This window comes from Homo sapiens, chromosome 3 (genome assembly GCF_000001405.40).
Source record: "Homo sapiens chromosome 3, GRCh38.p14 Primary Assembly".
NCBI classification, from domain to species: domain Eukaryota; kingdom Metazoa; phylum Chordata; class Mammalia; order Primates; family Hominidae; genus Homo; species Homo sapiens.
The window spans coordinates 101,631,773-101,917,161 of record NC_000003.12 but is presented as its reverse complement, the minus strand read 5'-3'; the positions used below and the strand labels follow the sequence as shown (position 1 = coordinate 101,917,161).

Sequence of the window (285,389 nt, the reverse complement as noted above, 5' to 3'; positions counted from 1 at the left end):
TCCCTCTCCTCTATTGTCAGTACCATTACTTCTTATTCTTGGTCTGGTTGAGTTCCTAGAGAAGAATCTTCTAGTCTCCTATCTACAAGATATAGGTCTGCCTGTCAAAATTTTGACAAGTGAGTGTACAAGAGGTCTGGGGTGGTCTCAGTACTCAGGATGTAAATATTCGCTTAATTCCTCTGTTTTCAGCTCAACTGTATTGACAAATCCTATATTCAGAATGTAAATATTTGCTTAATTCCTGTTTTCAACTCTATTGACAAATCCTAGTGCAGAGACCCTCTATTTTACAGTCTCCAGTGGGCAATTTTCCTCAGCTTTCTTCCAAAGTGAGTTGGGTGGAAAACAATTGTTAAGCGTATGGACTGGGAAAGGAGGTCAAATTGCTTTTTCAACAGACTCTAAATTGATGCTATTTTATTTAGCACTACCTCCCCTCTTCCAGGAAAGCCCATGTACCAGTTCCTCAAGCTTTTAGAAGTCCCGTGGTGTAAATCAGATTTCTTCTCGGCTTTTCCACTGCTGGCTTAAGATACAGCTTTCTCAAATATTTCAAATTGTGCTGATATTGTCGCTCATTTTTTGTCATTTTATATTTACATATTTCTCCTCAAAAAAATCCATTTATTACCATTTTATGAGATGTTAAAAGGAAGTAAAAGTGTGTGCCCAGTTCACCATCTTGACCCAAAATTCCCAGAAATAAAATCCACACCAAAGTTCTTCATGCATCAAAAGGTAAAAGAATTTCAATGATTATCTAGAGAATTTAATCAACATTAAAACATCAAAGATTCATCAAAAAACTACAAATAGAACTACCACATAACCTAGCAATCCCACTACTGGTCATTTTTCCAGCAGAAAGAAAATCAGTATATCAAAGAGAAATCTGTACCCCACATTTATTATAGCACTATTCACAATAACTAAGACACTAAATCAACCTTGGTGTCCAACAATAGATGAATTTTTAAAATGTGGTATATATATAAAATGGAATATTATTTAGCCATTAAAAAGAATGAAATCCTGTCATTTGTGGCACCATGGATGAAATGGGAAGACATTATGGTAAGTGAAAAAAGCCAGGAACAGAAAATTAAACACTGCCCGTTCTCATGCATATGTGGAAGCTAAAAAAGTTGATCTCATAAAAGTAAAAAGTAGAACAGAGAATACTAGAGGCTGGGAAGGGTGGAGGAAAGGGGGTGTAGGGAGAGATTTATTAAAAGACACAAAATTACAAGAATGTAGGAGAAATCAGTTCTAGTGTTCTATACCACTGTAGGATAACTATAGTTAACAATAATATATTATATAGTTTCAAATAGCTAGAAGGAGAATACTGAATGTTCCCAAAAAAAAGGCATAAGTAATTGAGATGATGGATATGCTAATTACTCTGATTTGATCACTATACATTATATGTTTTAAAATATCACTATGTTGCCCATGAATATGTATAATTATTATGTTAATTAAAAATTTTTTAAGCCATGTGCTGTGGCTCATACCTGTAATCCCAGCTACTCGGGAGGCTGAGGCAGGAGGATCACTTGAGGCTAAGGGTTGAAGACCAGCCAGGGCAACATAGCAAGAACCACCTCTAAATAAATAAATGAATAATTTTAAAAATAAATAATCAACAGAGTAAAAAAATTAAAATTAAATATTTTTTTTAAAAAGTAAAAAGTCAAAGAAAAGGCAGAAGAAATCATTAATTTAATTAGTTTGAAAAACTGTTGGCAATAAATTTTGGATATTACACCAAAAGCATGAGCAACAAAAGCAAAAATAAACAAGTGGGACTACCTCAAATGGAAAAGTTTCTGCACAACAAAGGAAACAATCAACAATATGAAAAGGCAACCTACAGAATAAAAAAAATTTGCAAACCATATAGCTGATAAAGAGTTAATATCCAAAATATATAAAGAACTCATTTCAACAACAAAAAAACACTAATGATCAAATTAAAAAATGGACAACACACCTAAATAGACACTTTTCCAAAGAAGATGTAAAAATAGCCAATGATACATGACAAAATACTCAACATCATTAATTATCAGGGAAATGCTAATCAAAATCATAATGAGATATCACCTGACACTTGTTAGGATGGTTATTATCAGAAAGACAAAATGTAACAACTAATGGAAGGGATGTGGAGAAAAGAGAACCCTTATACATTGTTGGGAGAAATGCAAATTGGTACATCCATTACAGGAAACAGTATGGAGGTTCCTCAAAATATTAGAAATAGAACCACCATATGATCCAGCAATCCCACTTCTGGGTATATATCCAAAGAAAATAAAATCACTATCTATGCATTACCATGTACATTACTGCATGGTCTCACTTACATGTGGACTTTTAAAAAGTCAAACACATAGAAACAGAGCACAAGGATGGTTACTATCGACTGGGGGGATAGGAGAAACAGGAAAATGTTGGTTAAAGGGTATAAGATGAATAACTTCTGTAGACCTAGTGTACAGCATGGTGACTAGGGTTAAAATAATATATACTTGAAATTGGTTAAGGTAAGTAGATCTTAAGTATTCTTATCACCAAAGAAAGCTAACTACAGGAAGTGATAAATATGTTAATTAGCTTGATATGTAATCATTTCACAATGTATACATATGTGAAAATATCACATTGTATACCTATCTACAATTTTTATTATGAACTATACTTCAACAAAGCTGGAAAGGAAAATTATTCGCCAATATCTGCAATAACTGACTATACCCAAAATCTATTCCACTTCTACCTGTATATGCAATGCAAGTAGGTACATATGTGCATCAAAAATCACATGCAAAATTTTCCACAGTAGCACTATTTATATTAGCCAAATACTGGGATCAACCACAATGCCCATCAACAGTGAAACGTATGATAAATTGCAGTATATTCATGGAATATGCACAAAATATACACAAGGGAATACTATAAAAGTATTGCTGTATTTAAGAACACAAACATAATGTTGAAGGAAAAAAGGCATGTACTACAAAGCACATGTTATAAAATTCTATTTCTGTCAAGTTCGAAAGTATTCTATGGTGATAGAGGTTATAAAAGCATCCACCTTGGAGAAAGAAAATAATGACTGGGAGCAGATATGAAGGAGGCTTCTGGGGAGCTGGTAATTCCCTGGTCTGAGAGGTGGTTCCATCAATGTGTTCCCTTTCTATAAATGCACCAACTGTACACTTCAGATTTGCTCATTTTTCTATGTTAGGCTTCAATTAAAAAGGTTCCTTCAAAAAAAATTACCAGAAGAAAGGGCAAACCACTAAAGTGATTCATTCGTTACCAAATTCTCTGATTCAAATAGTTTATTAGATTCAAATGTCAGATTTGCCACTTATTAGAATGTGACTTTAAGTAAGGCATATAAATTCTTCTATAAAATTAATATTCAGTCATTCGTTCATCCAACAAAAGTGTATTGAGTGCCTCCTATTATATGCACTTGGGATATAGCAATGAACACAAAACAACCAAATCCTTACCCTCATAGAACAAATATTCTGAAGGGAAAGAAAAAAATGACTGTTCTACCTACCTAACATAATTTCTGTGAATCTCAAGAGAGATTATGCTAAGCACTTGCTACTCAAAGCGTGGTTTGTGGACCAGCAATATCAGCACCATCTGGGAATTGGTTAAAAAGGCAACTGCAGGCCTACTCTGGACCTGATGAAACAGTATTCTCACTTTAACAAGATCCCCAGGCAATCAGTGTGTACACTGAAGTTTGAGAAGCACTGCCATAATACCTTGTGAATCATAAAATGCTGTCAAATGTAGGTTATTATTATTATTAGTCATGCTCACCGTGAAACTGGCTCAAACCTGCTGGGTAGTTACATTTCTATTCCAGCAAATAAGGGATATGAGGGTAAAAAAAACACATGTGTACTCCCATTCTAAAGGGTGTTCTATTTCCAGGACATGTTCCAGGAGTGTTTTCTTTCTGTTGTTTGTTTTTTAAGTCAGTCTCAATTCTCCAAGTCAATGGACCCCTCTATCAAAAGCCCTCATAACGAAAATGCTATTGGTGAACCTAATTGCTGGGTTTTTCAATGGGTACAACACCATTTCTTGGTAATCTAACAGTGAACCTAGGAAGAGCACTTTGATAAAGTAATAAAATGTTGAACAATACAGACTTCAGATTTACAGAGTTTTATTGGCATGTTAGTGTATCCCAGATTTATTTTACATCCTTCATCTCCTGACACGCAGAGCTAGCTCAGTGTTTTCCTGCAGGCTGTTTGGTGGATCTCTAATTAGCCTTGTTCCAACAGCACTTTTGTGGAAGTGAGAACTATTGTCCTGGAAATTTAGGACTCATCAGGCCTTCAACAACTATCTTAGATAAGAAAAGATATTTTGTCAAATTGTCCCTATGGTAGTGTTACTCAAAACTTAATGTGTAGGTAAATCACCTAGAAATCATATTAAAATACAGTTTTGGATTCACTAGGAGTGGGGTGGGGCTCAAAATTCTTCATTTTGAATATGCTCTTACTTAATACCGATGTTACTAATTCCCAGACCATACTTTGAGTAGCAAGGTCTTATCCTTCAGGAACTAAAGAAAAACAAACAGTAATTTTGAACCACAAGGCTCCTCTAACATACACAGAAATGTCTTCTGAAAACCAATGTCTAGCAAACCTGTGTAAGTTAACTTACTGTTTTTGTTTTTGTTTTTGTTTTGTTTTGTTTTTGAGACAGGGTTTTGCTCTGTCACCCAGGCTGGAGTGCAATGGCGTGATCATGGCTCACTGCAGCCTTGACCTCCTGGACCCGAGCAATACTTCCACCTCAGCCTCACAAGTACCTGGGACCACAGGTGTGCACCACCACATGCCCAGCTAATTTTTATATTTTTTTTATAGAGACAAGGTTTCCCCATGTTGCTCAGGCTGGTCTCAAACTCTTAAGCTCAAGCAATCCATCCACTTCAGCCTTCCAAAGTGCTGGTATTACAGATGTGAGACACCACACCCAGCCAACTTACTGGTTCTTTAGAAATTTTGAAATTAAAAGAGCCACATATTTAGAAATAACTATATAAAAACTGGAAGTGCACTAAAATGTTAAAATTGTGTTTTCTTCTTATTTCTGCATTCTAGATTTTCTAAAAAATATAATTAAATTTTGCAATAAAAACAATAAATATTAGTTTAAAAAAATTTTTTTTTTTTTTTTTTTTTACAAATTAACCTTATCCCACACTATACACATTGAAGACTAGGTTTAATAAACAGTTATTGGAGGGGCAGCTGGCAAGATGGCCAAATAGGAACAGCTCCAGTCTGCAGATCCCAGCGAGATCAATGCAGAAGGCAGATGATTTCTGCATTTCCAACTGAGGTACCCTGTTCATCTTACTGGGACTCGTTGGACAGTGGGTGCAGCCCACAAAGGATGAGCCAAAGCAGAGTGGGGTGTTGCCTTATCCTGGAAGCACAAGGGGTCAGGGAATTCTCTCTCCTACCCAAGGGAAGCCTTGAGGGACTGTGCCCTAAGGAATGGTGCACTCCGGCCCCGATACTATGCTTTTCCCACAGTCTTCGCAATCCACAGACCAGGAGATTCCCTCCAGTGCCTATGCCACCAGGGCCCTGGGTTTCAAGCACAAAACTGGGCAGCCGTTTGGGCAGACACCAAGCCAGCTGCAGGGGCTGAAGCCAGAGAGCCAGGTGATCTGGCTTGACTGGTCCCACCCACATGGAGCCCAACAAGGTAAGATCCACTGGCTTGAAATTCTTGCTACCAGCACAGCAGTCTGAGGTTGACATGGGAGGCTCAAGCTTGGTGAGGGGAGGGGCATCCGCCAATGCCGAGGCTTGAGTAGGCGATTTTACCCTCACAGTGTAGACAAAACCACCAGGAAGTTCGAACTTGGTAGAGCCCACCCCAGCTCAGCAAGGCCACTGTGGCCAGACTGCCTCTCTAGATTCCTCCTCTCTGGGCAGGGTATCTCTGAAAAAAAGGCAGCAGCCCCTGTCAGGAAAGCCCCCATCTCCCTGGGACAAAGCACCTGGGAGAAAGGGCAGCTGTGGGCACAGCTTCAACAGACTTAAACGTCCCTGCCTGATGACCCTGAAGAGAGCAGCAGATCTCCCAGCATAGCGCTTGAGCTCTACTAAGGGACAGACTGCCTCCTCAAGTGGGTCCCTGACCCCCGTGTATCCTGACTGGGAGACACCTCCCAGTAGGTGCCCACAGACACCTCATGCAGGAGAGCTCTAGCTGGCATCTGGCAGGTGCCCCTCTGGGATGAAGCTTCCAGAGGAAGAAATAGGCAGCAATATTTGTTCTGCAGCCTCCGCTGGTGATGCCCTGGCAAACAGGGTCTGGAGTGGACCTCCAGCAAACTCTAGCAGACCTGCAGCAGAGGGGCCTGATTGTTGAAAGAAAATTAACAAACAGAAAGAAATAGCATCAACATCAACAACAACAACAAAAACAACAACAAAAAAAAAACGTTCACTCAAAAGACCCCATCTGAAGGTCACCAACATCAAAGACCAAAGGTAGATAAATCCATGAAGATGGGGAGAAACCAGCGCAAAAAGACTGAAAATTCCAAAAACCAGAACACCTCTTCTCCTCCAAAGGATCACAACTCCTCGCCAGCAGGGAACAAAATGGACAGAGAATGAGTTTGACGAATTGAAAGAAGTAGGCTTCAGAAGGTGGGAAATAACAAATTCCTCTGAGCTAAAGGAGCATGTTCTAACCAAACGCAAGAAAGCTAAGAACCTTGAAAAAAAGGTTAGAGGAATTGCTAACTAGAATAACTAGTTTAGAGAAGAACGTAAATTACCTGATGGAGCTGAAAAACACAGCATGAGAACTTCTTGAAGCATACACAACTATCAATAACTGAATAAATCAAGTGGAAGAAAGGATATCAGAGGTTGAAGATCAACTTAATGAAATTAAGTGAGAAGACAAGATCAGAGAAAAAAGAATGACAAGGAATGAACAAAGCCTCCAAGAAATATGGGACTATGTGGAAAGACCAAGTCTCCATTTGATTGGTGAACCTGAAAGTGACAGGGAACCAAGTTAGAAAACATTCTTCAGGATATTATCCAGGAGAATGTCCCCAATCTAGCAAAGCAGGCCAACATTCAAGTTCAGGAAATACAGAGAACACCACAAAGATACTCTCAGAAGAGCAACCCCAAGACACATAATCATCAGATTCGCTAAGGTTGAAATGAAGGAAAAAATGTTAAGGGCAGCCAGAGAGAAAGGTCGGGTTATCCACAAAGGGAAGCTCATCAGACTAACAGCAGATCTCTCTGCAGAAACCCTACAAGCTAGAAGAGAGTGGGGGCCGATATTCAACATTCTTAAAGAAAAGAATTTTGAACCCAGAATTTCATATCCATCCAAACTAAGTTTCATAAGAAGCGAAGGAGAAATAAAATCCTTTATAGAGAAGCAAATGCTGAGAGATTTTGTCACCACCAGGCCTGCCTCACAAGAGCTCCTGAAGGAAGCACTAAACATGGAAAGGAACAACTGGTACCAGCCACTGCAAAAACATACCAAATTGTAAAGACCATTGATGCTATGAAGAAACTTCATCAACTAATGGACAAAATAACCAGCTAGGATCATAATGACAGGATCAAATTCACACATAACGATATTAACCTTAGATGTAAATGTGCTAAATGCCCCAGTTAAAAGACACAGACTGGCAAATTGGATAAAGAGTCAAGACCCATCAGTGTGCTGTATTCAGGACACTCATCTCATGTACAAAGACACACATAGTTTCAGAATAAGGGATGGAAGAATATTTACGATGCAAATGGATAACAAAAAAAAAGCAGGGTTTGCAATCCTAGTCTCTGATAAAACAGACTTTAAACCAACAAAGATCAAAAAAGACAAAGAAGGGCATTACATAATGGTAAAGGGATCAATTCAACAAGAAGAGCTAACTATCCCAAGTATATATGCACCCACTACAGGAACACCCAAATTCATAAAGCAAGTTCTAAGAGACCTACAAAAAGACTTAGAGTCCTACACAGTAATAGTTGGAGACTTTGACACCCCATTGTCAATATTAGACAGATCAACAAGACAGAAAATTAACAAGGATATTCAGGACTTGAACTCACCTCTGGACCAAGAAGACCTAATAGACATCTACAGAACTCTCCACCCCAAATCAACAGAATATACATTCTTCTCAGCACCTCATCGCACTTGTTCTAAAATTGACCATATAATTAGAACTAAAACACTCCTGGCAAATGCTAAAGAATGGAAATCATAACATGCTCTCAGACCACAATGCAATTAAATTAGAGCTCAGAATTAAGAAACTGACTCAAAACTGCACAACTACGTGGAAACTGAACAACCTGCTCCTGAATGACTACTGGGTAAATAATGAAATTAAGGCAGAAATAAAGATGCTGTTTGAAACCAATGAGAGCAAAGACACAATGTACCAGAATCTCTGGTATACATTTAAAGCAGTGTTTAGAGGGAAATTTATAGCACTAAATGCCCACAGAAGAAAGCTAGAAAGATCTAAAATCAACAACCTAACATCACAATTAAAAGAACTAAAGAAGCAACAGCAAAAAAATTCAAAAACTAGCAGAAGACAAGAAATAACTAGGACCAGAGCAGAACTGAAGGAGATAGAGACACAAAAACCCCTTCAAAAAAATCAACGAATCCAGGAGCTGGCTTTTTGAAAAGATCGACAAAATAGACAGACCACTAGCCAGACTAATAAAGAAGAAAAGAGAGAAGAGTCAAACAGATGCAATTAAAAATGATAAAGGGGATATCACCACTGATCTCAGAGAAATACAAACTACCAGTAGAGAACACTATAAACACCTCTATGCAAATAAACTAGAAAATCAAAGAAATGGGTAAGTTTCTGGACACATAACACCCTCCCAAGTCTAAACCAGAAAGAAGTTGAATCCCTGAATAGACCAATAACAAGTTCTGAAATTGAGGCAGTAATTAATAATTACTGCAGTAATTGAGGCAGTAATTAATAGCCTACCAATCAAAAAAGTCCAGGAGCAGATGGATTCACAGCCAAATTCTACCAGAGGTACAAAAAGGAGCTGGTACCATTCCTTCTGAAACAATTCCAATCAATAGAAAAAGAGGGAATTCTCCCTAACTCATTTTATGAGGCCAGCATCATTCTGATACCAAAACCTGGAAGAGACACACACACAAAAAAGAAAATTTCAGGCCAATATCCCTGATGAACATCAGTGCAAAAATCCTCAATAAAATACTGGCAAACAAAATCTAGCAGCACATCAAAAAGCTTATCCACCACAATCAAGTTGGCTGCATACCTGGGATGCAAGTCTGGTTCAACATACGCAAATCAATAAACATAATCCATCACATAAAAAGAATCGATGACAAAAACAGCATGATTAACTTAATAGATGCAGAAAAGGCCTTCAATCAAATTCAACACCCTTCATGCTAAAAACTCTCAATAAACTAGGTATTGATGGAACATATCTCAAAATAATAAGAGCTATTTATGACGGACCCACAGCCAATATCATACTGAATGGGCAAAAACTGGAAGCATTCCCTTTGAAAACCAGCACAAGACAAGGATGCCCTCTCTCACCACTCCTATTCAACATAGTATTGGAAGTTCTGACCAGCGCAATCAGGCAAGAGAAAGAAATAAAGCGTATTCAAATAGGAAGAGAGGAAGTCATATTGTCTCTGTTTGCAGATAACATGATTGTATATTTAGAAAATCCCATCATCTCAGCCCAAAATCTCCTTAAGTTGATAAGCAACTTCAGCAAAGTCTCAGGATACAAAATCAATGTGCAAATATCACAAGCATTCCTATACACCAATAACAGACAAACAGAGAGCCAAATCATGAGTGAACTCCCATTCAAAATTGGTACAAAGAGAATAAAATACCTAGGAATACAACTTACAATGGATGTAAAGGACCTCTTCATGGAGAACTACAAACCACTGCTCAAGGAAATAAGAGAGGACACAAATAAATGGAAAAGCATTCCATGCTTATGGATAGAAAGAATCAGTATTGTGAAAATGGCCATACTGCCCAAAGTATTGTATAGATTCAATGCTATCCCCATCAAGCTACCATTGACTTTCTTCACAGAATTGGAAAAAACTACTTTAAAGTTCATATGGAACCAAAAAACAGCGCATATAGCCAAGACAATCCTAAGCAAAAAGAACAAAGCTGGAGGCATCACGTTACCTGACTTCAAGCTATACTACAATGCTACAGTAACCAAGACAGCATCGTACTGGTACCAAAACAGAATAGAAGCCTCAGAAATAATACCACACATTTACAACCATCTGATCTTTGAAAAACCTGACAAAAACAAGCAATGGGGAAAGGATTCCCTATTTAATAAATGGTGTTGGGAAAACTAGTTAACCATATGCAGAAAACTGAAACTGGACCCCTTCCTTACACCTTATACAAAAACTAACTTAAGATGGATTAAAGACTTGAAAGTAAGGCCTAAAACCATAAAAACCCTAGAAGAAAACTTAGGGAATACTATTCAGGACATAGGCATATTCAAAGACTTCATGTCTAAAACACCAAAAGCAATGGCAGCACAAACCAAAATTGACAAAGGGGATCTAATTAAACTAAAGAGTTTCTGCACAGCCAAAGAAACTATCATCAGAGTGAACAGGCAACCTACAGAATGGGAAAATATTTTTGCAATCTATCCGTCATCTGACAAAGAGTTAATATCCAGAATCTACAAAGAACTTAAACAAATTTACAAGAAAAGAAAAACCCCTCAAAAAGTGTGTGAAGGATATGAACAGACACTTCTCAAAAGAAGACATTTATGCAGCCAACAAACATATGAAAAAAACCTCATCATCACTGGTCATTAGAGAAATGCAAATCAAAACCACAATGAGATACCATCCATGCCAGTTAGAATGGCAATCATTAAAAAGTCGGGAAACAACAGATGCTGGAGATGATATGGAGAAATGGAATGCTTTTACATTGTTGGTGGGAGTATAAATTAGTTCAACCATTGTAGAAGACAGTGTGGCGATTTCTCAATGATTGATAACTAGAAATACCATTTGACCCAGCAATCCCATTACTGGGTATATACCCAAAGGATTATAAATCATTTTACTATGAAGACACATGCACACATGTTTAATGTGGCACTATTCACAATAGCAAAGCCTTGAAACCAACCCAAATGCCCATCAATGATAGACTGGATAAAGAAAATGTGGCACATATACACTATGGAATACTATACAGCCGTTAAAAATGATGAGTTTGTGTCCTTTGCAGGGACATGGATGAAGCTGGAAACCATTATTCTCAGCAAACTACCACAAGAACAGAAAACCAAACACTGCACATTCTCACTCATAAGTGGGAGTTGAACAACAAGAACACATGGACACAGAGAGGGGAACATCACACACTAAGGCCTGTCAGGGGGGTTGGTGGTTAGGGGAGGGATAGCATTAGGAGAAATACCTAATGTAGATGATGGGTTGATGGGTGCAGCAAACCACCATGGCATGTGTATACCTATGTAACAAAACTGCACGTTCTGCACATGTGCCCCAGAACTTAAAGTATAATTTAAAAAAAAAAAAGTTGGCCGGGCACGGTGGCTCACGCCTGTAATTCCAGCACTTTGGGAGGCCGAGGCGGGCAGATCACGAGGTCAGGAGATCGAGACCATCCTGGCTAACACGGTGAAACCCCGTCTCTACTAAAAATACAAAAAATTAGCCGGGCACGGTGGCCGACGCCTGTAGTCCCAGCTACTTGGGAGGCTGAGGCAGGAGAATGGCGAGAACCCAGGAGGCGGAGCTTGTAGTGAACCGAGATCATGCCACTGCACTCCAGCCTGGGCGAAAGAGCAAGACTCTGTCTCAAAAAAAAAAAATTTTTTTTTGGAAGAAAGTGTGGCTATTCTTCAAGGATCTAGAACCAGAAATACCATTTAACCCAGCAATCCCATTACTGGGTATGTACTTGGGTAATCCTTTGGAGGATTATAAATAATGCTACTATAAAGACACATGCACACGTATGTTTATTGAAGCACTGTTCACAATAGCAAAGACTTGGAACCAACCCAAATGTTCATCAGTCATAGACTAGATAAAGAAAACGTGGTACATATACACCATGGAATAATATGCAGCCATAAAAAAGGATGAGTTCATGTCCTTTGCAGGGACATGGATGAAGCTGGAAACCATCATTCTCAGCAAACTAACACAAAAACCACATGTTCTCACTCTTAAGTGCAAGTTGAACAATGAGAACACACAGACACAGGGAGTGGAACATCATACACTGGGGCCTGTCTGGGGGTGGGGGGGTTAGGGGAGGTATAGCATTAGGAGAAATACCTGATGTAGATGACAGGTTGATGGGTGCAGCAAACCACCATGGCACGTGTATACCTATGTAACAAACCTGCATGTCCTGTACACGTATCCCAGAACTTAAAGTATAATTAAAAAAAAAAAAAAAAAAAAGGTTTTGGTTTCTCCACAAATATCACAGTGTAACATATATTCAGGTTCTCTCTGACTCTTTCTCTCTGTCCATCCTTCCACCAATAACTGGTTCATAGTGGGCAGCTCTGAGCACTACAAGAGGTCAAGTTATAATGGGCTCCAAATGTATTCAACAGTACATTTTCCAAAGTAAAGAACTGCTTTTTTGGCTTTTGGTTTTACCATCTTAATGGTGAAACTGTATGTGGATTCATTAAAAGTAAATAACTGCTACTCTCTAAGAGTCTATAATGATGAAAAAAGTCTTCATTAGAAAAAATTGACTGGCCAGACACAGCGGCTCACACTTGTAATCCCAGCACTTCGGGAGGCTGAGGTGGGCAGATCACCAGATGTCAGTAGTTCAAGACCAGCCTGGCCAACATAGTGAAACCCCATCTCTACTAAAAATACAAAAATTAGACAGGTGTGGTAGCACGCACACCTGCAATCCCAGCTACTTCAGAGGCTGAGGCAGGAGAATCACTTGAACCCGGGAAGCAGAGGCTGCAGTGAGCCGAGATCACACCACTGTACTCCAGTCTGAGCAACACAGATTCCATCTCAAAAAAAAAAAAGAAAAAAGAAAGAAAGAAAAGAAAAATCTGGACTTCCCAGAAGCATTTTGTGAGTGCTTTCTTTGATTAATAATTTACCTTAAAGCAATTCAAAGACAAAACTGGTTCATTTTCAAATTCACATCATTGTTGATGATCCAGTCTTACAACCCAGTAGAAAAAATGCCACAAGAGTGGCAAGGCAGTCTGACCAGAGCTTGTCCTACCCGCTACCTTCCACTACCTCTAATCATACTCAGCATTTCTTGAGCACTTGTCACACATCAGGGACTACATTAAACATGTTAGAGGAATTATCTCAATTAATAGTCACAACAACCTGTTTTCCCTACTTTATAGACGAGAAAACATTAGAGAGGTTAAGTAACTTGCCTACGGATACTTAATAAGTGGTAAACAAGACAGGATGTGACTGATTCCAGGCAATATGTGTCTCAATGGCATTTTTACAAGCCAGGGAGCATATCAAAAATGCAGTGTTTACTAAGTCACCTCATATTTCTTTTCTGAATCAACCCCAAACTTATTCATTATGCTTATCCATTAATTGTTTTGTAGCCACTAATTAGCTGTAGCTTGTCCACTGAGAGCTTGACAGACTCATCTGTTTTCCAAATTGACTGTATATGGATTTTTAGAATTTTCTCATTTTAAAATAAAAATTGAGTAGATATGCTCACAGAAGGATTGAAGTTCTATTATCACCAATATTTCATATGTTATTGGGTTTTCAATCTCATTTTGTCTTAATTTTTCTCATTTGTGTTGCCCTTGAAGTTGTAAGTTTTAGGGCTTAGGGGCCATGTCTTTTTGTTTGAAAACAAAAGAGCTTCAGAATAAAAGATTGAAAGATTAAAAAAAACTGTTAGCAATGAATGCTTCTGGGTTAATGGGATTGTGCATAACTTTTTTATTTCTGTATTTTCCAATTTCCAAATTTTCCACGAAGTTCTTATAGCTAGAGAAAAGTATTATTTTAAATAATTTTAACTTCTCTTGTCTATGACAATATATGTTGATTTCCATAAAATGCCTCATTAACACTGAAAATAATCTAAACCCTGGTATCAGTAATAAATAGAAGTAAAATTCTTAGATTCATCCAAGGCAAGGGCTGCATGTGCTGGAGGCCTAGTGAGAGGGAGCCACTCCAACAGAAGAAAGGAGAAAAGTTGGAAGCAGAGAATTTTAGTGCCCTCATCATTGCTCCCCTGAATTCAAGCGGCCCAGGTTCATAAACCCACAGAGTGCTTTCTACAGGTCCACAAAATAAAACCTTACAGCACCCTATATGACAGGTGGGCTCTATAGCAGAAATGTGACTTGTCACCTGCCTGGAGCACAGAGCCATTCACAGTCCCAGAGATGGTTTTTCTAGGCAGTGAAGTGGTTCTGAGATTCTGTCTAGGATACTTTTAAGCATAGACTCAGAAATAACAAGTATTTAATGAAGGTAGTCAATACTAGAAAGATTCCTTCCATCTCAGAGAAAAAACTTGGAAGCTAGAAAGACTTAGGTTTTTAAACAGGGATTGGTTTCTCTGGCATTGCAGATATGTTGAAATACATCGAAACCCTTGCTCTGCCTGCTTCCTGATGCTTTTGTTATTATTGTGCCTTGTGATGTCATCAGTTGTGAGCTGGTGATATCATAGTGCATTATTTGAGCCCTAGTCATCACCCAAGTGCTGCTGAGAGGACAGATGATTGAGAGAATGACAGAGAAAATGTTGGAATCTCCTCCTATGCATGAGTCAGAGAGGAAATTGCTACCATCTTCAAGGTCTACTGAGGAAGCACATACTGAATGCTGGAAGCACCAGGGGAGATCCCCAGCTGTTCTTGTCAGAGCAACCCTGAAAGCAAGATCAGAATGGCTGCTCCAAGAGACTGGACCAGGCCACAAAGCATACAGAGAAAACAAGGGTGGGATACATGGATACAGAGAAAACAGGGGCGGGAAGGGGTATGGGGGACATACTTTGGGAAGAAGTCCTCCAAGAAATAGTAAAATCTTTACTCAGGGAAATAGTACAATGCCTCCAGGAGGTAAGACAGAAGCAAAACTTGACAGAAGCTCATCCTTAATCCCTTTGGAAATACAGATTTCTCTCTGGGCCAGAATCCTAACAAGGTAGCCCAGTGAATCCTTGGAAAACAACCATTAAAAGCACGATTTTATGATTTATAGACTCAGTGACTGAATTAATATCACACTTCTGACGTGTACCAGCTGTGATTTAAGGTGATTACTTAACCTCTCTGAGCCCCAGCTTCCTCATCTGTAAAATAAATAATGAGCCCTAATCATAGAGATGCCATAAGAATTAAATGAAGAAATGTTTATAAAGTACTATGTATAGAAAGTACACAGTGCCTAGCATAAAGTAGGCCTACAAAAAAAATAGCTACTAAGTGTATGTGTGTGTGTGTGTGTGTGTGTGTTTGTGTATAGAATTGTGTATTTTTGAATACCTGGTATATCTCATGACAAAGAAAGATGAGAAGCATTCTGGTTTTGGTTTTGGACTTATTAAAGGAGATATTATGCAAAATGTTTTATATGTCAGAATCCCCCCAAAAAATTAGTCCAAATAACAGTGTACCATGACAAAGTTATCCTGTGTTCTGGGTTAATGGCTTTTCAAACTCATTTGGAGTCGGTTTAGGTAAAATACTGTGCAAGTTTCTATATATCAAAGAAAAATTGCACAGCATAGAGCTAAACAGGCAAGAAAGACTGTATTCAATACTTATTGCCATAGGAGTCAAGTCTATTGCAATAGGGGAGAATGGTTAAACTTGAAAACAAAAAGAGGGAGAATTTTTAAGCACTGGAGTGAGCAAATAGAAAAGTACTAGAGGACATTAGCGCTGGCCAGTGGGAGTAGGCCATCTGTGTTTGCTAGCTGGTGCTTGTTCATGTATTAAAGCTAGGCTCCTATGGTCCCACAGAGACTGGGAAATAGGGGAGCTGTCTTTCTTGATAATTACATTGCAAAGTGGCGGCTCCCAGGTCCTTGTGAAAGACATTCCTGGGTTATAAAACTTGCAAGAGGTTGGGAGAAGATTGACCTCTCAGAGGGCCAAAGAATTTACAATTACAAGCTTTCTACAGTAAATATTCTTCCTTCTGAACTACAGTTCTATGAAAAAGGGGGGAAAAAAGAAAGGAAAAATGAAGTACATGCTCTAAGAAAAAGAGAGCTCAAGGGCCTATACTCGGGAAGAAGCCTGTCTAAAATTTAGTCAAGCTGAGGGGAACTTTAAGACCATCTTGATCATATACCCAGCTTGGCAGGGTCTGCCTTCATGTATCAGTGAGGAGATTGCCATCTAAAGCATGTCTTCTCTGGAAGCACCTGTCTAAAACTAGTTGCCTACCTCCATTTGCAATAACCTGACTTTCATGGGTCTGGACATTCCCCTCATTTGAGTCATTCTCCTGTGTTAGACAACAAAGTTGAGTGCACGGTTTGTAGGAGACCATAGTTAATAACATTGGTGTGATCTGGGGGCAGGAATGAAGGACCTACCTGCATCTCTTATTAGCCTTTCTGTCAGGGAAAGACCTCAGCAAAATTTTGATGTAGACAAAGGCTTTCCAATCTTTCCTTCCTTTTCAGCTCTTCTTGTTTCAGACACCGTATGCCCTCAGCCTCTCCCCTCTCCTTTCGTTTTCTCCCAGAAACTAGCTTCTGAATCTTATACTAAAATGGAACAAACTGGCTAATAGCCTAAAATAAGCCAAAATGTTTGTATATTACTAAAATCTTAAACTTGGTGAAATCTTTTGTTTGGGCCAGCAGTGAGTTAAAATGTTACAGGACCTCACCCTTAATGCTGAAACTGCCCCCTTCTAGCAAACAGTTGTCACATTGAAAGACAGGACAGGAAAGCATCGAGGGAGACCCCAACCTGCCAAGGACAAACCTGGATAGCTGGGGAATGGCCCCATGCCACAGCAGGGAAAGCAGGCACTAAGGTGAATGCCTGGAAATGAGGGATGACAGGGATTCTGGAGGCCCTTGAAGAAGGATTCTAAAAGAATATGTCTAACCAAAGCTGGGAAATGAAGATCAGTGTCTTCTCCCTGTAACTTTTGTCTTGAATGAGTTCTAGAGATGAAAGAATATGAGACCCTAAAAAACAACCCTTCTGTTCACCTTTACCCCTCAAGTACTGTCTCAGGCCTTTCCTTCTGGTCTCAAAGCTCTTTTAGGAGATGGAGTTCCCCATACAGTCCAAATAATATGTCAATTGCTTCTATATCACTACTCCTCTCAATAATTCATTTTAATACGTATAGCCAAGACACAGTTATATGAGTTAATATATGTAAGACAGGAAAAGGGTTGCTGGTATATAATAAGGTATATGCTATATGCATATTAGCTATGATTTTTATCATTATTATGCCACAGCCCTGATTGTGAGGGATATTTGTCAAAGCCAGAGTAGAAAGATACCCCAGTTATAGCTGCTAGGTCAGCACCATAAAAGAGAGGAACCCAGTACATATCCATAAAGGAAGATGCAATCATCCTGTTCTTTATAATGACTTAAGATAGCAGGATGGATAATATCTTTCCAGAGACAGACTTCCCCAAGGATGCCAGTCTTGCTGCCTTGTATCAGTCAACTGAACCTATTCTTACTTGGGGTTACCTCTGCCCAGCACCACAGATACATGTAGGATCTGAATGTGGAAGATCTCCAGCTCTGGTAATATTCCTCTGAGATATTTCTTGTAAGAAATTCATCTGTAAAGCAAATATAAGGGAAAGTCCTGTGATACTTGAAGGATCGTCTCTCTTGACTCCTGTCAGCATCCTTCAAAGTGACCAGCTAGATTGATTTCATAACACCCAGTCCCAGCAACAGCAGTTCTGCTTCCGGGGGAAGGCCAACTTCCAAAAATCACAATAGAACCGTTGATGTAGGGTAATTTAGTGCTAAACGGACCCAGCAGGGTGGGTTTTTTTTTTCTTAAAAGGGAAGAGTGCAGTAAAGATAGTTTGGTTTGGGGCCTGACCTAAATCTTTCACTTCCTCTTACAGGAGAGAAGCAGATGTTAACTACAGGGTTGGGGAGGGAATGGGGAAGAAGAAGAGAACAAAATAAAATTGTGGTTCAAATTATTGTTAACACGTCAGTCTGATGATGCTCATTCTCTCATGTAAGCATTTAGAAATTCAACACAGAGACCATCTTCATTTTTGTTCATAAATTATTTATGCCTACTTCACCTTTTCTTTAAAGGCACAAATAAAATAAAATAAAAGTGAAGCCAGCAAAAGACAAGCCATCTTTTCAACACATGGTGCTGCAATAATTAGATATACAGAAAGACAAAGATGAATCCAAACCCTTATCTCACATCATACACAAAAAATTAATTCAAAACGAATCAACATTCATTGGAATTTATCAAATTTTTTTAAGTTTTGCACTTCAAAAGATACCATTAACAAAATAAAAAGGTAAATCACATACTGGGAGAAAAATACTTGTAAGTCATGTATCTGGTAAGGGACTTGTATCCAGAATATATAAAGAACTCTTACAATTTAATAGTAAGAAGAAAACTCAATTTTTAAAGTGGGCAAAACATTTGAATAAACATTTTACTAAAGAAGATATCTGAATGACCAATAAGCACAAGAAAAGATGCTTAACATCATTTGTTACTAGGGAAATGCAAATTCTTTTTTTTTTCTTTTTTTTGAGACAGGGTCTTACTCTGTCACCCAGACTGTAGTGCAGTGACACAATCACGGCTCACTCCAGCCTCAACTGGAGTCAAACGATCCTGCCACCTCAGCCTCCTGAGTAGCTGGAACCACAGGTGTGTGCCACCTTGCCTGGCTAATTTTTGTATTTTTTGTAGAGACAGGGTTTCACCACATTGCCCAGGCTGGTCTCAAGCTCCTGAGCTCAAATGATCTGCCTGCCTCAGCCACCCAAGATGCTAGGATTACATGCATGAGCTACTGTACCCAGCTGGGAAATGCAAGTTAAAGCCAAGGTAAGATACCACTGCACACCCATTAAAATGGCTATAATCCAAAAGGCAGGCAATAGCAAGTGTTGGTACAGACATAGAGAAACTGGAACCTTCATACATCGTTGCAGGATATGTAAAATGGTACAGCTACTTTGGAAAACAGTTTAAAAGTTAAACATAAATTAACCATAAGATCCAGCAATTCTTCTTCTAGGTATCTACTCAAGAGAAATAAAAATGTGCATCCACACAAAAACTTGTATGTGAATGCTCATAGAAGATTACTCATAATAGCTGATATGGTTTGGCTCTGTGTCCCTTCTCAAATCTCATGTCGAATTGTAATCCCACAGGTCAGGAGAGGGACCTGGTGGGAGGTAATTAGATCATGGGAGCAGATTTTCCCCATGCTGTTCTCATGATAGTGAGTGAGTTCTCATGAGAGCTGATGGTTTAAAAGTGTGGCACTCCCCACCTTAACTTTTTCCTGCCACCATGTAAGACATGCCTTACTTCCCTTTTGCTTTCCGCCATGATTGTAAGTTTCCTGAGGCCTCCCCAGCCATGTGGTACTGTGAGTCAATTAAACCTCTTTTCTTTATAAATTACCCAGTCTCAGGTGGTTATTTTTAGCAGTGTGAAAATGGACTAATACTATAGCCAAAACCTGAAAAAAATCCAAATGTCCATCAACTGGTGAATGGATAAATAAAGTGTGGTATATCCATACGAGGGAATATTATTCAGCAACAAAAAGAATGAAGTACAGATAACCCCTGGTTTACAAGTTTTGACTTTACAACCGGTTTATCACAGTATTAAATGCATTTTCCATTTAAAATATTTTTGACTTACAATGAGTTTATCAAAATGTAACCCCATCATAAATCAAGGAGCACCTATACTGACGGACGAGGATGAATTCAAACCCTTATCTCACATCATACACACAAAACAACTCAAAATGAATCAAAATTCATTGGAATTTATCAAAATTTTTAAGTTTTGCACTTTAAAAGATACCATGTAAATGATACATGTTATTACATAGATTTTCCTTGAAATTGTTATGCTCAGCAGTGGAAGCCAGCCACAAATGGTTTGACTCTGGTGTGATTTTGTTTACATGAAATAACCAGATTAGGCAAATCTATAGAGACAGAAAGTAGTAGATTAATGGTTGCCTGGGGTTGGGAAAAAGGGTCTTTTCAGGATGATGAAACTATTCTAAAATTGGGTTGTGATGATAGCAGCACAACTCTGTAAATTTACTAAAAATGATTGAATCGTACAGTTCAAATGGCAGATTTTTATGGTGTGTAAATTATACCTCAATAAAGCTATTAAAAAGAATACATACATCAAATAAAAAGCAAAGTCAGCAAATACTAACATCAAACAAAATTAGATTTGAGAGAATGCTTGAATTTAAAACTAATTTTCTGACAGTCAAGGCAAAAGGCAAAGACATTCATGAGGCTATATAACATTGTTTTTGTTTTAAAAAATTAAAAAGAAAGAAAGAAAAAAGCATTCCTGTAATCCCAGCTACTTAGGAGGCTGAGGCAGTAGGACAATTTGAGCTCAGGAATCCAAGACCAGGATAATTTGAGCTCAGAAATTTGAGACCAGCCTAGGCAACATAGTGAGACTCCATCTCAATTTTTTTTTTAAAAAAAGGCTAAATGTTTATGTTCTCACTCATAAATGGGAGCCAAGCCATGAGGATGCAAAGGCATAAGAATGACACAGTGGACTTCGGGGACTCAGAAGTAAGAGTGGGAAGGGGGTAGGGGATAAAAGACTACAAGTTAAGTTTAGTGTATATTGCTCTGGAGATGGGTGCACCAAAATCTCACAAATCTCCACTAAAGAACTTACTCATCTAACCAAATATCACCTGTTCCCCAAAAACCTATGGAAATAAAAATTTTTTAAAAAAAGCTTAATTTTTGTCTTTGGTTGGGTGCAGTGGCTCAGGCCTGTAATCACAGCACTTTGGGAGGCTGAGGAAGGCAGATTGCCTAAGCTTAGGAGTTTGAGACAAGCCTGGGCAACATGGCAAAACCCCATCTCTACAAAAAATACAAAAATTATCTGGGCATGGTGGCATGCGCCTGTGATCCCAGCTACTTGGGGGCTGAGACAGGAGGGTTGCTTGGGCCCAGGTGGTTGAGGCTGCAGTGAGCTCTGTTCATGCCACTTCACTCTGGCTTATGTGAAAAAGTGAGACCCTGTCTAAAAAAAAATTAAAATAAAAATTAAAAAACAAATTTTTTCTTTATCTGTTTCCTGCTGCTATAACAGAATATCACAGACTGGGTAATTTATAAAGAACAAAAGTTTATTTAACTCATGGTTCTGAAGGCTGGTAAGTCCAAAAACATGGTGTCTGGTAAGGGTCATCTCATGGTGAAAGGGAAGAAGACAGAAGTAATTACATTAGACAGAGAGGCATCAAAGGCTGGACTCACTTTATAACAACCTGCTTTGTGATAACTAACTCTCTCTTTTAATAATGACATTAATCCATTGGTTGGAGCCCTCTCATTAAGCCCTACCTCCCTCTCAACACTGTTGCATTGGGTATTAAGTTTCCAACACATGAACTTTTGAGGGAAACTTCAAACTATAGCAACTTTTTTCAGAAACAACTTTTTCTCTGCTTCTGACTTCCACCGAATAAAGAAAAAAAATCTCGTGTTCCAAATATTAGAGAGAGAGTCTGTAAAATTTGAGGGCATGTTGTTAGGTCTTAATTTGGGCACAGAATTTTCTGTTGAGACAGAGCAATAATACACTGCAGAACTGAGTTTAGGGTATAGCAACTCAATACCAGGAAGGAGCTCAGAGAAGCTAAAGAATGAGTGTTTAGCATCTCTTTTTGGCTGTATTTCTCACATAACATTTTTCCCATATGGGCTTTAATAAGTTTTCCATAGAAGACAATCCAAAACTATGTTTACTAATGAGTTCATAATGTTCATACCTGATTGAAAGTATTGGGCTGAAACACCTGTCATGTAGACAGTTAAGGAAAGTAGAGTCCAGTTTATGCTCTTACCCAGGAGTATGGCCTTAAACATAGAATAGGCTAAGAAAATCTACAGGTAAATAAGACTTTTCTCTACAAAGCAACTTTGGATATGTCTCCAAGACACTAACAAGTATGGTGAAGCTCTAAATTTCTGCACCTACAGCGTTAAGAGATACACCTGGCCTGAAGGATTTTTAGGATAGAAGTTAGTTTCCATCTGTACCTGCCAGTTAAGAACTTTCATGTGGATCCTGTGGAGCTATTAATTTGAAGCAGAATTGAATCTCCATGGCTCCGATGGGTGATGCTGGTCCCAAAATACACAGCACCACCCCTGAAATATAACTATACTTATCTATCTGTTTAATAAAGCTCTATTAAACAAGAGTACATTCTAAAAATGGCATGCTTGACACCAAGCTGTTTCTCCTGATAGAAACCAACCATTCAGTGAAGGACCATGTCATCAGCAAAGAGAATAATAGATACCTTCCTGTTTGCTATGGCAAAAGACATAGCATCCGTTTTATCTAAAAATGCTGACCCAAATATTATGAGTTAAAAATAAAGAACTGAGTACAGCCACATTTAATGCTACTTAAAATTGGAATTTACCATGAAGAGCCACTGTATTTTACAGCAGGGACAGTGGCGGAGTCACGGGAGAAAAATAAAAAGCCTTGGACTTAATAAGACCCTACAATATTGCTCTAAATACTTACTGCAAAAATCTTAAAACGCTCTTAATCTCAACAACAAAAAACCTGACTTTAAAAATAAGCAAATGACTTGAATAGACATTTCTTCAAAGAAGATATACTAATAGCCAATAAGCGCAGGAAAAGAAGTTTAATATCACTAAGCATCAGACAAATGTTCATCAAAACCCCAAGATGCTGCCCATTAGGATGGCTACTATCAAAAAATAGAAAAGTGTTGGTGTGGCTGTGAAGAAATTGAAACCCTTGTGTACTGCTGGTAGGAATGTAAAATGGTGCAACCACTGTAGAAAACAGTATGGCAGTTCCTTAAAAAATTAAAAAGTGTTAGGCCAGGCGCAGTGGCTCACGCCTGTAATCCCAGCACTATGGGAGGCCAAGGTGGGCGGCTCACGAGGTCAGGAGATCGAGACCATCCTGGCTAACACGGTGAAACCCCATCTCTACTAAAAACACAAAAAATTAGCCGGGCGTGGTGGCAGGCGCCTGTAGTCCCAGCTACTTGGGAGGCTGAGGCAGGAGAATGGCATGAACCCGGGAGGCGGAGCTTGCAGTGAGCCGAGATAGCATCACTGCACTCCAGCCTGGGCGAGAGTGAGACTCCGTCTCAAAAAAAAAAAAAAAATATTAAAAAATATTACCATACGATCCAGCAATTCCAGCTCTGGGTAGACACCCAAAAGAATTAGCAGAAACTCATACAGATACTTATACATCCACGTTCATAGCAGCATTATTCATAATAGCCAAAAGGTAGGAAGCAACCCAAGTGTTCATCAACAGATGAATGGATAAACAAAATATGGCATATACATCCAATGGAATATTATTCACCTTTAAAAAGGAAGAAGATTCTGACACATGCTACAACATGGAAGAACCTTAAGGACATTATGCTAAGTGAAATCATCCAGTCACAAAAAGACAAATACTGTATAATTCCACTCATATATGGCACCAAGAATCATCAAATTAATACAGACAGAAAGTACATGGTGGCTGCCAGGAGCTAGGGGGAGGGAGAAATTGGGAGTTGTCTAATGGATACAAAGTTTCGGTTTTACAGATGAAAAGAATTCTGGAGATTGGTTGCATACACACACACAAAGTGTGCTACTTATGTATTCATGTAAGGAAAAAAGTGAATATACTTAACACTTCTGAACTGTACACTGAAAAGTGGTTAGGATGGTAAATTTTATGTGCATTTTACCACAATTAAAGATTCTTTAGTGTTCTCAATTTCTCCATTAGATGAATCTTCATGCCAACCAGAAACTGCTGAACTGAGTCCAAAGACTGCCTGATTCTAGCAGGATGTTAAACCAAGTAAGCCAGACCTGTGGCTCATTGAAAGGAAAATCAATATGAAGTTGCCCTTTGGTAGCTGTTGCATACTATATTTTGAATTCATCTTTGATAGCCTTCATCACACCTTTCCCAGGCTTGAGCTTGGAGAAGTGAAGAACAGAAACAGCAAGATGAAGATGAAAGATCACTGGCCCAGAAACCCGGCCCTTCATTATTTATTCATACTCACCATTGAATTTGGTCTTTTATTTTTGAGAAGGCTAGAAATGTTTCGAATGGTATATAATGACTTCCAATACCCTTTATTTATCAGCAAGTCTTGTGGAAGGAAAAGAGCCCTCTGATTACCTATCAATAGTGATACATTATCAGACTTTCAGCATTTATAACAAAAGGCAAAGACACTTAAGGACAGCAGCAGTGGTGGCCAATCAAAGGCGGAGATTCTGACACAATGGAAGGAAAGAAGGAACAATGAACAGACAGAAAACAGAAGGGCTCTGCAGTCTGCAGGAGGCAGGCGAATGCATGAGTGGAGGTAAGGAGTGATGTGAGATGGAGAAAGCCACACAGAGGGAACCAACTGTCTCCCATACTGCCCGCACCTCAGTTCCCAGCAGACATAGCACCTGTCCCCTCTTCTGTGTGTCAGGAGGGAGTGAGAAATGAGGGTGTGCTCAGCTGTGGCCTCATTCTATCTCAATGGTTCCAGAGACCTCAGAGGGCAATGGCTTTACTAAGAAACCCTGCAAATGATCTTACCTCCACTTTACAGTGAATTAGAGGCCATGAGGCAAACAGGTCCTCACATTCCTACCCATGCCCCTGCCTAAACATTTTGCATCCACACCAGGGACTGCTTCTTCCTCTCTGTTACAATGACAGTGAAGTCTCTTCTTTCTTCCTGTCCAAGGCTACTACTTCCATTCCTGTACATTTTCAGGAGCCATGTTACTCCCTCTAGCCTCCTATATTTTCATCCATTCCCTCTCCTTAGCATATACATATATTATACATATATGTATACATATACATGTGTTATACATATATTATACATATATGTATACATATACATGTGTTATACATATATTATACATATGTATACATATACATGTGTTATACATATACATATGTATGCATATACATGTGTTATACATATATTATACATATGTATGCATATACATGTGTTATACATATAGTATACATATATGTGTGCATATACATGTTATACATATATTATACATATATGTGTGCGTATACATATGTTATACATATGTGTGCATATACATATGTTATACATATATGTGTGTGTATACATATGTTATACATATTGTGTGCATATACATGTTATACATATGTGTGTGCATATACATGTTATGCATGTGTGTGCATATACATGTTATACATGTGTGTATATACATATGTTATACATATATGTGTGCATATACATGTGTTATACATATATGTGTGCGTATACGTTATACATATATGTGTGCATATACATGTTATACATATATGTGTGCATGTACATATGTTATACATATATGTGTGCATATACATATGTTATACATATATTATGCATATATGTATACATATACATATGTTATACATATATTATACATATACGTATACATATACATATGTTATACATATATGTATACATATACATATGTTATACGTATACGTATACGTATATTATTTATATATATACACACACACACACACACACTCAGATCTAACCCATTATTGAATAAATACAAAATAAAAAAATTAAAATTCCTGAATCCTGTATCCCTTTTGTTAAAGTTTATGGGAGGCTATTGTTTTGGGCTAGCCTCCTGCACTAGGCCCTGGCAGGCCAGACCAAACCAGAATGAGGTCACTTGTACTAAGTGCCACATAATCAAAGTGAACTTTGAAATGAGCTCATTTTCTAAAAATTAGGAGATTCCAGTCAACCTGAGTCAGTGTAATAAGGAAGTCCCCTCTGTTTTAACCCTATAAGGAAAGTCACTTTGAAACAACCAATCTATTTTTTGTTGTTCATTTCCACTTTCTTCAGCCATTTTCTGCCCATAAAGCCAACCTCCTCTGCTCAGCAAATTGGAACCCTCAGAATGAGGTGTTGCTGATTCTAGAATTGCAAATAAAGCCAATTCAATTTTTAAACTAAATTTATTGTAATTCTGTCTTTTGACATCTTTTAAGACTTTCTGTTGCTTCTCAGCTAGAATTCTAAAATTACTTTTTTTTTTTTCCTTTTTTGAGACAAAGTCCCACTCTGTCACCCAGGCTGGAGTGCAGTGGCACGATCTTAGCTCATTGCAACCTCTGCCTCCTGGGTTCAAGTGATTCTCCTGCCTCAACCTCCTGAGTAGCTGGGATTACAGGCAGGCACCACCATGCCTGACTAATTTTTGTAATTTTAGTAGAGACTTGGTTTCACCACAATGGTCAGGCTGGTGTCGAACTCCTGACCTCGTGATTCGACCGCCTCAGTCTCCCAAAGTGCTGGGATTATAGGCGTGAGCCACTGCGCCTGGCCAGAATTCTGAAAATTTTAGTCCACACTTATCTCTGTTTCCTTATCTCCTCAGCCAAGTGAAATCTCACTGCAGCTGATCTCACTAAGGTCACCAATAATCCACCTGTTGTACAATATGGAGACATTTCAAGTTATTGCATTGTAGGACCAGACCACTTTGACCAGGCCATACTCCTTAAAACGTCTTCTTCCTCCTTTGCTGTCCTTGACTCTGTTCTCTGTTGGTTTTCCTCCTTCCTCAGACTAAGCCCTGTTCAGACTCCAGCAGCTATCATCAGTTCCTCTCCCTGAGGGCCCATATCATCTCTAGTCACAAAATATAGCAATGTGGCACAATGTTAAAACTGAGTAAACCCCCGGGCGCAGTGGCTCACGCCTGTAATCCCAGCTCTTTGGGAGGCAGAGGTGGGTGGATCACCTGAGGTCAGGAGTTTGAGACCAGCCTGGCCAACATGGTGAAACCCTGTCTCTACTAAAAATAAAAAATTAGCCAGGTGTGGTGGCATGCGCCTATAGTCCCAGCTACTCAGGAGGCCGAGGCAGGAGAATTGCTTGAACCTGAGAGACGGTGGTTGTAGTGAGCTGAGATTACGCCATTGCACTCCACCCTGGGCAACAGAGTGAGACTTTGTCTCAAAAAAAAAAAAAAAAGCCTGAGAAAACCTCTAGCAAGACTTTCATAGACTGGTTTATTCAATGCAGTGATGCTGAACCCTGACTGCCCATTAAGTTCACGGAGAACTTTTACAGGGATATAAATACCCCACTTGGTAGTATTTCTGATTTAACTGGTCTTTGGTAAGCCCCAGATAACAGTATTTTCTGAAAGCTTCTCAGTTGAGTGTTAGTGCTCACCAATAACCTTGTCACTCCATGCTGGGACTATAAGGACAGGAAATTTGCAAAATTCATAATTATCATTTTTAGAACTTAACCCTTTAGTTGGATTTTAGGATTCTGAGACAGGGTTTTTTCTTATCTTTTTTATTTTGTCTTTTAGAAACAGAGCCTCACTCTGTGGCTCAGGCTGGAGTGCAATGGTACAGTAATGGCTCACTGCAGACTCAAACTCCCGGGCTCAAGCAATCATCCCACCTCAGGTTTCCAAGATGCTAGGACTAAGGCATAATTTTATGTTTTATAGAGACTGTCTCACTATGTAGTTCATATTGGTCTCAAACTCTCTTGGCCTCACGCAATGCTCCCACCTCGGCCTCGCAGAGTGCTGGGATTACAGACATGAGCCTCAAGCTCGAAGTTTTAAATGTCTCCTTAAAAGTTTACATTAGAAGGTTGTTTAAAATTGGCTCATCTTTGGTCATGCCAGATCTGCAATTACCACAGATTTCTCTCACCTTCACTCAGCCAGAAGCCCATAGAGACCAACCAAGTCATAAATTTTATTGAATGAACACGTGGCCCTGTTGGCTGCAAACACTGGAAATTTTTGTCTTCCTCTCCCTGCAGAGTTTGCCAGGATTCTTGGGAGTGCCTTCCAAGAACCAACAGGCCCTAACCCAGAGGCACTGGCCTTCCCTTCTGCTTCTGCCTTGAAGGTGCAGAGTCTGTTGTGTGCCTGCCTTGCTAGAGAAATTCTGCCTGTTACTGTTTACGAGGGAGGCGTCTCTCACAGGGATGGCATGACCAGAGAAACATATTCACACAGAAGCAGTTTTATTTGTTTCGTGTGTTTAATTATTTGACTGTGGTTGTGGTTTTGGGGGCTTTAGGATGAAAGGGTGGGGAAGGAGTTGGCCAAAGGGGCCTGGAGGATAGGAGCAAAACAACCATAAAAAGCTGTGAGACCCAACCACACTAAGAAACAATTCCAACTGCCTGGCCCACCTTTTCCTCCCATCTTTTGCCATACACATTCACCCACCTACTCACTCATTTTAGAGAGGGAGGAAGAAAGGCCACAAAAAGAGACAATACTTCAAAACTGCATCTTCAATTGCAACCAAACTGTTGTTGCTAAGTCACCTTATAACAAAGGGATGAAGTCTCAAAGATCTGACCCTTTAGTGATTGTGGAAGATTCTGGAAATCTCATGTTGCCAGGAGATAAGAAATTGGATATTCCCTATCCACTAGGTTCTTCTCAGCAAAGCTGCAGAGTCTTACCAGGAAAAACAACAACAAAAAGAATTCCCTTCAAATTTCAAGTCAGGAAAACTCAGGCCTTAATCCGAAGCTCAGGATAGTATAGTGTAGAGTGCTCCAAATTGGGAATGACTTAAGAACTACATTTATGCTACTCTTAGTAAAGACCAGATTCTCCATATTTTACTTATTGGAAGAGCAGGCTAAAGGGAAGGAGGGACAGAGCAACAGTTTGCAAAGGACAGCAAATGCAGTCAATCAAAAAAGTGATGATGGCAAAACATGTGGCACTGGTCCTAGCTTTTGCTGCATTGGTTGCTGTGCTTGTGATTTTAGTGTCATTGTTTGTTCCGCTACTCTACTACAAGGAAATGGTAAAAGTTATTTCATGTAGGAGAGTAGAATTCTGAGTGGTGGGTGACCATTATGAGAAGCAGATTTCAGTTCTGGCTGTCAGAGGGGCTGCTTGGAAAGGCAATGAGATGCCTATGCTATATATATTCATGGTCATCAGGGAAACCACTGCTTAGGATTGTAGGGGAAAATCAAATCAGAGGCACTGGTCTTCAAGATGCCTCTTGGACTAGAGAGTCAATGATTGCAGCAACAGATTACTGAAACTCTCTTTCTACCTCCAGTGATTAACAAATCTACTTCATCTAAATTTTGCTTCCTCATTCCTATTTAACCTTTTAAAATAAAATAAGTTCATGGCAAATTTTAATAATCTATTAAATACTCAGCACAGGGATAGGTTTTCTAAATAATAGAGGAAAATTTACTGTGCTAGAGAGCAAAATGAGAAAGAAAGCTAAAGAAATAGAAAAGTAGGCTGGGCGCAATGGTTCACACATGTAATCCCAACACTTTGGGAGGCCGAGGTGAGAGGATCCCTTGAGGCCAGGAGTTCAAGACCCTAGGCAACATAGTAAGACTCCATCTCTACAAAAAAATAATAATAATTAGCCAGGGGTGGGTGCACGCACCTGCATTCCCAGCTACTCAGGAGGCTGAGGCAGAAGGATTGCTCGAGCCCAGGAGTTTGAGGTTACAGTGAGCTATGATTGAACCGCTGCTCTCCAGCCTAGGCAACAGAGCAAGACCCTGTCACCAAAAAAAAAAAAAAAAAAAAAAAAAAAAATTACATTAAATTAAATTTAAAAAAAGAAGAAACAGGAAAACAATTGAAAAATCAGAAAATTCCAGAACCCCTTGAAAATCTTCCTCTCTCCCTAATGAAGACCATGGGGCCTCCTTGTCTGTAAAGAACCATGACTGTCCCAGCATTCTGCTTGGCTACTCCCTTGCTTGACTCATTTTCACCTAAGGGTAGAGAGGGCAAAATTACAGGGAGGTGTTTGTTGGGTTTCGGCCACACTTTTAAACTTACCTGGGTCACACTCTGTGGGCTTGGAGCCATCTGCCTCTCCTTGGTGATTAACGCAGCTCCACAGAAACCTTCTGTTCTCTGCTCCTCCTCCTACCTGGGGCAAGTACCAATGGTTTTCCGGCTAGAGATGAGAGGGAAGGCCAGTATGAAGAACACTTATCTGTGATTAAAAGGATGGCAAGAAAATGAAGACCTGGTAACTTGCTGTTAGTGGGATCAGTGTAAAGATCCCACTATCACTTTTACTCAAGGATCCCTTGAGTTAAGAATGCCCAGACCTGCAATACCATTCAGGACATAGGCATGGGCAAAGACTTCATATCTAAAACACCAAAAGCAATGGCAACACAAACCAAAATTGACAAATGGGATCTAATTAAACTAAAGAGCTTCTGCACAGCAAAAGAAACTATCATCAGAGTGAACAGGCAACCCACAGAATGGGAGAAAATTTTTGCAATCTACCCATATGACAAAGGGCTAATATCCAGACTCTACAAAGAACTTAAACAAATTTACAAGAAAAAAACAACCCCATCAAAAAGTGGGCAAATGATATGAACAGACACTTCTCAAAAGAAGACATTTATGCAGCCAATGGACATATGAAAAAATGCTCATCATCGCTGGTCATCAGAGAAATGCAAATCAAAACCACAATGAGATACCATCTCATGCCGGTTAGCATGGCGATCATTAAAAAGTCAGGAAACAACAGGTGCTGGAGAGGATGTGGAGAAATTGGAACACTTTTACACTGTTGGTGGGAGTGTAAATTAGTTCAACCATTGTGGAAGACAGGGTGGTGATTCCTCAGGGATCTATAACTAGAAATACCATTTGACCCAGCAATCCCATTACTGGGTATATACTCAAAGGATTATAAATCATGCTACTATAAAGACACATGACACATATGTTTGTTGTGGCACTATTCACAATAGCAAAGACTTGGAACCAACCCAAATGCCCATCAATGATCGACTGGATAAAGAAAATGTGGCACATATACACCATGGAATACTATGCAGCCATAAAAAAGGATGCGTTCATATCCTTTGCAGGGACATGGATGAAGCTGGAAACCATTATTCTCAGCAAAATATCACAAGGACAGAAAACCAAACACCACATGTTCTCACTCATAAGTGGGAGTTGAGCAATGAGAACACATGGATACAGGGCAGGGAACATCACACACCAGGGCCTGTTGCGGGGTAGGGGGCTGGAGGAGGGATAGCATTAGGAGAAATACCTAATGTAAATGATGAGTTGATGGGTGAAGCAAACCAACATAGCACATGTATACCTATGTAACAAACCTGCACATTGTGCATATGTACCCTAGAACTTAAAGTATAATTTAAAAAAAAAAAAAAGAACACCCAGACCTGGACAGCATTATAATGCAAACACCCTGATCAGGTCCCATGTGTTTTTCCTGGGGAAACAGGGACTTGAAATCTTGATCTTCCCAGGCTTCTGTGGACCACAACATCCTCCACACAGACTTCAGGTCTTTCTAAATTATGACCTGATCCTGGTTCTTCCTTGGCTGAGTTATTTCTGGGGATTCTTCTCTCCTACATCCCAATTTCCTTCAAAGTCAATGAGGCCCTCCAAGATCTAGCCCTTGTTCTCTCTCTCTCCCGTCTCATTTCCCACCATGCCAGGTCTCAGACTCTTGCAAATAAGTCAACACAAAATTCTGTTTCATATCTCTGTGCCTTTTGTACATATCTTTCCTCTTTCCTATGTTGGATGTACCTGACAAACCCATACTACCTGAAGGTGTGGTCAATCCTGGGATTTTCCTGAGTTAGACCCTGGGGCAATATGTAAATGAAGCCATGAGGAACAGGCAAGTTCTTGCTCATTTTTATATTGCCATGAGCAATCAACTCACATGTGTAATCAACTCCTCCAGATCTTATTTTTTTGTAGGGAATGAACAAAGCAACACGTCTCAGCCAATGTGGTTAGCCCTCTTTTGCCTAGAGGGAATATGATGGAGGGAGACTTAAGAAGGTGCTTTTCCTTAATGCCATTGAGGAGGACAGTAAAGATTACTTTCTTCTTTGAAGATTCTAGGTAGCAAAGGTCCACACTATTGTAGACCCTTATAGAGTGTGGGACATGGATCTGTTAGAGTTCTACACTAATTACCCCCTTCCTCTCCATCCTTCTTCCTACTTCTCTCCATCTCGCGTCCACCATTTCCACCAAGTTTAGTGTTTTACAGTCACTGGAGTTGGATTAAAGATTTAGCAGAAAGTAATTGTTAATTTAAATATTAATTGCTTCAACCCTTCCTACTAAGGTTACATATAGTTTTTTGATACACTGGAGAAAATATATGTCCTGATCAGGCACACAGTGCTGATATGTTTTCTTTGGAGTCATACGTAAAATGTTTTATATTACAAATTCTATCACTAATTAATTGTTTCTCATATTTGTAGAGTACATACTTTATACTTGAGCATATATTATTACATTTGATCCTTGTATCAGTTTAAAGCCTCATCAGAAATTCTGTCTATTCTGCCTATTAAATCTCTCTCAGACCTGACTCATCCTCCCTTTTTCTTTTTGCCTCTGCCTTACCTTAGGCCTTGATCAATTCTCACCTGGATTTTTATATTAGCATCCTAAACAGCCAGCCAGACCAGCTGGCATCTCGTTTTTCTTTTTCCTCTGTCTCCACTGCCTCCCTCAAAGTCCATTCTCCACTACTACATACCTTTCTAAATTACAGCCCAATCCTGTTACCTCTGTAGTTTAATTATTTTGGAGGTTCCCTTTCACCTACACAAAACCCAAACTCTTTTCCATGGTACACAAGGCTCTCCAATATCTGTTCCTTGCCTGGCTCTAATCTTGTTTCTTACCCTCTAGGCCTCAAATTTTTAGAGTTGACTGAAGACATAATGCTTTCTTATGCATTTATGCCTTTATATATCTTTCCTCTCTGGAATGCCCTTTTGATCTTTGCCTATTTGGTGACACATACTCATCCTTTGACAGAGTAATCTAGTGTCTCCTGTTCTATGAAACTGCCCCCACCACTCAAAGGCAGAACTTACTACTCTCCCCTCTAGTCACAATTTAACCCTATACTTATTTCTATAATGGTACTTATTGCACTGTTTTGAAATAATAGCTTCATTATGTTACTGTCTCCCAGTAAGCTATGAACTCCATGAAAACAAGAAATTTGTAATATTTATCTTTATATGTTTATTGCTTGCACAGCTCATTGCAGTTAATCTATAAATCATTGTTAAGTAAGTGAATGAATGGGGGAAGAAGAAAGATGAATACAGGTCTGTTATTATTATTCCCATTTAACAGGAAAATAAACTGGGCTCAGGGAGATTAGGCCTCTTGCCCAAATTCCACCTCAAGCCCATGGCTCCTGACTTCAGATCCGGGAGTCTTTTCTTCAAACCATCTTCCTCCAGCCAGATGAACACAATAATAGTATACCTGAAATCTACTTGCACTCTGGATTATTCATTTCCTATCTCTGAAACAGGGAAATAAGATCATGCCTAGGACTTACAAATCAAAATTTTGTGATCTATGACCTATATACAAGATAGATCAGTTGCCTATTGCTGCATAACAAAAAACTCCAAAATTTAGTAGCTTAAAACAAAAATCACTTATTTTGCTCATAAATCTATAGCTTGGACAGGACTCAGTGGGAACAGCTTATCTCAGCTCCATGGTTCCTCAGATGGGGCAGCTCACTGGGAGACTTAAGGATACATTTTCAAAATGGCTCCCTTGTATGGCCGGTATGCTGGTGCTGGCTGTCAATTAAGACTTCAGTCAGGACTGTGGGCCAGATTCCCCTCCACACAGTCCTTTTTGCAGGCTACTTAAGCTTCTTTACAGCATGGTGGCTGGTCCCAAGTGCCTCAAGAGAAACAGGCAGAAGCCATATTGCTTTTATGACTTAGCTTCAGGAGTAATGTAGCATCACTTCTGAATCCAGATTTGAGGGTAGGAAATATGGATCCTGCCTCTTTATGGGAAGATTTTCAAAGTCACTTTGTAGGAAGAGCTAGTGAACAAGCAATCTGCCATTATGGATCTCTCTAATGGTATGGAATCAAGAAAAAAAAAAGAAATTTGAATATAGAATATATATGCCAAACAAGTATTATCTTTAAAATATCCTTGAAAAGCTACATTCATTACTCAAAATGTCTTGGGGGGTCCCCTCTGAAATTGTCTTCAGGGCTTGGCATGGTGGCTCATGCTTACAATTTCAGCACTTTGGGAAGCCAAGGCAGGTGGATCACTTGAGCCCAGGAGTTCAAGACCAGCCTGGGCAACATAGTGAGACCTTGTCTCTAGTAAAAAAAAGAAAGAAATTGTCTTCAGGATCAATGCTAAAAACATTGAACACTTACTATATACTAATATAAGTCACTGCTAAAGGCTAGTCATACAAAACTGAAGGCACTTAAACCAAAAACTTAGTAGTTCTAGTAGCTATACTAAAAGATAGAAGTCAACACAAAGTACTATTAGAGCTCAGAGAGATTAACTTACAATTTGGAAAACAGAGAAACTGTCATTATATAGATCTCTAAAGATAAGTAGGAATTCAGCAGGAATGATGAAGGCCACATTAAAACTTCTGCAAAAAGGGGGTAATAAATATAAATCAATGGGAATAAGGAAAGGCTATTCCATAAGGAACAACGTGGGCAAAGGCATCAGGTTGGTACATATTGAAAGTCAAGTAGTTCAATGTAAGCAACCAGAGTTAATGGCACTAGCATAGGAAGTAAGTCTGTAAAGTTAGGTTGAGCTTAATTAGGGAAGGTCTTGATACTTTTATTCTGCAAAGAGGAGGCCTTGGAATCAAAAAACTTCATCCCCAGAGTTCAGATTTTAAAAGTGGACTCTGGCAGCTCTTTATAAAAGAGATTAGAACAACAAGAAATGGGAACTCCTCAGGCAGAATTGCTCAGGCCCTCTGCTCATGTTCTACCACTATTTATGTTACTCAGACTGCTCGTCTACTTCACTTGGTTTCAAATGATGTTAAGCTGTTCTCAAAAAACCAAACCCACTCTAAGGAGCAAAACTTACTACCCTGGAAGGTTTTAAAAAAACAAAACATTCGGCTGGGCGCGGTGGCTCACGCCTGTAATCCCAGCACTTTGGCAGGCCGAAGGGGGCGGATCACAAGGTCAGGAGATCAAGACCATCCTGGCTAACACAGTGAAACCCCATCTCTACTAAAAATACAAAAAAATTAGCCGGGCATGGTGGCAGGCGTAGTCCAGCTACTCGGGAGGCTGAGGCAGGGGAACAGCGTGAACCTAGGAGGCGGAGCTTACAGTGAGCCAAGATCGCACCACTGCACTCCAGCCTGGGCCACAAAGCAAGACTCCGTCTAAAAAAAACAAAACAAAACAAAACAAACAAACAAATAAAACATTCCCAAAAAGTGAAATCCCCGAAGCTGGAAAATCAGAATGTAGAAATATGCTTTCATGTGGAAAGGGGTAGGCTACATTTGGATATATAAGTTCAGGTGTGTTTGTCAAACAGTCATATTACTTTAGAATCGATAGTGGGTATGTATAAAGTGCGTATGAATCTGTGTGTACAGGTATCAACGTGCCAAGAAGAAATAAAAGAGTATGAGGACACTGCGTTAAGTGCTGCAGCTTTTGGAGTTCTTCCCTGGTAACCATGGCCTCTCACACTTCAGATAAAAAGAATATCTGTCATTTGCCAGGCACAGTGACTCACGCCTGGTATCACAGCACTTTGGGAGGCCAAGGTAGGAGGATTGCTTAAGCCCAGGAGTACAAGCCAGCCTGGGCAACATAGCAAGCCCTCCTCTCTACAAACAAAAAAATTAGCTGGGCATGGTAGTGCATGCCCGTAGCCTTGGCTATTCAGGAGGCTGAGATGGGAGGATCACTTGAGCCTGAACCCAGAATGTCAAGGCTGCAGTGAACAGTGATCACGCCACTGCACTCCAGCCTGGGTGACAAAGTGACACCCTGTCTCAAAAAAAAGAGATGGGGGTGTCCATCATTCAACCACCAACCAAAACCAGAGTAACAACTTAACTTTCAAAATAATCATCAAGCACCACAGGGTCTGCCTGCTCCTTTGTTGCCTCCTTAGCGCAATTCTACTAATATAAAGGATGAGTTTCAATCGTAGCAAATTATGCAGAAGAGAAGTAAAGATTTTATAAATGGAGTAGCATTTTAGTTAACATTATTCACGTCTGGGCTTCTGTGACAAAAAATACATATATATTTACCAATCTTTCAGGGACATTGTGAGATTTAAATCATTTATGTGGTACCATAAGTTTCAACCAAAGTGTTCAATGTGCTTTCTCTACAATTAAGTCAGCTGTATAAAACTATAGCTCATACTCTACATAGCACTTTATTACATAAAATTTGTCTCAAGCAAATTTATTATATAAAATTTTATCCAAGCAAAAGTATATAACCACAACAGGGAACTGGCAGAATCATCTTTGTTTTTTCAATCATTTTTTTTTTTTCACTAGTTGCTGAGCAAGGTTCTAGAATAATAGCCTTTCGGGAAATCTCACTAGCAAGATTGTAAACCCATGTGGATTATGAACTCCTAATTATTCAAATCATGTTTTGTTTTGGTAACTTAAACGTTCTCTTTCTGTATGAAATAATATATTTCCTTCTCCTTTTTTTGATACTCAGCAGTTTCTTAACGACCAAGACAATTTCCCTTTTCTGGCCATCCAAATATAGTCATATATACAACAACATTGGAGTCTCTACAAAGTACTGCCCTAAGTAAAGCAATACCTAGAATCATAATTTTTAAATGCAGATTAAAATATCCACTGGTCAATACAAGATTTTTCTCTGCAAAGGAGACAATGTTGTATGATAGATAAAGCAGATGCATAATAAAAGGTAAGATGAACCGTGCCATGACCTGATATTATTTGCTTTGCCACCTCTCCTGACCTCAACCTTTTCACTCTCAGAAGTGAGATAACCTACCACACAGGGTTAGTAGGAGGAGAAAACCAAATCTTGCCTATGAAATCAGTTTGTAAAGCAAGGAGGTTTATATAAGTTACATTGTTATCATGATGGTGTAAAGTTACCAACTCTGGATACCCTTCCATTAAAATATGCATACGGTGGGAAGTTGGGATTTGGGGAGAACAAAGAAGGCACTGGACAAGTTATGGAAAGGATTCGAGGGCAGGGGAGGAAAGGTTAAAGTTAGGCTTGAGAAAAGAGTGCTAGGGAGACAATAATACGGACCTATGCAGAGTCATGTGAAAAAAACGAAAGAAGTAAAAATGTACTTTTACTAAAAATTATTTTGCGTAAAACACAACAATTTGTGTCTGCATATTTTAAAGAACTTATCTTTTTGAAAATGTTTGCCAGAGATGCAAACCTTGTCATTAGAGTTTGGCCTGTTGAAGACAGTGCCAAATAAGGTAGTTGTTTGCCCACACATGCTTTTGCCAGAGTGCCAACAGGACACTCCCTATAAAGAGAGTGACTCTGGTTGCTGTCTTTCAATGGGCTCACCTTTAACTGCCTGTCTAAATTACATTTGTTTTTCCTTCTCAGCATTCTCTGTTTAATCTAGTCTCATGGGTGTCCTACTTTGAAAGGTTACAATCAGTGACAGAGAATAATTTTAATATTATCATAAAAATGTTATTTACCCAAGCAAAGTATATAACTTATTGTCTTTATTGTATACCAGGGATATAACTTATTGTCTTTATTGTATACCAGATATTTTACATATATATTATTATTCAATTCGTGCAAGTTATCAGTGATAACATTTCACAGGTGAGAACACAAAGGCTTGACAGATTGAATTACATACTTAAAGTCAAACAACTAGGAAATTTTTACTGCTGTGTCTGGCTTCAATGCCAACACTGTTTCTCAGACAAAAGAGACTGTGTCAGGAGTTCTACCCAAGTGATTCTTGGCAAAACAAAAAAACAAACAAAACTTGAGTCAAACTCTGATGTCGGTGATGGTAAGTGTTGGAGCATTGCACTCCAGAGAGACAAAGGGCGGATCAAAGGTCCTTGCCCATCCCCTGTAAATTTTAGTGACTTAGTAGAGAAGTGTAGCATTGGCTTATATTGTCTATCAGTATGAAACCAGGCAAAGACTTGAAAGAGAAAGACAAAGGTGATTTCAGGAGGTTGAACCCAAGACCTCTAAAGTTCCAGCCGGGCATGGTGGCTAACGCCTGTAATCCCAACACTTTGGGAGGCTGAGGCAGGCAGATGACTTGAGGCCAGGAATTTGAGACCAGCCTGGCCAATATGGTGAAGCCCTATCACTGCTAAAAATACAAAAATTACCTGGGCATGGTGGTCGTGTAATCCCAGCTACTCGGGAGGCTGAGGCAGAAGAATCACTTGAACTTGGGAGGCAGAGGTTGCAATGAGCTGAGATAGAGCCACTGCACTCCAGCCTGGATGACGGAGTGAGACTCTGTCTCAATAAATAAATAAAATAAAGTTCCTCCCCTCTTGTATTTCATAACTCCCTGATTTTTGGTACCCTTTTCTAGGTTTCCAAACCTAAAAGTAATTATATCACATTATTTTAAGAACAGTACTATTTCTAATAACTTATTCAGCCCCAGGAATGAGGATATAGTATGTAGAAAATCGCTCTTGATGGTTTCATGAAATCCTTCCTTCAAAAAGAAACCACAGCAATACCCAGTCCTTCTATAGATATAACATCTGGGTTACTGAGACATCCTAAAGCATTTCTGGAGTCTGCCACAAGGTTTGGGTGTACCCTCCTAGCCCAAGTTTCCCAAGATCAAAATAGCATCCAAGAAATGGCTGGTTAAAAGTTCTCTGAAAATGTCATGCTTCTCAGGAATGTTATATAAGATTTTATTTAATTAAATTTAAGGAAAAATCCTCAAGTTTCACCATTCCATTCCCTTGCCCTTTCCCTGGACACCCCTAATTCCAGAGCTTATACAACAGAAAAATGCTACAAACATTGAGACCAAATCTACCTTTTGGAGACCTGCACCAAACCTGGAGGACTGAACCAACTTTTTGGAATTCAACTCACAGCAGAAAGCAGGGTCAGAGACAGCATATCAATATATCCACTCATTTCTTCAAGTAGCTGTGCATCTTTTATCCCGGCTCTGCCTCCACTCTATTTGTACTACCACCATGTCAAATATGCCCAAACTTTAGGTTGGCACTACCCTTATAACAATTATATGAGTCATAGCAGGAGGGTGCCATGATGCTAACTCAACTCACTCCATAGTCTACAGCCTGAGGAGAAACGTCAGGAATAAGTTGAAAAATCTACCCTTAAATTTCACTGAACAAGACTGCAACTCCTTCTCGGGTGCCACCTTTGCTTTCTGCTCATGGGTATTTTCCACAAGATCAACTGGACTTTCAGATATTGAAAATAGATGAGGTTTGGATCAGAAAGCCCCAGTTTGTAGAACCTGTTTTTACAAAAGTACATTGGGATATCAATAAATTCAGAACACTAAGGGCTCCTTTCATAATGATCACATTGCCCTGCTCATCTCCAACAATCCTAGAAAAAAAGACAGTTTTCTGTCTTCGTGCAACAGGATCACCTCGGGAAATTGTTAAAAACATACTTTCCCAGAGTTCACTCCAAGTCTGCTGAACCAGAATCTACAGAATTTCCTGTAGAAACCAGGGATATCTGTTTTAACAAGCTTCCTAGTTGATCCTAATAAAAATGCAAATTAGAGAAATATTGCTTCAGCCTAAATTGGTGGTACAATCATTCAAAATCATGGTGTAATTCATGGTGCTAAGGCACTAAACATTTTCTTCACAACTTGGATCTCTCCCAGACTATCTAATTGCCCTAAGAGATGGCAGTTTCCTTTCCAGAGAGCTCCAAGCTCATACTTGTGAGCATTCAACAAGGGGCAGATTCCAACTCAGACCCTATGCCTGGCCAGATGAGATGAAGATATAGACAATTTCCTCCCTTCCCCACCTGCCCTCACTCCTGGCCAACCAAGAGCCGGCTGGTCACAAATGTGGTTACTTCATCAATAAGAATCATATCCTATGTCAGCATTAGTTTGTTTTCGGGGTTGGTGCGGGGGGGGGGCTTGCAATAAAATGACAAAACTAGTTGGGCAGAATACTCTTTTTTATGTCAACAAAAAAGATTAAAGGCAGAATATATTTACAGAATGTAATATCTTCACTTTCACAAGGAAGAACTAAATCTCCATTTCCATGGTAAATACGATGAACACAAAAAGCTTGGGACTAAGATCCCTAGGGTGAGAGTTCAAAATGGCACTGACCACAACAGATAAAGATCTGAATCACAGTGTGTCCTGTAGCCAGGCGAGGCCCGAGTTTACTCTTTATACTCTGAGCCTCGATGGAGAGGAAGTTCAAAGACAGTTAGCAACTAATGGGAAATTCATATTCATTTTCAGCATCGCATGTTTTTCCCTTTTTCACTTCCACAGTTGCAAGTTGAGTTTCTATACGCAAGCAGACAGCCACGGGTAAGCCCAGTTGAAGTAGTGCCAGCTGACCAGGTCACACAAAGGTAAATGCATAGTGTCTGACCGAAAGCTGGAGAGAACTTCATGTGGCCATGAAAAATAGGATCGTCAGTGTCTCATGAAAATGGGAGAGTCCTTGATCAAATATTTTCTAAAACACCAAAAAGATACACATTTAAAATAAGCTTATGAAAATTATTAAAGTGTTCAGCTAAAAATGCAGTAAGAACTGTATTCATTGATGCATTCAGCAAATGTTTATTGATCACATACTTACTATACAGCAGTTACTGTTCTAGGCACTGGGGATTCAAAGATGAATAGACAGACTTACCCCAAAGAGCTTTGATTCTTGTAGGTAGGAGACAAATATGTGAACATAGGTTAGCAATAAGGAATTATGGGTGTTATAGCAGGTGGATGGACAGGTAACTGTGGGAACAAAAGAGGGAATATTCAAGTGGTCTTTGGAAAGAAAGCAGGAGATAGCCTGTGTCAAGTCTTCAATAATGAGTAGGTGTTCACTGGCGGATAAAGTGAATAGAAACTTTCAGGGAAGCATGAACAAAAGCCTCAGTCGTGAAATACATGGCACCTTTGGAAAAATGAAATAATTTGGGACAACTGGAACATCACAGACTGCAAGCGATAAGACCTAATGAGGATGATTCTAAAAAAGCAACTCCTCATGAGAAGCTGTAAATGATATGCTAGGTGCTAAGTAAGGCTCAATGGGACACCAGTGAAGAACTTTAAAAGTCTTAGAGCTGATACTGAATATAAGAAAAGAGATATTAGAGGCACGGAAAAACCAGGATAGAGACCATTGCAATGATCTGGACAGGATCATAAAGCCTGAATTAAGGCAGGAATACTGAAATAGAGATGTGTACAGATGTTAGAGCTGTTCCGAGTAGATATAATTCAGAGTAGAAATAACAGGCCATTCACCAAAGCTCAGCTGACCTAGTGTCCCTCTTCTGATTCTTCCAAGTAGTCAAATTATTTGTTCAAATGATTCCACGTAGGGCATAAATGCTAAGACAGCAGTCTAAATTCGATTTCACATCTCTGATATTTAGAAGTGTTACTGAGCAGTAAGATAGCTGAAATACAGGCCAAGCAGGATGGAAAAGAAAAGAAGAGTCCAAGGTAATGTAAAATAAACAATTCTCTATGGTTGCCGGCAGTTGAAGGTTGGGGGTTTGACTACAAAAGTTATCGAGAGGGAATTTTTTGGTGGGGAGCGGAGGGACATGAAACTGTTCTATATCTTGATTGTGGTGACATGACTCTAGATTTTTGTAAAAACTCATAGACCTATACACCAAAAAGAATACATTTTACTGTATGTAATTTTTTTAAATAGGAGAGAAAGGCAAAAAATAGACAATCCTCAATAATAAATCAAGTTCATAGGAATCTGAGACAGGAGGCCTACTCACTCTTTGACATTCCTTCATTTATTTAACAAATACTTACTGAACACATACGCCATGTCAAAAACTGTGCTAGGTGCTGGATACATGGTAGGAAATGGGTTTCATGGAGCCTACAGTCTAGTGGAAAAGACATCCATTAAATAAATATTTATGTAAATTCAATTACAATTGTGATTTAAAAAAATACATGTTATGAAAGCATGTAACAAACTTCCTGGAAGTAGTAATATTGAAGCTAAATTCTGAATTATACATTTCAGTTGATTGACAGGGAAGAGGTTGTGCTCAAGGGAAAGAACATTCGGAAAGACCCCGAGGTAGGAGTTCTCACATACCCACATGTGCTCACAAATTCCCTCACAAATTTACGATGCAGGTTAATATAATTTGAGTTTCTAGAATCCTTTATGCTATATAACATTTCTTTTCTTTTTTAGAGACAGGGTTTCACTCTGTCACCCAGGCTGGGGCACAGTGGCACAATCATAGTTCATTGCAGCCTCAAACTTTTGGGCTCAAGCAATCATCCCACCTCAGCCTTCCAAGTAGCTGGGACTACAGGCATGCACAACCATGCCTGGTTAATGTGCTTATTTTTTGTAAAAACAGGATCTCGCTACGTTGCCCAGGCTGGTCTGTAAATAGAATTTTTAATTAGTAATTAATCATGTTCAGGTACTAACTAGTAGTTAATTGGTAATTGATTTATTATAAAGAATTGGTTAATAAATATAAAGCCTTAGAGACAGAACCTAGAACATTAAGTATATAATAATAGTAAGTTATTATTACTACTATTATTTTTAGAAACCTTCTTTTTGTTTCCTAGAGAGGGGAGATGGCTGTTAGACTCAATTTTTAGAAATAACGCAGAGAAACTACACTCTACTCCACTATACTAACTTCCTATGAATGGAGTCAGTGTCTGAGTCATAGGATGGGACTCATGACTATTATAAATGCTTTTTCAGCCCAAACAGAATCTTTGGGCCCCCTCTTTGGTAAATCCGTTTCTGTTTACATAATTTAATCTTTAAGAACACATCTTGCAAACTTTCACTTCCAACTATGATGAAACAACTGGTATAGGACTAGCTCTCCACCCATAAACAATGAAATGGAAAATAATATATGAGGCAATTGTTTTTCAGCATTGGACAACAGGAAATTAAACACTGTGATCTCTGAGAGAGGAGAAATTCATTAGGTGAGGCCCATGATTATCCTGGATCTCTGCAAGGGTACAATTTTCCAACCACAGCATAGCAAGCTAGAATCCAATCTGAGCACAGTAGTTCTGCTGAGCTGACAAGGCAGAGATAAGAGTTCAGAAGAATCTGTAGAGCAAGGCACCAAAACGAAAGGTGTTTTGGGGGTGGTGAGAAGGTGGGTCCCAGAAGTTGTATGGAAGATTCTCTATGAATTCTTGACTCAGGGCTAAGGTGCACGTGCCCATGTCAAGACTACCCGGGTCTTATAGTAAGTATAGAGAAGTGTTAGTGCAGAGACAAGTACAGAACAGCAATTGTAGACATTAAACAGTGCTGAAGAACATTGAAGTTTTGGCCAATCCAAAGTGACAAGATCTTATTATTAATTTATTAACACACCAAGCATCTGAGATACCAGAAGAGATTAGAACCATGCTTTAGAGTAAGGTCCACTCCAGGCCCACACTAACAAAATTAAAAAACAAGTCTTTTTTTTTTTTTTTTTTTTTTTTTTATGTGATGGAGTCTCACTCTTTTGCCCAGGCTGGAGTGCAATGGTGGTATCTCGGCTCACTACAACCCCTGCCACCCAGGTTCAGGCAATTATCCTGCCTCAGCCTGCCAAGTAGCTGGGATTACAGGCGCCCACCACCACACCTGGCTAATTTTTGTATTTTTAGTAGAGACAGGATTTCACCATGTTGGCCAGGCTGGTCATGGACCTCAGGTGATCCGCCCACCTCAGCCTCCCAAAGTGCTAGGATTACAGGCATGAGCCACTGTGCCCGGCCAAAACCAAGCCTTTAAAATATCTGCAGAATTGGAGGTCGAAATGTGCCAAGATAGAAGAACTTGGGAAATATATTGAGTTTTCCGGAGATGTACCCTAGCAAAGCACGAAAACTAGCCTACAGAAATGCAAGGTAATTTGCAGGTAATGAAACTGCCTAATAGAAGACAGGGTAACACTTCTCAAAAGAAGAAAACAAAATCCAGAGCCTAAAGTCTACACAATGTATTACCAACAATGTCCAGCATACAATTTAAAAATTGGTAGAAATTAAACAAAAACCAGGCAAACATGATCCACATGACCCACAGTCAAAGAGAAAATACCAGTCTCAACATTACTGAGATCTTGGGTTTAGAAGACAAGAAAGGACTTTGATTTTTTTATTTTATTTTATTTATTTTATTTTTTTTTTTTTTTGAGACCAAGTTTCGCTCTTATTGCCTAGGCTGGAGTACAATGGCGCAATCTTGGCTCACCACAACCTCCGCCTCCCAGGTTCAAGTGATTCTCCTGCCTCAGCTTCCCGAGTAGCTGGGATTACAGGCATTTGCCACCACGCCAGGCTAATTTTGTATTTTTAGTAGAGACAGGGTTTCTCTATGTTGCTCAGGCTGGTCTTGAACTCCTGACCTCAGGTGATCTGCCTGCCTCAGCCTCCCAAAGTGCTGGGATTACAGGCCTGAGACATAAGGAAGGACTTCAAAAGCAGCACCTATAAATGTGGCTCAAAGAATTAAATGATATATGTTCAAAGAATCAAAGTACTGGTTTAATGAGTGAAAAGATAGAAAATCTCAGCACAGAAATGAAATCTATAAAAAAGAGCTGTATAGAAATACTGAAACTGAAAAGTTCAATGACAAAAAGAAATCACAGTAGATCAGAGATGGTAGAAGAAAGGCAGTGAAGTTGAACACAGGAAAACAGGCCAATAGAAAATATTCAGGCTAATGGATGGAGAGAAAATAGATTCAAGAAAAATAAACAGATCCTCAGAGACCTTCAGGACAATAGACAATGGTATAAATAAGTATAATTAGAGACCCAGAAGAAGAAAATGAAAATGGGGCAAAATAATTTTTTAAGAAGTGATAAAAAGGCAAGCCACTGACTGGGAGAAATTCTTATAATACATATATCTGAAATACATTTATATCTAGAATATATATTTTAAAAAACTGTTACAACTCAATAAGGGGCTAATTATTTTAACAGACAAAAGCTTGAACAGATGCTTCACTAACAAGATATATGAATGGTAAGTAAGCACAAGAAGAGATGCTCAACGTCATTAGTCACCCCGGAAATTAAATCTATAAGATAATACTACACATGCATTAGAAGGGCTACTATTAAAAAGACTGGCAATACCAAGTTTGAGGGAAGATTGAGAAATCTCTCCCGCATTGCTATTAGAAGAGAAAAATGACACAACCACTTTAAAACAGAGTTTGGCCATTTCTTTTAAGGCTAAACATACACTTATATGAACCAGGTACTTCACTCCTAAGAATTTAAAATTAAATGAGAACATATGTCCACACAAATACTGTTCATATCAACTTTATTCAATAATAGTCCCAAACTGGAAACAATCGAAATGCCCACTAATATGTGAATGGTTAACAAATTGTGTTATTAGTGCAATGGAATTCTACTCAGCAATAGAAATATACTTTAGTGATCAATGCACCAATGTGGATTAATCTCAAAAATATCATGCAGAGGCCGGGCGCGGTAGCTCATGCCTGTAATCCCAGCACTTTGGGAGGCCAAGGCAGGTGGATCACGAGGTCAGGAGATAGAGACCATCCTAGCTAACAGGGTGAAACCCGTCTCTACTAAAAATACAAAAAAAAAAAAAAATTAGGCAGGCATGGTGGCCGGCGCCTGCAGTCCCAGCTACTCGGGAGGCTGAGGCAGAAAAATGGCGTGAACCCGGGACGCGGAGCTTGCTGTGAGCCGAGATCGCGCCACTGAACTCCAGCCTGGGCGACAGAGCGAGACTCCGTCTCAAAAAAAAAAAAAAAAAAAAAAATCATGCTGAGTGAAAGAAACCCAGAAAATAAGAAAATAGTACAGACTGTATGATTCTATTTATACGACGTTTTTGAAGAGGCAAAAACTAATCTACAATAATATAATAGAAATCAGATCAATAGCTGTGTGGAAGGAGAGATTGACTGCAAAGGGGCATGAAGGAAATTTCTGGGATGTCAAAAATGTTCTGTATCTTGACTGGGTGGTGGTTACATAGGTGTATACATTTGTTAAACTGTACACTTAAAATTTATGCATTAATTACACCTCGCAAAGTTGATTTTTAAAAGAACACTTGCATAACCCTTTAAATTAGGAGCCTTATTATCTTCATCATAATTCTTTAATGAGTCATTCAGCAATAAATTTTATAAGGAACAAGTTATTTATGAATCACACAAAGGCACCCCAAATGAATGTCTAATCATTCATTCATTTCTGTGTGCACGACTGGAGAAATAGATGCCGGTTAAACTAATAAAGCCCCTGCCCGTCATCTGTGATCCTAGGCTGCAGAAGAAACTGTAATGTAAGTTCTCATCTTGGTTCCAAGAGCTCTCGGCAACTATTTCTTGACCAGTCTCTGAAGTGAGTGTGTCTATTTATTTTAAACAAGTTGTACCATCTGAAATCGTGGCTGCTGCAGAGCTAAGGGGTTCTTTCCCTACAGCAGGGTTCCCCAACTCCAGCGCCATGAACCGGTACCAGCGATGGGCGAGCCAGCATTACCGCCTGACCTCTGCCTCCTGTCAGATCAGCCTCTGGCATTAGATTCTCACAGAACCGTGAACCCTATTGTGAACTGTGCATGCAAGGAATCTAGGTTGTGTCCTCCTTATGTGAATCTAATGCCTGATGATCTGAGGTGGAACAGTTTCATCCTGAAATCATCCACCCACCCACAGCCCATCCATGGAAAAACTGTCTTCCATGAAACTGGTCCCTGGGCCAAAAAGGTTGGAGACCGCTGCCCTACAAAATATGCCCCCCTCTCACAGTAGAGGTAAATGGCTAGAGTCTGGCAACACAGTAAGCTGATGCTACTACTGGTCAGATATGCTGTCCTAATCACCTTCTCCTGCTCCAGGACCCTTTTATAGATTCTTTTGAAAACACTGGCAATAGGGAAGCTACACTTTCCTTTCCTTGAAATTTTCCAGGCCGGGCACGGTGGCTCATGCCTGTAATCCCAGCACTTTGGGAGGCCAAGGCAGGTGGATCACGAGGTCAGGAGTTCAAGATCAGCCTGGCCAACTTGATGAAACACCATCTCTACTAAAAACTACAAAAATTAGCCGGGCATGGTGGCATGCACGTGTGGTTCCGGCTACTAGGGAGGCTGAGGCAGAAGAATTGCTTGAACCCAGGATGTGGAGGTTGCAGTGAGCCGCGATCATGTCACTGCACTCCAGCCTGAGTGACAGGGCGAGACGCCGTCTCAAAAAAAAAAAAAAAAAGAAAAAGAAAAAAAGAAATTTTCCCATCTGGAATGGGGAAGTGCTGGACAAAAGTGAGATATCATAAACTAAAGACACTGCTAGCCTGTGTAATGACCACACATCCTAAGACCAGTGCCCCCATTTATTGGAAAACCTCTCTTGCTGATTTGGAGCCTTAATTAAAATAGCAGGAAATGCATAAAATTGCACTATAAGCTCAAACCCTGTGTTATATATTGTATTAACTTTCTATTGCTGTGTAACAAATTACCCCTAAATTTAGCAGCTCAGAACACCACCCATGTGTTATCTCACAGTTCAGCAGGTCAGAGTCTGGGCGGGGTTGGCTTGACTCTGCATGAAGTAACACAACGCCAAACTCAAGGTGTCAGCAGGGCTGGGCTCTTATCTGGAGGCTCTGAGCAAGAATCTGCTTCTAAGCTTAATCAGGTTGTTGGCAGAAGTCAATTCCCTGTGGATGTAGGCCTGAGATTCCATTTTCTGTTTGGATATTTACAAAATACCTGTATTCCTTGGCTCATTGCCCCCTTGCTCCATCCTCAAAGCCAGTAATTGTGGGTTGAGTCCTTCTCAGGCTTGGAATCTCTAAGATTTCCTCTTCTGCCTCCAGCCAAAGAAAACACTCCGCTTTTAAAGGGCCCGTGTGATTAGATGAGTAGTTTCCCTATCTTAAGGTCAGCTGGTTAATAATTACTTTATTTACCTTTGCAAAATCACTTTTGCAATGTAACCTAACAGAATCACAGGAGTAACATCTGAGGCAAAGATAGCCCTAGGACCATCTTAGAATTCTGCCTACGATTCCAATGCTAGATTCTATCCAGCACCACTCACCTTCTTCGTGTCCTCAAAAATACCACTCACCCAGACATTTTAAAGTTGTATTTAAAAAGTAAATGCTGCAGTGGCACACACCTGTAATCTCAGCACTTTGGGAGGCTGAAAAGGGAGCATTGGTTGAGGCCAGGAGTCTGGCCTGGGCAATATAGTGAGACCCCCATCTTTACAACAAGAATAAATTAGCCGGGCATGGTAGTGTGCACCTGTAGTCCCAGCTACTCAGGAGGCTGAGGAGGGAGAATCACTTGACCCCGGGAGGTCAAAGCTGCAGTGAGCTATGATCATGCACTGCACTCCAGCCTGGATGATAGAGTGTGACAAAGAGAGGGGAGGGGAGAGGGAGGGAAGAAGGGGAGGGGGAGGGGGACAGGGGAGCAGAAAGAAAGGAAAGAAAGAGAAGGAAGGAAGGAAGGAGAGAGGAGAGAGAAGGGTTGGAAGAAAGGAAAAAAGGAAGCAAGGAAGAGAAAATTCAGATTCAGAGCTCACTTTCCTGATTGCAATAATTAAGTCTGGAATATGACAGAAAATACCAGATATGAAAGTTAGAGGAATTGTGTTTTAATCCCAGGAGGTCAGGGAAAGGAGCAGTCAGTAAGAGCTGGAAAAAGCTTAATAGAGAAAGTGGCACCCAAGCAGGGCTTTCTAGGATGCACAGAATTTGGGGAGGTGAGGACTTGACAAGAGACAGGAATAAACAGAGCATCAGCTGATACAGTGAAGAGACCCACCTGATAGCCCACTGGGGAAAAATGAGATGAGATTAGACAGGCAGGGTCAAGCTAAGGTCAACATAGCTTTGTAAACCAGGACAAGAGTTTGCATCTGATTCAACAGGCAGCATTGAGCCTTTGAAAAACTTTCTCTGTTTCTTTAACAGTATGCCAAGTAGTGGAAATTTTGGGATTGGTAAGAAAAGCAGGAAGATTGGAGGAAGAATAATTAGAAAGCTATTTACTGGGGACACAAGTTACTTATCTGTTAGCGACTCTTACTGACAATCTATAATGCTTGGAGTGGGCTTTAACTTATTCTAGAACAAAATATGGGGGCAAGAGGAAACAAAAATGGCAAAATGTTTATAATTGATGAAGTTTCATGATAGATGTATGTGTTCAATATACTATTCTGCCTACTTGTATGTGTGTTTGAATGTTTCCGTAATAAAAAGTCAGGTTCCTGTCTATTGTGGTAATCCAAGAATAAAGCCTTGAAAACCTAGATGTGGGTGGTGGCGGAGAAAATAGAAAAAAAAAAAATTAACAGACTTTTTTTAGCTACCCTATTAACTGATTAATAGACATTTTGACCTTGATAACAAATTTGATATAACTTTAGCTGAGGGAAGAAACAAAACTGATTGATTTATATAGATAGGGAAATAGAATAATGTCATAAAAGAAAAACTTGTCAGCTGTCTATAAATCCTGCACTTTAAATGACGTACCTCATTAGCCTGTATGATTAGAATGTGTATAGAAATTAATAACCTGTGTAAATTAAACTTCTGTCTATACATCTTCTTATTACACCACATTGGCAGGATCATGGATGGCTCACTGCAGCCCGGAACACTGGAGGCCCAAACAGTCCTCCCACCTCAGCCTCCAAGTAGCAGACACTACAGGCATGTGCCACCACACCTGGCTAAAAATTTATCTTTAAAAAAATTTTCCAGGAATATTTTGAGTAGAGGCACCATCCAAATGCTTACTTGTTTTCCCAAATGATATATTTTGAATTTTCCTTTGATATATTTTTCAAAATATATATTGGGATATATTCAAATATATCCCAAATGATATATTTTGAATTTCCTGGTGTAAGAAGTTACACCAGACAAAATTGCTATCCTGAAGACGACCAATTCTTCCATATCTGTGAGAGCCTAAAAAGGAGAATTTTTTGAAAATTTTAAAATATTCTGGAAGGAATACTTCTTGGGAGCAAAAAGAAAAGGATACCTTTTTTAAAGACAAAAGAAAAATGATATCTAATGTAAAAAAAAAAACACCTCTGGCACCAATTCAGAAAAGCAGACTCTCACTGGACACACTCCCACTGAGGCAAACACCAAAACTAACCCTAGAGTGCTGGAAGAAAATAGCAGTTCGCCTCCAGACCAGTCGACACCTGGGGCTTCCACGAAGGCCAATCAGGAAGTACCCTACAGTCTTACACAATCACTTGAAATTAAAGTACTACCTGAGAGATGTTTGGCTGCAAATAGGGAGAGCAGGCCATGTGAATTAAGATACCATGAATTGAGTTAATAAAAATAAATAGTAATTTGAAACTTAAACCCCAGATCAATTAAGCTAAGGAATCTAGTGTTGTTTCACAATCTGAAATTTGTCCCGATTGTCAAGCCTACAGGAACTATGCTGATCCAACAGGTAAACACATGCTGGATCCAACTACCAAGTTCCCAGAGCTGCTGAAATCTTTATTTCTGGAGCAAAAGCCAGAATCCTATCACTTAAAAAGATAATATCTAGAGTTAAAACAGTCTATTTCAATTGAGTTTTAGCAAAGTGGAATCAATTGTTATTGTATGAAACTGGATTTGACCCTTGACTTTTAAACATTTGCAGTTTTCAGTGACTAACTCCTCTACTGTTATCATTCCAAGATCAGATGCCGTAAAGCATAGGATTTTAATTTGATTTGGGATCATGTTGCTTCTCACACAGCTCTAGGTAGTGTGATCCAAGGTGAAGAGCAGCAGATTCATTCACATGTGTACCAGGGAGCAAAATGACAAGAGACAATTATAAAAGCTTTGTTGGAAGTTTAGGATACTTAAAGCTCTTTTAATCATTATCATAATTTTTGAGTTACAGCTCAATAAATATTTTTGTTTCTCTTAAAGTTTATCAATGGTAAATGAGTTGCCTGGTCAATGTTTAGTATTATAGCTAATAAATGAAATAGAGATATTTTACCATACATTAGATCAATAATAATATGTAAAAGATACCATAGATTCTGAAGACAGGCTATAGGATTGCTCAGAAAGAAATATTCATAAGTTCTAGAGATCTATTGTACAACATTGTCCCTATTATTGTACACTTTACAATTTCGTAAGAAAATAGAATGTTCTTACCATGATAAAATGATTTTTTAAAAAAGGAAATATTAATCTTACTCATTTTTTAAGAGAAATAATGATAACAGAAATTATTATAAATCCTCTTTCCTGGTGTAGTAAGTTTTAAGTTAAGGCTGCCCAAAGATATGTCCACATCCTAATCCTCAGAACCTGTGAATGTGACCTCATTTGGAAAAAAAGTCTTTGTACAATTTAGAATACTGAGGCCGGGCGTGGTGGCTCATGCCTATAATCCCAGAACTTTGGGAGGCCGAGGCAGACAGATCACTTGAGGTCAGGAGTTCGAGACCGTCATGGCCAAAATGATGAAACCTCGTCTTTACTAAAAATACAAAAATTAGCTGGACATGGTGGAGCACGCTTGTAATCCCAGCAACTTGGGAGGCTGAGGCAGGAGGATTGCTTGAACCTGGGAGGCAGAGGTTGCAGTGAACTGAGATCGTGCCACTGTACTCCAGCCTCGGTGACAGAGTTAGACTCCGTCTCAAAAAAAAAAAAAAAAAAAAAAGGTCAGGTGCCGTGGCTTACACCTGTAATCCCAGCACTTTGGGAGGCCAAAGTGGGCGGATAATCTGAGGCCAGGAGTTCGAGACCAGCCTGACCAACATGGTGAAACCCCGTCCCTATTAAAAATACAAAATTAGCCAGGTGTGTAGCCAGGTGTGGTGGTGCATGCCTGTAATCCCAGCTACTCGGGAGGCTACTTGAATCCAGGAGGTGGAGGTTGTAGTGAGCCAAGATGGCACCATTGCACACTCCCCCTCAAAAATAAATAAATAAATAAAATTGAGATGAGGTCATCCTGGATTACTCAGGTGGCCCCTAAATTCAGTGGTAAGAGTCCTTGTAAGAGATATACAGAGAGGAGGCACAGGGAGGAGAAGGCCATGTGGAGATGGAGCAGACACTGGAGTTATATTGCCACAAGGCAGGGAACACCTGGAGTCACTAGAAGCTGGAATAGAAGGCATGAATTCCACCTAGAGCCTTTGGAGGGCACATGGTTCTGCCAACACCTTGGTTTCAGAATTCTGGCCTCCAGAACTATGACAAAATGAATTTCTCCGAGTTAAGCCACCAAGTTTGTGGTTATTTGTTAGACAGTCCTAGGAAACTAATATACTTGAGAAACTTAAACACCAGAATCACCTTAGAAAAGTGATTTCTGAAAGCAGGAAAAAAAAATAAGGTGACTCATGATTGTATCTTCAAAGCTAGTTTCTATACCATAGGATCCAACGTGCCTGGCACACTGCACATCTTCATCAGTTGCCACTTCATCCCCATACGCATTCCAGAAACCCATTCTGTTACCACCATATGGCTACTGCCCAACCACAGCTACTCTCCAAAGTCTGCATTTCCTAATTAATTTAGACTAAAACTGCATTAGAATCACCACATATAATCTGCCAGAAGCCCTGAAAATCCTGGAGATTCTGATTCAGGAAACCTGGGGTGGGGCCTAAGTATTTGCATGTTTAACAAGCTTCACATAAGATACTAATGTCGACCAAAGACTGAAACTTTGAACCTAGGGCACTCAGCAGCTGCACTATCTCACCCCCAAACCCTCTTGAGCTGACAGGCAAGGGGAATGGTGTGATGGAGAGAGCAGGGACAACAGGCCAGAGGACAAGGAGTACAAAGGAAAAAGCAAGACACATTTTGAGAGGAATCTACAATCAGCTGGGCGTGATGGCTCATGCCTGTAATCCCAGCACTTTGGGAGGCTGAGGTGGGCAGATCAGTTGAGACCAGAAGTTCGAGACCAGCCTGGCCAACATGGTGAAACCCCATCTCTATTAAAAATACAAAAACATTAGCCAGGTGTGGTGGTGCGTGCCTGTAATTTCAGCTACTCAGGAGGCTGAGGCACAAGAATTGCTTGAACCTGGGAGGTGGAGGCCGCAGTGGGCCAAGATCTTGCCACTGACTCCAGCCTGGGCGACAGAGCGAGACTCCGTCTCAAAAAAAACAAACACACACACAAACAAAAACAACCAATCTTACCCCTCCTAGAAATGTGCCACCCATGCAATGTTTCTGGGTCTGCACAGACTCCAAAGGCTTGAAGCATAAAAGTACTGGATTAAGTCATAAACTGTATGTAGATAATAAAAATATTTATACACTGAAGAATAAAATATGCCAAGAAAAAAAATTTTTACAAAGTGTTGAAATTAAATTCAACTTAGGAACTATTTATTGAATGTCTACAATGTGTCAGATACTGTGCTAGGTGCAGGGCCTCTGATGACTAATAAGGCAGTGTCTCCCCTTCTCTCAAGGATTAATCCAGGGCACCAGCAGGTATAGCCAAAACCTAGTAGCATGGTTACAAGTAATCTCAAACCTTGTACCCAGGCCTGATCTCAGAGGAACCATCACAAACTTAGCCAGTGACTGAAGCTGATTTCTCTCTGAGGTCGTATTCAATACAGAACAACTGAGGTTATCAGAAAATGGAAGTTAGTGGTCGTATGTTTAAGTTGACATTTGTTAAAAGTCAGAGACATTTGAGGAAATTTTCCTGTCCTGATTAAGTAAAAATATAGAAAGGATATTAAATGTTACTGATTTGACTAACAAATTGAGCTGGAAGATTTGGTCTCTGACTCTTGTAGGGATTCCTTAGTCAATATCAAACTACAGCACTAACAGTCCTTTGCAAAGACAGACTGCCTGATTTTTTTCCTTAATGAGTCCAACTATGCCCATGCCCATTTTCATTAACATATCATCCATGTCACTGTGAAATCATGTGGCAGAATTAAATTCAGAACCATGATAGCCAATAATTCATTAGTAATTAATAGTATAACTCTGGCTCAAAACATCACCTCCCCCAACAAAACCAGTGACTCTAACCAGGATTGGCATATATTCGTTCATTCAACCAATATTTTATGAACTATTTCCATGTGCCAGGCACTGTGCTAGGCACTGAAGTTGCAGCAATGAGCACACAGTCTTGGCTTCTGTGAGGCTTTAAGATGTATTCAATCAAGAGCCATTTCCCATATTCCTGTGGCAGATATCACGCACCAATCACAGCAACCTCTCCTGAAGGTTCAATCCAGCAACCTTCTCCTGAAGCCCCTACGAGCCTGAGGATCTTTCTCAACTTGATACTCAAAAATATTACCAGTCAGAGGTGGAACACAAGATGAACCTTATTGGCCACTTCCAGAGTCTAACTAACTATATTAAAATCACCTGCTATTCCCACAGACGCCTATGCTTTGGTTCATGCTGTTTGTTTCTTTCATCTGCCTCTCCTCCCTTTATATGAACATCCAAATCAACTATTCAGAAGATACAGTTCAAATGCTCTACCTTGAATCCTCCCCAGTCAGAAAGAAATGTCCCTTCTGAATCTCTTTTTAAATGCTATTTAACATAGTTTACCTAATAAAGTACATGCCATGTCTCTCACGTAAACATCTTAAGGCTAAGAAATGTCTTATATGTCTTAGCCTCAAATTATTTACATCTTTGCACACACACACACGCACACACAAACATACTTGCTAGATACTGGTTCAACTATGAGAGAATTTGGGATTAAGAGAGAACATAGAAGCTCACTTGGGTAAAGCTCACTGTAGGGCTATGTTCAGTGGGAGTACATCATTTCTGCTGTTCTGGTTAACAAGTTGCATTTGCAAAGCAAATTACCCAAGATTTTGTTATACGAAAGAAGAAAAGTATGTGCAGAAATGAAACTAAAGTGGATTCTTGTGAGTCATGGTCTTCTAAAGGTTGTGAAGCCCCAAATATTGCACACAGCATTTGTGTGTATACATATATTTGCATTTTCCAGGGAAAGGATTCATAGCTTTCACCAGATTCTCAAAACAGCTGTAAGAACTAGAATATATGTGCAATAATTGTAACAACATACTGACAGATATTGATGTGTTTGTTCTCACACGTCAAAATGGCTTGCTGGCAAAGGGAAGAACCTTTCCCAGGTTTACATCTCTCTAAGGATGATCCTGGTAATCTCCAAACTGTTATTCCTATGATTCACTGCTCCCACTTAGCTTTTTTTTTTTTTTTTAAGCATCTAAACATGTGAATGATCGACAGCATCTATTAAACTTCCATGATAATTTCAAAACCTAACAGACTTCTCCTAGTAAACTTAGCAAATAGATTTTGATGTTAAATCTTGTATACTTTCAGGAAACATGTTCTCCAAAAAACCCAAATTAACATAAATTAACTAACTCAAAGGTATTTAAAATCATCAATAGTACTTTTTCTATCTAGGGAAATAAGGCACTAGGAAAAGAAAATGCATGTAAGACAAATAATATTAGTGAATTAGTTTATTTAAAACCATCAGTTTTTCCAATGTGAATGGACTGGTTCATATCACACCATATTTAGAGATACAAGGTGATTATAACTAACGTGTCTACAAGACATACTGGGTCAAACAATGTGATCAATCCAAAGGGTATCTTTTTAAAAAGAATTTAAGTACTCAGCTGCAAAGATAAGTTCACTAATGAGATTTTCTTTTTTTTTTTTTTTAAAAAAAAAAGGTTTTTAATGAGTCAAATTTATTACAAAAACTTAGTGTGTAATCAAAGCCAAATACATTCCTCAGGCATGCCAGCGGCAAGCAAAATAATGTTAATAGAATGTTATTAAAAAATAAAACTTTTTCTGAATGATATATATAAAACATCATGGCACATTATCATCATTTGACAACAGAAAACAGGAAGATATGTTTCAATACTGACTTTTTGTTGTTTCAATAAAGGTAAAAAAACAAAAATTTCAACAGAACACATAAATTAGAAATTCTAGAGGGTAAGCCATAAAGAGGTGTTCTCTTCCATGCAACTGCCAGCCGGGCATGGTGGCTCACTCCTGTAATCCCAGCATTTTGGGAGACTAAGGCAGGCAGATGGCATGAGCTCAGGAGTTCAAGACCAGCCTGGGCAAGGTGGCAAGATCCTGCCTGTACAAAAAATAAAAAATTAGCCAGGCGAGGAGTGCACACCTGTAGTTCCAGTTACTCAGAAGGCTCAGGTAGGAGGATCACTTGAGCCCAAGTCAAGGCTGAAGTGAGCCAAGATCATGCCACTGTACTCCAGCCTGGGCGCCAGAGCAAGACCCTGTCTCGGGAGAAAAAAAAAAAAAAGCATGCAATTCCCTACAAATAATGTATAATTTCAATGCATGAGAAAAAGCATCTTTACAATTCGAATATATCTTTCAGCCAGTAAAGGAACAACTCCGTAACTCCCCATCTGCTTTATCTACAAAGACTTAGTGATTACACAATAAAAACTCCTTAGTAAGAATTGTAAAATTTTTTTAAATAGCAACAATTCACTTGTTCTTTTCTATTTTATGGACTTATACATTTCAAATATGACCATGTTAACAACCAAGTATGTACAATATTTTTAAGGACAAAAATAACAATTATATACAGTTTGCAAAGATCAAATTCTAACCATGGACACCTTTCATCTAGTCCAATGACTGAAGCCTGTCCAACGCCAGTAACTCCCAGGGACTAAGGCCAAATGAAGCCTCAATGCTGTATTTACCTTTTTCCTTTCACATGCTTTTTCTTAAAGAAACATTTACAATTTACCTGCTTTGAAACTGTCAATAGCTATATTAATAATGTTTTGTGCCACAAATCAAAGTCCTTTCCTACTCAAAAGCTACTGTTAATTGAAGGCAATGTTACCATTGAGATCAAATTCAGATGTCTAGATCCCAGATACCTGGGTATGAAATATGCAAATCTGCCAAGAGAAATTAGATATTTTTCTTCTTTTCTTTTAATATAACCCACTATATAATAGTGAACTAAATATGTTTGTTTCATAGAAACAACTTACATTTGCCAATATAAGGCAAATGGTCTATGTACAGATACATCAGGACTGCCTAACTGACAGTGAGTGTTGCTAGCCAGGCTCCAAGCTAATGGAGCTAATACGGTGGAGCTCTCTGCTGAATGGACTTTCCCTTCAGGATACGTCGGATCTGGAAGAGAAACAAATAAAATTTGTGAGGTTTATTTCTTATGGCCAATGTGGTGTATTTCCTTCTGAGTTTCATTCCTTTCTTATACCATCTACACTACTCCTATTAACTTGTAAGTATACGAAGAAATACACACAATATTTCTCAAGATTTTGAGGTGACTTTTAAAAATACTAAACTCCTTTTAAACTTATTTCAGATCTCTTATAATAATCTTTGAGTTCAAGAAAGTAAAACATCTCCACTAAAAATTATCTGAAGTTGAAAATCTCCATAAACTTAACACCTATATTCTTTTCCTAATCTTTACTCTTGCTATTTGTGAGAACATTTAACATAAGACAGTAATTAAGGCATATTATAATATCTCACTTATCTTGAAGTCAGCCTCAACTAACAGGAACAGAAAACCCACATTTTATGATACACACACAAGTAAATCCTTAATACCATTCAAGTCAAAACAGCTGTCATGATATCCAAGTATTAAAGCATCTACACGTAACTTCATGGATCACAGAAAAGATCCCGGCTCATTCAGAGTGATTCATTTTACATCCCAGTCTGACAAATTTTATTTTCTATCTCTCAGCCTCCAGCAGATTAGAAGCAACAATTTAGATGAAAGGCGATTGGGGTAGGGGATACAACTGATAGCTGCTAGAAGGAAACACACGACCACAGTATGACAATAAAAGCCAGGGAAAAGAGCCTCTACCTGCCCAACACACACAAAATACCAAAGCAAAAAGGAGATAATCTGGGAACATTTAATGAAGAGTTAAATGGCTTAATATCTCAATGATCCCTGAGAGCATAGTTATATGACTGCACACCACAAACAGTGAAGTAGAAGCAAATACTGGGCTTAGGACTCTGCCTTTTACAAGTTAATGATGGTTCTGGTCCTTGGAACCTCTCTGAATATCAATTTTCTCAGTTGAAACTTGAAACTTGTAAAGTTCTTCTAACTATTAAATGATATACATGAAAACTTTTTACAAACTATAGAAATATTCTTTCTAAATTACAAAGAGCTCTATAAATAGGGGCTACTATAACATTATGGTCATAATGACAGCTCAGAATCAAAGAAAAAGCTAAACTGCATTCCACGTATTTTATTTTGTGATTAGTAAAGTATGTAATGACCTACCCACAGCCACAATCCCCCTCATTCCTCCCAGGAAAAGAGTTCCATCAAAAACATTTTAAGTTCTTGAAAGAATAAGTTCTTGTTATCTAAAAAGTTTACTCATGAAACTATTCAATACTCAATGATAATATATAACCATATTTGATGAGTAAAGCATTAAATATGCTGTTTAAAACAAAATATTTCTAGGTTTGAAATTACATAAGTAATTTTTCCATTTTTTGTTCAGTATCACTTCATAGACAGAAATAATTCTAACTATTGATGTTCACTGATCTCTTACTCTGTACCCGGGACTATTGTGAGCACTCCACATGTAACAACTCATTTAATATCCACAATATTTGAAGGCTCATACATTACAAGACTAAGATTCTCTTTCCTTGGTATCTGCAGGAACCTTGGTATCTTCTCTTTCCGAACCTTAAACCATTCTGACTTACTCTAACCCTAAGTGTGTGTCACAGAATACTACCTGACCTCTAACCATTTTGAGTCTATGGATAATCCCTCAAATTTCTTAATTGCTGTTTCCAAACGAAGAGTAACTCCACAATGCTATGACAGCTACCGTGAGACACAGACACTGATAGAGTCCACCTGAAGAGCAACAGCTGGCCTTCGCCCTGCACAGCCTCATCTCCCTTTCTGTTTCAGACTGCAGTGCCAAAAAATACTTCCTCTCCCTCCTGTGCCTCTCACCTGTTCTCCCACAGGGCCATCGGGAACCAAATGCACTGGCTGTTCGTTCTCCAAGTTCCGAGTACTTGGGTCTGCTCCCTTCCTCATCAACAGGCGGACAGCATCTAATTGTGTCAACCGATACTGCAAGCTGGCAGCAACATGGAGGGCAGTGTTGCCATTGTAAGCCTGAAGACAAAGAAATGAATTATCAGACATCAGGAAGGGGGAAATTTCATGAAAGGAGCTCAAAAACTTTGAGAGGGTGTACAGAAGGCCATTCCAACTCTGGTGTACCTTTGCATTCACAAAAGACAGGCAACTGGGCAGCTCCAAAAAGAGGCGAATGAGTTCCAGATTTGCTTCTTCAGCTGCCAAATGCAGGGCTGTGCGGCCACTTTTGCGATCCTTGTCAAAGGCAAGAGGGAGGAAAAAAAAAAAAAAAAATCCAGATACTATGCCTCAGAATACACTTTTCACCCAGTCTCCTGAATGTCTGATTCAGCTTCAGAGACTCACTTTGAATGCTCCCTTCTCCAAAATGCCTTGCTTAATCCCAAGCTAAATGGAATCTTTTATTCCTCTTAAATTTCCTATTAATTTGTCTATATGCCTCTTGTCACAATGTACCTTTTTATACAGGGTGGCCATAAAATGTAGAAAAATAAATATTTTTAAATCCTATGTCATAACCTATCAGTAAACCATTTATTATGTATTCACCTACATTTCCAGATTTGGTAGCCTCCCTGTAGAGTTATATTTAGCTATATCTCTCACCTATTTTACTAGTCAGTAAGCCTCAAGGGTCCAAATGGTTTATGACTTAGGCATTTTTCCCCCATATACTCAGTGAATAAAACCAAAATTTTAAAAGAATAAACTATTTTCCAGCTTAAAAACCAGAAGATGAATTCCACATCCTACAACAATGAAGAAATCCTTACAAAAAGCACCTTTATTCTCAGTGTATGAAAATGGAAGCCAAAATGACAATATCAATTTCAAGCATTTTCTTTACCTTTCAAAGACTATTTATTTTATACCTAAATGACCTTTTGGATAATAATTCATGGATTTAAAGCAAATCAAGAAAACACATGAAATGATCTGTTAAAATCTGGGCTTCTTGGCCGGGCGCGGTGGCTCACGCCTGTAATCCCAGCACTTCGGGAGGCCGAGGCGGGCAGATCACGAGGTCAGGAGATCGAGACCATCCTGGCTAACATGGTGAAACCCCGTCTCTACTAAAAATACAAAAAATTAGCTGGGTGTGGTGGTAGGCACCTGTAGTCCCAGCTACTGGGCAGGCTGAGGCAGGAGAATCGCTTGAACCAGGGAGTCGGAGGTTGCAGTGAGCCAAGATCGCACCACTGCATTCCAGCCTGGGCGACACAGTGAGACTCTGTCTCAAAAAAAAAAAAAATTCTGGGCTTCTTAACCACCCATACATTGCTACTCACACCATTAATTTCAGAAAAAAAAGAAAGAAGTTTGAATCTGTACTTGGAAGCAAGGTCTTTTGCTATATAACCAGTTTCTCCCCTACCCCATCTTAAACCTTTTCTGTGAATTTACCTTCGCTTCCACCGCTGCTCCCATTTGAATTAGGCACTTAATGGTATCAACCAGACTCTTATTCTTCAGTAAAAGCTCCTGAACTTCAGGTGAATGAGGCTGTTGATTTCTCTGGAGTTCATGGACCACAGCATTGTGGGCTATGACTGCACAGTGAAGGGGAGTCAGGCCTAGAAGAAAAGTATAATCAAGCAGTGGTCAAGCATCCCATCAGGTCTTTTGGTCCTTCTATAATGACAAATGCTGAGGATGGCCTCTAACTTAACCTATAAATGGGCTCCACAAGAACTAGTAAGGCAATCTGAATATTGTCTCTTTTTGGGTCTAATTTTACCTACAGAATATTTTAGCTTTAATTACCTTCCTTCTTAGTATACTTAGCACCCTTAGACCTTATGGTTCCCCCTAAGTGGCTCTGAATCTAATAAAGTTTCAGTTGCTTACCATCATAGTTAGTTGCCTCAAGATCCACAAACTGATTACTTCCCACTGCTCCCTTCTGAATCGCCTGCAGATTTTAAAAACAGACATCTGTTAGCTACATAAGCTGCGCATATACCTATTAGAATCCCCAAGAAATGAATAAGTTAACTCAAAATAGATCATTGCAACAGGCAACCTATATCCGACTTCTAATATCCAACTCTATCTCTCTGGCCTTGCAATGATGGAAGCCTGGTTTGCTGCCTCTTACCTGAAGCACCTGGGAGTGGCCCTTCTCAGCACACACATGCAGAGGTGTTCTTCCCCAGCAGTCTGTGGTGTTCACCTGTGCCCCGATGTTCACCAGATCCTGCACAATGAGATGCTGATTGGCAGCCACTGCCACCTGAAAGGCACTCTGTGGATATCCAGAGGAAAAAAGATATTTTAAACATACAATGTTATCATAACAAGGAATATGAAACTAAACTATGACTGAGGGAAAAACCCACAGAGAGAAAATAAATCCTTTGAATAAGCAATCAGATACTGTAAGACAAGGAAACTAAAGTAAGCCTAGGGTGTGGCTTTATTACTCTCAGTGTTTGGTCAAACAGCTACAAAGTTAACATTAATAACTTCAAGGTTGATGGTAGCAAAAAGTCAACATCTCAAAGTTAATATTAACTAAACTCTCTTGATCTTGAGCTCTAAGATGATCTACACATAAGGCTGGTCATCATTCACTTCACCATGACCCCCTCTTTGCCATTTCAGACTCTGTCAAGGTCCTCACCTGTCCATTGTGCTCTTTAATATCCAGCATGTGAAGTGCATTCATCTTTCTTGCAAGAACATAGGAAAGTGCCCTTCTCCCTTGGGCAACAGCAATATGAAGGAACCTGGGGAACATGGAAAGGAAAGCGGGTGAATCACTTCTGATTTCACTAAGTTGTTCTTTTGAAAAAAAAAAAAAAATCTTCCTTTAGCCCCCTTTTTATATATTGGTACACTCAAATGAAACATTACAAAGCATAATTTGTCTTTTCTGCTACATTGATAATACACCCCAGTTGGAACAGGATGGGTTAGGCTATCAGAAATAAGAAAAAGAAGAATGTCAAGCACCATACTGATCAACTTAAATCTATTATTTTTAATACTCATAAAACCCCTATACAAGAGGTATTATCATTTTACACGTCAAGGAACTGAGACCTAAGGAGGTTAAATAACTTGCCCAAGGCCACAAAGACATCAGGACAGATTAAGATCAATCTACAAACCAACTCACAGTTTATCCCTAATCATGATCTAACTGTTTCTGTTCTATAGACATAGTCTACGCTGGTCTTCCAAACTCAATTAATCAAGAAGATACAGATATTTTTATCAATTTAGAACAGATTATCTGTTCAGCCAAAAAATTTTTTGAAGGAAAACCCTTTCTTGACATACTAGCTATCACTGAGTGGCGGTTTCTATCTACACCAGTCATCTTGGTTAGCCAACCACTAACTAAGGTATACCTTGTTATACCCTAGAAAAATTATATGCTCACTAGTCCAACAAGTGTGGCTTACCTAATTAAGAACATGAGATAAAAGAATACTCACGTGTCACCATCTGCATCCTTTGAAAGAAACTGGTCTTGGGAAATATTTGCCAATTTGCTTTCTTCCTGCTCCACCTGCCACTGAAAAAGTGATTTCCCTAACTGTGTGGTGTTCATTGGATTTCCCATGTTTGAGAATGGCAGTGAAGTGTTTGAAGAGTCAGAGGCCATCTCGTGCCCCACCATGGCCTCACAGGCGCTGCTGGGCATCATGCTGAAGCTGTGCAAGTGAGCATCATTTTGCTGCTGAACACTGGAGGAAGTCTGCATGGGATTAGCAATATTCTCAGATTCCCTTTGATCACCAAGAAGGGAAACTAAGCTTTGGTTTGGGCAAAACTGTGATTCTGGACCATCAAAGAGGTTTGGTTCATAAGCGGGGGACTGGGGAGGTATGGGAAAAGGACTGTATTCCAGAGTTGGTTTGTGGGTGTAGTGTGGCTGCTGCTCTACATGCTGGTTCTGTGGAGAATACTGGTACAGGGAAGCCTGGTCTATCATTTGTTGGGAGCCCCTGACTTGGAATGGTTGGCATTTCTGAGGTGGAGAAAAGACCTGCCCTCCATGGAAGTCCTGACACTGCTCTGCGGGGGAGCTCTGAGGGACCACCACGGGGTTCAGCCAGCTAACTTGAACTGTGTTCAGGGAAACGGGGCTGCATTCATTCTTAATGTTGATAATGTTCTGAAGCAGATCAGCACTGCTCTCCTGTTTGGGTTCATTGAGATGAACATCTTCCATGCTCTCCCCGGGCGTTGGTGTTTGAGGTGGTGTCTGGAAAGAAGGAAAATGCAACTTGCACACTCACTTCCTTCTAAAATTATCCCAGGAATAATTTCCAAAGGATAGTCAGAGGAAAATGGTGAGATACTTACCAAAAATTGGGAATGCAACAGAGCTGGCCTTTTGCAAGCAGGTCCATCAGACAACGAATCGGGCCCTTTCCTTTTCCCACTGTATGATACTGTGTTCTTCAATTCTGTACCCAAAGGAATACAGCCTCTGTCATCATTTTATTTTATAAATGTTACCCATAATTACACTCTATTATTTACTCCAAAGCCCTGAAAAAATTACAAATACAAGTAACTCTTACCTCTGAACTGTTCTATGTTCACACCTTGTGTCTATAAAGAAAAAAGTTTCCAATTTAGTGTATACAAAATGACTTCCTCTTAATATACATCAGTAAGTAGGCTTATCTCTACCACCCTTTATAGCTTACCATAAATCTCTGATATGGTTTTTCTATCAATATTGATTTTCTATATCAATTTTTATTCTATCTTGCGACTTCCTCATTTTCACTTTCACCTTAGCTCAACGCAGGTCAAGATGAAATTAATAAGACCATTTGATTTTTCCCTTTCTAGTTAAAATGTTCCATTTCAGTTGAGCCTCTGAACTTGCCTTCATTTATTTATTCATTGAGTTTCTCTTGCCCACCTACCAGGTGTCTGGCACTGGGCTAAGGAGGATACAACAGACCAGACAAATATGGTCTCTGTCCTATGGACTTTGTCATCTTATGAAAAATTTCAAGTGACTTACTTGATGACTGGACCTAGGTCATCATAATAACCCTGACAGACTAACCCCTCTCCCCAACTCTATACTCAAAACAGAAAAATAGATGTCACCTTAAAATCATCCACAGCTTGGCCAGAAGCCTTCTGTTTATGACTTCGGATGTGCAACAGGAGTTCCTTCACTGAGTTCTTTACCCGAACACCTTGAAAGGGGCCTCTCTGCTGCCTGCCAACCCCCATATGGGGCTCAACTGTTCAAAAGAAAACAAAACATATTCCTGGTTAAATATCTTCACAGACATAAACGTTAATAATCCCAAAAGTATAGCTGTTGCCTAATGTATAAAGTCCCCAAGCAGCACATTGCAAAACCTTTCCAACTTGCTCTGGTCAATCAATGGCCTTGTGAGTCCCGAGCTCTGCTCAAAGGTCCTAAGTTGCCTGATACCTTTCTCCACTGGGTACCCTAAGAAATTAAAGTTCATAAAAATTTGGTCAAGGATCCTCAGAGCCAATAGGTAAACCCAAATTAAGCCTCTCTATCTCTCAGCTCTAACCACCCATGAGAGTGGATCACATTTTTTTCTCAGCCCTAACCACCCATGAGAATGGATGACAGATTTTGCCATCCTGACTCTCATAGTTCTATAATTATTCTTGACTTTGGAAAAACTTTGGGGAGCAAGTGATAAATGATGCACTTTTAGCTTTTTAAACCAATGGTTTTATGTTCACATAGAAATTTTAAAGTCTATCAATTCCGCTTACCTAAGAAGGCACAAAACAACTTCTTTCAAAGATCTCTATGTACGAAAACCTGACAATTAACAACGTCTTAGATTTATGTCTTATTATTTCCTTCAATTCAACTGTGCCAAAAAAGCTGCTTAAATTCACTGAGCTTAAACACATTTCTACATATGCACACAGGATTTCCCCTCATTGACTGTTTTTGGAATTACTTACACAGGTCTTCTAAGTAAAAAGGAAATATGCTTGTTTCACTTTTAAACTTTGAAATACACTTTAGCATTTGGTATACAAGTACAGTACTCCACTTCTGATCACTATTATGTCACAACCTCTTAGTATGTGTGTTGAACACAAATTCACAAAGTCAGGAAATGAATAATTCAGCCGCTCCATCAAGTGTACAAAAATAAGATGGGGCAAGAAACAACGCATAATTTGAACATCTGTATCTATCATAAATACATGAGATAAACAGTTCAATGATAGGGTAAGTGAAACATTAGTTGGCTTTATTTTTAAGTTTAGGGATTTCAAGAGATACCAGAATTGCCAGAATCTAACACAGCATTTTTCTGGAATGACAGCAGTTCATAATCCAACGTCACAGAAAGAAAAAAATGCAGTTTCAGAAATCCCCTGTGGCTGTGTGGTAAACCAAGGGACCAGCAGAACAGTTTCAGCCAGATGAAGGCCAAGTGGGTAAGAAAAGGTCCTAAACACATATTCTTTCTGGATCTGCTACGCAGTGGTTTAAATCGCTTTTCGCATGATTTTAAATGACTTAAAATGAAAATGAGATATCACTTTTTAAAATAAATGACAACCAAAACAGGAGTGGCTAAGAGTGGGAAACACCGGAAAGAGACGTTCTTTAAAATCATGCTAATTACTCTCAACGTTCAATTATCGAGGCGTTTTTCTAGCCTACCCACAGGGGCATCCTGTTTTCCCCCAAATTATGCAACTCGGTTCACTAAGAAAGGAAACCAATTCGCAGCCCATGAAAGATAACATTACGTCTTTCTCTGCTAGATATGGCTTATCCATTTTTTTTAAGGCACACACAACAAAAACAAGACCGCAAAAATTCCGGGCAGACTTCCGAAACTCGCCAAACTAAAGGCATAACTTGAGTTGGTTTTCAGCCCGGCTTCACCTTGATAACAGCAGTTTCCTTTTCTTTGACGGTCAAGTCTTTTTACTGAAAAATTCCATAAAAACTGAGAAATAAGTCATGACCTTTAACGCTATTCCCAAACCCTTATCCTCTGCTACAGCTTTCCACTAAAATATTCACAAGAAGAAAATTACACCTACATCAGACCCCAAATCTCATCATAGTTTATTAATTATGACTCAACAAAGCTGCTTCTTAGAGAGCGAGCGATCTCCTGGTCACTCGCCCGGCAGTCAGAGCTCGGCCGAGCGGTTTCTGAAGCCCCCCCGAGGCCCGCGGGAGGGAGCCGGTTCCGCGGGCCGGCGAAGGGCGTGTAGGTCAGGCAGGCGCCCGGCCCGGGCAAGGCGGGGAGTGGTAATTGATGGCTAAGGTGCGTACGTCCTAGCTCTAAGGAGGGCGCAGGGGCCACCCTCCATCTGGGGAGTCCCGCTCCCAACCTCCTAGGCGTGCGCGCCCCGAGTACGCAGCGGTGCGGGGCCGGCGGGTACCTGGCTGGCGCTCGGCGCGGGCGCCGCCTCTCGACCGGGACTCCACGGCGCCGCAGGAGGACACCGACGAGGCAGAGGAGAAGTCGGAGGAGTCGGAGCCGGGCGAGCCGGGCGCCGAGGGGCCCAAGACCGAGCAGCTGGCGTCGCAGGCGCCCGGGGCGGCGGCGGGCGGCGACGCGCCGTAGAAGTAGCTCAGGTTGAGCGGGCTGGTCATGAGGCCGCAGCCGCCCGCCGCGTCCCGCAGCCCCTCTCCGCCGCGGCTGTCGTCCAGCAGCTTGTCCACAATCATGCTCCCAGGCTGGGCGCTCGAGGACCCCGACACCTGCGCCACCGGCTCGCTGCGCGCGGCTGCCTCCCGGGCTGGCTCAGGGAGCTGTCGGCGGGCGGACGGCGCGGGCCAGTACGGGCGCGGCGCGGGACTGCCAGGGTATTTAACGGGCCGCAGCGCTCGCCGACCTCCCCGGCGCCCGGCCCGGCCATTGGCGGTGCCCGGGCCGCCTCCCAGCCCCTCCTCCGGATGCGTCCGATTTCCAGTAAAATGTACAGGATGAGGCAATGCGCCCTCCGCCCTCCGCCCTCGCCCCGCCCGCCCGGCTCCGCCCAGACCGACCGGTTGTTTGCCTGCCCTTCACCGGGAAACCCCGACAGCGCGCGGCTTCCAGCCTCCCGCTTCCCGCCTCCCGCCTCCCGCCTCCCGCCTCCGGGACCCCGTCCCTCGCCCGGGCCATCCCTGCCCTCTAGGCCCCCGCCGGGCCTGGGCGCCCGGGGAGAGGGCGCGCGGCGCAGGGCTGGGCCTGCAGAGGGAGGCGGGAGTCAGTGGAGGGAACCGGTTGGCCTGGTTCTTGGGGACTGGCAAGTCCTGGAAGGAGCGCGCCCCGCACCCCTCTGCCTGCCCCGGCGCGGCGAGCTGTTAGCCCAGTTAAGGCATCTCTGGAAGGTTCTTAAGGGCCTGTCTCCTCCGGCGCCCCAGCGTAGCCTCCCTTCTCAAACATAGCGTTTGTCGACGGTTTTAGGCAACATCCCGAACTGAAAGAGATGTTGGAGCATTTTTATGTTCTCAAATTATCTGCTGGGACGCAAATAATGTTTTAGGTGCAGCCATGAATAAAAAGTAATGCCACACTTCTGTATCCTTCAATACTAGAACAAAGCCATCTTAGCAAAATAATACACAAACATGTAGGTGCTGTAGTATATGTAGATATAACTTTTAAAATTCTGCATAGCTTTACACTATCTGATAAACTAACACAGTAATTTTGGCCTTTCCTATCTTGAATACTTTTTTCCAATGGATTTATACAACTATTTGTTCAAGTCCAACTAGCAAAAAATGCGGGAATGATAAGGTTAAGTACACACATGCTATGTTTAAATAAACCGATTATGATTAAATAACACGAGGGATACAAAGTTCAGTGAGCCACCTAAAAGGAGAAACAACAGGTCTGGTAGAGGAAAAAGGAGGTCAGGAGGAAAATCTTTGCAGGGGTGGTGGCATTTAAGATAGGTCCTAAAGGATGGGTGGGATTGGGGCCCACAGCATTTACAGAAAGAACAAGAGCAAAGAATTAAGGAGAGGGTTCATATTAGAGTGTATAGTCCCCTTTTACGATTGTCAAGAGGAGAAGATGGCATTAAATATAAAAGATAACTTGGTGCCTTTGGGTGGAGCACCTCCAGCAGCTGAGACACTGGAATTTTATTTAATAAACATTGAGAAAACATGAATTTTAGGTAGGCAAAATTAATCTGCAAGCAGTTGAGAGAAGATGAGGAGCCCAGAGGCCATTAGGATCCACTGCAGTAGCCCAGGAGAGAAATGACTGGGCACTGGGGCAGATACAGTGGGAAAGGAGAAAGTAAATTGACAGAAAGCAGAGCTGGGCAGCATTGCTAGGGCAGAACCCACAGGTCTCGCTCTTTTGGAGGGGGGGAGAAATGAAAGGGTCCCCAGTCAGGCCATGGCTTGGAGCCACGACCAGGTGAACAGGGCCACCAGCTCCAGATCACAAGGGATCACAGAGCAGAATGTTTGGGTTTTAGGACGAAGGGGGGGACACGATGAGTTTGGATTGTTACTCAGTATTAGTAGGTGGCATAAGACCCTGGTGGGGGTAGGTCCAAAGTAAATACAGCCATACCCCACAAAATGATGTTTAAGTCAATAATGAACTCCATGTACAATGGTGGTCCTGTAAGACTGTAATACCATATTTTTACTGTTTCTTTTCTATGTTTCCATATGTTTAGATAGACAAATACCTCTGTGTTACAGTTGCCTACAGTATTCAGTACAGTAACATGCTGTGCAGGTTTATAGACCAGGAGCAATAGACTATACCACAGAGCCTAGGTGACTAGCAGGCTAGACTATCTAGGTTTGTGCAAGTGCATTCCATAATGTTCAAACAACGACAAAATCACTTAACGACACATTTCTCAGAATGTAGCATCGTTAAGCAATGCATGACTGTATTTCCTTGTTTCTCACAAGTGTATTTCCCTAAAACTTCTTGCTGCCTCTCCCTCCAACTTTTTGATAACTTTAAAAAATAAAAAAGAAAACAAATCCCTTGGTTTATCTGTGGAAAACACAAGACTTCAGTAATTGCAATTCCTTGGAAACCAAAATCATTTAAAAGATGCTCCAAATAAGATGTTGAGTGTGATGGTTAATTTGATGTGTCAATTCGACTGGATTAAGGCATGCCCAGGCAGCTGGTACAACATCATTTTGGGGTATGTCTGTGAGAGTGTTTCTGGCAGATATTTGCATTTGAATCAGTAGACAGAGTAAAGTAAGATCCCCCTTCGCCAATGCGGGCAGGCATTCTGCAATCCACTGAGGGCCAGAATAGAACAAAAAGCCTGAAGCTATCTTCTTGAGCTGGGACATCCATCCTTTCCTACCCTTAGACATCAGCACTCCTGGTTCTTGGGCCTTCAGACTCTGACTAGGACTTACACCACCAGCTCACCTGGTTCTCAGGCCTTCAGGCTTGACCTAGAACTGCATCACCAGCTCTTCTGGTTCTTCAGCTTATGGATGGCAGATGGTGGGACTTGTTGGCCTGCATAATTGTGTGAGCCAATCCTTCATAATAAATCTCTTTCTACATATTTATATGTACCCTATTGGTTCTGTTTCTCTGGAGAACCCTAATACATTAGAGTTTCTCAATAAAATCTATTTGAATTTTGTTTTCTACCCACCAATATTTTATGTATAATAAAGGATTTAAATGCCCATTCAAATAAATCCGTAGAAAGTAATTTTTTACAAAATTAATTATCCTCCTGTTTTAATTAATTATCTTCCCATTTTACATGAGATATGAAAATTCAAGCCACAAATTCATGGCCTCTGGAGAACTTAATCTAGACCAAGATGGTCAACAAAAGACTAATGTTTCAAAACGAAGTTTTCTGTGCAATGCCAAAGCAATAGTACTGTTTGACAAGACCACAACCCCCAATGCCCAGAAGCCCTCCCATACACATCAAAAACAGTTAATATCGCTACAAAAAAATTTAAATGTACTTTGCTTTATGTAAATGTTGAAATACAAATTCAGTTTGATCTATTAAGTCGAATGATAGGATGCTGCCATTGTTCTAATCAAATATGGTTGAACACTCATGCTGTGGGAGACAGCCACCATGTTACGAGGACACTGTCTGGAAAAGTCAACTGAGGCCAACAGCCAGCACCAATATGCCCGCCATGTGAGTGAGCTACTTTGAAAGTAGATTCTCCAGCTGCACATCGGGCCTTCAGATGACTGCAGCTCTGGCCAACATCTTGACTATAGTCTTACGAGACACTTTGAACCAGAACCCTCAAAAACACTCAAGAGATTTCTGATGCACAAAAACTGTATACGAAATATGGGGCCTTGAGAATTTGTCCAGTTACACTGCTCCATCGAAAGCAAAGAAGAGATTGAAATCTTCATCTAACTGACTCTGAAGCCTCATCTTTTGCTTTAAAAAACGAGATTAGAGGATTCATTTACTCCAGGCTCAGAGGTACTGTCTACATCTAAAGATACTGAAAAAGATGAAATGATACATCAGAGAGTTCTGTGACAACTCATAGAGGGGAGAAATCTAATCCAAAGCTACTGGAAGAAACTGTAAAGAAGAAATAAAAATATGAGAACGCTATCTTTCCCCAGGCTTTATAAATGTTAATAATTTACCTTATTGTATCTTATGCAATAGAACATTTTTTAGTTTTATGGTGTCAATTAACATTGTAACACTATCTTGAGACCAATAATCCAGAGTTTCAAAAAAGGAATTGAGGGCTGGGCTGGGTGCAGTGGCTCACGCCTGTAATCCCAGCAATTTGGGAGGCCATGGCAGGAAGTATTGCTTGAGCCCAGAAGTTCAAGACCAGTCTGGGCAATATAATGAGACCCCATCTCTACATAAAATAAAAAATTTAAAAATTAGCTGGGCATGGTGGCACATGCCTGTGGTCCCAGCTACTTGGGAGGCCGAAGTGGGAGGATCACTTGAGCCCAAGAAGTCAAGGCTGCAGTAGGCTATGATCATACAACTGCACTCCAGCCTGGGTGACAGAGCAAGACCTTGTCTCAAAAAAAAAAAAAAAAAGGAATTGGATTTTTTTTTTCTTTTTTTGAGACAGAGTCTCGCTCTGTCACCCAGGCTGGACTGCAGTGGCACGATCTTGGATCACCACAAGCTCCGCCTCCCGGGTTCACGCCATTCTCCTGCCTTAGCCTCCCGAGTAGCTGGGACTACAGGTGCCCGCCACCACGCCCGGCTAATTTTTTGTATTTTTAATAGAGACGGGGTTTCACCGTGTCAGCCAGGATGGTCTCAATCTCCTGATCTCATGATCCCCCACTCCTCAGCCTCCCAAAGTGCTGAGATTACAGGCGTGAGCCACCGTGCCCGGCCAGAATTGGATTTTTAAGTGTAGATGTAATGAACTTTTGAAAAGCCAAAGACAATTTGGAACAGCTTTTCAAACTTGAGATGAAAAAGCCAGTATCTTACAGGATAAGTTATTGTACTGCTTTGGCTGAAGAAATGAACATCATAGGTGAAAGACCAATAAAGCCTGGTAGAGTTTATTTTGCTGAATATTTTCTAGATGAAAAGTCAGCAAAAGAAATCACAGCACTGCCACTTTGCAACAATGCAGCAGCTCACTGAATTAAAGACTTAACTGCAAACTGGTTTTGTCTGCAAAATTGCACTTTTGCCTTAGAAATGGATAGATCTATGGACTGTCTGGACTTGCTATTTCGGTTATATTCATTTCCAGCACCGGCCAGTCATCAAAGGTGTTTTATTTTAATGCATGACAACAAACACAAGGAATGCTGAAACATTCAAAATGTACAATAACTTTTCGAATCTCATCATTTATCCTGAAACAATTGTGTTTACATTTGAAATGATGGTACAAAAGCAATGGGTATAACTAATGGTGCCTTAAAACAAATCAAGGCAGCAGCAACAAAATGAACTAGTAATCATTGTATTCTTCACCACTGTCTACTTGCAGAAAGAAAAAGAATAAAAGCCAGTTTCACCTAAAAAGTCCTGGATGAAGCAGTAACAATATTAATTGACTCTTGTATACATCATTTTAATATTTTATGTGGCAAGATGGGAAATATGCATAGAAGTTTGTGCTGCATCCTGAAATATGACAATTGTCTCAAGGAAATGCACTTGTCTATTAGCTTGAACAGTATGTCATTGCCATTTGTTCTAATCAAATACTGTTTGAGTTGTGAGCTGAACTGCCCTCTGTTTTTCATGGAACACCAATTATACTTGACTGACAAACTGTTTCAGACTCAGGTATTTGTCAGTTTTTGGTTTGGTTTGGTTTTGTGTTTTAATGAACAAAGTGAGCCTGTCATGTTAAGGAAAATAACAGTATTTGTTGCCAATAATAAAATTCAAGTTTTTCAATAAAAATTACAATTTTGGGAAACTTCTGTTGGACACCTTGAGCTTGATAGCTTCCTAGTTCTAGAAGACTTTTTTGATGAGCCCAGTGATGATGCGCTATTAACAAATGTGATTTTTTTATATTATATAATGAAATGTGGCAACATTTAGAAAATTTGCATAACTCAATTAACTAATAATTTCCAAATGAACAATGCAAGACATTATAAAATCACACATGGGTGAAAGAGCCATTCAAAGTGGCCAATGGATTTTAATGTATCAGAAGATGTGGCCAATGGATTTTAATGCATCAGAAGATAAAAAGTTCATTGATATGGTTTCAGGTTCCATCTTGCATCTCTCCTTTAAGGAACTACCACTTGTTTTGGTATAATATTAAATTAGAATATCCAAATTACCTGAAAAGACTATTAAGCTATTTCTTCCTTTACCAACTACATTTGTGTATGAGACCAGATTTTCTTTATACTTTCACCAACATAAGATATTGTGACACATGTTTCTTTTTTAAGAGACAGGGTTTCACTCTGTCACTCAGGCTGGAGTGCAATGGCATGATTATAGCTCATTGTAACCTCTAACTCCTGGGCTCAGTCTCTCCTCCCACCTCAGTCTCCCCAGTAGCTAGGACTACAGGCATGCCCCACCAGGCCTGGCTAATTTTTTTTATTTTTCATGTTTTGTAGAGATGGGGTCTGGCTGTGTTGCCTAGGCTTGTCTGGAACTCCTGGCTTCAAGTGATCCTCCCACCTCAGCCTCCCAAGTCACTAGGATTACAGGCGTAAACCCCTGCACCTGGTCAACTGCAACAAATTAAATGCAGAAGCAAATATGAAAATCTGTCTTCTGTAAAACCGGATGTTAAGAAATTTGCAAAGATGTGAAACAATACTGTTTGCATGAAGTTTTTTTTTTTTTTTTTTTTTTTTTTTTAGAAAATACAGTTTTTAAAAATAAATTAGTAAGTACAGATTTAAATAATTTTTAGGGATCGAATGTAGGCAATGTCCTATCAGTCAACTCAAAAGTTCCAGATTGGACTCATAATTGTTGAACACCTGGTTCTGAAACCCTCCTCTCTTCTCCATCTCTAATTTCCACTATCCAAGACAGGCCTTTATCTCTTACTTGATGCAAATGATCACCCATCCAGCCTTGCCCACTTAAAACCCATCCTCCAGACTGCCATCGGCATACCAATGGAATGCTGGAATGCCAGGAATTCTTCTAAGAATTCCTCCACACCAGGGGTGTTCAATCTTTTGGCTTCCCTGGGCCACACTGGAAGAAGAATTGTCTTGGGCCACACATAAAATACACTAACACTAATGGCAGCTGAAGAGCTAAAAAAAAAAAAAAAAGAAAAGAAAAGAAAATGAAAAAAGAAAAAGAAAAAACATCACAAAAGAATCTCATAATGTTTTAAGAGAGTTTATGAATTTGTGTTGGGCCACATTCAAAGCCATCCTGGGCCACATGCAGCCCATGGGCCACAGGTTGGACAAGCTTGCTCTACACTATTTAAAAATCCTTCAGTGGCTCTCTACTGCTTTTAGCATGGAGTCCAGTCTTCTTAGAATGACAGATGTCCAAGTCCTGCCTTCCTCACAAGCTTCATCTTCCTCATTACCTTCAGTAACACGAAACTGAGTATAGTTTCCCACAGCTCTGAGACTTTGCTCTTGCTGTTCTTCTCTCCTCTTCCTCAACCAAAATCTCATGCTCACTTAATACCCAACACTCACTCAAGACTCACTTAATATCCAACACTTCTGGAGCCTTTCCTGACCCTCCCTTCCTCCCCTGACCCCAACTCTCAACCCCACTTCTGGACTAAGGGCCTTTCCTCTCAGTCCCCACACAGACTTCTATCATAGCTCTTAGGATGTGCTAAAATTAACCATTTATGAGTCTGTCTCCTCTATTCCACTATAAGCTCCCAAGACATGTATCCCTTGTCAATAGCCAAGTACCTGTTACTTAGTAGGTAGTTACTTGGTACATATTTAACTGGATGGTAGAAACAAGTGGAAATGCTTCCAAAATTATTTTATGTCAATACCGTACAGACATCAAAACAAATACTTTGGCCCCTTGAATTAGAATCTCCTCATTCTCTGCACTTGGATTATTATAAAACTATTTTCATCTATCTTGTAAATATAAAAACCCAGCTGCCTTTTGCCCAGAATTCTTTGTAAAGAACATAAAATCTTTCAGGAGCTTTCAAAACAGATATCATCTTATATGTTGATTTGTTGAATGCTTTTCCTTAAAAATAATAATTTATTATCCCCATAGCAATGTAAAACATACTTCAACATCTCAAGAAACATTTAAACTTCAGGGTATTCTAACAGATTTTTCTAATGCAGATGAGTAAATCAGACCACATATTTTCAAATTCTAGTTATTCTTCAATATGGTAGTGCTTTATAAATGTCAGGTACTTTTCTAAGTACTGGGGCACAGCGGTACCTCAGACAAACACTAATCTCTGTCTTTGTGGAGCTTATACCTGGCTGTATGAACATTCTGGTCCATATGGTATCCATGTAATAGAAACAATTACTACTTCTGAGACATATGAACTCAGTTCTACTGGCACTTATATACTTCCCAATAGGCCACCTGACCAACCAGGCTATGGCACAGACAGCTGTAGTTAGTAAGTTCTGTAAGCTTTTTCCTTACAAGAGTGTAACCTATTCTTTTGTATGTTTTAATCTGGAAAGATCAAAAGGTTGTCTTTAAAAGTAATTCTCTAGGTCCTGTTTGCAGCAAATTATTAGCACCTGATATCAAAGCACAGTATACCATATTGAGGAAATTTCTCCAACCAGTAACCTAATCATCATACAGATGAATTAGCAAAAGGTTTGCACATCTCAGAACATCCTGCTCAGTGCTAAGAGAATAAACTTGATACCCCGTTAAGTACTGTATGTATAGTATGTACAACTTTGCATATTATGGACTGATTGTGTGAAGACAAAATTAATAGTGTCCCCGGAGTCATCTCTCTGCAACTTCCTTTTATATGAAAGCATCAAAGGAGATGCCATATACCACTTTGTCCTCTTCACAAATATTTTCTGAGCACCCACTAGGTGTGAGTGAGTCGTCCACTATGTAAAGTAACTCCACTGCTTTCCAGCAGGTACACAAGGTCTGTCCCCTGATGGGCAGCCAGAGAGGCACCTTGCACAAAGTCAGGTCACACAGTTGAACATCCCAATAAACAGATGCCTTATAAACAGACCCTGAATCACAGCAATGCTACAGTACCCTGAAATACCTTTGCAGCATCCCATCTTTCTAGCCCAGCAGAAATCCAAGTGTTTAAACTGAAAACAAAACAAATTTTTCTTCCCCTTTAACATTTCATTTCTAAAGAAATGAAAAGTTCTTCCATTTGATTTCAGAAAATATCCACATACTATAAAATGCATATGGTTCATACAAAATCATATATATGAAGGAGTGATGTTTGGTGTTAGTCTGAAGGGCTACCTGTGTACCACACTTTCTAATAGTAATAATCAAAACTCACACAAAACATCCACATGAAACAAGTGCACTTTCCTAACTTTCACCCTGTAAATGGTTCTTAGCTCATGAGAGTGTTTTCTGGTTTCTATTTATAATGATGAACTTTACCCACTATAGACACCAAGAGGTAAAAATGAAGTAGGTGAGCTTTGTCCAAAAAGGCAGAGAGCATTACAAGTTCCATGGCTTCTTCTGCTTTCTCTGACTTGTTGACAACTCCAAAAGTTTCATTTCCACACATATGAATGAAAGCATCCTCCTAAACACTGAATGTGGGAATACTGTCAACTCTTGCCTGCTTTAAAGGACACTAAAATCTGAACTGCCTTAAAACAGAATGGTGAAGGACCAAAAAGTATCTTCTAATCCCAACTCCCCTTTCTCCCTCCTTTTTTCCTCTCCATTCTTCTTTGTGACACTCTTTCCTACACAAATCCGCAGATTCTAGACAGTAATACATAGTTCAAAATTACCCATCCCTGTACCCTTCTACTGTAAAAAATGTACATGCTCTGGGAAAGGATCTCAGTTTTCAGGAAGAAAACTAATAAGCTAATTTACATTGTACTACAAATAAATGATAACTGTTACTTTTCCTGGTAATATTTACTTTTTAAGGAGAAAAAAAATTTTGAAGGCAATTAACCCCAAAGAACTGAATATTTTATAGTTGAATTTTAGGATCCACAGAAATTAAGAAAATTTTTGACGAAAGACCCTTCACCATTCCTTTGTATGAGGTTTGGCCTACATGGATCTGCAAAGGCCTAAAGCTAAGAAACTTCTAACCATTATACTTTTCCTTTATATTTTGACTTAAACCTCTTTTCCCCCAAAGAAAAGGCTAAATTTGGAAGGTGAGTTAAATTGAGCTTAAATTGAGCTCACTAATCTAGAAATGAAGTACAGTACTTGTAAATGTTCAGTACATAGTTGCTTCATAAACATGTTGATTAGAATTTATGTTTTGCAAAACTTTCATATCCAAAATCTTCTTCCCCCTTCCCTTTTTAATACAGGTAACACATATTTGTCAAACTGAATGAGGGATAAGAATATAATTTTATGTCTTATTTAAAGGCATGAATGCCTTATATGCCACATTTTTTCAAGAAGAATTTTAATTCTGGAACTTTTAATTCAGAATTTAAAACTTGAGGTTTTTTTGTTTTGGGGGATTTTAAGAAATTTTTGTTTGTTTTTATAAGTCTCTAGGGATTTATATTGAATTTCTGTAAACAAGGACAGTAGTGTGTGCCACACAGAAAGACTAGTTATAAAAATATTTAAGATCTGAGGAGAAATCAGCTTATATCATATGTAACATATATTAATACCAACAAAATAATAAATTATAGATCCATAATATAATAATACTTTGGAACACTGATAATGTTTATAATAGCTACCACTATTTAATATCTGCCATATGCGGAATACTATGTACTTTATATACACACATTATCTCTAATGTATGTAACAGCTGGGAGAATGGTCAAAGAGCGAGGTAAAATATGCAGTTATGAAATCTTGCCAAACACAATGCATACTAACAGACAAAATACATCAAACATGCATAGCTATCAACAGGAAGAATTTTATGAAGGGATAATTTAATACTGGAATTAGTGAGGAAAACTGAATTCTCAGTTACTAAAAGACTATGCAAATTTAATACAAAGTTGATGACAATTATTTATTCAAACAATCACCTTACCTCCCCAAAATTGCTTTTGCTTACATTTTCTGGATACTTTAGGCCAGGAGTTGGCAACTACGGCCTGCAGGCCAAATCCAACCTATTGCACAGCTGTCACCTAAAAATGGTTTTTACATTTTAAAATGATTACATTTTAAATGTTTATATAAGTGCCTGCATAATATCCTCCATCTTGTCTCTTGGCCCACAAAACCTAAAATTTTTACTATTTGGCCCATTACAGAAAAAGTCTGCCAACCCTTGCTTTAAGCAAAAGTGCTTAGAGGCACTGCAGTGTCATGGCTTTGAAGCCTGCATACCTATCTGTAGCATTTACCAGCTACGTGACCTTGGGCAAATCTCTTAATCTCTGAGCCTCAGTTTACTTGCCTATAAATTGAGATACTAGTATCTAAATCAAATTTCTAATATGGCATGAGATAATGTACAATGTATGTCAAGTACTTGACACATCCTAGATGCTTAATAAGTGTTAGTTCCATTCCTGTTCCCATAAATTATTATGACCATTGAGTAAATCTCCCTCTTATTTGTGTGCATATGGCTACAGGGAGTGGAAAATGATAGATTACAGGTTGGACAAAAGCTGTTAGTCATACCTTGCATCTATATTGAATTTTTCTCCCAGAGCACTTTCACACGTATGCAATCAAACTGATTACAAAAGAGCATAATTATAAAAATATCATAACTGTAGAATTTGTAAGTCAGACAACTATTACAGTGAACAGTTCTTAAAGATGTACTAAACTGGCCATAGGTTCAGTAAACAGGTTCTCTTGTCGATGTCCTTCTCTTTTTCTCTGTTTTCCAACAATCATGCTCAGAATTTCATCTCCTAATCTGATTCTGGATTTTATAGACTTGTCCTGTTGCCCTGCAGAGTGTCCTCTTCCCATCAGCCTACATCATTCCATACAGTGTTAAACGTCCATAAAATTCTAGTAAACAAGGGGTCTGGGGGACCAAAAGTTAATTCGGCAGTAAAGAGGAGAGGATGGAAACCAACAAAGACACCCTTTCGTTTTACATGTTCTCTGTTCAGTTTAACTCTCAGATTCTTTCTTCTGTGATTCTCAACCCTGTGTTTTCCACCTGACAGGTATGGCATGCCCCATCAGAAAGGTGCTCTGTGGCCTGTATGATTTTTCTTTTTTTTTCTTTTTTCTTTTCTTTTTTTTTTTTTTTTTGAGACAGGATCTCACTCTGTTGCTCAAGCTAAGTGCTGTGGCTCAATCACCCACTATGATTTTCAAAAAGGGGATGTGTGGCCCTTGAAAACACTTCCTCAATGATTTTTTAATAGTCCTTTAAGGAGGAATTCCCCATCTGCTGAAGAGTCACTGCTTTAAATGACTTAACACAATAATTCTAGTGCCAGGTATACCACTCAGACTAGTGAGAAAGAAAAGCTAGATTTACTGAGTCTTCACCTGTATAAAATACAAGTAGATTCACATTTACCTTTGATTATGATCCCTTAGAAAAAGGAAAGAGAGTGGACTTGGTTTAAATGCCTATCCTACCTAAGGTTGTATTTTATGACTTCATCACACCATCCCATAATTGGCAGTACTCCCAGAGAAAAGAATGGAGAATGGTGTAAACAGATTTCTTATGTTCATATGATCTGGCACCCACATCGGTACAATGAGATGGGAATCTTTAAATACAGGGAAAAGAGACCTCACAGAAACCAAGGACTCCACAAATAACCTATGAAAGTTACAAAAAATATAAAAGTAGATACGAATAGATAATCTGATCAAAGTAACCAGAGTGCTGAAATGCCTGGCTTTTTAAAGAGAGTCATAACTACTTTGTCATAAAGAAATGATGTAGCAGAGAAGAGACCAGGTGATCTTGGTTTGGGGAAAGTACAAGTTAAGGGAAAACACAGAAACAAACCCAAGTTTTTAGGTTGGATATTTAGAGATTCTCAAACATATGTGTCTGTACGTTCATTTATTAAAAGACATTTGTTAAAGAACAAATTTTTACTTTAAGAAAAGATAAAAGGGAAATATCCAGCAATCTAATTATCAAATTAAATTATATTGATTATAGAAATTCACCTATTCATGGATTCACTCAGTAAATATTTATTGACCACCTACAATGTTCCGGACACGCTTCCAGATACTGCGAATACAGTACTGAACAGAAAGGCCATCGATGCCCTTACAGAGCTTACATTCTACTGGGAAAGACAGACAATAATCAAAAAGCTATATAAGATAATGCCAGGTGGCCATGATGTGCTAAGAAAAGCAAAGCAAGGTCAAGGAAGAAAGCCAGAGGTGTTATTTTACGTAGAGAGTTCCCGGAGAGCCTCCCTACTATCCTCCAAACCAGTGTGACAACAAAGCAGTTTCAGATGTGAGAATTCTTGTCTCTTGTCCTTTTTGAAGTCTGAGCAATCTTACCCACTTCCACAGGTTCAGTTCTGACCTGTCTAGAGTTGATTCCTATTACTAGCTCTGACCTTTTCTCTGAGTTCTAATTCCATGTTGCCAAGAGTATAATCAAGTCTAAAATGAAACTTGCCATATTCCCCACTCTGTCCCTCTACCCTCACCAAAGGATTATCTTCATTTTTCCAGAAACCTCTAGAGGAATTAAAGATTTGACTGTTTCTACTCTTTCATTCCACTATAGAAAAGTGTTAATAGTTCCCTCTCCGAAATGGTCCCCATTCACCCCTTAGTACTCTACTAATTCTAACTACCTTTATGTTTAAGAGTAGCTAGAAGTTTGCTTGAGGAAGCAATGATATTCATGTTTTCCCCTGCTGAACCACAATTGGACCTTATGACCTTCCATATCAAAGCTAAATGTCTGTGCCTGGTTTTCACATCCTCTAAAATCAAGCTACATCAAACCTATCTGTTATGGACTGAATGGTGTCCCCCCAAAATTCACATGTTGAAGTCCTAACCCCCAGTACCGCAGAATGTGGCTATGTTTGGAGATGGGGCCTTTAAAGAGTGTAAGTTAAAAATGGGCTGTCGGGGTGAGTCCTCATCTAATCTGACTGGTATCTTTATAAGAGGGTAGAGACACCAGGGATGCCCATGCACAGAGAAAACGCCACATGTGAGGACGTAGTGAGAAGGCGGCCATGTACAAGTCAGGAGAGAGGCCTCGGAGAAACCAAACCTGCCAACACCTTATCTTGAACTTCCAATCTCCCAGAACAGTGAGAAACAGATTTCCGTTGTTTAAGCCACGCAGCCTGTGGTATTGTGTTACGGCAGCCCTAGCAAACTAAAACATTATCCCATCATACTTCTATCTCTATTCTTCAGCATGCAGTCCTTATGAATATCTTCTAAAATAGCACACTAATTCTTGCCTCCAAATTTTTACCCAAGCTAGAATTCTTGCCTGTAATATTCTTCTTCCCTTGATTAAAAGCATGGGGTTCTGAAGTTAAACAAACCTGGGTTCAAATCCAAGCTCCATTCACTTAATAACCATCCAGCTTTAATTAATTTCTCTAAGACTCTTTTCTCATCCATAAAATGGGTATATTAACTGCATTCAGCTAGTAGGTAGGTTAAACGTGGTAGTGTCATGAGATGCCTAGCACAACTCCTGGCACATAATATACACTCAATGATGGTAGTTATAATTATTACTCATTTTTCAAAGTTCTAATTAATACTTCATTGTTAAGCATTTTGGCCTCTTTGGACCATCGGCCCAACTTGAAGAGAACATAGGAGAAGAGGAGGACCACAGAGTCAAGTCTGGAACCCTTCAGGGCCCTGATGCTGCCTGCAAACAATGGACAGCAGATGTGATGGGGAGCCATTCAGGGGTTTCGAACAAGATAAAAACACGATCACAGTGGCAGCTGTGTGGAAGTGATCAGGAAAGACTCTGCAACAGTCAATGTGACAGGTCATGGAGGTCTGAACTGAAGTGGTGCTCCTGGGCATGGAAAGAGGGGAACTGTTTAGAGATTTCACACATTTAATCTATAGGCAAGAGACTGAACACAGAAAGACAGGGGAGGGGCCGGGTGTGGTGGCTCACGCCTGTGATCCCAGCACTTTGGGAGGCTGAGGCGGGTGGATCACCTGAGGTCAGGAGTTCGAGGCCAGCCTGGCCAACACAGTGAAACCCCATCTCTTCTAAAAATACAAAAATTAGCCGGGCGTGGTGGCGGGTGCCTGTAGTCCCAGCTACTCTGGAGGCTGAGGCAGGAGAATTGCTTGAACCCCGGAGGCAGAGATTGTAGTGAGCCAAGATAGAGCCACTGCACTCCAGCCTGGGTAACAGAGTGAGACAGGAAAGGAAAGCGAAAGGGAAAGGAAAAGGGAAAGGAAGGAAGGAAGGAAAGAGAAGGAGAGAGAGAGAGAAGGAGGTAAGGGAAGGGCAGGGCAGGGCAGGGAAAAGAGAGATGAGGGTCAGAGGTAACTCCAAGGCCTTGAGGATAATAGTGGTGGCACAAAGAACAGAAACAAGAAAGCCAGCTGAAGGAGAGTTGGGGAGGTACCAAGTCTGATTTTAACCTTCACATTCTGTTCCCTGCACTGCTCCTGCCACTCTACCTCACCCCTTATCTGCACTCTGATTGGGGCAGTCTCTGTGCCCTACTTATCCAGTAAAATTTCAAGAAAGAATCTAAAAATTAATTCCCACCAAGGCATCAACAGTAACCCTTCTTAAAGGTTATTTGCATTTTAAGAGAGGCTCCCAAAAATGAACAACCATGAAGTTTGGAGAGCCAACAAACCTAAGTGAGGTATGGGGTGGAGAAAGCATGTCCTTTAACATTATTATCACCACCCAGTCCACCTCCTGCCTGCTTCAATTTGGCTGCAATCTGTCACTCTGCCCTAGATTTTGACATTACTGTTGGGTTTAACAATCCCTTTCTTATCTAAATGCTGGATACTGTTCAATACTAGAGGTAAACACACAGAACTGTTTTCATTGGCTGTTTACAAGATACGAAACCTTACCACAGAAGAGCAGGGTTGGGAAGGTCCATGATATATCAGCCTCTGCCATCTTTCAGACAGCTCATCTCTCAAGACACTAGAAATGCCAAGGGTAAATTTGGCAGCCTTGCCCAGTGATCACTTTCAGTTTCCAAACTCTTATCTTCCACCTCAAATTAAACGCACCTCCTTTTCCCATAGCAAAGATACAACATAGAAAGTTCTTATGGCCTTCAGAACAACTTTTCACAGCTGTTATGATTAAAAAATAAATCATCATTTCATTTTTTTTCCACCCTGGGTTATTTGTTCAACCAAAATTTATGAAGTCACCCTGTGCTATGCTACAGAGGTGAGGGAATGGGTGTGGAAGGGGAGGAGAAGGGTAAAAATCAGAACTCACACAATTCCTATCTTCAAAGTGTCCTCAGTTCATCTTCATTCACAAGACCTAATCCCCACATCTATGGATCACCTTTGTAGCTCTGGCCCTTTTAAACCTCCAGCAAGCCTCCCTAGGTTTAAGATGTGGAACTGCATTGCCAGCGGTCCAAATTTCCAAAAAGATCTGACCCACATGGAATCTAAGTGCATTACCTCAATGATTCTCATAGGAGTTATTCTCAACCATGCACATCTTCATAAGTGTGTGCACTGTAGTATGTGGACATGCAAGGGTGAATAAATAGGAGACAGTGTTTTAATAGTGGTGCCGAATCACTGCGCAGATTTACTCAGAACTTCGTGTCATTTTCTATCACATATTCATGGTGTACGCACTTATTCACTGCACTGTGCCAAATACTGCACAAAATGAATTAAAAACAAATTCATCATGGTGCATCCACTGTGTAGAATAGTATGGCAGTTCCTAAAACAATTAAACATAGAATGACTTGATATATCCCCAAAAGTAAAGAAAGCAAGGATTTAAACAGATACTTGTACACCCATGTTCACAGCAGCATTATTCATGATAGCCAAAAGAAACAATCCAAGTGTCCATGGACAGATGAATGGATAAACAAAGTGTGGTATGCACACCTACACACACGCTGGAATATTATTCGGCCTTAAAAAGGAAGGAAATTCTGACATTTATACAACATGAATGAACCTTGAAAATATTACGCTACATGAAATAAACCAGTCATAAGAAGATAGGTATTATATGATTCCACTTACATAAGGTATGTAGAGTCATCAAATTCATAGAGACAAAAAGTAGAGGGGTGGTTGCCAGGGACTTGGGGGAGGGAGAAATGTAGAATTATTGTTTAATGGATATGCAGTTTCAGTCAAAGGGAAGATGAAAAAGTTCTAGAAATGGGTGGTGGCAAAAGTTGTAATATGAAAAGTACTTAGTGGCACTGAACTGTACACTTAAAAATGGATAAGATGGCAACTTTTATGTATCTTTTATCACAATTTAAAAATATATATTTAAAGTATTTAAGGATATAATCAATAAAGCTTTCCTGAAATAAATATGAAGCCAGGCATGGTGGCTCACACCTGTATCCCAGCACTTTGGGGTCCAAGGTGGGAAGATCCCTTGAGGCCAGGAGTTTGAGACCAGTCTGGGTAACATAGCAAGCCCCATCTCTACAATAAAAAATAAAAAAGAAAGAAAGAAACAAAAAAGAACAAAGAAGCTTGGCATGCTGGCATGCACCTGTAGTAGTCCCAGCTACTGATGAGGCTAAGGCAGGAGGATCACTTGAGCCCAGAAGGTAGAGGACACAGTGAGCTATGATCATGCCACCATGCCACTGCACTCCAGCTTGGGTGGGAGAGCAAAACTCTGTCTCAAAAAAAAAGCAAAACTTTGGGAGGCTGAGGCAGATGGATCACTTGAGGTCAGGAGTTCAAGACTAGCCTGGCAAACATGGTGAAACTCCACTCTACTAAAAATACAAAAATTAGTTGGGCGTGGTGGCATGTGCCTGTAGTCCCAGCTACTCAGGAGGTTGAGGCATGAGAATCACTTAAACTCGGAAGGCGGAGTTTGCAGTGAGCCAAGAAGGGGCTACTGCACTCCAACCATGGGCGACAGAGGGAGATTCTGTATCAAAAAAAAAGAAAGGAGAGAGAGAGGAAAAAGAAAAAGAGGAGAAGGAGGAGAAGAAGGAGAAGGAGAAAAAGGAGGAGGAGGAGAAAAGAGAAAAGAAAAGAAACTAAAAACGTTGTTCCCCCTCTGGAAACCAGTACTTTTAAAATCCATGAAAAATGAGGATGTAGACACAAAGCAAGACACAAAAAGACAACAAACCACAGAAAAATCTTTTGACCTCAGTTGAATAAGTACATCCAGAGCATTTACAATGACATGTCTCAACCTTTCTTTCAGTATTAGACCCCACTACAGGGTCTTTTTAGACATCTTTTTCCTAATCATCCCCTGATGAAAGTTTAATATCACAGATATACTGTATATCTATTATGTACTATGGCCCTTTGGGGGCCACAAACTATTGTAATAGCTAAGATTTTTCCCTGAAGAACCTATTTTTGCCCTCTTGGAGATAATATCACCCTCTCTAAGAACGCATGATTTACAGTATTAGACCCTCTACAGATTCACAGTACTAGGCTGTCTAGCAAACTTGACTGAAACAATCAGAGGAATGGGGATGCACATAAACTACTCAATGCTAAAACATATCCAAAAGTCTTCTACCAATATTAAAAGTGCCTGCATGTTGCTAAATATCTGAACAAACAGTGAAAAAATCATTTTTAATGTCTCCAAATATCTGGAGGTTGGCATTTTATAGATATAACATCTAGGTAATTAACAGTATTTTGATAAGTTTAATTCAGATATTTGGTATCATGTATAGAGAATGTAGCATTGTGATTATTGTTTAATATAACCATGACAGAATTCACCATTTGTCGTGGTTATATTTCCCATTCTATCAAAAAGACACATGCACCTGTATGTTCACTGCAGCACTTACTTACAATAGCAAAGACATGGAATCAACCTAGATGCCCATCAACAGTGGACTAGATAAAGGAAATGTGGTACGTATACACTGTGGAAATCTACACAGCCATAAAAAAGAATAGAATCATGTCCTTTGCAGCAACATGGATGCAGCTGGAGGCCATTATCCCAAGTGAATTAACACAGGAACAGAAAACCAAATACCACATGTTCTCATTTTTAAGTGGGAGCTAAACATTGGATACTCAAGGACATAAAGATGGCAACAAAGACACTGAGGACTGCTAGATGGGGGAGAGAGGGAGGAAAGCAAGGGCTGAAAAATAACTATGATCAGTACCTGGGTGATGGGATCAGTTGTACCCCAAACCTCAACATCACGCAATACACCCAGGTAACAAACCTATACATGCACCCCCTGAATCTAAAATAAAAGTTGAAGTTACAAAAATAAATAAATAAAATAAAGCTAATTACAGCTACCTAAAAAATGCTGTAGGGCTAAATGAGATCTTGCTGGTAAGCTCCCAAAACAAGTGTTTAATAAGTGTTAATTCCCAATCCACTAACTCCATCAGCGGCAGTAAATATTTTCATTCCCTACGGTTGAAAGGAAGGTATTTTACTTCACAGACAATCCCAAATTAAAGGAACAGAAAGTGCTTTAATCAGAAACCACATATGCTAGTTTTAAGGAGCCTCTTCACCAAAACTGAGAGGGGGCATGATGCTCTCCAAGCCTGTTAAAGATTACATAACCCTGAAACTGTCAGTAAGCAGAGAGCTGAATTCCCCTCTTAGATGTATTCATATGTCCTCTTGCTATGGAAAATAGCAGAAATTCAACAAATTGGTTTAAAAAAATACTACTAAACCACACACACACACACACACACAAAAAATCTTAGTTCTCATGAAATCACAGTAAAATGCCTATAAATAAAATTCATAGTAATTTTGTAGCAACTTCAAAAAAATGTCTAATTTAAGAGAAAAATCTTAGAAAAATCCCACTGCCCTTTTTGACATCAGCCAGAAGCTAGGTAACACCTGGATGCTACTTGTTTAGAAATATCAGCCCTTCTCACCCTCGAGAGTTCAGCATCAGGCCAAGAAAGCCAAAAGGTGAAGTTCAGCCAGGGCCCTCGAGATCTTCCTGTTAACCTGGGAGAAAAAAATCAAGAGGCCTCCAGATCAGTGTCAGCTATGAGCCAAAAGAAAATGGTGTTTTCAGGAGCAATTCATTATTGGTCTCAGAACAATTAGAAAATCTTTCCCCTCAGTAATGCTTTCCATGGCTCTGTAGCTTCTGAAAGGGTTTGTTTTGCTCTCTGAGAGCTTTCTTGTCTTGTCTGTTACAGGACAAGAAAGAGAAGGGTTTGCCTCCTCTTCCTCAGTGAGGAAAAGTCTGTATCTGAACAGCTGGATTATGCTGACCTCGGTCATCACCTCCACACTGGAGAGGATGCTGCCAAATGTTTCCGTCATCTGCACTGTGCACTGATGTCATGTGCTAACTCCTCTCAGACTGACTCTGCCACCGCAGTGCTCCACGCCTGTACCCTGCCCAACTGTGTCTTTGGCCTCAGCAGGATGATGTTAGAAAGACGGTGGAGAGGGGTGGTGGACCATACACCGTATTCTGAGGCCAAATAAATAAACAGGCAGGGTTATCTGCCTGTTTAGATGATCTGTGTGGCTGATGCCCTGCTCCATCAGGGATTATGCGGGGTGGTGAATGAGACTAGGATAAACTTTTCTCTCCTTTTATTGTCTAAACAACCTACTGTCTAACAGAAGCAAAAAAATATTCCACCCAGCCAGATATTTCTTTAGATGTCAGATTTAAATAGAGGAAATATATATTACCAAATGCTTAAAATTTACGTAACTGTCATCCTCTTTGGGACAGCACCTTCAGCCACTGCAGCGAATTCACTAATCCCAATGAAGAGAATCTCTAATCCATTCTATTTAGAAATGTGCTTTTATTCAAACAAAACCCCTTAACATATACAGATTATCATGAATCTGGGGGTCCAGCCAAATCATCAAATTTCAGGTTTTCCTCATTCATAAAATGGCCATTCATACATTTTAATTTTACAGCTGTAAGAATGAATGAGGGCATGCTATAAAGTATTTCAATTTACTCTGATATATTTTCCCATATAGTTTCATGCCTACGGTTGGTGGGAAAGTACTCCTCTAAACCCACACATCAAATCTCCTGGGAGACTTCTGCCTCGGGATATCATAGTTCTAGGTCACTGACAGAAGATAGTGTTACATTAGATTTATGATACTTCATCACCCATTCTATCGATCTCCTCCATTAGTATCTCAGTCCTTCCTGGGCCTTTAAAGCAAACAGACATGATTCTTGCTATTACTAAACTACAAAAACATCCCAGATTTTCTTTCTCCAAAAAACTATCCCCCAATATTTTGCCCCAAAGCAAGTATGGCTACTCAAACATAGGAGAGTGACTCCAAAGTTAAGAATCTGACTATGGGAATAGGAAAGAAAAAGAAAAAAAAAATCTTACCATTTAAGATATTTTAATAAAATATCAGATAATAAAAATATACCTTTGTGTTTGAAGAGTCAAGTCACACAAATACGTAAGAGCAAATCAATTGTTTCCAGCTGTAATCAGCGATAATAACCCAAGTACGTGACAGCATGAGAAAGACGATCAGTTTCCTTTTGAGGTTACATGATAAGCAGCAGCTAAGCAGCCTTTTTCTCTAAGAACTCGCCGTCTGACCTCGTGGCAAGAGGAGGCCAGCCCCTCTCACTGGCGCCCTTTATAGCGTTCGCTTTCAGTTCTCCACTCTAGTGAGGACGGGGGCGGGGGAAGCTAAGAGCCTGTTTTCTAAAATGCAGAATACGGTCATCCTCTCTTTCGAACCGGGTTGCGTGGGCACTGAGGAGGGCCAGAGGAGGCAGGGAGGGGGCAGCGAGGCCTAGATTTGTGGATTTTTTTTCTGCACACTGGAAATTCCCAGACCAAAAAGGTACCGACCCGAGTCCCGGACATTCCCCTCGAGGGCCGGCTCCAAGACCTGGACTGGAGCCGCAGGGAGGAATCAGAGGCAACATCTACAAACAAAACTTTTTCCTTAAAGACGTCCTTTTAAAATGTCCTAGTGAATCTCCTGATGGGCATTAGAGTTGCCTTCTCATTAGATTCACCTCATCTTATTTCGCTTTTTCTGTGTGGCCCCTAAACGTGAGGGTGCAGTGGGCGGGTGGAGGGAGTTACCTTTTACCATATAGCTTTTACAATACGGCAATCAAAAAGTAGTATCGCAATCATGTGCCTTCACTGACTAATTAAAGGACAAGAAATCTGTGACATAAATAAAGCAATGGTCCTGTAACATGAAGATCACTTTATTTTCAAGGAGTAAGGGGAATGGTAATGGGGTAGATTTAACAGCAAATGAACCACTGCACAAAACTGAAAGGATTTCTCCTATGACATTTAGTTTCACTTCTTTTCCATTTAGGACACTAGCTGCTGTAATCTCGGTACTACTTTTTTTTAAGTTATCTTCCCCAAGCAGTGTTACAATCCAGCTGGAATGGGCATTAGATATACACATCATTAGACTCTTAAAAAGAGGCCCGATGGCCTCTCATTTAACCAGAATATTAAAAAAGAAAATATATGTACACACATATAAATATATTTAAGTTCACACTTTTTTATTTTTTATTTATTTATTTATTTATTGAGACAGAGTTTCACTCTCGTTGCCCAGGCTAGAGTGCAATGGCATGATCTCGGCTCACTGCAACCTCCACCTCCCGGGTTCAAGCGATTCTCCCACCTCAGCCTCCTGAGTAGCTGGGATGACAGGCATGTGCCACCACACCTGGCTATTTTTGTATTTTTAGTAGAGATGGGGTTTCATCATATTGGTCAGGCTGGTCTTGAACTCTTGACCTCAGGTGATCCGCCCACCTCGGCCTCCCAAAGTGCTGGGATTACAGGCATGAGCCACTATGCCCGGCCCACATTTTTTTAAAAAGTTAAAATGTAAAAGCACTTTTAAGAGACAAGTTAGACAGAAGGTGGTGGAGTACATTTTCTGCTCTCCTAGCTTCTGTGTCCTTTAAACTCCTGCCCTCAACCATCCTCTTATCGTCCACCACCTCCATTCCCCTAGGATTCCCAGGTCCCCTTAGCACTCAGGGGCTGTGGTCTCACCTTCAAATGAAAAACAACAACTTCAAAATTTTATTTATTGCACACTGAGGTGTCAAGAATCCTAAGTACACTAATACTACATTGTAGACATAAACCAGGTAGAATAATGCTTAACACAAGAAAATAAATACACTTGAAGTGGAATTTCTGGCATTAGTGACTAGCTGATGTTAAAAAGCTGAATTTACCCAGAATCCACAGAGATAATGCTGAGCAGTTTTTTAGAAAGTTGGGGAGGCTTATTTCTGTTGTTTCCCTTGGGTGTTTATTTCCCTGTACCTCTCTCAGTCATCACTATTTCCTTGAACAGGGTCCAGAAACAGACTCATTTCTGGCATGTAACACATGAATATATAAAGGCGTACCATATTTATTCTTGTCAAGTACCCTGATTTACCAATCTGCAAACTAAGTTTTCAGATTGATAAATGTGAAACTGGATTCAGTTATTAAACTGGATCAAGTTTCAATCTGAAACTTAATAACTGAATCCAGGAAGTGTCAGTTAAATGGTCTTAATTAAAATGATAGTTGTTCAGAATGGCAAAATGAATCATACTGGAACACCAAAGGTCTGTTTTGCATTCGCTGAAGAAAGGTTACTTTTAGTAGGATAATTCTATAAAATGTAACTTGCATAGAAAGGCTTTATTATGGGTTCTGTCTGTCACAAATAGCATCAAATCAATCATCTCAGTTCTGGAATATGAGATTCACTACATTAAATTAATACTTTCATTCCAAAATAGAAATTCATATTTTAAACCACTGAAATTGATATAAACCACTGCTTTAATATTGTAAACCTAAATGTCCAACTATAATGACCAACTTATCTAATAATGAAAACTGCAGTAGCAGAACTATTAAGCAGATCTTTATAATTAACTTATGAAGACTATTTAACATAGAAAAATATTTATATGTAAAAAACACAGACCCAAATTACATATTCTCTATAAGTATATGGTTAAAAAACCTGCAAGAAAATATACCTAAATGCTAATGTTCATTGCATTCAGATGATAGAATTATGGATTTTATCCATAGATTTTTCTTCTAGATTTTATAGTTTTTAAAAATTATGATGCCCCTTATATTTATATTGGGAAATATACATTTAAACAAACTATTATTTGGCTACCATGCTAATATTCACAACCATGTGGCACTAGCCTAAAATAAACTTTTCAGAAGAAACTAAATTATTCTATCTAAATATTCTGGGAAACGTTTAAGTGATATTGGAATCTCTATCAAAATTTCCACACCAGAGTGAAGAAAGACAAATTAGATGTGGGATGAAAGTTGTTCTCACTGATAAGTGAGAGCTAAATGATGAGAACACATGGACACATAAAGGGCAACAACACACACTGGGGTCTATTGGAGGGTGGAGGGTAGGAGGAGGGAGAGGATCAGGAAAAATTACTAATGGGTACTAGGCTTAACACCTGGGTGATGAAATCATCTATACAACAAACCCCCATGACGTAAGTTTACCTATGAAACAAACTGGCACATGTACCCCTGAACTTAAAAGTTGTTAAAAAAAAAATTTTTTTAAGAGAGATGAAAGTGACTCAAGAAGCTGTGTCACCAAATCTTTGAGAGCTATGTCACCAAATCAAAAAATAACAGAAAACCAGACAAGATCATAAGAAATCATTTGCACAATCAAGTGGCATCATTCCAAACCACTGGAGGAGCAATGCCCGCTTTCTTTTTAAAATTCTCCTGGGAAAATTACTCCTCAGCCTCCTTTATAAATCCTTGAGGAAATGTCAAGTTCTTTCACGACAAGAAAAACTCTCAGCTGGGCACAGTGGCTCACACCTGTAATCCCAGCACTTTGGGAAGCTGAGGTGGGCAGATGCTTGAGCTCAGGAGTTTAAGACCAGCCTGGACAACATGGCAAAATGTAGTCTCTACAAAAAGATACAAAAATTAGCTGGGCATGGTGGTACATACCTGTAGTCCCAGCTACTCAGGAGGCTGAGGCAGAAGGATCCCTTGAGCCCAGGAAGTCAAGGCTGCAGTGAGCCATATCATGCCACTGCACTCCAGCCTGGGCAAAAGAGCAAGACCCTGTCTCAAAAACAAATAAATAAATACAAACGCTTCTTTACGAAAGTCTCACAAGTTTAGCTGAAAAGAGATATGGACTCTCACATACCTTATTTCAGATCTAAACATGAGTTCCTCATCTATAAAATGGAGCTAATATCACCAATACTATTGGATCATGAACAGAATTAAACCAGTTATTGGTAAATCCCCCAAAATAATAAACAAGCCATGTTTATTCCCTCATTCTATCTTACCTCTTCTCTTAGTGTTTCTCACAGTGTGGAATACCACCATTGCATCAGAATCACTGAGCACTCGCCACAAAGGTTGGTTTCATAAATCCCAGAGGCATCATGGTCCCTCTTTTTTTTTTTTTTTTTTTTTTAGAGACAGGGTCTTGCCCTGTTGCCCAGACTGGAGTACAGTGGCACAATCAAGGCTCACTGCAACCTCTGCAACCTTCTGCCTCCTGGGCTCAAGCAATCCTCCCACCTCAGCCTCCTAAGTAGCGGGGACTACAGGTGGTGCCACCACACCCAGCTAGTTTTTGTATTTTTTTGTAGAGATGGGGTTTCACCATGGCACCCAGGCTGGTCTTGACCTTCCGGGCTCAAGCAATCCGCCCACCTCAGCCTCCCGAGACTATAATCCCTGCTGGGATTACAGATGTGAGCCAACATCCCTGGCCTTAATTCTTTTATTATTTAACAAAAATTTTTTAGAGATAAGATCTCTTGTCTGTTGCCCAAGTGGGAGTGTAGTGGCGCAATCATAACTCACTGCAGCCTCAAACTACTGGGCTCAATCAATCACCCTGCCTTAGCCTCCCTAGTAGCTGGGACTGTCGGCCCACACCTGGATAATTTTTTATTTTTTGTAGAGATGAGGTCTTACTATGTTGCCCAGGCTGGTCTCAAACTCCTGGCCTCAAGCAATCCTCCTGCCTGGCCTCCCAAAGTGCTGGGATTACAGGCTTGAGCTACCACACCCTGCCATGACTCTTTAATTCTGCATTTTTGTCAGATACTACAAGTGATCCTTAGGTACTGTAAAGCGTAAGGACCATTAAAATTAAACTATTTTAATATATTTTATTACCTCATTAGGCTCAGAAACAATTAAAAATCTTCTTTCCCCCTAAAATACTTTAAAAACTTGAAGGTGTTCCTCAAGGACAGGAAAGTAAGATCTGGGGCCCTCCTATTTTAAATTAAAAACCCAAATTATTTGACCCATTCTTCTAAGGGTATATATTGTTCATACTTCAAGCATCTGTCTTCCTCTCTAAAGCCTCCCTAGTTTCTTCATCTGTCTACTTAGGAGCAACTTAAACTAGACTATAATCTATCACAGCTCAAAAAGAAAAGAGTACTTACTAAATGATCCCAAATTAAACTCGTTTAAAATTAATAAGTCAAATAAAATTAATAATTCCATTCTTCTTAGATAGCCAGTAGGAATAGCAGCTTCTTCCAAGCATGAGAGAATGGGTGTGCCTTTTATGCCCAAATCAAGAAATACCAAAAAACAAACAAACAAACAAACAAAAAACTGTCATGAATTTTAGTATCTTATTAATTTCTAATTAGATTTTAACTTCTAATTTTGGTAAGTAGTTCAAAATAACAACAACAACAACAAAAAAAAAAACACCTGAAACTAGTGGAAAAAACTTCCACAGCTTTATAATATCGTAGCATTCTTTACACAAAAGTCAATTCCTAAACCCTCAAATTTCAGAACATAAAAATAAATTTCCATTTACAGATTTCCCCCTTCCAGTTCCAAAAGTAGTTATTCTAGAGTAAGTATTCAACACATAAAATTTAGCTGAATCAAATAAAAAACAATCACCAAATGCAAATATCAATTCCAAAGCACAGATTTTATATATACTGCTTTCATATTTCCCTTTTGCTTCTTTTCTAGATAAAAGCAGGAAATTGTAAATATTCACTAAAAAACTCGAACCAAGCACATTGGCCTTTTCAAGTAATTCAGAAAAGGTAGATCATCAAGAGAAACTCCTGAGACACAGCAGTCTTCAGTGCATTCACAAGAGCCTCTGACTATAAGCTTTCTCTAGTTAACCGCCAGAAGATGGATTACTTGTGCTATGCATGCAGATGCACTCAATTTCCTTTACCAGATAAGCTACAAACACTCTACTACCAACCAAACTTGTCCCTTCCATCAAAACATTTTTCATACTCTTTAGCAAAGTAGTCACCCCTCCTAGGAGAAGCTAATTCAAATACACTCATTAGCATCTTTGGTTACAAGAGCAATATAGTGTGTAGATGCAGTTAAGAGTTCTACCATGGCTAAGTCAACATTGGATAAAATCCTATAGGTAGATATAAATGTAACCTGCATTTTCTAAGCTCCTTATAAGTCATCATATTAAGTCCAGATCTTTTTGAAATTTTATACTTATTAAGGGCAGTCATCTCTCACTGGGGCCACTTTCTGTAACTCAGGTCAATTGAGAAGGTCATTGAATATGATTCCTCCAGTCCCTTCCAAGACAGGCTAGGTTTCCAAGGGGCACACAAAGGACAAGAACATGTCCAGCTGGTTCTTCACAATAACTTCATCTGGATGCAGCTTGTGCGGTAGATAATGGGCCAGGGTCATCTCCCAGGCATCGACGAGATATACTCCAACCCCTGAGAACATCCTCCGAAGGATGGTGTCCAGCTGAAAGTTGTACCAGTCGCTGTTGAAAAGGCTCACCTCAGGTCCCAGCTCTTGGGCGTTGGCCGTCCGGATGACCACCACGGTCTTTGGGCTTCGATCGAGGAGCCGAACCACTGCTCGACGGATGTTCCTGAGCCGCCGGATGTACACTTCCAAAGGGAAGGTGCTGAAGTGAGACCATACAGCTATGGCAACCACTGTGTTCTTCCCTCCCACAATGCCATTCAGCTCATTCGCCACATAATGGAGCTCATTGCTAAAGACAGTCGTGAAGCGGATGGGTGGACCATGGCAGCGGTATTTGAGCAGGATGTTGTGCTTCTGGTCCACTGCAAGGAAGGGACCCACATTCTTGGGACTACCCAAGTTAAACTCCACTAAATCTGAAACAAGGAAAACTCAAGTTCATAAAAACCTTCAAACCAAGCACATATATTTTGATTATACCTTATTAAGTGGCTTCAAATAACAATTTTTTTTTAAGTACAACAAAAAGGTACAATATAAATGTAAAGGGAATACCTATTTCACTGAACTCTGCCCCCTTTTGTATCAATGGGCCTTTATTCTAACATGTTTATTATTTAAATTATTACATAAACATAACATTCATTATAAATAACACCATCAGTGATAGACTCTACACTACACCTGTCTATGCCTGAAAAACAAAATAACCCATTTTTCTCTAATTATTAGGCCAAGAAATGTTGCTATTTGCACTGATCATTGCAATCTTTTTTATCTATGTCTAAAAAGTTTGGGTTTTTTTACTTTTATTTTAGGTTTGGGAGTGCACGTAAAGGTTTGTTACATAGGAAAATGTGTCACATATTATTTCATCACCCAGGTTTTAAGCCCAGTACCCAATAGTTACCTTGTCTGCTCCTCTCCTTCCTCCCAACTCCCCCACTCAAGTAGACCCCAGTGTCTACTGTTTCCTTCTGTGTGTTCATAAGTTCTTATCATTTAGCTCCCGCTTATAAGTGAGAACATGCAATATTTGGTTTTCTGTTCCTGTGTTAGTTTGCTAAAGATAATAGCCTCCAGCTCCATCCATGCTCCCACAAAAGATATTATCTCAATTTTATGGCTGCATAGTATTCCATGGTACATATGTACCACATTTTCTTTATCCAGTCTGTCACTGATGGGCATTTAGGTTGATTCCACGTCTTTGCTGTCGTGAACAGCGCTGCAATGAACATTTCCTTGCATGTGTCTTTATGGCAGAATGATTTATATTCCTCTGGGTATATACCCAGTAATGGGATTGCTGGGTCGAATGGTAGTTCTGCTTTTAGCTCTTTGAGGAATCACCATACTGCTTTCCACAATGATCGAATTAATTTACACTTCCACCAACAGTGTATAATTGTTACCTTTTCTCTGCAACCTTGCCAGTATCTGTTGTTTTTTGGCTTTTTAATAATAGCCATTCTGATTGGTGTGAGAACCACAATTTCATTGTGGTTTTGATTTGCATTGCTCTAATGATCAGTGATATTGAGCTTTTTCTTCATATGTTTGTTGGCTGTATGTATGTCTTCTTTTGAGAAGTGTCTGTTTATGATAATTTAAATTATAAAAATCAAATTGGCATTTACATTTTATTCTCCTAACAGATAAATATTATTTCTCTCAAGACATGGGCTTTAACTTCTGTTTTATGAGCACATATCAGCAACCAAATACTTCTTTGGGGAAATTCCGTCATTTGTAACAACATGGATGAAACTAGAGGACATTATGCTAAGTGAAATAAGCCACACACAGATGTCTTTGATGTGGAACCTCATGCAATATTTGCCTTATACTGACTTATATGTGGAACTTAAAAAAGTTGAAGTAGAGAGTAGAATAGTGGTTACCAGAGGGCTGCTAGACGGGTAGGTGCAATGGGGAAATATTAATCAAGGTCTCAGAAGGAAAATGTTTTAGACATCTATTGCACAACATGGTAACCATAGTAAATAATCATGTATCATATATTTCAAAACTGCTAAAAGAAGAGATTTTAAATATTCTCACTATAAAAAAGTAAGTATGTGAGGTGATGGATATGTTAATTTACTTGATGTACTAATTCCACAATGTATATATATAAAATATCACATTGTACCCCATAAATATACTTATCTGTTGATTAAAAATGAATGTTTTTAAAAATAAAATTAAGGCAAGTTCAAATGTAATTTTGAAAAATGAAAACAAACACCTCTTTTTGCAATAAGCAAAAGAAAGAAGCAACCCTGTTTCTTTTGACTTTCAATTTTACCCTGTAGATGAAAAATCATGTTAATGTCCTACAGAAAAACTTCCATCTCTATCATGAGAATAACACAGATAGCATCGCAAATTAAAAATTCCCTTTTCTCCCTCTAAGTTGTATTTCAAGGTCCAGTTGCCTGGAGACATTCTGAAGGTCCCAGGAATCAGTGGCAGTCCTTGTTATTCCTAAAAAACTCTGTATAATTCATCACTTAGTACGTGCACCCATGAGGAAAGAAGATGTGTCTCATATCCCTAAATATTCCCTTAAGTGCCTTAAGTAAATGTTGACAATCCAATTTAACTAATATTTCCTTAGCACCTACTTAGTGCCCACTACTATAGGTGCTACAAGCCAGCAATGCTCAGATGGATAAGCTATATAGTCCTTGCCCTCAGTGAGTTCACGGTCAATTTTGAAAAAGTAACATCAGAATATAATTGTCCTATAGGATGGGCAAGGTGGCTCATGCCCATAATCCCAGCACTTTGGGAGGGCAAAGCAAGCAGCTCACTTGAGGTCAGAAGTTTGAGACCAGCCTGGCCAACACGGTGAAACCCGTCTCTACTAAAAATACAAAAATTAGCCAGGCATGGTGTCAGGTGCCTGTAATCTCAGCTACTTGGGAGGCTGAGGCAGGAGAATCACATGAACCTGCGAGGCAGAGGTTTTAGTGAGTAGAGATCACACCACTGCACTCCAGCCTGGGTGACAGAGTGAGACACCATCTCAAAAAAAAAAAAAAAAAAAAAAAAAAAAAATATATATATATATATATATATATATATATATATATATAAATTGTCATATATTCTTAAGGGTTAAAGTAGGTTTCATTTTTTTCTCCTTGCATTTCCAGGTTTCTCTTCTAGATTTTCCTACCTAACTACTACTTAGCATTTAGCCCCATTTTAACTGAATAAAATCTCAAGCTACCACTTTCTTTTGATTAGATCAAGCACTGACACAGGCTTTATTTTTATCAGGTGAAGATATGTCTGTAAAGTATATGGTGGGACGTGATGAAAACAGTCAGTGTGATCCTTGTCATCAAAGGAAATACCAAGCTACATCATTAGAATTTAAGAAGCAAGCAACTACAGACACCTAGGAAGGCCCTCACTGGTCAGCATCACATCAAACCTTGTCTAGCATCAAGCCATACAAAGTATTTCCCTTCTCCTAATGTACAAATTATACTTTATCAAACAAAGCTTAGTTATATCTGTTTCAATTTAAAAAACAAGCAAAACAAAAAGTGGAACTGACTTTACACTTTTGGGGACAATATCTACTTCCCCTTTCCTTCTAAAAATTAAATTTAAAACTAAGTTGAGGCCAGGTGTGAGCCATCAGCACTTTGGGAGGTTGAGGCGGGCGGACTGCTTGAGCATGAGAATTCGAGACTAGCCTGAGCAACACAGTGAGACCATGTCTCTACAAAAAATACAAAAAAATTAGCTGAGTGCAGTGGCTCACGCCTGTGGTCCCAAATGCTTGGGAGGCTGAGGTGGGAGGATCGCTTGAGCCCAGGAGGTTGAGGCTGCAGTGAGCCATGATCACACCATTGCACTCCAGCCTGGGTGAGAGAGTGAGACCTCATCTCAATCAATCAATCAATAAAACTAAGTTGACATAATAAATAAAAAGGCTGATAAAAACAATCACAAACAACTCACAACAAACCATCAGGCTTTACTTTATTAAAAGCCTTGCCCACACATGGCCATTAAAAACAGTTCCCACAAAACTATCAGCTCTCTAAATTGTAAGCAGGGTCTTTATTTCTGCTCCTTCAGGATCCCTCCTTCCTTACCTCATCCATACCCCTTCCAGAAAGAAAAGAATGCCCTTGTGAAGAAGGGGTGGGCCTCCAACCACTGGGGTTTTGTTCTGAGTCTGGAGAACAGCCCCAGAGCCAAGCAGAGAAATCAAGAAGCTAAGAATGCTGGAACTTACCCAGACTCCCTCAGGAGGAGCCAACTCCATCTCAGAGTCACACCAATGGTAGGCCCAATGGATGACACAGGGATGGCTTTGCTGCAAGGATGCAATATGGACTACCATAGGTCTGGCTGCTTCCTTCTACTCAAAGCTACTATAAACTTGGAGTTGGATGAGACAGAACTAGGGGAGAAACAACTGGAAATGCCCACCTCTATTTTACAACCCAGAATATTAGAAGGGAAAGACACCTGTGAAGTGACATGGTCCAGCTGTCTCATCTCACACATGGAGAAATGAAGCCCTAAAAAGTAAATGACTTGTCCAAAGTCATACAGCTCATCAGTGACATAAACCTCAATGAGAACCCAGTGCTTCCATGAGTACAACACAACACAGCTATTGATCAGAAACTGTCACACATCTCTCCAGGGTTTGGGTACCTCTTTAGTCCTACACAGAAATATATGTTTCCTCACCTGATAACCTTTCTTCAGGCACCTGAGTGAGTCTGCTTATTTCAAAGCTGATGTGGGAAAGAGTTACGAAACAAAAGGCACAGTACCAACCTGGAACAAATGTAGTAAGGTATTCAAACCATTGCCTGATTGTTGAGTCACCAAATAAATGCACCACTTTTCTTTGTAAGCACTCTGTAATGTTGTCAGGGTCATTAAACTGACGCATCTTAAACTTTCTGGGCCTCCACTGGTCTTTATAATAATACCCAGAAGGAAAAGTTCCTGAGCCTTGAGATAGTTCTAGACTGTTAGTTTCTGCAAAGAAAAAAGAAAAACAAATATTTTAATATTCTCCTCCAACAATAGATGAAAAATGTCCCAAGAAACAATTATGCCCATGTATTTGTTAGCCTGATAGCATGTGGGAAACATTTCCTGCTGTCAGACCTCAAATCCCAGACTTTTCTCCTGATTAAAAAAAGGTTTTCCACAGCCATAAAAAAGAATGAGTTCATGTCCTTTGCAGGGACATGGATGAAGCTGGAAGTCATCATTCTCAGCAAACTAACACAGGAACAGAAAACCAAACACCACATGTTCTCACTCATAAGTAGGAGTTGAACAATGAGAACACATGGACACAGGGAGAGGAACATCACACACCGTGGCCTGTCGGGGGGTTGGGGGGAAGGGGAGGGAGAGCATTAGGACAAATACAAGGCTTAAAACCTAGATGATGGGTTGACAGGTGCAGCAAACTACATGTATACCTATGTAATAAACCTGCACATTCTGCACATGTATCCCAGAACTTAAAAGTAAAATTAAAAAAAAAAAAGGTTTTCCTTTGTACAAAAATGGGAAGATCTGAAATGGGCATGAAGGTATTGGTGGACAGAAAGGAAAGGAGGGACTTTCAGCATTCCCTCTGCTTACATTTTTTTTGAGATGGAGTCTCACTCTTTTTGCCCAGGCTGGAGTGCAGTGGCACAATCTCGGCTCACTGCAACCTCCGCCTCCTGGGTTCAAGTGATTCTCCTGCCTCAGCCTCCCAAGTAACTGGGATTACAGGCACGCATTACCATGCCTGGCTAAGTTTTGCTTTTTTTTTTTCCGAGACAGAGTCTCGCTCTGTCGCCAGGCTGGAGTGCAGTGGCATGATCTCAGCTCACTGCAACCTCTGCCTCCTGGGTTCAAGCGATTCTCCTGCCTCAGCCTCCCGAGTAGCTGGGAGTACAGGCGTGTACCACCACACCCAGTTAATTTTTGTATTTTTAGTAGAGATAGGGTTTCATCACGTTGGCCAAGATGGTCTCAATCTCTTGACGTTGTGATCACCCACCTCGGCCTCCCAAAGTGCTGGGATTACAGGCGTGAGCCACCACGCCTGGCCAATTTTTGCACTTTTAGTACAGATGGGGTTTCACTATGTTGGCCAGGCTGATCTCAAACTTCTGATCTCAAGTGATCCGCCCGCCTCGACCTCCCAAAGTGCTAGAATTACAGGCGTGAGCCACCATGCCCAGCCTGATTACATATGTTTTTATCAAAGCCAAATATAAAGGAAGACAAAACCAAAGGAAATGTGTGGACATAAGCATTTATCCAGCATTCTCCCAGAAGAGAACAGTTTCTCACCCACATGCCTGCGAGGCAAGTAACAACTTAGACTAATACTTTACACATACAGAGTAGTATTAGTTCACTGTTTTCAGCCCATTAAAAGCAAAGTTAGAATCCATGAATCCCATCTTCAAATTTTAATTTTAATTCCAAAAAAACACCACTTAATATGGAGAACAAACTAATGGCAGACAATCTAACGGATTATTCTCCATTATACAAAAGGTTCAGAAAGTCTTTATATATAATGAACAATGCTAAAAATACATCACCAATGTGTACCTCCTGGTTGTAACCTAGTTACACTTGATAACACAAGCAAAACGACCTTTCAGAGGGAAAGTCAACATCCTTCTGCCCTAACACCTCCTGTAGAAAATGCCACACGTTACATGCTTCAAAACAGACTGTGATGGCTAATATTTCTTGCAAGTTTACTCTGCCTCAGACACTATTCTGAGCAAACGTATTATCTCATATGCTCACAGTAACTCTTTGAAGTAGGTCCTATCACTATCCCTACCTTTCAGAACAGCTAAACAACTTGACCAAGGTCCCAGAGCTGAGCTAGTAAGGAGCAAAGCCAGCACCTGGCCCAAGCAAGTGAGCCCAAAGCCCATGATCTTAACCACTGTGTGCTAGATCACTTCTCAAAAACAGATGTTTATAGATGTTAACCATTTCTTTTTTTTTTTCTTGAAGGTATATATTTATTCATTTCTAACAATTATTCAAACCTACAATCTTCAAGAAACCACCAGGTTATATCATTTTCTTACACAACCTTTATCAAAGTCCAGTCATTCTATAGTCACCTATTAAGCCACAATTTGGACTCTAAATGCTTACACAACTCAGAAATTTAAATTTAAGTGACTCCCCTATTTGTGACTACTTTTAGCTTATTTGACTTGACATTATCTGTGTTACTCCAAATTATTTTGGTTTTTATCCCTCCAAAGATGATGTTCTATTTGACACAGAGTGCATATCTAATCTTTTTTTCTTCGGCATCTGCTAATTCTTTGCAGGTTCAGAGCCCAAGTAGAAAAGGAAACTGAACGCTGATTTTAAAAGCTTTATTTGGCAAATGCGATTATCAAAGAAAAATTGTCGGGGGCATGTAGGGTAAACATTTCCTAGGCTTGTTCAAAAATAATTTCTCAACATGTTATCAAGTGTAGCTTTAATATGTTACTGCACCTTGTGCAAAGCTCCCTCATTATATCAGTACATCGAGGCTGCATAGTTAGAGAGCTCCAGAGACGACACCTAGGGCCCACAGAAAACATTTACTAGAATGAGAATTAAAAGTTATTTTGATGTTACAATTTTTTACCACTGTTAATTCGGTAGACTCGGTTATTCTGTGTCAAATATGTGTTATAAAGAAAAGTATATGTCACACAGGAAACAATTACCATTTCCATTCAAATGTTAATTATATTTACTACCAGAGCTAAGGAAAGCAAATCAATTACTAAATCTGACATTAATTCTTTAAACATGCTGCATGCTACATGAGAAAAAAATCATATTTTTTAAATGAAATGCACATACCTATGTTGCCCCCTTATGGTCAACTGGGACAAAAACATTTCCTGACAATTTTAATATGATTTTTAAGAAGTCTGTGGCTGTTTAAATGGTGTTTCTTGGAACTCACAATGCAGTTCATGTAAGATAACTGAGATATGAAAGTCTCCTAAATAGATAATATAACCCCTAATGTACTATTCACATGGAATAAAAATAATTAAAACAAAAAATAAAAATGAGTTATTACTCAACTTTATGGTTATCTTGAAAATTGCTGGTGAAGGAAGAAGTTTAAACAGAGGTGGTTGTAAAAGCAGATATGAAGATTTGGGCAAAACCAGAAGGGATATTTTTTATTATTTGAAAGTAATGTCCCTGCATCTCTAAAATTTCTTGGCTTCTCTTTAAAGCCCATGGTTTGCATTTTCCTCCAAAGGGTGTCACGCCATGTAATCCATTAGCCATAATGAGGGCTGTCTGGGCCAAAGATGGAACAAAACGAAAGAGAAAAAGGCAGAGAGATAAATTTCCCTAAATCATCCAGAAAGAGTTGGACGAAAAGGACACAACGTGAATTGAGGTGGGGCGGGGCAGGGAGGGCTGCGGGGTGAGATGTGCAGCAAACCTGTCCATTAATTTTATGGTATGGAATTGTCTGCAGAATTAAGAACAGTAAAAGGCAGGACAAAGGGGAGTACACAGTTTATAAGGGGGAAAACAAGACAGAAGAAATGGGATCAACCAATTCCCTGCACCAGAGACTGCCATGAGCATAGGAAGCTTGGGATAAGGTCAGTAGGGAGGGACAGCCCTCAGCAGGATGAGGAATGAGGATAGTGTATATTGAGCTGGTTAGGAACACTCTGTCAAGTGCTGGGAATATGAGAAGGGCCCAGCTACACAGTAATTGTAATGGCTTGAGTTTGAGTTTACTCCTTGAATTCCCCCTATGAAACCTTGGAAATTTAATTTTCTTTCCTATATATTTTAGTCCCCTAAAACCTCTGCAGTTTACAGAGGTAAGCTAAGAATGCTATATAGATAGAAATTCTATAAATTCATAGACTGTTGAATGGGACCTTAGAGAGTAGCTAGTCCAAATATCTTTTTTTTTTTTTTTTTTTTTTTTTTTTTTTGAGACGGAGTCTCACTCTGTCACCCAGACTGGAGTGCAGTGGCGCAATCTCGGCTCACTGCAACCTCCGCCTCCCGGGTTCACGCCATTCTCCTGCCTCAGCCTCCTGAGTAGCTGGGACTACAGGCGCCTGCCACCACGCCCGGCTAGTTTTTTGCATTTTTAGTAGAGATGGGGTTTCACCGTGTTAGCCAGAATGGTCTCATCTCCTGACCTCATGACCCACCCGCCTCGGCCTCCCAAAGTCCTGGGATTACAGGCATGAGCCACTGCGCCCGGCCGTCGAAATACCTTTTAAAGATGAAGAAAGCAAGTCACAGAGTGACTTGGCAAAGTTTCTCAATAAGCGTAGAGGCAGGTAGTGGTAGAGGTGGTACCACTTACAAAGAAATACATTTTGCTGATATATTGAGGAGGCTTCCTTCCCTCAAATGCTATCAGTTAGTAGTTTTATATGCAGAACATGGGCCCTTTGATTTTCCCGGTTAACGAAATTAAAGATATTCTGTATCAAATTATTCTTTCCAGTAATTGGAAAGTAGTTGTCTTTAAAATAGCTTTGTCCCTTTGACATCTGCATCCAGATAATTAAATTTTTTAAAAATAAAATAGCTTTGTCCCATTTGTTATAACATTTATCTGCCATTTTCTAGAAATCAACATCAGATGAGGTCTCATCCACAAAATGACTAGTTTCGTTTTTACTGCATAACATGAAACACTATCATTCACTTCATCATTTGTATACTAGAAGGTTGATAAATTTCACTACTGCAGGCCAGGTACAGTGGTGGCTCACACCTGTAATCCCAACACTTTAGGAAGCCAAGGCAGGCGGATCACTTGAGGTCAGGAGTTTCAGACCAGGCTGGCCAACATACAAAACCACATCTTTACTAAAAATACAAAAATTAGCCAGGCATGGTGGCATTGTGCCTGCAATGGTAGCTACTTGGGAAGCTGAGGCAGAAGAATTGCTTGAACCCAGGAGGCAGAAGTTTTAATGAGCCGAGATCACACTACTGCACTCCAGCCTGGGCGACAGAGCGAGACACCTTCTCAAAAAAAAAAAAAAAAAAAAAAAATTAACTACTGCAGGCAAACCAAAGCATCAAGACATCATTGGCCATACCTCCTAAACATGGTTAAGGGGCAGTAGGGAAAATGCTAGATGAAGAGTCACGGGACCTACTCTAAGTCTGACTCCACATTTCCAACTCTTGAGACTTCAGAAATCATTTAAATTTTCATCTTATTCCCTAACTATACCCTCAGAGTCTAACAAAGAAGGACTCAAAACGATGACACAATAAGTGAAATCTCTGGACTTTGGTCACATCATCTATAAAATGGGTCAACTACTAGTTATTTTGAAGGGTTATTGTGAAAATTCAATACTGTAATAGTGTGAATAGTAAAGCGCATGCTAGGGTCCTGGAAACATCCTATATGTTCTAAATGTTCAATAACTTGATCTAGATGGTAGTTATTTTATTAGTTTTCTATTGCTGTGTAACACATCACCACAAACTTAGTAGCTTAAAAACAAGAGACATTTATTAACCCACAGACCTGCAGGTCAGGAGTTTGGGACATCGCATAACTCTGTTCTCTCCTCAGAGTCTCACAAGTTGAATCAGGCTATTATCAGGGCTGTGTTCTCTGGAGAAAAGCCTTCAAAAAGGTCATTCAAGGCCGGGCGCGTGGCTCACGCATGTAATCCCAGCACTTTGGGAGGGCAAGGTGGGTAGATCGCTTGAGCTCAGGAGTTCGAGACCAGCCTGGCCAACACAGTGAAAACCCCGTCTCTACTAAAAACAGAAAAATTAGCCAGGTGTGGCTGTAATCCCAGGTACTTGGGAGGCTGAGGCACGAGAATCGCTTGAACACAGGAGGCAGAGGTTTGCAGTGAGCCAGGATCGCACCACTGCACTCCAGCCTGGGCAACAGAGCAAGACTCTGTCTCAAAAACAAACAAACAAAAAAAAACAACAAAAAAAGTTCATTCAAGTTGCTGCCAGAATTCAGTTACTTGTGGTTGTAAGACTGAGTTTCCCATTTCCTTGATGGTTATCAGCCAGGAGATGCTCTCCAGCTACTAGAAGTTGCCTATATTCCTAGCCATGTGGCCCCCTTCATCTTTAAAACCAACAACAAAGAATCTCCCTCACATGGAATCCTTCTTACACTTTGAATTTCTTCAGGAAGAACATGGCCCCTGTTAAGGGCTTATCTGATCTAAGGTCAGGTCTACCTAGGATAATGCCACTCTCTTAAAGTCAACTTTGTCATATAACATAATCAAATCATAGGAATTATATACCATCATATTTACATGTCGCTGCCACAACTCAAGGGGAAGGAGATTATGTAAGAGCATAGATCACTGGAAGTCATCTTAGTATTCAACCTGCCATAGCTACAAAGATACACACAAATGTAAAACTTCATTGTTCTTATCTATACTGTTGCTATTAGATCAAGTCTTATTCTAAACTCTCAGTAAGTTCCCCCAAAAAATATAACCTCAAGTTGTTGATGAGGTCAGAATCTGTCAAGGTCCCTGAGCCACTCAGCTGTGATAATCTGGGGACTACATTACAGGTACTAATGAAAACTCAGCAGTAATTCTGGCACTGGGAAAACCTGACATAAACCAGATGCTTGCTCTTAAAAAGGTAGTCAGCTAGAACTAAAAACTGTTTTTCCTTGCTTTTGACTGGAATTATGCCCACAAGTAGCAGTAGCACTGCCAATCTCAGGCAATCTAAATATGAATCTTAACAATAGTTTTACCTTGTAAGAATATTAATTAGCTAATACATAAATACAATTTCACAGGGAAAAAACTTCAAAATATAGGATTCATAAGTGAAATAAAAGTAGAAATACTGTAAACCCCTTCTAAGGCTAAGGCAAAGAAAATACAAGACAAGCCTCAAATATCTTGTGGTGCCAGAAACTAAGGAAGTGCTCAAAACAAACAAAAGGATGACAGCACACAGGATGACAAAAGGGCACAAAGAAGCCAAACTGAAAGTGTTCCCCAACTGCCAAAACTGGAACAATTTGAGCAAAAATAAAAGCAAATAAAATAATGATTGAATTGGATTGGATTATAATTTTTTTTCCTTCATTCCAAGGAATGAAATTTTCATGAGTCTACACTGATATAAATACTTAAAATGAAGAAGGGACAACTCTTCTTTGCAAAAGAATTCCAACTAATAAATGTTGAAAGAATGAGAGACATTAAAAGTCACAATTAGAATTCCACAGAAATCATTGCCACAGGCAAGATCTGATGAACCTTGATGAATGCTAAAATTAGTTGGTGAAAGTTTAAGCAGAAACAGAATGTTTGCATAGAATGAAGCAAAAGAAGGAAAAAAAATTATGAGCCCTTGATTTAGGGTCTTTGAATGCCCCCTGCTGGTCCACAGAGTGAAATTCAATGAAGTTCTGCCAAGCTGGGTTCCTTCCATAGTCCATAAATCAATTGCCCTTCTCTTTTCTTTCCAGTTATATACCTGTTACAACAAGATGGTTTTCCTATTCAAAACCAGGATATTCTGCTCCTACTAATTCATAGTTACTTTCTTCCTCTAAAAATATATCAAAAGGCTCACTAATTACCAAATCTATCTTCCCTCTAACCAGAAGAGTACATCATAAACCCACAGCCACTTCCTGGCTAATCCTCAAGACTTGTCAGGTACAGGTAAACTTTCCAAAGTTCCTCCCACTGACCATCCCTGGGACACCTAGGGACATCACAATAAGGGCAAGCCAGTCGAGTCTGTGAGAAGAAGGACAGATCCAGTAGTGGGAGACAGGGCCTCCTGAAGATGTCGGACATGGAGAGTGTTTAGAGCGCAGTACTACTGAAGGACACCTTGTCTACTGACATCTTGACCTCAGGGTTGAGGCCCAAACAGATAAAAGATAAATGTCTCATATATATATATATATATATATATATATATATATATATCCTCTAAAATTAGTAATTCATTTGGTTCAAGTAAATCAAAAACAGCTCTTCATCAGGAAAAGACTGGGAATTCTTGTGGCATATGATACTAGAGACAAGAGATATAAACTGGCAGTGCCCTGGCTGCATATGGGCCAAACAGATTTTATTTAGCCCATACAATATTTTCAAAGTCTTGAATTGGATGTCAATGTTCTAAAATATGGAGATATCACAGTTAAAAAATCAAAGTTTCTGGTTTCTCTTGGAAAAACAAATCTACGGAGCTGGGCATACAGGGTTTGTTTCTACATGGTAACAAAGCAGCAGAAACTGAAAAGAGGCTGCCCCTTGAGATGGTCCTTGCTCTTCAGTTCCTTCCCCACCACTCATACAAGGCTTGTGGCTAATATCCACTCTGCTTGATCCACAGGTATTAAATATCAAGCCCCTGCAGCAAAAGGGTTTGCCAACATCTGCAGAGTGCAGTACTATTAGTTAATATACTTTTAAAAGCTAGAAGGACCTTGCCCGCCATCTGCATAAGCCTCACTAGTAACATTCATCCCTTCTTTCTAAAAATCACGATAGCTAATTATATCTATTCTGCAAAATTTACATTTACTGCTCTGAATTTTGTTCTTTTACTATTAATATTCTACACCAATAAATCAGAGTCACCCGAAAAGTTTGTTAAAACTTTCTTGCTCAGCCCCACCAGCCAGGGTTTCTGTTTCAGTCATCTGAGATAGGACCTGAGAATTTGCAATTCTATCAGGTTGCCTGGTAATGCTGATGCCACTGATCCACAGACCACACTTTGAGAAGAGCTGCTATTCTCCAACCCAATGTTATTTTAAACATTTCCATGATAATTTTACCCATATCTCTAGAGCAGCAATGTCCAACACAACTTTTTGTGATGATTTAAACATTTCCATGATAATTTTACCCATATCTCTAGAGCAGCAATGTCCAACACAACTTTTTGAGATGATGGATAAATTCTACATAAAATGCTGTCTACATATAGTTATTGGGCATGTGTGATTAAATAACTAGATTTTGAATTTTATTTAATCTTAATTGATTTAAATTTGAATCACTACAAGTGACTAGTTGCTATCATATTGGACAAGGTTGTTCAAAAGACTCTTGAGGAGCCAAACAGAAGAGGGCTGGCAAGAGAAGAAAACTTTTACATGAGCTTAAATAGCAAAACTCGGCCGTGCACATGTCTGTAATCCCAGCACTTTGGGAGGCCAAGGTGGGAGGATTGCTTGAGCTCAAGAATTCAAGACCATCCTGGGCAACATGGCAAAAATTTGTCTCTGCAAAAAAAAAATGCAAAAATCAGCCAGGTGTGGTGGTGTGTGCCTGTAGTCCCAGCTACTCGGGAGGCTGAGATGGGAGGATCAATTGAGCCTAGGAGATCAAGGCTGCAGTGAGTAAAGATTGCGCCACTGCACTCCAGCCTAGGTAACAGAGCAAGACCCTGTCTCAAAAAAATAAAAATAAAATAACAATAAATAGCAAAACTCAGAATTATGCACATAAGATCTGATTTTTTTAATCAAACAGTACTTTTAATATTTTCAATTGTGCCCAGAAGTAACTATGGCATATAAGTTTTTGCAACATAAATGAAACGACAGAGCCTCAACCCAGTTAGTAAGAAAAACAACAAATCATCAAGCTTATTCTTTTTTTTACCTTTTATTCTCCTGGGAATCACAGTTACCCAATCAGGTCCACTGGAGTTGACTGGCATTTTGATATTGACACCACTTTAAGAGGAATAAAAAAGCACAAGCTCAGGTTCAGGAACATTTATTTTCAGATATATGTCTTTATTGGCAAATGATAAAATGACTAATTTCACGGAGCCTTATTATGATGAAATATACTTATGAATGTTAACCAACACAAAATAATAAACTGGGTCTCTTGTAGTAAGCAGGTTTTATGTACATAAAAACTGAAAAGAAATTAAATTGATTCTTAAATTTCACTCCACTGTATACTGCTAAGAGTGCAAACTCCAAAATGACCAATTCTGGTTTGAATTATGTACTCCCCTTGGACTCAGAGAATGGCTCACACTGACAAGAATGTCTATTTTGTCATTACTTAGTTTTCAGGCTGCAAGTATACGCTGCATTAAGTCATGTATCAGATTCCTCAGGCCTTTTCCAGATCTGACAGGAGTCCTAGTGGGGACACTTGCCCCCCAGATACTTACTCATGCAGTACTTTGCTCATCATTACCAGGACTCTTTAGTGTCTGTTCCCCTTACTAAAACATGTACTACTCAAGGGAGGCAGCAGGGGAAAAAAATAAAATAAAATAAAACATATACTACTCGAAGATAAGGGTGGTGCCTCATTCATCTTTGTATCCTAGCACAGGCCCTGGTCTAGAGTCCACACTCAGTAAATATTTTTGGAGGGCTGCATTAAAACATGGGGGAGGGTGGAGGTAAGGAGAAAAGCACTCGAAATCCGGGGCAACTATTCCAGAAACTGAGTCACAATAAAACTAGGTCTCTTGTACTTAGACCAAAAACAAAAACATAAAATGTTAACTTCTCAAATTCTTGATATGGGAATGTGCAGTCATTTTTTATTATTTCATCAATTTCAGAAAAAACTGTTTATTCAACAAATAATTCTTAAGCTTCTTAAGCCAGGTACTGTCCTAGAATCCAGGGCTACTACAGTAAGCAAAACACACAGCATCTCCTTCTTCATGGAGCTGACATGGAGACAGACAAAAAACAAGTAATGAAGGAAGTGTACAGGCCTGGCCACATTACAGCATAATCAAATTTCATAGCTTAAATAAAGTGATTTTTAAGAGAGCACATATAAACTACTTTCATGAGTTTAGACTTTTATGGTAAGAAAAAAATATACAATTTACTTGTCTATAGTTATAATAATTATATAATTATTATTGTACAATAATAATTTTCTTACAAAAACATAATTTCCTGTAAAAATATTTGCAGGAAAACTTCTTCTATAATTTTCCTGCCAAAATATTTAGCCTCAATCTAATCACATGGAAAGTGAAAACAATAAAGCAAATCCAAAGCAGACTGGGCGTGGTGGCTTACGCCTGTAATCCCAGCACTTTGGGAGGCCAAGACGGGCAGATATCCTTGAGGCCAGGAGTCTGAGACCAGCCTGGCCAACATGGCAAAACTCCATCTCTACTAAAAATACAAAAATTAGCCAGCTATGGTGGTGCGTGCCTAGTACTCCCAGCTACTTGGGAGGGTGAGGCACAAGAATCACTTGACCCCAGGAAGTCAAGTGAGCTGAAGGTTACAGTGAGCTGAGATCACTGCACCGCACCCCAGCCTGGATGACAAAGCGACACCCTATCTCAAAAAAAAAAAAAAGGACATTCTACAAAACAGCAACATCAAAATTGCCAATGTTGTACAAAACAAAATAGGCTAAAGAATTCTTTTGGATTAAAGAGATAACCAAACACACTGAGTAAGCATAGATTAGATTAGTTAAAATTAAAAAGATAGCTACAGAAGTCATTATTGGGACAACTGAAGAAACTTGAATATCTAATATGAACTGCATATTAAATAACAGTACTATAACAATGATAAATGTCCCAAATGTGATCATTATGGTTATATGTTAGAGAAAGTCCATTTTCTTAGGAGAGGCATATTTATGGAGTGCAGTGCCATGATGTCTGCAACATACTCTCAGGTGGTTCAGGGGAAAAAATTATACACAGATACATATAAACACAAAGAAAGATAAAGCAAAATGTGTCAAAACAATAATAGTGAATCTAAGTTAAAGGTATATGAGTTCATTGTTATTATTCCTGCAATGTTTCTAAAGATTCAATTTTTTAAACACAAAGTTAGAAAGAAAAAAGTAGCAATCATGCTAAAATAAAAGGGAAATGTTGTAGGTGATAAGCCCATTCTTTCAAAAGGCCTTCCCTTATATTAATAGGATCTTTAAGGAAACCCCTGTTGTCCTTTCCAAAAGTAACACTTTTATTCCCTTATAGATAAAGAACAAAGATGACATATTTTAATTGTTCAACTGTCATTTAGGGAACCAAATACCAAGGCTAAGCTTCTTAATTCTTTCTGGTTTAAGTAAGGTTATGAGCTACCAAGGAAGAGAAGTAAAAAAGGATATCAGCTCAACATATTTGGGCCATGAGCTCAAAACAGTATACCCAAAGATCCCCCAAAAAATCAATTTCAATCTTTTTCTTTTTCTTTTCAGATGGCCTTATGCAATATTTCAGAACTTTAACAGAATAAAGGGTGGAAAATGAAAATCAATTATGAGAACTCTGTCAAATGTTTGCTTTCCAAAAACTTACACCACCTCAGACATTGTTTTCTCAGCAAACTTCCAGGTAAATAAAATTCCGCAATTATTCTACAACAATGTACCATCAACCAGCCTCACCCAGGATATGCAAGGAAGGGCAGGGACAAACACATTATTTTATCCTTGTGGGTTCACGGGTGCTTTTTTGTTTTTAATGGTAGAATTTATAGTCAGAAATACTTTTAAGTTTTACACTAATTTAGTTCTCTAAACTTTCTCTATTTTCCACCTGGAATTTGCGTAAATTACTATGTTTCTTCCTCTTTGCTAGGCCACTAAGTAGACTGACAACGTAACTCTATAGGGCAATTATAGTTAACAATCATTTACTATATATTTCAAAACAATTATGACAGTGGAATTGGAATGTTCCCAACACAAAGAAATGATAAATGCTTTAGGCAATGGATACTCCAATTACCCTGATTTGATCATTACATATTATATGCTTGTATCAAAATATCACATCTACCTCAAAAATATGTGCAACTAGGATGTATCCATAATAACTTAAAAATCTAAAAACACAACTCTAACGGGGTATGGTGGCTCACATCTGTAATTCCAGCCCTTTGGGAGGACAAAGCAGGAGGACTACTTGAGCCCAGGGGTTCAAGACCAGCCTGGGCAACATAGTGAAACCACATTTCTACAAAACATACAAAAATTAGCTGGGTGTGGTGGCGCACACCTGTAGTCCGAACTACTCGGGAGGCTGAGGTGGGAGAATCCGTCGAACCCGGGACGTTGAGGCTGCAGCAAGCTGCAATCATGCCACTGCACTCCAGCCTGGATGACAAAGTGAGACCCTGTTGCAAAACAAACAAACAAACCAACCCTCTAAAATAGGGTAATTGAGTAGTCTTCATATATAGGCAAAAAAGTACACAGAAATAAAATAATCTGCTCAGTCACTAATAAATAGCATGTCTGAAACCTGAACCCACGAATAAAATGAAAAATTTTGTTTTGGTTTTGTTTTGAGGAGTTGTGAAATTTAATTTTGTTTTCATTTTGTACTGAGCCATAGAAAATACTAGTCTTCTCAGCAGTACAGTAAACACTGTACATTGAGTAGTGCTCCCTCTGCTGGCCTTCTAAAAGTATGGCATGAACCCACTACATATGTACATAATCTGGTATGACCAAAAGCTGACTTCAGGGTGGAAAACTGAAGAGTTTTATTTTAGGAGCTCCTACAAACCACATACTTTATGGTAGCAACTTTTCTCCCATACGGTAATGAGTGGACATAAAGTATGAAATTTTTAGGGTGCCCAGATATCCTTAACAAAAATACCTCCCTTTTATCCAACAAAAAAATTCTCTCTACCAAGGAATGTTTAAAAACAATATATTTCACTAAAAAGTAAAAAACATGTATACATTCTTTCAAACAATTGTACTTTTTGTTGAGACAGGGTCTCACTCTGTTGTCCAGGCTGTAGTGCAATTGTGATCACAGCTCACTGCAACCTCAAACTCCTGGGCTCCAGCCTTCCTCCCACCTCAGCCTCCCAAAGTGCTGGGACTACAGTCATGAGCCACCACGCTTGGCCAGCATGGTACTTTTTAACCATGTAGCTTTTATAATTTTTTATTTCTTAGTGATGTTATGGAATGTTGAAGAAAACACAAATTTTAATTCATACTGGTTCCATATTCCTTTCTGCACATTATTCCATGTATTTCTCATCATGCTGAAAATATTTTAAGCTTACATTTGAAATAGAAATTTGAACACAATACTGCAATAATTTCAACAACTATTTAGCTTAAAAAATATAGTTTTCTGTGGTATTCCTGACTTCCTATGCTTATTAAGTCAACCCAGCAATGTTGCCATATTCATAGTTTTTTAATCAGTAGGTTCAAATGATTTTAAAAACTGTTATTATGTTACTTTTTAAAGTTTCAGTTCATTAGATACAAAGATAAAACACCAGCCTGACTACCAGCCCTACCAGCCCTGTTCTTGGATTATTTTTTTCTTTACATAAAATAGATGGGGTCTTGCTATGTTGCCCAGGCTGGTCTCAAACTCCTGGGCTCAAGCGATCCTCCCGTTTCAGCCTCCCAAAGTGCTGGGATTACAAGCATGAGTCACCACATCTGACCCTTAGATAACTTCTATCTGTTCTGTGAATAAGGGATTTTACTTACACAGCTACTGTGTAAACATGCTATGTGGTTCTAAAGGAAAACACAGATATGAGGGTAAAGAACAAAAATTCAAGGGTAAAAGGTCTTTAATTTGGACTCAGATAAGCATTAAGCTTCATTTTTAAAACACTAATGAAAAATACAAATCTATGTTTTTTTTTTTATTCACTACCTCTTCTGTATTGGGCCAAGTTGAGAGAGAGGTAAGAAACACATACCGAATACCAGAAAGTCTCCTAAATGGGACAAGGACAGTGGAAAAGAACTCTTCAAATCATCCCCAAGAAAAAGCAGTACATACCTCTGGAAGAAAGCACTCTCTGCAGCGGTTAGGAGACCTTTCAGGTATCCACCTTTGAAATGGGTAATTCTGCTGCTGCAAGGGAGCTTCTTTGGTTTGAAGCAGAACCAGGGCTCCCCAGTGTAGAGGTCTGTAAAGTTACACAGGGGCAGATTCCCAGGAAGACACACGTTGCACTCAGTAGTTTCAGAAATTCTTCCTGAACGGAAGAGACTCTTGAAATAGACCCTGTCTGGTTTATCTTCCTGTAAGCGCTGAAGAACTCTGATCCCTTCACTGGGGTGGACCAGAGATACGGATACTTTAACTTTGCCTGGCCATAGCAAAGTAAAGAAAACCTTGTAAAACCCATTCTGGTAATCCACCACCCTGCCCACAGCCCCAGCCTGCAGCTTGAGGGAGTGAATTCTGGCCTGCAGGTAGTCTCCACCATACTTCTTGGGCTTTCTTTGAAAATCCTGCACATGAACCAGCACCTCAAGCTGGCTTCCCACCTTAAAGAAGGCAGCAGAGTTCAAGATGACAAAGTAGCTGGAAGAAGGGTCAGTGCTCTTCACAAAGGGGACTGGGCCCACATCAGGAACCTGCCGGTGCAAGGCAGCCAGCAAGGAGTCCTCCTCCATGCGCTCCTGGCTGGACAGGGTCTGCTGATCATAGCCACAGTAGGGATTTCGGCTAATTCCTGTCACCTGGGAGGAAACAAACTGTCCACTGCTGTCGATGAAAGTGGCTGAAACAGTCTCATGGTCCAAGTACTGAAGAAGAAGACACAAACAACAGAAATTACCACTATAATAGGTCTCTGTATTTTGGCATAAATTCAGAGGGCTCCCCACACTTCTGTGAGTTTTAGCTCCAGGAGCTCAATCAGATTCTCACAGTGAATATCAAAGAAAAATCCCCTTGGGCTTCCGGGAAGAGAAAGGGAAAAGGACCCATTTTGAAGTATGCAGAGCACTGTGTTGTTCTTAACAAAGCTGCCCCTCAAGAGAAACCACTTTATCAGAACCTAGCCTATTGGAGTTTTATCAGAGCCTAACCAACTTGAGAGAAGGGAAATATCCAACTCCAGCCCACTCGAGCCACCCAGTCCAACCTAAGATGGAGAAACACCAAGAAAAAAGTAAAGGAATGGAGAAAGATATACCATGCTAACACTAATCCAAAGAAACCAGTAGTAGTTATATTAATTTCAGACAGAGCAGATTTCAAAGCAAGGAAGGTTAGCAAAGATAAAGAGGGTCATTACATAATAATAAAGGAGTCAATTCTCCAAAAAAAAAAACAACCCTTAACATGTATGTACCTAACCAATGAGTATCAAAACATGTGAGGCAAAAACTAATGGAGAAATAGATGAATCTACATTATAGTCTGAAACTTCAACAATCCTCTATCAGAAATACACAGATCCAGCAGGCAGAAAATCGGTAAGGACATAGTTGAATTCAACAGCACCATCAATAAACTGGATATAGTTGACATCTGTAAACTACTTCATATCAAGCTCACATGGAACATTCACCAAAACGGACCACATTTTGGGCCATAAAATACACCTTAAAAATTTTTTAAAATAAAAATCATACAGTGTCTTCTCTTAAGCCATAATGAAATTAAACTAGAAATCAATAATAGAAAGAGAGCTGGAAAAATCCCAAAATGGTATACAAATGGGTAACATACAAAATCTCATGAGAAATTTAAAAATATGTTAACTAGGTGAAGGTGAAAATATAATTCATTAAACACTATAGAATGAAGCAAGAGAAGTGCTTAGAGGGAAATTCATAGTACTATACATATTTTAGGAAAGAAAAACAACCTAAAATCAGTAATTTAACCTTACATCTTAGCAAACTAGAAAAAGAAGAGCAAACAATATCCAAAATAAGCAGAAGAAAAATAATAAACATGATAGCAGAAATCAATGAACTTGAAAACAGGAAATCAATAAAGAAAAATCAATGAAACCCAAAGCTGGTTTTTTAAAAGATTGATAAAATTGATAAGCCCTCTACCCAGGCTAAGAAAAAAAGAGGGAGGACACAAATTATTAATATCAGAAATGAAAGAGAAGCCATCACTACAGATCCCATGGACATTAAAGGAATAAAGGAATATTATGAACAATTCTATGCCCATAAATTTGATAACCCAGATGAAATGGACCAATTCCTTGAAGGATACAATCCATAAAGAATGCACCTAATGATGCAAAAGTAATATTATAACTAGTGGAAATCAAATATAAAAGAATGAAGTAGGCCAGATGCGGTGGCTCACACCTGTAATCCCAGCACTTTGGGAGGCCGAGGCAGATGGATCACAAGGTCAGGAGTTCAAGACCAGCCTGGCCAACATGCTGAAACCCCATCTCTACTAAAAATACAAAAATTAGCTGAGTGTGGTGGCAGGCGCCTGTAATCCCAACTACTCGGAAGGCTGAGGGAGAGAACTGCTTGAACCCAGGAGGCAGAGGTTGCAGTGAGCCAAGATCGCGCCACTGCACTCCAGGCTGGGCGACAGAATGAGACTCCATCTCAAAAAAATAATAACAAATAAATAAATAAGAATGAGTAGGGCTTTCTTCATCACTTAGAGCAGGAAGTTAAGATATATTATGCTGTTGGGGAAATAAAAGGACTAGATACATTATTTAATGTTATATATAGAAATAAAATTAATTTTACAAATTGTGGAAGGAGAATGAAGCAGAGGCCTCATCTTTCATTATGTTAACAGTAGTAGATCAGGTGCAGTGGCTCATGCCTGTAATTCCAACACTTCGGGAGGCTGAAGCAGAAGAACTGCTTGAGGCCAGGAGTTCAAGACCAACCTGGGAAACATAGCAAGACCCCCATCTCTACAAGAATTTTTTTTTAAAGTTAGCCAAGCGTGGTGGCATATGCCTGTAGTCCTAGCTACACGGAAGGCTGAGCTGGGAAGATCACTGAACCCAGGAGCTCCAGGTTGTAGTGAGCTATGATCACACCATGGAACTCCAGCCAGAGCAACAGAGCAAGACCTTGTCTCTAACAAATAAATAAATAAATATAAATTAAAACTGGGCTGGGCACAGTGGCTCACGCCTGTAATCCTAGCACTTTGGGAGGCAGAGGTGGACAGATCGGGATCGTTTGAGCTCAAGAGTTCGAGACTAGTCTGGGCAACATGGTGAAACCCTGTCTCTACTAAAAATACAAAAATTTAGCTGGGTGTGGTGGTACACACCTGTAATCTCAGCTACTCAGGAGGCTGAAGCACGAGAATTGCTTGAACCCAGGAGGCAGAGGTTGCAGTACGCTGAGATTGTGCCACTGCACTCCAGCCTGGACAACAGAACAAGACTTTGTCTCAAAAACTTTAAAAGAAAAAAAAAAAAAATATATATATATATATAGACACACATATATATACATTATATATATAGACATATATCTACATACATATATACATACATATATACACATACATATATATGTGTATATATATGAGGATTGCTTGAGCCCAGGAGTTAGAGGTTACAGTGAACAATGACTGTGCCACCGCACTCTAGCCTGGGCAACAGAGTGAGACCCTGTGCTTAAAAGAAAGAAAAATTAAAAAACAGCAGTAGCAGAAACAGCCAACATTTATTGTGATCACTTATGTGCTGGATACTCTTGTAAACAGTTTACATGAATCTTTAAATTCAATGTTCAAATTATCACATGTGGTAAGTCCTGTTATTATGTCCATTTTAGAGACAAGGAAACTGAGGCAAAGAATAGCTTAATAAGCCAAAAAACACATGAAAAAATGCTCATCATCACTGGCCATCAGAGAAATGCAAATCAAAACCACTATGAGATATCATCTCACACCAGTTAGAATGGCAATCATTAAAAAGTCAGGAAACAACAGGTGCTGGAGAGGATGTGGAGAAATAGGAACACTTTTACACTGTTGGTGGGACTGTAAACTAGTTCAACCATTGTGGAAGTCAGTGTGGCGATTCCTCAGGGATCTAGAACTAGAAATACCATTTGACCCAGCCATCCCATTACTGGGTATATACCCAAATGACTATAAATCATGCTGCTATAAAGACACATGCACACGTATGTTTATTGCGGCATTATTCACAATAGCAAAGACTTGGAACCAACCCAAATGTCCAACAATCATAGACTGGATTAAGAAAATGTGGCACATATACACCATGGAATACTATGCAGCCATAAAAAATGATGAGTTCATGTCCTTTGTAGGGACATGGATGAAATTGGAAACCATCATTCTCAGTAAACTATCGCAAGAACAAAAAACCAAACACCGCATATTCTCACTCATAGGTGGGAATTGAACAATGAGATCACATGGACACAGGAAGGGGAATATCACACTCTGGGGACTGTGGTGGGGTCGGGGGAGGGGGGAGGGATAGCATTGGGAGATATACCTAATGCTAGATGACACGTTAGTGGGTGCAGCGCACCAGCATGGCACATGTATACATATGTAACTAACCTGCACAATGTGCACATGTACCCTAAAACTTAAAGTATAATAAAAAAAAAAAATTAAAAAAAAAAAAGAATAGCTTAATAATTTGCTCAAGGCCATGTAGGTTAGAAGCAGCAGAGGATTAGAAGCCAAGCTGTCTGAATTAAGACCTGTGTTCTTAACCACCCATGATACACTGCCTCATATGAACAAGTCAGGAGATACCTTGTAAAGTTCACAAATCAAGATATAAGTATGTAATGTATAATTAGTGCTAACTACCCAAATAATTAAAAATAAGCAACTACATTCACTCAGAGTAAAGAATGGGGAGGGGATCCAACTGTGTACTTAATACCATTCTCCATTCTTTGAAATTTCCATCTATTCCATGAATTACTTTATTAGTAAACAGGATACAGGAATAAATGGGCAGGAAAAAAGTTATATACCTAACCTGAGGCATATAACTAATCTACCTAAGATGTAGAAAACTACATCTTACGTTATGCAATTGGTTAAACTGCAGGGGAATAAACAACAAAGCAAAACCAAAAATCTCTCTCCTCAATAGCTATAGCATTTCCTTGTTTCTAGTAAAACACTTAAACAAGGCCTCAGGATCCCCACCTATAACAAACCACTTCAAAATCCTACATAAGGTAAAAATAATCTCAAGATACAAGAATGTTTAATGCTCTTCTTAGATTCTGTATTTTTCCCCTCTGATTTTATACTAACATACACACATTTTCACTTTAAAGAATCTCATTTAGGAGGCTTCATTTTAAAGGAGTATATGGCAGTATTTGTTCATTTAAAAAATGGCATGGGGAAAACAAAACTGACTTTGAAAAATTCCCTTTATTAACTTACTGATTACCTTTCAGGAAATGTTCCAGCCACCCTCTCCTTTTTAGTTGTTGTAAGTCTGTGACACACCATTAAGGACCAAATCATGCACCATGTGCTTACAGCATAGCTCCTCTTCCTAACCTTTTCCTTTCTTCCTCGCCCAACTGACTGATACATGCAACCCAATCCAGAAATCACCACACATTTGGTGGTAATTCCCCTGAATTTTACTTGCAAATGACAAAAATGCAAAAATGTCAATTTGCTTAATTTTCCTAAAGACAAGGGCAACTTCACACCCGCCATCTTTTTAGGTTTAGAGCTAAGAGGAAATACCAAACAGATGGCTCACTCCTCAAGCCATCATAACCTATGGGCTGGAGTGAACATGGTGATTGCCTGTCCCACATCCATTTCACTCCTGGCCTAGTGAACCATAGCAATGCTGTTTGCTGACCTGTCAGCCCAGGGGTGGGCCTAACTGATGGAGGGGTAGTCCCAGGTAAACGGCTGGTTCAGGAATGGGCATGTGACCCAATTCTGGACTATGAGAACCAGGTGAGGTTGCTGGAGGCTTATGCTTGCATGCAGCCAAATCCAGGCACCACTAATTCCCCTTGGTAACAGCTATTTGAATTGTACTTGCAAATGAAAAAACACAGTACCTTGAGATCATTTCAAGAGAACAACTGTTTCTTCAGGTGGGCATGTACAAGAAAGCAAAAACGCCATTGCTCTGGTAGCCATCCTACAATCAACCATGAAGGAGGATGCCATAGATGAAAGGTAACACACAAAAGAAGGCACAGTTAAGAGGCTTACAGACAAACAGAGGCTGATTCCCAAAAGAACTATGCCCAACCTATCTACTGACTTCTATTCAAATGAGTAATATATATTACCATTAGCTTGAATTGGGCATCTTTACCTGAAGCCCAAAGCCCTAATACACAGGTGTTATAATACATATCTAAAATATCAATGAATAAGGCAAAAGAAAAAAAATACAGAACTTGCTCAATGAGAGTTTATCGGAGAAATAAAAGACTGCAATTCTCCCTCCAATCTTTTGCTAGATATTGTTACAAATACCCCCTTCTCATAATATGGACTGCTTTTTTTTTTTTTTTTAGATAAGTCTCACTTTGTTGCCCAGGCTGAAGTGCAGTGGTGCAATCTCAGCTCAGTGCAACCTCTGACACCCAGATTCAAGTGATTCTCATGTCTCAGCCTCCCGAGTAGCTAGGATTATAGGCACCCGCTACCACGCCCAGCTTTTTTGTATTTTTAGTAGAGACGGGGGTTTCGCCATGTCGGCCAAGCTGGTCTCAAAACTCCTGACCTCAGATGATCCGCCCACCTGGGCCTCCCAATGTGCTAGGAATCCAGGCATGAGCCATTGTGCCCAGCTTATGTAATATTTTTCATTACAATTGAGTCTGCGTTTTAGAAACTGATAAGATACTCCAATCATAAGAGTATAGTGAGTGTCAGAAGCATAGTATGGAAAGGGATTAGAGAGTGAGAGACTGACAAATTTCAGAGCCAGAGCCTTTTCTCCATTTACTCCAAGCTTCTTTATCAATTATCATCACAGTAATAAGTAGCTTAAAATTCATGACAACAGTATCATGCTGGACAAGATGACCTCTTCAGACAGGTGAAAATGCTTATAGCTCACTCCACTAAAAGACGCATCTGATTTTCAATATCACAACTGTTTATTCAATATTGATACCTGCCTTCTCCATTCAGTAGAGAAGAGTTAGTTCGTTCAAATAATTAGAGCCTTTAGCTGGCATTAAGTACGGAAGTTTCCAAGAACTAAAGTAGAACAAAAGAATAATTTTCTAACATTCCTTCCTGACTGTTATAACATTACTGATGTGGGACTGCAGCCTACCCTCTCAAGTCTCTCTGTCTCTCCCTTTACCTTCCTCCTTCTCTACCCAAGAACTACACAACTATCTTTTTTTGTCTATTATAATACTTTGTGTGTTGAATATGATAAAATTAACACACACATTCACAAAACCAATGCAGTAAGTGCCATGCACACTTAAGGTCTTGAAATTTATTGTCCCTCTGCCATCCTACTCCATCTAGAAATCCATTATTTCGAACTCCATCTAGAAAACCATTATTTCAAGTCCCACACAAACCTCCTGGGCTCTACCCTCCTACCTTCCATCTTCTTCACAGCCAGAAACTCCCTGAATGTCCTACCCTCTAAGCAAATGTATCTGCATTGCCAACCATCAGGATATCTTTCCCTCTTAGGTCAGAGGAAGGAACACGGCTCCTCCTATGTAGTTAATAAAATAACAAGAATACTCACAATATACTCATGCTCCTTGTCCTATAAAAGGTTATATGCTCCATCTGTGCTCTAGATCTCATCCTCTCCTCCCCCCTTCAGCTTCTCTATAATCTCTTTCCCCACAAATTCAAGTCCCTCAAACTTCCACTTCCAGCAAAGATAGAGAAACAGTAATGCGATTTAGCCTCTCACATGAAACAACTGAAAAAAAAAAAAGGCAAAATACATGAAACAATGGTTTTCCAGACACTAGGCATCAGACAATAAAACACAGTGATGCCTGAGAGACAGTAAACAAACGAGATGAGCCCAAGGACTGTCCTTAGCTTAGTGTCTTGAGAGAGTTTCCAGGCTGCAGCACAGGAAGAGGAGCCCCGGTGGAGCATGGCAAAGCACCCAAGGCAAGGAGATGAGGCTGAGAGTCTTAAAGACCATGGTGATTATAATTCACAGGAAAGCAAAACAACTGTGAAGAAAAATAACTCAGGAGATCTACAGACAGTCCCACTCAAGTATTCAACAGAGCGATGATAAGCATATGTGTATAAAGAAACTATTGGAGGCTGGGGAGAGAACTACTGAAAGCAAAAATAAAAATAAAAATAAAAACAATAACCTGAGTTTATACAGGAATAGTACTTCCTACCAGCCAGACTGGAAAAGCACAGATAAAAAAAAAAAAAAAAAAAAAAAAAAAAAGACCTTGTCAATTAATACAAAAAAAAAAGGCAGAAAAAAAGGAAAAAGGGGAATAGAGAAGAGGTGGGACAAATAAAAAACAAACAGCAAAATGGTAGATGTAACCATAATGCTTTCAAAAAATATATTAAATGTAAACAGGCTAAGCACCCCAACTAAAAGGCAGAGATTGTCAGATTAGATAAAAAACAAGATCCAATTACATGCTAGCTAGAAGAAACCTGTTTTAAATATAAAAACACCACAGACAACATGAATGAGCAAAAGCTGGAAGCATTCCCCGTGAAAACCAGCACAAGAAAAGCATGTCACCTCTCACCACTTATATTCAACATTGGAAATCCTAGCCAGAGGATCAGGCAAGAGAAAGAAATAAAGGGCATCCAAATAGGAAGAGAGGAAATCAAACTATCTCTGTTTGCAGACGACATGATTCTATATTTAGAAAAACCCATAATCTCAGCCCAAAAGCTCCTCTAGTTAATAAACAACTTCAGCAAAGTTTCAGAATACAAAAACAATGTACAAAAATCACCAGCATTCCTATACATCAACAGCAGCCAAACTGAGAGCCAAATCAGAAAGGCAATCCCATTCACAGTTGCCACAAAAAGAATAAAATACTCATGAATACAGCTAACAAGGGAGGTGAAAGAGCTCTAAAATGAGAATTACAAAACACTACTCAAATAAATCAGAGAAGACACAAACAAATGGAAGAACATTCCATGCTCATTAATAAGAAGAATCAATATAATTAAAATGGCTATACTGCCCAAAGCAATTTACAGATTCAATGCTATTCCTAGCAAACTACTGACAACATTCTTCACAAAACCAGAAAAAAACTATTTTAAAATTCATATGCAACCAAAAAGAGCCCAAATAGCCAAGGCAATCCTAAGCAAAAAGAATAAAGCTGGTGTCATCATGTTACCTGACTTCAAACTATACTACAAGGCAACAGTAACCAAAACAGAATAGTACTGGTACAAAAACAGGCACAGAGACCAACAAAACAGAATAGAGAATCCAGAAACAAGGCCACACATTTATGACCAATCTGATGTTCAACAAAGGTGACAAAAACAAGCAATGAGGAAAAGACTCCCTATTCAATAAACGGTGCTGGAATAACTGGCTAGCCATATGCAAAAAATTGAAACTGGACCCCTTCCTTACACTACATACAAAAATCAACTCAAGATGGATTAAAGATTTAAATGTAAAATCCAAAACTGTAAAAACCCTAGAAGACCACCTAGGCAATACCATCCCAGACATAGGAATGGGCAAAGATTTCATGACAAAAACACCAAAAGCAATTGCAACAAAAGCAGAAATTGACAACTGGGATCTAATTAAACTTAAGAGCTCTGGCACAGCAAAAGATACTATCAATAGAGTAAACAGACAACCTGCAGAATGGTAGAAAATATTTGCAAACTATGCATCTGACAAAGGTCTAATATCCAGTGTCTATGAGGAACTGAAACAAAATCTACAAGAAACAACCCCATTAAAAGATGGGCAAAGGACATGAACAGAAACTTCTCAGAAGACACACATGCGGCCAAAGAGCTCAATATCACTGATCATTAGAGAAATGCAAATCAAAACCACAGTGAGATCTCACACCAGTCAGAATAGCTATTATTAAAAAGTCAAAAAATAACAGATGCTGGCAATGTTGAAGAGGAAAGGGAACACTTATACAGTGTTGGTGTGAGCGTAAATTAGTTCAACGATTGTGGAAAGCATTATGGCAATTCCTCAAAGACCTAAAAGCAGAACTACGATTCCACCAGCAATCTTATTACAGAGTGTATACCTAGAGGAATAGAAGTCATTCTACCATAAAGACACATGCATGCAAATGTTCACTGCAGCACTATTCACAACAGCAGAGACATGGAATCAACCTAAATGCCCATCAAAAACAGACTGGATAAGGCCGGGCGTGGTGGCTCACACCTGTAATCTCAGCACTTTGGGAGGCTGAGGCAGGCAGATCACGAGTTCGAGATCAGCCCGGCCAATATAGTGAAACCATGTCTCTACTAAAAATACAAAAATTAGCCAGACGTGGTGGTGGACATCTGTAATCGCAGTTACTTGGGAGGCTGAGGCAGGAGAATAACTTGAACCTGGGAGGCGGAGGTTGCAGTGAGCAGAGATCGTGCCATTGCACTCCAGCCCAGGTGACAGTGCAAGACTCTGACCCAAAAATAAATAAATAAATAACAGACTGGATAAAGAAAATCTTATGTTCCATAAAAAATATAAGAAAATGCAAGAAAATCTTATATTACATATACAGCATGGAATACTATGCAGCCATAAGAATGAAAGAGATCATATCTTTTGTGGGAACATGGATGGAGCTGTAGGCTGTTATCCTTAGCAAACTAACACAGGAACAGAAAACCAAATACGGCATGTACTCACTTGTAAGTGGGAACTAAATGATAAGAACTTATGAACACAAAGAAGGAAACAACAGACACTGGGGTTTACTTGAGCGAGGACAGTGGGAGGAGGGAGAGGAGCAGAGAGGGTACTGGGCTTAATAATTGGGTGATGAAATAATATGTACACAAACCCCCACTGACATATGCTTTCCTGTGTAACAAACCTTTACATGTACCCCCAAACCTAAAATGAAAGTTTTAAAAAAAATACAATTCAATAAATAAATATAAAAACACAAGTAGGTTTAAAAAATAATAACTGGCTGGGTGTGGTGACTCACACCTGTAATCCCAGCACTTTGGAAGGCCAAGGCAGCTGGATCACTTGAGCCCAGGAGTGCAAGACCAGCCTGGGCAATGTGGCGAAACCCCGTATCTAAAAAGAAAATACAAAAAATTAGCCAGACGTGGTGGCGCACACCTGTTGTCCCAGCTACTCAGAAGGCTGAGAGGAGAGGATCACTTGAGCCCGCGAGACAGAGGTTGTGGTGAGCCATGGTCATGCCACTGCACTCCAGCCTGGGCTACAGAGCATGACCCTGTCTCAAAAAAAATAAAAAATAATAAAATTATGGAAAAAGATATACTTGCTAACAGCAAACAAAGGAAAGCTAGAGTGGTTATATAATATCATACAGAGTACATTTCGGAGCAAAGAATTTTACCAAGCATGAAGAAGGCCAACTCATGATGATAAAGCAACTAAATTCATCAAGAGGACACAATTCTAAACATTTATGTACCTAAGAACAGAATTTCACAACACATGAAGTGAAAACTGACAGAAATGCAAGGTGAAATAGACAAATTCACAATTATAGTGAGAGACTTCAATATTCTCCTTTCAATAACTGATAGAGCATGTAGACAGAAAATAGTAAAGATATACAGAAGACAACCAACACCATGAACCATGTTGATCTAACTGACATTTATAGAATACTCCATGCAATAAAAGCAGAATGCATTCCTTTCCAGTACACATAGAATATATACCAAAATAGACCATATTTTGTGCCATAAACAAATCTCAATAATGTTTTAAAAGAATTCAAGTAATACAAAGTATGCTCTCAGGGGAATTAAATGAGGAATCAATAACAGAAAGGTATTTGCAAAATATCTAAATATTTGAAAGTTAAATAACACTTCTAAATAATATATGGGGCTGGATGCAGTGGCTCACACCTGTATTCGCAGCACTTTGGGAGGCTTAGGCAGGAGGATCGCTTGAGTCCAGAAGTTTGAAAAAAGCCTGGACAACATAGTGAGACCCCATCTCTGCAAAAACATAAAAAATTAGCTGGGCATGGTTGCAGACACCTGTAGTCCCAGTTACTTGGGAGGGGGAGGTGGGAGGATCACTTGAGCCCAAAGGTTGTGGCTGTAGTGAGCCATGAGCATGCCACTGCACTCCAGCCTAGGTGACAGAGTGAAAATTTGTCGCCAAAAAAAACCTAAATAACACATGGGTTAAAGAAAAGAAAAAGGGAAATTAGAATGTAATTCAGCTGAATGAAAATGAAAATGAGAACAATATCTAAATGTGTGGTATACATTAGAGCAGTATATAGAAATACATTTTTTATTATTTTTATTTTTATTTTTTTAGAGACAGGGTCTCACCCTGCTGCCCAAGCTGAAGTGCAGTGACATGATCATAGCTCACCATAAAGTCAAACTCCTGGGCTCAAGGGATTCTCCCGTCTCAGCTTCCCAAGTAGCTAGGACAACAGGCACACACCACTACACTCACCTAATTTTTCAAAATTTTTTGTAGAGATGGGGTCTCACTATGTTGCCCAGGCTGGTCTCAAACTTCTGGCCTCAGGTGATCCTCCTGTCTCAGCCTCCCAAAGTGCTGGGATTACAGGCCTAAGCCACCACACCCAGCCTTGTAGAAGAAAATTTATAGCATTAAACATTTAATTAGAAAAGAAAGATCTCAAAACAATGACTTTAGCTATCACTTTAAGAAACTAGGACGAGACAATTAAATCCAAAGTAAACAGAAGAAGGGAAATAATAAAGATCAGAATGGAAATTGACCAAACAAAAAAACAGAAAAAATACAGAAAATGAAATCAAAAGCTGGTTCTTCAAAAAGATCAATAAAACACAAATCTCTGGTCAGAGTGATCAGGAGTAATAAGATAAACACAATTCTACAGATATTAAAAAGATAAAAGGGGTTTTGGAAATCTATTCCAAGACAATGTAAATAAGACTTAATGCTACTGAGGCCAGGCATGGTGGCTCATGCTCGTAATCCCAGCACTTTGGGAGGCCGAGGTGGGTGGATCGCCTGAGGTCAAGAGTTCAAGACCCGCCTGGCCAACATGGCAAAACCCCATCTCTACTAAAAATACAAAAATTAGCTGGGCATGGTGGCAGACGCCTGTAATCCCAGCTACTCGGGAGGCTGAAGCAAGAGAATCACTTGAATCTGGGAGGAGGAGGTTGCAGTGAGACGAGATCATGCTACTGCACTCCAACCTGGGCAACAGAGCAAGACTCCGTCTCAAAAAAAAAGACTTAATGCTACTGACCTGTACACCTAAAAATAACTAAGATACCAAATTTTATGTGTTTTCATCACAATTTTTTTAAAGGATAACAAAGTAGATCAAAGACCTAAACGTAAGAGCTAAAACTATAAAACTCTTAGAAGAAAACACAGAGGAAAGGTCTTACAACATTGAATTTGGTGATGATTTCTTGGATATGACACCAAATACACAGGCAACAAAAGTCAAAACAGATAAACTGGACTACATCCAAAGTAAAAATTTTTATGTATCAGAGGACAAAATCAGAGTGAAAAAGCAACCTATGGAATGGGAGAAAATATTTGCAAATCATATGTCTGATAAGGAGTGAATATCCAGAACACATAAAGAACTCCTACAACTCAACAACAACAAAAAACAAACAAACAACTCCGTTAAACAGTGAGTACCGGAATTGGATATTTATCCAAAAGCACATGATAGAAAGATGCTCAACATCATTAATAATTATGGCAATGCAAATTAAAACTACTGTTATACATTACCTCACATCCACAAAGAAGGCTACTATCAAAAAAACAAAACAAAATGACAAGTGCTGGCGAGGATGCAAAGAAATTGGAACCCTTGTGTACTGTTGATAAGGATAAAAAATGATGCAGCTATTATGGAAAATAATATGGTGGTTCCTCAAAAAATTAAAATTACCATATAATCCAGCAATTCCATTTGCGGGTACCTATTCCAAAGAATTAAAAGCAGAGTCTTGAAGAAATACTTGTTATCCATTATAGCCAAAAGGTAGAAACAACCCAAATGTCAGATGAATGGATAAACAAAATGTGGTATGTATGTACATGCTGTAGCATCTATCGGAATTTCCTTCCTTTTTAAGGTTGAATAATATTCCTCCGTCTATGTGTAGACAGAGAAGTATTACTCAGCCTTAAAAAGAAAAGAAATTCTGATACATGCTACATGAGTGAACCTTGGGGACGTTATGCTAACAGAAATAAGCCAATCACAAAAAGACAAATACCAGGCCAGGCTTCATGGCTCACACCTGTGATCCCAGCACTTTGGAAGGCCAAGGTGGGAGGATCGCTTGAGGTCAGGAGTTCAAGACCAGCCTGGTCAAATGGCATAACGCCATCTCTACTAAAAATACAAAAATTAGCTAAGCGTGGTGGCACACGCCTGTAATCCCAGCTACTCAGAAGGCTGAGGCATGAGAATCGCTTGAACCCAGGAGGCAGAGGTTGCAGTGAGACAAGATCGTGCCATTGCACTCCAGCCTGGGCAACAGAGCGAGACTCTGTCTCAAACAAACAAACAAACAAAAAAAGGACAAATATCATATGATTGATTCCACTGGTATAAGGTACTTAGAGTTGTCAAGTTCATAGAGACACAAAGTAGAAGAGTGAATGCCAGGGGCAGGGGATAGGCAGGAATGGGTAATCATTGTTTTTTGGATTTGTTGTGTTTTTTTTTTTGAGACAGTCTCCCTCTGTAGCCCAAGCTGGAATGCAGTGGCATGATCTCAGCTCACAGCAACCTCTGCCTCCCAGGTACAAGTGATTCTCAGTAGAGACGGGGTTTCACCAGGTTGACCAGGCTGGTCTTGAACTCCTGACCTCAAGGGATCCTCCCACCTCAGCCTCCCAAAGTGCTGGGATTACAGGTGTGAGCCACTGCGCCTGACCTAGGTAATCACTGTTTAATGGGTAAAGAGCTGCAGTTTGGGAAGATGAAAAAGTTCTAGACATAGATGGTGGGGTGATTGCACAACAATGTGAATGTACTTAATGCTACTCAATTGTACACCTAAAAATGGTTAAAATGACAAATTCTATGTTAGTTATTTACCACAAAAAATACTTTAAAAAAAGAGTTTCTAAAATATCTAGACACATCATCAACAGCTTCCAGGTAAAAGGAACTATCGGTGTAGGATTGGTAGTATCTTATATAGTAAAACACACAAGAACAGTTTAAGCAAAGAAAAAGAAGAAGAAATACTTAGCTTTTATGCCTTAAGCCTATTTCTAATAGGAAATCTTTAACAGAATCTTTAACAGAATTACTTCACATTCTCCATAGTACCAAACAAATTTTACTCACAGCGCACAGGAAAAGATCTGTAGGACCTTAGTGTGCCCATTTCACAGAGAGATTAGGTGTTCTGCTAAAAACCACAAAGTTGATTCCAGCAGGAGAAATTTTTTTAAAAGCCTATGGCTTAGCTTTTAGAGCACCTTAGGCTAATAAAACCCAATAAGAAAAGAAATGCCATAATTAAGTTGGATATGTAATCTGAGAAGTACCACAAGCCAACAAAACAAAAGGACAGCATCCTTTATACAGAAACTCCACCATAAATTTTGGTTATATGAGTTCATGTTGGGGCTGGGGACAGGGAAGAAGGAACACTACTAAGTACCTTCTTAGTGACAGGCCCTTGTGAGGGATTCAGTAAGACATGGTCCCTGAGTACCATCTAGTAATCTCCAACACAGACTCATCTACTCCCTCCCTTGAAATACTCCTTCAGCTTTTTTCCATGGGTTGACTGAAAGGTCCCCTCCTTGAAGAGGTTTTTCCTTCATCACTCTAAAGGTATCCTAGAATAGCTCCCTTTCCTTTTTGCACTTTTCACAATGTCCAATTATCGTTACTATTATTATGTGATTATGATTACTACTACTTTTCTTCCATGCACACTTATTATGTGAGCACTAGAAAGAAAGGCCTGTAAGTGAAGAAATGTCTTCACTGTACCCTCGGTGACTAGCAGCGTATATAACCATTGTGAGCACGCAAATACTTACCGAATAAATGAAAACAAGAACTGTGACTACGATAATCTTCCGATAACCAACGTTTTCCCAGGCTAGTTAGCCCCAGATCCCCAGACTCGGCTCCCTTAGTTATGAGGGATTATACTGGGTACTCACCTCTACCTGAGTAACATTGATGACCAGCACCACCACCATCAACACTGCAAGCAGACAGCAGAAAAGCCGTAGTTTGAAGAAATTGGTCCACATTGTCTGGCTGTGTCTTGTTCACCCATGGCCGACACCATGCTACCTTCACTCTTTAAAATTCCATGTCTTTGCTTTTCTGAGCTGCAGATGAGCTTTCAGTTTCATTTGCTTCTATCCTGCTAGTACCCTTAAGAGCTCTTATGCAGAGGAGAGACTGCAGTTGATTCAAGAAGCACATTTTTCTTCAAAGAAATCCTTCAAAGAGGAGAGATGAGAGAACATCACCAATTGCAATGGCCTAGGGTGGGGTGAGAGGAAAAACATCACATTTCCTCTTCCTTAACCTTATCTAAGGCCCAAAGTCACAAGGAGAAAGCAAAGAGCCAGAGCACAGTAACGTCTTTTCATTTCCAGACAATCTCCTCAAAGTTTCCTTTCCCAGTGTCAGGCTTCCGTGTAAATACAATATTTCCCCTATTGCCTATTTAGGTTTTAACTTTTAAGAAAGTAAGGAAGTATGTCTTCAAACTCAGAAATTGTGAAATAAAAGTAACTGCTAAATTTCTACAGAGACCTCAGTCAATAAAATCACTTCCCTTCCCCTTCCCTTTAAGTTATGTAACACTGCTACATTAATTACACTTAAAGAACATGAAGAGGAAACTGTTTTCATGAAGAGCTCTGGGATACTGTGCAAAGCATCCTGACATTCTCTGGCAAACAAGAAGTGCTACCCCTCTCATACAGAGGTATGGCAGGAGACGCGACACACTCTTTAGGTTTCCAGCTCTCCCCACCACATATGTGGTCCTGATGCTCCCTCAGCTACATGATAAGGCACAGGAAGACACACACCTGCCTGGAAGATGTGGGAGAGGAAAGTCAAGCTTGAAAAATGGGTAACAGGATCCCAAAATCCTTCATCACACCTGCTAGAGGCAGAGGACTTCAGAGTCAGCAGTGCCTAACTGTTCTCCCACGTAACAAATTCAAATGCTCTTTCCACTTGCCATTTTGATACAGGTAAACAGAAAATGTCCTAGTATTCTATCCCCAGGGAGACTTTCCATGAAGGGCAGGACACAGAAATAAAGGCAGAAAGGGTACAAAATCATGGTGCAGAGTATCTCAGAATAACTCAGCTGCATCAACTCTCCCCTCCACTTTGTGTTGGACCTGGCAAGCCCCCATTCTCTCACTCCTCTGCCTCACCTGTCTGAACCAGTCCCAACCACAATGACAATGCCAATCAGCTTCACAAAGGAGACAAGGGTGAGCCATTCCAACAAGCTCTCCATCCTCAGAGTTCCCATAGCACTTATTATTTTCACTTCTCTGCTGATCTCTATTTGTATTTTTTTCTCCCTCATGCTCCCTCTATTTGTATTTCTTATCTCTCAAACTAGACTATACCAATTATGACTGTATTTTTTTAAAAAACCATATATCAGAGAAAAGCAACTTAATGATACTGCATTATACTTTTCTGATTTGCTCAAGGTACTTAGTTCTTTACATGGTACACAATGATTCAACAATCTATGCAACAAATAATTATGGAGGCCTACGCTATACCACACACTGTACTAAGTGCCAGAAATTCCCCTTGAAAAGCTTACACTCATATTAGACAAGATGTCAGCCCCTTCTTAAGGAGAAATAAATCCACCAGTCCTGGCCACCTCCACAGGGATGCCAGGAAATGTGAAAGACTGTGCTTCTCCATTTCCTGACACCTCCTCTCTCCAATATCCAGACACTCATCCACCTCAAACTGTCTATAACTTCTTGGAAGAAACTGGCTGTAAAATAGAGGATAACTCTGTCATCAGGGTCCCAACTGTTCTGCCATTGAAATCCTTCTCAAAAAGTTGTCCATAAAAAAAAAATCAGGTTTCCACAATGGCCAGAGAGGGAAAAGACCAAAGATGGTAGTCCACAGGAATTTAGTTGCACCATAGGCAGGTGTGGTCATGCATTGTGTGGACACTAGCCATTTAAAGGACATCAGTGTGGTTCAGCCAGGCAGCAGCAGCACACAGCTGTCAGTGATGCAGAAAGAAGGCAAGGGCAGGAGACTCTAAAGCAAAAGAACTACAGGACCAGAGGCAGCAATGCAAGAAGTCCCTCCCAGCTAGAGGCTTCTACTGACAATAATTTAGGAGGATTGTGCCAGGAAAAGACCTGACTCTGTGCTGTAAGTAGAGCACTGACATTTGAGAGACCCATTTGTACACCTAAATAGATGTTGCGTGAGGCACACTAGACAGACCTCTCTTTGAAAAGATATATACCAGGCCAGGTGCAGTGGCTCACGCCTGTAATCCCAGCACTTTGGGAGGCCGAGGCAGGCGGATCACAAGGTCAGGAGATCGGGACCATCCTGGCTAACATGGTGAAACCTTGTCTCTACTAAAAATACAACAAATTAGCTGGGCGTGGTGGCGGGTGCCTGTAGTCCCAGCTACTCGGGAGGCTGAGGCAGGAGAACAGCGTGAACCTGGGAGGCGGAGCTTGCAGTGAGCGGAGATCACGCCACTGCACTCCAGCCTGGGTGACAGAGCGAGACTCCGTCTCAAAAAAAAAAGAAAAGATATATATTAAAATTTTAATAGTTGTCACCTCTTGGCAGTTTTTGTTTTCTCCTTTATCTGTATGTCCTAATTTTTCACCAGGAAATAAAAATCACAAATACAAAGAATAAAGCTGGGCCAGGCATGGTGGCTCACGCCAATAATCCCAACACTTTGGGAGGCCAAAACAGGAGGTTTGCTTGAGACCAGGAGTTTGAGACTAGCTGAGGCAAGATAGTGAGACCCCCAACTCCACACACACAAAAAATTTTTTTTTAATTAGCTGGGCATGGTAGTACGCACCTATAGTCCCAGTTACTCAGGAGGCTGAGGTAGGAGAATTGCTTGAGCCTGGGAGGTCGAGGCTGCAGTGAACCATGATCATCACACCAATGTACTCCAGCCTGGGCAACAGAGCAGGACTCTGTCTCAAAAAAAAATGAAATAAAATAAAGAATAAAACCAATTTCTAAAAGTAAAAATTAAAGATGAGACATAGCAGAAACAAAGCATTAAATCACATCTGTGAAATCAATTCAACTTAAACTGAAAGATTTTTAAGTAAAAGAAGAAAACTATTTCACGGCATGAGGTAATTGTAGTGTAAAAAAAAAACTGTAACAGGTTTTTGGTATTTTCCTATAAACATAAAACCTACGCATTATAACAGGAATGCTATTTGCAAGGAGCCTTAAAATCAAGTAAGAACAACAGTGTTGGCAGGGAATGATTATAGAAAAAAGTTCCTCAGATTAACCAAAAAAATAAAAATATATAATTCAATGTAATTTACCTTTTTTGGAAATTTTCCAAGAAGAGATGCTTACTGGAACTAGAAATTAGAAGTTACGTCTAACTTTCCTTCCAGCATGAAATTCTGAACTCAGGCAATTTTGACCAGAGGTCCTCATTTTTTTCATGCCACATGTGAAGCACACATAAATGTTTTTTACATTTCTATACAATTCTTCTTGCTGAAACAAAAATATGCATATGATATAAAGGTTAAAGATACTGAAAATGAAGTAAAGAAAAACATTAGAAATTAAGAGTACAATTTTACAGGCAAGAGAGTTATACATGATATAGTGGGAGGAGTGGGCATAGGAACGTTTCCTTTTCCTTACTAATAAAAAACAGTAATTTAAATAGTCTATTTAAATACATGAACTTCAACATGGTAAATCACTCTCAGACCTTGGCTGAAGGTCAAAACTTTATAAACAGCGATATAAGTGAAAAAATATAAACCAAAGATAAAAGCTCCAAATGTTATTTTTCTTAAAAACTATTATAATTATTTAGTTCAATGATCCAATGATCTTGTTTTCCCCTACAGAAAAAAGGGGTATCTGTACAGATCTAAAAGTTATTATTCAAGGAATCTAAACTTGAGTGATCCTGTTTTCAAATGTCAGACCACCACTTACTCATGCTTTATTTTTATAATATGTGCAAAGAACAAGCAAAAAGTTAAATGCATGCTCTGCCTTACATGTGGAACCCAGTATTTGTTGGAAGTGTTCTGCCAAATTTTTATTAAGCCTACTTCCATATCCAAGACTCATAGTGGCCAATCTAACTTCTTTATGGCCTGTGACAACAACCCCAGACTGCCATTAGGGTTCCTACCCCCATCTCACAAGAGAATTACAAAGCAGTCACTTACATCATTTGGAATTACAATTGTCAGTAACACAAATGAAATTCCTGAGTTCAATATTAAACAAAGAAAATCAGACAGCAACCCTATCCTCTGGGGAGCTAATGTTCTCAGGCAACCATTCCACAAAGATAATATATTATAGGACAACTGCATAGAAACTGTCCAGTTTCTGAGGCAGTCCCTATCCTAACTACTCTGACCTGTTGGCCAAATAAATGTAACTGTACTAGTCACAGCAAGTGTCTGGAACTTTAGTTCAGAATATATAGTTCAGAACAATAGTAAGAGACAAAAGCACAGATTTACATGGAAAATATCTACACTTAAATGCATATATTTCAAACTTTGCAAAGAGTAGCTGTATTTCATAGGATGCTGAGTAAGACCTTGAAACAGGGCAGGATCTACAGAATGAAGAACTGGAGACCCATCCAGGACCCTAACAATGATGGGTTAACCAAATAGGGTCAATCCTTGAAAAAAGATGAAGCAGGGGCAGTAGTCTGCAGGACTTGTTTCCACAGATTCCATTTCTCCTTCGTGTCCCGCAGCCTCACATGCACAAAGTGCTGACTCATCTGGACCTTCCCTTGCCCTTCTTCCAAAGCAGGGCCCCATGTATTCATGGAGGTTACATAGCAAGTGGAGAAGTAATAAAATCAGTTATATAAGTCACACTGTACTAAGTGCTATTTTTTAAATATTGAACACATTGATAGGTTGTGGTCCTCAACCCTGCATGAACATTAATAATCATCGTGGAAGCTTTTTAAAATACAAACAACTGGGCCCCACTCAAACAATTAAATCAGAATCTGTAGGAATAGGCCCAAGAAGTAGCTTTTTTTAAAAAGGTCCCTAGATGATTACAACATACAGCCAAGTGGGAGAACCACTAGTATAGAGTGGCCAGGGACTGTTATTCGTTTCAGTTGGTAAAAGGATGGCCTTTCCAAAATGATGTTTGAATTGTAACTTAAATTGTCAGGTCAGGACAACCCAATTCCCAGGCAATGGGGAAGGCTAACCCCACTTCAGTGATTTATCCCTTCGTTTCCTTTCTCAGTAACAAATAACAGCACTCTATTGGCCCCAAAGAGATTGTGAGGATAACAGACATGGAAAAAAAAATACTAAACAAATTCAAAGAAAAGCAGAACCCAAACACTACGGAGAAATAGTATACTGCTGCCTCCAAACAATTATCAGGGTCTGGGAGTCCTGCCAGTTTCAAATATATCCTGATGTTCCAAATGATAATTAACCACAGTGAGGAGCGGGGAGGCCCACCAAAGCAGTGTGATTCTTTATCTTTAGGAAATGTGGCAACAATCCCCCTTTAATGTAAATAATGAAAAGCAAAGAAAATTTACAATTTTGCACAAATGCTGCATAAATCCTGCCTCGGAACCCCTCTTATTACCACCCTAGTGGCCTTTGATCAGGCAGAAATGGGCAACAGGCCAGGGTCTCCATATCACACCTTGTAAAGTTACACTCGTTTCTCCCCATACGACCTGAATCTGATGTCCCCAAACGGCAGCTCAGTAAGGCCAGAACAGTCCACCGTGTGACAGCAGCGCCAGCCAAGAGGCAGCTGGTGCCCAGAGCAGCGATGAGCCGAGAGATATGAGATGGGCAGGGAGGCGTCGCCAAGTGCTCCGCACCGGGTTAGTGAAGGTGCCTGGAGGACAGAAGTCTTTCGCTGCGGCGTGGAGGTCCGAACTGTACCGAGCTGTGGCGTTGCCGCAAGTGGAGGAAACTGAGGATGGAGATGCTCGCTCCCGGCCCCGCCCCGCCCCGCCCCGCCGGTACTAGCCTGGGCTCCGGCTTCTTAGCTGCGACGCTTTGGCAACCCAGGGCTCCAATTCTGCCTATGCCTTCGACCCGGGCCTCCCCTCCCTGGCACCTATGCCCACAGCCACGACTCCAGGGGCTGCACCTATCAGCACGGGGCTGGGGACTCGGGAGCAGATGCGCGCGGAGGGAGGGGCTTCGCAGTCTAGGAGCGCGCTGGCAGAGCCGGGCAATGGGTCGCTCCGCCCGCAGCGGCCCCTCCCGACGTCCGCACACAGACCACATCCAGCACTCACCTCCGGGACCCGCCCGCCCTTCGCTCTCCGGGGGCCAGGGATCCTGACGCCCCGGTCGGTCGCCGCAGCGCCAGGCCGCTAGCCCCCCGCTTCCTCACCCGGCGACGTCTCCTCACCTCCGACCCCCGGCTACGATTGGTGGAGCTTCGGCGGGGGCGGGCCGAGGGCGTTGACTGACAGCAGCACGCGCCGGGCGGAACCCACAGGCCTGGAAGCGAAGTTGGCACCCTGGCGCTCTACGCCGCCAAGCTCCTGCTCGCGACGCGACACTGCAGCTGTCGCCCCGCGGATCGAGGTCTGGCCCCTCTCACGACCCAACTCCTCGTGAACTTCGGACGTCTGAGTTTCCTGGGAGCATCCACCTACCTCAAGGCTTTTCGCTTGTCAGCGAAAGTGCCCACAACCGCAGTTGACTCTAGTAGGGCAGTCTTTCCTGTGGAGTGATGGAATTTATTGTGCCCTGAACCAGAGAAATGCGATTTGCCAAGTATAAGCACGGATATAGCGGATCCTTGAATCTTTTCCTTGCTTTGACATTAGTCAACAACTTCTACTCGCCAGTAAAACAGCCCGTTCCTTTTACTCTCACTGTACATGATGTCGGTCTCTTGGCAAAGCATACTTTCCTCACCCTCCACCATCCCCAATTCTGGGTTATCCTATTTTGGACATTTTTCTAACTGGTAAAACGTCGGTAGCAGTTTTGTGAAATTCAGGAACTGAGAGGAGTCCTGAGAAGACACTTGTTCAAGAAACCAGAAGGAATTGTGGGCTGCACCGTGTTTCTCTGTGCTTGGAGCACAGTGGGGTTAACACAGGCCCCAAAAGCAGGCCTGCCCCCGGACTATTACCCCAAGGTTTAAGAAAAATAATTAATGTACATGACAACTAAGTATTTTTCCATTTCTTGACCATAATGGACTCTGCATGCTCATTCAGATGTTTTCATGGCAGGCCTGCTTCGTGGGCAACCAGATCCGTGAATGGGATAAAAGGAAGTTCTGCCACAGGGTGGAAGATCTCTTCTGTAGTAATGATCTTCTTTTTTTTTTTTTTAATATACTTTAAGTTCTAGGGTACATGTGCACAACGTGCAGGTTTGTTACATATGTATACATGTGCCATGTTGGTATGCTGCACCCATTAACTCGTCATTTACATTAAGTATATCTCCTAATGCTATCCCTCCCCCCTCCCCCTACCCCACAACATGCCCAGGTGTGTGATGTTCCCCTTCCTGTGTCCAAGTGTTCATTTATGCAGCCAACAAACACATGAAAAAATGCTCATCAGCACTGGCCATCAGAGAAATGCAAATCAAAACCACAATGAGATACCATCTCACACCAGTTAGAATGGCGATCATTAAAAAGTCAGGAAACAACAGGTGGTGGAGAGGATGTGGAGAAGTAGGAACACGTTTACACTGTTGGTGGGACTGTAAACTAGTTCAACCATTGTAGTAATGATCTGATACTCCTTCTTCCTCGAGGAAATACAGCACTCTGGGACCTTTTGAGGACATAAAAGGGTAGCTTCCTTCTGCTATCGAAGAAGAGCCTCATATACTAGACTTCTGCTCTGATTATGCTTTATCTCCCAGTAGGATCCCCCGCCTCATGTACAGCTTGGCTGTCTTACAAGTGGTAAAATACTTAGGACAAGATGACTTCTAGGTCATGGTTTTGGACCTCATTGACCCCATTCTCCCCCAAGCACTCATAACCCTGAGGCATTTGAGTGATCTTACCTATATTTACCTATATTTTACAGTCATAACCACAAATAAGAGCAGCCACTGCACTCCAGCCTGGGTGACAGAGTGAGGCCCTGTCTCAAAAAATAAAAAAATGTTTATATGATGATATGAAACCAAAGGAACTGGTCATTTCTGCCCCATCTGAAAATGTAGTTTACACACTAGTGTTTATTAATGCTAAACTTGATTCTCTAAGCAAAACAAAGCATAGATCTTAAGAGTAGACAAATAAAAGCAAATAAACCTGTCCCTGATGGCAGAAGCTTGAGGCACAAGCACATTAAGTATTTTTATATTTCTTGACCACAGTGGACTCTGTGTTCATTCAGATGTTTTCACGGAGGCCTACATGCATACTCCTGAGCCCAAGTCAGTTCCTCATTCAGTTCCTTTGCTTCCTCCCTTTGAACAAGTCACTGAAATTTGGGCCCCAAGGCCATCTACCTACTGAAAATTAAGTGACCACTGTCACATTAGGTACCAACCACTCTGTTCCAAAACACCATGAACAATTGGAGGAGGCTGCCAAGGGTAAGAGACTGAAAGTGAGTGAAGTAGTTGATGTCACTACTGCGTTGGTCCATGCTCTCAAATTAATGGACATATTTTCCTTTTAAAAGTCATAATTGGCCAGGCGCGGTGCTCATGCCTGTAATCCCAACACTTTGGGAGGCTGAGGCAGGTGGATCTCCTGAGGTCAGGAGTTTGAGACCAGCCTGGCCAACATGGTGAAACCCCGTCTCTACTAAAAATACAAAAACATTAGCCGGGCATAGTGGCAGGCGCCTGTAATCCCAGCTACTCGGGAGGCTGAGGCAGAAGAATCGCTTGAACTCGGGTGGCGGAGGTTGCAGTGAGCCGAGATCACGCCATTGCACTCCAGCCTGAGCAACAAGAGCGAAACTGTCTCAAAAAAAAAAAAAAGTTATAATTAATGATGGCTAATCTCACATGCATAGTTTAGGGAAAAATGAGATCAATTTTTTTTTCCTCCACTCTTGATTTCTGCAGTTCAGTAGTCCTCAAATCAAATTCCACTGATAATCAAAATAACATCAGTAGCATTTTTTTTTTTTTTTGAGATGGAGTCTCACTCTGTCGCTCAGTCTGGAGTGAGGTGGCAGAATCTCGGCTCACTGCAACCTCCACCTCCCGGGTTCAAGCGATTCTTCTGCCTCAGCCTTGAGAGTAGCTAGAATTACAGGCGTGTACCACCACACCCAGGTAATTTTTTTAATTTTTAGTAGAGACAGGGTTTTTTACCATGTTGGCCACGTTGGTCTCAAACTCCTGGCCTTTCAAGTGATCCACTTGCCTCAGCCTCCCAAAGTGCTGGGATTACAGGTGTGAGCACTTTGGGAGGCCGAGGCAGGTGGATCATGAGGTCAGGAGTTTGAGAGCAGCCTGGCCAATACGGCAAAACCCCATATCTACTAAAAATACAAAAATTAGCGAGGCGTAGTAGCACACGCCTGTAGTCCCAGCTACTCAGGAGGCTGAGGCAGGAGAATCGCTTGAACCTGGGAGGTGGAGGTTGCAGTGAGCCGAGATTGCGCCACTGCACTCCAGCCTAGGAGAAAGAGTGAGACTACATCTCAAAAAAAAAAAAAGAATATTGATCAGGCATTTTGTAGACTACCCCTCAACTTGAATTTGCCTGGTGTTTGTTTACTCATGGTTAGACTCGGGGAAAGAACACCAGAATGAAATGTCTTCACTGCATCAGATTAAGGAAAATGTGACATGATTTATCACTGGTGATGTTAACCATGATCATTTGATTGAGGTGTTATATGCTACGTTTCTCCGCAATAGAGTTGCTAATTTTCTTTTTCCATACTCCATCCATTAGTAGCAAGTCACTAAATCCAGCTCACACTCAGGAGAGGGAAATTAAGCTTTATCTTATGAAGGAAGGAGTATCAATGAACTTTTGGGTACATGTTTAAACCACCATAATAATCAATATATATTTAAGGGAAGATACTTTGAAGCTACACAAATATTCTATCTCTTCTTATAGTTTTGCCCACTAATTTAGGTATTCATCGTGGATTTCTGTTGTAGCAATTATTATAGTGGTTTTCGAATGGTGATTTTCCTATTTCCTTCATTCTTTCTGCATTTATTATTTGGAAGTCTTCTCTAAGAGTTGTCCTTCTGTACCCTGAGAGGATTAAAAACTTAGAAAAAAAAATGAAAGAGTTGCCCCTTCTTCTCCAGCTATTTATTCAATAATTTACATCAGGGTGCACTCATGGATATTTATTTTATTCCTTGATTTATAATCTGTTGTTATTTTGCTGCTCAAATTATTTCAGCTTTTGCCATTGGGACCTCTTTCAGGTTGCTTCATGTATCTCTTTTACATGCTTGATCATTTGTTTGCTTATCACTTCCTTACTTTCTGGCACTTAAGATGTTCTGGGATCACTTTTTTTTTCTTTGCTCCGCCCCTGGAATCAACCATTTCTCCAAAGAGCCTTGTTCCCTTTTATTGAAGAATTGTAGAGACCAAGACATGAGTGCTATGTATGCTTGTTGCTACTGAAGGATCATTCTTTCTAGGCCTGTACAGAGCTAAAAATGTACATGGGTATACTAACCCATGTATAAACATATGCACTGTATCTTTATATATACATTTACATTTATATAGACATACATGTCTATATTTACTTCCATAACTACCTGTGTAGACATGAGTTCATATTGATATCTCCAACTCCAATCCAGCACCACAGGGTTCATTCCTGCATTTCTCCTTTGCATATTTGTAATTTCTTTTTCTAACAGTGAGATAGCTGGCCATGATTATCTATATTTACTTATTTGTTTAAGCCTAGTATAGATGCAGTTACAGAATAGACAACCTGTACCCCTGTAAGAAACATTTACCAACCAGAGTACAGTGTTCCTATACAGTTCTTTTTGTCTCTAGCTCAGTGAGGTTATGTCATAAATTTGTAATACAGTTGGTGTCATTTGTCATAGTCCACATTCCATTCTGAGATCCCCTTGACATCCTCAATAGAGATTTATTTTTTGGCAAAACTTGAAAAAAGTTCAGACTTTGTGATGTATTGTTCTATGGATTTTGACAAGTTTGTAGACAAACGTATCCACCATCACAGTACCATACAAAATAGTTTCACCCTAAAAATTCCCACATGCAAGCCCTTTTTAGTCAATCTGTTCCTCAATCTCTAACAACCACTTATCTATTTTCTCTCCCTATAGTGTTGCTTTTTCCAGAATTTCATATAAATAGGATCATACAATATGTACTCCCCAGATTATGATTACCAGAAAGTTTGGGAACCAATACTCTTGCTAATTCAGATCTGATGAAGCACCAACATCCACTTCATCACCAAACTGGGAATCAGCTTCAATTGTTTGAGGGGGCAAAAAGTTTTCTTTTCCTTCAAAGATAGATGAAACAATACAAGAAAAGCTTTGCTATCCTACTCCCTCTCCAGAATATGGACTTCTGCTCCCACCAATTTGAGTCGTATTTGTTTCCAAACCAGTTTATTCCAGTTATAACGTGATTATAATAATATAATCTAAGCACTTTTTTTTTTTTTTTTTGAGACGGAGTCTCCCTCTGTCACCCAGGCTGGAGTGCAGTGGTGGGATCTTGGCTCACTGCAAGCTCCGCCTCCCGGGTTCACGCCATTCTCCTTCCTCAGCCTCCCGAGTAGCTGGGACTACAGGCGCCTTCAACCACGCCCGGCTAATTTTTTGTATTTTTAGTAGAGACGGGGTTTCACCATGTTAGCCAGGATGGTCTCGATCTCCTGACCTTGTGATCCGCCCACCTCGGCCTCCCAAAGTGCTGGGATTACAGGCGTGAGCCACCGCGCCTGGCAATCTAAGCACTTATTATGTGAACCTTTGAAATCTAGTGTAAAAACAAAAAATATTCAAGGAAAACAAAGTTGAGTGTTTCGGAAAGACTCAAAAGTGAATTGCTTAAAAAGGTAAAAAAACTGCAGTTGAGTTAGGTATGGGCAAGAAATGTGTCAAAAATCAGATGGAGAAATTATAAACACCTAGAAGTATTCTGCATTCTGATGGCTTTATACATGTTTTTAAATTCTTACTCTATTTTAAAGAAACTAAAAATGGAAATGGTGCATTATAGGTAAAATTTAGACACAGAACTACAGAGCATCTATACTCAAAGAAAAGAACATTAGAAAAAAACAAAGGACTCAAACATTACCTGATTTCAAGACTTAGTATAAAGCTATAGTAATGAAGGTGGTGTAGTATTGAAATATAAACAAATCAATCACTGGAACAGAAGACAATCCAGAAATGGATTCATACGTATATGGCCAGTTGATTTTTGCAAAGGTGACAAGACAGTTAAATGGGGAGAGGACAATCTTTTTCAACAAATGGTGCTGGATACCTGGATAATCATATGTAAAAAATAAAGAAACCATAAACTTTATCTCGTACCATATAAAAATTTAACATGAAATGGATCATAGGTTTCAGTGTAAGAGCCAGAACTACAAAACCTCTAGAAAAAAAACTTAGAATATCTTTGTGGCCTTGGGTATGGCAAGATTTCTTAAACACAACACCAAAAGCACAAACTATTTAAAAATCAACATATTAGACTTCATCAAAATCTTAACCCTTTTCTCTTCAAAAACCATGATCATGAACATGAAAAGGCAACCCACAGACTGAGACAAAATATTTTATATTTGTTCAAGGACTTGTGCCTAGACTATATAAATCTTTTTTTTTTTTTTTTTTTCTCTGAGACCAAGTCTTGCTCTGTCCTCTGTCACCCAGGTTGGAGTGCAATGGCGTGATCTCGGTTCACTGCAACTTCCACCTCCTGGGTTCAAGCGATTCTCCTGCCTCAACCTCCCAAGTAGCTGGGACTACAGGCACATGCCACCACACCCGGCTAATTTTTTGTATTTTTAGTAGAGATGGGGTTTCACAGTGTTAGCCAGGATGGTCTCGATCTCCTGACCTCGTGATATGCCCACCTTGGCCTCCCAAAGTGCTGGGATTATAGGCGTGAGCCACCGTGCCTGGCCTAAATAATTCTTACAACTCAAAATAAGGAGACAGACAACCCAATTTAATTGTTTTTTTTTTTTTTTCACACGGAGTCTCACTCTGTTGCCCAGGCTGGAGTACAGTGGTGTGATCTCGGCTCATTGCAACTTCCACCTCGCGGGTTCAGATGATTCTCCTGTCTCTGCCTCTAGAATAGCTGGGATTACAGGTGCGCACCACCACACCCAGCTAATTTTTGTATTTTTAGTAGAGATGGGGTTTCATGATGTTGGCCAGGCTAGTCTCGAACTCCTGACCTCAAGTGATCTGCCTGCCTCAGCCTCCCAAAGTGCTGGGATTACAGGTGTGACCCACTGTGCCTGGCCCCCATTTTTTTTAAATGGATAAATTTTTTGAATACTTCAAATTTAGGGACACTTAACCAAAGATAGACACACAGCAAATAAATTAAAAGATGCTGAACATCATTAATCATTAGGGAAATGTAAATTAAACACACCGAAATACTACTATGTATCCACTAGAATGGACAAAATTAAAAAGACTGACCATACCAAATGTTAGTGAGGATGTAGAAAAACCGGAACCATCATATACTGCTAGTGGGAATGCAAAATGCTACCACCACTTTGGAAAACAAAACTGGTTTGTTAGTTTCTTAAAAAGTTAAGACATATACCTACTGTAAGATCCAATCATTCCACTCTTAGGTAGTTACCCAAAATAAATGAAAACACATGTTCATACAAAGACTTAATCACAAATGCTTACACCAGCTTCAGTTCGAATAGCCAAAATGTATCAATAACCCAAATGTCCATCAGCAGATTAATGGATAAACAAATTTTGGCAAATACATACAATGAAATACTACTCAGAAAGCAATCAGACGAATCTCAAATAATCATGCTAAGTAAAAGAAACCAGGTAAAATAGGATGTGTCATGAAGGGAATGAGGAATCTCTTGGAATAGATAAGTTTGCCATCTTGATTGTTGTGATGTATTATGGGCACAATGTGTCAAAATTTATCAAATTGTCCGCTTTATTTTTTTGTACTTTTTTTGAGATGGAGTTTCGTTCTGTCACCCAGGCTGGAGTACAATGGTGCAATCTTGGTTCACTGCAACCTCCGCCTCCTGGGTTCAAGCGATTCTCCTACCTCAGCCTCCCAAGTAGCTGGGATTACAGGCACCCACCACCAATGCCCGGCTAATCTTTTTGTATTTTTAGTAAAGATGGGGTCTCGCCATGTTGGCCAGGCTGGTCTCAAACTCTTGACCTCAAGTAATCCACCCACTTCGGCTTCCCAAAGTGCTGGGATTACAGGCATGAGCCATCAAGCCCAGCCAAATTGTCCACTTTAAATATGCAACTTTAAATATGCCTTAAAAGTTTTAAAAAAGGAAATAAAAATTAAAAATAATTATGCCTTTAAATGTCCACTTTAAATATGCCAATTATATTTCAATAAAAATATTTTAAAGTTTATGATGCATAGATACATATATATATCATATATATATAATCTTTTATGACTCCCTGCTGTAATTTTTTTATTCGCTAACCAACTACAGGTTCCAATAGTGTCAAATGAGAGGGCTTCTACTCAACTTACCCCCCAACACTCACTACCTTCACTAGCCCCGGACGATGTCATCTATGCTCTTTGAAGGATGTCTGCTCTTCTCTGTCTAGAGAATTCTAGTGAGTATCTAGAGGTAACGAAATCTATACTGAATAAAACTGAATTAGCATTCCTTCCACTTCATATCCATTTTCATAAGGCAAAAGCTGTTTTATTGTAAATTCACTTATATAATGAGAATACTCTGGACATTGCTTAGTAGGGTTCTATTTGCAATTTATTCTGAACTTTATCCATTAATTACAAGCACAATGAATAACAATCATTACTACTAATCACTAAAATAAACAGATGAAGCACTCAAATGTATAAACCTTTTATTTAAAATTAGACAGACTCAAATACAAATTAAATAAGTACAATATAAAATAGTAAGCCTTCATAAAACACATCATAACCACTTTAAATCATTTACTATTTCTACAGCAAAATTAAAGAGAAATCTAAATACAGTCCAAAATCAAATTATTTTTAAACTCTTATTGTCAACATTAAAATTATTACAAAACATTCAAAGATATTTAATTAGAAGATGAACAAGGCCAGGTGTAGTGGCTCACGCCTGTAATCCCAGCACTTTGGGAGGCCAAACTGGGTGGATCACGAGGTCAAGAGATTGAGACCATCCTGGCCAACATGGTGAAACCCCATCTCTACTAAAAATATAAAAATTAGCTGGGCATGGTGGCGTGTGCCTGTAGTCTTAGCTACTCGGGAGGATGAGGCAGGAGAATCACTTGAACCCAGGAGATGGAGGTTGCAGTGAGCCGAGATCACGCCACTGCACTCCAGCCTGGTGACAGAGCGAGACTCTCTCAAAAAAAAGAAAAGAAAAAGAAAAGAAAATGAACACAACTACTACAGAGTGATTCCTGCTATCCACTAAAATAAATAAGAATTAAAATTCAGTGTGATTTCCATTCATCCACAGATAAAAAGCACCTCATCTTAAGAAGACAATTATCTATTTCTTTCCAAGGCTGTGAGGACTGCTTTGTTTATTTGACTTTTAATTTTAATATGGCACAACAAGCTTGATCAGTAAAAGCAATATCATTAAAAATGTTTAGAATGTTCCTTACAGACCCTTTCTGCTTCACTTCATGAATGAGGGTATCATATATTTAACATTTAAAACATTATGACACAATAAATACCTTTTAAAGGTATGTGGCAAAATAAAAATATACTCTGATTCGAGCTGGTGTTTGGAAAAAATAAAAATATACATTAAACAATGAAGTCTCGGCTGGGCACAGTGGCTCACACCTGTAATCTCAGCACTTTGCGAGGCCGAGGTGGGTGGATCACTTGAGGTCAGGAGTTCGAGACCAGCCTGGCCAACATGGTGAAACCCCATCTCTACTAAAAATACAAAAAAATTAGCCGAGCCTTGTGGTTGCACACCTGTAATCCCAGCTACACAGGAAGCTGAGGCAGGAGAATCGCTTGTACCCAGGAAGTGGAGGTTGCAGTGAGCTGAGACCAGCCTGGGTGACAACAGTGAAACTCTATCTCGAAAAAAAAAAAAAAAACACACACACAATGAAGTCTCTTCTTTCCTTTATGATGGAGAAATGATCATATTCATTCTATTTTTTTCTTTTTACCATCTTAACTCCCGAGGAAAAACGTTTTATATTTTTATTATCAATGTTATAAATCCAATTCTAAGACTTTGCACACAAAAAATACCAAGGGAGATAGTATAATATCTCAAGCTTGTATTTTCCTGAAATTATTGGGAAAAAGTAGAACTAGACTTAAGTAGATAACAGGAAAATACAGTATTATGGTGTTTGTATACAAAAAATAATCCAAAACAGATAAAAACACACGCTCAAGATGGCACCCACATTATTCCAGAATAAAGTTATTTACATATATACAAACGATTATATGACTAAATAAATGAACATTTTCCTAAAACATGCATATTGTGAAGCCTTTTATAATTAAACCTATAAAATCAAACTAAATTGCATATTATCAACTGTCATGATTACAGCTTTCTGCACACCAGGAGAGTTAACATTTTAACATCTGTTCTACAAAACTGAAGATAAAATGTCATCAAACTCAGCATTTCTCTAGAAAATTTTATATACCTCAGCAACCTGTCATACTGCCTGTCGTCAAATAAATGGACTCTAAAATGTACTTATTCTTTTCAGAAAAAAATTTTTTTTGTAGAGAGGGGGGTCTTGCTATGTTGTCCAGGCTGGTCTTGAACTCCTGGCCTCAAGTGATCCTCTGGCCTCAGCCTCCCAAAGCACTGGGATTACAGTTGTCAACCACCACGCCAGGTCTCTTTTCTAAAACTTTAATTTCCACTATTGCTCTTTTGAAACCATTTTAATCAAGTCACATTTCTTAGAAAAAATTCACTCAGGGTTCTGAAGGAATTAGTTATTTTCTACAAGCAACTCTGTCATGAGTGATAGAGTTGTAGCTCTCTTAGAAGTTTTTTTCCTCTTTCAAAGAGAATGAGAAATATGCAGAGATTTCCTTACTGACTCACTAAATGTAAAGATTAAGAGGACATAATAAAATTTTGGACTACAGTAGCATATAGGTTTTCAGTTTATTTACTACTAACTAGCTATAACTTAGACAAGTCATTTAACATGCTGTGCTTTAGTTTCATCTTTGAAACAAAGAGATTCGAACAGAAATCTCTTAAGCTTCCTTCCAACTCTTACATGGTATGATTCTGTGCTTCTGCAGGAATTCTTAATTGATAAACTGAATCTTCCATAAATCAAGAGAACTGATGTGTACTAAAATAGCACAGCTGAACTAAACCTTTCCTTGTTAGGAAAAAAACACAAAGACCATGTTCAAAGCTTAACTTTCCAAACCTTACTAGACCCATTCCCTCTTCAGCCAACCAAAGAATAGCCCATAGAGTTAAAACCAAATATTTTAATTATATAAATTACTTTTAAAGTATAATGTAAACCCATTAAAATATATTAACTCTATGCCAGTTTTCCTACACTCTAATTTACAGTATTTTCATTTTATCTACATTCAAGATAATATGTACAGTTAAGGAAGGGGCTATTTAATATTCTTGCACTTCTAAACACTAGTAAAAGTTAAATAAAACACAGACGAAGAACAGAATATTAACAATTATCATATTGTGCCAAATTTTTAATGAAAGTATGCTGAGTACTATTTGTGGGCTAAAGAAACAAGGCAAAGGTAAAAAAGGAAATCCTGCTAACAAGTGCTGATGATCAAATGAATTTAGTTGTGTTTTTCCATAACTTAAAAAAGACAGGAGGGAGAGGATTTTAGCAGAAATCTATTTAGGTAATACTGAATCATGACATTCCAGCAGCTTTTATGAAAAACTAATGTATAAAGTAGTATTTTGGTACTAGTGCAGTGGAAATTGGTTTTTCTTTGTCTAACTATGGACAGCAAGTGAGGCACTTAACTTTAAAATAGAAAAATAGGGTATATTTAAGAAGACATTCAAAATCATTCAGAAAAGATAATTAGCACTATTGAAAAAAAGTTAGAAATTCCATTTTTATTTAACATGCATTCAATGTTACACATGTTTCACTAAGGAAAATCCTTCTGAAAGTAAGATTACTCTTTTATTTATAAGAAACAGAAAATATTTCCTTTTCAAGGGATTCTGGATTTCTAAGAATAAAATCCAAGTCGTCTCAACCTGAGTGCTACGTATTTATAAACTGAGAAAAATACGTCTTACCATACAGGAAAAATGTTATGACTATCAACAAATACCATGAGCTGGGAGCAGTGGCTCTTGCTTATAATCCCAGATACTCGGGAGGCTGAAGTGGGAGATCACTTGAGCCAGGAGTTCGAGGTTATAGTGAACTATGATCATGGCACCGCACCAACAGAGCCAGCCTCCATCTCTTTAAAAAACAATAACAACAAATGCCACGTACCATGTGATCCTCAACTTTATCCTTGAAGGATCAGATGCTTTTATTTTACATAACTTCAGAGAAGGGCACCTAATGACTACAACAGAATAATAGATATTTAGCACCTAAATTTAGAGATGCTTAAGTATTGCCATAGTTTTAAATAGCTGTATGTCTGTAAGTTGAGGGAAACCAAATACATGTTGTTAAACGATATTATCCTTAATTACAAATGCATCTACCTACAATATTCAAACACAATCTTATTTCTCCCTGAAGTTGCAGACATATATATATATATATATATCCCTTTTAACAAGTAAAGTGAGGTTTATTATTTCTTCACCATCATTAAATTGTCTTCCAAATGTGGAACTTTTTCAGGTTAGACAAAAAGTAGTTCCTAAAAAGTCATTCATATTCGACCAGTAGTATTACTTTAAATGTTCTTCACTATGGGACAGAGGTCAAAATTGAAGTGAATGGCCACGGACCTTCTGCTGAAATATATAAGTAAAAATAAGCAGGAACAGAGGAGATGAACATACATTAATTTCTGACAACATGTTGGCACAAAAATGCTTACCTATAGGGTGAAAAAGCACTTAATGAGAGGATAAATATTTGCCATGAGAGTATTTCAAGTGAATGGAGACTAGTGTTTCCTTTCTTCATATCTAAGTGAAATATTCTTGTGTTGCCTAAGTAAACTTGACTTTAATCCTGGATAGAACACTTTACTTCATATGTTAAAACTGATGCATGACATTAACTGAAGTTTTCCATGAGACAATTTAATCATCCCCATTGAGAAATCTTATAATCCTACCTTTTCTTCCTTAATTTGCTTATAGAAAGGCTTTCCTTGACTCCGAAAGGAGGAAAAAAGGCTTTAAAAAAACATTTTACACCAGGGAGACTGGCAAATTTCAATAATTCACAATCCTCATATTTCTCATTTATATTTGCTTTATCAAATTTCATTCCTTGCTATATAATTAATTTTCTCAGACACAGAAGGGCCAAAATTCTCTTATTTATATATTTAAGGTAATTTTTTCTATTTTCTTTAATATATTCTAGCTTATTTTTGAAAGTAAATGAGTACATGAAAGAAACAGGAACATTGTTGATGCAATTCAGTTAAGAAATAAAGTGCATATAGCTTTCAATATAAATAGTTTGGTACCTTACAGCTAAGTAAAAAGCTAACAAAATCAAAATGAAAACTCAGCTCAATATCTAGAATCTGAAAAATATAAGACATGAATACAAATTCTATATAAGTAGTAACAAAATTAGGGGTAGGGAGTATTTCCCTCCAAAAAAAAGCAAAGGCAACTGAAAGTATTTTTAAGAAAAGTTAAGTGGATATCTGCCTCCCAAAAGACATGCTACACAGTAACACCAACATGCAATAGCTGAAATGTAGAATCACATTCTGGCTGCTGCCCCTGAACTTCTGCATTTAATTTAGAATTCTCTTGTGTCTGGCTAATTTCACCTTGCAAAGGAGGAGATATGCCATGACTCTCATCTACAGAAGCACCGTCAGACAATGTATCTAACTGTACTGGGAAACAAGCAATGTGAAGTTTGCTATCTCTTGTCTCTGTATCAAAATTGGTCCTCTCATCAGCATCTTCCAGCTGTTGAACTGAAGTTAAATACTGTTCAAGCAGACTATTGTCCTGCTCGTTATTTGAGCTTTCCTTATTCCATTCACCATGTTCTTCACTAACATCCCCTAAATCTGATTCTTTGCCATATCTGACTGTGTCAATGGAATTCCCCATTATGGAGCTTTCACTGCCTTCTGTGGAACTTTTCTCAAAATCCAAAGAATGCTGCAATGAATGAACTTGTTCTGTTAGAGAGGAATGAAAACCAGAGTCTGGAAATTCTGGTAATGATTTCTCTTGAGGAGCTACATCAGAAGCAATAAACCAATCAGCATTTTGATCACAAGAGGACTCCTGGCTTTGGGTAAATAATGGATGTTTCGATGGCACAAGAGTACTTGATATAGGAGGAACATCAGTATGCCAGGAACTTAGACGCTGGTCCACTGTCTGTTGCCAAACCTGTAGAGACCTTACCTATAAACCAGAGAATACAGTTGTATTATAAAATAAAAAGTGTTGTTTTTGTTTGTTTGTTTTTGAGACAGGGTCTCGCTCTGTCACCCAGGCTGGAGTGCAGCAGCACAATCATGGCTCACTGCAGCATCAACCTCCTGGGCTCAAGTGATCCTCCCACCCCACCTCTGCCTCCTAACCAGCTAGGACTCCAGGTGCCCACCACCATGTCTGCCTAATTTTTTTTTTTTTTTTTGAGATGGAGTTTCGCTCTTGTTACCCAGGCTGGAGTGCAATGGCACAATCTCGGCTTACCGCAACCTCCACCTCCCAGGTTCAAGCAATTCTCCTGCCTCAGCTTCCCAAGTAGCTGGGATTACAGGCACCCACCATCACACCTGGCTAATTTTCTATTTTTAGTAGAGACAGGGTTTCCCCATGTTGGTCAGGCTGGTCTCAAACTCCTGACGTCAGGTGATCCGCCCACCTTGGCCTCCCAAAGTGCTAGGATTACAGGCGTGAGCCACCGTGTCCGTCCATCTGGCTAATTTTTAAAATTTTTTCTGTAGAGATGAGGTCTCGCTTTGTTGCCCAGGATGGTCTTGAACTCCTGGGCTCAAGCAATCCTTCTGCCTTGGCCTCCCAAGTGCTGGGATTACGGGCACAAGCCACCACACCCCACCTGTCTATTTTACAATTTTCCTTTGAGCTCTTTTTTCCAGCAGTCATGAAGCTGGCAAATGGCAGAACTGGAGCTAGAAACTGCTGACTCCCTTTATCTTTTCCATAGCATCCCAAGCCTAAAACCAGACTGGCACAAATGGTACATGTCCCTGGTAACAAAAGGCCCTCACCAGGAGTGGGAATGGGCCAAAGCAATTCTCTTGCTTCTACAAGAAAAACAGCAAGAAGCACAACAGTACATGTCTAGCTGACTAAGGGGTCAATAATGCGCAACAGCACATGCCTAGCTGAATAAGGGGTCAATAATGTATTCAAGATATAATGAGATCTATTCAATAAGACAGGTTAGAGCCCTTGAAATAAGTAGATCTTGTAAAATAAGTCTCATTTTAGATACCCAGGTAGAGATTACAGTTTTTAAGTATTAGCTAACAATATAGTATATGCAACTTTCTAAAATACCTAAAAACATACCAAATTCTTGATAATATGACCCCTAATTTCTAAAGTATAACAAAAATTCCAAAATTTTACTGTAAAAACTGCAAACAAGAAAGCAGTATGTACAGTTTTTAGTTTCCCTTTGACCCCCCGCCCAAGGTAATTACTGACAGCAACTTGATGCATATCCTTCCAGACTTTTTTCTAGGTCGTATTTTCAAATATACAGGGAAGCTGAGCACACTGGTGTGTGCCTGTAGTCCCAGCTGCTTGGGAGGTTGCAGCAGAAGGATCACTTGAGGAGTTCAAGGCTGTAATGCGCTAGTGCTGTTTTTTTTTTTTACTAAACAGTATTATTTTGGAGATCTTTCCATGTTGGTGAATACCATTACCTTATTTTTTTTAACTATTCCATGGTATTCCACAGTATTATTATTCTATAATTTAACCATTCCTCTATTGTTGGTAACTACAAAACTTTACAAATCAATAATTATTTTTTCATTTTATAGGTCAAATCCTATTATAACAAATTTGGCCAGGTGATGTGGCTCACTTTGGGAGGCTGAGGAGGGAAGACTGCTTGAGCCCAGAAGTTTGAGACCGGCCTGGGCAATATGGCAAGACCCCATTTCTATAAAAAAGAAGAAATGAAAATTTTATTAAAATATTTTCAAGAAATTATCATCAAGAAGTATTTGATGTGATACAATGCTAGTAAAACCAACTGCCTAAACTGTCCCTAAAGTGTGCTATTATAGGATTCAAATACTCTCCTATACAGTTATGAATACTTTTTAGGACATGCATATTGTAGTCATATACCATCTTAATCACAATTCATTCAAATATTCCCAAAAGACAGATCGATAGCTACATGAAATTTCAAATTGGGGTTGTTGTATCTATTGGAAAGCTCTAACAGCCTTCAGTTAAGCCACTTTCCTCCTGCTTTATACTATTTTGTTTTTCTTGTCAAAATTGTCAGAATATTTTTCTTCAGATTAAATAAAATGCAAGAAAATTCACTGTCCTAGTTCACAGTTAGTGGCGAAGAACACAAGCCATACCCTTAACCTTGAACAAGAGTGCTTAATACACCTGAGTACTCTATGATTATCTCAATGAATATAGAATCTGTATTTGATCATATATGAGGTAAATCAGCAGGAGGGAGTTTACCTGGTTCCAAAGGAATCTGAAAGCTTCTTCTTGTACAAATTTTTTAATACGTTCTTCATCTCTTTCTTTTCGTAATCTACAATAATTCAAAACACATTATTGACATAAGGAAGGGTGCTTTGACTCAGACTTCCTGTTACAACTCATAAACACATGCATTGTAAAGAGATTAATAATCTAATAGTTGTCTTTCCCACTTTTAGAATATCTAAATTAAAACCTTATTTTATTTTTATTTTTTTAACCTCAGAATCAAAATGGAACAGTTTTATAAGTGACATCATAAACCTTAATTTTGAACTGTGACTCAAAGTAGAAGCCAAAGGAGATATGACTGAAATACAGGTATTAGTTCTACAAAGTATTTCCAGTAATAAGAAATAAAATAAAATGTTAAATGGCTCTTTGTCTGGCTTCAATTTCTCAGCCAAACAAACCAAAGGAACAGAAAGTGCAAAAAAGGAGTGGCTATCCAAAGCCTCCAAAACAATTAAGGGTCACATTTAAGTACTCGTGATCCAGCTTGAAACACCCTCTGCTAAAGACTAATCCCATCAAACTTCACTATTCTGTTTCCCCAGGTCTCCGACCTACTCCTTGCTAACAAGAGACCTCCCATCCATTATTCCTCATTCATTCATCAAAGTCTGAGGTCTGGGCTCACTGCTGTTCTCTCCATACTTAGGCCTATCACAAACCTAAGGCTCCTCCTTTAGTGATCCATTATCACCCAAACTGTCAAGACCATTTTGTTCCACACCTCTGACCCAATTCTCCACTTTCTCTAGCCCCCCAAGCCTTTCTCCTGTGCCATCTAGAACTCCTGAATTATAATTAGCAAACTCCCTTATATACTCCATCTCTCTCTGAACTTTTCCTTGTCCAAAGCAGACCCACTTCTGAGAGCACTATAGCCCTCTGAAGTGGAAGCTATTTTTCCCTGTCACACATCAGGGTTCAAAAATTGCTTCTCACTATTGTTTTCAAATGATTCTTCATCTCCCTCCTTTAACTCCTGCCATCCTGCTAAATTTCCCAAAATTCGTTGTCAAGTACTGACCTCCCACCATCTGCTCCCATTCAATGAAGTCTCAGCACCAGGCTTTCTCTTTGCCCCATACCTGTCATCGTTTTTGGAGACCTCAACATTCACATGGATGCTCTAACAATAATCCACCCCATGTCAGTCACCCATTCTCATAGTCTCACCCTAGACCAAATCATTTTGACTACACTACTTTCAGAAATGGTTCTAAGCACCCAACACCAACCACTACTTCCTATCCTCCCAGTTCACTTGCTGTTGTACCCCACTGCAACAATCTAGACCTTCAGTCCAATGATCCTTCCCCCCTGCCTTCACTTCCCTTTTACCTCATTTAAAATTCCAGCCAGCCTGGGCACAGTGGCTCACACCTGTAATCCCAGCACTTTGGGAGGCCCAGGCAGGAGGATCACCTGAGGTCAGGAGTTTGAGACCAGCCTGGCCTACATGGTGAAACCCTGTCTTTACTAAAAATGCAAAAAAAAAATTAGCTGGGCATGTGGCAGGTGCCTGTAATCCCAGCTACTCGGGAGGCTGAGGCAGGAGGATCACCTGAACCTGGGAGGCAGAGGTTGCAATGAGCTGAGATCGCACCATTGCACTCCAGCCTGGGTGACAAGAGCAAGACTCCATCTCAAAAAAAAATTTTTTTAGATAAAAAATAAAAATAAAATTCCAGTCAGCAAGGTAATTCACACCTGTAATCCCAGAACTTTAGGAGGCTGAGGCAGGAGGACTGCTTGAGGCCAGGAGTTCAAGACCAGATGGGCAACATAGACTTCATCTCTTTAAAAAAATTTTTTTTAATTAGCTGGGCATGGTGGTGCATGCCTATAGTCCCAGCTACTTGGGAGCCTCAAGTGGGAGAATCACTTGAACCCAGGAGTTCAAGATTACAGTGAGCTATGATCACGCCACTACACTCCAGCCTCAGCAAGAGGGCAAGACCCCATCTCAAAAAACATATAAAATCTAAGATCTATCATTATTACTCCCTCTCAAATATCTTCAGCTCTCTTGCCCTTCCCCTGCTCTCTCTACAATATCACCTAGGAAAAAAAATCATTCCTGGCTGAACCAAATTAACCATGCCTGAATCAGACCAGAGCAGCTAAGAATTGCTGATGAAAATCATACAACCTGACCTATTGTTTTGCACTTTTAAGCATTTTCTCACATTGTCCAGCAACCCTCCTCCATTTTCCTCATAAGGTCATGTTTAAGATAACTACCTCACACCTCATACTTCTCTCCTTACACCTCCTTCACCCTCTCCTCATTTTCAGGTGTTGACCACATCTTATACATTATTGAAAAAGAAGCAGCATCAGACAGGACTTTTTCCCATCTCCCACCATCAAACCTACCACCTTACCTGCTCCTGCTCCCATTTCAGGCCACTTCCTCTACTTCGACACTACATTTCTTCCTCTCTTACCTTCTCAAGAACTGCAATCCTGCTCTTCCTCTTTTTTTTTTTTTTTTTTTTTTTTGCTGCACCATCAGTTTTTCCCTCCTTATTTATTCATTCCATCAACACATGAACAAACTCTATATCTCTCATCTACAAAAGAGAATGTTCCTTTAATCTAGATTCTCCTCCAGACACCACTTAACTCTCTTTTCTCTTGTTTTCCTCAAAACAACTCTTTCCAAGAATTGGCTACACTCATCCTTCAAACTCTTTACCTCTCATTCACTATTCAACCCATTCCAAAATGGCCTTCATCCCTCTACACCACTGAAGCTGCTCTTGGGAAGGTCACTGTGCAGTAAAGAGTTAACTCAGCAGGATGGGGATGTTCAAACACTGTACATTGCAAAGATAAGACTGGCCCTTGACTGACTCCTGGGAGATAATCTCCAAGCCCTTGGAATATCCTGACTGAAAAAGAATATCTTTATACACCTGGGGTCTTGGTCACATCAGATAGTTTAGGCAATCAATGATTTCTAGTCAACATCTGTTTTGTTCGCCTGGGGTCCTGGGTCCTGGGCCATGGAGTATCAGTGTGACCTCTATGTGGTCTGAGGTGTAAATAGTTAAGATCAGTTACATGGGTACTCAATACCTATGTGACTGGCCCACAATAAAAACCCTGGACACCAAAGATGAGGTAACTTTCGTCAGTTGGCAATACTTCATATGTGTTATCATACATCATTGCTGAGAAAATTAAGCCCTGTCTGTACAACTCCACTGAAAGAGAACAACTGGAAGCTTGCACCTCATGTCTCCTAGACTCTGCCCTAGGCACCTTTTTTCTTTACTGATTCTAATCTGTATCCTTTTGCTGTAATGAACCATAATGACGAACAGAATAGTATTTTCCCAAGTTCTGTGAGTCCTTTTAGCAAATCATCCAACCTGAGGATAGTCTGGAGAATCACCAACACAGTCACCAATAGCCTCCAACTGCCAAGTTTAATGCCTGTGTCCTCTCTGTGGCACCTCTCATCTCTCCTGAAACACTTGCTCCTGTTGAAGGTGGAACTCTCCTAGTTTTCCTACCACTCTGGCTGTCCCTTCTCAGTATCCTTTGCTGCCTCTTTCTCTTCTACCTGATAATACCAGTAAATATTACTAGTTGCAATATTAATGAAATCCTAACTTTCCTGGGCTAGCAGTCAGTAAAACATACGAGCCATGGGATTAAGGAATAATTCCTATTGTAGTCATATAGAATTTTAGCCCCTTCTGAATCCCTGCTATTTTCTTTATTTCTTATGTCATGTACTGAATTCCATGTAGACTTCATCATCTTCTCATTTTTATACTTGGTTTTTCAATGTTTTCTGTACCTTTCTATGTTTAGAATTATAGATCCCTATAAAGCTCACGTTCATTGAACATTTATTACTACACTGCATCTATGTATCAAGTGCTTTGCTGGGGATGGAGATGAGGAGATAGAGCAGATAGTGTCTGCTCTCCAGATGCTTTCGGTACACTGTAGGAGACAACCAAAGCAACAGTGGCTACATTGTGTGAAAAGTGTTATAATCACAGAAGCACAGTGTTCTGAATCAACTATAAGAATCTAACACCCTCAAACCAACAAAACAGTGCATCAAAAGGACTTCTGACCCACCTCCTTATTTCATCAGTTAAGCAGACAATGTGCTCTTGCATTCTGCGTAGCCGGATTTCGTAACGCACATCTTTGGCTTGAGGGTTGTAGTTCCTGGCATAAAATCCCCGCCAACAGGCCTGAAGCTTGGTGGCTGCATCATTTAATTTCTGAAGGGCAACTTTGTCTTGTCCCAAAGCAACAGATCTCTGGGTTAAAATCATGGGAAGTTTCTCTGAAGTTGCTTGAGATATGGTTTCTTTATTTTCTGGTTGTGTATTTTCTGGTTTCTTTATGTCTGATTGTTTCTGCTCAGTTGACTCAGGAAAAAATGTAAGACTGTGGTTATCATCCTTCAAGATAGCACTGATTATTGTTGGCTCAGGACAAGGTAATAGTCCAGCTTTCTCATTTACCTCTGTATTGATTTCACTTCTCATCATTTGAACAGAATTCTCATTTGCAGCCCATAAAGGCTGTTCCTCTTCCTTATCCAACACCTGGCTTTCCAGCCCTTTCACAGATTCATCTGCAACACCATCATCTTCTAGGCCCAAGTTAATGCCCTGCAGCCTCAGCTCAACTGTAGGTGATAGTGGAGACAGTCCTGATGCAACTGGCATAAAAGTAGACTCTGAAGAGAGAAGACTACAGTTTAACTTGTCCTCATCCGTCTGTATGTCTTCCAGGTGCAGATCATTTCGAGAATATCTCGTAGTGTGTACAGAGGCTGGAAAATTATTCTTAACCGCAAATAACTGATCATCATTACTGTTTATCCCAACCCAAGAATTCACTTGAATGACGGGTTCTAGAAGAATCAACAGAGTATCATTTAAACCACTAAATGTTTACATTTTAGTTATGTCCCTTTAATGAAATCTATTCCTTGAAATAGAGTAAAATGCAAAAAAATCCCCTCAGTGACTTCTTCCAATATGCCGAAAACATCAAACCAAACATTTTTAAGAAAATGAATTCTTGTGATAATCATAAGAATAATCAAAGCATCAGGTCTATATAAAAGGTAGTAGTCCTTGAAATGTTTCTTAAAATTAGAAATATAGCAGTTATAATATACATACATATATAGGTGTGTTTATACATAGATATGTATAAGATCTAAATGATTACTGAAGTTAGTAAACTAACAAAAAATTATGAAAATATGCACCTTTTTCTGCTTTATGATACCCGACAAATTAAACAACTTGGAGAAAAGGGATCAGAGATAAATTCATTTCTTACCACTTTCCTGGGATATCTGGCAATCTTGAACAGGGCTTGAATGCTCAGGAATAAGGGATGCCCTTGTTTCAACAGGAACAAGAGGAGACAACTCTTCATTTTGGCTTTGGTTCATCAACTGCCTCTGGTGAAACCTAAAAATCAATAATACCTGGTCTAATTTAACACAAACCAAAAAAAGAAAGATTTTCTGCTTCCTAGGTAACAATGTCAAAAAGGCAGAAGTTTACAAGTTCTCAAAGTAGGTACTTTTAATTAATGCCAAATTATAAATCCTCATTTGAAAGCACTGGATAAAGAAAGTTAAGAAGCTTATTTTGTAATTGCAAAGACAGACCCTACTATGCACACATACACACATACAAAAACATTTAAAGGCAGGATCTCTGATAAAGAAAGTAAATATTAAATGCTTCTGGCAATACTTTTTCTCTTTTTTTTCACTGTACCCTTTGAAGGCAGATATACCTCTTAAGTATTCAAAAACCCACAAGAAACACCTACATTAAAGAACAAATAGGTCGGGCACGGTGTCGCGCACCTGTAATCCCAGCACTTTGGGAGGCCAAGGCAGGTGGATCGCTGGAGCTCAGGAGTTCAAGATCAGCCTGAGCAACATGATGAAACCCCATCTCTACAAAAAATATAAAAAATTAGCCGAGGCTTGGTGGTGCGTGCCTGTAGTCCCAGCTACAGGCACGGACTGAAGGGGGTCTGAAGAGGGAGGATCATTTGAGCCCAGGAGACTGAAGATGCAAGGAGCTGAGATCACACCACTGCACTCCAACCTGGGTGACAAAGTGAGCTCCTGCCTCAAAAAAGAAAAAAGGGGGAGGGGTGGCAGACGCAGTAGCTCATGACTGTAATCCCAGCACTTTGGGAGGCCAAGGCGGGCAGATCACCTGAGGTTAGGAGTTCAAGACCAGCCTGGCTAACATGGCAAAAACCCATCTCTACTAAAAATAAAATATTAGCTAGGTGTGGTGGCGCATGCCTGTAATCCCAGCTACTCAGGAGGCTTAGACCCGAGAATCATTTGAACTGGGAGATGGAGGTTGCAATGAGCTGAGATCACACCACAGCACTCCAGCCTGGGCAACAGAGTGATATTATGTCTTAAAAAAAAAAAAAGAACAAATATATTTTTTAAAAATCCTATCCCGTTTCCTGGTGTAGTAGCTCATACCTATTATCCTAGCACTTTAGGAGGCCGAAGCAGGAGAACTGCTTGAAGCCAAGAGTTTAAAATCAGACTGAGGAACAAAGTGAGACCTCATCTCTACAAAAAATTAGCCAACCATGGTGGCATGCACCTGTAGTTGCAACTGCAGTGACCTATGACTGCACTGCTGTACTCACAGACCAAGAGACCAAGACCCTGTCTTTAAAACAAAAAAACCCCTCTATTCCTCCATACCATATTGTTTGGCTGTTTGCAGTGCACGATTCAGCTTCCCTGCAGGAACTGTTGCAGTGACAAGGGGACTGAGTGTCCAGAAATGTGGGCCGCAGCACTTGCCTCAGGCTTACTATCACCATAGCAAAGACTCAGAGGTATTTTAACTTGTGAATTCATCAGTTGTTAGAAATAAATGGGCTTACCTCTGTTTGCTCAAAATCTTCTCTAGTTTGGCATCCTCTGCAGTTTGAAGACCTAGTGTAGAAGTGAGGGGGCAGACTGTAGCCAGATATTGGACAAGCTGGATGTGCTGGCCAGGCCGATATGCTCTCCCCTTGCCTTGACTATAGAGCCATTCAGCTTTCAAACTGGAATTGGGGAACATAAAAAAGAGGAGATGGCATGAGAATAGTCAACACACATTGTCAGGCAACAATGATCTTCCTTGTTAACTTACCTTTATAGCACCATTGTATGTTTTTCATAAATAAAATTCACTCAATTTTTTTAAAAAATCTATCATTCTGACTCATATTCACCATTCTAATAATGTTTCAAACCCTTTTTCTTGCTTAGGGGCACTTCCATTGAGCTTGGACTAATGGTGCCAAATATTTTTAAATCATTTTCAAGGAAGCAATGAGTATTCTCCCCATTCATTCTGTCACACTGAAATGCCTAAATAGATGAACTGCATTTGAATCCATTAGTTCATAATGACAGTTAAAAGAAAAAAAAAAACTAGCCGGGCATGGTGGCATGTGTAATCTCAGCTACTCAGGAGTTGGGGTGGGAGGATCACTTGAGGTCAGGTGTGTGAGGCTATAGTGCGCTATAATCATACCTGTCAACCTTATAGTCCACCAACCTTATAGTCCACCCCTCAAAAAAAAAAAAAAAATCAAACCTGAATCTGAACAAACATCCATATCCAATTTACAGAAAATACAAAAGGGAGAGGAATATGTCAAAGGACACAGGGATGTAGTTGGTAAAATGAGCAGATAATGGGAAACTCTATAGGACAAATACTCTGACTTCTTCAACTACAACCAAAAGAAAGAAAGAAAAGCAAGGGAGAGAGAGAGAAAAGAAAGCAAAGAAAATAGAACAAAGACAGATAGATTGAGAGATTCAAGAGAGTCATCTTGGACATCTAGCCAAGTTAAGCCTTCGGATGACTCTAGCCCCATCTGTGATCTGAGTGCAAGCCCAGGAGGCCCCAAGAAAGAACTGCTCAGTCAGCACAGCAAATCTACAGAGTATGCCATAATAATATACTGCTGCTTTAAGACACTAAACAGAGTAAGAAAGAAACTTAAGAAATGTATCAACCAAATGTGACATAAGGCTGTAATTATTTGAATTCTGTTTCTAAGATACAAAATTCATTTATAAGGATTGAAAATATAAGACTGAATATCTGATATTAGGGCACTTGGTTAATTTTTTTTAAGATGTGATAATAGCATTGTGGTTGTTTCTTTAAGAGTTCTTCTCTTTAGAGACATATACTGAAATACTAACAGGTGAAATGATATGTAATCTGAGATCCGCTTCAAAATAGTACAGAAGAAGGGAGAGTGAGTGAAGGTATAAGATGAAGCAAGGGCCAGGTATGGTGGCTTATGCTTGTAATCCCAGCACTTTGTGGGGCTGCGGTGGGAGGATTGCTTGAGCCCAGGAGTTTGAAGCCAGCCTGGACAACAAAGCAAGACTCTTGTTTCTTAAAAAAAAAAAAAAAAAAAAAAAAAAGATGGCCAAATAGGAACAGCTCCGGTCTACAGCTCCCAGCATGAGCGATGCAGAAGATGGGTGATTTCTGCATTTCCATCTGAGGTACCGGGTTCATCCCACTAGGGAGTGCCAGACGGTGGGCAGAGGACAGTGGGTGCAGCGCACCGTGCGCAAGCCGAAGCAGGGCGAGGCATTGCCTCACTCAGGAAGCGCAAGGGGTCAGGGAGTTCCCTTTCCTAGTCAAAGAAAGGGGTGACAGATGGCACCTGGAAAATCGGGTCACTCCCACCCTAATACTGCGCTTTTCCAACGGGCTTAAAAAACGGTGCACCAGGAGATTATATCCCGCACCTGGCTCGGAGGGTCCTACGCCCACGGAGTCTCACTGATTGCTAGCACAGCACTCTGAGATCAAACTGCAAGGCAGCAGCAAGGCTGGGGGAGGGGCGCCCGCCATTGCCCAGGCTCGCTTAGGTAAACAAAGCAGCCGGAAGCCCGAACTGGGTGGAGCCCACCACAGCTCAAGGAGGCCTGCCTGCCTCTGTAGGCTCCACCTCTGGGGGCAGGGCACAGACAAACAAAAAGACAGCAGTAACCTCTGCAGACTTAACTGTCCCTGTCTGACAGCTTTGAAGAGAGCAGTGGTTCTCCCAGCACCCAGCTGGAGATCTGAGAACGGGCAGACTGCCTCCTCAAGTGGGTCCCTGACCCCTGACCCCTGACCCCTGAGCAGCCTAACTGGGAGGCACCCCCCAGTAGGGGCAGACTGACACCTCACACAGCCGGGTACTCCTCTGAGACAAAACTTCCAGAGGAACAATCAGACAGCAGCATTCCCAGTTCACGAAAATCTGTTGTTCTGCAGCCACCACTGCTGTTACCCAGGCAAACAGGGTCTGGAGTGGACCTCTAGCAAACTCCAACAGACCTGCAGCTGAGGGTCCTGTCTGTTAGAAGGAAAACTAACAAACACAAAGGACATCCACACCAAAAACCCATCTGTACATCACCATCATCGAAGACCAAAAGTAGATAAAACCACAAAGATGGGGAAAAAACAGAGCAGAAAAACTGGAAACTCTAAAAACCAGAGCACCTCTCCTCCTCCAAAGGAATGCAGTTCCTCACCAGCAACGGAACAAAGCTGGACGGAGAATGACTTTGACGAGCTGAGAGAAGAAGGCTTCAGAAGATCAAACTACTCCGAGCTACAGGAGGAAATTGAAACCAAAGGCAAAGAAGTTAAAAACTTTGAAAAAAATTTAGACGAATGTATAACTAGAATAATCAATACAGAGAAGTGCTTAAAGGAGCTGATGGAGCTGAAAGCCAAGGCTCGAGAACTACGTGAAGAATGCAGAAGACTCAGGAGCCGATGCGATCAACTGGAAGAAAGGGTATCAGTGATGGAAGATGAAATGAATGAAATGAAGCGAGAAGGGAAGTTTACAGAAAAAAGAATAAAAAGAAACGAACAAAGCCTCCAAGAAATAGGGACTATGTGAAAAGACCAAATCTAGGTCTGATTAGTGTACCTGAAAGTGACAGGGAGAATGGAACCAAGTTGGAAAACACTCTGCAAGATATTATCCAGGAGAACTTCCCCAATCTAGCAAGGCAGGCCAACATTCAGATTCAGGAAATACAGAGAACGCCACAAAGATACTCCTTGAGAAGAGCAACTCCAAGACACATAATTGTCAGATTCACCAAAGTTGAAATGAAGGAAAAAATGTTAAGGGCAGCCAGAGAGAAAGGTCGGGTTACCCACAAAGGGAAGCCCATCAGACTAACAGCGGATCTCTCGGCAGAAACTCTACAAGCCAGAAGAGAGTGGGGGCCAATAATATTCAACATTCTTAAAGAAAAGAATTTCAACCCAGAATTTCATATCCAGGCATACTAAGCTTCATAAGTGAAGGAGAAATAAAATCCTTTACAGACAAGCAAATGCTGAGAGATTTTGTCACCACCAGGCCTGCCCTAAAAGAGGTCCTGAAGGAAGCACTAAACATGGAAAGGAACAAGCGATACCAGCCACTGCAAAATCATGCCAAATTGTAAAGACCATCAAGGCTAGGAAGCAAAATAAACAGCTAACATCATAATGACAGGATCAAATTCACACATAACAATATTAACTTTAAATGTAAATGGACTAAATGCTCCAATTAAAAGACACAGACTGGCAAATTGGATAAAAAGTCAAGACCCATCAGTGTGCTGTATTCAGGAAACCCATCTCACGTGCAGAGACACACATAGGCTCAAAATAAAAGGATGGAGGAAGATCTACCAAGCAAATGGAAAACAAAAAAAGGCAGGGGTTGCAATCCTAGTCTCCGATAAAACAGACTTTAACCAACAAAGATCAAAAGAGACAAAGAAGGTCATTACATAATGGTAAAGGGATCAATTCAACAAGAAGAGCTAACTATCCTAAATATATATGCACCAAATACAGGAGCACCCAGATTCATAAAGCAAGTCTTTAGTGACCTACAAAGAGACTTAGACTCCCACACAATAATAATGGGAGACTTTAACACCCCACTGTCAACATTAGACAGATCAACTAGACAGAAAGTTAACAAGCATACCCAGGAATTGAACTCAGCTCTGCACCAAGCGGACCTAATAGATATCTACAGAACTCTCCACCCCAAATCAAAAGAATATACATTTTTTTCAGCACCACACCACACCTATTCCAAAATTGACCACACAGTTAGAAGTAAAGCTCTCCTCAGCAAATGTAAAAGAACAGAAATTATAACAAACTGTCTCTCAGACCACAGTGCAATCAAACTAGAACTCAGGATTAAGAAACTCACTCAAAACCGCTCAACTACATGGTAACTGAACAACCTGCTCCAGATTGACTACTGGGTACATAACGAAATGAAGGCAGAAATAAAGATGTTCTTTGAAACCAACAAGAACAAAGACACAACATACCAGAATCTCTGGCACACATTCAAAGCAGTGTGTAGAGGGAAATTTATAGCACTAAATGCCCACAAGAGAAAGCAGGAAAGATCCAAAATTGACACCCTAACATCACAATTAAAAGAACTAGAAAAGCAAGAGCAAACACATTCAAAAGCTAGCAGAAGGCAAGAAATAACTAACATCAGAGCAGAACTGAAGGAAATAGAGACACAAAAAACCCTTCAAACAATTAATGAATCCAGGAGCTGGTTTTTTGAAAGGATCAACAAAATTGATAGACCACTACCAAGACTAATAAAGAAGAAAAGAGAGAAGAATCAAATAGACACAATAAAAAATGACAAAGGGGATATCACCACCGATCCTACAGAAATACAAACTACCATCAGAGAATACTACAAACACCTCTACGCAAATAAACTAGAAAATCAAGAAGAAATGGATAAATTCCTCGACACATACACCCTCCCAAGGCTAAACCAGGAAGAAGTTGAATCTCTGAACAGACCAATAACAGGCTCTGAAATTGTGGCAATAATCAATACCTTACCAACCAAAAAGAGTCCAGGACCAGATGGATTCACAGCCAAATTCTACCAGAGGTACAAGGAGGAACTGGTACCATTCCTTCTGAAACTATTCCAATCAATAGAAAAAGAGGGAACAAAGCTGGAGGCATCACACTACCTGACTTCAAACTATACTACAAGGCTACAGTAACCAAAACAGCATGGTACTGGTACCAAAACAGAGATATAGATCAATGGAACAGAACAGAGCCCTCAGAAATAACGCCGCATATCTACAACTATCTGATCTTTGACAAACCTGAGAAAAACAAGCAATGGGGAAAGGATTCCCTATTTAATAAATGGTGCTGGGAAAACTGGCTAGCCATATGTAGAAAGCTGAAACTGGATCCCTTCCTTACACCTTATACAAAAATCAATTCAAGATGGATTAAAGACTTAAACGTTAGACCTAAAACCATAAAAACCCTAGAAGAAAACCTAGGCATTACCATTCAGGACATAGGCATGGGCAAGGACTTCATGTCTAAACACCAAAAGCAATGGCAACAGAAGACAAAATTGACAAATGGGATCTCATTAAACTAAAGAGCTTCTGCACAGCAAAAGAAACTACCATCACAGTGAACAGGCAACCTACAAAATGGGAGAAAATTTTCACAACCTACTCATCTGACAAAGGGCTAATATCCAGAATCTACAATGAACTCAAACAAATTTACAAGAAAAAAACAAACAACCCCATCAAAAAGTGGGCAAAGGACATGAACAGACACTTCTCAAAAGAAGACATTTATGCAGCCAAAAAACACATGAAAAAATGCTCACCATCACTGGCCATCAGAGAAATGCAAATCAAAACCACAATGAGATACCACCTCACACCAGTTAGAATGGCAATCATTAAAAAGTCAGGAAACAACAGGTGCTGGAGAGGATGTGGAGAAATAGGAACACTTTTACACTGTTGGTGGGACTGTAAACTAGTTCAACCATTGTGGAAGTCAGTGTGGCGATTCCTCAGGAATCTAGAACTAGAAATACCATTTGACCCAGCCAACCCATTACTGGGTATATACCCAAAGGACTATAAATCATGCTGCTATAAAGACACATGCACACGTATGTTTATTGCAGCACTATTCACAATAGCAAAGACTTGGAACCAACCCAAATGTCCAACAATGATAGACTGGATTAAGAAAATGTGGCACATATACACCATGGAATACTATGCAGCCATAAAAAATGATGAGTTCATGTCCTTTGTAGGGACATGGATGAAATTGGAAATTATCATTCTCAGTAAACTATCACAAGGACAAAAATCCAAACACCGCATGTTCTCACTCATAGGTGGGAATTGAACAATGAGAACACATGGACACAGGAAGGGGACCATCACACTCTGGGGACTGTTGTGGGGTGGGGGGAGGGGGGAGGGATAGCATTAGGAGATATACCTAATGCTAAATGACGAGTTAATGGGTGCCGCACACCAGCATGGCACACGTATACATATGTAACTAACCTGCACGTTGTGCACATGTACCCTAAAACTTAAAGTATAATAACAATAAAATTTAACCAAAAAAGTTTAGTTTATTTAATAAAGATAATTAGAAGTATTCCTTCCATGGGCCGGGCGCAGTGGCTCACACCTGTAATCCCAGCACTTTGGGAGGCCGAGGTGGGCGGATCATGAGGTCAGGAGATTGAGACCATCCTGGCTAACACGGTGAAACCCCGTCTCTACTAAAAATACAAAAAATTAGCCAGGCGTGGTGGCATGCACCTGTAGTCCCAGCTACTCGGGAGACTGAGGCAGGAGAATGGTATGAACCCAGGAGGCGGAGCTTGCAGTAAGCCGAGATTGCGCCACTGCACTCCAGCCTGGGCAACAGAGTGAGACTCCATCTCAAAAGAAAAAGAAGTATTCTTCCATGGAAACATCCCTGTGGACTAAATCAAAATCATTTAGAATCTTCATGAAATCTGCTCTAAGTCTGCATACATTCTCCTGCCAAACAAATGGCATGTTGAAAGGTTGTACAAAAATAGGTCCAGAGTAGAAGACAATCGCCAACTTTAATATTTCTCAGCAAGCAATATTTCTAAGTTAGAGATGATCTGTACTTTGGGAAGACAGAAAACTGAAACTAAGAGGCTAGAAGAAAGGGCTCAAGTTTGAATATCCCACAGTTTAAGTTTTTGTGAAAAAAAACACAAACTGTAGATCGTCAACTGCTATAAGATCTGATTTTCCACTTTGCTTCACATGAATTCATCAATAAACTTATCCCTACACAAATTATATTAAATCCTACGTAAAAAAAAAACCAAAAACAAAAACTCCCTGTCAATTAAAATACCATTTTCAATTAAAAAAAAAATTAAGACTCATTCAGCTCTAACATATTAATCTTTTTTTTTTTTTTTTTTTTTTTTTGAGACAAGGTCTCTCTGCCACCCAGGCTGGAGTGCAATGGCACTATCATGGCTCACTGCAGCCTCAAACTGCTGGGCTCACTCAATCCTCCCACCTCAGCCTCCCAAGTAGCTGAAACTACAGGTATGCACCAGCATACCCAGCTAATTTTTTCATTTTTTATTTTTTTTTTAGAGATGGGGACTCACTATGCTGCCCAGTCTGGTCTTGAACTGCTGACTTCAAGTGATCCTCCTGTGTTGACCTTCCCAGGCACTAAGATTACAGGCATGAGCCACCATGCCTGGCCTCTAACATATTAATTTCAAGTCATTGCATTATGATTCCACTCTTGAAAGTGAAGGAACTGTTTACTTAAAACAAGAGAAGTAACAACTATTAAGAAAGGGAACTTAAAACAACCTGCTCTGTCTCTTTAAAAAAAAAAAAAATGTAATACCAGCTACTAGGGTGGCAGAGGCAGGAGAATTGCTTGAACCAAGGAGGCAGAGGTTGCAGTGAGCCGAGATCGCACCACTGCACTCCAGCCTGGGCAACAAGAGCGAAACTGTCTCAAAAAAAAAAAAAGGAAGGCCAGGCGCGGTGGCTCACGCCTGTAATCCCAAAACTTTGGGAGGCTGAGGTGGGCGGATCACAAGGTCAGGAGATCGAGACCATCCTGGCTAACACAGTGAAACCCCATCTCTACTAAAAACACAAAAAATTAGCCGGGCGTGGTGGCAGGCGCCTATAGTCCCAGCTACTCGGGAGGCTGAGGCAGGAGAATGGCCAGAATACGGGAGGCAGAGCTTGCAGTGAGCCGAGATCGTGCCACTGCACTCCAACCTGGGCGACAGAGTGAGATTCCGTCTCAAAAAAAAAAAAAAAAAAAGGAGTTCTGAATAAAAGGGTATCTGATATTTGCTTTTAAAATGCTCCAACAGCATGATTTATAGTCCTTTGGGTATATACCCAGTAATGGGATGGCTGGGTCAAATGTTATTTCTAGTTCTAGATTCCTGAGGAATCGCCACACTGACTTCCACAATGGTTGAACTAGTTTACAGTCCCACCAACAGTGTAAAAGTGTTCCTGTTTCTCCACATCCTCTCCAGCACCTGTTGTTTCCTGACTTTTTAATGATTGCCATTCTAACTGGTGTGAGATGGTATCTCATTGTGGTTTTGATTTGCATTTCTCTGATGGCCAGTGATGGTGAGCATTTTTTCATGTGTTTTTTGGCTGCATAAATGTCTTCTTTTGAGAAGTGTCTGTTCATGTCCTTTGCCCACTTTTTGATGGGGTTGTTTGTTTTTTTCTTGTAAATTTGTTTGAGTTCATTGTAGATTCTGGATATTAGCCCTTTGTCAGGTGAGTAGGTTGCAAAAATTTTCTCCCATTTTGTAGGTTGCCTGTTGACTCTGATGGTAGTTTCTTTTGCTGTGCAGAAGGTCTTTAGTTTAATGAGATCCCATTTGTCAATTTTATCTTTTGTTGCCATTGCTTTTGGTGTTTTAGACATGAAGTCCTTGCCCATGCCTATGTCCTGAATGGTAATGCCTAGGTTTTCTTCTAGGGTTTTTATGGTTTTAGGTCTAACGTTTAAGTCTTTAATCCATCTTGAATTGATTTTTGTATAAGGTGTAAGGAAGGGATCCAGTTTCAGCTTTCTACATATGGCTAGCCAGTTTTCCCAGCACCATTTATTAAATAGGGAATCCTTTCCCCATTGCTTGTTTTTCTCAGGTTTGTCAAAGATCAGATAGTTGTAGATATGCGGCGTTATTTCTGAGGGCTCTGTTCTGTTCCATTGATCTATATCTCTGTTTTGGTATCAGTACCATGCTGTTTTGGTTACTGTAGCCTTGTAGTATAGTTTAAAGTCAGGTAGTGTGATGCTATAAATCATGCTGCTATAAAGACACATGCACACATATGTTTATTGTGGCATTATTCACAATAGCAAAGACTTGGAACCAACCCAAATGTCCAACAATGATAGACTGGATTAAGAAAATGTGGCACATATACACCATGGAATACTATGCAGCCATAAAAAATAATGAGTTCATGTCCTTTGTAGGGACATGGATGAAATTGGAAATCATCATTTTCAGTAAACTATCACAAGAACAAAAAACCAAACACCGCATATTCTCACTCATAGGTGGGAATTGAACAATGAGAACACATGGACACAGGAAGGGGTACATTACACTCTGGGGACTGTTGTGGGGTGGGGGGAGCAGGGAGGGATAGCATTGGGAGATATACCTAATGCTAGATGATGAGTTAGTGGGTGTAGCACACCAGCATGGCACATGTATACATATGTAACTAACCTGCACATTGTGCACATGTACCCTAAAACTTAAAGTATAATAATAAATTTAAATAAATAAATAAATAAATAAAATTCAAAAAAATAAACAAAATAAAATATTCCAACAAAAAATGTGGAATGAAACAAGACTGGCAGAATATTGACAATTGTTGAAGCCGCATGGTGGGTACATAGATGTTCATTATGTTATTCTAACTTTGTATATATTTGAAATATCCCTTTAAAAAAAAAAAAGGATATTGGCTAGGTGCAGTGGCTTATATCTGTAATCCCAGCACTTTGGGAGGCTGAGGCGGGAGGATCCAATGAGCCCAGAAGTTCCAGACCCGACTGGGCAACATAGCAATAACCCATCTCTACAAAAAAGTTTAAAAAATGAGGCTAATTTTTTCTGGTGGCATGCATCTATTCCCAGCTACTCAGGAGGCTGAAGCAGAAGAATCGTTTGAGCCCGGGAGGTTGAGGCTGCAGTAAGCTGTGATCCTGTCACTGCATTCCAGCCTAGACAACAATGTGAGACCCCATCTCTGAAAATTAAAAAGAAAATATCTAGCACTAGGAATTTCAACTTAAATAATTTTAAAAAGGAATATTAACTTTCTCCAAGGTTCTGCTCCCATATGATCTCTAACTAAGCAATAGAGTTATAGCTTTGTGCAAGTTCCTGTCAATAGCAAAACAGAGATCTAAACACATTCAGAAAGAACTCCAAACACTGAGGTGCCACACAAAGATGCTTGTCTCTCCACAGGTACGCTTAACTCTGAGAAATGGCTCAGCCAAAGCACCACAAGGTTTGGTTACTGCTCAAGTTACTCTTTTGGGTAATACATACACTCAAATCAAGATCTAGCTACCTGATGTTATCAAAGAATCTAGGATACATTTCATAATGGAGAACTTTAACCTGGGTGTTCTTAGCAAATAACAACCAGGATGGGCAGACTTTAAAAACTGAAAATTCCTTCCTGTCCTTCAGGGCAATTCTCAATGTTGACCAGGAAAATATTTTCAGCACTGCTCAGGCCAAACACCGATTTTTAAGGCAATAGCTCTCCCTTAGAATAATGTCTTCTTCCTGAACACAATACTTCCAGAGTTGTTTTAAAGCATGGGAGCACTGTTGACAGACTACAACTGCAACATCATTTTGTCTCTAGCACGGCACCAACCATCTAAGTTCCTAGTTTGAGAGTAACTCTATCCTTTTTTTTTTTTTTTTTGAGACAGAGTTTTGCTCTTGTTGCCCAGGCTGGAGTGCAATGGTGCAATCTCAGCTCACTGCAACCTCCGCCTCCTGGGTTCAAGTGATTTTCCTGCCTCAGCCTCCCAAGTAGCTGGAATTACAGGCATGTGCTACCACACCCAGCTAATTTTGTATTTTTAGTAGAGACGGGGTTTCACCAAGTTGGTCAGGCTGGTCTTGAACTCCTGACCTCAGGTGATCCACCCACCTTGGCCTCCCAAAGTGCTAGGATTACAGGCATGAACCAATGTGCTGACCCTTTTTTTTTTCTTTTTTTGAGAACTCTATCCATTCCTGTATAGGCTGATGTGCTATTATGAATAGGGCTGCTGTGAAAATGCATGTACATGTCTTTTGGGAGACCTAAGTAGCTATTTCTATACAGTATACATGTGAAGTAAAATTGCTGGGTAACAAAGTATATATGTACATTTAGCTTCAGTAGATACTTCTAGTTTTTCAAAGTAGTTGTACCATTTATCGTCCCCTAGAGTGGTTTATGAGCATTCCAATTGCACCACATCCTTAGTATTATCAGTCTTTTTTTTTTTTTTTTGAGACGGAGTTTCACTCTTGTTGCCCAGGCTAGAGTTCAATGGCACGATCTCAGCTCACCGTAACCTCTGCCTCTCGGATTCAAGTGATTCTCCTGCCTCAGCCTCCCAAGTAGCTGGGATTATAGGCACGCGCGACCATACCCAGCTAATTTTTTTGTATTTTTAATAGAGCGGGGTTTCTCTGTATTGGTCAGGCTGGTCTCAAACTCCCGACCTCAGTGATCCTCCCGCCTTGGCCTCCCAAAGTGCTAGGATTACAGGCGTGAGCCACTGCACCTGGCCATCAGTCTTTTAATTCTGGTTATTCTAGCTGGGTGCAGTGGCTCAAATGTATAATCCCAGCATTTTGGGAGGCTGAGGTAAGAGGACTGCTCTAGCCCAGGAATTCAAGACCAGCCCGGGCAACACAGCAAAACCTTATCTGAACTAAAAATTTAAAAATGAGCTGGGCACAGTGGTGTGTGCCTATAGTCCCAGCTACTTGGAAGGCTGAGACAGGACGGTCCCTTCAGCGTAGGAGGCGGAGGTTACAATGAGCTATGATCATGCCACTGCACTCTAGCCTGGGAAACAGAGCAACACTCTGTCTTCAAAAAATATATATATATTTTTTCTAGGAGAAACTGGTTGAAGATGCCATAATAACCAGGAAAAAAAAAATTTCTAAATTATTAAAAAGTTACCATAAAGTTACTTCTAGTGAGGAGGGGAGTTACGACCAGAGGGAAACAAAGGGGATCTCTAGATGCTGGTTGTATTTTTTTTTTTCCCACTTTGTTGCCCAGGCTGGAGTACAGTGGTGCAATTTCATCTCACTGCAACATCTGCCTCCCTGGCTCAAGCAATCCTCCCACTTCAGCCTCCTGAGTAGCTGGGACTACAGGCACACACCACCACACCCAGCAAATTTTTTGTATTTTTTTGTAGAGACAGGGTTTCACCATATTGCCCAGACTGGTCTCAAACTCCTGGGCTCAAGCAATCCACCCACCTTGGCCTCCCAAGTAATGGGACTACAAGTGTGAGCCACCACGTGCGGCCATGCTCTCTTCCTGTTCTCTGAAGTGATTATAAGGATATTTTAAAATATTATTTTAAAACTGTATCTTAATTATGTGATACTTTTACAATTCTTTATTTATTTATTTATTTTTTTGAGATGGAGTCTCGCTCTGTACTTCTACAATTCTTAAAAATGTGTCTGGAAAAAAATTTGCTATTGAGCTACCCTCCCATCTCTTCCTTCTTCCCACACTTTTTTTTTTTTTTTAAATACTTTAAGTTCTGGGATACTTGTGCAGAATGTGCAGGTTTATTACATAGGTATACGCATGCCATGGTGGTTTGCTGCACCCAGCAACTCGTCACCTACATTAGGTATTTCTCCTAATGCTATCACTCCCCTAGCCCCCACCCAACAGGCCCTGGTGTGTGATGTTCCCCTCCCTGTGTCTATGTGTTCTCATTGTTCAACTCCCACTTATGAGTGAGAACATGCAGGTGTTTGGTTTTCTGTTCCTGTGTTAGTTTGCTAAGAATGATGGTTTCCAGCTTCATCCATGTCTCTGCAAAGGACATGAACTGATCCATTTTTATGGCTCCATAGTATTATTCCATGGTGTATATGTGCCACATTTTCTTTATCCAGTCTATCATTGATGGGCATTTGGATTGGTTCCAAGTCTTTGCTATTGTGAAAAGTGCCACAATAAACATACATGTGCATGTGTCCTTATAGTAGAATGATTTATAATCCTTTGGGTATATACTCGGTAATGGGATTGCTGAGTCAGATGGTATTTCTGGTTCTAGGTCCTTGAGGAATTGCCACACTGTCTTCCACAATAATTGAACTTACACTCCCACCAACAGTATAAAAGTGTTCCTATTTCTTAACATCCTCTCCAGCATCTGTTGTTTCCTGTTTTTTTTGTTTTTTTGTTTTTTTGTTTTTTTTTTTTTGAGACGGAGTCTCACTCTGTCACCCAGGCTGGAGTGCAATGGCACAATCTCAGCTCACTGCAACCTCCACCTCCTGGGCTCAAGCGACTCTCCTGCCTCAGCCCCCTGAGTAGCTGGGATTACAGGTGCGCGCCACCACACCTGGCTAATTTTTTTCTATTTTTAGTAGAGATGGGGTTTCACCATGTTGGTCAGGCTGGTCTCGAACTTCTGACCTCGTGATCCACCTGCCTCGGACTCCCAAAGTGCTGGGATTACAGGCGTGAGCCACCATGCCCAGCCTGTTTCCTGACTTTTTAATGATCACCATTCTAACTGGCATGAGATGGTATCTCATTGTGGTTTTGATTTGCATTTCTCTAATGACCAGTGATGATGAGCTTTTTTTCATATGATTGTTGGCCGCATAAATGTCTTCTTTTGAGAAATATCTGTTCATATCCTTTGCCCACTTTTTGATGGGTTTTTTTCTTTTAAATTTGTTTAAGTTCTTTGTAGATTCTGGATATTGGTCCTTTGACAGATGGATAGATTGCAAAAATTTTCTCCCATTCTGTAGGTTGCCTGTTCACTTTGATGATAGTTTCTTTTGCTGTGCAGAAGCTCTTTAGTTTAATTAGATCCTATGTGTCAATTTTGGCTTTTGTTGCCATTGCTTTTGATGTTTTAGTCATGAAGTCTTTGCCCATGCCTATGTCCTGAATGGAATTGTCTTGGTTTTCTTTCAGGGTTTTTACAGTTTTAGGTCTTACATTTAAGTCTTTAATCCATCTTGAGTTAATTTTTGTATAAGGTGTATGGAAGGGGTCCAATTTCAGTTTTCTGCATATGGCTAGCCAGTTTTCCCAACACCATTTATTAAATAAGGAATCCTTTCCCCATTGCTTGCAGGTTTGTCAAAGATCAGAGGGTTGTAGATGTGTGGTGTTATTTCTGAGGCGTCTGTTCTGTTCCATTTGTCTATATAACTGTTTTGGTACCAGTACTACACTGTTTTGGTTACTGTAGCCTTGTAGTGTAGTTTGAAGTCAGGTAGCGTGATACTTCCAGCTTTGTTCTTTTTGCTTAGGATTGTCTTGGCTATACAGGCTCTTTCTTGGTTCCATATGCAATTTCAAGTATTTTTTTCTAATTCTGTGAAGAAAGTCAATGGGACCGGGTGCGCTGGCTCACGCCTGTAATCCCAACACTTTGGGAGGCCGAGGCGGGTGGATCACCTGAGGTAGGGAGTTCAAGACCAGTCTGACCAACATGGAGAAACCCCATCTCTACTAAAAATACAAAATTAGCCAGGCGTGGTGGCGCATGCCTGTAATCCCAGCTACTAGGGAGGCTGAGGCAGGAGAATCGCTTGAACCCACGAGGTGGAGGTTGTAGTGAGCCGAGATCATGCCATTGCACTCCAGCCTGGGCAACAAGAGCAAAACTCCGTCTCAAAAAAAAAAAAAGAAAGTCAATGGTAGCTTGATGAGGATAGCACTGAATCTATACATTACTTTGGGCAGTATGGCCATTTTCACAATATTGATTCTTCCTATGCATGAGCATGGAATGTTTTTCCATTTGTTTGTGTCCTCTCTTATTTCCTTGAGCACTGGTTTGTAGTTCTCCTTGAAGAGGTCCTTTACATCCCTTGTAAGTTGTATTCCTAGGTATTTTAGTCTCTTTGCAGCAATTGTGAATGGAAGTTCACTCATGATTAGGCTCTCTATTATGTTGTATAGGAATGCTTGTGATTTTTGCACATTGATTTTGTATCCTGAGACTTTGCTGAAGTTGCTTATCAGCTTAAGGAGATTTTGGGCTGGAACAATGGGGTTTTCCAAATATACAATCATGTCATCTGCAAACAGAGACAATTTGACTTCCTCTCTTCCTATCTGAATACCCTTTATTTCTTTCTCTTGCCTGATTGCCTTGGCCAAAACTTCCAATACTATGTTGAATAGGAGTGGTAAGAGAGGGCATCCCTGTCTTGTGCCAGTTTTCAAAGGGAATGCTTCCAGCTTTTGCCCATTCAGTATGATATTGGCTGTGGGTTTGTCATAAATAGCTCTTATTATTTTGAGATATGTTCCATCAATACCTAGTTTATTGAGAGTTTTTAGCATGAAGGGGTGCTGATTTTTTTTTTTTTTAGATGGTGTCTTGCTCTGTCACCCAGGTTGGAGTGCAGTGGTGTGATCTCAGCTCACTGCAAACTACGCCTCCCGGGTTCAAGCAATTCTCTGCCTCAGCCTCCTGAGTAACTGGGATTACAAGTGCCCACCACCACCTCTGGCTAATTTTTATATTTTTAGTAGAGACGGGGTTTTACCATTTTGGCCAGGCCGGTCTTTAACGTCTGACCTCATGATCCACCCACCTCGGCCTCCCAAAGTGCTGGGATTACAGTCGTGAGCCACTGCGCCCCGCCAGGGGTGTTGAATTTTATTGAAGGCCTTTTCTGCATCTATTGAGATAATCATGTGGTTTTTATCATTGGTTCTGTTTATGTGATGGATTATGTTTATTGATTTGCATATGATGAACCAGCCTTGCATCCCAGGGATGAAGCCGATTTGATCGTGGTGGATAAGCTTTTTGATGTGCTGCTGGATTCGGTTAGCCAGTATTTTATTGAGGACTTTTGCATTAATGTTCATCAGGGATACTGGCCTGAAATTTTCCTTTTTGTGTGTGTGTCTCTGCCAGGTTTTGGTATCAGGATGTTGCTGACCTCATAAATGAGTTAGGGAGGAGTCCCTCTTTTTCTTTTGTTTGGAATAGTTTCAGAAGGAATAGTACCAGCTCCTCTTTGTACCTCTGGCAGAATTCAGCTGTGAATCCGTCTGGTCCTGGGCTTCTTTTGGCTGGTAGGCTATTAACTACTGCCTCAATATCAGAACTTGTTATTGATCTATTCAGGGCTCTGACTTCTTCCTGGTTTAGTCTTGGGTGGGTGTATGTGTCCAGAAATGTATTGATTTCTTCTAGATTTCTAGTTTATTTGTGTAGAGGTGTTTATTCTCTGATGGTAGTTTGTATTTCTATGGGATCAACGGTGATATGCTCTTTATCATTTTTTATTGTGTCTATTTGATTCTTCTCTCTTTTCTTATTAGTCTGGTTAGCAGTCTATTTTGTTGATCTTTTCAAAAAACCAGCTCCTGAATTCATTGATTTTTTGAAGGGTTTTTTGTGTCTCTATCTCCTTCAGTTCTGCTCTGATATTTGTTATTTCTTGTTTTCTGCTAGCTTTGAATTTGTTTGTTCTTCCTTCTCTAGTTCTTTTAATTGTTATGTTACGGTGTTAATTTTAGATCTTTCCTCCTTTCTCCTGTGGGCTTTTGGTGCTATAAATTTCCCTCTACACACTGCTTTAAATGTGTACCAGAGATTCTGGGATGTTGTGTCTTTGTTCTCATTGGTTTCAAAAAACTTAATTTCTGCTGTAATTTCGTTATGTACCCAGTAGTTATTCAGGAGGAGGTTGTTCAGTTTCCGTGTAGTTGGGCGGTTTTAAGTTTCTTAATCTTGAGTTCTAATTTGATTGCACTGTGGTCTGAGAGACTGTTATAATTTCTGTTCTTTTACATTTGCTCAGGAGTGTTTTATTTCCAATTATGTGGTCAATTTTAGAATAAGTGTGATGTGGTGTTGAAAAGAATGTATATTCTGTTGATTTGGTGTGGAGAGTTCTGTAGATATCTATTAGGTCTGCTTGGTCCAGAGCTGACGTCAAGTCCTAAATACCCTTGTTAATTTTCTGTCTTGTTGATCTAATTTTGACAGTGGGGTGTTAAAGTCTCCCACTATTATTGTGTGGGAGTCTAAGTCTCTTTGTAAGTCTCCAAGAACTTGCTTTATGAATCTGGGTGCTCCTGTATTGGGTGCAAATATATTTAGGATAGTTAGCTCTTCTTGTTCCATTGATCCCTTTACCATTATGTAATGCCCTTCTTTGTCTTTTTGATATATGTTGGTTTAAAGTCTGTTTTATCAGAGACTATGATTGTAACCCCTGCTTTTTTTTTTTTTTTTTTTTTTTGCTTTCCATTTGTTTGGTAAATATTCCTCCATCCCTTTGAATCTATGTGTGTCTTTACATGTGAGATGCATCTCCTGAGTGCAGCACACCAATGGTTCTTGATTCTTTATCCAATTTGCCAGTCTATGTCTTTTAATTGGGCTAATAGCCCATTTACATTTAAGGTTAATATTGTTATGTGTGAATTTGATCCTGTCATTTTGATGCTAGCTGGTTATTTCACTCGTTAGTTGATGCAGTTTCTTCGTAGTGTTGATGATCTTTACAATTTGGTATGTTTTTGCAGTGGCTAGTACTGGTTTTTCCTTTCCATGTTTAGTGCTTCCTTCAGTGGTTCTTGTAAGGCAGGCCTGGTGGTAACAAAATCTCTCAGCCTTTGCTTGTGTGTAAAGGATTTTATTTCTCCTTCACTTATGAAGCTTAGTTTGGCTGGATATGAAATTCTGGGTTGAAAATTCTTCTCTTTAAGAATGTTGAATATCGGCCCCCACTCTCTTCTGGCTTGTGGGGTTTCTGCAGAGAGACCTGCTGTTAAGTCTGATGGGCTTCCCTTTGTAACTTGACTTTACTCACTGGTTGCCCTTAACATTTTTTCCTTCATTTCAACTTTGGCGAATCTGGCAATTATGTGTCTTGGGGTTGCTCTTCTCGAGGAGTATCTTTGTGGTGTTCTCTTTATTTCCTGAATTTGAATGTTGGCCTGTCTTGCTAGGTTGGGGACGTTCTCCTGGATAATATCCTGAAGAGTGTTTCCTAACTTGGTTCCATTCTCCCTGTCACTTTCAGGTACACCAATAAAACGTTAAGTTTGGTCTTTTCACATAATCCCATATTTCTTGGAGGCTTTCTTCATTCCTTTTCATTCTTTTTTCTCCAATCTTGTCTTCACAGTTTATTTCATTAAGTTGATCTTCAATCTCTGATATCCTTGCTTCCTTTTGATCAAATCGACTATTGATACTTGTGTATGCTTCACAAAGTTCTCGTGCTGTGTTTTGCAGCTCCATCAGGTCATTTATGTTCTCTCTAAACTGGTTATTCTAGTTAGCAATTCCTCTAACCTTTGTTCAAGGTTCTTAGCTTCCTTGCATTGGGTTAGAATATGCTCCTTTAGCTCAACGGAGTTTGTTATTATTCTGAAGCCTACTTCTGTCAATTTGTGAAACTCATTCTCTGTCCAGTTTTGTTCTTTTGCTGGCAAGCAGTTGTGATCCTTTGCGGGAGAAGAAGCACTCTGGTTTTTGGAATTTTCAGCCTTTTTGCACTGGTTTTTCCTCATCTTCGTGGATTTATCTACTATTGGTCTTTGATGTTGGTGACCTTCAGATGGGGTTTCTGTGTGGATGTCCTTTTTGTTGATGTTGATGCTATTCCTTTCTGTTTGTTAGTTTTCCTTCTAACAGTCATGCCCCTCTGCTGCAGGTCTGCTGGAGTTTGCTGGACATCCACTACCTGTTTTCCTGGCTATCAACAGCAGAGGCTGCAGAACAGCAAAGATTGCTGCCTGTTCCTTCCTCTGGAAGCTTCATCCTAGAGGGGCACTCACCAAATGCCAGCCGGAGTTCTCCTATATGAGGTGTCTGTCAACCGTTGCTGGGAGATGTCTCCCAGTCAGGAGACACGGGGATCAGGGACCCACTTGAGGAGACAGTCTGTCCCTTAGCAGAGCTCAAGGGCTGTGTTGGGAGATCCATCGCTCTCTTACAGAGCCGGGAGGCAGGAACATTTAAGCCTGCTGAAGCTGCACCTACAGCTGCCCCTTCCCCCAGGTGCTCTGTCCCTGGGAGATGCGGAGTTTTATCTATAAGCCCCCTGACTGGGGCTGCTGCCTTTCTTTCAGAGATGTCCTGCCCAGAGAGGAGGAATCTAGAGAAGCAGTCCGGCTACAGCAGCTTTGCTGAGCTGCAGTGGGCTCTGCCCAGTTTGAACTTGCGGGAGATTTTGTTTACACTGTGAGGGGAAAACCACCTATTCGCACCTCGGTAAAGGCAGATGCCCCTCCCCCGACAAGCTCGAGCATCCCAGGTCGACTTCAGACTGCTGTACTGGCAGCAAGAATTTCAACCCTGTGTATCTTAGCTTGCTGGGCTCTGTGGGGCTGGGATCCTCTGCGCTAGACCACTTGGCTTGCTGGCTTCAGCCCCCTTTCCAGAGGAGTGAACGGTTCTGTCTCACTGGTGTTCCAGGCGCCACTGGGATATGAAAAAAACTCCTACAGCTAGCTTGGTGTCTGCCCAACGGCCACCCACTTTTGTGCTTGAAACCCAGGGCCCTGGTGGCGTAGGCACTGGAGGGAATCTCCTGGTGTGTGGGGTTGTGAAGACCATGGGAAAAGCGTAGTTTCTGGGCCAGAGTACACTGTTCCTCCCAGCACAGTCCCTCACGGCTTCCCCAGGCTAGGGGAGGGAGTTCCCTGACCCCTTGCACTTCCCGGGTGAGGCAACGCCACACCCTGCTTCTGCTCACCCTCTGTGGGCTGCACCCACTGTCTAACTAGTCCCAGTGAGATGAGCCACGTACCTCAGGTGGAAATGTAGAAATCACCCGCCTTCTGTGCTAATCTCACTGGGAGCTGCAGACCAGAGCTGTTGCTATTCAGCCATCTTGCCAGCCACCCCCCCACACACTTCTTTAGTGCAGGACAACCCCAGAGAGAGAGGCTACCCCAAGTGGGAGCCCACTCTTCCCTATCTCCTGAAGTCTCTGAAATTAAATGTTTGCAAAGCATTATGGAGAAAGCTCAAAAAATATTCAAATTCACCTTAAAGTCACTTGGAATAAAACCATTTCCACAGTATAGAAACACAGACTTTTTTATCATTATTTATCCAATCAACAAATATTTTCTGTCTTGACACTCTCTTTAGTTTCAACAAACTCTTCAACCTTTAGTCTCTATCCTTATATAATATCATTTATTAAGCACCTACTATATGACCAGTCCTATGTTCTATACATCATCCTTAATCCTACCATCCATGAAAGCAAGGTAGTACCGCTATTCACATTTTACAGATGAGGAAACTTAGCCTCAGAAAAGCCCTAAGGAACTTGACAAGGCCACACAGCTAATAGATAGCAGAGAAAAAAGTGAAGCCTTCCCCTGTCTATCGTAAGCAGGTCTCATCTCTCTTTGTGGGTCTCTCTTTACACCAAACCTTTATCTCTGCCCACATCACCATGCTGCCTCTCAGACATGAAAATGTTGCCAGTCCTACTCCCACAGAAGAAGTCAACAACTGTACAGAGGATTATCCAAGTAAACCCATATTCCAAATCTAGAACTAGTCACAGTTTGAAACAAAATAAGGTTTATTCTCAGAGCAACATTCACAGCAGGAAAAAGAAAAGCCACCCTTTCCTGTAGGCAAACTAGACCTGACATATGTCCCTCACCCTACACCAGCACCACCACTATCTAGCTCTTGGCTGCCATTCCTCACGGCCCTGTGCTTTACTCAGAAACTATACAAAACAGCAGAGAGACAGAGAAGGGAGACGCTGTCTGTAATCTACCACCCGTCCTCCCATCAGGAAACTCCTGAAGTAACTACTGTCTGTAGTAGAGAAGAACAAAAAAAGGCGAGGGATAATGTATGTGTTGAGTCCATAATGCATGTGTGTATGTACTGAGAGAAAAAAGTTAAATGAAGCATAGTAGACAGAATAAAGTCATCTCAACTCTCACTATCCCAATTCCACTCCCTCCTTCCCATATCCTAGTTCCTTACCTCCCCTAAAGCTCTCATTCCACTGATCAGGTATCAGGGTCCAGAAGACTCCATTCTGCAGGGATCCCAGCTCCAAGCCACAGAAACTATTAATGATTTACAGGTGGGGGAATTCTTGCTTCTGCTGCTTCACAGGTATAAGAAGGGGAGAACCTGGCCAGGTGCAGTGGCTCATGCCTGTAATCCCAACACTTTGGGAGGCCGAGGCGGGCGCATCACCTGAGGTCAGGAGTTTGAGACCAGCCTAAACAACATGGAAAAACCCTGCCTCCACTAAAAATACAAAATTAGCTGGGTGTGGTGGCACATGCCTATAATTCCAGCTACTTGGGAGGCTGAGGCAGAAGAATCGCTTGAACCCAGGAGGTGGAGGTTGTGATGAGCAGAGATCGCGCCATTGCACTCCAGCCTGGGCAACAAGAGTGAAACTCAGTCTCAAAAAAAATAAAAAGGCTGGGCGCGGTGGCTCACGCCTGTAATCCCAGCACTTTGGGAGGCCGAGGCGGGTGGATCACGAGGTCAGGAGATCGAGACCATACCGGCTAAAACGGTGAAACCCCGTCTCTACTAAAAATACAAAAAATTAGCCGGGCGTAGTGGCGGGCGCCTGTAGTCCCAGCTACTCGGGAGGCTGAGGCAGGAGAATGGCGTGAACCCGGGAGGCGGAGCTTGCAGTGAGCCGAGATCCCGCCACTGCACTCCAGTCTGGGCGACAGAGCGAGACTCCGTCTCAAAAAAAAATAAAAAATAAAAAAATAAAAAAAAAAGAAGAGGAGGACCAATCACCACATCTGCTACTAGTTCCAAATTAAAACTCTGCATTTTCCCAGAGTTATCATTATAATGAGTATTTGGAGAATTCTAAGATACTACTAATACTGCCCTTACATGGCATTTGGAGCTGGATGATAAAATAGAAAATAAAATGAATAAAAAATACGGCCCTTATATATGTGATAGATTAATATATTACAAGCTTTTGTGAGACTGATCTGAGATCCTACACAGGATCTATAACATGATGGTTTCTAAGCAAAAGTGTTCCAAGCTCCAAACAACTGATTAACAAAAGAACTTTTAGAAATCAAATTGTTGTATGTAGGGCACTAAGACTACTAGCTCCAATCTCTGGGGCCGAGATTTCTTCTTTTTTTTTCAGAGACAGGGTCTCACTCTGTCACCCAAGGTAGAGTGCAATGACACAACCATAGCTCACTGTAACCTTAAATTCCTGGGCTCAAGCAATCCTCCCACCTCAGCTTCCTAAGTAGCTAGGACTACAGGTGTGTACCACCACACCCAGCTAATTTTTTTTTTTTTTTGAGATGTGGTCTCCCTATATTGCCCAGGCTGGTCTCAAACTCCTGGGCTCAAGCAATCCTCCTGCCTCGGCTTTCCAAAGTGCAAGGATTACAGGCATGAGCCACTGCACCAGGCCAATATTTATTTCTTATCCTTTTTTAGAAATGACAGAAAATCCTAAATGACCAGCATATAGTCTGCTACATGACTGCACTAATACTCTTGTTATCTAAATGCACATTTTAAGAAATACTCTATTAATCTGTAGTAAACTAGAAATGGTCTTTTCAGTAACATTTGTGATGTTAAAGAGCACATGTTTACCTTTCCTTCTGAGAAATCACATATCCATCTAGGACTCTGAGGTTTAGGCACCAGCTGACGATGTACGGCCGATAGTCAAATCCTGGGATGGATGGTGTTGCCATCACACAAGGATTGTTCATAATCGACAACTGTTCCAATTCAGTTAAGGATGCCAAAAAAGAGATCTGGAACAAAAGATATCTTTGTTGAACAAAAGGACTATTCAGTGTCAAGCACAAAATTTCCACTGATTACATATCTTTGGCAGCATTTGAGAATGTGATAATTTCCCTCTTGTTCTGAAAAGTGACAAGTGTCCATTGACTTCCAAAGTTTCAACAATATAGCCATCTGTCCCTGCTGCACAAAATCCCCTGGCAAATATCAGCACTGTTTCCTAGCAGAAATAACCCTATTTTGAAAACATCACAGCAGCCAGGAAAGGTGGACAGGGAGTCTTATAAACCCTTATAACGTAGATGTCCCTCTACCACCAATCGCCTCCCAGTGGAATGATAATTACAGCTTTACAAAGGAAATTAGACCTTAATGACCCACTGACACTAAGGAAAAGTGGAAAGATCTAGAGCCAAGCATTTCATATGAATGGCAGTTTCTTCCAAGATGCTCACAGTCTAAAAGTAAGCTCACAACCCTCTCCTGTGTCTTTCCTAGGATTTCCAGCTTCCTGAATCTCACAAAATACCCTCAAATTTTACCTCATTTAAGTCTCGGATTTCATTTTCTGCCAAAGAAAGTATAGCAAGACTTCTGGGTAGGTAAGCAGGTGCCATTCTAAGAGAGGTGATGATGTTTCCATGTAAAAGCAGGGTCTTGAAAGTAAAAACAGTATGAATTACAAATGAAAAGATTACAAATAAATTGGCCTATTGTGACAACACCAAAATGGTACATATAAGAATAAAGGAATCTACTTTATTATATTTCTCATCACACACAAATCAAAGACTGTTAATGCTACAAGGGTCCTTGATGATCTTCTGGTCCAACTCTCTGTTTTCATACCAACATCCTAAGCTCATGATATTTTAAAGACTTGTCCAAAAACACATGCTTGGCATAGCAACTAGGCATGCTGTGAGATTTAACTTATGAGACACTGAGCAATTTCTAACACACTTTTTCATTTTCTTTTAAAATATCAAAATAGAGGCCATGTGTGGTGGCTCATGCCTGTAATCCCAGCATTTTGGGAGGCCAAGGAGGGAAGATTGCTTGAGCCCAGGAGTTTGAGACCGGCCTGGGCAACATAGTGAGACCTGGTCTCTACTAAAAATCAAAAAATTAGCCAGGCATGATGAGGTGCACCTGTATTTCCAGCTACTGGGGAGGCTGAGGTAGGGGGATCACTTGAGCCCAGGAGGTCGAGGCTATAGTAAGCCATGACTGCACCACTGCACTCGAGCCTGGGTGACAGCAAGACTCTGATGTCTCAAATTAAAAAAAAAAAAAAAAAAAAGTCATTAAAACAACCACATATAAAGCAAATTTTCCAAAAAAGAGAGTGATAACCTACATCCATAATTGCAACTGTATTCTCTAGGTAACTAAAAAATAAAGGGAGGTAGAATGTGTTACTTGCAGATAAAGCTGACTCACATTAAGTCAGCAACAACCAAGAATAAACCCAAAACTGAACACCCAGGATTCTGATCAGATAAATAGGCTTCTATTCCAGCAAAAAAAAAAAAAAAAATTCAATCATCTTTGGTTCATTTGAATTCTCTTAGCATCTATTAGGACAACATCTGGCTACATCAAAATGTTTAGAATAATTATTGCTAAAAATGATTTCTGCTAAAGATCTGGGAAAAAGTGAACTAAGATACTGCTTCTAGGGCTTAATGAACATATCTGATGGTAATAATATCCAATGAGGCAACAATATTTAAAATGTTCTACATGTTTTTCAAGACTGTGATTTCAACTGTTACTTATTTGACTGCATGATACATTCCCCTCCATAAAAAGTGCTACATGCTACATGTTTTTTTCTAAGTGAAATTAATTTTGACAATTAGCTAATACCTATTACTTTAAAAACAGCAATTCTGAATGTCAAAAAAAAAAAAAAAAATCCAGACTTGGGACCCAGCGCAGTGGCTCATGCCTGTAATCCCAACACTTTGGGAGGCCGAGGCGGGTGGATCACAAGGTCAGGAGTTCGAGACCAGCCTGGCCAACATGATGAAATGCCATCTCTACTAAAAATACAAAAATTAGCTGGGCGTGGTGGCATGCACCTGTAGTCCCAGCTACTCAGGAGGCTGAGGCAGGAGAATCGCTTGAACCTGGGAGGCAGAGGTTGCAGTGAGCCGAGATTGCGCCACTGCACTCCAGCCTGGGCAACAGAGCAAAACTCCGTCTCAACAAAACAAAACAAAACAAAACAAAACAAAACAAAACAAAACAAAACAAAAAAACAGACTCGGCCAGTTCGGTGGCTCATGCCTGTAATCCTAGCACTTTGAGAGACTGAGGCAGGAGGACTGCTAGAGTCCAGGAGTTTGAGACCAGTCTAGACAACATAGTAAGATCTCATCTCTGGCCAGGTGCAGTGGCTCACGCTTGTAATCCCAACACTTTGCGAGGCCAAGGCAGGAGGATCATGTGAGGTCAGGAGTTCAAAATCAGCCTGGCCAACGTGGTGAAATCCTGTCTCTACTAAAAATACAAAAAATTAGCCAGGTGTGGTGGTGGGCGCCTATAATCCCAGCTACGCGGGACGCTGAGGCAGAAGTATCACTTGAACACAGGAGGCAGAGGTTGCAGTGAGCCAAGATTGCACCACTGCAACCACTGCTTGGGTTGCAGTGAGCCAAGATTGCACCACTGCTTGGGTGACAGAGCAGAACTCTATCTAAAAAAAAAAAAGAAAAGAAAAAGATCTCATCTCTACAAACACTCAAAAAATTAGCTGGGTGTGGTGATGTACACATGCCTATGGTCCTAGCTACTTGGGAGGCTAAGGTGAGAGGATCACTTGAGCCTGGGAGGTCGAGTGAGATTGTACTACTACACTCTAGCCTGGGTGACAGAGCAAGACTCTGTCTCAAAAAAAAATAAAGACAGACTCAAATTCAGGAATGATTAATCTCAACCTCACCAAAGATTATGTACTATATAATAACTGAAGTTACTAATATTGGTTGATTGGGCATACAGGGAATTCCATCATGTTCAGAGAATGGTAAATAAAATTAACCTTAACTACAATGACCAGTTTCACATCAAATAAATGAGTTATATAACTAACAACAAAAAGTTTCAAACTTAATTTCTGGTATTCTAACATAATTCCTTTTTTTTTTTTTGAGACTGAGTCTCACTCTATTGCCCAGGCTAGAGTGCAGTGACCCAATCTCGGGTCACCACAACCTCCACCTCCTGGGTTCAACCAATCCTGCTTTAGCTGAGTAGCTGGGACTACAGGCTCGCACCACTATGCCCCACTAATTTTTGGTATTTTTAGTAGAGATGGGGCTTTGCCATGTTGCCCAGGCTAGTCTTGAACTTCTGAGCTCAAGCCATCCACTCGCCTCAGCCTCTCAAAGTGCTGGGATTACAGGCATGACCCACCATGCCCAGCCCATAATTCTTATCATAAAGAAAGCAATCTGCTCATACAAAGCAGGCTAATTTTAGGTCAGTAAGATTACTTTCTCTTGGTATTTTGCTATAAAACTTCACAAATGACAAAGAAAACATACTTACTTTCAGGGATACCAATTTAGATAGATCACCTATCTGGGATATATTATTGTCTGATAAATCGAGATGCTGTAGAGCTGTGCAGCTATTGATCTGTTCCATGGCCTATCACAAGAAAAGCATCACACTATTTAATGAAAACAAAATCAAAAAATAAAATTATTCCCTAGTTCTTTGCAGCTGAAAGAGTGTCTTCCCTCCTCTTATTATTAGAAGCAGAGTAGAAGAACTTAGCAAGAGAAAAGGGGCAGTACTAACAGAATTTAGTAGATTGTCAGGTTGTAAACGTACACTTTCATTATCTCTCTATGAGTAGAGGGCTACCAAGTAGTTCATACCATCCAAGATCTTTACAGCTTGAAAAAAAACATAGTAATGGCCAGGCGCTATGGCTCACACCTGTAATCCCAGCACTTTGGGAGGCCGAGGTGGGTGGACAGCCTGAGGTCAGGAGTTCGAGACCAGCCTGGCCAACATGGCGAAACCCTGTCTCTACTAAAAAAATACTAAAAATTAGCCAGGCATGGTGGGCAGGCGCCTGTAATCCCAGTTACTCTTGAGGCTGAGGCAGGAGAATTGCTTAAACCCAGGAGGCAGAGGTTGCAGTGAGCCAAGATCGTGCCACTGCACTCCAGCCTGGACAATAAGAGCAAAACTCCATCAAAAAAAAAAAAAAAACAAAAGAAACCATAGTAATAATATATGACAGTTGGTGGTATAGAATAGAGTTTACAAGTTTAGATTAAAACCAAACAGCCTGGATTTACATTCTGGCCCTGCAACTTCCTAGCTGTGTGACCTTGAGCAAGTTACTTTTCTGTGCTTTAGTTCCTTCACCTTTATAACACGCATAATGTCTATATCTACTTCGCAGGCTACCATGAGATTGAATAAGTTAATACAGATAAATGTTTAGAACAGTAGCTCAGATACATTAATGGCTCAATAAAAGGCAGCTATTGGTAATCTAGTCCTCTCAGCTAGCATGCCAAAAAATAAGACGCAGAAATATGTATTAATTTACCCAAAATTACACAGTTACTAAGTAGTGCAAGTAGGACTAGAATTCAGATCTCCTAACTTTTAAAACTGTATATTCTCCCTTATAGCATTAAACATTTACTTAAAGCTTAATTCAGCATGATATAGTCTCCCTCCTAAACACTCTATGGTTTGATCTACTTTTTTCTAAGTACAATATAGATTCTTTGTTCAAATTTAAAAGAATATTATGTCATATTATATGTTTCAAAATGAGATTTATTTTTAGTTTATTTTAACAGAGATTATCCCTGGAGAGTGGGAGTGGGTACTTTCACTTTTTAATTTGACTTATTTCTACATTGCTTGAATTTTTTTTACGCAGAATAGTTTTGTAAACAAAAAAGAAACCATTCACCTTAAGATTATTTCCTGCCAAATTCAGCCATTCCAGATGTACTAGTTCCTTTAGCCCTTCCACACAGCCAATGCTATTATGAGGCAAATTTAATACACGAAGCAACGTCAGCTTGGCCACACCCATCATCCGAACCAGCCGATTATTAGCTACTGATAACTGTAAAAAGGAAACATATTGTTATTTTTAGGAATAACATATATAAAATATTTCACATTAAAGTGATTTAAAAGGTTTATTTAGACAGCCAAACACTCTCAAACAAACTCCTTTTGTACATTTCACATATATTGTCTAAATATTCTACAGTATGACTATCAGTTTTTTGTTATTGTTCCTGGGCAATAGAAAATACAGATAAAGCTGAGCGATCAGACCTCCTCTAACTACTAAGACATTTTTAACACAGCAACAACTTGAGAATGTAAGTTCCACAAGAATAGTGCTGTTAAACTCTCAGTCAAAACTTAATACAGTGCCAGACATATAAGAGGGACGCAGTAACCATTTCTTGAATGAAGGAATGAATGAACTCTTTACCCCCATCATGAGGTAAAAGGTTACCTTAGTAACACAGTATTTTGCAAAATAAAATGCTTCCTTTTCTTAACAATGCTTTTTTTTTCTAATCTACTCTCAATGTAGTACATGTATGTTCATCTTCAGAAGAAACTGTCATGTAAAAATTTAAGGCAACAATGACTGCTTGCTAGGGCTGCACAGTTACTTTTTGTCAGGTTATTTTATTGTTTTGTTTAATAATAAATTGATCCTATGTAACCATTTCCCAGATTGCAATACCTACCTGTATTAATCGTTTGCATTTCTCCAGATTTTCCAATTTAATAATCTGATTTTTATCCAGAATCAAAGTGTGAATATCAGCTTCACAGGGTAAATTTGGACCTAATTTCTGTAGTCCCTGTCCTGACCAATTGACCACTGATCCTTGAAAAGAAACGGAAATGTTAGAAAACACAAATAAAATAAAACATGTACAACAGCTAAGCATAGGGCTGGAATTATAAAATCTCTATACCATTTCAAGTTAAAGAACAGTAGAGCATAATAAATATCAACATTGTAAAATTAAAGCAATCTTGAGTTCTAAATGACCAGATTGAATTACTCATTTTTCTTCAGAAATATCAAATTAAAACTAGACGTGTGATATTCTCCTCAAGTTGCTAAGATATACTTTGAAAATTTTCACATTTAAATATGGACGATTACTTCCATTTGTTGTGCCTAAGTAATGATACTATTGTTTAAATGTTACTAAACTTTTGACTGCAATCCACCAGCTTACAGCCTAACTACCAATATATCCTAAAGTGCCCAAACTGTGATTTTGAAAATCAAAGTATAGTTCAACTAATTCTCCCATAAAATAGGATAATACACCCATTTCCCTAGCTTGATATGAGAATTAAAAGAGAAACCATATGAATAGTACTTAGCCCCGTTCCTGCCACCGGGCACTCAATAAGGCACTTTAGTATAACATAGACGTTCAAACCCTGGCTCCACCAATTAACCATTGTGGTATATTAGGCAAATTATTGATTTCTTTTGGGCTCCCTTTTCTACTCTGTAAAGTGGGGATAATACCTGCCTTATAAATGTAGTTCTACAGAGAAAATGAGATAATGTAAAAAAAAAAACAAAAAAAAAAAGGACTGAGAACATCGCCTGGGTCATACAAAGTGCTCTGTAAATGTTAACTGCTATTAACAGTTAAGTAGCCCTGGTGGGCTTGAGAGGTGTGGTTTAAGAAAAGCCGATCTCCAAAGAGGGCGGGGCCAGAGAAACGGCCAATTTCAAATTTACACCCAGATTAGGACTACTGCAGGAAATAATTATGCCAGATTGCTCTCCTGGAGGATTTCAACGTTTTCCCGTTGTCTAATGGCTCTTAGCATGTGAGGAGTCGTGAGCCCCTCTGAAAAATTGATGAAAGGGGTGTGCTGTCTCAGAAAAGTGCACAGCCTTTGTACACAATTCCAAGGGGTCGACAGAGAGGTCTGAGAACCATCCACCAACTCTTCCCCCAAGAATTTACAGCTCCCAGAAAATGCACTCCTGGTCTAAGCCATGAAGACGGGCCTCGACCCCTGGGCCCTGTCCCCGATTTAGAGGACTGACTGCTGCCAAGCCTCGGAGCTGTAACCAAAACAAAAGCAGCTCGCGTCCGGCGCCCCAAAGAGGTAGGTATCTTCAGGCCACAGAAGCACCCACACAGTCCTGTGCTCTACTGGGCAGCGACCAAACTCGATCCTAGGACCCGTGTGCAAGAACAAGGAGTACAGAACTGCGGGCTCTGGATCATCCCTTAGATTTTATCACGGCCACTGGCCACCTCCGAGGAAGGGTTCAAAGCCAGACTAGGCAGCGGTCTCTGAGGGAAGGTTTTCCTGATGGTTCCAGGAACCAAGAAGAGAGGGAGATGTGTGAAGCGAAAGAGGGAGATCCCAAACATTTCGCTTAGGCACCCATGACTCAAAGTAAATGGTCAAGAAAGGTCATCGCAGCCCGAAATCCACCGCCTCCTCAGCATCGGGAGCGCGGGAGCCAGGGCGCCGGGCCGCGCGAAGGCTTCTGGGGGCTGTAGTCCCCCGCTCGGCCCTCACCGCGACGCCGGAGAGCTGGGAACGGCAGGTGAACTACAACTCCCAGAGGGTAGCCCGCCTCCGCGACGACCACAGATCCGCATCAAAAGAACTGGTCCAGAACTGCACATCTAAACCTAGGTTTTCTGCTCTCCACTATTTAATTCAGCTCCGTGAAGTAAACCTTAGGACTCGGGGTAGGGATCGCCTTACCTTCTCCGGGAGGCAAAGCCGCGTCCACGCGCGCCACCGCCATATTTGCTGCTTGCTAATAATACCAGGCAACCGTCCTCCCGCGGCTCTGTGGAGCTTGTAATCTGAAGGAGGGAGCCGGAAACTATAACTCCCAGGATGCACGGCTCCCAGACGGCCCAATTGGCTGCTTACGCCTAATGATGTGAAGCTGGAGTTAGAATCTGAGGGTAGTGAGCTCAGGGACCCTGGCCCACTCGCTTATTTGACAGATGAGTCAACTGCGTTATTAGATGATCATTTCACTTCCTTGTCCAGGCGTTTGCGAAATTTGACACTTTTACCATCGGGATGATTGTAAGGAAGCTACTTAATGCAGACTGCATTTTACAACTCATTGCTGGAAGTCTCTGTGGGGGCTGCTCCATTCTTTTGATAATTGTGAATAAGTTGAAAGTTTTCAACTCCGCTATAGGAATGACCGATCTTGTTGAGATCATAAAAGTGGATACATTTTATTTGAAATTTTAGTTAAGTAAAAGTAAAGTATGCCGAAATAGAAACTTTTATACAGTATTTTTAAGTGATTGTTTGATTGTTCTTGAATATTTGACAAATCTTTTGACTTACGGGTATAAGTATGAACCAAGAACTTTTCCAGGGAGTATTCAAAATAACTTTAAAATATAATCTCCAGGCCGGGCGCAGTGGTTCACGTCTGTAATCCCAGCACTTTGGGAGGTCAACGCAGGCTGATCACCTGAGGTCGGGAATTCGAGACCCGCCTGGCCAACATGGAGAAACCCCGTCTGTAGTAAAAATACAAAAAAATTAGCCTGGCGTGGCGGCGCATGCCTGTAATCCCAGGTACTCGGGAGGCTGAGGCAGGAGAATCGCTTGAACCCGGGAGGCAGAGGTTGCAGTGAGCCGATATCATGCCACTGCACTCCAGCCTGGGCAACAAGAGCGAAACTATGTCTCAAAAATATATATATTTTATATAGATATTGCATATATTATAATTATATATAAATTATATATTATATATGTTATATATTTAGATATTATATATTATATGTTATATATTTAGATATTATATATTATATATGTTATATATTTAGATATTATATATTATATATGTTATATATTTAGATATATTATATATGTCATATATTTATATATTATATATTATATATGTTATATATTTAGATATTATATATTATATATGTCATATATTTAGATATTATATATTATATATGTTATATATTTAGATATTATATATTATATATGTTATATATTTAGATATATATGTTATATGTTATATATTTATATATTATATATGTTATACATTTATATATTATATATGTTATATATTTATATATTATATATTATATATGTTATATATTTATATATTATATATTATATATGTTATATATTTATATATTATATATTATATATGTTATATATTTATATATTATATATTATATATGTTATATATTTATATATTATATATGTTATATGTTATATATTATATATGTTATATATTTATATATTATATGTGTTATATATGTTATATATTATATATTATATATGTTATATATATTATATATTATATATTATATATGTTATATATTATATATTATATATGTTATAGATTTATATATTATATATTATATATGTTATATATTTATATATTATATATTATATATGTTATATATTTATATATAAATATAGATTATGTATATAAATATATTTTTATATAGTCTCCAAATTCAAGAAATACATTGCCTAGTTGGAAGAAAGCAGGCTCACACTTTTTTCTTTTTTTTTTTTTAGAGACAATTTTTTTTTGCCCAGGCTGGCCTTGAACTCCTGAGCTCAAGTGATCCTTCTGCCTCAGCCCGGCAAAGTGCTGGGATTACAAGCGTGAGCAACGGCGCCGAGCCTTCTTTTGATGCAACTATTATATGCTAAACGGTGTGATTGTGACTGAGCTCACTAATATTTCAGGGAATTGAGAAAGAAATAGAATCTGAAATCTTCAGTGAAGACTTGATGGAGGAAGTAAATGTACCCATCTTTTGATGGGTAGACTGAACAGTTAGTTCTAAAGTAAAAGGTGAAAAGACAGCACAGGCTGCAGGTGGTAACGAAGTTGTGCTCACAGGAAGTGAGAAACTAAACAGAGTATACAAAAAACTTCTGCTTTCTACTACCAGCTCTCCCACTTCCTCTTGCAACCTTTATTCTGAACTCCCCTCTTTCTGAAACAGCAATCTGCAAAGTCTGATCATTTTTGCTTGGGAAAATCTAGTAATTCATGCTTCTAGATTTCCAGGCACTGGATTCTCTGAGCATTCCCCCTTTCCTGGGTTCTCCTATCTCTCTACACTTGTTTTAACTCCTTTCGATTCTTGTTTCCTGCTGCTTTGGTCTAAAGACAAATTTCCTAGTTCTGAAGGGGCAATTAAGACTAGGATTTTTTTCCTTTTAACCAAGAAACTCCTTACCTAGAGAACACAATCTTACTATATGTGTAAGAACAAAGTAAGGCCGGGCGCGGTGGCTCACGCCTGTAATCCCAGCACTTTGGGAGGCCGAGGCGGGAGGATCACCTGAGGTCAGGGGTTTGAAACCAGCCTGGCCAACATGGCGAAACCCCATCTCTACTAAAAATACAAAATTAGCTGGGCATAGTTGCACATGCCTGTAATCCCAGCTACTTGGGAGGCTGAGGCAGGAGAATCGCTTGAATCTAGGAGGCGGAGGTTACAGTGAGCGGAGATTGTGCCACTGCACTCCAGCCTGGGCAACACGAGCAGAACTCTGTCAAAAAAAAAAAAAAGTAAGGAAAGAAAGAAAAGAAAGAAAGAGAAAAGAAAACAAAAGAAGAAGAACAAAGCAAGCCTGAATACTGCCTCTGCTAACCCTTATTCCCTGGAATAGGCCATAGGGATCTGGGAGAAAGGGTTTATGGTTCTTTACAATTTAGCATGGTAATTACTTGATAGGGAGTCCTGGAAGCTTAAAAGGTACTTAAGAAGCAGAGGTTCCTGCAAGTTTACAGCAATAGCTGAAACATTGTTTGCCTGGTTCATCTGCCCTGGAATCCAGAGGAAAGGACCAAAGGACTTTTTTTATGCAGCTAAGTATAGTCACGGCTTTTAAAGTAAGTAGCCAGATGTTCCTGGGCAAGGTCTCACATGCCCAAGTGACTCAGCAACGCTTTAAAATTACTGCACAGAAATTCTTTTGTGCTTCAAATAATAGCTTTTACGCCTAAAATCAAATTGCTACACTTTAAACTGCCTCATTTTGTATATATGTTAAACTCTATAAGCTCAAACCAAATTAGGATTCTACTACTTAAAACTATGAACCTCTCAGTAAGGTAATGTTTCTCTGGCAGGCCCAGGCCCTATGAGAAAGACTTTCCTATCAGCACAGTATACTTAATCCCTACGACAGCTGATTACCCCGATCTTTGCCATCTCTAATTCATCTGCCCACAGTTACTGGCATGATCTAAGTAAAACAATGCCTTTTAGCATGTTATTCCCCTCTCAAAAACTTCTCACTTTAAGTTCAACTTGCAAGGGCCACCATAATGTGGCTTCACCCTACCTCCCACCGTTCATCCTACTCGTTTTCATTTGGTGTTTTTGAGTGAGGGATTGATATAATGATACTTGTGTTGTAGAAAGGTTAAACTCATATAACAAGGATGAATTGAAAGTAATAATAGAATTGAAAGGAAGAAGGCAGGAAGGAGATTGTCGTAATAGAGCCTGGTAACCTTCAACAGCGGTTTCAGGAGAGTATTATAAACAAGTTTAGATAACACGAAGTTAAGAGACTAGGTAGACAAGAAACTGGAACATTTGTGGATGGTGCAATTTACCTTGAGAAAATGAAGGTGGTTTTCTAATTAGGATTGAAATCATATTTGAAAGAAGTAAATGTAACTTTGAAGTTTTCATTCAAGTTTTAAAATGAAGAAGTTACTAATGTAAAGAATTTTGACACTGTAAAGATTTGGAAAATATGCGAATATTTTAACAATAAAAAAACCTTTTTTTTTTTTTGACACAGGGTCTTGGTTTGTTGCCCAGACTCGAGTGCAGTGGTACAGTCCTGGCTCACTGCAGCCTCGACCTCCTGGGCTTAAACAATCCTCCCACTTCAGCCTTCTGAGTAGCTGAGACTACAGGTGCACACCACCACACCTGGCTAATTTTGGTTTTTTTTGTAGACAGAGGTCTCACCATGTCGCAATCCTCCTGCCTTGGCCTCCCAAAGTGCTGGGATTATAGACGGCCACCATGCCTGGTTTAACAATAAAAAATCTTCATGCAAAGGTTTAGGTGCATAAAATTATAAATATCTCCTTTCTTGATTAATATTCATGTGTAGACTCTTCCGGTCCTGCTTCCTTATCTATAACCTATGGCATGGAAAGAGAGATTGCCAATATTCACAGGTTATCCAGATGGCCCAAATGAGATTAACTTTCCTCAGTTATTATTATTATTATTTATCTCCTGCTATGTGGTAGGCTTTGTGATAACTAGTTTACATATATTGGTTCTAAATTTCACAAAATCCCTACAAGTAGATGCCAAGAGGTTATGTTACAGTTGTTGGAAACAATATAGGACACCCAGTTAAACTTGAATTTCAGATAACAATGAATAATGTTTTAGTATAAGTATGTCCCAAGTATTCATGTTGCAATATACATCTTATGCAATACTTACATGCAATATTTAGGACATAGCTATATATAAAAAAGTGTTGTTTATCCAAAATTCAAATTCAACTGGTGTCTCATATTTTTATTTGCATTTATATTTATCTTGTTAATTTCCAGCAACCTAAAAAGAAGGACAGACAGAATTTTGGTTTTGTTTGTTTGCTTTTTGAGATGGAGTCTTGCTCCATAGCCCAGGCTGGAGTGCAGTGGCGCAATCTCAGCTTACTGCAACCTCTGCCTACAGGTGCCCACCACCATGCCTGGGTAACATTTGTTTCTGTTTTGTTTTGTTTTGTTTTGTTGAGACAGGGTCTCACCCTGTCACCCAGACTGCAGTGCAGTGGCGTGATCTCAGCTCACCGCAACCTCTGGCTCCTGGGTTCAAGCAATTCTCCAGCCTCAGCCTCTTGAGTAGCTGGGATTACAGGCATGAGCCACCCCACGCCCAGCCATAATTTTGAATCCATGTTCAACTACATATTAAACTTTTCGGCGAGGCGCAGTGGCTCATGCCTGTAATCCCAACACTTTGGAAGGCCGAGGTGGATGGATCACCTGAGGTCAGAAGTTTGAGACTAGCCTGGCCAACATGGTGAAATCCTGTCTCTACGAAAAATACAAAAATCAGCGGCATGGTGGTAGGCGCCTGTAATCCCAGCTACTCGGGAGGCTGAAGCAGGAGAATCACTTGAACCCGAGAGGCAGGTTGCAGTAAGCTGAGATCCCGTCACTGCACTCCAGCCTGGGTAACAGAGCGAGACTCCGTCTCAAAAACAAACAAAAAACAAAAGAAATAAACTTTCCAAGTGACTGATTTAAAAATATTATTAGCTGCATTTTTAAAAATTTCTTAACTTTTTAACAGACATGGGGTCTCACTATGTTGCCCAGGCCGGTCTCAAACTCCTGGGCTCAAGCAATCCTCCTGCCTCAGCCTCTCAAAGTGCTAGGATTACAGGTGTGAGCCACCACACCTGGCCAAATGCACATTGTATTTTCGTAATTACAGCCTTAATGAATATGTTCATAGACATGTATATATTCATATTTGTGTTTAGAAAGAATTCTGGAAGGAGCCACAAGAAACTATTAACTGTAGTTGCCTAAGGGAAGGGTGAAATGGAAACAGGACAGAGGGACTGAGGAACAGAGCTGGGGAGAAATTTTTCACTGAATATATTTACATATTTTTAAATCATATGAATGTTTTGCCTACTCAAAATACTACATTTTAAAAGAAAATAAAATAAAAATCAGTTTTGCAAGCCGGGTGCAGTGGCATGCAACCATAGTCCCAGCTCCTCTGGAGGCTGAAGCAAGAAGAACACCTTAGCCCAGGAGTTTTAGGCTGTAGAGCCCTATGATGATGCCTGTGAATAGCCCTTGCACTATGACCTGTGCAACATAGTGTGAAATTAAATAATTTAAACTTAAAGCTGTTGGAAATTTAAAATATTTTCAGCCTTGAGAGGAATATGGCTATGTGGCCTGAATCACATATCATGAAGCTACAACTTCTGCTTCTCCAATTATAGATTAAATCTCATCTTCATTCTTGTCCTGCAAATGATTAGGAAAAACTGGATGGTACTAGAAGTAGAGGTATTATTATTTTTATCTCTAACAATAATAATAATTTTTTAAAATCAGTTTTTCATAATGGCAGCAGACAAAAAATTATCACTGCAGTGTCTATGGCTAACAAAAGGCCCCAGAGAAACTAGAGCCCAAAATCCATGACAATGGAAAGAAACCACAATATAAGAAATGCTTGTGAACAGTTATGTTTGAGTCAGAATGGGAATGGTGATGTTGTTTTGCTGGGTACCAACTAGCACACCTGGTTAATGGGAAGATAACCAAGGTGTAAGGTTTTTTGTCTTTTTTAATTTTCCAGCAAATTGCAATACATAAGTATACTATGATTCCAGTTTTTTAAAAAAATTATGTATCAGTAAAGTGTGAAAAAATTTAACAAAGTCTGAACCATGGAGACCCCAGACAACAGAGCCTGTTTAGCATACTGAAGGAGCACCAGGCTCCAAAGCTAGACCATGGAAGAATCCCATTATTGTTATTTGCCAGCAGCATTATCTTGACTTGTAATTTAAACTCTGTGGTCTGCCCTGTGAAAAATGGTAATATTAATAATTCCCAATCCATATCACTATTGTGATAATCTAATCAATTAAATCATGTTAGAAATCCAAATAGTGCCTAACATGTGGTAAATACTCAATAAAAGGTACTGATTTTTTGTTGTTGTTGTCGTTGAGACAGAGTTTTGGTCTTGTTGCCCAGGCTGGGGTGCAATGGCGTGATCTTGGCTCACCACAACCTCTGCCTCCCAGGTTCAAACGATTCTCCTGCCTCCGCCTCGCGAGTAGCTGGGATTACAGGCATACGACAATACGCCCGACTAATTTTGTATTTTCAGTAGAGATGGGCTTTCACCACGTTGGTCAGGCTGGTCTTGAACTCCCAACCTCAGGTGATCCTCCCGCCTCGGCCTCCCAAAGTGCTGGGATTACAGGCATGAGCCACCGCGCCCGGCAAAAGGTACTTACTGATTTTTAAATTGTTGCTAAGGTGGCACTGTCCAAGAGAAATAGGTGTACCTCATATGAAATTTTAAGTTAGCTAATAGCCATATTTTAAAAAGACAAAATATATTTTATTTATTCATATTAGCATTTCAACATATAAACAACATAAAAAATAATGAGATATTTTGCATTCTTTTAATTTTTTTTTTTTTTTTTTTTTGTGATGGAGTTTCACTCTTGTTGTCCAGGCTAGAGTACAATGGCGCAATCTCGGCTCACTGCAGCCTCTGTCCCCACCCCCCAGGTTCAAGCCATTCTCTTGCCTCAGCCTCCCGAGTAGCTGGGATTACAGGCTGTGCGCCACCACACCCAGCTAATTTTTGTATTTTTAGTAGAGATGGGGTTTCAACATGTTGGCCAGGCTGGTCTCTAACTCCTGACCTCAAGTTATCCGCCCGCCTTAGCCTCCCAAAGTGCTGGGATAACAGGCATGAGTCACTGCCCCCAGCCCCTAAATTTTCAATTGAGAATATAATGAATCATTTTTATAAAAGTTCTACTGCCTTTCAGAAAAACTTCAAAAGAGATGAAATAGAAACGTCAAGGATTTCTTTACTACTCTTTTAAACAAAACACAACTTCTTCTGGTTTATTTACTTTATTATTTATTTAGTTTACCTAAATAACCTGAAAAATATTCTTGAAATTAATTTATACTTCCACCTCTTTTTTTCCTCATATTTAGCTGATACACAGGGGGGAAAATAAAATGAATATTTTAGAATCTCATCTTGAGTTGGTTAATTCTTCATTTTTTCTAGCCCTGACATTGCATTCTTTTTTCTTTTTTTTTTTTTTGAGACAGTCTCCCTCTGTCGCCCAGGCTGGAGTGCAGTGGCGCAATCTCGGCTCACTGCAACCTCCGCTTCCCAGGCTCAAGCGATCCTCCTTTCAGCCTCCAAAGTAGCTGGGACTACAGGTGTGAGCCACCACTCCCAGCCATTTTTTTTTTTTTTTGTATTTTCAGTAGAAATGGGGCTTCACCATGTTGGCCAGGCTGGTCTCCAATTCCTAGCCTCAAGTGATCTGCTCGCCTCGGCCTCCCAAGGTGCTAGCATTACAGGCGTGAGCCACCGTGCCCAGCTGACATTGCATTCTATTTAAGATTCCTGCTTTAAGCATGTTCTGACTAGGCAGGATGCGGTGGCCCATGCCTATAATTCTAGCACTTTGGGAGGCCGAGGCAGGGGATCGCTTAAGCCCAGGAATTCAAGACCAGCCTGGGCAATATAGAGAGATCCTGTCTCTGCAAAAATTAAAATGAATTAGCCGAGTATGGTGGCACAAGCCTGTGGGCCCAGCTACTGGGGAGGCTGTGGTGGGAGGATTGCTCAGGCCAGAGTTTGAGGCTGCAATGAGCTGTGATCATGCCATTGCAGTTCAGCCTTGGTGACGGAGTGAGATCCTGTCTCAAAATTTAAAAAATGTTGTCCATCCTCCTGAAATCTCATTGGTTTCAGGGATGATAGGTTGGTAGTTTACCTCTAGAGGGGTAGTGGAAGCAATTATTCACTGGTCCCCCAACCTGTGTTGTTTTTCTCTCCCTCAAAGAGCTTCCTATTTGTCTAGCACTAATTCCTGACAAGAAGCCTGGATAGAACCTCATTATAACATGGCAAAGTAATTAACCCTCTGTCTAAATTCTGTGGAATTTTGTTGTTGAAATTCTTTGACTTTGGTTTTAAATTTCTTTTTGGTTTACTGACCACTTCTGAAAGACCATAATCTACAAAAATTGTGGCCCATCTTCTAGACAAGTGCACAGAGAACACACATAAAACTGTCAGTATATAACCTTTTCTACTGTTTGGTTTTTACTATTGTATAACACCTACTCAAAAGCATAATTCTTTCTGACTTCAGAGCAATTGACTTTTTATTTTATTATGGTTTCTGACTGTATGAGCAATATATGGTTTTTTTAACATTCAGGAAAACAAAATAATATGTAAAATACAAAGTGAAAGTTTCGATAATCTCACCCCTTAGAGATGCATTGTCTAATATGGTAGCTAATATCCACTTTTGGCTACTGAGCATTGGAAATGTGGCTAGTCCTAAATGAGATGTGCTATAAGTGTAAAATACACACTGGATTTCAAAGACTTACTTAAAAATAAGAATGCAAGCCCGGGCAACATGGCAAAACTCCATCTGTAGTAAAAATACAAAAACTAGCTGGGCATGGTGGTGTGTGCCTGTAGCCCCAGCCACTCATGAGGCAGGTGGGAGGATTGCTTAAGCCCAGAAGTTGAGGCTGCAGTGAGCTGAGATCGGGCCACTGCACTCCAGCCTGGGCAACAGAGCAAGACCCTCCCTCAATAAAATAAAATAAAATCACAGCTATTTGGGAGGCTGAGACAGGAGAATCGCTTGAACCCGGCACAGGGTGTGGGAGGGGAGTGAGCCGAGATTTCGCCATTGCACTCCAGCCTGGGCGACAGAACGAATCTCCGTCTCAAAAAAACAGAAAAGAAAACCAAAAAAGAAAATTAAGTGAATAAGTTCTTTATTTTTTACAGAACAATATATTTTTTAAATTCTAACTTTAATTTCTACCTGGAAGATTTCTAGCGCTTAGAAGCTTCGGAACATTTTAAGAGTGGTAGTTTTGCTCTTTCCTCCCACCTTTGACTTGACTCCTTTTTTTAATTAAAATTGTTTTCATTTTTTATTATTTTTATAGAAACAGGGTCTCACTATGTTGCCCAGGCTGGTCTTGAACTCCTGGCCTCAAGCAATCCTCCTGCCTCAGTTTCCTAAAGTGCTGGGATTATAGGTGTGAGCTATCACGCTTGGGCGATTTTTTTTCTTTTTCTTTTTTTTTTTTTTTGAGACGGAGTTTTGCTCTTGTTGCCCTGTTGCCAGGCTGGAGTGTAACGGTGTGATCTCGCTCACCGCAACCTCTGCCTCCTGGGTTCAAGCGATTATCCTGCCCCAGCCTCCCGAGTAGCTGGGATTACAGGCATGCACCACCACGCCTGGCTAATTTTGTACTTTTAGTAGAGATGTGGTTTCTCCATGTTGGTCAGGCTGGTTTCGAACTCCCAATCTTAGGTGATCCACCCACCTTGGCCTCCCAAAGTACTGGGATTACAGGTGTGAGCCACCACTAGCCCAGCCCTTTGTTTTTTTAATGAGGAGGTATGATTGTAAATTTATGGGTGAACGTGGCAGGGCCACGGTGCCCATATATGAGGTCAAATGTTATTCTGAATGTCTCTGTGAAGGTGGTCTTGCGATAATGTGGGTGTGCCTCAACCAATCAGTTGAACTGAGTAGAAGACTGACCTCTCTTGAGCCAAAAGGAATTCTGCAACAGACAGGCTTTCAGATTTGAATCACAGCATTGGCTCTTGTCTGGGTCTCTATCTAGCCTGCTGGTCCGCCCTGAAGTTTTTGAATTTGCCAACCTCCATAATAATGTTAGCCAATTCTGGCTGGGCGCAGTGGCTCATGCCTGTAATCCCAGCACTTTGGGAGGCCAAGGTGGGTGGATCACCTGAGGTCAGGAGTTCAAGACAAGCCTGGCCAACGTGCTGAAACCCTGTCTCTACTAAAAAATATAAAAATCAGCCGGATGTGGTGGCACATGCCTGTAATCCCACTACTCAGGAGGCTGAGGCAGGAGAATCACTTGAACCTGGGAGGCGGAGGTTGCAGTGAGTCGAGATCGCGCAACTGCACTCTAGCCTGGGCAACAGAGCAAGACTCCGTATCAAAACAAAACAAAAAAAATTTTACCTTTCCAGTGAAGAGAAGATAATATCAAACACAGAAATATGTAATGTATATTGGTATGCTGAGTATGCTGAGAAATGCAAATGTGTTTTTATCTTTAGAAATTGGACTTTTAAAACTTTGAAATCACTGAGTTTTGTATTTAACTACAATACAAAACCTACAGCACAGAAGGAATATGAATAATCTCTTTTAAAATACTAATTCCTTTTCTTTTTTTTTTTTACTAATGGCTGGTTTTAATTTTTTTAGAGGAAATACTATAATTTAAAAAAAAGTTCCAAAATATTTAACAGAATTTCCAGCAATGATTATTTCCAAAATGTAAAGATTTGAAACATAATTTATACAAAACTAAAAACCAGAAGGATTCATTCTTGCTTTTTCCTTTTTTAAAAAATCCAGACATTTGTCACAAGAAAGTTCGGCATGTGATAGCAGCTGTAGCCTCAGTCACCCTCAGAATCGCTGTCCCTCCTCATGAGGACAGAGTGCCACACTGATGACAGCAATACATCTTCAATCGGCTTCTTAGGGTTTTCCTCCAGGTCCATCATAATTGCTCCAGATTCAGACAGTTTCCATTCCAACTCATCTCTTGTCAGGTTCATGCCACCAAACACCAGAGGACCAATAAACTGAGCCTTGATATCTCCTTCCAGGTAAACAAATATCGGGGCAGATTCCTATCAGGATAATTGGGTATGCAGGTTGTTGAAATGGCTTTGATAAATTTGACATCAGGAAACTTCCTGGCAAGTCCACTGAGGTTCTGATTTATCAGGGCACAGAGGGGAATTCCTTGTTTGTAAAGGTGCAAGATGACCCACAAGCCCTCACCAGCTTTGGTAACTTCTTGAACATAATCCTTCCCTGAGATCTCCAAAACTTCTCAAAATTTATTCTTCAGTTTAGTTGCTTTCCACTCAGCCAGTCTCTGCTGTCTGCACATTTCAATAGCACATTCATCCTCCTCATTAAACTCGTCTTCATGATCCTCCAGCTCTTCCAAAGTCATATCTTCATATGTTTTCACCACTGACTGCTGGAGGATGCGCTGCTCCTCTTCTGCCTCCTCTTCCAATTCTTTCAGACTTTCCTTGGGGGGTAAGATACCCTTTTTGCGTTAAGATGTCATTCCACTCAGTGTCTGCGTTGGGGTCCTGCATCTTGTTTCCAGTTCAGTTGCTCAAGCCAGCTGTGCCACCTTGTTTTTTTGTTTTTTTGTTTTTTGTTTTTTTGAGACAGAGTTTCGCTCCTGTTGCTCAGGCTGGAGTGCAATGCACAATCTCGGCTCACTGCAACCTCCACCTCCTGGGTTCAAGCTATTCTCCTGCCTCAGCCTCCCCAGTAGCTGGGATTACAGACATGCGCCACCACACCCGGCTAATTTTTTGTAGAGACGGGGTTTCACCATGTTGGTCAGGCTGGTCTCAAACTCCTGACCTCAGGTGATCTGCCCGCCTTTGCCTCCCAAAGTGCTGGGATTACAGGCGTGAGCCACCGCACCCTGCCAATACTAATTCCTTTTCATGACCTCAGATGAACAAAACTACTCAAAAGGCTGCTATGTATAGATGTTCTCTAGCAGGGGTTGGCCAACTATGGCCCAAAAGCCATGTCCAACCTGCTTCCTGCTTTTGTACAGTCCACAGCTAATTATGCTTTGTACATTTTTAATGGCTAGAAAAAAAATTTAATATTTTGTGACACAAAATTATATGAAATTCATATTTCAGTGTCCATGAGTAAAACTTTATTGGAATACAGCCATACTTATTCATTTATCTACTGTCTATGGCTGCTTTTACACTATAACAGAGTAGTCATGACAAGAGACCATTCTCATCACTTGTCACTGCTGCTATCCATTACAAATCATAGTTACACTTTGTAACTTGGCAGCATTTTGAGTAGCATGCCTATTGCCATACCCCAAAATTTTATTTTTATTACCAGCATATATCCCTCATGTCAAAAAAAAAAAAGGTGTGGTGACACACACTGTAGTCCCAGTTACTCAGAAGGTAAGGTGGCAGGATCAATTGAGGCCAAGGAGTTCGAGGCTGCAGGGAGCTACAGTCACACCACTGCACTCCAGCATGGGTAACTCCAGGCCTTGTCTCTAAAAAGAAAAAAATGAGAGAGAGAGAGAGAGAATTGGACTTAAAATATCCCATCTCTAAGGTACCATGAAGCATGGATTATTTTATCAAATTCGATGGCAAAGCCTGGCGCTTACTATGCAAATGAAACTATTTATGTGCTAAAAGAATGCTATATGTTAATATTATTAGAATAAGCAGTCATCACAATATTCCCAAATTACAGAAAATCAGTCAGAAAAGGTAAAAAGAAATTAAAGAGTATGTCAACACAGAATTTCCTCACAAAAAAAGAAAGTGAGGCTGTAACTAAAGTAAGTTTCCAAGTGCCTCATTTGTTAGCCTAGTAAGAAAAGTCATTCATTATAGCATGTTAATTAAATGTTTGATTGAAGTGGCTGAAGAAATGTATACAGAAAAAATAAACTTGGCCAGGTGCAGTGACTCACACCTGTAATACCAGCGCTTTGGGAGGCCAAGGCAGGAGGATCACTTGAGACCAGGAGTTCAAGACCAGCCTGGACAGCATAGCAAGATCCTGTCTATTAAAAATAATTAATAATTTTTTTTAATTTAAAAAAAGTTAATTAAAAATTTTTTAATTTTTAAATTAAAAAAAGAAAAAGAAACTTACTTAAAACTATTAGCCTTTAGGTGAGAACAGCTGCTTAAAGTGTTAAGGACACAGGACACAAACATCAATAGTAAAACAAGGCAAGTTAGCCACATGAGGTGGCCTATGCCTGTAGTCCTAGCTACTCAGGGAACTGAGTCAGCCCAGGAGTTCAAATCCAGCCTAGGCAACACAGGAGATCCCATTTCTAAAAAAAAAATTTTTTTTGATTAGAAAAAAAAAATTTTTTTTTGATTAGAAAAAAAAAGCAAGGCAAGTGATTTTGAATGGTTTTCCTTAGCTTGTACTGAATTGACAGGTGTTATTGATGTTGCTCATTTGTTCCTATATATTCAAGGAGTCAATGATTGAATGGACTGAAGAATTAGCTCCAAAACAGCTGCATGAAACAGCTGAGAATATTTTTAACGAAGGTGAAAAAACACTAATTAAGTACACCTGAAGTAGAATCGCTTTGCTATATTGCAACTGATGATATAAAAAGAGAAAGGCTTAGTTTGACAGATTTACAATGCTTATGAAAATATAAGGTGTTTAAATCCTATGGTTATGACATCATTTGATTATTAAAAAACAGTTTGTGGAAAACATTTGAACTTACCATGTACAGATATTATTGAATCTGCAGTATCAATGATACAATTCATTCATCCTCATGGACTTAACTGTTGTTAGTCCATGAATTTTTGGTCAAAATGGCAGAATATCCTACCTTGCCCTGCCACATAGCATTTGATGACTTAGCAGTGATAACATTTTATTGTGATGTTTTTTGAGAGCCAAGATTGAAATTTTTCTAAATGAAAAGAATTTCTCTTAACCACTGTTACCTTTACAAATCATGAGACCTATAAATTTAGAAAGAAGATTTTATGTTTTATAAAGGCTTACAGCCAGCCAGGTGTGATGGCTTATGCCTGTAATCACAGCACTTTGGGAGGCCAAAGCGGGCGGATCACCTGAGGTCAGGAGTTTGAGACCAGCCTGGCCAACATGGTGAAATCCCTTCTCTACTAAAAATACAAAAAAAAAAAAAAAAATTAGCCAGGCATGGTGGCGGGTGCCTGTAATCCCAGCTACTCAGGAGGCTGAGGCAGGAGAATCGCTTGAAACTGGGAAGAGGAGGTTGCAGTGAGCTGAGATTGTGCCATTGCACTGCAGCCCGGGCGACAAGAACAAAACTCCGTCTCAAAAAAAAAAAAGGTTTACAGCCTGCAAGGTGTCCATCCCATAGGCTGAGAAGGATAGCCTCCAGAAAGACTAGAGACGGGCACTTCAAAGGAGGAGTGGTTGGGGTAGGAGCTTTATGCTGAACAGTTTGGTTAAACGTACACATTCAACAGGTTACTGGAGAAACTCTGAATATTCATAAAGGTGATCCTGACACATAGGTATTGAACAAACATGCATGTAACATATTACCGATGTTCACTTTGGAGTGGATATTTAATACTTAAATGTATTATAATTAGGTCCTATATGTCAAAAGCTCTTTTCAAGACACGAAGTCATGCAAGTGTGCAGCCTCTGAAAGCCTGCCAGAATCAGTCCATGGTTGGCGGTCTTCTTATCAGGAGAAAGTTACTGAAATCAGTCTCTTATCCAATCAAAGCTGGTGGAACGGGGATCAGTTATTCAGTGTCTGATGGTGAGCTACAGTTGTTTTAATATTGCTTATCTGTAGGCCAGTGATGGTTTAGCTGTTAGAGAAAAAGGAAAACCCTGGGGCAGTTAGAACACAGTTTATTCTTTAAGTGTAGGGGTATATGACTTAACCCTTACCTGGCATGGCCTTGGGTCTTGTTTATCTTTTGATACCTTTTTGCCACAAAAAGTCCTTTCTGTCAGTCTTGATATCTCTTCTTTAACATCAATGCTGGTCGGTTGTTGTGTCTAAACTTCAAAAGGGAGGGAGTTTAATGAGGCATGTCTGCCCTCCTGTCCTGTTATGATCAGGAACTCTGTTTTAAAGGTTTTTCTGGGGTCACCTTGGCCATGAGGGTACGTTCATGCAGTTGGCAGAGGGCTCAGGATTTTATTTATTTTACATCACTGACTGAATGACTTTGAAATTCATTTTTGCTAGTTTGCTAATTTTGATCATTTGATGATGCATCCTAATAAAGTCAACATAAATTACAAAGCAAAACAGTACTGACATGCAAAACTTACTGTGATGAAGTCATTTTGACAACTAACATTATTTGAGTCACAAGTTAAAACAAAAAGCAAGCTCTCTATCCTCACACAAGTTTGCAGTGGTTATATTTTTCAAGCTCAAACTACAGTTTTAGTGGTGTTTTACGGATCTCTGCAAACACAAAGGAAATTTCCATATTTCAAAATCCATTTAACTGTGCAACTGAAGAGCTTCCACCTAACCATCAGTTAGAAATGATTCATCTGACATGCTAAAAGGCAGATATGAAGAGAATAATATGTTTCTGTAATTGTTTTCCAAGAGCATAATATACTTAATTTAAATCATATGCCCTTGGATTGACATCATATTGGGCAGTGCCTACATGTGTGAAAATATATTTTTCAAAGATAAAATCTGTAAAATTTCATTACAGATCATGATTGACAGATGAACATTTGCAATAGATTTTGATAGGGAATAAGAACTTTGAAACCTAATTAAGAAAAATGTTATTCTCCATCTCCCCACAAAAAGAATTTCATTCTTCTGATTAGCATACCTGATTTACAAAAATTTGTACTCGATATTATTATATTTTGAATTTCATCAGTGAAAATGTTGTGGAAATTAGTTTTCCCTGTTTTTCTACAAGTATCTACATAAAATCTTCAATTTTGCCCCTTAGCCCATAGAACCTAAAATATTTACCCTCTGGCCATTTACAGAAAAAGTTTACTGATTCTTATTCAGAAAGTAAAATCTAAGTAAGAAGTTAGTGGAAGAGAAGGAAGATTTTCAGCTTGGGCACAGGAGAAAGAACCAATGGGGTATGTAAAAAATAAGCAATCATTCCATACCAAATCATATTTTTAAACCATATTTTGGCCAGGCACAGTAGCTCACATCTGTAATCCCAACACTGGGAGGCTGAGGTGGGAGGATCGCTTGAAGCCAGGAGTTCGAAACCAGCCTGAGCAACAAAGCTAAACCCTCACCTCTACAAAAAATAAAAATAATTAGCCAGGCACATGCCTGTAGTCCCAGCTACTTGAGAGGCTGAGGTGGGAGGATCACTTGAGCCCAAGAATTTGAGGCTGCAGTGTCCTGTGATCTCTCCACCGCACTCCAGCCTGGGCAACAGAGGGAGACGCTGTCTCAAAACAACAAAAACCAAAAAAAAAAAAAAAAGTTTTCTTGCGCTTGCCTTTCTGAGCCAATCAGTAATACCAATTTCTTCCAGAAGATGTCTCCCTTTATTTTCCCTAAATAATAGGAAAAATTTCAAACGTACATAAAAATTCAAATAATTGTGCAATGAACATTCATTTACCTACACTTTGATTCTATTTTGTGGGGCGATCGGGGAGACAGGGTCTGGCTCTATCACCTAGGCTGGAGTGCAGTGGCGTGATTAAGGCTCACTGCAACTTCTGCCTCCTGGGCTCAAGTGATCCTCCCAAATCAGGCTCCTAAGTAGCTAGGACTACAGGGAGCACACCATCACACCCAGCTAATTTTTTTTTTTTTTTTTTTTTTGAGACGGAGTCTCGCTCTGTTGCCCAGGCTGGAGTGCAGTGGCGCAATCTCGGCTCCGCAAGCTCCATCTCCCGGGTTCACGCCATTCTCCTGCCTCAGCCTCCAGAGTAGCCGGGACTACAGGCACCCGCCACCACGCCTGGCTAATTTTTTATATTTTTAGTAGAGATGGGGGTGTCACTGTGTTAGCCAGGATGGTCTCGATCTCCTGACCTCGTGATCCGCCTGCCTCGGCCTCCCAAAGTGCTGGGATTACAGGCATGAGCCACCGCGCCCGGCCCACACTCAGCTAATTTTTGTATCCCTCTATCCATCCATCAGTCTATTATGGGGTTTTTTTTTGTTTGTTTGTTTGCTTTTTTTTTGACACAGGGTCTGGCTCTGTCACCCAGGCTGGAGTGCAGTGGCACGATCTTGCAATCTTGGCTCACTGCAACCTCCTCCTCTGGGCTCAAGCCATCCTCCCACCTCAGCCTCCCAAGTAGCTGGGACTATAGGTATACACTACCACACCTGGCTAATTTTTGTATTTTTTGTAGACATAAGGTTTCATCATGTTCCTCAGGCTGGTCTCCAGCTCCTGGACTCAAGCCATCCGCCCACCTCAGCCTCCCAAACTGCTGGGATTAGAAGTGTGAGGCACCACACTGGGCCCACGATGTTTTTAGTGGACAAGTACATCTCTCCCTAAATACTTCAGCATGTATTTCATTAACTAGTGTTCAATATTTATTTAGTTTCCTTTCTGCTGAAGTAAAATTTATATACACTGAAATTTTCAAATCTTAAATTAGCATCCCCTGAGTTTGACAAACTGTATTATTAAACCAAAACTCATCAAGATATAGAAAACTGGCTGGGCCCAGTGGCTCATACCTGTAATCCCAGCACTTCGAGAGGCCAAGGCTGTTGGATCACGTGAGGCTAGGAGTTTGAGACCAGCCTGGCCAACATGGTGAAACTCAATCTCTACTAAAAATACAAAAATTAACTGGGCATGGTGGCGGGCGCCTGTTATCCCAGCAACTTGGGAGGCTGAGGCGGGAGAATTGCTTGAAACTGGGAGGCAGAGTTTGCAGTGGGTCAAGACTGCACCACTGCACTCCAGCTTGGGCAACAAGAGCGAAACTCCTTCTCAAAAAAAAAAAAGGATATAGAAAATTATTATTCACATGGAAAGTTCCCTCCTACCCTTTTCCGGTTAGTCCTTCCCCTCCCATATAGAGGCAACCAGTGTTCTGACTTTTTCCCCCCACCATAGGTTATCTTGCATGATGTAGAACTTGATATATATGGAATCATATGGTATGTACTTTCAATGTAAGTCTTTCAATTAATATAATGTCTGAGACTCATCCATGTTGTGTAAATCAACAGTTCATTCTACTTTATTGTTAAGTAGTAGTACATTGATATGTATTATAGTTTGCCTATATATTCACCTACTGATGGGCACCTAAGCTGTTCCCTGTATTTGTCTATTATGAATACAGCTGCTATAAGCATTCCTGTATAAAGTATGGGGATTTTTTTCCCGCAAAGTATTTTTTTAATTACAAAGTAATACAATTGGTGCTTACTTTATTTTTCAGGACTGAATTGTGGGACATAAATTAATCCCAAGATACATAATAATTGTTTGAAACTTTTCATCATGGAAAAGTAATTTAAAAGTATATAATAATATAGAGACTATTTTGATGAACCCTGGTACCTAATATCCAGCTTCAACCATTACCCACTTCTGGCCACCATCTTTCTTTTCTTTTCTTTCCTTTTTTTTTTTGAGACAGAGTTTCACTCTTGTTGCCCAGGCTAGAGTGCAATGGTGCGATCTCAGCTCACTGCAACCTCTGCCCACTGGTTCAAGCAATTCTCCTGCCTTAGCCTCCCAAGTAGCTGGGATTACAGGCATGTGCCACCATGCCCAGCTAATTTTTGTATTTTTAGTAGAGACGAGGTTTCACCCTGTTGGCCAGGCTGGTCTCAAACTCCTGACCTCAAGTGATCCGCCCGCCTTGGCCTCCCAAAGTGCTAGGATTACAGGCGTGAGCCACCATGCCTAGCCCTTTATTTATTTATTTTTAGAGACAAGGTCTCATTCTGTTGTCTAGGCTAGAGTGTATGATCATAGCTCCTGTGCAGCCTGCAGTTCTTGGGCTCAAGCAATCCTCCCACCTCAGCCTCCCAAATGCCTAGGACTACATGAGTGTACCACCATGCCCAACGAATTTTTAAAATTTTTTGTAGAGATGGGTCTCACCATGTTGCCCAGGCTGGTCTTGAACCCCTGGCTTCAAGCAGTTCTCCCACCTCAGCCTCCCAAAGCACTGGGATTACAGGAATAAGCTACCCTACCCATGAATCATTTTTCATAAATGACTTACACACAGTATTAGTCAGGGTTCTCCAGAGGGACAGTGTGGGGAAAAGCAAGAGAGATCAGATTGTTACTGTGTCTGTGTAGAAAGAAGTAGACATAGGAGACTCCATTTTGTTCTGTACTAAGAAAAATTCTTCTGCCTTGAGATTCTGTTAATCTATGACCTTACCCCCAACCCCGTGCTCTCTGAGACAGGTGCTGTGTCAAACTCAGGGTTAAATGGATTAAGGGTTGTGCAAGATGTGCTTTGTTAAACAAATGCTTGAAGGCAGCATGCTCCTTAAGAGTCATCACCACTCCCTAATCTCAAGTACCCAGGGACACAAAAACTGCGGAAGGCCGCAGGGACCTCTGCCTAGGAAAGCCAGGTATTGTCCAAGGTTTCTCCCCATGTGATAGTCTGAAATATGGCCTCATGGGAAGGGAAAGACCTGACCGTCCCCCAGCCCGACACCCGTAAAGGGTCTGTGCTGAGGAGGATTAGTGTAAGAGGAAGGCATGCCTCTTGCAGTTGAGACAAGAGGAAGGCATCTGTCTCCTGCCCGTCCCTGGGCAATGGAATGTCTCGGTATAAAACCCGATTGTACGTTCCATCTACTGAGATAGGGAAAAACCGCCTTAGGGCTGGAGGTGGGACACGCGGGCAGCAATACTGCTTTGTAAAGCATTGAGATGTTTATGTGTATGCGTATCAAAAAGCACAGCACTTGATTCTTTACCTTGTCTGTGATGCAAAGACCTTTGTTCACGTGTTTGTCTGCTGACCCTCTCCCCACTATTGTCTTGTGACCCTGACACATCCCCCTCTCGGAGAAACACCCACGAATGATCAATAAATACTAAGGGAACTCAGAAGCTGGCGGGATCCTCCATATGCTGAACGCTGGTTCCCTGGGTTCCCTTATTTCTTTCTCTATACTTTGTCTCTGTGTCTTTTTCTTTTCCAAGTCTCTCATTCCACCTAACGAGAAACACCCACAGGTGTGGAGGGGCAACCCACCCCTTCAGGACAGAACCAATAGGAGATAGATAGATAGATAGATAGATAGATAGATAGATAGATAGATAGATAGAGATTTTATTAGGCGGAATTGGCTTACACAATCACAAAGGTGAAGAAGTCTCACTAACAGGGTGTCCACAAACTGGAGAACCAGAAAAGCTGGTGGCTTCATTCCAGTCCAAAAGCCTTAGAACTAGGAAAGACAAAAGCGTAGTCCCCAACCTGTGGCTGAAGGCCTGAGAATCCCCGAGAGGCTGCTGGTGCAAGTTCCAGAGTCCAAAACCCAAAGAACCTGGAGTATGATGTGCAAGGGCAGAAGAAAGATGGCATCCCACTCGAGAAGGGAGCAAGAGAAATAAAGCAGTATGAGCTGAGTATCCCCCTTCTTCTGCCTGCTTTGTCCTAGTTGGGCCAGCTGATTGCATGGTGCCTGTCCACCTTCAGGGTGAGTCCTTCCCTCTCAGTCCACTGACTCACAAGTAAATCTCCTCCGGAAACACCCTCACAGACACACCTAGAAACAATGATTCAGCATCTAGGCATCTGTCAATCCAATCAATTTGATATCTAATATTAATTATCACACCCACTAACTCTGCCTTCAGATTATTTTAAAGCAAATCTTAAATATGTTATTTCTTTTTTTTTTTTTTGAGACAGAATTTCTCTTGTTGCCCAGGCTGGAGTACAATGGCGTGATCACGGCTCACTGCAACTTCCACTTCCTGGGTTCAAGCAATTCTCCTGCCCCAGCCTCCCAAGTAGCTGGGATTACAGATATGCACCATCACACCTGGCTGATTTTGTATTTTTTTAGTAGAGACAGGGATTCACCATGTTGGTCAGGCTGGTCTCAGACTCCTGACCTGAAGTGATCCAGCCACCTCAGCCTCCCAAAGTGCTGACATTACAAGCGTGAGCCATCATGCCTGACTCAGACATGTTCTTTCATCTGTAAATATATTTAGTATGTACTTTGAAAAAATAACTAAAAAATAACCACAGTACAATCATAAAACCTAAAAAATTAACAGTAAATCTTAATAACAAAAATCCAATAAGTACTCTAATTACCCCAGGTCCATTTAAGCAGGGCTTAAATGAAATCCATACATTGTAACTGGTTAACAAAGTCACTAAAATTTTTTCTTTTTTTTTTCTGAGACAGGATCTTGCTCTGTCACCCAGGCTGGAGTGCAGTGGTACAATCACGTGTCACTGCAGCCTCAAACTCCTGAGATCAAGCGATCCTCCCACCTCAGCCTCCCAAGTAGCTGAGACTGCAGGCATGCACCACCATGCCCAGCTAATTTTTTTTTTAGATTTTGTAGAAACAGAGTCTCTCTAGGTTGACCAGTCTGGTCTCAAATTCCTGGCCTCAAGCTATCCTCTGGCTTTGTCCTCCCAAAGTGCTGGGATTACAGGCATGAACTGCCACACCCTGCCCAAATTTCTTGTAATCTAAAGGCAGAGCCAGCTTCAAGTTGTGTGACCAGTGCAGTTGCATACGGCACTGTGCTAAGGAGGGTCCCATACTTGGGGTTTAATTTTCTGCTGTTGCTGTCTTGAAAGTCTAATTCTATCTTTAATTTTGTGTTTTATCAGTGAAGTAGTACAAGAGAATAATAGAGCATGTGCCTAGGGCTTGGTGTCTCAGCTAACGTGCAGTACCGCTTTCTGCTGCTTCCCCAGCTGCCTCCACGGGCTGAGTCTGCAGTTCCCTGACAATGGCCTATCTTTCCCCTCCCCTCCAATACTACTGCTGCCCTCCTCCTTCCCCCAAGCTGGCAGCACCATCATACATTCTGCAAGTGACTTGATGCCCACCCCAGATCCAAGTACAAAACACATACAAGGGGGTTTACCTGTCCTCTGTGGGTTTGGCCAGGAGGACAGTGGAATGAAATGGTTTGTTAGACTTTCCTGCCCCCAGCCAGGGCACTGCATGTTGGTCCAGTGGCTGGCTGGAGGTGGAACTCAACAGCTGGTGGGCCATGTGGGTGCGTCAAATCACCTATGGCCCCTGGATACCAGTGAGTGCTGCACTGGCTGAGTAAATGTCCTCACCTGACAAAACATGATGTTAAATAACAAATGAAAAAATACTATGAAAAGTGGAGAGACAGATTGCAGAATAAAGGAAAGTGCCTTATATTTTGGTATCTTTAATAGCACCTTTTTCTGTTTTTTTTTTTTTTTTTGAGACAGAGTCTCGCTCTGTCACCGAGGAGGCTGGAGAGTGCAGTGGCACGATCTCAGCTCACTGCAACCTCCGTCTCCTGGGTTCAAGTAATTCTTCTGCCTCAGCCTCCTGAGTAGCTGGGACTACAGGCGCCCGCTACCACACCCAGCTAATTTTTGTATTTTTAGTAGAGATGGGGTTTCACCATATTGGTCAGGCTGTCTCGAACTCCTGACCTCATAACCTGCCTGCCTCAGCCTCCCAAAGTGCTGGGATTACAGGCATGAGCCACCGCACCCGGCCTTCTACGTCTTTGAAAAAGGGACCTCACACTTTCATTTTACACTGAGCCCTGCAAGTTATTTATGTAGCTAGTCCTGTCTATAGGTGGGGTTTTTTGTTGTTTTTTTGAGACAGAGTTTCACTCTGTCCCCCAGGCTGGAGTGCAGTGGTGCAATCTCGGCTCACTGAAACCTCCCCCTCCCAGGTTCAAGCGATTCTCGTCAGCCTCCCAAGTAGCTGGGACTACAGACACCTGCCACCACACCTGGCTAATTTTGTATTTTTAGTAGAGATGGGGTTTCACCATGTTGGCCAGGCTTGTCTTGAACTCCTGACCTCAGGTGATCCACCCACCTCTGAAGGGATGGGTTGCCCCTCCACACCTGTGAGTGTTTCTCTTAAGGTGGAATGAGAGACTTGGAAAAGAAAAAGACACAGAGACAAAGTATAGAGAAAGAAATAAGGGGACCCAGGGAACCAGCGTTCAGCATATGGAGGATCCGCGCCGTCTCTGAGTTCCCTTAGTATTTATTGATCATTCGTGGGTGTTTCTCTGAGAGGGGGATGTGTCATGGTCACAAGACAATAGTGGGGAGAGGGTCAGCAGACAAACACGTGAACAAAGGTCTTTGCATCATAGACAAGGTAAAGAATCAAGTGCTGTGCTTTTAGATATGCATACACATAAACATCTCAATGCTTTACAAAGCAGTATTGCTGCCTGCATGTCCCACCTCCAGCCCTAAGGCGTTTTCTTCCTATCTCAGTAGATGGAACGTACAATCGGGTTTTATACCGAGACATTCCATTGCCCAGGGACGGGCAGGAGACAGATGCCTTCCTCTTGTCTCAACTGCAAGAGGAATGCCTTCCTCTTATACTAATCCTCCTCAGCACAGACCCTTTACGGGTGTCGGGCTGGGGGACGGTCAGGTCTTTCCCTTCCCATGAGGCCATATTTCAGACTATCACATGGGGAGAAACCTTGGACAATACCTGGCTTTCCTAGGCAGAGGTCCCTGCGGCCTTCCGCAGTTTTTGTGTCCCTGGGTACTTGAGATTAGGGAGTGGTGATGACTCTTAAGGAGCATGCTGCCTTCAAGCATTTGTTTAACAAAGCACATCTTGCACAACCCTTAATCCATTTAACCCTGAGTTTGACACAGCACCTGTTTCAGAGAGCACGGGGTTGGGGGTAAGGTCATAGATTAACAGAATCTCAAGGCAGAAGAATTTTTCTTAGTACAGAACAAAATGGAGTCTCCTATGTCTACTTCTTTCTACACAGACACAGTAACAATCTGATCTCTCTTGCTTTTCCCCACATTTCCCCCTTTTCTTTTCGACAAAACCGCCATCGTCATCATGGCCCGTTCTCGATGGTCGCTGTCTCTTCGGAGCTGTTGGGTACACCTGCAGACTAACAACAGACAAAACAGGCACACAAGGATTAATATGAGATTTATAATCATAGTACTTCCGATGGTCTTAACCCAAGTGACAGGGTTAAGATTTGCGAGGCCATCAGCAACTCCTGCAATTGCCTCAGTTCCTGGCATCAAATTTAAATGGGCTTTTGATGCTTCGAAAATTTGTTATTTTAATTTGGAAATGTCTAAAGTGAGATTATCTTCTCTTCCCTGTAGATGGCGTCTAACCATGTCCCAGTGATGCTCAGACTCATTATAAATTTGGGGTGTAATACAAAAATCTGACGTATTCCAGTCACACTGTAACTGGAAACAATGTTCTAAGCTCATGAGTCTGTCTCCCATCCAAATGACAGTTTGTCTAAGATCATTAATTTGATTTGCCAATTTTTGATCAATACTAGATTGTGAATTCCACAATCTTGTAGAATTCTTTTGCCAATCATTAACAAAGTTTACCGACTGAACAGAAGAGTGCAATGCAACTCCTGCCACAGCAGCCGTAGCTGTGACTGCAATTAATCCCATAATCACTGCAATTAAGGTAAAAATGAATCTTTTGGATCTATTTAAAATGCCTTTTAATACTTCAGTCAAAATATGGATGGATGGCGAGGCCTCCCACGGTCAGTCCACGGACACAGAGATCCACACGCCCTCTCTTGCTCTCACCAGCAGAATACGGTGCCGCCAATTAAAAGTTGAATCAATGCAAGTAAACAATCTACAATTTTCACAGGTTATAGTTTGGGAGTCTGGTTTAATAACTATATTTCCTACAACTAGCATATAAGAGGGCTTTACGCAACTTTGTAAAGGAACCGTTAGACTGGAATTTAGGTCGATAGTATAAAATGGCTTACGATCTCTTGTTTCTAAAGTTTGATTTCCAGACCAAATTCTAATGTGGTGTCAGGCCAAAGCCTCCATAATTCTGGATGTTCAGGACCAGAAACAGGACTTATTATTTCTGGTCTTGGGGTAGAGATTCCTTTTTCTCCCCATTCCCAAGGGTAGAAAGACTGTAATTTTTTATGCTTATGTTTGTCTAGACTTTCTGTTAAGTCGCTATCAACAGCTGGACTCACTTGTGCACTTGGACACGACTGAGTTTGTCCTGAGCAATTGTGGTAGAATTGACCTCGAGGTGCCCAATCTATAATAGTTCCGAATTCATTGTTTTGTAATATCACCGCACTATTGGCCACACATTCTTCCCAAACTAAAACTTCTGTATTTTTTGATTCTTTGGGAATTTCCTTGGGGCAAGGTTTCCCTTTAGGTCTAAATTTTAATGATCTTTGATAAGAAAAGTCTTGTAAATAATTTACCCGTGGCCTGAGTGACATCCCGCTTACCATGTGATAAGTGAATCTACTGTTAGGACTGACAGTAGGTACTTCTACCAACCAATTTTGGACTGCAGGCATTAAACATCCTGGTGCTCTCCCTAGGCAAATAGGAGGATAACGATACACAATGGAAATATTTATCATCATCCCTTCTTCCTCAGGTTTGGCAGGGCAGCGATCATCTGTGGGGCCAGGTACCCATACACTATCATTAACATATACTTCTATAGGATTATCCATCCATGTGACTGGGGTTACCATCTCTGTGGAGGCCCTTTTCTTTGCATCTCCGATGGGTTCATTGTAGAACTTCAAATGTCTAGTGGGTATCCAAACAGGAAGCTGATTTTCTCCTGGTGAAACACAAGCAAAACCTCTCCCCCACGTTATCACCTTCCCTATTTCCCATGTCTTATTTTTATTATCTTTCCACCAAATTAGTTTTCCTTCATGTGGGCTGTGCTTTTTACCAGTAAGATGTTGTTTTGCAGAAGTAGTAGTCTGATTTCTATAAATGTTTAAAAAATTTAAAGTATAGAGTGCTAGATTAAGTTGCATCTGAGGAGTGGTACACTCCTTACTGTCTCCCCCTTCTTTTTGTTTAACTAATTGAGTTTTGAGTGTTCTATTAGTTCTTTCAACTATGGCCTGTCCTTGGGAATTATAAGGAATTCCTGTTGTATGTGAAATTTTCCACTGACTTAAGAATTTTTGGAAAGCTTTACTACAATATCCTGGTCCATTGTCAGTTTTGATTTTTTCTGGAACTCCCATTACAGCAAAACAAGATAATAAATGTTTTTTAACATGGGAAGTACTTTCTCCTGTTTGGCAAGTTGCCCATATGAAATGTGAATAAGTATCAACTGTTACATGAACATATGATAATCTTCCAAATGAAGGAACATGCGTGCCATCCATTTGCCATAACGCATTAGGACACAGACCTCTGGGATTAACTCCTGCCTCTTGAGTGGACAGGTGTAAGACTTGACACTGGGTGCAATGTTGTACAATATCTTTTGCCTGTTTCCATGTGACATCAAATTTGTTTTTTAATCCTGCTGCATTTACATGAGTCAAAGCAAGAAGTTCTTGTGCTTTTATGAATGCAGATGATACCAGTAAGTCAGCTTGTTCATTTGCTTTAGTCAAAGGCCCTGGTAAATTAGTGTGTGCTCGAATATGAGTAATATAAAATGGGAAATTTCTTTTTCTTACAGTTTGTTGTAATAAATTGAATAGCTGGTTTAAATGATCGTCCGTGCTATATTTAATTAGAGCTGTCTCAACATCCCTTGTAGCCTGTACTACATATGCAGAATCTGATATAATATTGATAGGTTGGTCAAAATCTTGTAACACTGTAATGACTGCAACCAACTCTGCTCTTTGAGCTGATTGATACGGAGTTTTGATTACTCGTTCTTTCGGCCCTGTGTAAGCCGCTTTTCCATTGCTGGAACCATCAGTAAATACTGTTAGAGCATTTTCTAAAGGTTCACGTCTGGTAATTTTAGGTAGAATCCAAGTAGTCAATTTTAAGAACTGGAAGATTTTTGTTTTTGGGTAATGATTATCAATAATTCCCAGAAAATTAGCAAGACCAATCTGCCATGCACCAGAACTGATAAAGGCTTGTCTAACTTGTTGCTTGTTGAAAGGAACAGTGATTTTATCTGGGTCATTTCCACACAATGTTATTATTCGTAATCTTCCCTGACCAATTAATGTAGCCATTTGATCCAAGTACAATGTAAAAGTCTTAATTGTACTATGAGGAAGGAAGGACCAATCCACAAGATCTGTGTTTTGAACAATGATGGCTGTTAGAGAATGTGCAGTACCAAAAATCAAAATTTGGAGTGGGGCCAAGTGATCCTATTTACTTGTGCTGACCGAATTTTTTTCTTCAATTAATTTAATTTCTTTAGTTGCCTCTGGAGGTAACATTCTTTCACTATTTAATTCCAAGTCCCCTCTTAAGAAAGAGAACAAAATTGACATGGCATAAGTAGGAATGCCTAGAGTTGGCCAAATCCAATTAATATCTCCGAATCCAATTAGTATCTCCTACCAACTTTTGAAACTCATTTAATGTTTTTAATGTGTCTTTTCTTATTTCTATTTTTTGTGGTTTAATTTTCCTTTCCTCTACCTGCATTCCCAAGTAATGGAAAGGAGGAGAGGTTTGAATCTTATCAGATGCTATTGTCAGTCCCGCGTTGGCAACCTCTGTCTGAGAAATGTGTAACGGTCAATTAATTTGTCTCTCGTTTCTGCAGCACACAAAATATCAACATAATGAACGATATAACAGTCTGAAAACTTGTCTCTAACTGGTTGCAGAGCTTGAGCTATGAAAGTCTGACAAATAGTTGAATTATTAAGCATTCCCTGAGGCAATACTTTCCACTGAAACCTGGTGGCTGGTTCTTTATTATTTAGGCTGGTATAGTAAAAGCAAATTTTTCAAAATCCTCTTTTGCCAGAGGAATGGTAAAAAAGCAATCCTTCAGATCAATTATAATTAAAGGGGACCATGGCTGGAGAGGGCAACCGGGATGGGAGAGCCCCCATGGGTTGAATTATGGCATTAATGGCTCTTAAGTCAGTTAGCATACGCCATCTGCCGGATTTTTTCTGAATTACAAACAGGAGAATTCCAAGGCGAAAATGAAGGCTCAATATGTCCTTTTTCTAACTGTTTCTTTGCTAATAAGTGTAAAGCCTCCAGTTTTTGTTTTGGAAGCGGCTACTGATTTACCATACAGTTTTTTTTTTTCCCCCCAAATTAATGGAATGGGTTTTGGAGGCTCTACAGTGACCGCTTCTAAAAAGGATGCCCTATTCCTTTTCTTTTTTTGATTTTTTTCAGCCTCAGTTGGGACTTTAATGCCATCTTCATTCTTTCCTAGTCCCTTTTTAGGGAGCTATCCCATTTTAGTCATGATTTTTTGATTCCTGGGGCTGTATAGGGAGGCTGGGATAGTAATCTCTGCATGCCATTGTTGTAACAAGTCTCGGCCCCATAAATTGATTGGAATAGAAGTGATCATAGGCTGAACCGTACTTTCTTGATTATCAGATCCTAGACAATGTAAAATCATGGCACTCTGATACACTTCTGAGGCGGTGCCTATGCCGATGATAGAAACATCAGCCTGGGTATCCACTAATCCTTCAAACTCTTTCCCTGAATAGTGACTGTACACACGGGTCTATCCTCTGAGACCTGATTAGCCCAATAAGTGGCTTTTCCTGCAGGGTTGGTACTTCCAAACCCTCCTGTTCTTTCCGTTTTGTTTTCCCCAATTTTAACATAAGGCAAAAGCAGTAATTGAGCAATTCTATCACCTGGATTGGCACTCCAGGGAACAGTGGAGCTGATCACTAACTGAATTCCCCCTTTATAATCTGAATAAATTACCCCAGTATGAATTTGGACTCCCTTCAAATTTAGACTTGATCACCCTAAAATAAGGCCTACCCTCCCTTCTGGCAGCGGGCCATATACCCCTCTAGGAATCTTTTGTGGGGGCTCTCCAGGGAGTAAAGAGACCATTTGGGTGGAACATAAATCTACTGTGGCGCTGCCTGCTGTGGCGCGGGACAGCTGTTGGATTGTTGTAATTGGCTGACTCCCTGAAGTGGTGGTATTTTCTGTAGGGGTTGTTGTCCTTGAAAACCCTGAGGAACAAACAGTTGAACTGGGAATGCCCCAGTTTGTTGGGGGGCCTGAGGCTGGCCCCTCTTCCTGTTTCCCGACAATGGTTGCCCATCTTTATCAAATTTAGAATGACATTGATTGGCCCAATGTTTTCCTTTTCCACATTTTGGACACAGGCCAGATGGCTTTTTATTTTTTGCTGTAATAGCTTGATTTATTATATTCTGTTTATTTAAGACTGGGCAACTCCTTTTCAGATGACCGATTTGACCACAATTATAACATTTTTTCCCAAATGTTCTAACTTGTCCTCCTAGAGTGAGCCCCCTCATTGCTTGAGCCATTAGCATTGCCTTATGCATAGCTCCTCCAATCCCATCACAAGCCTTCACATATTCTGTAATTACATCAACTCCTGCTGGAACTTTTCCTTTTAATGGCTTTATGGCCGACTGACATTCTGGATTTGCATTTTCATAGGCCATTAATTCTACAATAACTTTTCGGGCATTGTCATCTGTAATAGACTTTTGAGCAGCATCTTGTAATCTTGCCACAAAGTCAGGATATGGCTCTTTAGAGCCTTGTCTAATTGAATTAATAGGGAAAGCTGTTCCTGGGTCCTGAATTTTTCCCCAGGCCCTGAGGCAAATAGCCCTTACTTGTTCAATAGCCTCATTCTGCATCACTGATTGTTGGTTAATGGTGCTCCAATTTGGACCTGTTCCTAACAATTGGTCTGCGTCTATATTAACAGTGGGCTTAGTAGCCTGATTTTTTCGTACCTGTTCTTGTACTCCATCAATCCACCAGGTTTTAAACTGTAGATACTGAGAGGATGAAAGGGAAGATTTGGCCAAACTTTCCCAGTCATAAGGAGTAAGTCTATTTCCATGAGCAATGGAATCTAATAATGTTCTTATATAAGGGGAGTTGGATCCATATTGTTTAACTCCTTCCTTTATATCTTTTAACATTTTCATGGTGAAAGGTTCACATCTAGTCTCAGCTCGGGCAGGCGCTCCTACTTGAGTCTCTTCCCCGGCCTGTACCAGTTGTAAAATTACCAGGAACCGCCATGCCTCAAGATCTCCCTGTTTTCTGGCTTCATCAATGACTGCGTGCAGTGTACCACCTTGTCCACTACGTGATGCTGTAGGATTAAGTCTCACAGTGGGCGGCTGAGGATATGGCGCCCTGCCCTGTAGTGCTGGGGGCATTCCTGGATATCCATACTGACTTTCTGGGGGTGGCAGATACTGAAGTTCAGCCGGCGGCCAGTATTGATAAGCTACTGGCGGTTGGGTCTTATTTTCTTTAACCTGCGTTTGAGGTTGTAATGTTACGGGCACCTGACCTGCTGGAAGAGGACTTGGCCCTCGTGGTTTAGACTCTGATGGCCCCACTAATTCTGGACCTTTTCCTTCTAATTTTAACGTTTCAGGATATATCACCCCCTGTAATTGATTATAGTCAACATTTTGCGTTGACTGAGCCATTACTGGCTCTGTTACATATTCGCAATGTAAACTTTCTGTTTCTTTCTGGGATTTTCTCCCTGTCTTTTCATTACAATCTATTACACAGCTTCCAGGGGCATCAGAAACTGAAACGCTATCTTCTTTTGTTTGAAATGGTTCTAAAGCTGCTTTAATAATGGCCCAATCATTCCATACTGTAAGTGGAATGATATTACCCTTTCTACCTGCTTGTTTTAGTTCCTCGCCAATTCTTTTCCAATCTTTTAGATCTAAAGTTCCTTGTTCTGGAAACCATGGGCAAAATTGTTCTATTATTTGAAATAGCTTGATTAGATTTTTTGTAGATACTCTAACTCCCCCTCTTTTTAAAAGAATTTTAATAAAGCTGAGATAAGAGGCATATTTACTTTTAGTTTTACTTTTAGTTTGCCCCATTATCACCCTAGCTTCTTCCGAGCGCACAAGCTTACCGCAAGGCTGACTGTAGATGTACTCGGGATCTCTCGTCAACTTGTCCTCAATGACCACGCTCGAGCGTACCTTCACCCTAGAGAAAAGCCTCCACGTTGGGCACCAGATGAAGGGGTGGGTTGCCCCTCCACACCTGTGGGTGTTTCTCGTAAGGTGGAACGAGAGACTTGGAAAAGAAAAAGACACAAAGTATAGAGAAAGAAATAAGGGGACCCAGGGAACCAGCGTTCAGCATATGGAGGATCCGCGCCGTCTCTGAGTTCCCTTAGTATTTATTGATCATTCGTGGGTGTTTCTCTGAGAGGGGGATGTGTCATGGTCACAAGACAATAGTGGGGAGAGGGTCAGCAGACAAACACGTGAACAAAGGTCTTTGCATCACAGACAAGGTAAAGAATCAAGTGCTGTGCTTTTAGATATGCATACACATAAACATCTCAATGCTTTACAAAGCAGTATTGCTGCCGGCTTGTCCCACACCTCCAGCCCTAAGGCGTTTTCTTCCTATCTCAGTAGATGGAACGTACAATCAATCGGGTTTTATACCGAGACATTCCATTGCCCAGGGACGGGCAGGAGACAGATGCCTTCCTCTTGTCTCAACTGCAAGAGGCATGCCTTCCTCTTACACTAATCCTCCTCAGCACAGACCCTTTACGGGTGTCAGGCTGGGGGACGGTCAGGTCTTTCCCTTCCCACGAGGCCATATTTCAGACTATCACATGGGGAGAAACCTTGGACAATACCTTGCTTTCCTAGGCAGAGGTCTCTGCGGCCTTCCGCAGTGTTTGTGTCCCTGGGTACTTGAGATTAGGGAGTGGTGATGACTCTTAAGGACCATGCTGCCTTCAAGCATTTGTTTAACAAAGCACATCTTGCACAACCCTTAATCCATTTAACCCTGAGTTTGACACAGCACCTGTTTCAGAGAGCACGGGGTTGGGGGTAAGGTCATAGATTAACAGAATCTCAAGGCAGAAGAATTTTTCTTAGTACAGAACAAAATGGAGTCTCCTATGTCTACTTCTTTCTACACAGACACAGTAACAATCTGATCTCTCTTGCTTTTCCCCACAACCTCAGCCTCTCAGAGTGCTGGGATTACAGGCATGAGCCACCGCGCCCAGCCTCCCTTTTAAAGCACTTTCTGAAGTCAAGCCTGATTCAGGATTGCAAGCCTGCAGAGAACTATGGTGGTAAAGCCTAAAAAGATAGAATCCTTCCCACACCTGAGAAGGCAGTATTTTTAGAAGGAAACAACAGAATCACACTTAAGTCACTGCAAAGGCATTCATGTTTATACATTTCTGAAACTGTCTTACTTGAACTTTATGTGGCTTTTAGCACTGTCAAAATGCTTCCATAAGCTTCTATGAGGTTACTGTTATGGATCTCTATCTTCTTTGACCTCATCTGCTCAGCCTCCTTCAATTGATTATTTTCCTCCATTCACCTATCCTTTAAATATTAGTATTTCCTGATTCTTTTTCTTTTTTCTTTTCTTTTCTTTTTTTTTTTTTTTTGAGATGGAGTCTCACTCTGTCACCCAGTCTGGAGTGCAGTTGTGTGACCTCACCTCACTGCAACCTCCAACTCCCTGGTTTAAGTCATTCTCCTGCCACAGTCTCCTGAGTAGCTGGGATTATAGGCACCTGCCACTACACCAAGCTATCCTGATTCTTTTTGTGATGACTCACTCTAGGCACCATTTCTAGGGGTGGTAGACACAGAAACATACTATCCAGATCCCCCTTCAAGCAAGGGCTTGCTGCCTCACAGTGGGCAGCATGGGCAGCAGCATCCTCCAGCTATCAGTAGGGCCTGGCTCAGCTGCTGAGTACTTCCTCACTTGAGGTCATGACCTCTCTGGGGCAGCCCCCATATGGTGACTGAGTAAGGTAGAAGTATAAAGAGGCTTCACATTTAGCCCAACACAGAACACTCCAACAAACAATAATTGTTCCATAGCTCCTGGCAGGGTTGACTGAAGTTTATTGATTGATTGATTGCAGTGGTGCGATCATAGCTCACTTCAGCCTCAAACTCCTGTGCTCAAGCAATCCTCCCACCTTGGCCTCCCAAAGTGCTGGCATTACAGGCATAAGCCACCACACACGGCCTGACTGAGGTTTAGTTGGGCCTATAACATATGCAACTTCTTCCTCTGCCTAACACTGTTTTCTCCCCCTTCCCTTCACAAGACTTGATCTGTAACAAATATCTTGAACCCCAAAGTCAGTCTCAGTAACTGTTTCCAGAGAAGCCAGCTTGTGACAGTAGGTGACGTTATCCCACATATTCTGTCACCATAAGTTCATTACTACTAAAATATATCCTTGGCTGGACATGGTGGCTCACGCTTGTGATCCCAGCACTTTGGAAGGCTGAGGTGGGCTGCTCGCTTGAGTCCAGTTCAAGACCTGCCAAGGCAACATGGTGAAACCCCATCTCCACCAAAAATACAAAAAATTAGCTGGCCATGGTGGCAAACACCTATAGTCCCAGCTATTCATGGGGCTGAGGTGGGATGATCACTTGAGCCCAGGAGGTAGGGACTGCAGTGAACCCTGATCATCCACTGCACTTCAGCCTGGGAGACAAGGTGAGGCCCTATCTCAAAAAAAAATTAAAACATAAAATAAATCATATTACAAACACTCTTCTGAACATGTTTAACTTCCCACTACACAGTTGTACCTTAATATCCCTATCAGCATCTTGAACCCAGCCTTTTCAAAATTAACCCTTTCGGGCTGAGCGCAGCGGTTCATGCCTATAATCCCAGCACTTTGGGAGGCCGAGGCGGGTGGATCACCTGAGGTCAGGAGTTCGAGACCAGCCTGACCAATATGGAGAAATCCCATCTCTACTAAAAATACAAAATTAGCTGGGTGTGGTGGCACATGCCTGTAATCCCAGCTACTCGGGAGGCTGAGGCAGCAAAATCACTTGAACCCAGGAGGCGGAAGTTGTGGTGAGCCAAGATCATGCCATTGTACTCCAGCCTGGGCAACAAGTCTCCAAAAAAAAAAAATTAACCCTTTCCCTGACAAACCTACTCCCTTCCTCTTATCTGTCAACTCTTGACAAATGATACCACGATTCACCAAGTCCTCATTGTCAATTTTTCCTTACCTCCTATATTACCTATTTCTATATTAACAAATTACTCCCCTAAACAGTTTAAAACAACACACATTTATGATCTAACAGTTTCTATGGGTTAGGAATTCAAGAGTGGTTTAGATGAGTGGAAATTGGAAGAGCAAGGAACACGTTCTGCCTTAGATCCTTGATCCAGAGAGCACAAAGATACCTTGATTTCAGCCTAGTGATACTGATTTTGAACTTACTGCCTCCAGAACTGTGAGAAAATATGTATCTGTGTTGTTACCAAGTCCATAGTAATTTGTTACAGCAACTACAGGAAACTAATATAGCAGGGAAATATGTACAAATGGGTGACGAAACTGTGAAGGGAAGCAACACACTGTTCTCACAGGGACAGAGGCTGAAAAGGGCACCAAGTTTGGTTCAGTATTGCTCCATAAATGAATAAAAAGAGAATAGAGTGTAGCTGAACCTTTTGCCTATGATAAAAGCAAAAGCATGGATAAAGTCAGCAATAATTTACGGATGGTGTCAGAAGCTCTACTTTATGACACTGTATAATATAAATTCATTTAGAGGTCTCTCTCTGCAAAATTTCTCCCTATTCTAAGAGCATTTTGAGCACAATTTGTTTGTTATGGGAGTGTGTTACAAGGAACCCTGACAAGAAGGCCCTCCAGTAAAGAGTGAAATACAGCCAAAATCCCTAAGGTCCAGTTTCCTGCATTTCTTCCACAGAACCAGTCAGGCCAAACGTAATTTTAAAGAACAATAAAACAAAATCTTTCTAAAATATTGGGAAGGGACTATAAATTCTGAGGTTCTGTGGAACAAAAAAGGACTGCATTCCTTCAGGTGGATCTTGGTTCCACCGGCTACCTAAACTCAGCTGTGCCTTGGATCTTGTAGAAGCCAGGACTATTTCTGAAAGATGTTTTGTTTTGGTTTTTTGTTGTTGTTGTTTGTTTGTTTTCACACGGAGTCTCGCTCTGTCGCCCAGGCTGGAGTGCAGTGGTGCGATCTTGGCTCTCTGCAACCTCCGCTTCCCGGGTTCAAGCGATTTTCCTGCCTCAGCCTCCCGAGTAGGTGGGACTACAGGCGCGCACCACCACACCAGGCTAATTTTTTTTTTTTTTTGTAGAGGCGGGGTTTCATCGTGTTACCCAGGCTGGTCTCAAACTCCTGACCTCGTGATCCGCCCGCCTCGGCATTCCACAGTGCCGGGATTACAGACGTGAGCCGCTGCACCCGGCCTCCTTTTTTTTTTTTTTTTTGATATGGAGTTTTGCTCTTCTTGCCCAGGCTGGAGTGTAGTGGCGCGATCTTGGCTAAATGCAACCTCTGCCTCCCGGGTTCAAGCGATTCTCCTCCCGCAGCCTCCCGAGGAGCTGGGATTACAGGCGTGCGCCACCACGCCCAGCTAATTTTTGTATTTTTAGTAGAGAAGGGGTTTCACCATTTTGACCAGGCTGGGCTGGAACTCCTAACCTCAGGTGATCCGCCCACCTCGGCCTCCCAAAGTGCCGTAATTACAGGCATGAGCCGCCATGACTGGCCACCTAACATCATTCTTAAGACTGGTTCCAGGCCCGGCGCGGTGGCTCACGCCTGTAATCCTAGCACTTTGGGAGAACGAGTGGATCACCTGAGGTCAAGAGTTTGGGACCAGCCTGGACAACATGGTGAAACCCCATCTCTACTAAAAATACAAAAATTAGCCGAGCGTGGTGGCAGGCGCCTGTAATCCCAGCTACTCGGGAGGCTGAGGCAGGAGAATCAATCGTTTGAACCCAGAGGGCGGAGGTTGCAGTGAGCCGAGACCGCGCCACTTCACTCCAGCCTGAATGAAAGAGCGAAACTCCGTCTCAAGGAAAAAAAAAAAAAAAAAAGACTGGCTCCAACACAATTGTACAGTTTTCATGACATTAGTCAGCCAACTTGTTAGACATTCCAAATATCTTCAACCAGCTACCTTACAAAACGTTTTTAGGGTGAGTTGCATACATAGAAAGCAGAACTCAGTCATTACATTTGTTTCCTAGTCATATACTGCAACCTCCCACAGAATTCAAGAATTGCCTCTGGCCACTCCTTGTCATACGATGAAATATGTAGCATCATAGAAGGGCTCAACAGATTGAGCCCTTGGCCTCCCAGCGGGGCTCCACCGACCCCCTCAACTTCACTAGGCAGCAACTCCGAATTGTAGTTCTTAGGCAGGTACTTAATAGGAATTTTGGAAACTGAATGAGCTCATGTTTAAAAAGCCTTTGGCATAATTCCCGGCACAGAGAAAGCGCTCAAAGAATGTTAATTATAATTAATGCAAAGCGCCAACGCGCACTGTTCGATTCGCACAGCCTGAGAAACGGTTCGGTTGTCATTACTTTCTTATAAATGGTGAAACTATTAATTTGTTTGGTTGAGGAAATGGGCCAACAGGGAAGGCAAAATGTGACTGGTTTTACCTGCGGGGCATTCGTCTTTGGGTCTCTTTATGAGAAGAGAGGACACCTTTCTCTTCAGTTCACATTCCCTGCAGCCGGAAGATGGCTCTAGGATACTTGGCAGTAAGAGAGGCAGAATGGGCCGGGCGCAGTGGCTCCCGCCTATAATCCCAACACTTTGGGAGGCCGAGGAGGGCGGACCACCTGAGGTCAGGAGTTCGAGACCAGCCTGACCAACATGGAGAAACCCCGTCTCTACGAAAAATACAAAATTAGCCGGACGTGGTGGCACATGCCTGTAATCCCAGCTACTAGGGAGGCTGAGGCAGGAGAATCGCTTGAACCTGGGAGGCGGAGGTTACGGTGAGCCGAGATTGCGCCACTGCACTCCAGCCTGGGCAACAAGAGCGAAACTCCGTCTCAAAAAAAAAAAAGAGAGGAGAGACAGAGACAGAATGACTCATAAACCAACTGTCTGACTGCCTTTTTGGCAGGCCCTCTGGGCCCGAGAACCCTCCAGCGCCTCTGGATGAATTGCGCCAGAGGAAGTCAGCTGTCAGGGAAAACGAGATCTTTCGCCTCGCGATGATTACGTCATCAAGGAGGGCCAGGAGCATCGAAGGATATTGGGGAGGAGATTTCCGGCCCCCATCCCCGCAGCGACCTTATAAGGTCTCTTCCCATGATTCTCTCTTTCTTTTCGCCATCTTTTGTCTTTCCGTGGAGCTGTCGCCATGAAGTAAGCACGACCCGTGGTTCCCAATCCGCTTACATCCTCGGGCAGAACTCCTCTCTGTCGTCCCTGGCATGGCTGTAGACACCCTCCCTGATGGACTTTCACTTTTTGTTGCAGGGTCGAGCTGTGCAGTTTTAGCGGGTACAAGATCTACCCCGGACACGGGAGGCGCTACGCCAGGACCGACGGGAAGGTAAAAAGCCGCGTCGGCTTCACCTACCTTCTTGTACTCCGAGGAGGAAAGGCTGGTTTAATTCGGTTTAGGCGGGTTTATTCCCCACATCACCACTGGCCTCTGGAAGTCTTCGTGGACGCTCTGTGGACTGGTCGTTAGGACCAGAAACCTCTAAGTGAACCAGTGTTGATTATTTATTGTGAGCCAGGTCGGACATCAGGAGGGGTTTATGTAACTGATGTCCCGGTGTAAGGGAAATAACTGAGGTACGGAGGTACCCTTTGGAATCCTGGGACGGACAAGAGCAGAATGCTTCCCAGAAGGACGCACCACCCTGTCCTTTGCTATGAGCCTAGATTTCCTGCTCTCGAGAAAAGACTAAACGCAAGGACCTTCATAGTGTGACACAGTTACCTGCCAGTTATGTGACAGCCTTTTGGTCCTTGTGGGCCTCAGTTTTGTAAAATGATAAGCCAGAACTAGCATATTGATCTTCTAAGGATTCCAAGCTTACTCAGCCTCTTGTACTTTGTATAGTTAAATAGTAATTCCTTTGCATTTGTCACTCTAGGTTTTCCAGTTTCTTAATGCGAAATGCGAGTCGGCTTTCCTTTCCAAGAGGAATCCTCGGCAGATAAACTGGACTGTCCTCTACAGAAGGAAGCACAAAAAGGGACAGTCGGTAAGTGGAATACGCCTTGATGTTGGGGGCTATCTCTTAAGTTGTCAAAGCTCTCTGAACGTTGGTTTTCTGCTCTGTAAAATTAAATCAGACTGTATGCGAAAGAGCTCTTAAACTGTAAAGCGTCAGCAAAATGAAAAAGATATTATAAACTGTCTCTATATATTTTAGGCTAGTAGCAATACCGAGTTGAAATTTTAAAGTCAGATAAATTACGTTAAGCACCTTTGCGTTATAGGGCAGGGTGGAAGGGCTTAGTTTTCCAGTGGGAGGAAATTGAGAAGTTACCATAATTTGGTTTTGATTGCAATATTTACAGGATTAGTCCTAACATAGCCAGTGGACCATGAACCAGTCCACCATACACTAGTTCATTCACTAGAAAAACAGTGGTTTTTCTGGTCCTTGTTAAGTGTCCTTTTAGCTGGGTTATACATGAGAAAAAGTTTGAGTGCCATGGTAGGACTAGTATTCAGGAGGCTTGGGAATACTTACTGAACACCTTCTGGATGAAGGACTTTTCTAGGTATTGTGAGAAATAAATGCCATCAGACATAAAATATGTTGAAAGTTCAGAGGAAGGAGAAACTTAAAAGTGGATATGACACACCTATTAGGGTGACTATTCAGGAAAAAAAAAAACAGGAATTACAGGTGTTGGTGAGGATGGGGAGAAATTGGAACCTTTGTGCATTGCTAAATATGCAACAGCTGTGAAAAATCATTTGGTGTTTTCTCAAAAGGGTAAACATAAAAATTATCCCAGCAGTTCCACTTCTAAGTTATACCCTAAAACAGTTGAAAGCAGGGACTCTATAACTTGTATATCAGTGTCATAGCAAATCCGGGCTTGGTGGCAGCGGCTGTACTCTAGCTCCTCCGGAGGCCAAGGTGGGAGGATTGTTTGAGGCAACATAGGAGACCTTTAAAAAAAAAAAAAGTTATTTAGATGGATAATGGTGATAGCTACACAGCGCTATGAATGTACATAAGGCCACTATACCTTTTTTTTTTTTTTTTTTTTTTTTTTTTTTTTTTTTTGGGGAGACAGGTCCTCTGTTGCTCAGGCTGGAGAGCAGTGGCAGGATCACAGCTCACTCCACCTCAACCTTATGGGCTCAAGTGATCCTCCCACCTCCGCCTACCCCGTGGTCCACAGGCACATGCCACCATGGCCCAGCTATTTTTTAAATATATTTTGAGGAGACAGAAATCTTTGCGATGTTGCCCAATTTCGTCTCAGATTCTTGGGCTCAAGTAATCCTCCTGCCTTGGCCACCCAAAGTACTGGCATTACAGGCGCGAGCCATCCTGCATAGCTAAATTATAATTTAAAAAGTTAAAATGAGGCTGGGCATGGTGGCTTACATGCCTGTAATCCCAGCACTTTGGGAGGCCAAAACGAGTGGATCACCAGGTCAGGAGTTCAAGAACAGCCTGGCCCACAGAGTGAAACCCTGTCTCTACTAAAAATACAAAAAAAAATTAGCCGGACATGGTGGCAGGTGCCTGTAGTCCCAGCTACTTGGGAGGCTGAGGCAGGAGAATAGCTTGAACCCAGGAAGTGGGGGGTTGCAGTGAGCTGGGATTGTGCCACTGCACTCCACCCTGGGTGACAGGGTGAGGCTCCATTTAAAAAAAAAAAAAAAAGTTAAAATGGGCCTAGTGCAGTGCCTCACGCCTGTAATTCCAGCACTTTGGGAGGCCCAGGCAAGAGGATCCCTTGAGCTTGAGCCCAGGAGTTTGAAACCAACCTGGCAACATAGTAGTGAAGACCCCAGTTTCTACTTAAAAAAATAGAAAACAGGCTGGGGATGGTGGCTCACGCCTGTAATTCTACCACTTGGGGAGGCCAAGGCGGACAGATTGCCTGAGCTCAGGCGTTAGAGACCAGCCTGGGCAACATGGTGGAACCCGGTTTCTACTAAAAATACAAAAATTAGCCGGGCGTGGTGGCGGTTACTTGTGATCCCAGCTACTCAGGAGGCTGAGGCAGAATTGCTTGAACCCCGGAGGTGGAGGCGGAGGTTGCAGTGAGCCAAGATCATGCCACTGCACTCCAGCCTGGGCAACAGAGCAAGGCTGAGTCTTTAAAAAAAAAAAAAAAAAAGAAAAGAAAAACCAAAAGGTTAAAATTGTCAACTTTACATTTTTACCACAATAAAAAAAATGTTTAAGTGTTCGTTTGAGACAAGAATATTAAACAGGTAAATACTGCCATTTACTGTAGAAAAACTGCCATTTTACTGTAGAAACAATAAGATTGCATCTTTCTAAAAAGTTTAAAATTAGCATGTCTGTAAACCACCAATGTGCCTTATTTTTGTTAAAAGTTTTTAAGGTAATTTTGCATGTCAGTGCCTTAATAAACAACTATTCGAATATACTTTGTTCTTGACTTAAAGGTGCACTGCAAGATCTTTTTCTCATAAACACTGTAGTATAGATTTCCAGTAATCTACAGAAAGTGTTAGATTCCACAATACCTTCTCAGACAAATCCTACCTAACATTTGGTGGCTCTCCTGTCAAATAATTGTCTTAATTTATTTCTCCTAGTGACAGTCCTTTGAGTTAAAAAAGCTGAATATGATAATTTTTTTCAATAAGTAAATTATTAAAAGTATAAACAGTCTTCATTTATACTACTATGCAGTTCATGGAATAACCATTTTCCTTAGAGTTCAATTTTTTGTGTGTCTTTTTAAGGTAGTAAAAAAATGGCTAGGATTTGTAATAGAGGGCTTAATCCATAAGGGAAAACATGTTTTATTTCAAATATATGAATTATTTTTTGTTGAATATGAATCTTAAAATACTTCATTTGCCCTGTCTTAAAAGACTTAATTTTTCCTCCCTCTAAATTCTTGAAGGAAGGTTCCTAAGTGTGCCCCTCATCTTTGTTTTGCAGGAAGAAATTCAAAAGAAAAGAACCCGCCGAGCAGTCAAATTCCAGAGGGCCATTACTGGTGCATCTCTTGCTGATATAATGGCCAAGAGGAATCAGAAACCTGAAGTTAGAAAGGCTCAACGAGAACAAGCTATCAGGTGAGGAATGCTTTCATTATGAGCATTTTACCTATTCGGATGGATTTTAGGTTTGGGTCTTCAGTAATTAAAGTTACCATATAGATTAATATATGTTAAGCTGATTTGGTGGTTAATGAAAATTATTGACAAATTCTTTGGATTTAGCCTACAAATAAATGGAGGTAGGGAAGGAAGGAATATGGTCATTGTACTTGTCCAGTACAGTCTAACTCTAATAATAAGTTGTACCACTAAGGAGTAAAGTGCTTTTGCCTTAAGTTACTTTTACCCCACAGGGCTGCTAAGGAAGCAAAAAAGGCTAAGCAAGCATCTAAAAAGACTGCAATGGCTGCTGCTAAGGTAATTATGGGGTTTCTTTACTTTCTTGAACAATACAACAGGAAAATTTTCTTTTTTTGAGACGGAGTCTTGCTCTGTTGCCCAGGATGGGGTGCAGTGGCGTGATCTGATCTCAGCTCACTGCAACCTCTGCCTCCCGGGTTCAAGTGATACTCCTGCCTCAGCCTCCCGAGTAGCTGGGAGTACAGGTGCGCGCCATCACGCCCGGCTGATTTTTTGTTTGTTTGTTTGTTTGTTTAAGTAGAGACAGGGTTTCACCATGTCGGACAGGCTGGTCTTGAACTCTTGACCTCAGGTGATCTGCCCACCTCAGCCTCCCAAAGTGCTGGGGTTACAAGTGTGAGCCACTGAGCCCGGCTGGAAAATTTATTTTCAGTCTAAATTGTGATAAATGAAAGTTTCACAGTTTTAAGGTATTGAATGCAAGGCTCAATTGGAAATGATGTTTGTAACCAATTACTTGGCCAATGGTTCAGGTCTCCAGAGAGGTGGTCCTCTCCATAAGCCAAAGCATGTGTTACTGTTAGGAACTGGGAAAAATAAAGGTTGGCCTTTTTGTTTGTTTGTTTGTTTGTTTTTTTCCCCCTTCAACACAGGGCCTCACTCTGTAGCCCAGCTGGAGTGCAGTGGCACAATCACGGCTTGCTGCAGCCTCAACCTCCTGGGCTCAAGTGATCCTCCTGACTCAGGCCCCTAAGTAGCTGGGACTACAGGCAAGCACTACCAAACCCAGCTAATAGGTATTTTAGTTGAGATGGTTTCGCCATGTTGCCCAGGCTGGCCTCAAACTCCTGAGCTCAAGCGATCCACCTGCTTTAGCACCCCGAAGTGTTGGGATGAGCCCCTGCACCATGCCTGGTTTTGAAAGTTACTATGGTTATCTACATTGATAACATTGAGAAAAGCTGAGTAAACACTGTACTGTTACTGAGATCTTTTCTGTGAGTTTCTGTTAGGATGCATTTCAGGATCCTACACTGCACTTGGTTGTGTCTCATTTCATCCAGTCTGTGAGGGTATCTTAGTCTTTGTCTTTCATTGTAAAGATGGGCTTTAAATATTTAAGGGTAGTCACATTAAAAGATTGGCATTAGGAATGCAGTTAAATTACTAAGAAAGTGATCTAAGCTACATAAACAATCTGGATGTGAGAGATGGGTAATAATAGGGTAACAAAAGTTTTGTGGAGTAATATTGTGTTATCTTTTTACAGGCACCTACAAAGGCAGCACCTAAGCAAAAGATTGTGAAGCCTGTGAAAGTTTCAGCTCCCCGAGTTGGTGGAAAACGCTAAACTGGCAGATTAGATTTTTAAATAAAGATTGGATTATAACTCTAGGTTGTGCTGGATTTTTTTTTTTTCTTGTAACAGGCATGTTGGACTTTACACGGTCATAGGTGACCTAACAAAGAATGTAAGACGTAGGTATTTTATTAAAAAGTCTATTGCTCAGGAATAATGCATCCTATAAAGTTTTAACTTCTTTGTTGGAGAGAGGTTAAGCAAAATAATGTAAGATGGGTAAGGTCAGATGCTATCTTGGCTTGGCTGGGGTGTATAGGGCACATTAGAAAAACTTAATTGCCTTAACTTTTTGGTTACATTGCTGTAAGTATTAGGATGTTGCTGGTGCAGTGGCTCACGCCTGTAATCCCAGCATTTGTAAGACCAAAGCCAGGTGATCACTTGAGCTCAGGAGTTCAAGACCAGCCTGAGTGACATGGCGAAACCCCATCTCTACAAAAACATTCAAAAGTGAGCCAGGCATGGTGGAGAGTGTATATAGTCCCAGCTGGGAAGCTGGGAGTGTGGAAGGTGGAAGGATCGCTTGAGCCAGGGAGGTCAAGGCTGCAGTGAGCTGAAATCGTGCCACTGCACTCTAGCCTGGGTGACAGCAAGACCCTGTATCAAAAAACAAAAGTACTTTTTAAATGATTTTCTTGTTAAATTACCTTTTCCCATGATAGGCAAATGTAGTTTATATTGGTTTCCTTGTAGTCATTGGTATCTCACCTACCATTTGCTAATAGCTGAGTTGAAGGTGCTAAAAACTCTCAGCTGTATTAATCTACTCTTGCTTTCAGAAAGTAATATCTAAATGAAAAGCACTACTGCTTGAATAAAGAGTATCCTTAGCTAAATTCCCGGAGTAGTTTGTTGAGCTGGGGGCATGCCAGAGCTGTGTTAAACTACAAAAATGTCTGAATAAACTGATACTCAAGAGATTTTGAGATAGTCTCTCTTGTTGCCCAGGCTGGAGTGCAATGGCTCGATCTCTGCTCACCGCAACCTCTGCCTCCTGGGTTCAAGTGATTCTCCTGCCTCAGCCTCCCAAGTAGCTGGGATTACAGGGATGTGCCACCATGCCTGGCTTATTTTGTATTTTTAGTAGAGGCGTGGTTTCTTCATGGGCAGGCTGGTCTCGAACTCCCGACCTCAGGTGATCTGCCTGCCTTAGCCTCCCAAAATGCTGGGATTACAGGCGTGCACCACCACGCCCAGCCTGAGATTTATATATTTAAGATGTGATAAAATAGTAATCAAAACTTACATGTGAAGAATAGGCTTCTACTTCTACAGAAAGGTCATTTTTACCTGCCAACCTGTGCCAAGTTGCAAGGATGCAACTGGACAAATCAGAGTCCTCTTTAGGGAAACATGATTTTACACAGAATACTAGGTGAGAGTATATAGTCAATGTCAACATTTTCCTCCATCACTATCCTATCCAAGGTGATAGAATTTTTTTTTTTCTAGTGCATGTTACATTCAGACGTCCAAGTGTTACAGGTAAAATGAGTAAGTCCTTTTGAGAACCTGAAAATGTAAACTAAAATCAATATAAGAAATATGTAGGCCGGGCGCGGTGGCTCACGCCTGTAATCCCAGCACTTTGGGAGGCCGAGGTGGGCGGATCATGAGGTCAGGAGATCGAGACCATCCTGGCTAACACGGTGAAACCCCGTCTCTACTAAAAATACAAAAAATTAGCCGGGCGTGGTGGCGGGCGCCTGTAGTCCCAGCTACTTGGGAGGCTGAGGCAGGAGAATGGTGTGAACCCCGGGGGACGGAGCCTGCAGTGAGCCGAGATCGCGCCGCTGCACTCCAACTGGGCGACAGCGAGACTCTGTCTCAAAAAAAAAAAATATGTAAAATACAGGCTTTTGCTCATAAAAGCAAAATGTTAAGATTTTGCACTGGGAAGAGTCATTTTTTGTAATAGTTTTATTTAGGGAATTACTGGGAAAATAAAGTCATTATACCCAACTTGAATGTAAAGCTATGCTTGCTGATTTTTGGAGAATAAAATGTCTGGGCTAAATGTTGGCTTTTAATAAAGTGGAGCTGCCCATTGTCATTACCCTTGGGTCTTAGGTAACCTGGGACCCAGAAGAAGCTAGAAATAAACACTACCTGTTCTCACTACAGCAAGTTTAGCTTTACTCAGGAAGACAATTTGACCACTGGGAAAGCATTTTATTAAAACGTTTGTTTCTATTGGCCCAAAGGATAATGCGTGCATCAGTAGGCTTCTCAGTGCTTACAGGTGGTGTTTTGGCAAAAACTGAGTGGAGGGATTTTTTTAACTCTTCTACAACCTAGCTGTATTGTTTGCAGATTTGAATGTATTCACTTAATATATTAAATATTTAATATTAAATATCAATTAACTTAAAATGTTTAGTTTTTTTATTTTTTTGAGACGGAGTCTCCCTCTGTCACCCAGGCTGGAATGCAGTGGCACAATCTCGGCTCGCTACAACCTCTGCTTCCCGGGTTCAAGCGATCCTCCTGCCTCAGCCTCCCGAGTAGCTGGGACTTCAGGCCCAGTAGAGACAGGGTTTCACCATGTTAGCCAGGATGGTCTCCATCTCCTGACCTCGTGATTTGCCCGCCTCGGCCTCCCAAAGTGCTGGGATTACAGGCGTGAGTCACCGCGCCCGGCCAAAATATTTAAAGACAGTATGACAGGAGAGTGGGGTTGGCCTGACACGTAGACCAGCCTCCTGGGTTCGCAGAGGGTGCATTTGGTCTTCTGCTCTCACTGCCCGACCCCATGGGGGAAAGAGGTGCATCTCCATTTTTAAATTCCTCCTTTGAGCTATAGTGGCAAACTCAGCAACTAAGTAGATCCCAAGCCTGGTAGTTTCTTTTTTCTTCTGGGCCTTGAGAGCTCATGTCCCCGCACCTGGAATCTTTCAAGGATGTCCGGGCCATCCGGGAATTACTGCGTGTGCACACACACAAAAACACGCCCCTAACACCAGAGGCTGGCTGTATGATTCTGTTTTCGAGCCTACTGTATTCACCTGTCTGCCCGTCAGCTACTTCTAGGAGCGTCAAAGGGCCTCACCCAGAGACTACAGACCCTCCGGTGGAGAAGTGTACTAGGCCGTGTCTGCAGCTGGAGCCCTCGGCCTGAAATGTTCTGGCTTTAGCAAAGCGGCGACAGTGTCCAACCCCAGTCCCCGAGGAGGGATGTCAGCCCTGGGCCCCTGTGAGCGCTGCAGATTCGTCCCAGGAAAGGGTGACCGGGGTCGCTGCTCCGGGATTACCAGCTAAATACCTGTATTAGCATCCTCAGCACGCACTGGGAGACGCAGCTCAAGTCCGCTCCCCTTCTTGCACCCTCATATATATTTGGTGCAAAATGGAGAACCTTTTCCCCTACGTTTGTGTAAAAATATATGTAAATAAAGCCTTAAAATAGTGTTACCGACCCCCTTTTCCACTCGCAATAACATTGACTATAAATGCTGATAATTCCAAAAGAATCTCGACTCTTCCTTGAGTAGTCTGGAGCTAGCAGGTGCAAGTTTAGAAACAATAACTCATCACTGAGGGAGGCACTGAAAATTTTATAACTGTTAACTGGAATCTAAATTTCCATGTAAATGGGCTGTCTCTGGTCCCGTGTCAAGAGACTAATATTTTTCCAGAAGCCTGAAAATATGCTTTTATGATGTTGGGAGTCTCAAACGTAAAAACGGACTCCTAACCCTCTGGATGTTTCGGCTGAACTCTCAACTGTCCACCAGCTCCCCCTACACGTGGCTCCTTAGAAAGCGTGGAAAAGGGAAAAATGAAAAGAGAAACTGCCAGGACTTAAGATGTCTGCTTAAAGACTCCCTCGAACTGCAGTGAAGGGTCCTACCCGCTTCCAAAATGTCCACCCGCATTCCTGACGTCACTGGATCGGCTCCATCAAGCCAGAAAACGAGAGTGCGCTCCAATCAGGGCTCAGTCCCCGCCCTTGCCTTGCGTCACTTCCGGTGGTGCAGCAGCCATTTTGTCAGTCGCCAGCGGATCCCGCGCGCTGGAGAAGTGCAGTTCCCCCTGGTTACCAACTCGCCCGCTTTTCCTTCGGACTAAGGGAGCCGTCGAAGAGCGCTCGCCAAAGGCGCAGCCGTTTCTCCCTACGGTGCCGCCGCTCCTCCTGCAGCCGCCCGTAGGTAGCGGGCCGTTTTCCTCACCTGTCCCTGACAGGCGCCCTCAGGGAGCCGCGGTCCGCGATGTCAAGCGAGGAAAGCTACCGGGCCATCCTGCGTTACCTGACGAACGAGCGCGAGCCGTATGCGCCGGGCACCGAGGGCAATGTCAAGCGTAAAATCCGAAAAGCTGCCGCCTGCTACGTGGTGCGCGGCGGGACTCTGTATTACCAGCGGCGGCAGCGGCACCGCAAGACCTTCGCGGAGCTGGAGGTGGTGCTGCAGCCGGAGCGACGCCGGGACCTCATCGAGGCGGCGCACCTGGGTCCCGGCGGCACTCACCACACCCGGCATCAGACCTGGCACTACTTGTCCAAGACGTACTGGTGGCGAGGTGAGACCTAGCCCGCGGCGAGGGGGCGGGCTGGCGACTCGTTGCCTGGGCAAGGCTCGCTGGCGAGGCCTATGCGTACCCACGAGTCGGAGGGTCTCGGACGCCTCTGGGCGGCGGAGCTGCTGCCAGGCGGAGCCGAGAGGGTGGGGGACGCGAAAGGAGCCGCACTTCCCACAGGAAGGAGGCCGGCGAAGCTGGGGGCGGGCCCTGGCCCTGGGTGGGACCAAGGGGGCTTCCCCGGAGGCCGGGCCAGCCGCGGGGAGGGGCCGGACGCCTGGGCTGCGCCAGGTCCGCCTCCTTGGGCGGCCCCTTGAGGCTGTAGGCCCCGGCCCTCTGGAGGTGGCGTGTGGCTCGCGGCAGTGGAGGCTGCGGGGTGCACGTTTTCGACTGTGCTGACGTTTGGAAGGGGGGACGAGTCACCCGAAGCCGGGTCTCCCGTTTCTTTAGTGCTGCGCTTGGGTTTTGGCGAGCGAGTATGAGCTGCTCTGGACACATTCGCTAGTGTTCCTCAAATTTTGCCGCTGCTGCGTAAATAAGGAATAATACAATTATTTGCAGAAGTGATAAGGAGTGATTGAGAAATCGCCTTGAGCGTTTTTTTTTAAGAACAAGAAGTAAATGTAAAAGATATCAGTTACTGTTTTTGTTGTTTGGTTTTGCGGGGGCGGGGTGTTTGAGTAGACACGGGTCTCGCCTCGTTCCCCAAGCTGGTCTCCATCTGGCCTCAAGCCATCCTCCCGCCTCGGCCTCCCAAAGTGTTGGGATTTCAGGCATGAGCCACGGCGCCCAGCTTGATATTCGTAACTCTGAATGTTTTAATAATCTTTCCCCTAATGATGTGAAAAACGCGTTTGGGAACTGTGTAGCATTGTATATACGCAGAAAAGGTACGATTACTGTGACTTTTTGATTGTCAAAAAATACAGCTCTGAAGTTACTTGACTCCTTGGGAACCAGTTGTAAGGGAGGATAGCAAGTGTCCTTGGCTTCTTAACCATCTTCACTCTCCACAGTTAATGAATATTCAAACTGTCAGAATTAGTTAATAGTTTATAGTCCCATTTAAGAAATTTTGTTAGGAACAGTGCTGTCACTCTCCAATATGGCTACAGAAAAGTTATTTCATTCAAATCTTGGTTACTTCGTCTGTGAATAACGAAATTACTGAATAGTTTCTAAAGTTCTTTTCGGTTTATAAACATCATCAAGTTTATTCGTTTACGAACTATTGGATAATCAAATTCTTCCATTTATTTTCCACTTTAAACCAATATCTGAATTAAATTCCTGTAAGGACAGACAAATGCGAAGATTAAATTATGAGGTAATGAAGTAATCAGTGCATTTTGTTTGGATGGGTTTGGGTAGACATTAGTTTGTTGAACAAATGTCTCAGATTTAATACTTCAGGATTTGTTAAAGATGATAATTGTAACTATAGGTAACATTGATCAAGCTTGTATATGCAGGATGTAGTCGTTAGCCCTTGACATTTATTTAACCTTCATAAAACCTTAATACTTATCTCCCTTTTTTGGAGACAGAGCGTAGGGGGTCTTGCTTGGTGCAGTGACAACGATCACAGCTCACTGTAGCCTCGACCTCCTAGGCTCAGATGATCCTCCCTTTTCAGCCTCTATCTGTTTTACAGATGAAAAAACTAAAAGCACTAGGATGTTAAATAACACAACAAAAGTCACACAGCTGACCTTTGTGATCTCACACTTTTCTTAACCCAGTGTTATGTGGTATTTTGTGTTCAGAATTTTTCTTTTTCTAAGTTCATTATCTGTGAGTGATTCTAATCCAGTTGTTTTTTTTTTAATTTTTAGTGTGCAGTGTCTTAAAAGGCAAAAACCTGAGACGATGTTTATTTATTTATTTATTTATTTTATTTATTTATTTATTGAGACAGAGTCACTCTGTTGCCCAGGCTGGAGTGCAGTGGCGCGATATCGGCTCACTGCAACTCCACCTCCCGGGTTCAAGCGATTCTGGTGCCTCAGTCTCCAGAGTAGCTGGGATTACACCACGCCCAGCTAATTTTTCTATTTTTAGTAGCGACGGGGTTTCACCATGTTGGCCAGGCTGGGCTCGAACTCCTGAGCTCAGATGATCTGCTCACCTCGACCTCCCAAAGCGCTGGGATTACGGGTGTAAGCCACAGCGCCCGGCCAATACAACCTCTTTTGGTCTCTAAATCTACACTCATATAAATGCTTTTTTGATAAAGTTATATTTAACTCGAACCCATTGTTCCTTTCTTTCTTTTCTTCTCTTTTTTTCTTTGAGACAGAGTCTTGTTCTGTCACCCAGGCCGGAGCACAGTGGCGCGATCTCGGCTCACTGCAGCCTTCGCCTCCCAGGCTCACGTGATTCTGGTGCCTCAGCCTCCGGAGTAGCTGGGACTACAGGCGCGTGCCTCCACACCTAGCTAATTTTTGTTTTGCTCTGTTGGCCAGGCTTGTCTCGAACTTCTTACCTCAAATGATCCGCCCACCTCAGCCTCCCAAAGTGTGTGAGCCACGCCCCAAGCCCCATTGTTTATGTTCTGCAAAAAAAAAAAAAAACAGTCTCTGTGAATCCATAAATTTGACAAATTCCTAGGTTAAACAGGTTTCTTCACCGTAGAAGTCAGAGGTTCTAATAATAAATGTCAATTGCATATAGCTAAAATTTTTCTGAATTTATGACTTCAGTGTATACTTTTATAATCAGTGTGGGACATAATACAATTTGGAAAATATTGCTTGAATACTATTTGAAGATTGAAAGTATAAGGAACTTGGTGGCCAGGCAAGGTGGCTCATGCCCGTCATCCCAGCACTTTGGGAGGCCAAGGCGGGCAGATCACTTGAGGTCAGGAGTTTGAGACCAGCCTGGCAAAAATAGTGAAACCCCATCTCTACTAAAAATACAAAAAATTAGCCAGGTGTGGTGGCGGGCGCCTGTAATCCCAGCTACTCGGGAGGCTGAGGTGGGAGTATCACTTGAACCCAGGAGGCGGAGGTTGCAGTGAGCCGGGATCCCACCACTGCACTCCAGCCTGGGCAACAGAGAGAGACTCCATTTCAAAAAAAAAAAAGTGTAAGGAGCTTTGTATAATTCGACATTTTAAAACACTTTTCAGGAATATTCTCTATACCATACCTCTATCATTTTACCTCATAACCTTTTCATTTGTACTTATTTGAAGATTTGGGGGTAACTTTCTGCCCTAGGAATGGACAAGCGTGCTCTTGTGTAAGTAGAATAATATACCGAAAATCCCATGACTTCTGGAGGCCTAGCTCTGCCATTTTACTAGATGTGACTTTGGACAAGCTACATACCTCTTAGGGCTTTATTTTCCTCTTGTATAGAATGGGAATTAATTGTTCTCTTACAAGGATGATAGTGGGATGTGTGTACATATACATAAAGCCTTGTCCCTGCCTCCTCACCCCTACCCTAGCATGCTGGGAGCTGGAAGTTGAAATTCAAAATCTTTTGTGAGTGGCTTGTATATAATCAACTTTTGTTAGATTGTGTATGCTTTTATTTCACACAACCCTAAAATCTCATAACTTTCAAAAACAAAAGATTTATTTTAAACTTTCATTACAAGTTTTGTAGTAGTCCTGTTCCAGGCTACAGATTGGTTTCAGCTTTTTTCATCTGAAATTCAGGTTTAAGAACAACATCCCTCTGGGACATTGCTGTTCTTTGTGAGAGGGGACAAAGATCAGAGAACTGGTGCAAAATACTCAGTACCTCTTAAGGTTCTGTTCAGATATGGTACACATCACATGTGTGCAAATCAAATCACACGGTCAAGCCTAATGTCACTGGGGTGGAGAAGTATTAGCTTGAGCCATATTAAATTGTTAATTTGTTTGGTTTTGTTTTGAGACAGAGTCTTGGTCTGTTGCCCAGGCTGGAGTGCAGTGGCACAATCTCAGCTCACTGCAACCTCCGCCTCCCGGGTTATTAGTGAGTCTCCGGCCTCAGCCTCCAGAGTAGCTGGGATTACAGGCGTGCGCCATCATGCCCTAAATTGTTAATTTGTGTAGGTCAAAAAAAGGTGAATATTGGCAGTTTCATATAGTTCCTCTTGCATGAAAACATTGCAACTCACATGAAAATGGGTGGAGCTATATAGTCATCTTATGATTAGAGAAACAAATAACTGGGAATAAATAAAAAAAATTACCTCAGCAGGAGAACATCATTTATAACTTTATATTTTTTGGGAAAAAAGTATATTTTACATTCTAATAAACTCTACATATTTTATGGGACATGAATGTCTGCACATATGTACTGAAATGTGTTAATGTGCACAGACTAAATAATATATTCTGTTTTCAGTTAACAGTATTAAATTTGACTTGTTAATATTTTCATTGTAGGTATATTGAAGCAAGTCAAAGATTACATTAAACAGTGTAGCAAATGCCAGGAGAAACTAGATCGATCCCGTCCAATATCAGATGTTTCAGAAATGTTGGAAGAATTGGGACTAGACCTTGAATCTGGAGAAGAAAGTAATGAATCGGAAGATGACCTGAGCAACTTTACTTCATCTCCAACTACAGCATCCAAGCCTGCAAAAAAGAAGCCAGTATCCAAACATGAACTTGTGTTTGTAAGTGGTACTCTCCAGTCAGCTTTAAGATTTGTAACTAGTGTACTAGTATTTGCAGCCTTGGTGACTTATTTTTCTCAAACCACTAAGACTGCTTATTGAATAAGACAAAATGGCAGTGTACTGTGTTATATAAGCTGAACTGCCTCTTCATTTATCATAAATGTTCCTGTTATTTTTTCAGAATGAACTTAATAATTACCTGTTGGTTTGTTGTTAATTATCCTCCCTCCCTTCTTTTGTGATGATATATTGGTACAAGTAGACAGATTTACATTTCTGGAAGCAGTCTCTGAGTTTACGCCCCAAGGTAAAATTAATCTGGCCAGGTCTTTGTTTTTCACCTGCATCAGTTTCATACATCATCATATTTCTGATTAGTAAGAAGAGGCAGCCAGAAGTGAGATACAGATTTTCATTAGGTGAGGTAGAATGAACATGGCAGAAAATAGGATAGGACAACATATCTTTTTATTTAAATACATAGGTAACAAAGAAAATATCAAATTATTCATACCTGGTAAAAGGTAATATGTAATGTGTCTTGTTTTAAAGCTTGTTAAGGGTAAAAAATACAGGTAATATGTTACTCTTGCTCTCAAACTTATTTTGACAGGTTGACACCAAAGGAGTGGTAAAACGTTCTTCTCCAAAACATTGTCAGGCTGTCTTAAAACAGCTGAACGAACAGAGACTTTCCAACCAGTTCTGTGATGTTACTTTGTTAATTGAAGGAGAAGAGTACAAAGCTCATAAATCTGTTTTGTCAGCAAATAGCGAGTATTTTCGAGATCTTTTTATTGAGAAAGGAGCTGTTTCCAGTCATGAGGCTGTGGTGGATCTTTCTGGTAAGGGTTTTGTATTACTCTTGCTTTTTGTTTGTAATGACATTCTAGAAGAGGGGGATATGTATGTCTTCCACACACGGACTTTATGCCAAAGTAAGAGAAGCCCACTAACAACAGTAGACTAAGCTGTACTGAAAAGGTTCTTTTTAGCAAGATTTCTGTGGTAGAGTTATGGAAAAGGGTGTCATTTCCTTTCACTACGTCTTAAGTGAGACAATTATAGCAGAAAAAGAATTTCTAGGATTTAAACTGTTAAAAACAGTTTGAGTGAAATCCATAAGTGCAACAAAATTATTACATTAAATGAATATGTTATTTAAAAATTGATTGTTTAAGCTAGGTGTGGTGGTGCCCGCCTGTAGTCCCACCTACTTGGGAGGCTGGGATGTGAGGATCTGCTTAAGGTCAGGAGTTCCAGGCTGTGGTGTGTCATTGTACCTGTGAATACCCACTGCTCTCCAGACGGGGCAATATAACAAGACCCTGCCTCTAAAAATAAAAAGCAAATAAAAATTGACTGTTTATGTCTTATTTTGTGGGACATGTAATTATAGAGTATTTTATAAGTCTTTTGGTTTTTAAAGATTAATCCTTAGAGTTTATTAAGTTCAATAATCAAATTATCAATATAGAAAAGTCAAAATCCCAGGTTTGTTTTTTGTTTGTATCATTATTGTAAATAAATAGTTCAACTTTCTTTTGGCTTCACTAGAATTTATATATTGGCTTATGAGTCATCAAATGAAAATTTAGGAAGAATTATAGGTAGCATTATTTATACGTTTTCTCATCATATAAAACTTGCTGTAACTTTTGAATTACTTAAATCACTTTGAAATATTTTTTCCTTTTTGAAACAAAAAAGTGACTTTTCCAGGTATGTAAATTCTTAATTATTTAACCACTTATCCTTTTATGCTTTATTGTTTTTAGTCCTACCTCTTCTGGGAAGATACATTTTTCCTTAGCAGTGGCTTTATGTTTATAGAAAGCAATAATAACGGCCAGGCGCAGTGGCTCCTGCCTGTAATCCCAGCACTTTGGGAGGCTGAGGCAGGCGGATCACCTGAGGTCATGGGTTTGAGACCAGCCTGATCAACATGGAGAAACCCTGTCTCTACTAAAAATGCAAAATTAGTTGGGCACGGTGGCGCATGCCTGTAATCCCAGCTACTCGGGAGGCTGAGGCAGGAGAATCGCTTGAACCTGGGAGGTGGACGTTGCGGTGAGCTGAGATCACACCATTGCACTCCAGCCTGGGTGACAAGAGCAAAACTCCGTCTCAAAAAAAAAAAAAAAGCACTAATAGCTTTCTCTATATAAATAAATATTTATTAAGCATCCACTGCATACAAAGAACTAGCCTAGGCTCAGGGGGTGTACATATGAGCAAAAACTTTTTGGAGCTTAGAGTTGGCATTACATTCTAGATTAGTGGTATTTTTTTTTTCTGGGTTTGGTGACTCAAAGGAGAAAATACGTCTTACACTGAGCCATCTGAATATAAAAACCCATCACAGGTTATTCTTTTGATATGTTTGCTTTGGAATTTTTTCCCTATATTTCATGCATCTGAAAGCATGAGTGTTGCTCTTTTCTGGTTTCTCAGCAGTTTATAGCAAATGAAATGTCTGCCTGAAAAAAACTATGGCACAGCATCCTAATATTCCAACATAATACATCATTTAGTCTTCATTCCATATGCATATTTTTGTATATTGTTCAGCAAGTATTATGTAAGCCAATCATAGGTGAAATAGGCATTATTTTAAAAATATGTTTGATTTAAATATTAAGTAGATAAGGCTGGGCACAGTGGCTCACGCCAGTAATCCCAAAGCTTTGAGGCAGGTGGATTGCTTGAGCTCAGAAGTTCGAGACCATCCCGGACAACATGGTGAAACCCTGTGGCTACCAAAATTTACAAAAATTAGCCAGGCATGGTGTCACATGCCTGTAGTCCCAGCTACTTTGGAGGCTGAGGTAGGAGGATCACTTGATCCCAGGAGGCGGAGGTTGCAGTGAGCTGAGACCACACCACTGCACTCCAGCCTGGGCAACAGAGCAAGACCCTGTCTTAGCCACAAAAAAAAATTTTATCATAAGTGTGTCATTTACGGTATCTTAGTCTGCCGTACCCCTGGATTTTGAAGTCCTCACCATAATTTTTCCTTCTGTTATAATTGTCCATTTCATTTGAGAGGATATTTTTATAAAGTTTTCAAATTGTAAAAAAAAAACAAAATTTGCCCTCTTAATGATTTTTCCCTTTTATTTATTTTCAGATAGTCCCTGAAACAGAATAGGCTCAGAGAGGCTCGCTCCTTTTATTTTTAGTTGACATGTAATAGTTGTACATATTTATGGTGTACAAAATGATATTTTGGTACATGTATACAATTAGTAATGATCAAATGAGGGTAATTAGGATATACCTATCACCTCAAACATTCACCTTTCTTTGTGTTGAAAACATTCAAAATTCTTTCAGCCCTTTTTTTTTTTTTTTGACAGAATCTTATTCTGTCACCCTAGGCTAGAGTGCAGTGGTGCAGTCATAGGCTCAAGCAACTTTTGGGCTCAAGCAATTTTCCTGCTTTGGCCTCCCGTGTAGGTGGGACCACAGGTGCACACCACCTTGTCCAACTAATTTTTTCATTTGTTTATAGAGATGGAGTCTCACTTTGTTGCCCAGGCTGGCCTTGAACTCCTGGACTCCTCCTGCCTCACCCTCTCAAAGCACTGATATTACAGGGGGTGAGCCACTGTGCCAGGCTTCTTGTAGCTTTTTTAACATATACCATAAACTGTTGTTAACTATATACCTTGCGGTGCTATAGAACACTAGAAGTTGTTCCTTCTATCTATCTAGCTGTAATTTTGTATCTATTAATCAACCTCCTCCTATACTCCCCTCCTGTCACCCTGCCCATCTTCTAATAACCATAGCTCTTCTCTCTACTTGTATGATCTAAGTTTTTTTTTTTTAGCTCCCCCATATGAGTGAGGACATTTGGTATTTATCTTTCTGTCCTTGACTTACTTAGCATGATGTCCTCCAGGTTTATCATGTTGCTGCAAATGACAGGATTTCATTCTTTTTTATGGCTGAATAGTATTCCACTGTGCATATTTACCACATTTTTTCCATTCATCTGTTGATGAACATGTAGGTTGATTTCATTTCTTGGCTATTGTGAGTAGTGCTGCAGTAAACGTGGGGTGCAGGTATCTCTTTGATATAATTTCTTTTCTTTGGGTAGATACCCAGTAGTGGGATTGCTGGATCATATAGTAGTTATATTTTTAGTTTTTTGAGGCACTTCTATAGTGTTTTTCATCCTGGTGTACTAATTTACATTTCTACCAACAAATGGGAGGCAGAGGTTGCAGTGAGCCAAGATCACGCCATTGCACTCCAGCCTGGGCAACAAGAGCGAAACTCCGTCTCAAACAAACAAAAAAAAAGAATTAGCTTTCCTAGGAATGGCTGAATTCACCATAATGATAATGTTGGTGGGGAGTCCCCTCAGTTTTTTTCAGCCTGAGTCCTAACATCTCACAAGTTTAAGGCTTCTCTGTATGTTTGTTCATCCTTCGTGGGTTCTTTTGCATAAAATACCACACTTTACATACCTTGAGTCAGAACTGAAAATTACAGCAAATATGGCTCTCAATTGTATATTTAAAAATCTCTAAGATAAATTATTGTATTAGAAAAGCAAAGTGCAGAAAAGTATGTGTAATATGACACCTAGTGTGAGAAGGCGGAATTAGAATATTTGCCTCCGTCTAGGTGTAGTGGCTCACACCTGTAATCCAAGGACTTTGAGATGCCAAGGCAGGAGTATCCCTTCAGGCCAGGAGGTCAAGATCAGCTGAGACAACATGGGGAGACCTCCATCTCTTCAAAATATAAAAATAACCAGGTGCACGCCTGCCCTGCTACTTAGGTGGCTGAAGCAGAAGGACTGCTTGAGCCTGGGAGGTCAAGGTTACAGTGAGCTGTGGTCAATCCACTGCGCTTCAGCCTGGATGACAGAGCAAGGGCCTGTCTCAAAGTACCTAAATAAAAAAGAAAGCCGAGTGCGGTGGCTCACGCCTGTAATCCCAGCACTTTTGGGAGGCCGAGGCAGGCTTATCACAAGGTCAAGAGATAGAGACCATCCTGGCCAATATGGTGAAACCCCGTCTCTACTAAAAATACAAAAATTAGCTGGGCATGGTGGCGTGTGCCTGTAGTCGCACCTACTCCGGAGGCTGAGACAGGAGAATTGCTTGAACCTGGGAGTTGGGAGGTTGCAGTGAGCCAAGATTTCACCACTGCACTCTAGCCTGGCCACAGAGCAAGACTCCATCTCAAAAAATAAACAAAAATAAATAAATAAATAAAAATATTGGCTTGGCTGTATAATGAAATTCTGGAGAGCTATACAAATTCTTAATCATTCTGGTTATGGAATTATCACTGTGTAATCTTTTTTCTGATTTTTGATTCATGTGAATATTAAGAATTAACAATGGCTTTTGAAAGTGAATCACTGAGAATTTTAGAAAAGAAACTGACCTTGTTTTCCCGCAGAAGAATGTAATACCTCATGTGTATAGTAATTATTTCATTCCTTAGACCTGGTATAGGCAAACTACAGCCCAAGGACCACTCTTTCCCTCCTTCCGCTTTTGTAAAGAAGGTTGTATTGGAACACAGCTGCGTCCATTGGTGTATATCTGCTTTCCAGCTACAGTGGCAAAGCTGAGCAGTTTTAGCAGACATCTCATGGCCTGCAATGTTTATTATCTTACTCTTAACAGAAAAATGTTGCTAACCTCTCCCTTAGGTATTGTTTTTTTACTTTTAGTCATAGAATACTTTGTTCAATCACATTTTTATATGTACCACTATTACTTGGAAGTACAGCTATATTTACTGAAGTGAGATTAGGGGACAGGTTGGTTGAACCCTGCCACTCACCTGTCTTCCTCTTTTTTTTTAACCCTCCATCCTCCAGCAGCTGTTTCTTGAGGGGAATTTGAGGAATCCCCAGGGTTCTAAGGAGTACAGTTTGAAAATGACTGCCTTACAGCAACTCTTGAGGTAGTAAGTCTGATACTATTTTCTATATTAGGTACTGAGACTTAGCTCATACAAATGAGTTAGTCAAGGTTTAATAAGAAACCAGAACAAAATGCAAATCCAGGGATGATTAGTTGCAGAACAAATGGTCATATTTGCCTTTGAATTATATTTTATATTGTCATAATTCTGTATTGTTTCATTGATAATTGACTTTTTTGTCTTTACCTTCTTTGTATTCATACAGGTTTTTGTAAGGCCAGCTTCCTTCCTTTACTGGAATTTGCCTATACTTCTGTACTAAGTTTTGATTTCTGTAGCATGGCTGATGTAGCCATCTTAGCTCGTCATCTTTTCATGTCAGAAGTCTTAGAGATTTGTGAAAGTGTACATAAGCTAATGGAAGAGAAGCAGCTAACAGTATATAAGAAGGGCGAAGTACAAACAGTTGCATCCACCCAGGACTTACGAGTACAGAATGGAGGTACAGCACCTCCTGTTGCTAGCAGTGAGGGAACCACAACAAGTTTACCTACTGAACTTGGGGATTGTGAAATTGTACTACTGGTAAATGGAGAATTGCCAGAAGCTGAGCAGAATGGAGAGGTAGGACGACAGCCTGAGCCCCAGGTTTCTTCAGAGGCTGAATCTGCCCTGTCATCAGTAGGATGTATAGCTGATTCCCATCCTGAAATGGAGTCTGTTGATTTAATAACAAAAAACAACCAGACAGAACTAGAAACTTCAAACAACAGAGAAAATAACACAGTTTCTAATATACACCCTAAACTTTCAAAAGAGAATGTAATTAGTAGCTCGCCAGAGGATAGTGGTATGGGAAATGATATATCAGCTGAGGATATTTGTGCCGAAGACATTCCAAAACATAGGCAGAAAGTTGACCAACCTTTAAAAGATCAGGAAAATCTAGTTGCATCAACAGCAAAGACAGACTTTGGCCCTGATGATGATACTTATAGAAGCAGGCTTCGACAACGTTCTGTTAATGAAGGGGCATATATTCGACTACACAAGGGAATGGAGAAAAAGCTGCAGAAACGGAAAGCCGTTCCCAAGTCAGCAGTTCAACAGGTATGATGTAAGAAGGGTTGACCTTTGTAGTTTTAGCTTTAGGTTGAAAGCATTGTATTGATGAACTTATGGCTATAATGAAAATTATTTGGGAGGTGAGATGGGTACAAGGTAGCAACTTAATGTTTTAAATGCCAGTATTAATAAGATAATGTGAATTTGAAATCTTTTTGTTAGAAATTTACAACATGACTTTAAAAATTAAAATTGAGTAGATTTACTTAGATTGTGATTTCTATCCCTTACTAGGTGGCTCAGAAGTTAGTTCAAAGAGGAAAAAAGATGAAACAGCCAAAAAGAGATGCTAAAGAGAACACAGAAGAAGCATCTCATAAATGTGGGGAATGTGGAATGGTTTTTCAGAGACGATACGCCCTTATAATGCACAAACTGAAACATGAAAGAGCTAGAGATTACAAATGTCCAGTAAGTATTTGGAAAGCTAATTGAAGGTAACTCTAATTCATAATATATAGAATCCAACTTACTGCATGGTTATCTTTTCGCTTGTATTCTATGTCTTATATGGCTATAAGAGTCATCTTCTTATTTAAATGTGCATGTCATTTACTTGCCTCCCAAAAATATTCAGTGACTTAGCCTTATCTCTGCTTCCTCTTGATACCGTAGTAAGACAATAGTAAAAAGATCATTTTAAAAATGTAACTCATGAAAAGGCAGAACAGGAAATCTTGAAACAACTAAATTCTGGATACAAATAAATAGATGGAGTAACTTATTCAGCAGAGTTGAAAGGGTTCACTTCCAGGTTTTCAGTGGGGAAAGCTAAGAATCAACCCAAATTGAATTGTAGAACCACCAAAATGTCTCAGGAATTAGTAGTGCTAGCTACCTTGAAAGCAGAAGCAATTAAATCACTACCCCTGTCCCTTTAGCCAAAGATCCATCTTCTACTCTCTGGAAAGGATAAAACCATAACTCCACTGGGGAGTACTGTGTACAGTGAAGCTAAATGTACTGTACTCAAAACAGGGAAGAGTGTACTGTACTCAAAACAGGGAAGAGTAAAAGCTTACTGAATATTAAGTTTTTGTTTTGTTTTGTTTTGTTTTTGAGATGGAGTCTTGTTCTGTCACCCAGGCTAGAGTGCAGTGGCGCAATCTTGGCTCACTGCATCCTCCATCTCCCAGGTTCAGGTGATTCTCCTGCCTCAGCCTCCTGAGTAGCTGGGACTACAGGCACGAGCCACCATGCCTGGCTAATTTTTTTGTATTTTTATATGCAGGGTTTCACCATGTTGGCCAGGCTGGTCTCAAACTCCTGAGCTCAAATGATCCACCTGTCTCTGCCTCCCCAAGGTATGGGATACCAGGTGTGAGCTACCACACCCGGCCCAAGGTCTTTCTTTACTCAAGTCCCAGGATATAGCCATCTAGACCCCACCATCTCAGAGATGAAAAATCTGAAGCCCAGTAACAAAAGACAGCTACTGACAAAAGCTCATGGTTGACAACAATCCCCTCCCCATTTACATGGAAATTCCAGTGAATTTTTTAATATCTTATTCTGAAATATGAACAGATATTAGGGATTATTGACTCATGACAAAAGATTTCAAGAAAAACAACTTTGGCTGGGCGCAGTGGCTCACACCTATAATCGTAACATTTTGGGATGCCAAGGCAGGCAGATTGCTTGAGCTCAAGATTTCAAGACCAGCCTGGGCAACATGGTGAAACCCTGTCTCTACAAAAATACAAAAATTGGCTGGGTGCGGTGGCTCACACCTGTAATCCCAGCACTTTGGGAGGCTGAGGCGGGCAGATCACGAGGTCAGGAGATCAAGACTATCCTGACTAACATGGTGAAACCCGCCTGTACTAAAAGTACAAAAAATTAGCCAGGCATGGTGGCGAGCACCTGTAGTTCCAGCTACTCGGGAGACTGAGGCAGGACAATGGCTTGAACACGGGAGGCGGAGCTTGCAGTGAGCCGAGATTGTGCCACTGCACTCCAGCCTGGGCAACAGAGCGAGACTCCGTCTCAAAAAAAAAAAAAAAGAAATACAAAAATTATCTGGGCATGGTGGCACACACCTGTAGTCCCAGCTATTTGTTGGGGGCTAAGGCAGAAAGATGGCTTGAACCCAGGAGGTCAAGGCTACAGGGAGCCAAGATTGCCCTACTGCACCCCAGCCTGCATGACAAAGTGAGACCCTGTCTCCAAAAAAAAAAGACAATTTTGAGGAATCCAAGACTAGCGAGAAAATAAAACTACTAAAAAGAAAAAAACTTCAGAACATATGATTTATATAAGAGATAAATGAAAAAATTACGTTTACAAAACAACCATGTACTGTGGGGTTTTTTTGTTTGTTTGTTTGTTTTTGTTTTTCTGGAGACGGAGTTGTGTTCTTGTTGCGCAGGCTGGAGTGCAGTGGCATGATCTCTGCTTCCCGGGTTGAAGCAGTTCTGCCTCAGCCTCCCGAGTAGCTGGGATTACAGGCATGCGCCACCATACCCGGCTAATTTTGTATTTTTAGTAGAGATGGGGTTTCTCCATGTTGGTCAGGCTGGTCTCGAACTCCTGACCTCAGGTGATCTGCCTGCCTCAGCCTCCCAGAGAGCTGGGATTATAGGCATGAGCCACTGCTCCCAGCGGTACTATGTTTTTAAAAGGGCACACTGAGGCTGAGCGTGGTGGCCTATACCTGTAATCCCAACACTCCAACACTTCGAGAGGCAGAGATGGGAGGATCACTTGAGCCCAGGAGTTCAAGACCAGGCAATATAGCGAGACCCTGTCTCTACAAAAAAAAAAATTTTTAAATGTCATATTGGCTGGCCCGAAGTTAGTTATCTCAATTGACTGTTCACAGTTACAGATCGAACTCCTTGTTCTACTCTTTACCCCCTTCTCACTACTGCACTTGACTAGTGTAAAAAAAAAAAGTCTAAAAAAATTTTATTAATATAAAGGGCACATTAAAATAACTAGAGTATTTTAGGAATAAAATATATAATACCATATAAAAAATCTCAGAAAAGTTGGAAAATATAACTAATGAAATCTCCCAGAAAATAGAGCAAAAAGACAAGTTAGAAATGGGAGTGAAAGAAAATAATAGAATTGGTCTGAGATACTCAGTATACAAATATTATTTTCAAACAGAACATGGAAAACAATATAAAGAAAAATTTCAGAACTTAAGGATAGAAGTTTCTGTGTTAAAGGAGTACGCTGAATGCCCAGAACAGTGGATGAAAATAAAACTGTATTAAAGTACATTATAAAATTTCAGAATCAGTGGACAAAAATAAAATAAGTTGCCAGAGGACAAACAATAACATTGTCAGTCTCATAAAAAGGATAAGGATCAGAATGGCTTTAGGTTTTTCAACAACAGCAACAGAAACTAGAAGACAAAGCCACACCATGTGTTTAAAATCTAAAGAGAAATGATTTCTGGCTTGAATTCTTACAGCCAATCAGTCAAACTTTTAATTATTTATGATGGTAGAATAAGAATATTTTCAGACATGCTAGGTCTCAAAATTATTACTTCCCAAATTTTCTCAGGAAGCTGTTGACAGACATGTTTCACTAAAATGAGCAAGACGTGTTAAATACAAAACATGGCATCCAGTTCAACAGAGTCCAAGGGATTCATCAAGACAATAGTGAAGGGGATCCCAGGATGAAGCCATGTATCAGGCAGTTAGGGAACAGTTAGCCCAGGACATAATGATTTTTTTTTTTTTTTTTTTTTGAGACAGGGTCTTGCTCTGTATCCCAGGCTGGAGTGCAGTGGCACTATCACAGCTCACTGCAACCTCCACGTCCCAGGCTCAAACGATCCTCCTGTCTTAGCCTCCCAAATAGCTGGGACCACAGGCATGCACCATAATGCTCGGCTAATTTTTCTATTTTTTTTGTAGAGACAGGGTTTTACCATGTTGCCCAGGCTGGTCTCAAACTCCTGGACTCAAGTGATCCACCCTCTTCGGGCTCCCAAATGCTGGGGTTCCAGACGTAAGCCACCACACCCAGCCCAGGACATAATGATTTGACAGAGATTTCCAAAAAGGGGATGGGTTTTAAATCTCCTCCCAGTACAGCTGGGGGCAGGGTATTGCAAATTAGTAAGTGCAAAGAGAAATAAAACAAAAAGCAAGAAAGGAAAAAGAATTACAGTGTACTGTATGTGGCCCAGTGGTAATAATATTTACATCCTAAAAATGTAAGCCTTGAAATTGGTCTACTCAAGAATATGATATAACTATATTGATAAAGAGGGGTAATGGAAATCATTTACATATCTAAGTAGGGAGTAGAGGAGTAAAAATGCAAATCAACTTCCATTATGTGTGTTACATAGAGTTACAAAGGGAAGCATCAAGAGAGAGTCATCCAAGCACAGCTGCACTTAAAAACAAAGTCAGAGATAACTCTAGAAGCAAAATATGGTGGAGATGGTTGGCCAGGAGACCAGTTGTACTTATTGTTTTAAAAAATAGGTTTTGCAGAGGGTAAGCATATATAACTTTGATTTTAAAAATCAAAGATTTTTTAAAAATTGAAGATTTCTTGAATCTTCAACTATGAGATAAAATCCAAGGACCATCAATCACAGCCTTACCTTTCTATTTCCAGCCCCTACTCCTGTTCCACCTGATAACTGTTAGTACTCATACTAATGATAGAATTCTATCTTTGTTTTACCATTCCTGAAAGACCCATTTCAAGCCCAACCTTGTTGATATAAATATTGTGCTGTTGTTAGACTTTAGCCTCTGCAGAATAGGGATTGAGTCTTATCCCTTTTATCTTTACAATCTAGTACCTATTGTTTTTTACATAGTGTGTTTATTGATTTATATAATTGTAACAAAAACAAAGTCCAAATATGAGTTGAGTTTCAGTTAACATTTTGTAATGGAAATACATTTAGAGAGAATTTTATTTTTCTTTTAGTTGTGTAAAAAACAGTTTCAGTACAGTGCCTCTTTGCGAGCACATCTTATTCGTCATACCAGAAAAGATGCACCCTCTTCATCCTCGTCCAATTCCACGTCTAATGAAGCATCGGGAACATCATCTGAGAAGGGCAGAACCAAGCGGGAATTTATATGTTCCATATGTGGAAGAACATTACCTAAATTATATTCTCTCCGAATACATATGTTAAAGCACACAGGTGTAAAGCCACATGCATGCCAGGTAAAGCTATAACGTTTATTTTGCTATTTAAAGAACATTAGAACTTAACTATGTGTGCCAAAGAGACTGGTGGGATATGTATTCTCAAGTCACTCTCATTTGTAAAATGTCAGGTAAATTTATGACTTCTTTATTGCCTAGATCAAAGGTGATTCCCTATGGTGTTTTTTAATTTGCTCTCTGAAGTTGTAATTTGAATCTATTTAAGATGTTTGTGAAAACTTACTAGGGTCCAGAGGATGTATAGGGTGAAAAATAACCAGTTTATCATCCCAGTCATTCCTTAACCTTCAACTGGACCAACCAGGACTAGAAAGGAACCCATGGCTTAAACAAATCTCTGTGGTCCGTAAAAGTCCTGCCTAAGCTGTGTTCTTCTCTAGAGCTAAGGATTGAGAGTACCTAAATGCCAAAATAAGACTCAAGGGTAGTGAATCCTGTGATTAGCCAGCTTTGGGCTATTTGAAACAGTGAAAAATTTCTAGTAGCACCTGTAGCCTTATATATGAGTATGACTCAGTTTGGGTTTTTTTGTCTGTTTTGAGACAAGGTCTTGTTCTATCTCTCAGGCTGGAATGTAGTAGCATGATCACAGCTCACTGCAGCCTCCATCTCCCAGAGGATTAAACCATCCTCCCACCTTAGCCTCCCAAGTAGCTGGGACTACAGATGTGCACCACCACGCCTGGCTAATTTTTTTAAATTTTGTGGAGATGGGGCCTAACTATGTTGCCCAGGCTGGCCTCAAACTCCTGGGCTCAAGTAGTCTTCCTACGTCAGGCTCCCAAAGTACTGGAATTATAGGCGTGAGCCACTATGCCAGGCCTGACTTAGTATTTTTATTAAAAAACAGTTTTGGAACCAATGAGATTTTTTTTCTTTCTGTATTTTAATAGTTTTTGGGGAACAGGTGGTGTTTGTTTACATGGGTAAGTTTTTTAGTAGTGTTTTCCAAATTTTGGTGTACCCATTACTTAAGCAGTATACACTATACCCAGGGTGTAGTCTTTTATGCCTCACCCCCAACTCACCCTTTCCCACAAGTCCCCAAAGTCCGTTGTATCATTCATAGCTCAGCTCCCAATTATGAGTGAGAACATACGATGTTTGGTTTTCCATTCCTAAGTTACTTCATTTAGAGTAGTGGTCTCCGGTCATTTGAACCTGGGAGGTGGTGGTTGCCGTGAGCCGAGGTGGCACCACTGCATTCCAGCCTGGACAACAAGAGCAAAATTCCATCTCAAAAAAATTAATTAATTGGCCGGGTACAGTGTGGCTCACACCTGTAATCCCAGCACTTTGGGAGGCCGAGGCAGGCGGATCACAAGGTCAGGAGATCGAGACCATCCTGGCTAACAATCCTGGCCATCTCTACTAAAAATACAAAAAATTAGCCAGGCATGGTGGCACACACCTGTAATCCCAGCTACTTGGGAGGCTGAGGCAGGAGAATTGCTTGAACCCGGGAGGCAGAGGTTGCAGTGAGCCGAGACCGCACCACTGCACTCTAGCCTGGGCGACAGAGTGAGACTCCGTCTCAAAAAAAAAAAAAAAATTAATTTTTAAAAGAGGTAGTGGTCTCCGGTTCCATCCAGGTTGCTGCAAATGCCATTATTTTGTTCATTTTTATGACTGAGTGGTATTCCATGGTATATTTATACCACATTTTCTTTATCTGCTCATTGATTTATGGGCATTTGGGCTGGTTTCATATTTTTGCAACTGAATTGTGCTGTTGTAAACATGCATGTGCAAGTATCTTTTTCATATATCAGATTTTTTAAAGACAGGGTCTTTCTTATTACCCAGGCCGGAATACAGTGGCATTATCTTAACTCAGTAAACTCGAACTCCTGGTTTCAAGCAATCCTCCTGCATCAGCTACCCGAGTAGCTAGGACTTCAGGTGTATGCCACCACACCCACCTAATTTTTTTTTTTTAAGTTTTTATAGAGACCCTGCCTTTTTATAGATCTTGCTATATTGCCCAGACTGGTCTTGAACTCCTGGTCTCAAGCTGTTCTCCCACCTGGGCCTCCCAAAGTGCTGGGATTATAGGCATAAGCCACTGTGCCTGGCCTCCAGTGAGGTTTTTTATATTTCTCTTTTTTGTTCCTTTTTATTATTTTAGAAGAGAATGGGTTGAACTCTCATGTACCCTTCACTCAACTTCAGTAGTTACCAGCTCGTGGTACATGTGTTTTATGTATACTGTTATTTACTACCCTACTCCCACCTCCACCCCCACCCTGCCAGGTTTTTGTTTTTTTTTTTTGGAGGCAGGGTCTCACTCTGTTTCCGCAGGCTGGAGTGCAGTGGCGCCATCTCAGTTCACTGCAACCTCCACCTCCCAGGTTCAAGCAATTCTCCTGCCTCAGCCTCCCGAGTAGCTGGAACTACAGGCACACGCCACCACGCCTGGCTAATTTTTTGTATTTTAGTAGAGACAGGGTTTCACCATGTTGCCCAGGCCAGTCTCGAACTCCTGAGCTCAGACAATCCAACCACCTCAGCCTCCCAAAGTGTTGGGGTTACAGGCATGAGTCACTTTGCCCAGCTCCGCCAGTTATTTTGAAGCCAAGTCCTTCCTAAGGATCACTTTATTTGTAAATTTATGGGTTTTTTGTTTTTTTTTTTTTTTTGAGACTGATTCTTGCTCTGTCACTGAGGCTGGAGTGCAGTAGCACGATCTTGGCTCACTGCAACCTCTGCCTCCTGGGTTCAAGTGATTCTCCTACCTCAGCCTCCCGAGTAGTTGGGATTACAGATGCCTGTCACCACACCTGGCTAATTTTTGTATTTTTTTTTTTAAGTAGAAACAGGGTTTCACCATGTTGACCAGGCTGGTCACGAACTCCTGACCTCAAATGATCCGCCCGTCTCAGCCTCCCAAAGTGCTGGGATTACCAGCATGAACCACCACACCCGGCCATAAATTTAAATACCAAGTATTAGTTGGGCCTCTGGTCTTCCCATGTGGCACTACTCAATATGTGTGGTCTGTGGACAATAAGTACAGAAATAGAGAGTAAGCATGTAGAAACTGTCATAGCAATTTGGCATTGTCACGTCATTTTTAACAAAAATTTTTGTGTTTAACAAAAATTTCTCCCAGTGGATTGTGGAAAAGGAAAAAAAAATAATTAGTTCTTCATCACAGTTTGAAAAGCACTGTTCTAGTTGGTGTAGCAGGAAATGGTATATTGTTCTTGATTAAACTTCCATGTCTCTTAATATAAGGTATACTGTTTACCAGTCTCAAAGATAGCATGAGGTTTGTCTGATTTTTACTATTTTGAGAATCTCTGGTGATCACATGGATTTAAGAAAGATAACAATATTTGTTGAATACTGAATCAGAAGAGGGGTCAACTTTCAAGTTGGTTTCAACTTTCACTTTGTCATTATGTTTTATTGTAAATTAAATAATTTAAATATTTATTTAAAATAATATATTCATTTTCTCTGTCTTCATTGTTCAGAAACAATCTCCCTTTTTGTTTTATTGACTTAATCACCCCTGTTCTATCTTAGGTCTGTGGAAAGACTTTTATCTATAAGCATGGTCTAAAATTACATCAGAGTCTTCATCAATCACAGAAGCAGTTCCAGTGTGAACTGTGTGTTAAGTCATTTGTTACCAAACGGAGTCTTCAAGAACATATGAGTATTCACACAGGTAATGAGAAATTTATATTGACATAGTTACATTTCATAAACTATTAATGATTATGCTTTAATTATACCAGAAATTATATTGATAAACTGATAGTCGTGTGTGCTCAATTTTGTATTGAGACAGTATTTTAAATTAAAAGTGCAGGCTGGGCGCGGTGGCTCACGCCTGTAATCCCCAGCACTTTGGGAGGCCGAGGCAGGCAGATCATGAGGTCAGGAGATTGAGACCATCCTGGCTAACACGGTGAAACCGTTTCTCTACTAAAAAGACAAAACATTAGCCGGGCATGGTGGCAGGCGCCTGTAGTCCTAGCTGCTCGGGAGGCTGAGGCAGGAGAATGGCGTGAACCCGGGAGGCGGAGGTTGCTGTGAGCCAAGATCGCGCCACTGCACTCCAGCCTGGGCGACAGAGCAAGAATCCGTCTCAAAAAAAAAAAAAAGCGTTTTCTCAGATCTGGTTTTACAGCTATGTTTGTGTATGGAATATTCATTGTTTCCCTCAGTGTAGAAAAATGTGTACTAAGTGTTAAAATCATGCATAATTTAAATCCAGTCATAAAGAAATGATCATGCTTTTAAAAAGTTAAATGGTAGGGAGACATAATGTCAACATAGTAGTTGGCTTATATTTTTTTGTCCATACATACTTATTTTTAGATGTTTTAAAGCAAAAATGTGGGAATAGCCAATGAAGGGTAGATACCTGCTGCAACTTGTATTCAACTCTAGTACTATTACAATCCATAGATCATACAACCGTATCACATGACTAGGGTCATACCCTCTGATAGTACTATGGTTGTTGACAGGAAATGGGGATTTTGACATGGGTTATTGTTAATCTTAGATGTCTGCCAAATGTTATAGCTTCCATGTCCCCTTGGTAAAGTAACTTCTGAAATATGACATGAAGAATTCTGTTTATTAAAGGCCAGGCGTGGTGGCTCATGCCTGTAATCCCAGCACTTTGAGAGGCCAAGGCGGGTAGATCACAAGGTCATGACATCGAGACGCTCCTGGCTAACATGGTGAAACCCGTCTCTACTAAAAATACAAAAAATTAGCTGGGTGTGGTGGCACGTGCCTATAGTCCCAGCTACTCGGGAAGCTGAGGCAGGAGAATCACTTGAACCTGGGAGGTGGAGTTTGCGATGAGCCGAGATCACGCCACTGCACTCCATCCAACCTGGGCAACAGAGTGAGATGCCACTCAAAAAAAAAAAATTCTGTTAAAAGAGGACTGATTGCTGGATATGTGACAGGGTTTTAATTTTTTCTAATAGGAGAGTCCAAGTACCTTTGCTCAGTTTGTGGAAAGTCTTTTCATAGGGGCTCTGGACTCAGCAAGCACTTCAAGAAACACCAACCAAAGCCTGAGGTTCGAGGCTATCATTGTACTCAGTAAGTATTCAATATGTGAGGCATTCAGTTAATTTAATTATGTTTTTACTCAGTTTTCAAAAAAATATTTGAAGATAATATTAAACTGTAACTTCAGTTTACTCTTGATTTTAATGTCCTTTTTTTCTTGCTTAAGGGTTACTATTTTTAACATCTTCGAGATGTAAATCATTTACCATACAAATCACTCATTTAAAGTGATTTCAGATTTTCAAATGTACTACCTGGAAGTGGGGACTGTGGGAAAGAAGAGTCTCACTGCCAGCCAGTTTCTTTCCCCCCCTCTTCTTCATTTTCCAGATCCTCCTAAAATAAAATCTCTGTTACAATCGAGGTAAAATTCATATAACGTAAAATTAATCGGGACAGGCACAACAGCTCAAGCCTGTAATCCCAGCAGTTTGGGAGGCCAAGGCGGGCAGATCATCTGAAGTCAGAAGTTCGAGACCAGCCTGGCCAACGTGGCAAAACCCCATCTCTACTAAGAATACCAAAATCAGCCGGTTGTGGTGGTTCACACCTGTAGTCCCAGCTACTTGGGAGGCTGAGGCAGGAGAATCACTTGAACCCTGGAGGTGGGAGGTTGCAGTGAGCCAAGATCACACCACTGCACTCCATCCTGGGTGACAGAGTGAGTCTCCGCCTCAAAAAAAAAAAAAAGTCATTTTAGGGTGGTAGTGTGGGCGCAGTGGCTCATGCCTGTAATTCCAGCACTTTTGGAGACAGGTGGGAGGATCGCTTAAGGCCAGGAGTTCAAAACTAGTCTGGGCAGGCAGCATAGCAAGACCCTGTCTCTTAGGAAACAAAAGCCAGGAAGCTCTCTCTTTTGCTTTTCTTTTAACTTTTAGGTTCAGGGGTACATCAGAAAGCTCTCTTACAGGGATTCGACAATTTTTTTTCTTTGTTAAACATTTGCCTAGTCACTATAAGCTTTTCATTAGTTTTTAGAGTTCCTGGTAAGGTTGATTCTAACAGTTTGCCAGTTTGTCCTCTACTTTCGTGGAGAGATGGGCTTTTGGAGCTTCCTACTTGATGTATTTGTTGATGTTACTCTAATTAGTCTTATTTTGAAACAAAGATAGTTTGTTATCAATACATTTTTAGTTATTAATGAAAGTACACCCAACCCAAACAGGCTTGAATTAAATATAAAGTCTAGGAGTCTGGGTGGTTTAATGTAAACTGGATTCAAATTCATTAGCACTTGTTTTCTCTGAGGCACCATATGGACAAGACAATGGCAGTGGTTTCAGTCTCATATCCTCTCAAATTCCAAATTGTCAAACTTCTTTTCTGGTAGTTCCATCAAAGCCCTGAGAGTTACTCCATTTACATCAAGTTAAGTCAGTCATCCCTGAGTCAATCACTATGGCCAAGGGAATGCTTTGTTGTGATTAATTTAGGCCCAAGTCATTTGCTCTATCCCTAGGGTCAAAGGTAAAGTCTACCCTCAACACATGGACTAAGAATGAGAGGGTTGAAATAGGGATCTCAAAGTGGGGTAATTTAGGAGAGAGAATAGTAAATTTCCTCTGTAATAACCTTTGGGAACTATGCACGATTCTTTCTAAAACATTTCTAGTAGTCTTAAGATGAAAAGAACCTAAAACCCTGTAGCCTTTATGTAAGATTAGAAAATTAGGGAATTCTTTTAAGTTGAGATCATCTTTTGGAGTTCTAAAAAACTAAAAATAGTTACTGAGTTCTTGGAAACTTGTTTTAAAGGAATAAGATTATCCAATTGGGTAACTGAACTTTATTGCAGATGTGAAAAAAGTTTCTTTGAAGCTAGAGATCTTCGCCAGCACATGAACAAACATCTTGGTGTGAAGCCATTCCAGTGCCAATTTTGTGATAAGTGCTATAGTTGGAAGAAAGATTGGTATTCCCATGTGAAGTCTCATTCTGTCACTGAGCCTTATAGGTGAGTAAATTTGAGAAGGAGCTGAACTTAATTGATAACGTGTGTACTCTGATTGTTATGGCTGCTACTTCTTTGGACAAAATAATTGGGTCTTTTCCCCTATTTTAGGTGTAATATATGTGGCAAAGAATTTTATGAAAAAGCTTTGTTCAGAAGGCATGTAAAGAAAGCTACCCATGGGAAGAAAGGAAGAGCAAAGCAAAACCTGGAACGGGTGTGTGAAAAATGTGGAAGAAAATTCACTCAGCTAAGAGAGTATAGGAGACACATGAACAACCATGAAGGTAACTATACTTTATATTATATGTATCCTTATAGAATAAAAGCCAGTCCAGTAGTGATTCTCCCTTTACCAGCTCTTTCACCTTCCTTGGTAAAAGGTTAATTTCATATCTTTATTCAAATGACAGAGGTGATCCTGAACCTGAGTACCTAATTATTGTGTATATAAATAGATTCCTTTTTTAGTGAACTTAATTCTGTATCCACATTGTTATGCTGAACTAAACTATTTGAAGCCTCTGCTTTGAAGGAATGAAGGAATAAATGAGTTTATGCACAGAAACTAAAATTTGTCTCAATCACATCTGTCCGCAGGAAGATCTTTAGAGAGATTTATAGTTCAGAATCTTGTTTATTCTTTTTTTTTTTGAGACAAAGTCTTGCTCTGTCACCCAGGCTGGAGTGCAGTGACGCGATCCTGGCTCACTGCAACCTCTGCCTCCCAGGTTCAAGTGATTGTCATGCCTCAGCCTCCTAAGTAGCTGGGACTACAGGCACCCGCCACCACGCTGGGCTAATTTTTGTATTTTTAGTAGAGATGGGGTTTCACCATGTTGGTCAGGCTGGTCTCAAACTGCTCAGGTGATCCACCTGCCTTGGCCTCCCAAAGTGCTGGGATTACAGGTGTGAGCCACCGTGCCCGGCAAAGAATCTTCTTTATTCTAAGGAAAGTCCTAAATAAAAGATTGCCACAGTCCAGATAGAAAGGCTTATGAGCTACTGTACTTTTTAATAAAAGGAAGTTTGGTAGGCAGTTTAAGTATATTTTGGTGCTTGCACCTCACTACACATGCTTTTTTTTTTTTTTTTTTAGGAGTTAAGCCATTTGAGTGCTTAACATGTGGAGTAGCTTGGGCTGATGCCCGATCTCTAAAACGCCATGTCAGAACACATACTGGTGAACGGCCCTATGTCTGTCCTGTATGTAGCGAAGCCTACATAGATGCTCGAACACTCCGTAAACATATGACTAAATTCCACAGAGACTATGTGCCTTGCAAAATTATGCTGGAAAAAGACACCCTTCAGTTTCATAACCAAGGAACTCAAGTGGCACATGCTGTTAGCATCTTAACAGCAGGCATGCAGGAACAAGAAAGCAGTGGTCCTCAAGAACTTGAGACTGTGGTAGTGACAGGAGAAACTATGGAAGCTCTGGAAGCTGTTGCAGCTACTGAAGAGTATCCATCGGTATCTACACTTTCTGACCAAAGTATTATGCAAGTGGTTAATTATGTATTAGCACAACAGCAAGGACAGAAGCTATCTGAAGTTGCAGAAGCTATTCAAACTGTTAAAGTAGAGGTAGCACATATTTCAGGAGGAGAATGAGTATGTTAATGAAGATAAAAAGAAGTGACATCTCTTGTACACTGAACTCACAGAACATTTGTTTACAATTCTGTGTGACTGTCTGCTTGGAGTTTACATATCAAAGTTCTGGGCTGTTTGGTAACGTAACGTTTCCAAACATTTTGTCTGGCCAATGGGTTCTATAGAAAAGTCCGTTTAGTGTAGAGAAATTGAAAACAGATCTATTAGGTTGGTGCAATTGCTTTTGCACCAACCTAATATTTGATGGCAGTGGTTTATCATGATATACCTTTTATGAATTAATGTTTATAAATGACTGTACTGAATTTAAAACCGTACAGTTTCATTTGCATTTTGACATTACTTTATTATACATTTTGCATTTAAAAGGCTGCACCAGTTGGCTTTTCTTCTGTTTTATTCTCAAAATATAGAGATTCTGTGATTTATTTGCCCTGTTTATGGATTAAAAAGAAAATTCTAATATAAAGCATTTCAATAGGATGCATAGGTATATTACGTTTTTTAAATGCTTTAGATCTGTGATTCTTGACTTACTATTTATTTTATCCCCTTTTAAGTCAGGGATGCTTTATTCTATTTTAAAGCACTTATGAGTTACATGTTGTAATCAAGTTTGCACAATATATTTATCTATATGAGGAACCCATAAATGAATAGCTAATTTTTAAAATGCCATTAAAATGCATGAAATGCTTATTAAAACCTTACTATACTATTTCTTCAAGGCAAGTAAATTGACCATGAGAAAAGAACACAGTTATTAAACACTGTTGACAGGAAAATTCTCCTTGATAACATAGGACAATTAATGGAAAAAAAAATTCTCATTATTTGCAAAGAATGAACAAGTTAATGAACAAACAAACTAGATTTGGTATGTTTTCAGCTTTTGTATCATGTTTAATTGTTTAATTTGGTTGAAAAACTGCAGTTGAGAAATCAGATAGCAATATAGACATTCACAGCAGCTCTGTGGATACCATGTAATTGTCAGGTAATTTCAGAATGTTGAAAATTATTCAGTGCAGCCCTCATAGTATCATACTTGAAGAAATTGATTACAGTTCCACTAAATTGTTGAAGATAAATTATTTTTAAAGGTTATGAAAACTAAGTTATATTAATTCATATGTTTGATTTTTAAATCCCACCTCCTCAAGCTATCCAATTTTCTGACTTTGAAAATAACCATGAGAGATGCCACATTTCTCTCTGGGAAACTACCACTCAAAGAATAATTGTTAAAAATTAAGCTTTTAGGTATTAGAAGCTGTTATAAAGTATAAAATTAAGATATAAGCAGATCACATGTAAATCATTCCTAAAGCACAAGAAAAGAATGTGCCTTGATGTACATATATTACTAAGTTGCCTCTCCCAGTTTACTTTAAAAATGGCTTTAAGGATAAAGAATAAATGTGATAGCTGTGCATGCATTATATATTTGCATTTGCAAATTTCCCATTGTTTTAACAGCTGTGTGGCTGACTTTCAATTTTAAGACGTGAATTGACATACAGCCCATAACTTTATAATGGCTGCTCATTTATCTTATCTTTCAGTTAGTGGAAAAACATTTCAACCTGACTAAAATTTGGAATTGTGTCTTTTATGTTCCATCCTCTGTTGTTACTAGATTTAGTTTAAAAATTGTGTATGACCATTAATGTATGTCATAAACATGTAAATAAAAGATGTTGAATCTTGTTGAAAAGCATGAACTTTGGAGTTGAGCTTGTTACTATTTTCAGTTCATAAATCAGTTGTTACTTGATGTGTTATTAAGTTAATTTATTTTTAAAGGGAAAGGAAATAAAACACTAAAAAATAACGATTGGAGGAACACAATATTAAAACTTCTTACTCTTACATATAATTGATATGGACAAGAGGCAAGGAAATAATGGGTAGAAGAGGGCAGTTCCCCAGCAAAAGCCTGGAAACCCATGGCCCTAAATGGGAACAGGCATTCCTGTTTTCATGCCCAAATGTTGCCTTTTGGCCCACCACGCCCTCCTATCCTGTATCCATATAAACCCTAAACCCCAGGCTCCATGAGCAGAAGAGTGTTGCGGCAGAGGAGAGAAGAGAGGAGCATCTAAACGTCCAGAGGAGTTCAGCTGGGGACGGTTGGAGAGGAGATCATCTTCCCACTCCATCCCCTTTCCAGCTCCCCATCCATCCTGCTGAGAGCCACCTTTATCCAGCAATAAAATCCCCTGCATTTACCATCCTTCAATTTGTCCATGTGACCTGATTCTTCCTGGACGCTGGACAAGAACGCAGGTACCAAGAGGGCACTGAGCTAGTTAACACTTAAGCTATCTGTAGACAGCAGAGCTAAAGGAGCCCTGTAACATTCCCACTGGGGCTTTGGGAGTTGCAGACACCCCCCACCAGATGCTACTGTGGGGCCAGAGCCCAAAAGCACTCAATCCAGCTCCTGCACTTGCCCATCTGCATGCTTCCCCTCCTGTAAGGGGTTTGGGTGAACAAATGAGCCACACCCCTGTCTCATGTCCTGTGAGGATATCTGGGAACTTCCTTTTCATAATCTTGTCACAGGATTATATATTGTGCCATCAACCATCAGCTTTGAATAATGTAAATTTGTAAATTATATAAATTCCATGTAGAAACAAATGTTAAGAAGGTTCCAAAAATTCAGTGCAGTTTTAATGTTACCAAGAGGGCATTGTTAATTTATAACAATTCCTTTTTAGAAACATAAAGCATATTGCTGTCATGAGATGACTTCCAAAAACTATGGGTGTCTCCTGATCAAATATGGACGCCTTAAGCACTTTTGGCTACTTGTTACTGCTACTGCTACTAAGCAATTTGAATCACTGTTGTTATTCCCTGAAATGCATGTATTGTCAATCGAAGTGAATTAAGTAATGCTCTAACAGGTTTTAATATGTTCATTTTACTAAAAGCCAATGGGGGTTTGCATAATTGCCCAAGTTACTTAAACTGTTGGATTTAGAGCTAATCCAAACCTTCAGGCTTTTTTTCTGCCCCCTGTTGTTGTTTTTATAGCATTGGTATAAACTAGTGTGGGCATGTTTTTTTTTTGTTTTTTGTTTGAGACAGGGTCTCTGTTGCCCAGGCCAGAGTGCAGTGGTGCAAACACAGCTCTCTACAGCCTTGACCTCCTGGGCTCAAGCAGTGCTGCCTCAGCCTCCCAGGTAGTGGGGACCACAGGTGTGCACCACCATGCCCAGCTAGATAATTTCTTTATTTTTTGTAGAGATGGGGTCTCGCCATGTTGCCCAGGCTGGTCTCAAACTCCTAGGCTCAACCGATCCTCCCACCTAAGCCTTCCAGAGTGCTGGGATTAACAGGTGTGAGCCACTGCACTGGGCCAGTGATGCTTTTTGGGCCGATGATGCTTTCTGTTCCTGATTCTTTCTTTCAAATCTAATCTTTTTGGAGGTTCCTAACAGGGGTTTTACATCCAATGCTTGGCACATATGCAGTAAAAGTTAGCCTTTGCTTCCCCCAATCCTATAAATTTATCAGAACTAGTTGTTGAAATGTGTGGAGCAAAGATACATAATTTCTTTAATCACTTAAAATACACCATACTTATTTTGTAGTTTATTATTTGAAGATTTCATTTTGTTTTGGTTTTTTTTGGCTAGTCAAGTGAAGCAGTGGGAATGGAGAAGGAACAAAGAAATCTGTAACTAGTTGTGACCAATGAGTTATAAATACCACTGCAATCTTACCAGCCATCTGAAGTTTTGAAGTTTAATACTACAGTTATTAGATTTTTTTGTGGGTGGGTGTTGGACAGGCTCTCCTGTCGCCCAGGCTGGAGTGCAGTGGCACTATCATTGTTCACTGCAGCCTTGACTTCCTGGGCTCAGGTGATCCTCCCACCTCAGCCCCCAGAGTAGCTGGGACTACAGGTGTATGCCACCACATCCAGCTAATTTTTTGTATTTCTAGTAGAGATGGGATTTCACCATGTTATGGAGGCTAGTCTGGAACTCCTTGCTCAAGTGATCCACCCACCTCAGCCTCCCAAAGTGTTGGGATTACAGGTGTGAACTGCTGTGCCCAGCCCTTCAAGGAGTTTTATATTTTAGAGTATGAGTTCAACTCCTATAGGGCCTGCTATGTTTGAAATGTTTGTATCTTACAGAATTCATGTTGAAACTAAATCCCTAATGCAGCAGTATTGAGCTGTGGCTTTGGGAGGTGATTGAGTCATGAGGGCCTTGCCCTCATGAATATATTAGTGCCTTGTAAAAGGGCTGGAAGCTACTAGCTTTTGCCTTATGGCCTTGTGCCATGTGAGAACACAGCAACAAGGCTCCATTTTGGAAGCAGAGAGCAGCCCTTGTCAAACACTGAGCCTAGCGGAGCCTTGATCTTGAACTTCCCAGCCTCCAGAACTGTGACAAAATAAACTTGTTATTTATAAATTATGCAGTTATGGTATTTTGTTATAGCAGCCCAAATGGACTACTGACCTTATTTTAGGGAATCTTATGCCACCTATCTAGGTTGAAGATAGTTCCTTCCAGATCAATTTGTTTTCTTCTGCTAGGTTTCTGCAGGAGTTATCAGTGGCTAGGTACTATATTTCCATTAACTTCTCAGCCTATTGTTTCCCAGGTGAATAATTGTAAATTTGAACTCTAAACCAGTATTAGAACAAGCCTATTTTGTGCAAATCTTCAGGGTGCCATGGCTCACGCCTGTAATCCCAGCATGATGGGAGGCTGAGGTGGCCGGATCACCTGAAGTCAGGAGTTCGAGATCAGCCTGACCAACATGAAGAAACCCTGTCTCTACTAAAATACAAAATTAGCCAGGCATGGTGGTGCATGCCTATAATCTCAGCTACTCAGGAGGCTGAGGCAGGGAAATGGCTTGAACTTGGGAGGCGGAGGTTGCAGTGAGACGAGATTATGCCATTGCACTCCAGCCTGGGCAACAAGGGCGAAACTCCATCTCAAAAAAAAAAAAAAAAAATCTTCAGGGGACGCTTTTGGCCCACCTGAAGCTTGGCATGAGACAATATCCTTTTCTCTCTGGGGTGGTGAATGGATTTTTTTTCTGGTTTTGTGTTTTTGCTGAAAGTAAAGCTCTTCATTGGTCCCAGCTTTGTGTAGAGCTGTCGGTTTCTATTTTTGTGTACCCAAATCCTGATCTCTTGTCACTGTTTGGCTGTCCAAAGCCAATCCCTTTGAGACTGGCAATCTCATCTACTAGAGGCTACTGCAGTTTCAACTCAGTTTCATATTTGGAGCCCTAGGACATTCCCTTTCTTACAAAGTAAGTACTTTGACTTTCAAAGGATGTTATTAAGCAGAAATTTTCAGGTGTCTTAGTCTGCCAAATAAAACCATGTCGTGTTGTTTTTAAAAATATTTTTACTGTCTAGTTACTCTCTTTTTTCTTGGTGTGTCGTATTTTAGCAGTCTTCCTTTGCATTGAACGTATTTTGGCAGTTTTTTTTTTTACCCTCTGTACCTTTGTCTGTCAATTCTCTCCATCTTCTCCCTTCCTGATAACCTATGAGAGTCCCTTGACCTGATTTTTAACTGTTTTTATTCAATATCTATTGAATTCTTTATTTCAAAAATTATATTTTTATGCTAGAATTTCCACGTTTCTTCATAGATGCTTGTTTCTGCTTCCCATTTCCATTCAGCTTACTTTGCTGATTTTATTCATATGTTCATTTAAAATTCTTACTGAGCCGGGTGCAGTGGCTCACGCCCGTAATCCCAGCACTTTGGGACCCTGAGATGGGCGGATCACTTGAGGTCAGGAGTTCAAGACCAGTCTGGCCAACATGGCAAAACCCCGTCTCTACTAAAAATACAAAAAAATAGCCAAGGGTGATGGTGGGTGCCCATAATCCCAGCTACTAGGGAGGCTGAGGCAGGAAAATTGCTTGAACCTAGAAAGCAGAGGTTGCAGTGAGCTGAGATTGTGCCACTGCACTGTAGGCTGGGCGACAGAGCAAGTCTCTGCTTCAAAAAAAAAAAAAAAAATTGGCTGGGCATGGTAGCACATGCCTATAATCCCAGCTACTCAGGCGGCTGAGGCAGGAGAATCGCTTGAACCCGGGAGGTGGAGGTTGCAGTGAGCCGAGATCACGCCACTGCACTGTAGCCTGGGCAACAGAGGGAGAGTCCGTTTCAAAAAAAAAAAAATTGTGTCTGTTCTATGTGCTGTGCTATAAAATTATTACTTTGAATATATCACAAGTTATACTAGCATTTTACTGGAAAGTAGTCCCAATCCAGACCCCAAGAGAGAGGTTCCTTTGACCTCGCGCAAGATTTTGAATTCAGAGTGAGTCCATAGAGTATAGTGAAAGCAAGTTTATTAAGAAAATAAAGGAATAAGGCTGGGCGCGGTGGCTCACGCCTGTAACCCCCAGCGCTTTGGGAGGCCGAGGCAGGCGAATCATGAGGTCAGGGGTTCCAGACCAGCCTGGCCAACACGGCGAAACCCCATCTCTACTAAAAATACAAAAATTAGCTGGGCATGGTGGCACGTGCCTGTAATCCCAGCTACTTGGGAGGCTGAGGCAGGAGAATCACTTGAACCTGGGAGGCGGAGGTTGCAGTGAGTCGAGACCTTGCCACAGCACTCCAGCCTGAGCAACAGAGCAAGACTCCGTCTCAAAAAAGAAGCAAGAAAATAAAGGAATAAAAGAATGGCTATGCCATAGGCAGAGCAGTGGTATGGGCTGCTCCACCGAGTATACTTCTAGCTATTTTTTGATTATATGCTAAACAAGGGGTAGATTATTCATGGGTTTTTCAGGAAAGAGGTGGGCAATTCCTGGAACAGAGTTCCTCCACTTTTTAGACCACATAGGGTAACTTCCTGACATTGCCATGGCACCAGTGGGAGTGTCTTTTAGCATAACACATTATAATTAGCATATAATGAGCAGTGAGGATGATCAGAGGTCACTTTCATCGCCGTCTTGGTTTTGGTGTGTTTTAGCAGGCTTCTTCACCACATCCTGTTTTATCAGCAAAGTTTTTATGACCTGTATCTTGTGCCAACCTTCTATCTCATCCTGTGACTAAGAATGCTTAATCTCCTGGGCATGCAGCCCAGTAGGTCTCAGCCTTATTTTACCCAGCCCCTATTCAAGATGGAGTCACTCTGGTTCTAACAGCTCTGACATCATTGATGGGCATTTGGGTTATTTCTAGCTTTGGGCTGTCATGAAGAATGCTGCAAACAACATTTTTACCCTTGTCATGTCTCTTGGTATATATGTGCATGCATTTCTATTGGGTACATAACTAAAAGTGGGATTTCTGAGTCATTTGGATTTGTGACTGTGAAATTGCTTTGGCAAAGATTATATCAGTGAGAAAATTATGGTAGTCTGGGAGATCTGATTTAGCCAACTTCCCTCTTGTCTTTAGCCTTCAAGCTGTCCTAATTATTCCTGGGTTTAAGATAGTTTAAATGATAATCACCCTTTCCCTAAACAACTGCCTTTGTAAGGCTAATGAGAGACCACCAGGTTAGGAGGATGGATGAGCCTGAATTCTGCTAAGGTGTGGACAAAAGCAAATGCCAGCATTATTCCAGAGGTCACAAGATACGTGACTTCCTCAGTTACTCCTGAAGATAACATCACTACGTAGAACCTGAGATTGGCCTTTCGAGATATCTTTTCAGGTTTTTTGCATGTCTTACCCAAGTGGCTTCACCTGGACCCACCAACGATCCTGTGGCCCCAGCCAGAAGTGACTCAGGGCAAGAGGACAACTTCAACTCCCTGTGATTTCATCTCTGAACTAACAAATCAGTAGCAAGCACCCATAGCTTAGAAACCTCTACCCCTTTCCCCGAACTACCTTTGAAAAATCTCTAATTTATGAGACTTCAAGGAGATTGATTGAAGTAGTAACTCAGTCTCCCAGGTGGTGGCATGACTGGCCTTGTATCAGTTAAACTCTTTACTACAAGGCAATGAATTTATTTTGTTTTTGCAGTGCACAGAAAGAACCAGTCAGATGGTTACAAATGTTCAACTTTTGTAAGATAATATGTTCAGGCTGGGTGTGGTGGCGCCTGTTATCCCAGCACTTTGGGAGGCCGAGGCAGGCAGATCACCGGAGGTCAGGAGTTCAAGACTAGCCTGGCCAACATAGTGAAACCTTGTCTCTACTAAAAATACAAAAATTAGCCGTGCCTGTAATCTCAGCTACTTGGGAGGCTGAGGTGGGAGAATTGCTTGAACCCGGAAGGCAGAGGTTGCCATGAGCTGAGATCATGCCACTGCACTCCAGCCTGGGTGACAGACCAAGACTCTGTCTCAAAAAAAAAAAAAAATCTGAGACTAGGTAGTTTATTGTAAAAAGATGTTTATTTGGCTCACAATTCCAAAGGCTGTACAGAAAGCATGGCTGGGGAGACCTCAGCAAACTTACAATCATGGTGGATGTCAAAGAAGAAGTAGTCACATCTTACATGGCCGGAGCAGGAGGAAGAGAGTGGGGGGAGGTGCCACACACTTTTAGACAACCGGATCTTGTGAGACTCTGTCAGGAGAATAGTACCAAAGGAGGAAATCCACCCCCATACTCCAATCAAGTCCCACCAGGCCCCACCTTCAACACTGGGGAAAACAATTTGACATGAGATTTGGGTGGAGACACAGACCCAAACCATATCGGCCATTCAGATATCCTTTTTGTGAAGTAATTATTTCTTAATATCATATCCGATTTCCAGTGGGATTTTGTATCTTTTTCTCTTTCTGAATGCAAACTCTTTATCATTTATGCTTTGCAAATTCCACCTCCCACTTCAGAGCTTGACTTTTCATTCTCTTAATGGTATCTTTTTGTGAATGTCCTTAACTTTAATGTCACCCAATTTATAAATCTGTCTTTTTAGAGACTTTCCCTGTCAGAAGATCATCACATTTCCTCATTTTAAAAAAATTTTATGGGCCGGGTGCAGTGGCTCACACCTGTAATCCCAGCACTTTGGGAGGCCAAGGTGGGTGAATGCCAAGGTTGGGAGTTTGAGACCAGCCTGGCCAACATAGTGAAATCCCATCTGTACCAAAAATACAAAAATTAGCCATACATGGTGGTGGTGTAACCAAGTGAGTTACAGAGAAACGCCACACTCTGAGACGAATTCAGGAGTCCTTTATTAGCCGTCGACTGAGAGACGGCTAGTGCTCAAAGTTCTCTCAGTCCCAAAGGGGCTACATTTTCTTTTATACTTTGGTTTAGAAAGGGGAGGGGGTGTCTAGTGAGAACAATCTTACAGAAGTAAAGTAGGCAAGAAGTTAAAAGGATAAATGGTTACAGGAAAGTAAACAGTTCCAGGTGCAGGGGCTTTTAGACTATCACAAGGTGATAGACGCGGGGCTTTGGGCGTTATCAACCGGACACAAACGCCGGGGCTCTGGGTGCTGTTAACCAGGCAAATTCCTGGGAACTGCGGATATAGCTCGCCACAGTATCTTATCAGTTAATTGCATTCTTGGATGTGCTGGGAGTCAGCTTGCACAAGTTAAGTCCTTGAGGAAGTGGGTGGGTAAGGGGCTGCAAGTGAAGGAGCCAAGATGGAGTCTGTCTGGCTCTCTCAGCTAAGGGAGAGTCAATTCAGGTTAAAACAAAGTAGGGTGTCATATTCCCCACTTGTGTTTTTGGGGAATCAAATCATTGATTCCTCAGTTATAACAAGGGGGTTATATTGGGTTTTAAGACACATAAGCTTGACAGAAGCTATGCGTTGCTTTATAAAGTTAAGAAACCAATTTAATATACAAGGCCCGAAGACTAAGCCTAACAATAGGAGGAGAAGGGGTCCAGCTAACCCAGTGATTAGAGTAGTTAGCCATGGATTCCAGTTAAACATGCTTTGGTACCGGGGGTGTTATTTTCCCATTGCTGTTGGCGTCTATCTAGATTCTCTCAAACTTTTTGGAGAGTATCTTTTATGACCCCAGACTGATCGGCACAGAAGCAACAACTCTCTCCCCCAGAGTGGTGCGTAACCCTCCTTGAGAGAGAAATAGTGATCTAAGCCTCGGCGGTTTTGAAGAGCTACTTCAGCTAGAGACTCTACTTGGGTATGTAGTATATTTATGGCTGTTGGAGATTGCTTAAATCAGCATCTACTTGTTGAGATAGGGACATTAGCCCAGTTTCTCCCTGAACCAGGGCAGCCGTGCCAATGGCTGCTGATCCGGCTATGCTAAGACTGGCCGGAAGGGGTACGAGGAGTGGGGCTGCTCGGCGAAACCTGGAATGTAATTCAGGGGGAGCAATGAGAAGTTGTGCTTCTGGCCCGCTATACACATAGACCTGGGGGAGCACATGAACCAAAACACACAGGAGAGGTCCTGGTTCAGTCCCATTGATGCAGCGTGTGAGACCTGAAGTGCAGGCTAACCAGGTATTGTTAGGTGCCTAGTAGGAGACTGAGGCACTTAAAGAAGTAAGTAGAGACTGATTACAGGTAGCCTGAAAGGGAGAAGAGACAAGTTATATCCGGCGCTAATTAAACAAGAAGCATTTCCCGACATGTCTCCTAATGTGAGGGCAGGGGGCGTGTACAACAAGAAAGAGAGCCAATTTTAAATGCGGCTTCTACTCCTAATCCAGCATAATATGGGGGTTTGGCCTTTAGGCACAACCAACAATCTTGGGCTAGTCTAGGCTGGATGAGATTGAGAAGGTGATATAACCCGCCCAGAATGGACATCAGGCTGGGTTGGAGGTACTGTCGTTGCAGCTGAGGTTTGGGAACCAGGAATGGCGGCAGGACAGTTAAATCAACCCTGTCTGGATGTTTTTGGAATATAGGGTCACCTAAATCAGTTACAGGCCCGATTGGCTTCGGAGGGCTCCATGAGACCAGGATTTTCTTCTGGATAGTGAACATAGTTCCGACATCAAATCCTGGGATATAAAGCCTTAATCCCCATGACATGCTGTAATACCATTGAGCTAAATTAGGGTTATGGACAGTTACAGTAAGGGGATTACAATTTCTCTTAGTACACAGTTTAGGTCAGGAAGCACAAGCTATGGAAAGGGTAGAAGATTGGCTTGATCCCCCAGAGTAGGTGGCCAAAGTTACACATGTCCAGTCAGGGCAGAAAAACTGGTAAGAATCTTGACAACTAGAGTCAGGGTGATTTCCAGGACAGAGGTAAAAGTCAACATTCTGGAGTCCTTTTTCTGTACCTTTGGAGCTTCCACATCCAGTCTGGCTTCCAGAGTTTCCAAATCCTGCAGCAAGGTTGACGCTCCCCACTCCCATGACCGGCAGATTGCGTTGTTCTTCATGGGTACGGGCAGGCTCTGGGAACAAAGCACATAAATCAACTGCAAAAGAGACTTCCTTGGAAGTTCCTGCCTTCCAAGTAGTGTTTGTAGACACACGTCCCGTCGTGAAAGAAGTGAGGAGGAAAGAGTAGGATGGAGCAGAGGACATAATAGGCGGAAACAAACAATAGAGGTAAATAAAAAGAATTAATCTGATGGCTTCACTTGACTTAGGCGCAGTTTTAAGGGACCTGGCCCAGGCTTGGGGAGCTATGTTTCTTGTTGGACTCTGTTAGACTTTTTGATGCGAGAGTGATGAATCCAAGCCGGAATGCCATCCACTTTCAGAGCCGTCGGCGTGCTGAGGATGACGGTATGAGGTCGTTTCCAGGCAAGAGTGAGTCCTTCTTTCTGGAACTTTTTAACATACACCAGGTCACCTGGCTGGAAAGAGTGGCAGGGCCCCATCTGGTCAGGAACTGGATTGGGATGAGCTCCCCAGACAAGCGGCTGGATGATGTCTTGTACCTGTTGGAGAGACTGCACGTACTGTAACAAATTAGCTTGTGAGATTTTTGCTAAATGGGTATCCCTTAGCTTAAGCAAGATAGGCGGAGCCCTTCCATACATGATTTCAAAAGGTGAAAACCCAGCCCCATAAGGAGTGCATCTTAATCTAAGAAGGGCTAGAGGAAGGAGCTTTACCCAGTTTTCACCAGTTTCTAGGATTAATTTTGTAAGAGTACTTTTTAGGGTGCGGTTCATGCATTCTACCTCCCCAGAGCTCTGGGGTTGATAGACACAATGGAGCTTCCATTGAATGTTTAGTGCCTTACTGACCGAGCTATGGACAAGGTGAAGGCCAGTCCGTTATTAGACCCTATGGCAGCAGGCAGCCCATGCCGACGGATGATCTCATTGAGTAAAAGCCTAACTACCGTGGTGGCAGTCTCGTTTCTGGTGGCAAATGCCTCAGTCCATCCGGAAAAGGTGTCTACCAGTATCAGGAGGTATTTATACCCTGCCTGGTGCAGTTTTATCTCTGTAAAGTCAATTTCCCACCTTTCTCCTGGTAGTCTCCCCAGAGGCAGTGGCCTGGTCTGGGTTTAGGACGCTGCTTGGCGTTTACCTGAGCACAAGCTGTACACCGAAGAGCTGCTTGGTTAGCTAAGTCCTGAAGGTGGGGGATCTTGAAACGGCTCCTCAGAAGCTGGGCCCATTTTACTCCTCCCAAATGGGTGGTAGAATGCAGACGACTGATTAAAGTTTTCCCGAGGGCTCGGGGCATGACGATTCTGGAATGAGGAATAATCCACCAACCTTCCTGATTTTTACTGGCCTGAAAATCCAAAGCCTGTCTTTCTTCTTCTGTGGAGTATTCTGGGTGAGCTGGTGAGTCAGGTTGCAGAAAGGACACTGCAGGCAGTAGGGTCAGAGGTGCGACTGGGAGCCGGGCTGCCTCCTGAGCTGCAGAGTCTGCTCTTTGGTTACCACGAGCTATGGCTGTGTCCTCTCTTTGAGGTTCTTTGCAGTGAATTACAGCCACCTGCTGAGGGAGCCAAATGGCTTCAAGCAGGGCTAAAATTTCTTCTTTATTCTTGATAATCTTTCCTGCTGAGGTGAGTAGCCCACGCTCTTGGTAGATGGCTCCGTCCACATGCACAGTAGCAAAAGCATACCTGCTGTCAGTGTAAATGTTAATACGTTTGTCCTTACCCCATCAGAGGGCCTGAGTGAGGGCAACCAACTTAGCCCTCTGTGCCAAGGTACCTGCTGGTAGTGTCTGGGCCCACAGTATATCTGTCTCCGTAGTGATGGCCACACCAGCCTTTTGAACTCCCTGCTCAAGGTAGCTGCTACCGTCTGTAAACATGGTGGTGTCCACCTCCTTTAAAGGCACATCTTGGAGATCAGGTCGGCCAGTTTCTGTAGTCTCTAACAGTTCCTGGCAGTCATGGACAGGTGTGGTGAAGTCTGGATCTGGGAGCAAAGTAGCTGGATTTAAACACATTGTGGGAGAGAAAGTTAAACGAGGCTGATCTAACAGTAAATTCTGATACTGCAAAATGCGAGCATTTGACATCCATTTGCCAGAAGCACTTCGCAGCAAAGTCTCTACGGCATGAGGCGCCATAAGGGTTAAATTTTGACCTAGAGTCAGTTTATCAGCCTCCTGAACCAGGCTTGCTGTGGCTGCTACAGCTCCCAGACAACTTGGCCACCCGGAGGCAACAGGATCCAGTCTTTTAGATAAACAGGCCACTGGGCGTCGACATGGCCGCAAAGTTTGAGTGAGTACCCCTTTAGCGACTCCTTGGCTTTCATGAAAAAAAGGTGGAATGGTTTTGAGATATTTGGGAGGGCTAGGGCAGAGGCCTCAGTTAATGCTTTCTTTAGGTTTTGAAAAGACTGTTCTTCAGTGTTAGTCCAAACTAGTGGGCCATTCTGTCCAGTAGCGGTGTACAGGGGCTTGGCAATTTCCGCGAACCCCGATATCCATAGGTGACAGTATCCCACAGCCCCCAGGAATTCATGTACCTGTCTCTTGGTGGTGGGAGTGGGGATTTGCAGGATGGCTTCCTTCCGAGCACTGGTGAGTGCCCTTTTTCCTTTATCTCATACCCCAGGTAGGACACTCTGGGAAGACAAAGTTGGGCCTTCTTGGCTGAGACCCGATACCCAAGCTCCTAAAGGAGGTAAAGTAGGTCCTTAATATGTTGCAGGCAGCTGTCAGTAGTTTCAGTAGCCAATAAAAGGTCATCCACATACTGAAGAAGAGTTACAGTTAAGGGGACTGGCTCAGAATGGTAGAAGATCTTGTTGGAGGGCTTCCCCAAAAAGGGTGGCGGAATTTTTAAAACCTTGAGGTAACCGGGTCCAGGTCAATTGGGTGGTGTCTCCTGAGCCAGGATCTGTCCATTCAAAAGCAAAGATAGGTTGGCTTTTGGGGGTCAGAGGAATAGCAAAGAAAGCATCCTTCAAGTCAAGGACAGTGTATACTGTATGTTCTGGCGGGAGCAGGCTGAGTAAAGTTTAAGGGTTAGGGACAGTTGGATGGACAGTAACTGTCCACTTGTTAACTTCCCTCAAGTCCTGTACCGGCCGGTATTCATTTGTTCCGGGTTTCTGGACCAGCAAAAATGGAGTATTCCAGGTGGACTGACACGGTGTGAGTATGCCAGCTTGTAACAGTCACTGAATATGGGGATTGATCCCCTCTGTAGCCCGCTGACTCATAGGATACTGTTTCACCTGGACTGGCAGGGCAGTGGCCAGAAGTTCCACAACTACCGGCGGATGATGCTTTGCTAGTCCCAGGGGGTTTGACTCGGCCCAGACTCGAGGAAAGAGAGTCTGTAGATCCAATAGGAGAGAATTAGTTTTATTCTCCAGTGGTTGTGATGGTGAAACCAAAAGATATTCCTCTGACAGAGGGGTAGTTAGCAGGAGTTGGGCAGTAGGGGGCGTTGTGTCCCCTAACGGGAGGTGAGCCTGCTGGGCTGAGAAAGAGATAGAAGCCTATAACGGAGCAGGTCTCGTCTGCAAAGGGGAAAGGGGCACTCTGGGACTACAAGAAATGAGTGGGTTACTCTTTTCTGTCCCAAACTCACTTCTCGTGAGTGGGTGACAGGATATTCCTGAATAGCTCTGGTGGCCCCTTGTACAGCCACTCTTTTATTAGAGACACTGCCTAAAGGTGTCTGCAGTACCAAGTGTTCCACCCTGGTATCCATTAGGAAGCATACAGGCTGTCCCCCCTACTGTAGCGCTCACCATGGGCTCTCAGGGGCCAAGAGAGAGGGAGCCCCAGTCCCGTCAGTCATCAGACACCTCCGCTGCGGGGAGGGTGAGGGCCTTTTTTTTTTCTGGTTTTTCCTCTGGCTTTAATGGGCATTCCTTCTTCCAGTGTCCAGCCTGCTTGCAATAAGCACATTGGTCTCTTTGTAGGGAAACCTGCTCACTTTTCTGGCCTTTCTGGCATGGACTGGGGTCCCCTGGCTAGTGCTTTGTAATGGGGGCCCTTCCCTTCTGGCTTCCTGGATGGCTGCCACTAAGATTTTCGCTTGTCTTTTGGATGCTTTACCGGGAGCCCTTTCAGCTGCCTGAGCTACTTGTTTTTGTTTTTCAAACTCTCGATTGTCACAAACTTTCTGGGCTACTTCTAAAAGCTGGCTAATGTTCATTCCAGCAAATCCCTCCAGTTTTTGTAATTTTCTTTTAATATCAGGGGCTGCCTGAGCCACAAATGCCAAATTAATAGCACGGCTATTCTCAGGAGCCGCCGGGTCAAAAGGGGTGTGAGTTCGATAGGCCTCCTGGAGGCGTTCTAAAAAGACTCCAGGTGACTCATCAAGCCCCTGGACAACTTAAGTTTTATTAGACAGATTCACGGGTTTTCGAGCAGCTCCCTTGATGCCTGCAAGGAGATACTGGTAAAAATCATCCAAAGCTCTCCTCCCACCTGAGGAGTTTGGATCCCAATCAGGCCGAGTAGAGGGAAAAACCTGCTCAAGGAGGTTTTGGGCTTCCCCCTCCGGTCTACCGGCTGATGTAAGGAAATACTTTCTGGCTTCTCTTCAGATACGATCCCTCTCTTCAGAGGTGAAAAGGATTAAAAGGAGTTGCTGACAATCATCCCAGGTGGGCTGGTGAGTCTGGAGCACGGACTCCATCAGTGAGGTCAAAACCTGGGGCTCTTCAGAGAAGGGGGGATTGTGAGCCTTCCAGTTGTACAGGTCAGAAATAGAGAAAGGGACATAAACTAAGAATGGAGCTGAGTGCTCATCACCCAGAGGGATTTGTGCCTCTCTCAGTGGGAGGAGGGGTGCTACCTCCTCCTGCCAAGGCTGTCTCGGGAGGCTATAGGCGGAGAACCCACAGGGGATGTAGTCGAGGAGACTAGGGAAGATTCTGAGGGAGCAGGAGGATTATAGGGCGGTGGAACTGTATGAGGAAAACTCTTCTTCAGAGGGAGGCAATACAGGAGGAGCCGAGGGAGCTGAGGATCAGGACAAAAGTGTGGTCTGGCTTAAAAGGATCTTGGAGGTTGGATTACAAATGGCGCATGAGCAGAGCCAAGGGGGAGGGCTCTGGACCAAACTCAGCCATTGATCAATGTAGGGAAACTGATCGGGGTGACCAGGAGTTCCAGCAATGACCCTCCATACAGCCTGAACAGCTGTGAGGTTTAGTGACTCTTCTGGGGGCCACCCGGATCCAAACTTTGGTCATTCTACTTCACAGAGTGTCTGGAGTTTGCCTTTTTTAGGGCGGACTCCGTAATCATCTGAAAAGCCCAGAGAGAAATTTTGTAACATACATTGGAGAGGGCTCCAATCTTTACGAGGTCGGGAAGAAGAGTTTCCCATTCTGGAGGCAATTTAACAAGGTTTGAGCAGAAATATTAAACCCAGCATGGACAGAGAAATTCACGACCTGGAGGGCTGTTGTATCGGAAGAACAGAAGTATTATAACCAGAAGAAGTGGGAAAACAACTATAGCCAACACTTCTTGCCACATAAGGTCAGTTTTTTACACTTCGAGATCTAGGGAGAGGAAAAGAGGTGGGTCCGAGGCCAGTGGGACCTATGTGATCCCCCCCTCCTCTTTGACCTATAGCCTAAATATCTTTGGTGTCTCCACGACTCGAAGGCAAAAAGTTCAAACTTGGCCCTTTCTTTTAAGGGTTTAAAGAGGGAGGACAGGGCCAAGTCTTCGAGACGCTGGACTTGCTGCGACACAGGAAAACGAGATGTGCGGGGTAAAGGATGGGGATGAGGAGGAAAAGGGCCACTCGGATCTTCCCAAGTTTGGAGAGTAGTCATGAAGGGGTAAAATAAGGGTCCAGATGGAGTAAAGCAGTATGGGCGTAGGTTTCTCTGCACAGTGCCTTATTTAAGGGCACAGGAAAAGTTACGGGATGACAGAAAAGGTAAGCAGGATGTCAGCAGGGTGGCTATTTTGGATCCACCACGGGTCTAAGAGGAAGATGGATCGGTCATTGGGGCATGGGGTATGGCAATCTAAATGCCAGCAATCTGTATGGTGCCAGAAATCCCAAACGGGCAAATATTTCCCACATAGGCGAATGTTTCCCACACCCCTCCCTGTAACAACACCTGATTTGTTTCTGGCAGAAAAGGCAGGATGCGGAAGGCCAGCCCAAACGACTGATGAGAAATTTGACCTCCTGTGTTAGAAAATCTGTACTCAGGACTTTGAAGAAGTCATTGCCCAGTCATCTTGGGCAGTATTGATGACCTGACATACGAAACTTAGATAGACACCAGACAGGACAAGAGACACTGGGGTATATAAACAATTATGACAATTTTTATAGACAGACAAGGGGAGGGGGTCCTGTGATGGGATCAGTCAGATGCCCACCTGGCCGCTCCCCCGGAGGGGACTTAGGCTCCTCCTGGCATTGGCAGGCCAGTATAAACCCCCGGCTCGGATTGAACTATGCCCGATGCTGCCTTAAGCCTTATGAGGTCACCACGGAACCACAGGTGAGGGCCCTCTCAAACTCCGTAGCTTTCGCCGTAGGGCTACAAACTGGAAATTCAAGCACAAGCCCTTGAACTCCCCATTCACAACACACTCACACAGAGTTTATTACAATTCTTATTTCTGTTCTAAAACAGAGGTCTCCTGGAGACCTGAACGAGAGAAGGAGAAGACAGGGAGGGAGAGAGAAAGAAAGAAAGAGAGAGAGACAGTGACTAGCCTTACAGAGAAGCCTGACAGAAACCAGGACTCTGTCCTTCAGCATCCTGGAATATGAACAGAATTAGAGGGACGCCCTCGTTCAGGGCCCCTTCCCTCTCAGAGAAACAGAATCAGACAGAAACCAAAACTCTGTCCTTCAGTGTCCTGGAATATGGGAGGAGTCAGAGGGAGACCCTCGTTCAGGGCCTCTCCCCTCCCAGAGAAACAGAATCAGAAACCAGAAACCAGGACTCTGTCCTCCAGCATCCTGGAATATGGACAGAGTTGGAGGGATGCCCTCGTCAGGGCCGCTTCTCTCCCAGAGAAACAGAGTCAGATCTGACTTACCTTCCCGGGACCAGAAATGGAGGACTCAGAAGTTGATTTTGGTGGGCACACACTAGCAGTCAATCCGTTCCCTTCTGGAAGACGGGGGCCTATGGGGCCCCTGAACGTCTCAGGTGGCGACTCCCCTATAAGCCTCCCATCTGTCCAGGGGAGCCAGGAGTGAGTTCGGCACTCACCCGGTGGGGATAAATCTCGCTGGGCCTCCAAGTGTTGTAACTGAGTGAGTTACAGAGAAACGCCACACCCTGAGACGAATTCAGGAGTCCTTTATTAGCCAGCTACCGAGACAGCTAGTGCTCAAAATTAGCCAGCTACCGAAGAAGGGGCTAGATTTTGTTTTATACTTTGGTTTAGAAAGGGGATGGGGAGGGGGTCTAGTGAAAACAATCTTACAGAAGTAAAGTAGGCAAGAAGTTAAAAGGATAAATGGTTACAGGAAAGTAAACAGTTCCAGGTACAGGAGCTTTAAGTCTATCACAAGGTGATAGACACAGGGCTTTGGGCGTTATCAACCGGACACAAACGCGGGGGCTCTGGGTGCTATTAACCAGGTGAATTCCTGGGAACTGCGGATATAGCTCGCCACAGTATCTTACCAGTTCATTGCATTCTTGGATGTGCTGGGAGTCAGCTTGCACAAGTTAAGTCCTTGAGGAAGTGGGTGGGTAAGGGGCTGCAAGTGAAGGAGCCAAGATGGAGTCTATCTGGCTCTCTCAGCTAAGGGAGAGTCAATTCAGGTTAAAACAAGGTAGGGTATCACAGTGGCGCATGCCTGTAATCCCAGCTACTCAGGAGGCTGAGGAAGGAGAATTGCTTGAACCCGGGTGATGGAGGTTGCAGTGAGCTGAAGTCATACCACTGCACTCCAGCCTGGGTGACAGAGCAAGACTGTCTCAAAAAAATTAAAAATAAAAATAAATATACGTTTTATGATTTTACCTTTTTTTTTGAGACGGGCTCTTGCTCTGTCACCCCGGATGGAGTGCAGTGGCTCAGTCATAGCTCACTGCAGCCTTGAACTTCTGGACTCAAG

At 40.8% G+C, this 285,389-nt stretch overlaps 6 protein-coding genes, 2 long non-coding RNA genes and 2 pseudogenes across 31 annotated transcripts, besides 37 other annotated features; 3 read left to right on the top strand and 7 right to left on the bottom strand.

Annotated features, from left to right (window-relative positions):
* Window positions 1–56,139: 56,139 nt before the first annotated feature.
* On the bottom strand, window positions 56,140–89,172 carry NFKBIZ (NFKB inhibitor zeta). Of its 2 annotated transcripts, NM_001005474.3 has the most exons (13): window positions 88,978–89,172; window positions 87,474–87,549; window positions 64,938–65,077; window positions 64,394–64,424; window positions 64,173–64,276; window positions 63,299–64,071; window positions 62,479–62,584; window positions 61,954–62,100; window positions 61,704–61,767; window positions 61,260–61,429; window positions 59,979–60,089; window positions 59,703–59,870; window positions 56,140–57,844 (listed from the first exon to the last, which is right to left on the bottom strand). In NM_001005474.3, the coding sequence occupies exons 3-13, from the start codon at window positions 65,064–65,066 to the stop codon at window positions 57,791–57,793; spliced, it is 1,857 nt and encodes a 618-aa protein (NP_001005474.1). In that variant the 5' UTR covers window positions 65,067–65,077; window positions 87,474–87,549; window positions 88,978–89,172; the 3' UTR covers window positions 56,140–57,790. The 2 variants fall into 2 exon arrangements, with proteins under 2 accessions (NP_001005474.1, NP_113607.1); NM_031419.4 differs by lacking the exons at window positions 87,474–87,549; window positions 88,978–89,172 and adding an exon at window positions 67,245–67,648.
* Window positions 66,970–68,169: a silencer, noted in NCBI's record as "silent region_14579". NCBI's record gives its function as "represses an Ori minimal core promoter by ATAC-STARR-seq in GM12878 lymphoblastoid cells {active_cell/tissue: GM12878}" and the evidence as "EXISTENCE:reporter gene assay evidence [ECO:0000049][PMID:35858748]".
* Window positions 66,970–68,589: a biological region, named in NCBI's record as "Sharpr-MPRA regulatory region 7874".
* Window positions 67,663–67,957: an enhancer, noted in NCBI's record as "tiled region #7874; HepG2 Activating DNase unmatched - State 1:Tss, and K562 Activating DNase unmatched - State 1:Tss". NCBI's record gives its function as "activates a minimal TATA promoter and a strong SV40 promoter by Sharpr-MPRA in HepG2 and K562 cells {active_cell/tissue: HepG2 | K562}" and the evidence as "EXISTENCE:reporter gene assay evidence [ECO:0000049][PMID:27701403]".
* Window positions 67,750–67,921: a silencer, noted in NCBI's record as "fragment chr3:101568085-101568256 (GRCh37/hg19 assembly coordinates)". NCBI's record gives its function as "represses an EF-1alpha promoter that drives an FKBP-Casp9 reporter gene in an ReSE screen in K562 erythroleukemia cells {active_cell/tissue: K562}" and the evidence as "EXISTENCE:reporter gene assay evidence [ECO:0000049][PMID:32094911]".
* Window positions 67,752–68,589: an enhancer, noted in NCBI's record as "H3K27ac hESC enhancer chr3:101567417-101568254 (GRCh37/hg19 assembly coordinates)". NCBI's record gives its function as "activates a minimal SCP1, AML or CMV promoter by ChIP-STARR-seq in naive H9 embryonic stem cells {active_cell/tissue: H9 hESC(naive)}" and the evidence as "EXISTENCE:reporter gene assay evidence [ECO:0000049][PMID:30033119]".
* Window positions 70,048–70,177: an enhancer, noted in NCBI's record as "active region_20185". NCBI's record gives its function as "activates an Ori minimal core promoter by ATAC-STARR-seq in GM12878 lymphoblastoid cells {active_cell/tissue: GM12878}" and the evidence as "EXISTENCE:reporter gene assay evidence [ECO:0000049][PMID:35858748]".
* Window positions 74,243–74,537: a silencer, noted in NCBI's record as "tiled region #1067; K562 Repressive non-DNase unmatched - State 24:Quies". NCBI's record gives its function as "represses a minimal TATA promoter and a strong SV40 promoter by Sharpr-MPRA in K562 cells {active_cell/tissue: K562}" and the evidence as "EXISTENCE:reporter gene assay evidence [ECO:0000049][PMID:27701403]".
* Window positions 79,636–79,685: an enhancer, noted in NCBI's record as "active region_20184". NCBI's record gives its function as "activates an Ori minimal core promoter by ATAC-STARR-seq in GM12878 lymphoblastoid cells {active_cell/tissue: GM12878}" and the evidence as "EXISTENCE:reporter gene assay evidence [ECO:0000049][PMID:35858748]".
* Window positions 87,616–87,675: an enhancer, noted in NCBI's record as "active region_20183". NCBI's record gives its function as "activates an Ori minimal core promoter by ATAC-STARR-seq in GM12878 lymphoblastoid cells {active_cell/tissue: GM12878}" and the evidence as "EXISTENCE:reporter gene assay evidence [ECO:0000049][PMID:35858748]".
* On the bottom strand, window positions 88,931–137,951 carry NXPE3 (neurexophilin and PC-esterase domain family member 3). Of its 12 annotated transcripts, none has more exons than NM_001348992.2 (9): window positions 137,838–137,951; window positions 137,228–137,479; window positions 134,872–135,052; window positions 134,382–134,502; window positions 131,473–131,760; window positions 115,173–115,927; window positions 110,036–110,109; window positions 100,161–100,367; window positions 88,931–95,758 (listed from the first exon to the last, which is right to left on the bottom strand). In NM_001348992.2, exons 5-9 carry the CDS (start codon window positions 131,563–131,565, stop codon window positions 95,208–95,210), a joined length of 1,680 nt encoding a protein of 559 aa, NP_001335921.1. In that variant the 5' UTR covers window positions 131,566–131,760; window positions 134,382–134,502; window positions 134,872–135,052; window positions 137,228–137,479; window positions 137,838–137,951; the 3' UTR covers window positions 88,931–95,207. The 12 variants fall into 12 exon arrangements, 11 of the variants coding, with proteins under 11 accessions (NP_001335921.1, NP_001335923.1, NP_001335922.1 ...); NM_001348994.2 differs by having other exon boundaries at window positions 137,262–137,479; NM_001348993.2 differs by having other exon boundaries at window positions 137,262–137,428.
* Window positions 89,118–89,297: an enhancer, noted in NCBI's record as "active region_20182". NCBI's record gives its function as "activates an Ori minimal core promoter by ATAC-STARR-seq in GM12878 lymphoblastoid cells {active_cell/tissue: GM12878}" and the evidence as "EXISTENCE:reporter gene assay evidence [ECO:0000049][PMID:35858748]".
* Window positions 89,448–89,497: an enhancer, noted in NCBI's record as "active region_20181". NCBI's record gives its function as "activates an Ori minimal core promoter by ATAC-STARR-seq in GM12878 lymphoblastoid cells {active_cell/tissue: GM12878}" and the evidence as "EXISTENCE:reporter gene assay evidence [ECO:0000049][PMID:35858748]".
* Window positions 90,265–90,344: a silencer, noted in NCBI's record as "silent region_14578". NCBI's record gives its function as "represses an Ori minimal core promoter by ATAC-STARR-seq in GM12878 lymphoblastoid cells {active_cell/tissue: GM12878}" and the evidence as "EXISTENCE:reporter gene assay evidence [ECO:0000049][PMID:35858748]".
* Window positions 137,229–137,278: an enhancer, noted in NCBI's record as "active region_20180". NCBI's record gives its function as "activates an Ori minimal core promoter by ATAC-STARR-seq in GM12878 lymphoblastoid cells {active_cell/tissue: GM12878}" and the evidence as "EXISTENCE:reporter gene assay evidence [ECO:0000049][PMID:35858748]".
* Window positions 137,689–138,038: a silencer, noted in NCBI's record as "silent region_14577". NCBI's record gives its function as "represses an Ori minimal core promoter by ATAC-STARR-seq in GM12878 lymphoblastoid cells {active_cell/tissue: GM12878}" and the evidence as "EXISTENCE:reporter gene assay evidence [ECO:0000049][PMID:35858748]".
* Window positions 137,689–138,137: a biological region, named in NCBI's record as "Sharpr-MPRA regulatory region 11".
* Window positions 137,843–138,137: an enhancer, noted in NCBI's record as "tiled region #11; HepG2 Activating DNase unmatched - State 4:PromP, and K562 Activating DNase unmatched - State 4:PromP". NCBI's record gives its function as "activates a minimal TATA promoter and a strong SV40 promoter by Sharpr-MPRA in HepG2 and K562 cells {active_cell/tissue: HepG2 | K562}" and the evidence as "EXISTENCE:reporter gene assay evidence [ECO:0000049][PMID:27701403]".
* Window positions 146,600–192,548, bottom strand: CEP97 (centrosomal protein 97). Of its 5 annotated transcripts, none has more exons than NM_024548.4 (11): window positions 192,443–192,548; window positions 190,426–190,568; window positions 189,621–189,779; window positions 188,225–188,326; window positions 185,209–185,322; window positions 184,508–184,674; window positions 161,568–161,732; window positions 159,966–160,099; window positions 158,739–159,528; window positions 154,602–154,677; window positions 146,600–152,315 (listed from the first exon to the last, which is right to left on the bottom strand). In NM_024548.4, exons 1-11 carry the CDS (start codon window positions 192,483–192,485, stop codon window positions 151,611–151,613), a joined length of 2,598 nt encoding a protein of 865 aa, NP_078824.2. In that variant the 5' UTR covers window positions 192,486–192,548; the 3' UTR covers window positions 146,600–151,610. The 5 variants fall into 5 exon arrangements, with proteins under 5 accessions (NP_078824.2, NP_001290330.1, NP_001397713.1 ...); NM_001303401.2 differs by having other exon boundaries at window positions 158,739–159,351; NM_001410784.1 differs by lacking the exon at window positions 188,225–188,326.
* Window positions 147,534–147,613: an enhancer, noted in NCBI's record as "active region_20179". NCBI's record gives its function as "activates an Ori minimal core promoter by ATAC-STARR-seq in GM12878 lymphoblastoid cells {active_cell/tissue: GM12878}" and the evidence as "EXISTENCE:reporter gene assay evidence [ECO:0000049][PMID:35858748]".
* Window positions 191,070–191,681: an enhancer, noted in NCBI's record as "NANOG-H3K27ac hESC enhancer chr3:101444325-101444936 (GRCh37/hg19 assembly coordinates)". NCBI's record gives its function as "activates a minimal SCP1, AML or CMV promoter by ChIP-STARR-seq in naive H9 embryonic stem cells {active_cell/tissue: H9 hESC(naive)}" and the evidence as "EXISTENCE:reporter gene assay evidence [ECO:0000049][PMID:30033119]".
* Window positions 191,853–191,922: an enhancer, noted in NCBI's record as "active region_20178". NCBI's record gives its function as "activates an Ori minimal core promoter by ATAC-STARR-seq in GM12878 lymphoblastoid cells {active_cell/tissue: GM12878}" and the evidence as "EXISTENCE:reporter gene assay evidence [ECO:0000049][PMID:35858748]".
* Window positions 192,203–192,572: an enhancer, noted in NCBI's record as "active region_20177". NCBI's record gives its function as "activates an Ori minimal core promoter by ATAC-STARR-seq in GM12878 lymphoblastoid cells {active_cell/tissue: GM12878}" and the evidence as "EXISTENCE:reporter gene assay evidence [ECO:0000049][PMID:35858748]".
* Window positions 194,709–194,768: an enhancer, noted in NCBI's record as "active region_20176". NCBI's record gives its function as "activates an Ori minimal core promoter by ATAC-STARR-seq in GM12878 lymphoblastoid cells {active_cell/tissue: GM12878}" and the evidence as "EXISTENCE:reporter gene assay evidence [ECO:0000049][PMID:35858748]".
* Window positions 203,746–204,728, bottom strand: PDCL3P4 (PDCL3 pseudogene 4; annotated as a pseudogene). Its single transcript, NR_002941.2, has one exon. The product of NR_002941.2 is annotated as a PDCL3 pseudogene 4 (transcript).
* Window positions 204,729–207,687: 2,959 nt separating this feature from the next.
* LOC124909402 (uncharacterized) lies at window positions 207,688–209,841 on the bottom strand. Its single transcript, XR_007095987.1, has 2 exons — window positions 208,043–209,841; window positions 207,688–207,960 (listed from the first exon to the last, which is right to left on the bottom strand). It is a non-coding gene; the product is annotated as an uncharacterized LOC124909402 (long non-coding RNA).
* Window positions 212,354–213,305: an enhancer, noted in NCBI's record as "NANOG-H3K27ac-H3K4me1 hESC enhancer chr3:101422701-101423652 (GRCh37/hg19 assembly coordinates)". NCBI's record gives its function as "activates a minimal SCP1, AML or CMV promoter by ChIP-STARR-seq in naive H9 embryonic stem cells {active_cell/tissue: H9 hESC(naive)}" and the evidence as "EXISTENCE:reporter gene assay evidence [ECO:0000049][PMID:30033119]".
* Window positions 213,362–214,561: an enhancer, noted in NCBI's record as "P300/CBP strongly-dependent group 1 enhancer chr3:101421445-101422644 (GRCh37/hg19 assembly coordinates)". NCBI's record gives its function as "activates an origin of replication core promoter dependent on BRD2, BRD4, P300/CBP, MED14 and CDK7 cofactors, with strong dependence on P300/CBP, by STARR-seq in HCT116 cells {active_cell/tissue: HCT116}" and the evidence as "EXISTENCE:reporter gene assay evidence [ECO:0000049][PMID:35650434]".
* LOC124906262 (endogenous retrovirus group K member 5 Gag polyprotein) lies at window positions 213,389–240,717 on the bottom strand. 5 transcript variants are annotated; one of them, XM_047449411.1, is made up of 3 exons: window positions 238,924–240,717; window positions 229,773–232,267; window positions 213,389–224,359 (listed from the first exon to the last, which is right to left on the bottom strand). In XM_047449411.1, the coding sequence occupies exons 2-3, from the start codon at window positions 229,781–229,783 to the stop codon at window positions 222,154–222,156; spliced, it is 2,217 nt and encodes a 738-aa protein (XP_047305367.1). In that variant the 5' UTR covers window positions 229,784–232,267; window positions 238,924–240,717; the 3' UTR covers window positions 213,389–222,153. The 5 variants fall into 5 exon arrangements, with proteins under 5 accessions (XP_047305367.1, XP_047305371.1, XP_047305368.1 ...); XM_047449415.1 differs by having other exon boundaries at window positions 213,389–224,269; XM_047449412.1 differs by having other exon boundaries at window positions 239,045–240,717.
* Window positions 214,625–215,383: an enhancer, noted in NCBI's record as "H3K27ac hESC enhancer chr3:101420623-101421381 (GRCh37/hg19 assembly coordinates)". NCBI's record gives its function as "activates a minimal SCP1, AML or CMV promoter by ChIP-STARR-seq in naive H9 embryonic stem cells {active_cell/tissue: H9 hESC(naive)}" and the evidence as "EXISTENCE:reporter gene assay evidence [ECO:0000049][PMID:30033119]".
* Window positions 215,384–216,143: an enhancer, noted in NCBI's record as "H3K27ac hESC enhancer chr3:101419863-101420622 (GRCh37/hg19 assembly coordinates)". NCBI's record gives its function as "activates a minimal SCP1, AML or CMV promoter by ChIP-STARR-seq in naive H9 embryonic stem cells {active_cell/tissue: H9 hESC(naive)}" and the evidence as "EXISTENCE:reporter gene assay evidence [ECO:0000049][PMID:30033119]".
* Window positions 216,904–217,663: an enhancer, noted in NCBI's record as "NANOG-H3K27ac hESC enhancer chr3:101418343-101419102 (GRCh37/hg19 assembly coordinates)". NCBI's record gives its function as "activates a minimal SCP1, AML or CMV promoter by ChIP-STARR-seq in naive H9 embryonic stem cells {active_cell/tissue: H9 hESC(naive)}" and the evidence as "EXISTENCE:reporter gene assay evidence [ECO:0000049][PMID:30033119]".
* Window positions 228,130–228,683: an enhancer, noted in NCBI's record as "H3K27ac-H3K4me1 hESC enhancer chr3:101407323-101407876 (GRCh37/hg19 assembly coordinates)". NCBI's record gives its function as "activates a minimal SCP1, AML or CMV promoter by ChIP-STARR-seq in primed H9 embryonic stem cells {active_cell/tissue: H9 hESC(primed)}" and the evidence as "EXISTENCE:reporter gene assay evidence [ECO:0000049][PMID:30033119]".
* Window positions 228,684–229,237: an enhancer, noted in NCBI's record as "H3K27ac-H3K4me1 hESC enhancer chr3:101406769-101407322 (GRCh37/hg19 assembly coordinates)". NCBI's record gives its function as "activates a minimal SCP1, AML or CMV promoter by ChIP-STARR-seq in primed H9 embryonic stem cells {active_cell/tissue: H9 hESC(primed)}" and the evidence as "EXISTENCE:reporter gene assay evidence [ECO:0000049][PMID:30033119]".
* Window positions 229,668–230,867: an enhancer, noted in NCBI's record as "BRD4-independent group 4 enhancer chr3:101405139-101406338 (GRCh37/hg19 assembly coordinates)". NCBI's record gives its function as "activates an origin of replication core promoter dependent on BRD2, P300/CBP, MED14 and CDK7 cofactors, and independent of BRD4, by STARR-seq in HCT116 cells {active_cell/tissue: HCT116}" and the evidence as "EXISTENCE:reporter gene assay evidence [ECO:0000049][PMID:35650434]".
* Window positions 230,148–230,197: an enhancer, noted in NCBI's record as "active region_20175". NCBI's record gives its function as "activates an Ori minimal core promoter by ATAC-STARR-seq in GM12878 lymphoblastoid cells {active_cell/tissue: GM12878}" and the evidence as "EXISTENCE:reporter gene assay evidence [ECO:0000049][PMID:35858748]".
* Window positions 230,208–230,697: an enhancer, noted in NCBI's record as "active region_20174". NCBI's record gives its function as "activates an Ori minimal core promoter by ATAC-STARR-seq in GM12878 lymphoblastoid cells {active_cell/tissue: GM12878}" and the evidence as "EXISTENCE:reporter gene assay evidence [ECO:0000049][PMID:35858748]".
* Window positions 230,444–236,071, top strand: RPL24 (ribosomal protein L24). Its single transcript, NM_000986.4, has 6 exons — window positions 230,444–230,490; window positions 230,605–230,680; window positions 231,234–231,344; window positions 234,255–234,391; window positions 234,670–234,733; window positions 235,947–236,071. Exons 1-6 carry the CDS (start codon window positions 230,486–230,488, stop codon window positions 236,025–236,027), a joined length of 474 nt encoding a protein of 157 aa, NP_000977.1. The 5' UTR covers window positions 230,444–230,485; the 3' UTR covers window positions 236,028–236,071.
* Window positions 230,858–231,047: an enhancer, noted in NCBI's record as "active region_20173". NCBI's record gives its function as "activates an Ori minimal core promoter by ATAC-STARR-seq in GM12878 lymphoblastoid cells {active_cell/tissue: GM12878}" and the evidence as "EXISTENCE:reporter gene assay evidence [ECO:0000049][PMID:35858748]".
* Window positions 232,225–232,364: an enhancer, noted in NCBI's record as "active region_20172". NCBI's record gives its function as "activates an Ori minimal core promoter by ATAC-STARR-seq in GM12878 lymphoblastoid cells {active_cell/tissue: GM12878}" and the evidence as "EXISTENCE:reporter gene assay evidence [ECO:0000049][PMID:35858748]".
* ZBTB11-AS1 (ZBTB11 antisense RNA 1) lies at window positions 237,945–240,732 on the bottom strand. The gene has a single exon (NR_024407.1). It is a non-coding gene; the product is annotated as a ZBTB11 antisense RNA 1 (long non-coding RNA).
* Window positions 240,030–268,273, top strand: ZBTB11 (zinc finger and BTB domain containing 11). 3 transcript variants are annotated; one of them, NM_014415.4, is made up of 11 exons: window positions 240,030–240,557; window positions 244,949–245,184; window positions 245,801–246,032; window positions 251,354–252,198; window positions 252,448–252,624; window positions 257,134–257,379; window positions 260,914–261,058; window positions 262,341–262,458; window positions 264,224–264,382; window positions 264,491–264,666; window positions 265,479–268,273. In NM_014415.4, the coding sequence occupies exons 1-11, from the start codon at window positions 240,248–240,250 to the stop codon at window positions 265,994–265,996; spliced, it is 3,162 nt and encodes a 1,053-aa protein (NP_055230.2). In that variant the 5' UTR covers window positions 240,030–240,247; the 3' UTR covers window positions 265,997–268,273. The 3 variants fall into 3 exon arrangements, with proteins under 3 accessions (NP_055230.2, XP_011510991.1, XP_011510992.1); XM_011512689.3 differs by lacking the exon at window positions 240,030–240,557 and adding an exon at window positions 241,003–241,444; XM_011512690.3 differs by lacking the exons at window positions 240,030–240,557; window positions 244,949–245,184; window positions 245,801–246,032 and adding an exon at window positions 250,358–251,127.
* Window positions 240,338–240,892: an enhancer, noted in NCBI's record as "NANOG-H3K27ac-H3K4me1 hESC enhancer chr3:101395114-101395668 (GRCh37/hg19 assembly coordinates)". NCBI's record gives its function as "activates a minimal SCP1, AML or CMV promoter by ChIP-STARR-seq in naive H9 embryonic stem cells {active_cell/tissue: H9 hESC(naive)}" and the evidence as "EXISTENCE:reporter gene assay evidence [ECO:0000049][PMID:30033119]".
* Window positions 240,338–240,978: a biological region, named in NCBI's record as "NANOG-H3K27ac-H3K4me1 hESC enhancer GRCh37_chr3:101395114-101395668".
* Window positions 240,609–240,978: a silencer, noted in NCBI's record as "silent region_14576". NCBI's record gives its function as "represses an Ori minimal core promoter by ATAC-STARR-seq in GM12878 lymphoblastoid cells {active_cell/tissue: GM12878}" and the evidence as "EXISTENCE:reporter gene assay evidence [ECO:0000049][PMID:35858748]".
* Window positions 242,786–243,286: an enhancer, noted in NCBI's record as "H3K4me1 hESC enhancer chr3:101392720-101393220 (GRCh37/hg19 assembly coordinates)". NCBI's record gives its function as "activates a minimal SCP1, AML or CMV promoter by ChIP-STARR-seq in naive H9 embryonic stem cells {active_cell/tissue: H9 hESC(naive)}" and the evidence as "EXISTENCE:reporter gene assay evidence [ECO:0000049][PMID:30033119]".
* RNY1P12 (RNY1 pseudogene 12) lies at window positions 254,998–255,097 on the top strand (annotated as a pseudogene).
* Window positions 268,274–285,389: the final 17,116 nt, after the last annotated feature.

Excerpts from the sequence above, each read along its gene's own strand:
- NFKBIZ (NM_031419.4), bottom strand. The coding sequence starts at position 67,533 with ATGATTGTGGACAAGCTGCTGGACGACAGCCGCGGCGGAGAGGGGCTG. Across the intron at positions 61,768-61,953 it reads GCCACTCCCAGGTGCTTCAG|GCGATTCAGAAGGGAGCAGT; the intron begins GTAAGAGGCAGC and ends TAAAATCTGCAG. Across the intron at positions 59,871-59,978 it reads TGTCTTTTGTGAATGCAAAG|GCTTACAATGGCAACACTGC; the intron begins GTACACCAGAGT and ends CTTTGTCTTCAG.
- NXPE3 (NM_001348992.2), bottom strand. The coding sequence starts at position 131,565 with ATGTGGACCAATTTCTTCAAACTACGGCTTTTCTGCTGTCTGCTTGCA. Across the intron at positions 110,110-115,172 it reads GAGAGTGCTTTCTTCCAGAG|TGGTGTCAATATCAAAATGC; the intron begins GTATGTACTGCT and ends TTCCTCTTAAAG. Across the intron at positions 95,759-100,160 it reads CCTTACTACATTTGTTCCAG|ATTTAGTGGAGTTTAACTTG; the intron begins GTTGGTACTGTG and ends TCCTTGTTTCAG.
- CEP97 (NM_024548.4), bottom strand. The coding sequence starts at position 192,485 with ATGGCGGTGGCGCGCGTGGACGCGGCTTTGCCTCCCGGAGAAG. Across the intron at positions 188,327-189,620 it reads TGGCAGGAAATAATCTTAAG|GCCATGGAACAGATCAATAG; the intron begins GTGAATGGTTTC and ends TTCTTGTGATAG. Across the intron at positions 184,675-185,208 it reads AAATCCGAGACTTAAATGAG|ATCTCTTTTTTGGCATCCTT; the intron begins GTAAAATTTGAG and ends CTTTTGTTCCAG.
- RPL24 (NM_000986.4), top strand. Across the intron at positions 230,681-231,233 it reads ACGCCAGGACCGACGGGAAG|GTTTTCCAGTTTCTTAATGC; the intron begins GTAAAAAGCCGC and ends TTGTCACTCTAG. Across the intron at positions 234,734-235,946 it reads CTGCAATGGCTGCTGCTAAG|GCACCTACAAAGGCAGCACC; the intron begins GTAATTATGGGG and ends ATCTTTTTACAG.
- ZBTB11 (NM_014415.4), top strand. The coding sequence starts at position 240,248 with ATGTCAAGCGAGGAAAGCTACCGGGCCATCCTGCGTTACCTGACGAAC. Across the intron at positions 240,558-244,948 it reads CAAGACGTACTGGTGGCGAG|GTATATTGAAGCAAGTCAAA; the intron begins GTGAGACCTAGC and ends TTTTCATTGTAG. Across the intron at positions 261,059-262,340 it reads ACATATGAGTATTCACACAG|GAGAGTCCAAGTACCTTTGC; the intron begins GTAATGAGAAAT and ends TTTTTCTAATAG.